The sequence below is a fragment of the Mesoplodon mirus genome, assembly GCF_964341445.2.
Source record: "Mesoplodon mirus genome assembly, chromosome: 12".
NCBI lineage: Eukaryota > Metazoa > Chordata > Mammalia > Artiodactyla > Ziphiidae > Mesoplodon > Mesoplodon mirus.
The window spans coordinates 65,715,313-66,003,670 of record NC_138988.1 but is presented as its reverse complement, the minus strand read 5'-3'; the positions used below and the strand labels follow the sequence as shown (position 1 = coordinate 66,003,670).

Sequence of the window (288,358 nt, the reverse complement as noted above, 5' to 3'; positions counted from 1 at the left end):
TTTCCCCCTGACCCCTGGAAGCCTGCTCTGCCCACTTTTGGAAGGTCAGGAGTGCCAGGAAATCAATGCCCCCAGAAGCAGCCTTTAATCAATGACTAAATAAAGTGGGTGAATAAATACCCTGCTTTTTCAACTCTCAGGGAGGTGATTCCGAGGGGCTTACGCGCGCACATGCGCACACGCGCGCGTGCGTGTGTGTGTGTGTTACTACCTTTTCCCTGAAAGGATTAAGCTTCAATCATGCACTGGTAAATGGTTAAATGGCATTGTTGGTTTATGTTTAATACCCTTTGTTGGTTGCCTTCTCTTCCTTACTTCACTGTGTCCCCTGAACTTCTTAAGTAAACTACGTGTACTTGAACCCTTGTCTTATGGTCTCTTTCTGGAGGAACTCAAACTATGACAGAGGAAGAGCTTGAGATTAAAAGAGACTTAAGAGGCAGGGAAATTTGAACACTGACTGAATATTTGATACTGTTTAGGAATTATTGGGTTTTTTTTTTTTAGGTGGCATAATGCTCTTATGCTTGTATTTAAAATCAAGAGTAAATAATAAATGTATACAGATAAAATGTTATGATATCTGGCATTTGATTTCAAATAATATGGGGTGAGTTGTGGTTGGGGATATGGTACAAGACTGACAATGAGCTGATAATTATTAAAACTGGGTGACGGGTATGTGAGGGCTCCTTACACTATTCTGTATACTTTTGTATATGTTAGAAATTTTCCCTAATTGAGTGCCAAAGAAAGATCCCTGGGGGTTGTTTATAACTGTACTTAGTGCTTGATACTGCCTTGTATGGCGTAAGCCAAGAAGCACTCAAAACATTATTGTTGAAATTAACATGTTGTGTCTTACGTTGGACCTACCAAGGCAAATGTTGTTGATGTTAATACTTTTAACTGATATACCAGAAATCTTACTTAGATTAGGAAAAAAAGTCATTTTATCAATTAGCACAATGTTAGCTTTTAAAAGTTTCTTACTAGCTCTACCACTAATTAAAGTATTTCTTTAGCTTGTGATTATTCATCATCTGTGGCTTGAAGTTATTTTTGAATTGTGAATGTTTTTATTATAATGCTTATATACTTTTTTCTTTTTTTGCTGAAATCCTGGCATTTCTGGGGTATTTTGATGATTCAGTGGGACAGGATATGGGACAGAATGCTTAAAGTTGGACTCAGAAAATCTAAGATTGTGAGTGCTGAATCTTAAGGGCTATCTGTTTCTGAAATTTGCAAGGTGACTGCTTTTGTAGGGACCAAAACCTGATAAAACTAACACTTCATTGGGAAAATCTTTTAAATAAAAGAATAGTGTGTTAAGTGGAGGGGTAGGGTATATCTGAAGTCTTTGAAGCCTGTAAACAGAAACTTGCAAGCAATTTCTACAGAAATTTTCTATCTTAAAAAAATTATAGATGTGGATATATATACAAGTCCCTAAAAAATCCTATCACTTCCCAGGAATTCACACAGGCTGAGATTTGCTTTTTTGTAGGATTTTCTACAAGGACAGTCCTTGTTTTCAAGCTATCAGGTAGAAAAATAGTAATTCAATTTGATATAATATTAAATATAAATATCATAATAAGGTATGACTAATTTTAAGAAGACTCACTAGAAGATTTTGAAGTGCAAAGGAATCTTTTTGGAATGTGCTTCAAATAGGTAAAGTTTAAACTTGAAAAAGTAAAAAGTTAAATATTTTATATTTATAAAAAGTCAAACTGTTTTTTTCCACACCTGGTTAAGAGAAGTTGGTACCAAAGTAACTAAATAGCTTCATATGGTAGACAAGTTTTTGTTGGATTTATTCCTAGTTCTACTTCATGTACTGATGTTTGTTTTCCACCTATAGGTAACTTATGTTATCAAGCTCTATTTTATAAAACCTTCTTAGTGGCTTATTATTCTTTATAGAAAATGGTGCGGGAGTAACTAATTAGCCTGCTAGTTAAATTTTAAAACTATAACCAACTAGATAAAGATTGAACATAAAGTTGTGCACACGGATTGTTATCCTCACATTAACAATCATATAATTTATTTTCTTTTTTTCTTTTTTTTTTTTTTTTGCGGTACGCGGGCCTCTCACTGTTGTGGCCCCTCCCGTTGCGGAGCACAGGCTCCGGACGCGCAGGCTCAGCGGCCATGGCTCACGGGCCCAGCCGCTCCGCGGCATGTGGGATCTTCCCGGACCGGGGCACAAACCCGTGTCCCCTGCATCGGCAGGCGGACTCAACCACTGCGCCACCAGGGAAGCCCTCTTTTTTTCATTTTTTACAGTGTTATTTATTTATTTATTATTTATTTATTTAGGCTGCACCGTGCAGCATGTGGGATCTTAGTTTCCCGACCAGGGATCCAACCCATTCCCCCTGCACTGGGAGTGTGGAGTCTTAACCACTGGACCACCAGGGAAGTCCCAGAATTTATTTTCTAAGATATTTCAGAGAACCAAATTCTCATCCACATCATCAGCTAAATTCAGTCAAATTCACTACTTGGACTTGGCTGTTTAGTCTGTATGATTAAATCTTAATAAGTTTGCTATTTCTTGGAATCCATCTCTGAATGATGGATTTAAAGTTTTTGTTAACAAAGAGTCAAAGAGATTTCTTATAGGCTCTAAATAAGTAATTTAATTTCTTTAAGTCATTAAGAGACATTTTGGTTCCCCCAAAAGACTCTGAATTGGCTAAACATGATAATAATAATAATATTATATTAATATTATTAATAATAAGAAGAATGACTATAAACTTCCTTTCAGCTCAGTACATAAAAAATCAGCTAAGATAGTAGTTAATTCTAACTTCATTCAATTGTAATTCCCATTAATTCACACCTTTCTTTCACAATAAAATTTTATCTGCAGAATTTCAGTTTTGATCCTGATGCAGAATTATACTGACTTCTACTGCTCACCTTCCTTCAGCCTTTCTGCTCCATGGCTTCCTCAACCTTCTCTGAAGTTTTCATCTGAGTCCGTGGTAAGTGTACGAAAGCACATTCTACCCCTGCAGTGGGATGTGAGGGCACAAAAGTGCCCCTGAGCAAACGTCCTCCATCCTCTGCCCACTTCTTGCTGCCTTATCAACTTGTTCTTAAATTTCATGCACTCTTGGACCCACTAATAGAAACTCTAAGAAGGTGAGTACGTTTCAGGGAGAGGCCAGGCCCTTCGCAGTGTAGTATGTAGAGCCTGGCGTGTACCTGCTCCCAGCCTGGAGCTCTGCAAGCCTGTCAGCAACCCAGGAGAGCAGAAATATCTATTTTATACATTAGGAAATTGAGGCCCAGGGAAGGCACTGGGCTCCTTAGCTGTGGGCTGTCAGCCTGTCTAAGCCAAACCCTTTTATCCACACCACTACTTCCTGTATGAACTAGTAAGACTCACGGTGACTTGGCAGAAAGCGGAGACTTGAGGGACTGGGCCACCAACGACTGTGGGCTGACCTGGCCTTAAGCACAAGGGAAATAAAGCAGTTATGGGAACCTGGGGGTGAAAGTCAAGGAATTAGCACAATAAAGCGGGGTGGGGGGGCACTAAAGGAAGCTGGGAAAATAATTTTCCCAGCTTCACATTTCCCCCTTACAGCCAGGCCAAGTTGGAGCTTGTTTTATAGTAGACTCAGGCAGCCAGACGGGTCTGTAGAGCAAAGATAATTTTATTGAAAATGTAAGTATGACTCTGAGGGAACAGAGTCTTTTTCCAAATCCAGGGTCTTTTATGTGCTCTGTAAAGGAGTGTGCATGCTTGGGTGGGAATTATTTGCCACAGGTTTTCATGTTTTGTTTTATTTTTCCTCTTCATGTTGTCCAATGTCTCTTTTACCTTTGCCCTACCCAAAGATATCAGTTAAAGAGGCCAAGAAGATGCCCTCTTTTATCTGAGTTAAACATTTCAGATGGGAATATGGCTCTGTTAGGTGGGACAGTGATACCAGACACAGAGGCAAGCTCTCTCTCACCCTCCACTCCCACAGGGTATTGTGCTCGGATGGTCAAACGAGAGAAGGCAGGTGATGGGCCTGCAAAGCTTTCTACTGGTTTTTCTCCATTTATCCTTTTTCTGAGTTCCAGTTCAGCATGCTCTAGTCAAGGATCATTTGTTTCAAGGACTGAAAAACTGAATCTAGCTCAAGTAAAGGGAGGATTTACTGGAAGGGTTTGAGGAAATGTCCTGAACTTCATTTGCAGGAAGTGTGCCTGGACCTCCTGGGAAACTCTCCCTCTCTTGTGCTGTCTCCTGATTGAGGTTACAGCTGCTCTCTGCTAGGTCCTAGGACTCTTGCAGTAATGCTCCCCTAGTGGCTACAGTGCTATAATAGCTACACAACCACTGGAGTTTATTTTTGAAAAAAGGTGTTTGTTTAGCCAAGGTGTTGCAAGTTGTTTCAAGGGATGCAGTAAAACGCTTGCAGTAAAAGTCTTGTTCATTCACATTCATTTGAAAAAATGTAATGAATCTATGCTGTGTAACTTGTTTCCTGCAAGATGGAAGCTGTCAGATCAAGACTAGATCATCAAACAGGTAGTGATGGGATGTCAGAATTCCAAAGAGGTTGGGAGTTGTTGTTGGAGGTGGTCAAAGAATCTGTTCCCCCACAAGGCATGTGGCTTCCAGCCAGCATAGCTCATAGTTCCTTCTCCTATAATTCCCTCATCTATTTCCTGATGCCTTCTTATAATGTCTCAGTGTAACGGGGGTGGGGATGTAGAGCTTACAGTACTTCTGCTCACCCTTTTAACATCCATATAGTCACTTCTGTGATACATGGCAGGTTGTAAGGGTTGGATGTGCTGATTTGATTCTTATCCTTTGAAAGTGTTAAAGTCACCTCTTCATCTTGTCTCAAATATTGGACCAGAGGTCAGAGTCCAGAACATCTGACTCAGATGGTAAACTAGTGGGTTTTAAATAGGTACAGGAAGGGCACTGGATCTAAATAGATCTAGAGTGAGATACTAAAAGTAAGGAAATGAGGGGCAAATTTGGATGCATTTAAAAGGAATAAAACATAAATGGAGTATCATTCAGGGGGGTTGAGAATGAAAAAACTTGCTCCGTTCTCTGGTAATGACAGGTTGGTCACCTCTCCTGGTGTGACTCTGGCCCTGCTATACTATCCACACTCCTGCTGTAACTTCCAGAAGGTGGGACTCCATGAGTCATGCACACCTCCAGAGTGCTTGCTCAGGGTGACACTGTAGGCACTAGGATGGTCAGTGCTTTTGGCACTGAAAGGCCAAGAGCTGCCTTCGGTCAGATTAGACCAAGAACATTCAGGGGCACAGAGATATGGAAGCTGTTTTCTTCTTTCCTAGAAGAGGATGATGCAATAGATGACAACAAGCGTTTGGGTGAATCCCTGCATCTAGGCTTGGACGATGTTCATGCCACCTGGCAGGTAGGTGGGAAAAATTTCATTAGTCCCAAATGTTCTTCCATTGCCCCACAACCAGATAGAGCCTTTTAGTTTTAAGACACAAGGGGGACCAACATTCCCAGTCCATTTGTGAATGACCCAGAGAATGAGGTAGGAGAAAGAAAGATGCCACATTTAAACCACCCTGGAGGAGTCCCTAAAGCCCCATTAGTATCTCAACTGCTTGGTCTAATTGAGGGGTGTGTGGTACAGTGTTCTTTTTCACCTGAAATGAATTGATTGGTTAGTGAATTGGCTGATTGATGGACATTGGGGATCTAAACATGAAAATTATATGATCATACCACTTAAGGAGCTCAGAATTTAGTGGAGAATATGGAGAAATATTTATGATATTGTGTGATGAGGGCAACAATAAAGCAAGTCCAAGATAGAAGGAATCTTCCAGGCTTTGTATTAGACAAGACTCCTCTGGGAGGCCCTCTTACCTGCAGGCTAGTATGGGCTCAACTCCAGCTCCAGCTCTTCTAAATGAGGCCTGATTCTAAAGATCACAGATTATCTCATATCTGGAGCCAGGCCCGCTGTCTAAAATTTCCCTGTGGTTACCAAGTTACTGGTCTGGTCCCTACAGGCCCATTAATTATTATCCACCCCACGTGGCAACTTCTGGAGCAGACACTGGACAGGTAGTGTTGGGAACAGTACAGCATGTGTTTGTCCCAAATAATCTTTGAAACAGGTCCGTTCCCAGATTGACCGCTGCTGGGGAACCAGCACCTTTGCTTCCTGATTTCTATTACACCCCTTCCTACAGCCCTGTCTCCCAGGGCTGGCTGGACAAAGAGTTCAAAGGACAAGACACCAGCACGGGAGAGACCTGAAGCTCAAGAAATGAGCAGTAAATACTCAGCGCATCATAACCATGGATCATCTAGCAGCACATGAAAATAGATGACCCTGGAGGGCTGCAGTTATGTTGGGTAAATATGCTATCTCTGACAATGAGTAGTTCTTTCTGTGCTAGTATTTGGGGAAAAACAATCCTTGTTATATGGAAAAGTATAAAAGACATTCTGTTGAGAAGATGAAAAACATGCTTCTGTTTTAGACAAAGCTTGTGACAGTTCAAGGATTGCTTATCTATTGGCCCAACTGAGCTTCAGTGGCTTAAAAATAAAATAAGAAAAATAAATACAGGTACTCGTGCCTTCTCATTCTACTTAAAGGCACATTTCCCAAGCTTTCCTTCTCCACCTGGAAATAGGAATTGAGAAATATTCAAAAGAGATCCTAGATAAGACTACAGTTTCAATAACCTGAAGACAAATCCTGTCCTTAGAAGTAAACGCTTGGTTCTAAGAAGCTCTCTGAATACTGGGTAGCACTTAAGAAACTACAGTCGCTGGCTCAGATAACATAATAACATAAAAACTACCATGTATTAGGTGCTTATTATAGTGAGGCAAGCTTCTAAATGCCATATATATATATATATATATATATATATATATATATATATATATATATATATTCTCCTAGGACATAAAAGAGTAGCAGCCCCTTCAGGTTCTGGTATATTCTAAGTTGGTTAACCCAGAAACTGTCATGGAAAGACAGATTCAGCAAAAAGGCAACAGCCAATATAGTACGTCGAAGTCCCGGTGGCTTAGTGGTAGAGATTGGACACTGTGCCCTTAGGGGAAAAATAATGAGGTCAGAGCGGACTGGGCTAGATCAGGTCTGGCATTTTCGCCGCAGAGCCTGGATTCAAAGATGATCTGATGCGAAGCCAGGCAGACAGTTCAGCCAAAGCATTCATCCATAGGGCCCGGCCAGAAAGACAGTTTGGGTTGAGAATACGGGCACACCCGATCAAAGCCATAGGCCGGGGAGAGGGGTGTGGGAGCTGGGAGAGGAGTCTCAGCCCCTGGGACAAAATGGCAGGTGCTTTTTATAGAGCACTGGGTCTGAGGTGCTCTGGGGGGGACCCCGTGAACGGCTCAGGGGTCTCCAGCACTGTTTGGGGATACCCTCCCGTGGTTTGGTGACCCAAACAAAGGAGGGGACAAAGTACAAGAATGACAGTAGCAGGGAGAAGTGCCAGATTTCATCCAAGCACCAGAAAGTGGTTATCAACAAGCATAAGAAGGGAATTTGATCCCCTTGTCAACTGAAAAAAGTGCACAACCTAAAAGTTGAGAATTATGTTTTATTTGGTGGACTTGCTGTGGACTTGAGCCCGGGAGGCAGCCTCTCAGATAGCTGTGAGGAACTGCTTCGAAGAGTAAGGGAGGAGGCGGGACATAGAGTTTTTGCAACAAAAATCAGGGAGTTGGGACATCAAAATGTTACTGTTAATTAAAGAAAACCAGACATCTCAAGTTAAGGATTTTAGCACTTTTCCATGTATGGGAGGGTACAAGAGTCTGAGCTTGCTGAAATCATTCCTTTGATATGCACCTTAGCTATCTGGCGCCAGTATCCTCCTTTTTTCCATCCTGAAGCCCCTCAGGGTGCACCGTTGGGCGTGGCTGCAGTGGCTGAGGGCTTGATGGCTGCAACATCCTTGGTTTACTGATATGGCAGGCGGCATTCTTCATCCACACCCTGCTTCAAGCCCTAGAAGGCTATCCTAGACTGTGATTCAGTCTTCTTTTCTGTCAGTTCGGGGATTCTGATTCTTAATAGTATCTGCTTTTGGCATCCCTATTCTTATGATTGCTAGGGGTTTTTGGCTGTTTAAACCCTGCCTGGCTTTTACCAATACGCACAAATGCCAAGTGTTTACCACTAAGCTCATAGGCTTGTTAAAGAAATGGCAGTGCCAAGAGGTTGCAAGTTACTACTGGTAATCCATGCGTAGGGTGTTTGGTGCCTCGTGATATCCTTTATTTCCTAATTCCCTAAATCTAAAGGATTGGCAAGCTTCTTCTGTTAAGGGCCAGATGGTAAATGTTTCAGGCTTTGCTGGCAACACCCAGTTCTGCCATGTAGGGTGAAGCAGCGATGGATAATAAAACAAATAGGGGTGGCTGTGTTTCAATAAAACTTTATTCACAAAACAGGCAGCCATCAGATTGGCACGTGGGCCCCCAGTGCTGACCCATGATATAAATAAACAGACAAAACAAACAGGTAAATAACTTTCATACTCTCCACAAGCAATTTTTTGTTACTGTTTTTTCCTAAAGGATGGGGAAAGGAGGAACCATTTTGCCTGCATGGAACTATGTCACTGTCGTTTCCCTTCGATCTTACATTTGTAACTTTGGAAGCTAATAGCCTTAAACCAAACTTCATGCCTGCTTTTAAGATACAGAAAGGGCTGGAATATGTTATTCCAGGCTTTCTTTAAAGAGAGGGGCCCCGTTTGCTACTTTCCCTCCCAGCTGGTGAAGTTCTTTGCACACAGCCAGCCTCTGGCAACAGTGGAGGAACTTCTCTGAGGTGGCCTCTATTTTCTTTCTCCCATGTCATGGCCAGCAATGACTAACTCAACAGTCTTTGTAATTTTACCTTCTGGGATGACTTATCTACATACAGAGTTAATAATAGATTTAGAGACAAGGCAAATACCATTTCTTCTAAAAGTGAAAAAAATATCAAAACAGAACTCAAGTGAAAACTAGAAGAGAGTTATCCCTACCCAAATCAAGTCTGTTTGCCCTCCTCATATAAGGAATGAAGATACTCAGGCCAGTGGGCAGAACTTGATTGACTCTAAATTCTCTTTAGCAATTAGCAAATTCATCACCTGTTATTGTCTGCATTGCATCCTCCCAAAAGAGATGTTGAAATCCTAACCCCTGGTACTTGGGAATGTGACCTTATTTGGGAAAAAGGTCTTTGGAGATGTAATCAAGGTAAGTTGAGGTCACTAAGGTGGCTCCAATCCAACACCCTAAGGGGAAGTTTGGACACAGGGACACACAGAGGAGAATGCCATGTGAAGCACAGGGACACATAGGGAGAAGACGGCCATGTGACAACAGAAAGCAGAGTTTGGAGTCATGTAGCTACAAGCCAAGAAATGCCAAGGATGGCTGGTAACTTCCAGAAGCTGGGAGGGAAGCACGGATCAGGTGCTCCCTTGCAGCCCTCCAGAAGGAACCAACCTGCTGGCACCTTGATTTTGGCCTTCTTGCTTCCAGAACTGTGAAAGAATAAATTTCTATTGTTATAAGCCACCCAATTTGTGGTCATTTGTTAAGCCCTAGGAAACAAGTCCAACACCCATGGGCTGATGTAAACTAATAACTCAGATAAATTCTGTGCAGGCTTACCCTCTGCTTATGTTTGCAAAACACCCTCTCTCTTCCTATTTAGATACCTCAGGAAAGGAATAAACTACTAATCCTATCATCAAATGCAACGGGCTACATTCTGGTTTTATTTTTGATTTATCTTTCAGCTAAGCTGGGACTTTTAAAGCCAAATGGAAGTGAGCATTTTAATACTCTCCTCTTTTTGTTATGTGAATTCAGGGCCGAAGCCGAAGGCAGTTTGGCAAACAGTCAGCCACTGGTAGTATGACTGCAAAACCTGATATGTCAGCTATTGTCCTCCTGTATTTGCAGCATCTTTGGGTGCCATGAACTCATGCAATATAACAAAGAAGTGTATTGTCTAAACTCTTCTGAATATATGGCTCGTGTTCACATAACTCCTTTTGTCTTGTTCTGTGCCTGTCAGAGGGGAATTCTCTGGTGTCTTTGTTTTCCTTTAGAGCTTTCCCCTCTAATTTGATCTGTGTTTGATGACATGGATAGAAAGAGCACCGTGCACCTGGCATAGCAGGATCGCAACAAGCACTGCTGAGTCGTTCTGCAGTGCTCCCCGCTTCCCGGGGGGGCCCGCTAGAGTCAAAGGAAGGAAACTTCCCGGGAAGAAGAATCCTAATAGCTAACACTTACCGAGTGATTCCTCCATGCCAAACATTCCTCTAGCAGGATGTGGTGGATAAACAGCAAGTTCTCTGTAAAGCACAGAGAACGGTATTCAATATCCTATGATAAACCATGATGGAAAAGAATATGTAAAAAAAGAATATATATATGTATAACTGAATCACTTTGCTGTACAGCAGTAATTAACACAACATTGTAAATCAACTATACTTCAATATTAATTAATTTAAAGAGTAGGATATATATACCATCATTATTAAATGACTTGAAACATTTATTTATTTATTGGCTGCGTCGGGTCTTAGCTGTGTCACGCAGGATCTTTCATTGCAGCGCGTGGGCTCTTGGCTTCATTGCGGTGCGTGATGGGGCTTCTCTCTAGTTGTGGCGTGCGGGCTTAGTTGCCCCACTGCATGTGGGACCTTAGTTTCCCAACCAGGGATCGAACCGGCATCCCCTGCATTGCAAGATGGATTCTTAACCACTGGACCACCAGGGAAGTCCCTTAAATGACTTTTAAAACATAATAAATATTGATAAAATAAAAATTTAAAAATCAGAATGTGGGACTCTTCTTTGAGTTGTGGGACCTGCCTGTGTAGTCCACTTGCCATATGCAACCTGCAAGTGTTGGGACAAACAACTACCCCCTTAGATTTTCCCAGCCCCCTTCCTGGGCTGTAGTACTCCATCTGACGACCCTTAGGTGAGTGCTTGCTCAGTCACAGAGCCGCTCTGGTCCCCTTGTCCCCTCTGTCTGTCTCCTTCTTTCTCCTCTTCCTCCTCTGAGTCTCCCTCATCCTCTGTCCCTCTGCCTCCCTCTTCTTCATCTTACTTGTCCCTTACGTCCTCCCCCACTGGCTCTCCCTTCCCCATTCCCTCCCCCTTCATCAGGAGGAGGCCATGGCCTCCTTCCAGGAGTAGAGTTGAGGGCTTGTTGTCTCTCTTGGAGAATAGATCTCATTAGGCTGCCTCCTGCGGTCCTCCCAGCCCTGAGCCTCCTACCACTACTCTCTCTCTCTCTCTCTTTTTTCAATCCTCAAATTTTGATCTGTAATTTTAACTGTACAGGTCAGAATACTGTCTGAGGAACACTGTGACATCAGAGCCTTAACACTTTAATACAGTTTTCATATAAACTCTTAATCACCAAACAGTGGCTAAAATATATTTGCTTAATTACTTATCTACCGGCACTGTGCCATGTGGTTTAATACACATTATTAGCTTTGATTTCCACATTAACCCCATTATCTCAGTCCTCAGATAAGGACTGAGAATTTAGGAAATTAAATGATAGGCCAAGTTCGCAGATATCATAAATGACAGAGCTGGAACCTACACTTATGTACCAGGCAAGGGGTGCCAGGGAACGAATTCCCATCCTCAGGGAACTGGCTACCTGGTGCAGGATGGAAAACCTGCAAAGGAAAAGAAGAGAATTTGACTGCTAGTATTTATTGGGTATTGCATGCACCATCAAGTGTGTGCCACGTGTTATCTTAGTAATCCCTTTAATAACCCTGAAATGACCGTGCCATTATTAGCGTGGCCACCATAGCTTCCCCCTTACAGATAAGGGACCAGAGGCAGAAAGGTGGCTCGAAAGTAGCAGGACGGAGATTCAGACTCAGGCAGGCTTCCTGGGGGCCTGGGTTCTTACCCACTTGTCTAAGCTGAGGAACATATTTCTGGCATCTGGGATTGGGGAGGAGCGGCATTTGAGCTGAGTTTAGGGAAGACAGGAATTTCCACAGGTGGAGTTGGGGAAAGGTATTCTGTGCCCGGCATGGCTGGAGCAGAACAGAGCAGGGAGGTCCCCACAGCTGTGCAGACAACTGGGAGGAAGGTGGGAGCCCGGGCAGTCAGGCAGGCAGTGCTTTCTCCTTTATATTTTAGAGGCATGATTTATTATTTCCAGTCGAATATTGAAGAGAATGAACTTTACTGTTGAGCAGTTGTAATTGGAATAAATATATCCTTATCTCTTCTGAATGGCTATTAAAATAATCTGTTAGGAAGCATCACCGCCATTCCTCCTTGGCGCTCTGGGCACCATATGTGTATAGGGATGGTCTGAAGGCAAGAGCTGGAGTTCAAGTCCAGATTCCGCCCTGTGACTTCATCTTCCACATTCTTCTGCAAGTCTGGGGCAGTAACACGTGCCCCAGCTTATCCTGGAAAGACATTTGGCCTGGAGGCCAAAGAGAGATCAGATGTGCAAAGCTTCAGAAGAACGGTGCTGTGGAACTCTAAGGAATCAAATATCTTTATTATTCTCATGAATCTGTTCTTTTAATACACGGCAGTCATTCACATCAGCCACAGGCAACTCAGTATAGAAATGTTTTGACCTGGAGTAATGTGTAGAGTGCCCCGGTGTTTTCACATACATGATCTAATTTCATCTTTACAGTCATCTTATGAGGTAAGCAGGATGGTTATGATTAATTGCCTTTTTTACAGAAACTGAGGCCCAAGCCATTTGTTTAGTAGATGCTGGATTTAGGTATAAAACGCCAGTTTTCCAACTCTCAGTTTGGATTGCTTTCCAAAGACGATATAAGAGGTCATGAGGGGAAAACCCTCGCTAAATTTCTTGGCAAAATTCAAGAGAGGCAAGAGTACAGACTTTATAATGCTCTTTGAACGTAGTGCATGATCCACAGAAACACTGAATTCCTAAATCTTTTAAAAAATTCATCTGGAGGTTTGCCTCCTTTGCTTTGACCCCTGCAGGTAGAATTTGCATCTCCTGTGGTGATGCCATGAGGCTTTGCACACACCCTGGGGTTACACATGTTGCATCATCCAACAATCACTTGTTTACACGTCTGTCTCCCAGCCTCTCCCTCACCACTCCCCAGCTCCCAGGGACAACCAGCCAAGGTCTAGTCATCTTGGATCTCCATCACCACTCCCCAGCCCCCAGGGACAACCAGCCAAGGTCTAGTCATCTTGGATCTCCATCACCACTCCCCAGCCCCCAGGGACAACCAGCCAAGGTCTAGTCATCTTGGATCTCCAGCACCGAGCAGGTTGCTAGATGTAACAACAACTCAAGAAGTAACTTTGTGTTTTTCACAAAAGGAAAACTTGTTGACTGCATAACATTTAGAGACATTTAAACAGTAAAGAATATCCTAAACAAAATAAAGGTTAAAAAATGGAAAAATAAGAAACAAATGCAAATGTCAAATCCTCTCATCTATGAATTAGTGATTATAAAAATATTATCGGACTAAGGTTAGCTGAGGGTGGTGCTGTCATTCGGGTCTGTGTGTGTGTTGTTTTAAAAAACAATCAAAAAATTTGAGGTAAGTATCAGCCTACTTCTACAGATTTCTAATAACAGCTCATAGGATATAGAAATGATCTTTATTCTTTTGAATGTTTCCGTCTGGTCATGTCGAAGTTCAATGATGGCTTAAGTGATAATAGACCTTTTACTTTATTTTAATTAATTAATTCATTAATTATTTCTCTGCAACAAGAGAAGCCACCGCGATGAGAAGCCTGCGCGCCGCAACAAAGAGTAGTCCCCCCTCGCCGCATCTAGAGAAAGCCCATGCGCGTGCAGCAACAAAGACCCAGTGCAGCCAAAAATAAATAAATAAATTAATTAAATTAATAAATTCATTAGAGCTTTCATTTTAAACAAAATACAATATTTATATGACATTCTCTACAGGGTCAAGTGAAATGGAAATGATGTATGCATAAGAATTACATAACAACCACCTATATTTGAAAAACACTACCTTAAGAATTGTAATTTTATCAGCAGATGTAGCCTCAATTAGAAAATATTAGTTAAACTAAAAACAGATGACTCAAAATGACTTCTAAAGAGAGAGAATGCAGGAAAATTTCCCGTAACCATGAGTATGCAGGGGTCAGATGCCTAGAAAGCTGAATCAAGCCTGCATGTGACCTGCATTCCAGACTCCTTAACCTTCCTCCTCCCCCAGGGACCTGATGGCTCAGGGGATGCACTGATCCTCTTGGACATATGCCCAGGGCTGCTTGTTGAATAGAAGGGCATTAGGTCTCAACTTAGCCCTCAAAACAACACACATTTATTCTAGTTCTGTAAGTTAGAGGTGTGGTTTTGCTCTCTGGTTTCTCTGCATCAGAGTGCTGATGGGCTGGGCTCTTATAGAGAGACTCATTCCAGGCTCGTTCAGGTTGTTGGCAAAACTCAGTTCCTTGCAGCTGTAGGACTGAGGTCCTTGTTTTGTTGCCAGCTGTCAGCCGGGGGCTGGCTGTAACTTCTAGAGGCCTCTTTTCAATCTTTGCACTCGGACGCCTACACCTCAACAGTGCAGTGCATCCTTCTCCCACTTGGAAGTTCCCTGACTTCTTCTTCTGGCTGAGTCTCTCTGGCTCCAGCTGGAGAAATTTCTCTGGCTTTAAGGTCTGAAGTGACTAGGTTGGGTTCATCTGGTGAGTCCAGGATAGTCCTCACCTCAAGCTCCATAACCTTAATGACCTCTGTGAAGTCCCTTTTGTCACGTGACATGACATATACACAGGATCCAGAAAGTAGGGTGTGGCCATTAATCAGCCCACTGTAGGGTCGCTTGAGAAAATTGGAAATTTAATCAGCTTCAGCCGATTTTTGTCTGGTACGGACATTTCCTTTTCTTAGTCCATTGAGCTTTTTCTCAGTTGACGAAGTTGCCAACCATCTCTCTTGAGCTTTTTTCCCGTGGGAGATAGTCCATCTAGCTCTCCAAGAAGGAAGTTGTTCATTGTAATTCTTTCTTCAGATCTTCAGCCATCTTCCAGTTGGAGTTGTGTCTCCAATTCATGCTTCTGATGCTTTCCTATGTTTTAGGAAGTTTTTTCCCTAAGAGGTAAATTACTTCCTTGATTGGTTTTCTGCAAAGTTTCACTGCATGGTCTGGACACAGTTCAGGCGGTATTTGAAGTTTCAGTTGAAGTTCTTGACTTGCACCTTTAGGTTCTGAATTTTTAAATGTTAAGATATTTGCTCAGTTTGGAAACTTTTCATTTGAACTGTAAGCTCTTCATCCATTTGATTTTACTCAAATAATTTAAAATAATTCCCAGTCTTCTCTTTTAAACCCTTTTAAGGAAACATTTAAGTTAGCAGCATCAATGAGTTTCTTCAAAGTGACTTCTGACTGACAGTTTAGGCAGCCACATACGGTTCACTATTTTCATCTCATTCGAAGTTGCCATCATCCATAATCTTCTCTAAACAGAGCAGACAAATGTATCACCTTCAGTTTAGTTTCAATTAGAGATTTAAACTGGTTGCTTTGTCATTCACAACCTGTTTCATTCTCATGGTTTGAGTTTTCAAGTTTTTTTTTTTTTTTCTGTTCTTTAATTCCCACACTTTCTTCCATCTCATAACTTCTTGGATAAGCAGTTCTTTGGTTTAAAAAAATTTTTTTTTTAATTTTTTGGCTGTGTTGGGTACTGTTGTTGCGCACGGGCTTTTCTCTAGTTGCGGCGAGCAGGGACTTCTCTTGTTGTGGAGCATGGGCTGTAGGCATGCAGGCTTCAGTAGCTGTGGCTTGCAGGCTCTAGAGCACAGGCTCAGTAGTTGTGGCACATGGGCTTAGCTGCTCCGCAGCATGTGGGATCTTCCCGGACCAGGGATTGAACCCGTGTCCCCTGCATTGGCAGGTGGATTCTTAACCATTGTGCCACTGGGGAAGTCCCTCACATAAGCAGTTTTAGGCTTTCCTGAAGATGAGTGTTTTCATCCAAACCACCAATCATTTCTCTCCAAGATTGTTCTACATTCTTCTGAGATGCCTTTAAGGTATTTTTCGGTGTGTGTTATTAGGCATTGGAGGATTTTGATGCCTCTTCAAGTGACTGTGCTTCTGTCCTTGAAGGCGAGCAACATCACTCCATGAAATGAAAGGTTAGGAGTCTCGCTTTTCTATCATTTGTCAGGAAGGTCTACTTATCCTCAAGGGAAGAGATGGACATGTTCAGATTTTTGTCGAGTGCTTGTAACTTCAGAGGACCAACCTCCACTAGAGGTGACTCAGGCCTTCTTGGTCTTGTAAGCAGTCTGATCTTCTCTCTGACTTTACCATAGTCTTAATCCCGGGCACAAAACCTTTTGGCTCACTCTTTTTCCCTCCTTAAAGAAAGTGGGCTTTTTAGTATAAAGAGAAGATACCAGAATTACTGGGAAACTCACAGAGAATTGGGCATCGTCCCCAGCATTCTGACAACACAGGCAGAGCACCACACAGCTGTTCCAGGGCTGCTGGAAAGACATTTTTGTGGCAGTCAGCAGGCCCCCTCTGGCTCCAGAGAACACGGCAGCTCTGTCTCTGGTTGCCAGTGACCTGTGAGCCACAATTGATGGCATGGAATCCTGCAGAGTTCTGACCCAAACAAGTTCCTGATATCCAGGGCAGACCATCAGTGGGGCTGGGAGATGGGGAGGCCAAGTTCTGTAAAACAGGGCTCTCTAACTCTGCTCTGTGTGAGCAAAGAAAATGCACAAAGAGAAAGTGAAATGATTTGTGTGGTGCATTGGGGAAAAACGCAAATGGCTAACTGCAGCCAGAGAAGCACTGGCCTCTGTAGACCCTGCCTGGCAAACCTACAGCAAAATCCCTACTGCTAAATTCCAATGGCAAACCTGGGAGGCATCAAAGCAGGGCTGGGTCATAACCCATTCTCTGCACAGGAGTGTGGCAGGGCCTATGGTGGCATTTGCTGCAGCAGGGGACTCGTGTGCTCTATCCCTGGGTGAAGCTCACTCTTCTCCTGATTTAAAGTTTTCTCCTGCAGCTCAGAACCCTGGTCTACCTCTGGACATCACAGGGACCTCTCACCCCTGGACTCCCTATCTTGTCTGTGTTTGGTCAGTGCAGGCAGGGACAGGGGACTGAAGGGCTTCACCAAAGGCACTAACTTATAGAGCTGGATTTCAACTGGAAGAATTCAGGAGAAATGGAAGTGTTTAATATTTCATGGATTTTCGGTGGAGCCAGTTTGTCGCCGTTCCATCCAAGCATCCCTGGATGGTGAGGCTCTCCTCCAGTGGCCCTGCCACCTTTAGCATGTGTCTCCCATGCTTGCCTGGGTTGGTGTGCAGTCCACTGCATCACCTTCAGAAGTGTGCCTCCATGGAGAGCCTCTGAAGAGTGGGCAGGTCCTTCTTCCAGCTGAATTTGCCGACTTTTTTTTTTTTTTTTTAATACATGCCACATTCCTAGTATCTCTGGAAGATATCCTAGTATCTCAAGCCCAAAGCTTTATTGTCCATCACCCAGGACTGTGCCATGAGTCCTTACTTGTCCTCAGTATCTTTATCCATAAGGGAAATGAGAGAACCATCAATGGAGGCCTGTCTGGGCGCTCTGAAGGGCTCCAGGGTTCCGGCTGCAGGTGCCCTGCTCCCAGGAGTCCCTCTATCTATGGCTCATTCTTGAACCAGAAAAAGTCATCTGGGTGTCCGTGGGTGGGCTCCAACGTTCTCACTTTTCTCCATGTGGCCAGGAACACAGCTGCCCTCAAGACGTATTTAAAGAAATGAATATTACCTAGTAACTCATTCAGGTGTCATGTAAGTCAAGGGGATGGAATCAGAACAGCTCAGTCTCAGAACGCAGTCATGTAACAACATGATGAGACCTATCTCTGTCTCTGTAATCTCCATCTCTATCTCTTAGTTCTCTCCGGTTGGGGATGCTGTAATAAAATACCATAGACCAGGTGGCTTAAACATATACAAATAGTTTTATTTCTCACAGTTCTGGAGGCTGGGAAGTCTGATATCAGGGTGCCAGTGTGAAGGTGTGTGAAGGTCCTCTTCCTCGTCTACTGATGGCGTCTTCTCATTTGTGTCCTCCATGGTGGAGAGGGAGGGCTAACTCTTCCTCTTCTTACAAGGACAGTAATCCCATCATAGGGCTCCACCCTTATGACCTAATGATCTCCCAAAAGCCCCCAGTTTTAAATGCCATCACATTAGGGCTTCAACATATGAATTTTGAGGGGACACATTCAGTCTATAACAATATACCTATGTTTATATAAATAACTATATATAGGACTAGTTTCAGCATTCAGCTGGTATTTATTTAGTGATAAATAGATATAGATCTATCTATAAAATTCAATAGAATATATATTTATATTCATATATGTACATATTATTTGATAGAATATATATAAGTCTATAAACATAAATAGTCTATAATTATATATAATTATATATTATTTTACTATATTATATTACATATAGTAAGCACTAAATAAACACTTACCAGCTAACTGCTGAAACTGGTCCTAACCTGCTTTTAAAGATTTGGCAATTATAGAGAGAAAGTATGCAATTAAAAAAAATTAATGGAGAAATAACTATAGAAATATTATCAATCTTCTGAGAAATTTAAAAATAAATAGGTAGGGACTTTCCTGGTGGCACAGTGGTTAAGAATCCTCCTGCCAATGCAGAGAACATGGGTTCAAGCCCTGGTCCAGGAAGATCCCACATGCCGCAGAGCAACAAAGCCTGTGCGCCACAACTGCTGAAGCCCGCGAGCCTAGAGCCCACACTCCTCAACAAGAGAAGCCACCACAATGAGAAGCCCACACACTACAACGAAGAGTAGCCCCCGCTCACCACAAATAGAGAAAGCCTGCTCACAGCAACAAAGACCCAACACAGCCAAAAAAAAAAAAGGTAAATATAGAGTAAGCCTTGGTTGGATAATTCCTTTAGCCTGTGATGTTTCTCAGCAAAGGAATTCTTGGCTTCCAGCTAGTTTGGAGGAGTCCTCGTTGTCATGGTGTGTACTTTTTTCTTTTTTTTTGCGGTAAGCGGGCCTCTCACTGTTGTGGCCTCTCCCGTTGCGGAGCACAGGCTCCGGACGCGCAGGCTCAGCGGCCATGGCTCATGGGCCAAGCCGCTCCGCGGCATGTGGGATCTTCTCGGACCAGGGCACGAACCCGTATCCCCTGCATTGGCAGGTGGACTCTCAACCACTGCACCACCAGGGAAGCCCCGGTTGTGTACTTTATTGTGCTCCCCTCTTCTTGGGGCAAGGGAAAGTGCTTTGAATATAGTAGACGTGCAATAACTAGTGATTAAATAAATGATATTGGAATAGGAATCTAGCAAGTGGTAAGTCATGATGGTTTTGCTATTTCATTCATTCACTCATTTATTTACTCAACACAAAGTACTTATCCCCTGCTGTACACCAGGCATCGTTCTAGGCACTGGACATTCACGGCAGTGAATACGACAGACAAGTTCCTCGCTCTGAAGGAACATATTCTAAAAAGAGTGGCAGAGCATCAACAAACCAGTGAAAAAATATCTAGAAGTGGTAGCTGCGGTGTGGTGGTATGAGTCCAGGGAAAGCTGGAGTCCAGGCGGTGTGGGGAGAGGCCACCTGGCAGGAGCTGCAGGCTCAGAATTATAGCCACGGCCAGGAAAGGACAGGAGAGAAATACCCCAGCCACTCCTTTCTGGCCTCTGACCTCTCTGAGGTCTCCTATTGGATAAATACAACCTCTTGGCTGAAGAGTCTGAGTCTGGATGATGCAATCCCTGGGGGTCAGCCTCCCGGAGCACAGAGCAGGGCAGAGAAAGAGCATGATCAGGGGCCAAATGTAGTCAATTAGAAAGATTTTACCACATCTGAGCACCTTGAGGGCAGGCTCTAAGTTGGGTTTACTTTTCTCTTCCCCCTAGGACCAAGGAACAAAAAACTTGGCAAGAAGCACATGCTTATTAATTTCATTGTGCTTCAAAAACAGAAATATAGATCAATGGAACAGGATAGAAAGCCCAGAGATAAATCCACGCACCTATGGTCAACTAATCTATGATACAAAGGAGGCAAGGATATACAATGGAGAAAAGAGAGTCACTTCAATAAGTGGTGCTGGGAAAACTGGGCAGCTACATGTAAAAGAATGAAATTGAACATTTCCTAACACCATACACAAAAATAAACTCAAAATGGATTAGAGACCTAAATGTAAGACTGGACACTATAAAACTCTTAGAGGAAAACGTAGGCAGGACACTCTATGACATAAATCACAGCAAGATCCTTTTTGACCCACCTCCTAGAGTAAGGGAAATAAAAACAAAAATAAACAAATGGGACCTAATGAAACTTAAAAACTTTTGCACAACAAAGCAAACTATAAACAAGACGAAAAGACAACCCTCAGAATGGGAGAAAATATTTGCAAATGAAGCAACTGACAAAAGATTAATCTCCAAAATATACAAGTAGCTCATGCAGTTCAATATCAAAAAACAAACAACCCAATCCAAAAATGGGTAGAAGACCTAAATAGCCATTTCTCTAAAGAAGACATACAGATGGCCAAGAAGCACATGAAAAGCTGCTCGACATCACTAATCATTAGAGAAATGCAAATCAAAACTACAATGAGGTGTCACCTCACACCAGTTAGAATGGGCATCATCAGAAAATCCATAAACAACAAATGCTGGAGAGGGTGTGGAGAAAAGGGAACCCTCCTGCACTGTTGGTGGGAATGTAAATTGATACAGCCACTATGGAGAACAGTATGGAGGTTCCTTAAAGAACTAAAAATAGAATTACCATAGGACCCAGCAATCCCACTACTGGGCATATACCCAGAGGAAACCATAATTTAAAAAGACGCATGCACCCTAATGTTCATTGCAGCACTATTTACAATAGCCAGGTCATGGAAGCAACCTAAACGCTCATCGACAGATGAATGGATAAAGAAGATGTGGTACATATATGCAACGGAATATTACTCAACCATAAAAAGGAACAAAATTGGGTCATTTGTAGAGACGTGGATGGATCTAGAGACTGTCATACAGAGTGAAGTAAATCAGAAAGAGAAAAACAAATGTCGTATATTAATGCTTATATGTGGAACCTAGAAAAATGGTACAGATGAGCCAGATTGCAGGGCAGAAATAGAGACACAGATATAGAGAACAAACGTATGGACACCAAGTGGGGAAAGTGGCAGGGGGGATGGTGGTGTGATGAACTGGGAGATTGGGATTGACATATATACACTAATATGTAAAAAATGGATAACTAATAAGAACCTGCTGTACAAAAAAAAATAAAATTCAAAAAAAAATTTAATTGTGCTTTGTATGGTTGGCTCTGCTTGATCTAAATGTGTGTTTCAGGCATCGGTCACCCCATGGGGGTTCTGGTTCCTCACTATCCCTGGGGGAACATAGCATCATGTTCACGATGTATTACAGCAATGTGCCTGGTGCACAGTTATGCCAGTGAACATTTGCTAAACAAGGATTCTTTTTGCATGCAGAATTTTCTTTGTTACCCATATGCAGAATTGTGATAGAATAAAACATTTCTCAACTTCAAGCCTGCAATAAATGGAAAAGTTTCATAAAGGTTAGGGAAGAAGACCTGGAGGACAGACTATAATCCTTTCAATTTCCTTCTCCCTCTGTCCCTGAGGAATCCTCTCTTGCTGTGGTGATTAAGAATCGATGCATGGAGAGGAGAGAGATAAATTAGGAGTTTAGGATTAGCAGATATGCACTACTATATATAAAATAGATAAACAACAAAGACCTACTGTATAGCACAGGGAACTATATTCAATATCTTATAATAACCTATGTTGGAAAAGAATCTGAAAAAGAATATATATATTTTTATATACGCATATATATATGTATAACTGAATTACTTTGCTACACCTGAAACTAACACAAAAAGGAAAAAAAAAAAAGAATCGATGCGCGTATTCCCTCTTAGACTCTCCATAATATGCCCTCTTTTCCCCAAACCATCATGCATTGGGAACTTCCTTGTATGGCTAGAATAAGAGGAATTTAGTCACAGATATGGACTTTACAGTCCATATTGTCTTAGAAAAGGTAAAATCAAGAAGAGTGTAGAGCCTTTCTAGAAGTAGAGGGACAGGGAGACCCAGGGGGGCAGAGGTATGTGTGGGGGGCTTGCGATATTAGATGGGTTTCCTTGAGTTCATTAGACCCAGATTTATGCAGATACCCAAGGCTTACAGAACCCATTTAATGTATGCTGTAGACCTGTAAGGGCCCTGAATTGAGAAAAGGCTGCAAGAGTTGTCTGGGCTTGTCCTTCAGAAGGGGAAAGGCAAGATATAACAGGGGAGCTGAGTGCAAGACTTATGATCCAGGCAAGGGGCTGACGGTGGGGGAGAGCCCTGCGTAGTGTGAGCGGATCCCTAGGGGTGTGGTGGAGGAAGGTGGTTCGCCAGACAAGCTCCTTGCTCCGTGAACAGCCAGGGAGGGAGATGAGAGCTACGGCTTCCAGAATGTAATCCTTCATTGTGCAGAGACAATCCTCGATGAAAATTTTTCTTTTTCCTCCTGGTGTCACATGAAGACATTCTTCCCCAGCTCCCTTGCATCTAGGTAGGGCCGTATGCCTACTTCCGGCCAAAGTGATATAGATGCAATTGACATAAATCACCTCCATACCTGGCCCACCTGCTCAGTTTCCCCCTCTCATTGAGGGGGAAATGTATCCCCAACATGGAACGAGAATTTCTGAATGTGGAGCCTGTGGTGATAACCTAAACATGAGCACAAAGCAAAGACAGCCAGATAAAGGGCGTCCAAGTCCTCCAATCGTGTCACTGGATACTTCCCTCCTTCGGGTACATGTTGAAATGCTTGGGATGGGGGTGCAGTGGGAGAAATGTTTGTTACTATAATCAAGGTCTTGTTTCTTCCATTTTGGTATATCACCCCTTCTGGGCTAAATAATGGTAATTTACAAGGGTCTTCTTTTTGAAGATTGCAATCACTTCTATAGCCATGATTGAACATCAAGGCAAAGTCCGAATGGGAGGTCAATATGAGTCAGCCTGACTTTATAAGGCGTTTCTCTGAAAGGGATAAGGAAAGAAAACACATAGGATCTTTAGGCTAACCCGAGGCTAATGTGCCTGTCCAGAGGTTCAGGAAAAGTGCCTTCTCTTCGGCTCCACTCCCTAAAGAGCAGGTTTGGTCTGAAACTGGGTGGAAGGTTGGTGCTGGCATAAGGAGTAATGCATCTGATACCCAGGTTCATAGACCAGCCTGCGAATGTGCTAGAAAGGAAAGCAAAGGGGCTGAGCAGGGTGTTTCCAGAGTCATGGGTTGGATCTCTCTCCCTCAAGGCCTGTTCCCTTTTCTGAAATGGACCTTCACTGCACTTCCATACCACCTTGATGGAGGAAAGCCGAGAGGAGTGTTCAAATGTCTTTTCGCCTCTAGTGTTTCTACCAAGCTTGCCAAATACAGCATGTGCAAAATGGTTATTCCTTTGACACACAAAGGAATTATTTCAGTGGGATGAAATAACTTCATGTGTGTTATGAGTTGGATAGATGGTATGTGAATGCGGGGGGCAGGGGGTGGTGCTAACCTGTAGGGAAGCTTGGAATTCTGTGAGAGTTCAAAGAAAACACAAAGAAACTCTGTGGCCCCTGGCTGGGATGCTCAAAATTGGGAACATGGCTTCTGTTTCAGTTTGGAGGCCAATCCACTCTCTTTACATGGTCACACAGCTTGGAGAGCCTTAAGAAAAAGTATTTCTGCCATTTAGAATTTTCTAGAAATGACCAAGATGGTTTCAACTGAGTTTTATTACTTTACTGCTAACTCAGATCAAAGGTTGAGCATCTCATGTTGGTTCCATGTCATTTGCTCATCTGGACAGTGAGGTGGAAGAGAAAGGCTGTGAGGGTTGGTCTGCATAACAACACAATTTCATTTCCTAAAAAGTAGTTTCCTTGAAAACGATGATGAACCTGAGTCTGCGCCAGGCTGGCTGTGGTCAGGGTGGAACTGAGATGAGAAACCACACTTAATCCATGACTTCTACATGGTCAGGACTGAGAGACTGACCTAGGCTTCTGTCTGAATTACAGAGCAAGTCACTAGTGATGCTTTATCCCTTTTTATTTTTCACTAGTCTTCAAGTTATTGGAACAGCTTTTCAGTTATTTGTCGTTTCCTTTTTTTTGTTGTGTTTTGTTTAGCTGAGTCATCAGGAAAACTAAACAGAGAAAAAAAGAGAAAGAAACCAACACCCCAACCATCAGAGAGAGAACACTTCAAAACTACCCATATCTGATCACTGACAAAGCGCTTATTGAATGCAGCTTTATTGATAGAGAGGAGTTACAAACACGACATACCTTTTAGTTTGTTGTTCCTTATAGAGTACAAGAATGTCTTAAGCAAACAAAGAAATTTGGGGCCAAAATTTGCTAAATAATACCAAGATTTTTAGGAGTATTCAAGACAAGTATTTTATTTCAAGTTCCCTGAGAGGGACATTTAAATGGTCTTGACCGTCTGAATGTGCTGGAGGGTAAATTATTAATATTTTAGAATCTTTAATTCTCATAATTACCATGGAGAAGTGTTTAGGAAACTAGTCTATAGTTTTTAAAATATGAAAAGAAATACTGAAAAATAATTCCTTTGAATGCTGCCTTGTGCTAGAGAATATATCCATCAGTGGCTGGGGTGGGAATCTAGCTCATTCAGAGAAGAGTCATTCAGAGTGGATGACATAAATTCACTTCTTTGTAACTCAGGGAAAACATTAATTAAATGAAGTGATTTTAGTTTCTTTTATCTAGTAACTTGGTTGAATTCGGAAGCTATCTGGCTAGGATAACCAGCAAAACGTGGACCTCTTAACACTTATGTATTTCCAAGCAAACCTCTATCTACATGCATGTTTGTAAAATACACTTACTGTAATTGCTGCTCTGCCTTAAGTCACAGACCCAGTCAGTACATTCTCTCATCCTTCTTACCTCAATTATACCTCCTCACTCGTAACAGTCCACTACCATCTAATCCTTGTTTAGAATTATATTCATCTGTACCATCCCTGACCTCCTATTCATAACCATTCTTACAACATAGGAAGTAAAAATAAAACTCATCCAATGCCACTGAAAGCAACTAGAGCAGGAGGGTTAACAACTTGGCACCAAGAAGCTAACTAAAAACGGACAGACTACAGGCTGGCTCCCTGGAAAGTTTTATGTCAGGTCTCTGGCCCATTCTGAAAAAGAGAGCTTGAGTTTTATTATTTCAGCTGCTGGGTAACCTGCTATTTCTCTGATACATTGAACCAATGCTTTTATTTCATCACAGGACTCTGCTTTACAAAAATAACAAGTCCTCTGCTTTCGGAAAAATAAAAGGAGGTATCAGCTTGGCTCCTAAGACTTGGGAGTGTGACTGAATGTAAGCTTAAATGTAATGAAAATGAAGTAATTTTCCAGTTGGAAAACATGGGGAAGTCGTCAAGTTTTCTAGAGGTACCTGCTTCAGTAGTTGGGTTAAAGAGTGTTTTTCGCTGACACGTGGAAGATGACAGGCATTATTTTGATGCTGCATATTTTCATGTCTTTCAGTGGTCCATGCAGGATGTTCCAGGAGGTAAAATCTTCACCCACACTTAGGTTCCATGCTCCCTTCCAATTTGTTATGTCAGAAATTCTGGAATTCCAAATTCCTATTGGTCTTTGTTTATTGACCTAATGGTTGAAGCAGGAGATACAGCAGCAATGCACCCAGGAACCTGGGTAGCCCCAATATTTGTATCCTCTGAGTCTTCAGATAACCAATGTAGAAACTACGTTACAAGGTCATTTCAAATGCTTTATCCATTCTAACACATCTCCAGGGTCACCTCTAGAAAGCCACTGCCGAGTTTTTGTGCACTGTAGTTTACCAAGCTCTGATAGATGAAAAATCCTCTAGTTTCAGCATCTTTCCTCATTCATCCATGATAAAATATTACAGTTGATTGATTCTTATTTCATTCCAGCCTTAAGCCCCCCACTTATACTTCTAGGATCTCAATGGGAGATACATCTCTTGGTGAGCATCAAGAGATTATGTCTATTTGCCCACTTATGACCTGTAATCCATAATACATCACCTTTTGTCTCTCAAAATTAACGGTATGCTATAGGCTTTTCGATTGTTTGAAAATATATGTTTATACCAAACTAAAAGATGTTACAGTCACCCTCATATAGGCTTTGGAAGTTGTGTCCTAAACAACTTATTACAAATGAAAAGCTAACTTTACCCATGGTGCTGCAAGGACAAAAGTCTATCTATAGGTTGTACATTGTGACTTAAGAGCTCAGTGATATAACCAGCTCCATACACTGGTTTTTCACACAGGTTTATTTTTCAGCCTGGGCCAGTAAAGAATCAAGGATTAGGAAACAGCCCAGTGTTTTTACATTAATAACGTCTTGTTCTCAACCCGCAATGTTCTAGCTTTTACCTGAGTGTTACCATTAAATACCCAGAGACTGAACTTTCCATAAGGGGCAATTGATATAAAATTGTTCCACAAAGTGTACTACTATATGAACCACTTTTCACAGTTCGAATAAAATATTTTTAATATAAATATTGTAACTCTAGCCGTAACCTAACTACACACAGTGGGAGAGGACAGGGTTCACGAAACCCCGGTTATACTGTCATAGATGTCATGTTTCACCATTTAAATAGTTTGTCTTATTTTTCAAAATCCATTTGCACATAACCCATAATTGATAGGCCCTTCCTCTCCAAAACAAGTGAACTATCAAAGAAGAAAAGGATAAATTAGAAGAAAGGAAAATATGTATCATTTACTGCCATCATTCCCTTGTTTCCAAACTTGGCGAACATATAAGAAAAATGATATGGAGTCGATATAGTTTAACTTGCAAAGCTAATTTGGAGCAGATGAAATTTTAAAAATATATAATAAATGGGCATATATTATCTTAACATTTCTATAGAAAATGAACGTGTTAGATTTTTAATTAAGAAATCAGGATTGAAATCAATTGGTAAACAATAGAATTTACCAACAGGGGGACCCATTCATCCCGCTATTGCCAAATCTAGGAATTCCAAATGTTTCCTTCATTCTCACTCATCTAAAAGACTGGAAGAAATCAAATTATTGTTATTGGTTGCATAACCTGCAGGCTGAATATGCTATATGTTAAGGATCCTTACAGACAGAGTTTTATTTGGTGTTCTTCTGGGGGCTTACATGAAGGTCAAGGTTGCCTTTAACCATCTTGATGTAGTGTTTAGGGTGAGAGTACTACTTGCAATTCTTTTAATGGGGGACCAAAGTAAAACATGAATACTTCTAGGAGAAACAACAAAATGGTTTAAATTTGCCTATAAGTTAGATGACTGATGTCAGTTCCTTCTCTGAGAGTAGGATTTTAGGATAGAAAATACTTTTGGGGGCCTGAGGCAGGGAGGAGGGAATCACCGCTAAACCAAAGGCATCGACCTGTCAGCCCCTGGGTGGAATCCCTGTTACTTTCCCGTCAGTATTTGTCTTAAGCTTTATGATTTTCTCCTGGGATGTCTTTCGAAATCCTTTACTCAGGCATGTATAGGAAAAGCAACTGCATAGAAACACAGAATTAAATTTTAAGTCCTTATGGATGTAGACTGATTTCCATTTAAAAATGAAGCCTATAAAGGAATATTTTAAACTTCCTAAAGAAAAAAAAGAGAAAGGAAAATAAACTTTTGTACGAGAAATCTCTTACTCACACAGGCTTCGTGTGTATTAAAGTGCAGAAGCACAATCTCAAATGTGGGTGTAACCGCTCTGTTTAGAAAGGATGCCGCGATGGAAGTGCCCACCGCGAGTTCTGTCTGCCACCCAGTGGCCGCTGAAATAAATGGCTTCTTTCCTTTGTTGGCTCCGGCTCTGTATTTTGCTTTAAAAAAAAAAAAAAAAAAAAAAAAAAATCGACAGAGAGGTAGATGATGCCACACCAGCAACTGAAAACCACCAAGGCAGATGCCTCGATGGATCTGAAAAGACTCCCCTGTAGTAAATGTTAGATAGTTTCCTTTCCGCTAGCTCACTGCTGAACCGCGACGCCTATCTTCTCTCCCCGAGAGCCCGCGGCTCCCCGGGTTCAGATGCTGACGGGCACGGAGGACACCGAGCTGGCGCGGGACTCTCGGGTCACGTGATTGGGCATGGCCAGGGTGCAGCACGACACGCCCACGGTGGCCTCGGGCAGTTCGTCGTCCTCCGTCCACTCGTTGAGCTCGGGGCTGAAGCACTGGATGCACTTCTTGTACTTCCTCTCGCCCTCATTCCAGCCGCCCAGCAGGTAGGCGCGGCCGTGCAGCGTCGAGGCGCCCGCCGTGCTCACGCCCACGGGCAGCGGCGCCGCGTAGCTCCACTGGCCGGCGGCCGGGCTGAAGCTCTCCACGGTTAGCACGTCCACGCGCTCGCCGCGCGGCCCCAGCTGGCTGCCGCCCATCACGTACACGCGCTCGCCCAGCGCCACCGTGCAATGCCAGCCCCGCGGCGTGCTGAGCGCTGGCAGCTCCTGCCACGCATCGCGGGCCGGGTCGTAGGCGCACACGGAGCGCGAGTAGGCGCCGCCGATGTAGCCGCCGGTCACCAGCACGCGGCCGTCGGCCACCGCGCTGGCGTGGCAGCAGCGCGCCACCTCCAGGGGCGCCTTGGGCTGCCACTGGTTGGCGGACGGCACGTAGCACTCGAGCGAGGCCAGGCTCCCCTCGGCGTTGCGGCCGCCCATGGCGTACAGGAGCCCGTTGAACACGCTCAGGCTGAAGTGCGTCCGCTTCTGGTTCATGCTGGCCAGGTGGATCCAGGTGTTGAAGCGGGGATCGTATCTGGAAGTGGTAGAGCAAGCGTGACAGCCTTGTGGGCGGCAGCCGGGGAACCCAGGTGACGCCGCCAACCAGGACGTGGGAGGCTCGACACTATCCTTGCGAGGAGGCTGGGGACCCATCGCAGCTCCTCGCCTGGAGGCTGCTAATCCTCTCTCAACCAGTAAAAAAGTGTGACCCTTGGGAAAGGCAGGGCAGGCATAGGTGACTCCCCCTCCTCCCGTTTATAAAAGCAGCTACTGGGAGACCACCCCGCTGAGACCGACCTCCAGTCCCCTTTCCTTCATATTCAAATCCATCATCCCGTAGGATTTAGGGGATGCGCACGTGGAGGAAGGGTGGAAGCTGGGTATTTGTGGAATCGGAGAAGGGAATATGGCCACATTAAAGTCAATTCCACATATCTTCAGACACCAGCCACCCCTAGCTCATTCTCATGACTTAATCAAGAAAGTTGACTGAGTTCCTACATTCTCACAAACCCCTTCTTGTTCACACACCTCTCCTGGCCATTGCCGCTGTAAAGCTAAGTCACTAAGTCTTCTGTCATCTGTTTATAATGAGAACAATAGAACTCATGTCCCAGTGCATCAACAAAGCCTTAAATTTTGATGCTTCTCTATTTTCTAGCACTTATTAGTAGGTCTGACTTTTTAGTGTAGGGGTATATTTTTTTCAGTGTTCAGCATTACAGTTATTATACCATAAACACTGAAGTCAATACCTCAAAAACAGTGACTTGAGTACAAGTAGTTATCAGCAGGAGGAAAATAAGCACCCATAGTAAACTAACACTTTCCATAGTTCCAAGTATTGTAAACACAGAACTGACTGTGTTTGATGTTCATTCATGTTTGTCTCATTTCACCTCCAAATCAAAACTTAACCATAGCTATAAATTAAGGGCTAAAAATCAATTGTTTGGATTCGTTTAAATGACACACATGTACATATAATGAAACAATAAAGAATATTTTTTATGATTTACTAGATGAATTTTCAGATCTTGCTCATTAGTTATGTTTGCCTTTGAACCACTACCATGATAGAAGCATGACTTTCTGAACATTTCATGTATATGGAGGTTTAATTTTTTATTATAAATATACAAAAATAACATGCATTTGAATTCCACTTTCTGCAGGATTTATCATGATTTTACTCTTGTTTACATGTATCAAAAGTATTGATGGTATTCAGTCTTTAAAGAAATATTTAAAATTAATTAGCTGCCACATTTTTAATGATCTCATTCTAGTTGCCAGTTATAAATCTGAAGTCATCAGTAACAGTCCACTTAAAAAGAAATTTTGTATCATTTTAATCTTTCTTACCACTTAATGTTAAAAACTAAATTTGCACCCAGTTTCTTTCAAGAAGGCAGGGTATTGTGAAGAGCACCCTGACCAGAAATGAGAAAATGTGAATTCTACTTACTAGTGGTGTCACTTCTCTGGGTGTCAAATTTCTCACATGTAAAATCAGAATCATCATATTTTCCAGCCTCGCTTCATTGGCTTATTTGGAAAATTATAATGCATAATATATGTGAGTGCACTTTATATAATGTGAAGTGTTACCTATATGTAATGTGGCATTATTATTATTATTGATTTACTGAGCCAATGAATTAAGCTAATAGGCATGATTAATTTCATTCTATGTCAGGGCAATTTCCTCATAATATTGATTCCTAATAAAAGAGCCAGTACCTGCAGAAATTGCTGACTGCATGCTTGGCTTGATTTCTTGCATCATTCTGGTCTTCACCACCGGCCACATAAAGAAATCCATCCATCACAGCCACACACTGATTAAAACTCTTGGCTGGCATCTCTGTAAGCTTGCTCCATCCATTTTCAGGGTCTCTATACAAGATGTCTCTGCTAAGGGACTTCTCAGTAAGGCCTGGACGGCCCCCCACGGTGACAAGCACACGACAGCCCCCTCGGATTCTTGTGCGTCTAGACTGCAGTGTGTTCTGATGATAGGGAAGTAAGTGGTAGTTCATAGCATCTACAAGAAGCTTGTGACAATCAGCATCTTGCATCATTCTTGGTACTGACTGAACATAACTGACCAGGTCTTGCGCAGAGATGGTACCAAAGCGAATATTGCTCAAAAGATCGGCAGCATATTTCACTCTCTTTTGGTCAAATTCTAACCATTTCATTGCAATCTGGAATGCTACTATTTCAGAAGGCAACTGCAAGTCATCATCTATAAGAAGTTCATTAATTTGCTCAAATGTAAGTTTCATAAACTGATCTGATTCTGCAAATTCAAGGAAGTTATCCCGGATAAATTTTTGGGCTGCTGCCTTTGCATTTCTCAGGGAGTATGTTTCGGCAATGTTAACAATGTACATGCAATTCTCAACACTCATTTCTTGTATCAGAAAGTCACTGCACATCTTGACAAGGGTATGGATCTGAAGATAAACAGCAGCAGAAATAATGCTTCCTATGGTATACAAGGAGAGAGTGAGCTTTCCAGTGTAGGCGTATGCAATGACCGTGGCCAGGCCCAGCGGTGCGATATCATTGAGATCCACCCTTTGGGTAGAGGGGTCTTTTTTTAGGATGTTGTAAAAGTACTCACTGCAAGAAGCCATCACTGACTTGTGAACGTCAAAGGATTTTGTTTTGGTGCCAATGACTAAGTCGCAAAGGAAGCTCTCCTGCCTCATTTTACTTAAACCTTCCAAGAGGTTGGGGCCGTAAGAAGCATCTGTTAGTTCAGAAGAGATGCAGCTAAGGCCATTGCCTCCCTCCAGGAGCCCATTCAAAGCGTTGAGTTTGTTGAGGGGGCTGTCTTCTACAATGATGGTCATCTCATTGATGTTGCCTTTGTTCTTTCTGACAGTCTTCTTTTTGGGGGCCATGGTGGCAAACACGCTGTCACAGGCAAGAACTTGCTAAAAAAAAAAAAAGACATGGTTTTATTTTAATTGTGCATTAAACTTTGAAATGCTACGTTGAGAAACTTTCCTTTTTTTAATAAGATAGTAGTTTTTTAATGGCATAACAGATTGATTGTCTCAAAATTAGATTTAAAGACTTACATTAAACTAGATGCACATCTTATTCACAGTTTACTTCAGCATCTATCATTGTAGACAGTTCTAGAAAAATTTATATTATCAAATGAGACCTCTCAATAGCTATATGGCCAAGTAATTTTATGTAGCAGAAATGACCCATATTCTCTGATCTACCTGTACAGTTATTATGGAATAGGAGTTAAACATCATTTTAAGGGCTTAGTTTACGTTCAGGAAAAAGTGAATGACAACTACCCTGAGGTTTTTCTCTCTCAATAAAATATTATAACACTAAAATTCAGGAATCCATGTTAAATGTAGAATATATATTAGAATAAATGTGGCTAACAATCAATGGATAAGGAATTGTAATGATAGTCAAGTACTTTCTACTCTACATAGTCACTAAAATAATTTCCAGTTGAATTTCTAAATGACTCACAAACACACACAAACTTACACAAGAACTAGAACAAAGTAGTTTTAAAAAAAATCTTAGAGTAGGAAAGACCCTCTTAAGCATAACATAAAATCCAGAAGCATAAAGGGGAAGACTGAAATATCTGATTATTAAAAAAATGAAATCTTATACCTATAAAACAGCACCAACTATTTAAAAGACAAGCAACAGACTGTGAAGACAAATATTTGTAACATTTTTGACAGATAAAAGGTTAAAGTGAAGTTAACACAGTGTTTATTTTTATTTATTTTTTGGCCTTGCTGGGAGGCTTGCCGTATCCTAGTTCCCCGACCAGGGATCGAACCTGGGACCCAGCAGTGAAAGCGCCAAGTCCTAACCACTGGACCACCAGGGAATTCCCTAACACGACATTTAAAGGACTCCTAAAGTTAATAAGTCAAAGGTAATCCAAGTAGAAAGTGGACAAAGACTATGTCTAGATAACTAGGTTGTTCACAGAAAATAAAATACAAACAGTTAATATTTTTTAAAAGCTAAACTAACAATAATCAGAGAACTGTCAACTGAAATCCAGAGAGCCTTTTTATTTTTTGTCATCAAATTTTGCTTATCAAGTGGTTAAAATATTTTAAAATATTCAGAATATCAGATGTTGGTGTGGTACTCTCCATACATTGTTGATGGGAGTATAACTGATACAGTCTTTTGAATAATAATTTAGCAGCCCATTAAGAATAAAAACTATTTTTATGCTTTGACACTAAAGTTCTAAATCTACTAATGTGCCTCTTAGAAATATATTTATATAGATGCTGACATATTAAGGACAGTAACCATTTCCTATTATCAATGTTATAAATATTTGAACCAGTTTTTAAATCTATAGGAAGTGTAGATTTAGCTGTATTACGTAGCTCTGAACAGCTCTAATATTAAATGTAGCCTTGAAATATATTAAGTTTACCAAATAAATACATAGCCCTTAAAGTATCACAGATTAAATTATTTTAGCCCTTCTCAAAATATTGGGCATAGTCATCAGAAGATGCTACGCTTAGACTTTTAAATGGATTTTATCTATGGCCATTCACTTTCTTGTGAAATTACTGGTGTTACTTTTTTCATTTTTATTTTTTATTAAAGTATAGTTGATTTTAAATGTCATCTTAGTTTCAGGTGTACAGCACAGTGATTCAGAATATATATATTCTTTTTTCTGATTCTTTTCCCTTATAGGTTATTACAAAACACTGAGTATAGTTCCCTGTGCTACACAATAGGTCCTTGTTGGTTATCTATTTTATATATAGTAGTGTGTATATTTTAATCCCAACCTCCTAATTTATCCCTCCCTCCCTTTTCACCCTTTGGTAACCATAAGTTTGTTTCCTATGTCTGTGGATCTATTTCTGTTTTGTAAATAAGTTCATTTGTATCTTTTTTTGTTTTTGTTTTTTAGTTTCCACATAGAAGTGATATCATATGATACTGGTCTTTCTCTGTCTGGCTTACTTCACTTAGTATGATAATCTCTAGGTTCATCCTTTTTTTTTTTTTTTTCATTTTAAAAATAACAAAATCAGTATGTGTAGTTCAACAACTCACAGTTTGCTTTATATCATTCCAGATAATTGTATATGCTTATGCAAACTTATATTTGCATAGTTTGAGCAGTGCTGTGCCGGTAAATCAACTCTCCGGTGGGGGGGAACCCCTTATTTGTAAGGTGCTAATTTCTTTAGTACAGATACACTCGTTGTGGTTGGTTTTAAGCTACCAACAACCAGATTGCTAAATTCCTGAAAATGTAAATTGGTTCTCATGAGCTCCAGCATACCACTGTAAGAGAACTTGTATCAAAACAAGTTTATGCTATATTATTCAGCAGTTTGCTTTTTTCACTTGGATGTACTCATGTACATCTTTCCATATCAGCACATACATAAATTTATATCATTGTCCCTAACAGCTGCATAGATTCCCATAGTAAGGATATATAAAACTTGTTCAGTTATTCTCTTGTTGATGCACATTTAGATGTTTAGGTGTTTCATAGTTTTTGAGGGGTGGTGTGTGTGTGTGTGTGTGTGTGTGTGTGTGTGTGTGTGTGTCTGTTTTGTCTCACTGTTGAGTTCATCCTGAGGGGTAAAACTTAGCTTTGATCCCCCTCGAAAGTCTTCAGTTTAATTACTGTAATAGATGTTAAAAACAATTCCATAACCTTTCTACTGTGTTTGTTCCTGTTCTTTTCCATGTGGAAGGAGAGTAGCAAGTAGGTAGGAAACAGAAGGTCTTTTGCCTTGCCAGCGCTTTTTTTCTTCCTCATTAAGCTCTGTCATATTCACATTTATTTTTGTTTACAAGACTGTAGCACATTTGTCCTTCCTCATTCTTTCTTGCAGGCAAAGCCACATGCATCCTTACCTCGTGAAACAGATTTTCAACCCACCATCATTTTAGTCTTCAAATGCATTTGACTTAGGTGGTAAGTGTCCCCTTGTTGGATTTTTCTGGGGAAAATTTTTTAAATTTTGCTCAGCAAGTAGCTATCAGACACCTATTGCTGTGCGGGCGGCACTGTACTGGGAATGGTGGAGCAATACAATATGTAATTTGTGTTAAATAGATAAACAATTACAAGTACAAAATGACAACAAGAAAGTAGACAATCACAGCAGAGTAACTTAAAAAAAGAAAACAAAACAAAAACCCAGTAGATTCTACCAGTAGGAGCACAAATGTGTTTTTGGAAGTAGCCCTGTCTATTTTCCTGGAGGAAGCCCTATGGGCAATTTTTTACTCATTTGGACGTCAGGCTTATAACCACTCATTGTTTTGGAGGAAATCCTGGAAATTAAACAATACGCTTGTAAATAATCCATGAATCAAAGAAGAAATTAGACAGTATTTCAAACTGAATGAGAATGAAAATGAAAATACAATGTAAATACCAGATCCACCACTTATCTGAGCTGTGAGTTTCCATAGATTACTAACCTCTTAGAGTCTCCACTCCACTGACTTACCTCTAAAGTAAATATAATAATGGTGCCTGCCTGTCAGGTGGTCCATGAAAGCTTAGTGAGAAATGTCTGTACAGCACTTAATAGGGTGTTTTGCAAAATGTGAATGTTCAAAAAATTTGAATTCTTTTCATTAAAATCAATAACCTTCTTAGTGTGTTTTAGGGAATGAAGGAAGTAACCTGTTTAAGCTTTGGGGTGAAGCCAATCAGAGAAAGTGGTCACAGGATGGAGATGCAGTCATGGGGATCAAGAGTAGATTTCTGGAACAGTTAAACATTTCTAAGGGATTTTTGAAAATGCCAGGGAGAGAATTGGAACTCATGCAATGACATAGGCTGAAGAACAGATTATTTACTTTGCTATGAATGAGAAAGTTAACCCTGGAAATTTAGGAAACTTGGGACATAGGTTATGTCAGGAAAATAACAGATTATATGGAACAGATTGAATCTATGAGCCTGGACTTCAGATTTCAAATGAAAGGAACTGTTTTGTTGGAGCGGAGTTAGGATGGGAAGATTTGTAAGTAACAGGAATCTTGCCGGTTCCTGGAATGAAAGGTCTTTAAGAGGAGTAGGTATAGGAGGGGGAAGGCCTTTAAAGCAGAGGAAATGCCTGTTGTGGAAGCAAGGAGGGGTGACTCAGCATGGGATGTGCAGAGGAAGAAGGCTGCTGGAGTGAGGGAGACAGGTAGGCAGGTAACATGAGGATACAGAAAGAATGCTGGATGCCAGGAAGGGTTTGAACTTGTTGAGCTGCTATGCAATTGAGAAGGATTAAGGAACCTCCAGGAAGGAGAGGGCGCACTGAGGCCCTAGTGAAATCAGTCAAATTTCCTCCACGGCTTCCTTCTGTTACTTTCTGTTGCTGCCTTCTCTTTCCTCCATGGTCTGGCCTTCTTGCTGCCCCTGGTGTTGCCATGGAAACCCTCAGGACCCTTTATCTGAATTCTCTTGCCCTTGTCCCATTTCTCCAGGGCCCTACTGGGTGACACATTAGCTAGTCTGACAGATGATCCAAGCTAATCCATCAGTGGGCAAATCTACTCTTTCTCCCAGATATGCATGTTTTTTGGAGTATTTTGGGTTTTTTTTAATCAGTGTACTCCAATGACTCACATACAAATTTCTAACAGAGCTACCACTGTGGAACATATACGCATATTCTTTAAACTAATATTATATTATTATTTAAATAATATTTTAACATTAATCAAATTAAATTAATTTAATCTTAATATTATTAATTAATATTTTAAATATATATATATTTTCTTAATAAGAGAGGGTTTTTAGAATCCTCGAAATCACTGTGTAAAGGTAACTGGCTTCTTTAGCTCTGAGATGCAGGAGACCATTTAAGAGAGTTTTGAAATCAGAGCCTGAAGACCACTTCCTGGTGGCCATATTTCCCTAGATATGCTCATAAATTCAGTCTTTCTCTACTAGAGCTGCCATTACATCCTGTTCCTGGGTCTGCACCTCGAAGGTGAGGCTCTCCATTCACCTGCCCAGGTGTTCTCAGTCTGGGCCATATTCCTCCAATAACATGCTGCAGACCCCTCAGAGGAGTCTGGGGACCAGGCTCACTCCTTGGAAGCTGGGCCAGGCCCTGATGTTGTCCTCTAGGCTGCAGAGGTGTTCACTTCCCCCTACATCCCAAGAAATGCTCTTCCTCTGGCCCTGCTCTTCCATCTCCCAGGGAGGTGGGGCTCCGACCATGGCTTTTCTCAATTTAAGGCAAGTATGGTAGGACAGCTACAGGGTGTGCTCCGGGCCCTACTGCAGGGAAGACCAGCTCCCTCTTCATGGGTGATCAAAACCCAGAGGCTATGTTCTCACAGGGCAGACTGGGAAGCCTTTGATGACTCTCTAGGACCCTCACACTGAAGCCTTTCTGACATGTCACACACACACCCCATGCCAGTTGACCAACCAACCAGCATTTTTCTACAATCACACTTGAATGAAAAGCAAAGGCAGCCTTAAAGGAAAGAAGTTATAAGAGGGCAGCCTAAGGAGTCATGAATGGAAGGAAAGGGGAACAGTTTAACTCACTTCCATTCACTCATCTGGGCACGGTGCTGGACTGCCAGGCTGATGGTGTGGGCTTGTAGAGGATGATTAGAAAAAAATGGAATATTCACAGAAACGTACTGCTCAGCCCCAAGGTCATATGTGAACAAGTAGTCAAAGCAATTTGCACAGAAGTCTCCTTGTCTTTTCAATTATAACATATATAATTTTTACAGTTATACAAATGTTCACTATGCACCCCTGGGTCATACTGTAAATGATCACAAATGGTGGTCACAGTGATACCAAAACATGGCTACGAGGAAGAGGCGGTGGTTACAACGAGTTGCCTGTACATGTTCTTATACAATCCAGAGTGTAACATAGGTGTTGAGTAATCCGTTTCGAAAGCATTCCATTCTTATTGATTCAATAAGCTGGATGGGGCTTTCACTTACTCTTGTTGTTTTCAAATCTTTTTGTCTTTTTCTTTTCTTTTTTAATGAGTGAGGGCCTTGTGGCCAGAGGCTCAGGGACCACCCTCCCCCTTCCCCGGGCTTGGTAGCCGGGCAGTCACTGTGACTTCCAAACCCCAGGGAGGGCTTTGACTGGGGTCACGGTCAGTCTGCATGGGGTTTGCATGGTGAGGGGACCAGCCTTTCTGAGCTGCCTGCAACTGGGACAGTTTCAAGACTGTTTCTACGTTTTTCCTGAAGCACGAAGGGCATGATTCTCCCTCCCCAGCCAGGTGGCTCTAGTGAGTTGCCCCCTTGGGATCAAAAAAGAGCTTTACAGGTGCCCCGGGACCGTTAGTGGCCCTGCCGTAGCAGGACACGCTGGACAGAGCAGGTCGGATGAGTGGCTATTTGGAGGCACTGCAGTGCCCCCCGTCCCTTCCCCTTCGGGGTAAAAGAGGAGACTGCACAGAGCACAAAAGGTTGTGGAAGGCTGCCCAGGCTATCGGAGCTATCCCTTCATTCTGTGGAGGGAGATCAGAGAATTCTTCTCTGGTCGTGGACCCCACGCCTCCTTCCCTCTCCGCTCCATCCACTAGCACCCAGAGAGCAGCCTCCCAGGTCCCCTGGAAGAGCTGCCTTTTAGAAAGCGGGCAGAAGGGCAACAGAGGCACAATTCCACGCCCTCCTCCCACTGCCCACTGCTGGTCTTGGCTCTTGTGTCATTTCTTTTTTTTTTCAGTACCCGGGCCTCTCACTGTTGTGGCCTCTCCCGTTGCAGAGCACAGGCTCCGGACGCACAGGCTCAGTGGCCATGGCTCACGGGCCCAGTCACTCCGCGGCATGTGGGATCCTCCCGGACCGGGGCACGAACCCGTGTCCCCTGCATTGGCAAGCGGACTCTCAACCACTGCGCCACCAGGGAAGCCCTCTTGGGTCATTGCTATGATGATAGTGTCGTGTATTCAACACGTGATAACAGCTGGGCAGTTAAGTGAGCCGTCAACTTTGCCGTGATCTTTTGTATTTGCCAATTTAAGCATGTGAATAATTAATTCCTAAATATAAATCACCAAGCATGAATCTAGACTATGTATTCAGTGTAAACTATTACTTTCATTTCTACCTAAAATAATAATTGTAGAGCTAACATGTATAAATTGAGGAAGAACTGTGTGATGAGCCTAGGTAAATACTTGACATGATTTTATTTTTTAAAATTTAAGCATCATGGAAATTCTAAAAGGCAGGTGATATTATGTTCATTATACAAATGAAGAAATTAAGGTTCAGAGAGAGTTTTAAAAACATATCTAAGGTCACATGATGAGTATGTAATGTGTGGTAGGGCAAAGATTCAAACCCAGATTGAACCCTGACCCCCTATGTAGCCCTTATATCCAGGGCAGGTTGAAATCTGTTGCAGGTTAAAAAGTTAACTCCTTCCAACATGGGAAGATTGAGCTTGAGTGAGGTGGAACTCAAATTTATAAAATCAAAGTTTGGATATGGAGAACATGAAATGGTTCTTTATAACTCCAAACACGGAAATAAAAGAGCTGCTCTTTTAATTGTAAGACAGATTCGTTTGGGGACAATCAGAGCCTGTGGGTTTCTTTATCCTACTAGGGGTTGTAAGTCTATGAAATTCTAGTAGTTTGCATAAGCCAAAAACAGAAGTAGGTTCAAGGAGATCTTGTATGAATTTGTTGATCAGAGAATCAGACACCTCCTTTTCAGTGTTAGGTTGAATACAGAATTATCAATTTTTGTTTAAAGACAAATATTATCAATTTCTGATGGCTCAACTTAGCTAGAGTCCTGCTATCTATAACATATACACACTCTATACATAAAGCTAACTTCTATTTTCCAAACCTGGATACAGGATGTAAGGACCCTGTGCTAAGAGTTTTGGTTTTGATTTTGCTGAAAATTTTAGTAAAATAGCTCTTTCTTTTACTTGTCTTTTGTGTGTATACGTTAAGGTTGCAGGAAGTGGGGTTAGAAATCTAGTTTGTAAGACTAATGTCCCTTTGGTTGTCACAGAACTGAGAATTGGGTTTTGATGTTAATTTTGCTCTAACCGTTTGAAAGACCTATGGCAAAACATTCAACTTTTTAGGATTTCAGTTTGATCATCTGTCAGATGAGATGTGTACCTTTCAGCTGTAAAATTTTACAGAGAGTTAAAAATAAACAGCCGGCTTTTGCTGTCAGAATTGTCAAAGTCCGGTCTGTATCACTTCTCCCCCCTTCCCCTCGCCCCCCCCCCCAATATGGCCTTTTAGAACTCTAGCATCAGCTCATGATCAGATATGGATAAACCGACAGAGACAGGAGATTCTCCATCTGCAAGTCATGCATTTGGGTCTGAGTTGCCAAATTTAGTAAATAAAAATATAGGGTCTCCAGATAAATTTGAATTTTAGAAAAACCACCAATCTATTTTAGTATTTAAATATATCCCAGGTGATATTTGGGACATACTTATAATAAAAACTGGTTTGTGGTTTATCTGAAGTTCAGTGTACTTGGGTGTCCTGTATTTTATCAGGCAACCCTTTTCTGGGTTGGGTTTCAGGTGAGCCCAGGAATTCCATGAACATTTCTGGAATATTATGAAAACATGTTGTGCATGTGTGTTTATGTGTATTTTTCTATAAAGTGGGCCCAGAGCTTTCAGAGGTTCACAAAAATGTCCATAACCCCAAATAGATCCAGAACCATTGGACTGAAATGAGGCTGCCAAGACATGGTAACATAAATTCTACCCTCTTCTACAAGGGGACAAGTCCACGTGACAGGATCACACCTGTCCCTCCTGGCCTGAAACAGATTTCAGATGAAAACTCCCAGAACCAATTACAGAAAAGAACTGTCACTGTATAAGTAAGAGCATTCTCTTTCCTGCTGCCCTCCACCCCGGCCTCCTGGGAGAGACTGTACCCAGGGCAAGCTGGGAAGCCATGTGTGCCAAAGTGTCACTGTCACTCTCATGCCAGAATGAGCTGGGGTCCCAGAAGGTCTTCTTGCCAAGGGGGCGTCAGCTGCGTCCGCTCCCGGTCCCCGCCACATTCCAGCCCCCCTGTGTGTCGGCTGGCAGCCTGACCCCGGAATAGAAACACCCAGCCTCTGCCTCTTGCCATTTTCAGTGAAGTCCAACTTTAGGGGGCTTTTCTACTTTACTGTTTCATTTCCAAAATGATTTCTAGCATAAAACATATGTCAGCATTGCCATAGGTACACATTTGGAACAAAAACTTGTTTCACAGTTAAATTAAAAGCTGTTCTTTTTTTTGCAGGAGGGATTTTGTCAATAGGTTCTATTTCTGGGGATTCAAAGAGTTGTCTGATTTGTTTGCTACCCATTTCAACAAAACTGATTACATTTTATCTAAACTTATCAGATACTAAATGTTCCTGACAGTTCCTGATAAAAAATGGAGGTGAAACTCTAAACTTTATGAACAAAACCCAAGAATTTTATTTTCCCCCTCCCCTCTCTATAAAATAGAGGAAGAAAAACCTACATTAGGCTTTAGAGACTTAAAATTATTGTTAGAAATTACAAGTCACTTTACTTTCATAAGGCATCCTTAGCATGCATTTCTATTGCTATGACATTCTTCTCATCTATCGCATCCCTTGGATTTCAAGAAGATGTCTTCTGGCTCCAACAGGAGGATCTGACCCAGCTGTAGACCACTGTCAATGAAATCACTCTACCACCGCGAACGCAGACGCCCCCCCTCCCAGCCCCCCACCATTCACACCCCAGGATTAGAAGACCAGAATTGGAGATTGAGGCGCCAGGTCCTTACCGTCCTGTGTGAGGAGCGTCCCCGACTTGTGATGGTGAAGTTTCAGCAGCAGATTCCTTTTGAGAAGCAATCTGTGGAGAGAGAGACAGGGAGAAGGAAAACCCGTTGGGGAACCACCAGCAGCCACCTGACGTGTCCCAGCAGCAGCAGTTTTTAGAGTGACCTCTTGCTGTCCCTCTGGCTGCAGCGCCGCTGAGCCTGCGCTCTGAGCCCTCCTCCCCCTGCTTTGGCTTCAATTTCAGGCCACCCGGGGGCAGAGGGCGGAGCCCTGGTTGGTGGAGAGGGCTTGGGTTTCTTAACCTGCTCAGTATTTAAAAACAAGAGAGTCAAGAGCTCAATCAACCTGGGGGTGAGGAAAGAAAATTAACTAGGTGGGTGTTTAATTGTTGGAAGCAGATTAGAGTGTGTGTACTCGGTAAGAGAAAGGGAAGGTTGTGGATAAAAATGAGCTACTAGAAAGGTTAATAGCCTGGTCACCTCAGGTCCTTTAAGAAGATTGGGTTTTTAAATAGACTGTTCTTTAGAAAAGGAACTTGGGGTAGCTCACATATGGCACCAGCATCACTGGAGTCATCGTACAGTTTAACAGAGTAAGGTTCATGACCAGTCCCTATTATCTGGTGATCCACAGGCCTGAGATGAACACACACTCCAGCACACATACAGCTTGGGGAAATACTTTGGCAACACTTCCTGTGGAAAAAAAAGTGTAGAGGGTTATAACTGACCACAAGCTTTAAATAGGCACCAAGTGTGTGAAATGGCTGCTAAAAAAGTTACCCTGATATTAGGCTGCAATAAAAGAAAAACAGATCATGGAAAATAAATGTTCTAATTATTCTTCATTAGTCAGATCACGCATTCAGCATTGCTTGGCCGCTGTGGCATACTAAGAAGTTGTTCTGTATCCTGAAGGAAGTGGCTGGAAGGAAGCTGGGCATATTGGGACCATCTGCAGAAAAGGAGAACTAAGAGAGGACTTAGGAGAAGTGAGTCTCCTGGGTGCAAGTGTTTGGGGGGCTGTTGGGTAGCAAGGGGATTCAATTAAAATTTTTGTAGCTTAAGGTGTCAAAAATTAGGCCCATGGGTAGAAACTCCAGGGAAAAATATTAAAAATAAGGAAGGAGAACTCAGATAACAAATGGGTTCTAGTGATGAAAAGGAACCAGTTCCCTATGATTAGAAGGGTGGACGTAAAGAAAGCTATAGCACTGAGGTGACACGGAGGAGATTCTTGCTCACACTGGATCATCTCTGGTGTCTTTCCAACTCTAAAACTCTATGATTCTATATGTATTTGCCTCTAGCTCTCCTGATCCCTCTCAACTCATTGGATAGCATCTTAGTTACCACTTCTATTTGAATTCCAGCCAGCTTTAAAAAATTTTATATTGGAGACTAGTTGATTAACAATGTTGTGTTAGTTTCAGGTGTACAGCAACCAGCCAGCTTTTTTGTAGGAAAAACTCTTTTGATTTTTAAAAATTTACTTCCACCCATAGATCTCCAGCCCAGAATGTGTTAGAAGTAAATCAAACAAAGCTCTTTATTCTATGGTTGACATAAAGCTAATGGAGGACAACTCACTCCAAAATGATCTTTCTTATTTCTACCTCCTTGAGTCCAACAAGGACCAGAGCACTCAACTCTACTCTTACTGTGATAAAAAGTCAGCCTTGGGGCTTCCCTGGTGGCGCAGTGGTTGAGAATCTGCCTGCTAATGCAGGGGACATGGGTTCGAGCCCTGGTCTGGGAGGATCCCATACGCTGTGGAGCAACAAGTCCCGTGAGCCACAACTACTGAGCCTGCGCGTCTGGAGCCTGTGCTCTGCAACAAGAGAGGTCGCGATAGTGAGAGGCCCACGCACCGCGATGAAGAGTGGCCCCCGCTTGCCACAACTGGAGAAAGCCCTCGCACAGAAACGAAGACCCAACACAGCAAAAATAAATAAATTAGTAAACTCCTACCCCCAACATCTAAAAAAAAAAAAGAAGTCAACCTTATATCAGTATTTATGGTAATGATGATATGATGATGGAAAGGGCCGTCAAGAGGTAGGTGTGGTGGCCAACACTATTGTCTTCAAGTGTTCAAGACTGTTAATTTCAGTTCAGCTTGTTCATGGGAACAACACTGAGATAATTCTTTCAATAGAATATTATTTGAGATAGAGGTATGAACCCAAGTGGAAGAATAAATGGCAGAAATGGAAAATCTAAGAGACACTTCAATTGAAAAACATTCACAGAGTAGCTGCACATGCCAAGATTCAACTATTGCTGCGGTTGGTATGCTGGAAATAGGGGGCATGGAACATGGGTAGAAAAGGAGCCTGGACAGGAGGCTGTAGTGTATATTAAGATATTTGATCATTTTTTTTATTGAAGTAGAGTTGATTTACAGTGCTGTGCCAATCTCTGCTGTACAGCAAAGTGACTCAGTTTTACACACATATAGACATTCTCTTTAATATTCTTTTCCATTAAGGTTTATCCCAGGAGATTGGATATAGTTCCCTGTGCTATACAGTAGGACCTTGTTGTTTATCCATTCTATGTGTAATAGTTTTCAACCCCAAATTCCCAGTCTATCCTTCTCCCTCCCCCCTTCCCCCTTGGCAACCACAAGTCTGATCTCTATGTCTGTGTCTGAAGAAATGTGATCTTTATTCTTAAAGCAATGGGGACCTATGTGTTGAAGTTTATTTTAACAAAAAGATGGCCATGATGAGATTGGTATTTTGGAAAGAATGCTCTGGCTTTTGGGGAGTATAACCTTTGTAGAATATAGAGGTTTAGAAAGAGATAGAAAATATTAGGTGAGTTATCAGCAAAGACTAGGGTAGAGTAGGTGGTATTGGTGACAGAGAACATGGACTAGGATTGCCCAGCAGGATAGAAGGCCCAGTTGAGGTCAATGGCCGTGACTGTTGGTCTGAGACCTGTCAGCCTGCTTGTGTGTTTTTCTCAAGCCATGTTCAACTGCAGAGAAACCAGAGAGCTGGATTTAACTGGAGAAGGGATTTTGCAATGTGGGTAATTTATTTGTTTCCATTGCTAATGCCCACCTCTCCTTCACCAACCTTCCCTGACCCTCTGCCACAGACCAACTCAAATGTAAGCTCCATGAGGGCAGGGATCTTTATCTGTTCTGTTCACTGATGAGCCCCAAGTGCCTAAAACAGTGCCTGACACATAGTGGATGATGAGTCATTGTTTATTAACTGACTAGGTGAATAAATGAATGAATAAATAAAGTTTGAATGAGTAAGATGAAGTTAGAGAACAAGAGAATTGAGAGCGTATGCCAAGAAGTATTATAATGACAGACCACAAAACTGAGCTGAATAAGGATGGATATGAAGTCCCGAGGGCAGGGAATTCTTGTTAATTGCTGTAACCCCAGAACCAAGACAATGCCTAGCACATAATAGGTACTCAATAAACATTTGTTGCATAAAAATATAATACTGACTACACAATAAATTACAAAGATGAAAAGTATTGTGATATTTTGCTTTTTACTCATCCTAGTTGTCTCCTACAACAATTCACAGGGATTCTCTAGCTGAAACGTGTCTTTTAAAAAAGCTTTTATAGCTGAAAGAATCACTGGACAATAACCCATGGTCCCCAAAGTACATGTAACTGCTGTATATTATAGCTCTGATCACTTATCCAGTTCTCAATTCCTACTCTCAGTAGGAAGTCATTTAGAATGCTGCTTCTCAAACTTTAATGGATACAGGAATTATCTGGGAACCTTGTTAGATAGAAATTCTGACCAGGTACACCTAAAGTGGGGCCCAAGATTCTGCCTTTCTAACTAGCTCACAGGTAATGCTGATGTTGCTGGTCCAAGGACCACACTTTGAGCAGCAAGGATTTGGAATGCTTGGTTACTCAATATCGGAAAGGAAAGGGTTTGTTAAAGGGCAATAGAAGCCATTCCATAAAAGCTCCCTCATTGTTCTAATACCACATGTTCAGATCTACTGGAAGAAGTCCCCAACCTTTCCTTCTTTGCCTCATTAAAAGTGGACCAGCCTTCCTTCTAAACCCAGCTTTGGATCACAGACACAACCACCTGTTCGAGAACCTTGCTTTCTCAGCTCTGCCCCCTCTGTACCCAGTCCTCCATATCTGCCAGCTAATTTCTACCACCATTGAATGGTACACAAACTCTCCTATTTAAAAAACAACAACAACAAACAAAACTATCAATTTAGTCTATCTTCCCCAGCTGTTAATGTCATATTTCTCTCCACATCTTCATAGCAAACTTCTCAGATATGTTGTATATCTTCACCTGCTGCCTCTATCTTGTTGCTTCCCATTTTCCCCCTCAACTAAATCCAACCAGGCTTCCCTGTTTGTGCTTCTACCAAAGTGCTTTGCCAAGGTCATAAATAATCCTGAGTCACTGGTTTTTTGGACATTTGTCGGTGCTTGACCTTTCAGAATTATTCCACACTGTTGACCAATCGCTCCTACTAAAAATGCCCTTTTCCCATTGGTTTTGCTTTCTCTCCAATTGCTCTGGCTGTTTCTTCTCATTCTCCTTTCCTTACAGAAGTTCTTCTGCCCAACTCTTGAAGATTCAGAGCTGTCCTAGACTCCCTTCCATCCTCAAAACCGTGTCTGGAAGATGAGCTCATGCATTTCACAGGCTCCTTAAACTCATTATTTCTAAGACTGAAGTCATCCTTTCCCTCCAAATATGTTCCTCTTACAGTATTCTCTTTGGTAGTGAATAAGCCAACCCATCATCCAGTTCCTTAAATGGTAAATCTGGGGTCATTCTTTACCTCTTCCTCACCACCCTGCACCCTCATCTCCATATCTGATTGATCACCATGTCCTCGTATTATATATCTGTAATTTCTCTCCCATTGCTGTCATTCTGGTCCAAGCCATCATCACCTCTCACCTGGGCCATCATGAAATCCCCTAAAAGGGCTTCCTGTGTCCACTCTAGCTTCCTCCCCATCCATCCTCTACACGGCATAGTCAAAATGGTCTTTCCAAATCTGATCATGTAACTCCCCTGCAGGAAATTCAACAGCTTTCCGTTTCCTCAGGATAAAGTGCCAAATCCTTCCCTGGCTTGCAGTGCCTTTCAGACACGCGGTCCCTGTCTATTTCTGTGATCTCTTCATGCAAAACCAGCCCTTGCCCTCTCCAAGGGCCTCAGATATTGCACACTCACCCTCTGCCTTGGCTTTTCATACTTGCTGTTCCAACTGCCTGAGTGGTGTCTTCCCTCATTTTTGCCTAATGAGTCCTAACTCATCCTTTGCATCGTGGCTTAAATATCACTTCCTCGAGAAATCCTCACTTGAACATTCAGCTCAGCTTCTGTGCTCCCACAGTGCCTTCAATTTCCCTCCCAGAGCACGTGGCTGGTAAGGGGTGGAGCCATGATGTAGACCCACCCGTTGTCAGGCTCCAGAGTCTGTGCTGCTCACCCTTGACTTTGATGGAGGCAGTGGCTGTGTCTGATTTGTTCACAGCTGTAGTCCCAGTCCTAACACAGTGTTAGGCACATAAATTAGTTGGTTAATCAATTGATTACTTAATTCAGAGAATCACTAAGTGAATAGCTTTTTTTTTGTTCATGCTGGGGAATTTTATAAGTGTATTTTTAGGCAGAATAGTGTCTGTTTAGTCTCAAAGGCATCTTCTCATTTTGTGGATTGTCTAGGGATGGGCTGTATACTAATTGACTGAAAATTAGAGATGCATTTCAGTGTATAGAGCAGCAAAATATAAACAGTGTGTGAGTCATATATGTAACTTTAAATTTTCTGGGAGTTGCACTAAAAAAAGTAAAAAGGAACAGGTGAAATTAATTTTAACAATACATTTTATTGAACTCAGTATATGCATAATATTGGTAATCAATATAAAGTTAAACTTACATTCTAAGTAAGTGCTAAGGTTTCAAAATCTGGTCTGTCTTTTACACTTTCAGCACATTTCAAGGGCTGAAATTTGGATTTGCCCCACCTCAAGTGCCTAGTAGCTAGTAATAGACACCGCAGGTGTATGGACTGTGCAGGTGTGCAGACAGTGCAGGTGTAAAGAAAATTTGAAAAGAAGCTTCAGCCAGTGAGAGTCTGCAGAGTGTCTGTTATTCTCATCACTACTTCTGTTATGATCTCCGGATACACTGGAAACTGTTCAAAATAAAAACTGAACTTTAGGGACAGAAGTTGTCTTAAAGTTGCTCTTTAAATGGAAACTGGAAAATAAATCCTGACTCGTCATCTTGAACAGTAGCCTGGAAAAGGTGTTTGAGCTTGTGCCTTTGTGTTTCGGACATTTGGGTTCCCTGAAATATGCAGTTTCATTTCAGGCTGGAGACAGGAAAGGTTAAGAGAACAAAGCTGCCAGTTTTTGTGCTCTTAGAAGGCGAGACTGGAGAAGATAGCCTTTGCTGAGCAAAGGCTATAGCAAGTCTTCGGTTGTGCAAAGTCATCAAGGAGCCAGAAAGGCCAGGAGACCAACAGACAGTGGAAGGGTGAAGCAGAACATTTTACTTCTGGCTGCAGGACCTCTGAACCCCTTTCCAATGGTTGTGTGCTTTTCCACTGTATGAGGTTAGGTACGAAGCAGAGTCTGTCTCCCACCTTAGAAGGCAAAAAGCAAGATGCCTGATTTGCCAGCCTTCTTTGCAACAATGGCACAGATGGGCACAAGATAAAGACTTGTCTGATCAGATGCCTGTGCCCCCAGCTGGAAATTGGGAACCCTTCTGGCAATGGGAGTGGCATTGGTTTGAAGGAACGGCCTCGGGATCAAGAGCTGGAGGCTTTGGGACATCCAGCTGTGGCTTCCACGGTTCTGTGGGGGCAGCTGTGGTGACTGAATCTCTTCTTGGCTGTGGCTCTGGCTGCAAAGCCCCCATTTGCTCCTTTCCTTTCCCTGGCCTGTTTCTCTGGTCTTCCAACAGTGATTCCCTGAGCCGCACGGGATCTTTTTTTTTTTTTTATAATGTTTTCTTTTAAAAAATTTTCTTTCTTTTGTTTTTTTAATTGGAGTATAGTTGATTTACAATGTTGTGTTAGTTTCAGGTGTACACCAGAGTGATTCAGTTATATATATATATATATATATATATGTACACATACACATACATACATACATATATATATTCTTTTTCAGATTCTTTTCCATTATAGATTATTACATGATATTGAGTATAGTTCCCTGTGCTATACAGTAGGTCCTTGTTGATTATCTATTTTATATATAGGAGTATGTCTCTGTTAATTCCAAACTCCTAATTTATCCTGCCCCTCCCCACGCCCCCTTCAATAGACTCCCTTCCTCTTTAGTTATGTGGTTTACTAGCTCAGGAGCTCATGAAATGAGGAGAAGCGAGAAGCTGGGAGCAGGCCGTCTGGAAGATGGGGAGTCAGGGAGACGAGAACTGAGCTGCACAACATGAACTGGAGTCTGAGGGGGAAAAGGAGCCCTGGAGGACTTTCTGATGGCCAGTGGCTGAAGTACCTGGAACAGCAAAAGTGCCTCATGATCTGTTTTCAGTGGTTTGCATTCTGTGGGGTGAGGACTCTCCATGGCACAGAAGTTTCGGTAAAGCCTGCTCTCCATAAACATTGGGTGGGTGTTTTGAGCGGAAATCAATGAAGGGTCACCCAGGTGGGCAGAGAAGACAGGAGAGCTATGGAGATAGGCTGTGATGGAATGTCCAACAGAAGGGTCAGTTGGGGTCAGAGGTGACAGACACAAGCCTAAGGCCCTGGGCCAGTCCCTGAAATGCAGGTGAGGGCATGGAACTTCTCAATGGCAGTGACTTTGAGAGGTCAAACCAATTTTATTTAAGTATCAGGGGACTTCCCTGGTGGCACAGTGGTTGGGAGTTTGCCTGCTGGTGCGGGGGACACGGGTTTGATCCCTGGTCTGGGAAGATCCCACATGCCGCGGAGCAGCTAAGCCCGTGCACCACAACTACTGAGCCTGCGCTCTAGAGCCTGCGAGCTACAACTACTGAGCCCACACGCTGCAACTACTTAAGTCTGCGTGCTCTAGTGTCCGAGTGCCGCAACTACTGAGCCCACGTGCTGCAACTGCTGAAGCCCGTGTGCCTAGAGCCCGTGCTCTGCAACAAGAGAAGCCACCTCAACGAGAAGCCCGCACACCGCAATGAAGAGTAGCCCCCGCTCGCCGCAACTAGAGAAAGTCCTTGTGCAGCAACGAAGACCCAACGCAGCCAAAATAAATAAATAAATAAATAAATATCAAAAAGGCTTGGAGACCTCAGCTGATGTCTGGGCCGCACCAGAGTTAATCCACTTGTCCTCACTGAGAAGGACGTGCTTGTTCGTGGACGGGTCACAGAGAACAGCAATGCTGTCTCCATCTCTTTTTTAAAAATTATTTATTTATTTATTTATTTATATAGCAGGTTCTCATTAGTTATCTATTTTATACATAGTAGTGTATATATGTCAATCCCAATCTCCCAGTTCATCCCACCCCCACCCCCCCACATTGTCTCCATCTTTATTGTGGGAGGTGGAACCTGCCTGCGAGAGGAGCTGTTAGTGACTCTGCGAACAAATGGGACGCACAGAATGAGCAGAGGCCACATGCCAAGAATTTCCAGATAATAGACTCGAAGCATTGCCTTTTCAAGGGGAACCAAAGGGAGATGTTTTATTATTCAGACACGTGTAGGTTTGAAGCAGGAAGCCCTGGCTAAGATAAGTTCAGGCCAGCAGCACAGATGTGTTCAGAGTTCCCATCAAACTCTGACTTCTGGAAAATAAACATGAGGTCCATCAATGAAGTAGAAACTTTCATGGAGACTGCAGCTAACCCAGTGAATTCCCACTGCTCGTCCCAATAACTTCTAGAAATGCCAGCTGTGCTGCGGCTGTGCTCAATATAGTTAAGAGCTTCTTGACATAAGTGGACACTTGCAAGCCACATGCTCTGTTGTGACATTTTAAAGGTGGCAGCACTGTTTTGGATTAGACACACTTGGAAAGGAGAAAACATGTACATTGCAAGCACTTCTGAAAGTATGAGGCAGTTTGCAAAACACAGAGCACGGGTTCTCCGACTGTAAGCGTATAGTCACTGAGGGCTGCCTTTTGGTGTCAGATAATAAAAACAGTATACACGTGAAAGCCTCGGGGACCAGCTCTCATTTGCGGTGGCACCATTGAAGAGTCAACCTTCTAAAATGTAGATGCCTGTTAATCAGAGAACTTGCTTTCCTGGCAGCGTTTGGCTTAATAAAAGTGAGATACTGAGTCCTGTGGCCACACAGCATTAAAATAATATAAGTTTCTTTACCAACAAGTTTTTTTTTTTTGCGGCATGTGGGCCTCTCACTGTTGTGGCCTCTCCCGTTGCGGAGCACAGGCTCCGGACGCGCAGGCTCAGCGGCCATGGCTCACGGGCCCAGCCGCTCCGCGACATGTGGGATCTTCCCGGACCGGGGCACGAACCCGTGTCCCCTGCATCGGCAGGCGGACTCTCATCCACTGCGCCACCAGGGAAGCCCTACCAACAAGTTTTGATAGTGTATCTTCTCCATCAGTGACCTTCTTTTCATCGACCCCTTCCCTGACGTGCCTGCCTGCCTCTTTCCCACCCATCTCCCAGACTGTTCTATGTGCCTTCTTCCACGTTCCTGCAATGCCACAGGTATAGCTGCGTCTCGTGACACCTGCCACATTATACTAACGTGGTTTTCCCCTCCCTAGCCTATGTGACCCTGGAGGACAAGGTCCTTGTAGTGTCCTTTTTTTTTTTGAATCTCTGTACCCAGCATGGTGCCTGATACCTGATCAATGCTCAAGAAAGTTTGTCATTCTAGGGATTTGCTTGTACTAATAACCCACTAGCTCTAGAATAAAACAAGACTGAAACAAGATTAGACAAGACCCCAAAGATTAGCTTCTCATTTTTCTCATTAGCTACATTGTCAAAAAAACAAAAACAAAAACTCTTTCTGTGACCCTTGGAAGTAATTTAAGATGGAGCTAGGAGGTTGAGAAGAAGAGAAAAGAGAGCAAAGAGAGAGGATTTCTCTGAAGGAAGTTCTTGGGAGAGCTATGGCATTTTCCCTTTTTGGGGGGAGGGGGAGAAGTGTGTGTCCTCCCTTCTCAATCCAAGTGAGAAAGGCTTTGAGGGAGTCACTTCAGGTGCTTGATCTGTGTCCTCTGGAATTCAGTGGACTAGTGTCTGAACTCTGAGGATGGCTGTTTAGGTTGCACACTGTACAAGCCTACAGGTCCCATTCACAGAGATGACAGTATTTATAACCTGTAAAACTGTGCTTGAACTCCCTGGGTGTCTGACTCTCCATGAGGCTATTGTGGCTGGAGCTGCAGTTAAGTAATAGCATTGGGAGCAAGCTGTACTTTTTCCAACCATGGGACAAGGAGGTAAATGCTTTTCTGATTGATTGTGTGAGCTCTTGGGAGGGACCTGGCCTGGAGCCTTCTTTTCTAAGAAAGACTGCCCAAAGATAAGGCTTTCTAGAGGGTTCTTCAACATAGAAGCCTGTGGGTTGAGCGCTGGTGAAAGTGGGCAGGCCGAGAAGTTACGCTGTCATCATGGAGTTCCCAGTGGGGATTCTTATGAGGGAAGCACCTTGTAACAGAGTCAGCCCTGAATGCCAGGTCCAATGAGCAGCAACTCCAGACCAGAGGTACCTTCCATAGAAGACTGTGCCCTTTGTCCTAACCCTCTTGCTCTGGGCCCAACATGGAGGGGTGGGAAAGGCAGCTAGTGAGGGAAGGGAGTGGAAGAGGAAAGATGCCCGCCTGCCCTGATGGCCCCTGTGCCCCTGACCCCCAGGACTCCCACTCCAGGCTTCTTGGCCTAAATCAGGCCTCAGCTCAGGGAAGGGAAAAATTTTGGAATTTGATTATTATACTAAACTGAACATTATTAATTACTAAAACAAGACTTTCCTAAAGACCAAAGGTGACCTCAGGACATTACCACCCACCCAGGGGTGACTGTTTGAGACTTCACACAGGGACAGGGAAAGAACCAGCCCATGCAGCCAGTGCAAAGCAGCAGAGGCTGGGGAGCAGACCCCAAAGTTTCTCTTTGTACCCTACTGAGCACCAAGCCTTCCTAACCAGACCACATGCGAAACCCTTCAAGAGATGCCTATCAATTCTTGAAGCATCTTGTTTACACTTGAAACTTAAAAATGTACACTCACCCCCAATTTTTCAATGTACAGCCAAGGCCTTTTGTGTGAGCACAGGTGAATAGATCTTTCTTTAACTCACCCACAAAACATTGACAGTGAGTTCCAATTTTGGTTTCCTTATACTGGATTGAAAATTTTGAGAAACTTGCAAGGAGACCTAAATATAGTTATAAATGTATATGATGTCTTTTCTCTTGTCTTATACAGTTGTCTCATCCACACCCATTTTTAGAAGCTTGCATTTAACTGTTTTTTAGAAAGCATTCAATTTAGCGTTTCATAGAAACAACAGCCTTCTTTTTGTACTAATATTTCAATTGGTTCACATAATATTTAATTAAATTATTTAATTAAATTATTAAATTCCATTACAGGTAGTTCTGGCATGAACAGGCTTGGGGACACACCCAGCTGCCTCTTGGTAAACACATGGTTGAACCTGTGGGAGCAGAAGCCAGGGTGTGCTGGAGGACAGCCACTGCCGAGAGCCTCTGTGCATCCCAAGTGTGGCCTGCACATCTCAGGGACTGGAAAGCGTGGATGCTCTGCTGAGTTGGCAGGTGGAGGTCACTTGAGCAAGGCCCCACTTTCAGGTACAAAGTTGGAAGTAGCCAGCTTAAGAAACCCACGTTTCCTGAGTCTCTACCATGTGCCTGGCAGGACCCCGGGCATGTGACAGTTCTTCAGGTTTCACAGATATGATTTTCCCCCATTTTACAATAGAAGAAGGTGGAGTTTGCAGAGATTAAGTCATTTACTCTAGGCCAATAAGTGGAATAGTCAGTGCCTCTCAAACTCTAATGTGCCCAGGGATCACCCAGGGTGTACGACGTGAAATGAGTTTTTTTTTTTAATGTATATATTTTTAATTGAAGTATAGTTGATTTACAATGTTGTGTTAATTTCTGTTGTCAGCAAAGTGATTCAATTATATATATATTCTTTTTTTAATATTCTTTTCCATTGTGGTTTATCATAGGATACTGAGTATAGTTCTCTTGAAATGCGTATTTTGCTGGCAAAGGCCTGCAGTGGGGCCTGAGATTCTGCATGACTAACAAGCTCTCAGAGGCTGGTGATGCTTCTGGTCTGCAGACCATGCTTTGAGATGCCTCAGTTCTACCCCTGAGATTCTGACTTACTTGCTCAAGATGGAGCCCAGGCAGTCGCTATGTTCTAAAAACTTTCCAGGGCTCTTTTGTGAACAGAGTAGAAGTGATGAGTAGCCTGGGCCCCTAGGGAGGGCAAGAACATTGAGAAGTGGACTGCTCTAGAGATGCTTAGTTTTGAATACTTCAGTTAAGCAAGTGTTCTAAAAAGATAAGAGTAATCTAACTTGAAACTATGAAAGTTTATAAAATAAAAGAATCCTCCGTTCTTCACATAGTATAAAGAATATTTTTTTAAAAAAATCAAGCTATCCCTGCACACACGTATGCCACAATTTTCTAACTCAGCATGTCATGAGCCTTTTTCATCATCAGTACCTGTAGATCTACTTTGTCCTTATCGACATGGTGTTGTATTCTACAGCACAGTTGAGCCACAATCCATCTCACCAACCCCTCATAGGGGGACATTCAGTTGACTCTAATTTTTCTGTTTTACAGATAATACTGTGTGCACACATCCATGGGCACGTGTACATGATGTTCTGTAGGACAGACTTGTAGACATGGAATTGCTGGGTTATTTAAATAGCTCTTCTCAAATTGCCCTCCAAATTACATCTCTAAAAGGCTCACCAAATTACATATGCATCATCTCATATAAAAGTGTCCCTTCTCCCTACCACCTTGCAATTAATGGGTATTATCAATATTTTCAAGATTAACTGATCTGATATGTGAAAAGTGGCTCCCATGGATGTCTTAATTTGCACATCATGATGAAGGCATGAAGATGAAAGTCTGTTAGACTTAAAGATCTCTTCTTGGGATTGCCTGTCTATGGCCTTTATCCCTTTAGCTGTTTGGTTGCTTACCTTTTTACAGTAATCTTTTGTCTACTATATGTTACAAGTATTTTCCTTCTAGACTATAGTTCATTTTTCAGTCTGTTTGACAATGGTTCACAGACGTGTTCCCTTTCTATATAGTGAGGTCCATCAATTGTCTTTCACGACTTCTGAGTTTTACTTCTTGTTTAAGAAAGACTTCCTCATCACAAGATTATAAAATATATCCCTGGTTTTTCCATCTACTACTTGCATAGATTTGTCATTTATTAATCCATCTGGTCATTAGTCCATGCGCAAAATACATATTTTACTTATGACTTAAAGCTGAGCTCTTATTGGGTTTACCAAAAAGTTTGTTTGGGATTACCCACAATACTTTGTTTCTTTTATTTTCAAATTCCATCCTCAGCATCGAACAGGCCTCCTGAATTTGAAATACGTCCTTTATCATATAATCAACCCCATAGATATAATCTAGTTCCTCTTTTCATCTCTTTCTTCATTTGTGTGACTGTCCAAGCTGCCATAATCTCTGCAGTTTCATAGAACTTCTAGAAAGTTTATTTTTCATTTTTCTTCTTCTTTTTTTAAACAAATTTCTTCTCTACTTTTTTCCAGATGGATTTAGAATTCCCATGGCAGGTTCTAAAGCAGTCTTATTGGAATTTTTACTGAAATTGCATTTTAATCCATTAATGTGAGTGGAATTGATATTTTTATAGTATTTAGTGCTCCATGCAGAAACAAAGCCTGTCTCTCCATTTATTCATGTATGTTATTCATATATATTTTAATACTTTCTTCACAAACATAGATCTTGCACATTTATTGTTGTTTCTTCCTGATACAGATAGAGAGATATGTCATCATTCTAATTGATTATTAACAGCTTATGACAGCTACTGATTTAAATATATTTATCTCCTAAATATAAATCTTACTAGGCTCATAAGCCCTAATAATTTAATTGATTGTCCTTGGAGTTATTAAGCCTTCTTTTTACAAAACTAATTTATTTAGTTTCTCTTTAAAGCTATAAAACTAACAAGTATGAAATTAAGAAAATTAGAAATGTAGAAAAAAATTACCCCAACAAACAAGGACAACTATTACTATTATATTATTTTACTTGTATCAATTTTCATTCCTTTGTTAAAATCTTTTTAAATTTTTATTTATTTATTTTTTATTGGTTGAAAGTTTGCCTTACAAGGTCTTTTTTTTTTTTTTTTTACATCTTTATTGGAGTATAATTGCTTTACAAGGGTGTGTTAGTTTCTGCTTTACAACAAAGTGAATCAGCTATACATATACATATATCCCCATATCTCCTCCCTCTTGTGTCTCCCTCTCACCCTCCCGATCCCACCCCTCTAGGTGGACACAAAGCATGGAGCTGATCTCCCTGTGCTATACGCTGCTTTCCACTAGCTATCTATTTTACGTTTGGTAGTGTATATATGTCCATGCCACTCTCTCACTTTGTCCCAGCTTACCCTTCCCCCTACCCCCAGCCCTGTGTCCTCAAGTCCATTCTCTATGTCTGCATCTTTTTTCCTGTGCTGCCCCTAGGTTCTCCAGAACCTTTTTTTTTTTTTTTTAGATTCCATATATATGTGTTAGCATATGGTATTTGTTTTTCTCTTTCTGACTTACTTCACTCGGTATGACAGATTCTAGGTCCATCCGCCTAACTACAAATAACTCAATTTTGTTCCTTTTTATGGCTGAGTAATATTCCATTGTATATATGTGTTACATCTTCTTTATCCATTCATCTGTGGATGGACATTTAGGTTATTAGACATGTCCTGGCTATTGTAAAGAGTGCTGCAATGAACATTGTGGTACGTGTCTCTTTTTGAATTATGGTTTGCTCAGGGTATATGCCCAGTAGTGGGATTGCTACATCATATGGTAGTTTTATTTTCAGTTTTTCTTAAGGAACCTCCATACTGTTCTCCATAGTGGCTGTATCAATTTACATTCCCACCAACAGTGCAGGAGGGTTCCCTTTTCTCCACACCCTCTCCAGCATTTATTGTTTGTAGATTTTTTGATGATGGCCATTTTGACTGGTGTGAGGTAATACCCCATAGTTTTGATTTGCATTTCTCTAATGATTAGTGATGTTAAGCATCCTTTCATGTGTTTATTGGCAATCTGTATATCTTCTTTGGAGAAATGCCTGTTTAGCTCTTCTGCCCATTTTTTGGATTGGGTTGTTTCTTTTTGTGATATTGAGCTGCATGAGCTGCTTGTAAATTTTGGAGATTAATCCTTTGTCAGTTGCTTCATTTGCAAATATTTTCTCTCATTCTGGGTGATGTCTTTCGACTGATTATGGTTTCCTTTGCTGTGTGAAAGCTTTTAAGTTTCATTAGGTCCCATTTGTTTATTTTTGTTTTTATTTCCCTTTCTCTGGGAGGTGGGTCAAAGAGGATCTTGCTGTGATTTATGTCATAGAGTGTTCTGCCTATGTTTTCCTCTAAGGGTTTTATACTGTCTGGCCTTACATTCAGGTCTTTAATCCATTTTGAGTTTATTTTTGTGTACGGTGTTAGGGAGTGTTCTAATTTCATTCTTTTACATGTAGCTGTCCAGTTTTCCCAGCACCACTTATTGAAGAGGCTGTCTTTTCTCCATTGTATATTCTTGCCTCCTTTATCAAAAATAAGGTGACCATATGTGCGTGGGTTTACCTCTGGGCTTTGTATCCTATTCCATTGATCTATATTTCTGTTTTTGTGCCAGTAGCTTTGGAGTGTAGTTTGAAGTCAGGGAGCCTGATTCCTCCAGCTCTGCTTTTCTTTCTCAAGCTTGCTTTGGCTATTTGGGGTCTTTTGTGTTTCCATACAAATTGTGAAATATTTTGTTCTAAAATCTTTTTTTTTTTTTTTTTTTTTTTTTTTGCTGTACGCGGGCCTCTCACTGTTGTGGCCTCTCCCGTTGCGGAGCACAGGCTCCGGACGCACAGGCTCAGCGGCCATGGCTCACGGGCCCAGCCGCTCTGCGGCATATGGGATCCTCCCAGACCGGGGCACGAACCCGTATCCCCTGCATCGGCAGGCGGACTCTCAACCACTGCGCCACCAGGGAGGCCCGTAAAATCTTTTTTTAAATTGAAGTATTGTAGACTTACAGTATTATATTAGTTTCAGGTGTACAACATAGAGATTCAATATTTTACATATGATCACCACTACGAGTCTAGTTACCCTCTGTCAACATACAACGTTATGACAAGAGGAACTGTATTCAATATCTTGTTATAACCAGTAATGGAAAAGAATCTGAAAAAGAATAGAGATGTACATATATATATATATATATATATATATATATATATATATATATAACTGATTCACTTTGCTGTACCCCTGAAACATTGTAAATCAACTATATTTCAATAAAAACACTTTACAAATTTTAAAAAGGTATGACAAGATATACTTGCACAGCTTCTTCTACATAATTATAATCACACAGCATAATTGACTGGGTGTATTTTTTAAATGAATAAATGCCTTCTATTTGCCAAAATTGTTTTGCTGGAGATATATTTGTCTTACAAGGAGCCATGTGCTTCTCACTAAGGGGCAGAAATGCTAACGTAACCTGTGCACTGAGATTACTGAGTTCAGGTCAGTCCTTCTTCTCCTGCCAGCCTGGCCTGCTGGCGTCTGCCCCGCCTGGCTACGGTTCAGTGTAACCAGGCCTTCTAGCCCTCACTCCACACATAGCTGCTAACCTCACCACACGCTCAGCTGTCCCTTTGCAGGGCTCTGCGGAGTTACTCTCAGGGCACAGGTGACGTGGAGGTGGCTAGGGCTTTATGATTCCATTTAAAAGGCTGACTAGACCGTGACATGATAGAGATTTCCAAAGAACACTTTCAAAAACCATTTCTCATGTGGCTCTTCCATGGGTGGATTGGGGGGCAGAGTTGCTGGTTCTCCATCAACCCCATGGGGAGGTGGCTGGTTCCTGCTGCTGGATGTGATGGTGCCCTTCCCCCCCTTCTCTGGGCTTTAGCAAACTTCCCTGCAACAGGAAAGAAAGCATTTACCTGATACCCTATTACTCTGCTAGTCTAGCTATTGTCTTGGGAGTATTGGAGGGTGACATCTGGGGTGTCAGGAGCTTCTGTGAGCCACTCAAGCCATGACAAGTTGATGACTTTCCAGTATAGCTGCAATCACTCATGTGACCGACGTGAGGAGAGAACTTGGGACGTGGGCTTGGGATTCCATCCTTGCTTGTGTGGAAATGAGCAGAAATGTCAGCAAATGGCCGCTGAAGATGTTCAAAGTCTAGACGAGGCTTTTGCCATTTGGAAGCGAGCCAAGGTGGATGAATGACTTTGCACCTGTCCAGCTGAAGAATCTTAAAATGATAATCCCAAGGGAGCAGAACTAGTCCTACACTTGACTAAGTCCAGTTTCCTGGGTGGAATAAAACAACCACATTTTTTGAGGTTTTGTGGAGTTGGTGAAGATTGCATATTTTTTTCCTTCAAGCCAGTTAACAGGCTTCACTTTTCTTTTGCCTCAGTTACGAAGGGGCCCACTTTAGCATAATTCCATAGATTGGAGCTTTACTAAGTGGTGATCTCAGCAGCAGCTTTGAGTATCTAAAAACCCTGCGTGGAGCAGACCCAGGTCTGTACCCACAAGAGCAGCAAGGGGGGCGCTCAGTTCAAAGGAGCAGATTAGACTGAACAGGGCCCCTACTAACAGACACCATGACAGACCCCACACGAGGCCTTTCCTCTCCAGCAAATGATATCTGTGATGGAGAGAGAGCTGAGACACGCAGCAGGACAGAGTATGACAAGCACAGATCATCTCCGAGCCTCAACCTGGCTATCTCCTCTGAATTTCTAGAACATTATGGATTGAGAACCCAAAGTATTTGCCCACAGCTGGCATGAAGCTGAGGCATCTTCACTTGCTGCAAACAGCCTGCCAATGCTGAAAAAGGAACTCATCTCATCCACAGCTTAGACTGCTGATTAAGTCGGCTCTGACTGGAGCGGTTTAAAACAACAGCACTGAAATTAACCAAATAGCCACAATTACTTTAAAAGAAACATGTCATTTTTAAAAATAATTTATTTTTCCAAACAAAATCATATATTTTTCTTTTAAAGAGTCTAATATATTTGCTAGCCAGTTAATTTTTTTTTATTGGAGTATAATTGCTTTACAGTGGTGTTAGTTTCTGCTTTATAACAAAGTGAATCAGTTATACGTATACATATGTTCCCATATCTCTTCCTTCTTGCGACTCCCTCCCTCCCACCCTCCTTATCCCACCCCTCCAGGCGGTCACAAAGTACCGAGCTGATCTCCCATGTCATAGGCAATCAATAAATATATGCTGAATGGAAGCACAGAGCTGTCTGAACTGCTGTTTACAGGTGAACAGGCAGACGTAAGGAGAGCATTGGAAGGACTGTTGGATTTCATGCATGTGACTGGAGGGACTGCTGACACCAGAGTGTCACCACACCACCAAGAGTGGTCCTGGGTTCCTACTCCCCACCTCCATCTTCACAATCTCTCAGCAAGTCCTGCCAGGTCCACCTCCAACATACAACCAGATTCGCCTGCTTTCTCCATCACCAGGAGTCCTCCCTGGCTTCCTCTCCACCCCACTTATAGCCATACCAGCAACCCAGGCCACTTCTCTGTTTACCACCCTCCAGTTCATCAGAGCCCACAGGGCCCTTCACAATCTGACCTCTGCCTCCCTCCCTTCCCTCTGCTTGTACCTTCTACCCCCAGCACAGTACATGTCAGACACACTGTCTGCTTTAGATTCTCTAACATGCCTCGTAGCCTTCGCACTGCCATTCCCTCTGCCTTGACTGTTCCTCGCGTGGTTCCTCACTCAGCTCACAGCTTGAACATCGTCTCCTTAGAGATGCCCTCCCTCTCTGCCTAAGTCACTGCTCAGTCACTCTACTGAGCGAACTCGCTTTATTCCCTTTATAGCTTTGTTATAACCCAACATTCTTCGTTTGCTTACCGTCTCCCTCTAATTGAGGCAGTGACTTTGTCTCTTATTCACTGCCATGTGCCCAGTGCCTACTCATTCTCAACTAATAATGGTTGAGTCAATGAAACAGATGCTACTTTTCCTTGCCATTTTTTTCTATTTGGATTGTGACCTCTCTGCGCCGTTCCCCAGCCCCCCCCCAATCACAGAAGTGTAACGTGGGACAGTTGACAGGAAACTGAGACCATGCACTCCCCGTCCCTCATGTTGGGATGGGGGGCTGGAGGCTGCAATTTCCAAGGCAATTTGCCCAACAGCACACAGCTCACCAGGGGCAGAGACCAGAATAAAGCCAGGTATCATGACTATCTGGCTCCCTCCCTACAAAACCTGTGGACGGAGCCAGGCTCCAAAACAACTGAATTTTGTGGCTGAGTGAACAGTAAAAAGGAATATGTGATGAAAGGTGGAAGGAGAGCCTGGGAAGAAAATATTATAAGACCTCTTAATGGGGATAGGGAAAAAGATCCCGGAATAACAAGTAAAGGAAAATACGTGTGTGGGGAAGAGCAGTCATTATTATGGGCAGTGGAAGTCATGAGTACAGGGTTTATGCCAGGGCCTCTATGGCAGGCAAAGGATGTGGAAAGGGTGTGGAGGCTGCCTTGTAAGACAGCGTGATGAGCACCAAGCCAGGTAGGGAGGGGCAGGCCCCACCTGCAGACATTCACAGGCACTTCTTAAATGCTCTTCTGGGCAAATGTAAACTTTTTATGGGGCTGGATTCAGCCCAGGGGCAGTCAGTTTGAATCCCCTGACACAAACCCTCAGAATCTGGTTGGGTCTTGGGTGGTTCCAAAGATACAGTGAACTTGAATTGTGGTCAGTGCCGAGCAGAAGATCTCTGACGGGAGAAATGGCAGAAAAAGCCATAGGGTTGCTTCTAAATCTGTGTCATCTTCTCTTTCTCCCAAAGCCATGCTCAAGGTTTGACTGTGCAGGCGGAAAAGTGACTCAGGACGTGGCGAGAAAAGGGAGCTGGCTTGTTGGCTTGTGCTGTGCACTCTGCACGCACACCTGTGCGCATACCTGTGTGCATACCTGTGCACACACACGCCCTTCTTCTTCTTTACATGGACTCCAGGCTGTGACGGATTTTGTCTAGGACTTAAAGATGGTCAAGTACTCTGGTCCCTGGATGGGATCCCAGAATTTGCTATTGAGTTAGGAAGGAAATCCAGGATTGGGTTGGAAAGCAAGGCTGATGGGAAAAGTTAGGGCATTAATATCAAGGATGGATATAGTGAGAGGAATCAGAGGGTAGCAAGTAATTAAAAGGAGAACTCTTTAAATGAAAGGATCTTTTAAAGGTAGGAAGACTACTGAAGGTTGCATCCATCAGTCTACTTTAGTGACTTATTCTTTAACTTATTCGTTATACCTAATAAGCTGTGTGTGTGGGGGGTGGGACTTGGATAAAAATAAATAAAAACCGACCAACAAAAAACCCTTTCAAGGGACCCACTGAAGTAGTACCTGATTTCTTTGCGGGTTAACCTGACCCCAGAGAAACTTTCTGAAAAATAGCAATACAAGATCATAAGACTTGGCTTATTTTGGTGGAAAAATGTTCTGAGGACAATAGAACTTCATCTAACGCATTGCCCTGGCTGACGATGATGCCTGCTGCACATTACATTCCAGTTCAATTCACAGAAGATGAATGTCTTCAATAAACTGGGCAGGAGGAAAGTGAGAGTAACGATAGCTTTAGGGCAGGAGGACTGCTGCCATGAACTCATCCTCTCCTGCCCCAGCCCCTTAAGTAAGGCACACACTAGCTTGGTGGTCTTTCTTCCTGACTTGTGTGGCTTGTTTGACCACACAGATGAGAGCACAGTCTCCGGAACCTGGTGAGCAGGTGTCCACGTGGAGGGGCAGCCTGTGGGGGTCAGGAGGTCTGTCTATGCAGGGGCAGTAAGGTCTGGGGATCAGGGCTCAAGTGGAGGGAAGAGGGCATACGATGTAGAAGAGCGTGGCTCAGGGTATCGCATCCAAGCAGAGTGAGGGAGGTGTCCACACAGGGCAGATTGTCAGAGCACAGGTGGAGGGAGGGGAGCCCCCACCCTCCCGTGGGACTGACATGGGAGTGGAAACAGGGTGGGAGGGAGGGAGCAAACATCGGGGAAAGGGGTGGCAGCGGCAGTAAGAACGTGGTTAGAAGGAGGGGATCGATTCGATAAGTAAACGTATCAAGAATGGTGGGTGCCAGGTCTCTCACTGTCAGCAAAGGGAGCTATAAATATGAAAAGGGGGGAAAGCAGAAGGAACCCTGTGGTGTGTGATTAGAATTGGCACTGATGCTGTGCATTCGTGGGTGTGTGTGCGTGCGTGTGTGGAGATAACCGGCTAGAGTTCTGTTTGCTGAGACCCTGGGAGTAGGGATGCTCCATTACCTTCGCGATGGGACTCTGAATTCTAAATACCATTTTCTACCAAAAGGAACCGGGGGTCATTGAAGAATTCGGCTGATTCCAGGGCAAGGGCAAGGAAAATACACCTAGAAATGACCGTGCTTTTGTATTCTCCCTTTTTTGGAGGTCTTCTACCACTAGGATGATCTTGTTCTACAACAGCCTATGTGTTATTTGTTCTCCTCTGCACCTCCAGCCTAGCACACTATAGGTTCTCAGTATAAATATTTGCTGAATGAATGAATGACACTTTCACTTTCATCTTTTGGACACCTATTTTGAAAACACAGAAAGCTTCAAAAAACTTCCACCTTAAATTTTAACTCAGCACTTCAATGCTAAATAGTTTATTTATTTACTTATTTTATTGAAATGTAGTTGATTTACAATGTTGTGTTAGTATCTGGTGTACAGCAAAGTGATTCTTCTTCAGATTCTTTTCCCTTATAGGTTATGACAAGATGGTGAATACAGTTCCCTGTGCTCTACAGAAGGACCTTGTTGTTTACCTATTTTCTATATAGTAGTTTGTATCTTCTAATCCCAAACTCCTAATTTATCCCCCTCTTCTCACCATTGGTAACCATAAGTTTGTTTTCTATGTCTGTGAGTCTGTTTCTGTTTTCTAAATAAGTTCATTTGTATCATTTTGTAGATTCCACATATAAGTGATATCATATGATATGTGTCTTTGACTGACTTCAACTAATATGATAATCTCTAGGTCCATTCATGTTGCTGCAAATGATATTATTTAATTCTTTTTTATGGCTGAGTAATATTCCACTATATATATATATATTCTTTATCCATTCATCTGTTGATGAACATTTAGGTTGTTTCCATGTCTTGGCTATTGTAAACAGTTATGCTAAATATTTTAACGGGAATGTTACTTTCTTTCAGCCAATTCATTACTTAAGAGTATGACCCAGGCACCAAATGGGAACACACACTCATTGAATATTTTGAGGGAAGAGGGGAATTATAGAAGTAAAGATTTTTTCCCTTTCTTTATAAAAGCATTAGAAAATTCTCCAAATTTTAAATTTTAGTGGAAAGTTAAAGAATAGTTTAATTTTTCTTTTACTCTCTGGGCCAACAGATTTCCATGGAATTTTTCACATGCTAAAGTCTTGCATATTGTATGGGAAACTTTTTTTCTTTTAAAGGCAACTGCCCCCTGACAAGGCAAATCTACAGGGAGAACAGGTAAGTGGAGAACTCTACATGGTGAAGGAGTCACAGGTGGAAACACACCTGCTCTTTTCTACATTCCCTCTCTGGGCTAATGACACCCCCATATCTGTCACCTAAGACATAAAACTACTGGTTGTGAAAGGTCCCCTCTCCTTTATGCCTCCCAGAAAACACCCACATACGCACAATGAAACCCATCATCTTATTCTTACCTCTTAAATATCTCTTGTCTCTGCCTGGGGCCAGCTTCACAGCTTTGCAACCCGACAGAGCCGGGCTGTCAGAGGAGCGTGTACTTGGGGCTTAGCGCTCTGCAGCTGTTGTCTCGCAAGTCTTAACCAGCTTGTCTGAATCTGTGTTTTGTGATGAAGTCTAAGGGGAGGATGGAGCAGGCTCCAGGGGCCTCGGAGCCTGGGTTCTCCGCGGTCCCGCCTCCTCGCCAGGAGCTCTCCCCCTGCTCCCCGGGGCCCCCAGCATTTCCCACGCTGTCCGGGAGCGTCGGGATCAGACACGTGGGCCCTGTGCCGTCCGGGGCGGGGGTGCGGGTGGAGGTTGGCGAGGCGGCTGCGGTCCCCATCCCGGGCTGGGGACCGTGTGCGGCGGGCGGGGGGCTAAAGGGGGCCGCTCTCTGTGCAGCAATCTCCCCGCCCCCGCCCCCGCTCCCCTCCCCAAGCGGAGGAGAGCCTCCGGGCACGGGTTTAAGATCCTTGGGAGATCCTGTCCCGCAGGGCTTGGGGCTGCAGGCGGTGGGAAGGGAAACGCCTGGTTTGATTCCCCCAGATCCCACCTGGACGGGAGCAGCACCTTGGGAACCCGGGGGCTCTCAGACAGCAGCAAAAGCACCCCGTGTCTCAGCCCCGCAGCGCCCGAGGGCAATTCGTGCCTCGGGAGTCTCTTTCCTCCTTCCAGCCTTCCTGGAGGAACCCTCCGAAATGAGCCACGAAATTCAAAGTGTGTAATTCCGCAGTTAAAAACTCTGATATTTGTATTTAACACTGGCCTCGCACAATATAAAGATGAGGGGTAAAATTCAGCGTAGTAATGTAGAATTTAATTTTTCTTTACTGGGAAAAGCATTAAATAGCAAATAAAAAATACCCTAAGGTGAGAGAGGTTTGGGGTGGAGGTGGGGGACTATGGAAGAAAGGAAAACACTTGTACCTTTCACGGCACTTCTTGGCACTGTCCCTTGAACAAGGGGCCCTGCCTTTCGGTTTGACACAGAGCCCTGCAAATTCTGCAGGCCCCCCCAACCCCCCCTCACCACCCCCCCCCCCGCCACCGCGTCTCAACCCCTTCATCTCCAACCCGCGGCTACTTCCTTGGCTCCGGCCCTAATCTATCTCCTGGACCGTTTCAGCAGCCTCTTCCCTGTCTCCCTGAGCCCTGCCTGAAGCCGTTCCACCCCAATGCTTTCTCCAGTTTGCAAAAACAAGTTTTAAAAATGCAGATTCTAGTGGTGTCTTCTCTGCCTGTGCAAACTGCATAATAAAACTCCAGTCACCTCTCCCGCCCTGTCATTTTCCAGTGTTCCCTTCCATTTCACTCTGAAAACTTCCCTCAGTGCCTGTGAGTTCCCAGGGCTCCCTGGCTGGGTCTCAGCATGGCCTCCTCCTCGGTCCCTGATGTTCACCCCACCCTCATTCTCTCTTAGGAGCTCACCCTCTGTGTCTCAGCTCAGGTGACCTTACCAATAATGCCTTCTCAGTTTGCTCCAAAGTTAGACACTTGCCCCTTCTCTCTTCTGAACTGAACTTTGTATATTTCTATAGTAGCATATTTATTACATCGAATTATAATTTTTTTTTGCATTTACTTCTCTTTTTGAGTCAATAGCGACTTGAAGGCAAGTTCTATTTATTTCTTAATATTCATTCATTTATTTGTTCAAATATTCTTATTGGGTGTCTAGGATGTCCTAGGCGCTCTTAGGCTAAGAATCCAATGGGTAACATTAAAAAATACCTGCGTTCGTGGAGTTACGATTTAGTCGTGGAGATAGACCCTTAATAAGTGAATCATATAGTAGATTACATTTCAACAGAGGGGGTGCTTTGAAGGGAGCTTCATGGGGGTCTGATCTAGTTAGGGAAACAGAGATGGCATTCCTGAGAAAGAGATGGTTAAGCAGAGAGCTGAAGGCCGAGTAGGAGTCCCCCAGGCAGAGCTCAGGGAGAGAGGTTTCAGGAAGAGGGAAGAGCGTGTGCAGAGATTGTAGGGTGGCCTCTGAAGCTGGAGGTCAGGGCGTGAGGACCTAGAGGGTGAAACAAGACCAAGAGGATAGGTGGGGTTGGGTTTTGTGCAACACAAACCCAAGAAGTAAGGAAAAATAGATTCAGCAGAATCTGAGCATACTTTCTGATGGTAAAATTCAAAAACCTCTGGATAATATCAGCCAGGGTGAGAGTGTGGGAAATCAGGGCTCTTGTAGGAAGCTGGGGACACCTTTCTGGATGATAGCTTGGTCAAGTGTATGATAAGCCCCTTAATATCATTTGACACAAGAGTTCTACTTCTAGGAACTTACCGTAAAGAAATAATCAGATGAGGGCACTAGGAGAGTATTTTTTTTTTTTTTTTTTTTTTGCCGTACGTGGGCCTCTCACTGCTGTGGCCTCTCCCGTTGCAGAGCACAGGCTCCGGATGCGCAGGCTCAGCGGCCATGGCTCACGGGCCCAGCCGCTCCGTGGCATGTGGGATCTTCCCAGACCGGGGCACGAACCCGTGTCCCCTGCATCGGCAGGCGGACTCTCAACCACTGCGCCACCAGGGAAGCCCAAGAGTATTATTTAGACTTTGCATAAAAGAGGATTTCACACATGGGTGACTGTTACTTTTTTTGGTATTCCTGAAGGAATTCCTCTTAATTGTTCTTTTTGAATATGCAAATCAACTTATTTATCTGAATGGATATTTTTTTCTGCCTATGTCCAAAACAAAGTAAAAATAAACATAAAACATTATTAGTTTAGTCAATACCTTAGTTGATTCCAAATATGATAAGGCCATTTGTTAAGAATGTAGAGTTTTTTTTTTCTTTTAAAAAAAGAATTCAAACCATGTGTCTTGGTGTATCTTGCTATTTAAGGTGTTGTTTGGGAGTCACAAATCCCTGCCTGTCCATGGCAACTGTTGTAAGTAATGTGATTTTGCAACATGGCAGCTTGGACGCTGGCCTGCTTACGCCTGCAAGTGATATGGGTCGGTTTTCCTGCCTCCACTATAAAATATGGTGGCCCTGGCAGGTGGATTTTATGCCTTCAGATCTACAAATGTGATTTTACAGTGATTTAAATGCGGTTCCACGCATTTTGGAATGTCCTCAAGAGCTAGGGCTACCAACGATCACCCTAGATTTCCTAGAACCACCTTAATATTCAGCATCGTGGGTCTCACCAGGGCACTAGTAAACCATAAATGAACCGGAACTCAACTCTAGGATCCAAGAACAAGGATTCTGCTGCTTCCAACAGTTACCTAACCAGGAACCAAGAGATATGTTAACTTCTCTGAAGCACTTTCTTTATCTACAACTGGAACTAACAGTAGTATCATCCCATCAGGTAATGCATGGGGATTAAGTGAGCTAATACAGGTAAAGAACTAAGAGCCACGACTGGCTCACCATAATCCCCAAACAATGTCAACCATCCTGATCCACGATAGAGAGATGCTGTGAGAGATGAAATTTTCCAAGTTAAAAGTAGTTTTGAATCCACTGGGAGAAAAATGCTGTTACTGAAGAAAAGGGAGACACGTCTGAGTGTAGCCTTAAAATTCCTGCTTCAAGAAACCCAATCTCTTTGTTGCCAGCCAAAAAGTGACAGAAGCAGAACTGCTAGTTTCCAGGTGTGAGAGGAAGGGGGCAGACAGATGTGGGAGATCTGGGGGGAGGAGAAGTGACCAGAACCTACAATACTGTCCTGGAGGGGAGGCTGGGGGTAAGTTGGTGGAGGCACATTTAAAGGAAGCAAACTGACTGGACATAGAGAATGAATGGTTACCTTGGAAGAAATCATCTCTAGGTAGCCACGGCCTACATGACTTTGGGGTAAGCACAAACCTCCAAAATCCTAGAGTCTTCTTTTCTATTAGAGGGTCTATGTCTTTTCCTTATGGTTACTTGACATCTTTCAAAGGGACACTTTGTGGAGGTTCAGTGCACAGACCCTGAAGTCAGAAATGTCTGGATTTGTATCCTGCCTTTGCCACTCTCTTAGCTGTGTGACCTTAGGCATGTTAATCAATCTCTCTGGGCCATGGATGATATTAACTACATCCCCTTCAATGAGCTGCTGTGAAAATTGTGATAATCTATTTAAACATAAAGTGTTTTGATACTGACTAACACTTACCATAATGCTATTATTATATGTACTGTTATTTCTTTTTTCATCTTCCAGTCCCTGGAGCCCTATTATTTTTAATAGATGCTCAGCACCTTTCTGGGTTCTCCCTCTCTCTCTCTCTCTCTTTTTTCCTTACGAAACCTGGGCTCCAGCCTGTCATTTTACAGTAACATTCTCCACTACGCTGGATTCTCTGCCACTGGGACCTAAGGTAGGATGCTGAATGGAGAGGGGGCAGGAGAGCTCAGCTTCATTTCTGCAGGATGTCAAGGCTGCTACTATTTGAGAATAGCAGCTTTGGAGTCAGATGGATCCGGGTTCCAGTTCTGAGTGTGATCTCTGGCCGTCTACACTGCCTTAGGCAAAGGAGTTCCTCTATGCCTCAGTTTGCTCACCTGTCAAACGGGGCTACAGCACCGGTTGCGACTGGAGCTTATCCAGTGCTTCGCCAGGTGGCGCCCTTCCCTCTCCAGCCCTGCACTATGCTCCGGAGGCAATAGGCAGCCCCGCTCCACGTGGGAAGCACCCAGAGGTCGGTTCGCACAGCCCCCTCCCAGGAAGGCACATGTTGGTTCAGACTTCTGCAAACGCAGCGCTAAGGTTGCTGCTGGGCACAAAAAGCCTTGCCCGTGGAGTGAGTCTACAATTGTCGCCTGTAATTTTACATAGTTCCTGACGTGGCAGGAATCTAAGTCTGATCTCTTCTTACTCCGCCTCATGCTGATGAATCCAGATCCCTCGCTCACCATCTCCGCGGGGCATGCACACAATTCCCTGCCTTTATGCCTCTGCCAATCCCTGCCGGGTCCTGACTGTGCAGGACTAAACCCTGCCCTTGCTCGCGGCCTGGCTCAAATGCCTTCAAAGGCACCCCCCTCTCCTCCCAAACACAGGAACTGGTCTCTTGCAAGAACCCCCATCCCTGTGTGTGTATCTTTCTTTTGGCACTTCATCACTTCCTGCCTGGATTATAATTGCACCTTTTATTTCCCATGCTGTTTTGGAAGTTCCGTGGGAAAATGTCCGTATTTGACTCATCCGGTGCCCTCACAATTACCTGCCCACGGAGGCAGCTCAACAAACAGTTCACGAATGAGGCGTGTTGTGTTCGTGGGTGGGTGATGTCCACGCGGCGGCTGAAAGGGTGATACAAACTAGTGTGATGGATTTGCTTGTAACCAGCGCTTTGGGGGATGTTCAGCTATCTGAGTAAGCACTGTGTTTCTGTAAAGCACTGATGGGCTGGGGGGAGAAATGAAGAGCAAATTCATCTCTAATCTCTCTTTTGGATCATTGTTCATGACAAAACTCTGTCTAAAAAGGCTCGCTCGGGGTAACCCTGCATGGATGGTGATATTCCAGAACAGATGGTGGGCCCCTGGGAGGGGAAGGTAAGAAGGGAGAGGGCAAGGCAAAGTTCTCACTCTCTGCTTGCCAACCGGAAAAAGAAGACACATCCTCTACGCTGCAGTCTTTGATTCCTCTCTCACATTAGGACACAGGATGAATTATCTTTATGACTCAGTGATAAATTTAGCCAAGATGCATGAACTTGCACTGGGTGTCCTGGCACTGCCCCATGCTTTGCAGGATCCCAAGTCCTGGAGGCAGGGTCTCAGTGTATATTGTTCAAATTTCTGCGGGAAGCAAGATCAAAACTATACCATCCACAGCAAGGAGGCACATGGATTTGTTCATGATTTGACAACTTTCTGCCCCAAAGCCATTCATGAGTTGAAAGTATTTTAATATAATTTGAGATCACATTAATGGGCCAGATTCTCCATGCCTGCGTTACTCTCTGGGAAGAAATAAGGTTGCTTTAAGGCAAGCAGGGGTAAAAATAGCTTGCCATGAACTTTGAGTTTCCCTCTTAGGAAGCAAGCTGCAGTGGCTCCTTGCCTTTTGGACTCCAGACGTGCCCTTAACTTCTGTCCCTCATCTCAGAAGCTCAAACTGACACTGCTGGTTGTGGCCATTGGAGGGAAGTGTGCAGACTGGCCTTGGGTCCTGGGGGTGGGCTGGGCTGCTGGCAGGAGCGGGGAGCAGGTTGAGTGACCCAACACCCAGCAGGTGGAGCCCGGGGACTCCTTTCCCCTGAGCTTCTATTTAACTGGTACTATTTCAGATTCGTTTACAACGTCCATTTACAAAGTTCATTTCCATTAATTGGAAATGAAGAAATGAAATTTCACATTTTTAATGTCACTTAATCTATTGGTCACTGCTTGATTCTTGCTTCTCTTGTCTGTTTTCCCAGCAGCCCGCTTCTTAGGGTGGTTGGGAAGATGAGCTCAAATTGGTTAAAAGCCTTGGCAGAGTGAAAGCACAGAGCAGCATGCAAAAACATTAGGTGTTATGTATAAGGTTCATCACTTACTATTCTGTGTCTCAGCCTATTAACTCCTTGAGAGCAGAAACTATAATTGAATCTTTCCTGATTACAACCTAGCACGTGGCATAAATACATTCCTCACTTGTACTAAGTCATTAATACTATCTGACGATGGATCCTAAAACTGCTACAAATGAGTCCTCATCCCACGTGTTTATTGCGGATATCCCTCAATCCAGCTCTACGTGGATCGGGAGAGGGGACCCTCCACCTCTGGGCCGGTGGGGCTCCCTTACTCAGAGCAGTATTCAGAGCAGCTTGGGGACAGCCTTGGTGCTACAGCACTTGTGTAAGGTTTTTTTTTTTTTTTTGGTCACAGATGGACGGACATCAACTCTCGCAGCTGCTCCAATGGCTCTGTCTAAAGGAAAGCCACTCTCAAAATAGAATCAAAGGGAACAAATGGTCTGCCTAATAGACTATTTTGAGGTACAGGAGGGCGGAGGATCCAAAATTGAAAGAATGTCCTCAAGTAGGAAGAGAAGCATGTAGAGTTTGTAGAAGTTTGGGGGCGTGATTTTTACAAAAAGTTTCAGTTGGCCAAGTTCATGGCTCTGTGCTGCCTCTAAGAGACTAAACGTATAAAATTGTCAATATTGGATGCAACCCAATATTTAAAGTGTTACACGATGCTTCCTACATACAGCAAAGTCCTCTGTATCTTCAGGACACAAGTTCAAGTTTTCAGAGTAAAACTCAGGCCTTAACAATTGTGTCAGAGGCCTGTAGGTGTCACTTCAGAGAACATTTACCTTCTCCACTCCTGGGACACCTGGTATCACCTTGAAATAAACCAAGTTCCAGCCTGATGCATACAGCCACCCGGGACTCCATCCATGAGCTCACAGCCTGAAGTCTGGCCCAGGCATTCCCCTCATCCCCGTGGGCTTCCAATTCTCATTTCCCTCTCAGTAAATTGGGGGTGATCTAAATGAGGAGTCAGCAAATCAAGCAGCGGCACCAAATCCATTTGCGTGGACTGATGTCTTACATGGGAACCCCGAGTACTGTGTCCAGAACCATTGTTAAGTTCTTAGTGCAAGTTCTGACACAGCATTTTAAATAATTATAGAAGTAATTATACTATTTATACAGTTATGCTTTTTGCCTTTTCACCTATTTTAAAAGTCTTTTCACCCATAATACATTCATTACATCTTTTAAATGACTTTGTCACATGTTTAAAATGTAAATAGCATACAGATGTGTAGGGTAAAAAGTTAAAGCTCCCTCCCTTATCCTATACCCAAGAGGTACTAGTCCTCTGTATATTTTTCTAGAGTTTTTTTTTCTATGAGTGTGTGTGTCTATATAAGCATGTTTATGTATAGAATAATTTTTGTTTACATTTATGGGATCAGTATAAACATAAGGTTTGGCAACTTGCTTTTTTCACTTAACAATGTACTTTGTGTTGTCAGATTTAGTAAATAAAAATACAGGATGCCTGGTTAAATCTGAATTTAAGATAAACAACAAAAATTTTTAGTGTAGGACTTCCCTGGTGGCACAGTGGTTAAGAATCTACCTGCCAATGCAGGAGACATGGGTTCGAACCCTGGTCAGGGAAGATCCCACATGCCACAGAGCAACTAACCCTGTGCGCCACAACTACTGAGGCTGAGATCTAGAGCCTGTGAGCCACAACTACTGAGCCTGTGTGCCACAACTACTGAAGCCAGTGAGCCTAGAGCCCGTGCTCCGAAACAGGAGAAGCCACTGCAATGAGAAGCTCGTGCACTGCAACGAAGAGTAACCCCCGCTCGCCGCAACTAGAGAAAGCCTGCATGCAGCAACAAAGACCCAACACAGCCAAAAAAAAAAAAAAAAATTTTTTTTTAGTGTAAATATGTGTCAAATATTGCATGAGATATACTTATGCTAAAAAAGATTCATTGTTTATATGACATTCAAATCTAATGGGGCATCCTGTATTGTGTACTACAAACTTGTTTCTGTATCCACACATTTAGATCCACCTCTTTGTTTAGAGCTGCCATACTTTTCCACATGCCTAAATGTGGCCAGGCAATATCTCCTGGTAGTAGAGTTAAGGGTAATATTTATCTTCTTATTTTTCCTCCTTTGTCATTATCAGAATTTTATCACTGTAAGCGCCTTATAAGGAGGGTAGGTTCTGCCAAAGGAAGGCCTCTGTGTCTATAGAGGACCTTGATTGGTGGGGCCATGCAAGCCTGGGAGGGAGAATGTGGAACTTTCTTTACTCTGCTTTATATGAAGGAGAAATGCAGAAGGAGGTAGGTGAGGAGAAGACCAGTCCAGCCTCTCATAGGGTCCTCAAAATCATCCATCATCCTCTAGTGCCTGGGACTGTTGGGGTCAGCAGAACATTCCAGGTGGGGGATCCTGAGCCCAGACCAGAGCTTGTATAGAGTCCCAGGTTCCCTGAGGGCCCTGGTCCCTCTTTCTCCCTTTTGGGGCACCCTCTGATCCTCCACCCCCACTTCCCACACGTGAGGTTAACCAGATGTCCTGAGGATCTCGGAGACTTTGTGCCTGTGGGGTTTTCTGGGAGCCCTGGGGCTGGGCCCCAGTTCCAGAGGCTTGGCAGGCAGGTCACCCCCACTGCCCAGCACCGTATTTCCTTCATGAACTGCATAAGGTTGGACAGCCGGTATGGAGCTGACATGATAATTTTGAGTGACTCAAATGGTTTGTACAGACAAGGGGGCAAAAAATATTTGTCCTTTCCCACCCAGCACCCTAGGGGCAGTCCCGGAGAAAGCAAGGGAGAGGAAGGAGAAAGGAATGGGGAAGCCTGACAAAAAGAGGGTGCCTAGTTGCCAAAGGGGCTGAGAGAGGCCAAGAAACTCAGCTGAGAAGGATTTTGGAGAATGTCCAGTAATAATAATAATATATAATAAATGATAGCTAATTCCCACACAGGATCCTTATCATAGCCAGGTGTCTAAGAACTTTGCAGATACTAACTTGTTCCATCCTCACAACAACCCTAGGAGGTAGGGGCTATGACCACCCCAATTTACAAGAGAGAGTGCAGGGAGAAAGGGAGAGAGGAAGGAAGGAAGGAAGGAAGGAAAGAGAGAGGGAGGAAAGAATGAAATTGGAGCCCAGAGAAATTAGGTAACTTATCCAAGATCACACAGCAGCTAGGAGGTGGTAGAGCAAGGGTTTGGTTCCTAGAGTTGACTCCAGAGGCTATGGTCTGAAACACTTGGCCACATGTGTCTAACATGGATTTTTAAGTTGTTGACTGCATGGTGTGAGTTATGATCATTTCTGTTACCCCCAACTTTCCCCCCATACTCATGAATGACTGACTTTAAAAATCTTACTGTGTAAAGGAGCAATTAAAATAGCTGCTTCTTGTTTAGATCCATAAAGTGAAGAAGCAGAGATGCCTGGACAGCAGTGCACATGTGACCATAAGACTTTCTGGAGTCCAAAGGAATCACTGGGAAGGAGTGTACATCTGTCAGGACACCAAGAGGGAAAGACCACACCTTCAGGGGGTTTAACTGAGAAGAGTTTAATGAAAAAAAGAGGGGGACAGTGTTAGAGGAGCCAGCAAGCACAGGGGACACATGGGACTAGCAACCAAAAGGAGCCTTCACACTCCTGAAACTGAGCAGGACCCTGTGGGGCCTTCCCTGGACAGACCTCCACATCCCCACCCCTTGTTTGTAAAAAACCTTTAGCCACCTAGGCCTTCCCTAAGTTCCAAAGAGCCAATTTAATCAGAGACGTGAGAAAATGCAGAAACAAAGGAAAAGAGTCAAGCAAGACAACATAATAATAGTTTAGCCATAAAACAAAGTCAAGGACCTTTAGTTCCTCCTCAAGGGTTACAAATGATATCCTGAGTCATATCTTTAACTTGTTTTGCAGATATTAAAACCCCCACCAGGTGGAGGAAGTTGACTGCTGGCCACCAGCCTGTAGACCCCAGACCAGTTAGAACCAGTAGGTTGATGACTGAGATTCCCAAAACAGAACCTGTTACCTCACCATCAACCAGTCAGAGAATTCTGCAAGAGCTGATCACACACCCCACGACCCTCACCCTCACACTGTCTTTAAAAACCTTTCCCTGAAACCAATGGGGAATTTGGCTCTTTTGAGCACCAGCTGCCTTTCTCCTTGCTTGGCACCTTGCATTAAACTCTCTACTTTCCTTCACCATAACCCAGTGTCTGTAGATTGGGCTTTGTTGCACGTCGGGTGAGCAGACCCAAGTTTGGTTTGGTACCCGTGCAGTCCTTAGGGGGCAGAGGGAGGCAACTGCATTATCCGAGGCCACAGAGAGCTTGGAACCTTGGAAGACAGACTGTTCACCTGGAGCTAAGACTACAGAATGTAAGCAACAGAGGACAGAAGCAGAGGGAATCCGTGTCTCTTCCTTTTGCTCTTTCTACTCACTGATTTCCTATATGTGTTTCAATTGGCCAAACCCTACCAAGAAGCCAGGAGGCCAGGGACCGTGCAGGTGCCACCTGCAAAGTTCAGCCCCCTGGGACACAGAGCAGGAAGGGAGGGATGGAGCGGGGGAAGCAGACAGAAATAACTAACACTGGAATCAGGACTTCCGCAGGCTCTGGAATTGGAGGTTTTGGACAATTTCCCCATGTCCTCTCAAGTGGGGGACCCCAGCTGATACCTGGGTCATATTTGTCTTCTGATATTTCCACAATGAACATGTGTGTGTGTGTGTGTGCGTGTGTGTGTAGAAAGATAGTAGTTTGGATTTGGGTTTGGGTACAGGCTCTGTCTAGGTTGAGTTTCAGAGGTTCCTAGATTCCCCTGAAAGGCCAGGTATATCCCAGGGAGAATGAGTTCTCTGAAGGGATGTACCTGGCCTCCCCAGGAACCTGTGTACAGCCGAGGCCTCTCTGTGACTGAGGACACCTCCTGTCCTGCCCAAGTCAGAATGCCAAATCCAGGGCTTGGCCTAGACCATCTGGCTTCCTGAGGCCAGTGGCCAGGCACGGCTCACCTGTCTGGTGTCTCACCACCTCTGGACCAGACACTGTCAGAGGGACTCCCCCCACTCAGATGCTGGTGGTGCTGATGGTGAGGGGGTCACAGACTATCCCTGTGCTCCCCAGACACTGTCCAGCTCATGCGAAGGACATTATTTTGTGATTCATGGTTTTTAAAAAATTTTATAATATTGTTTGTAGTCTCAACATGCCACATAAGTGACACGTAATTCTTATTTGCTTATTTTAGGTGAAATCTTCATTGGAAACAGCGGTTGCTTTTACATTTTACTAATCTTAAGATAAAGAGATCTTTTGGGGGGGATTTTATCTCAGAATAAATTTCTCCTGCATAGGCTTTCATTTATTATCCTGAGAGTCCAACGAGATCTAATTGTTTGAACTGCAATATCTTTTGAAATCAGAATTGCATCTTCTTGGAATAGGGTCAGTATTATACTGATCACGATAAAATGTGACTGCCATTGTGTGGTTTTCCCTCTACCCTGGAAACCTGAAAGGTGGAACAGGGAAAGAGTTAGCAGTTTTTAGGAAGCAAACTGTTGTTAAAGCCACAGCAATTCATCCACAAGCACTTATTTTATCAGAAAATGTCAGATATGTGTTGGCCAGCCAGTCATTGGAGGCAGCAAAGGTGATTATCTCCTTGAGGATGGAGAAATGAGGGTGACGTGTTGATGTGGATTTTGTGGGGTGGGCTTCCTCTTTTTTTTCTTTTGCATTATATGTTATTACAAGTTATTGAATATAGTTCCCTGTGCTCTACAGTAGGTCCTTGTTGTTTATCTATTTTATTTACAACAGTGTATATCTGCTAATCCCAAACTCCTAATTTATCCCTCCCATCTCCTTTCCCCTTTGGTAACCACAAGTTTGTTTTCTATGTCTGTGAGTGTTTTTGTTTTTGTAAATAAGTTCACTTGTATAATATTTTAGATTCCCTGTATAAGTGATAACATATTATATTTGTCTTTCTCTGCCTGGCTTACTTCACTTAGTATGATCGTCTCTAGGTCCATCCATGTTGCTGCAAATGACAACATTTCATTTATTCTGTGGCTGACTAGTATTCCATGGTATATATGTACCTCATCTTCTTTATCCATTCATCTGTTGATGGACACTTAGGTTGCTTTCATGTCTTGGCTATTGTAAACAGTGCTGCTATGAACACTGGGATGCATGTATCTTTTTTCTTTGAGATTTAATTTCATTTTTATTTTTATAATTTTTCTTTACATCTTTATTGGAGTATAATTGCTTTACAATATTGTGTTAGGTTCTGCTGTATAACAAAGTGAATCAGCTATATGTATACATATATCCCCATATCCCCTCCCTATTGATCTTCCCTCCCACCCTCCCTATCCCACCCCGCTAGGTGGTCACAAAGCACCGAGCTGATCTCCCTGTGCTATGCAGCTGCTTCCCACTAGCTATCTATTTTTACATTTGGTAGTGTATATATGTCCGTGCCACTCTCTCACTTCGTCCCAGCTTACGCTTCCCACCCCTGCTGTGTCCTCAAGTCCATTCTCTACATCTGCGTCTTTTTTTTTTTTAATATTTCTCTTTAGGTTTTTAAAAAAATTAATTTATTTTTATTTTTGGCTGCGTTTGGTCTTTTTTGCTGCGTGCAGGCATCCTCTAGTTGTGGCGAGTGGGGGCTACTCTACGTTGCAGTGCATGGGCTTCTCATTGCAGTAGCTTCTCTTGTTGTGGAGCACAGGCTCTAGGCTTGCAGGCTTCAGTAGTTGTGGCTCGTGAGATGTAGAGTACAGGCTCAGTAGTTGTGGTGCACAGGATTAGTTGCTCCGCGGCACCTGGGATCTTCCCAGAACAGGGCTCGAGCCCATGTCCCCTGCATTGGCAGGCGGATAGTTAACCACCGCACCACCAGGGAAGTCCCCTACATCTGCATCTTTATTCCTGTCCTGCCACTAGTTTCATCAGAACCATTTTGTTTTAGATTCCATATATATGTGTTAGCATATGGTATTTGTTTTTCTCTTTCTGACTTACTTCACTCTGTATGACAGACTCTAGGTCCATCCATCTCACTATAAATAACTCAGCTTCATTTCATTCTATGGCTGAGTAATATTCCATTGTATATGTGACCCATGTCTTCTTTATCCATGCATCTGTCGTTGGACATTTAGGTTGCTTCCATGTCCTGGCTATTGTAAATACTGCTGCAATGAACATTGTGGTGCATGTCTCTTTTTGAATTATGGTTTTCTCAGGGTATATGCCCAGTAGTGGGATTGCTGGGTCATATGGTAGTTCTATTTTTAGTTTTTTAAGGAACCAACATACTGTTCTCCATAGAGGCTATATCAATTCACATTCCCACCAACAGTGCAAGAGAGTTCCCTTTCTCCACCCTCTCCAGCATTTATTGTTTTTACATTTTTTGTTGATGGCCATTCTGACCTGTGTGAGGTGATACCTCATTGTGGTTTTGATTTGCATTTCTCTAATGATTAGTGATGTTGAGCATCCTTTCTTGTGTTTGTTGGCAATCTGTATATCTTCTTTGGAGAAATGTCTATTTAGGTCTTCTGCCCATTTTTGGATTGGGTTGTTTTTTTTCTGATCTTGAGCTGCATGAGCTGCTTGTATATTTTGGAGATTAATCTTTTGTCAGTTGCTTCATTTGCAAATATTTTCTCCCATTCTGAGGGTTGTCTTTTTGTCTTGTTTATGGTATCCTTTGTTGTGCAAAAGCTTTTAAGTTTCATTAGGTCCCATTTGTTTATTTTTGTTTTTATTTCCCTTACTCTAGGAGGTGGGTCCCAAAGGATCTTGCTGCGATTTACGTCATAGAGGGTTCTGCCTATGTTTTCCTCTCAGACTTTTATAGAGTCTGACCTTACATTTAGATTTTTAATCCATTTGGAGTTTATTTTTGTGTATGAGACTGTCTTTTTGTGTAAGAGACTGTCTTTTCTCCATTGTATATTCTTGCCTCCTTTGTCAAAGATAGTGACCATATGTGCGTGGGTTTATCTCTGGGCTTCCTATCCTCTTCCATTGATCTATATTTCTGTTTTTGTGCCAGTACCTTACTGTCTTGGTTACAGTAGCTTTCTAGTGTAGTTTGAAGTTCGGGAGCCTGATTCCTCCAGCTCCATTTTACTTTCTCAAGATTGCTTTGGCTATTCAGGGTCTTTTGTGCCTCCTTACAAAATTGTAAAATCTTTTGCTCTAATTCTGTGAAAAATGCCATTGGTAATTTGATAGGGATTGCATTGAATCTGTAGATCGCTTTGGGTTGTATGGTCATTTTCACAATATTGATTCTTCCCATCCAAGAACATGGTATATCTCTCCATCTGTTTGTGTCATCTTTGATTTCTTTCATCAGAGTTTTTTTTTTTTTTTTTTTCAGTACGCGGGCCTCTCACTGTTGTGGCCTCTCCCGTTGTGGAGCACAGGCTCCAGACGCGCAGGCTCAGCGGCCATGGCTCACGGACCCAGCCACTCCGCGGCATGTGGGATCTTCCCAGACCGGGGCACGAACCCGTGTCCCCTGCATCGGCAGGCGGACTCTCAACCACTGCGCCACCAGGGAAGCCCCATCAGAGTTTTATAGTATTCTGAGTACAGGTCTTTTGCATCCTTAGGTAAGTTTATTACTAGGTATTTTATTCTTTTTGTTGAGATGGTAAATGGGATTGTTTCCTTAATTTCTCTTTCTGATTTTTCATTGTTAGTGTATAGGAATGCAAGAGGTTTCTGTGCATTAATTTTGTATCCTGCTACTTTACCAAATTCATTGATTAGCTCTAGTAGTTTTCTGGTAGCATCTTTAGGATCCTTTATGTATGGTATCATGTCATCTGCAAACAGTGACAGTTTTACTTCTTCTTTGCTGATTTGGATTCCTTTTATGTCTTTTTCTTCTCTGACTGCTGTGGCTAAAACGTCCGAAACTATGTTGAATAATAGTGGTGAGAGTGGGCACCTTTATGTTGTTCCTGATCTTAGAGGAAATGGTTTCAGCTTTTCACCATTGAGAATGATGTTGACTGTGGTTTTGTCATATATGGCCTTTATTACGTTGAGGTAGGTTCCCTCTATGCCCACTTTCTGGAGAGTTTTTCTCATAAATTGGTGTTGAATTTTGTCAAAAGCTTTCTCTGCATCTATTGAGATGATCATATGGGTTTTTTTCTTCAATTTGTTAATATGTTTTATCACATTGATTGATTTGCATATATTGAAGAATCCTTGCATTCCTGGAATAAACCCCACTTGATCATGGTGTATGATCCTTTTAATGTGTTGTTGGATTCTGTTTGCTAGTATTTAGTTGAGGATTTTTGCATCTATATTCATCAGTGATATCGGTCTCTAATTTTCTTTTTTTGTAGTATCTTTTTCTGGTTTTGGTATCAGGGTGATGGTGACCTCGTAGAATGAGTTTGGGAGTGTTCCTTCCTCTCCAATTTTTTGGAAGAGTTTGAGAGGGATGGGTATTAGCTCTTCTCTAAATGTTTGATAGAATTCACCTCTGAAGCCATCTCTTCCTGGACTTTTGTTTGTTGGAAGATTTTAAATCACAGTTTCAATTTCAGTGCTTGTGATTGGTCAGTTCATATTTTCTATTTCTTCCTGGTTCAGTCTTGGAACGTTGTAGTTTTCTAAGAATTTGTCCATTTCCTCCTGGTTGTCCAATTTATTGGCATATAGTTGCTTGTAGTAATCTCTCATGATCCTTTGGATTTCTGCAGTGTCAGTTGTTACTTCTCCTTTTTCATGTATAATTCTCTTGATTTGAGTCTTCTTTTTTTTCCTGATGAGTCTGGCTAATGGTTTAACAATTTTGTTTATCTTCTCAAAGAACCAACTTTTAGCTTTATTGATCTTTGCTCTTGTTTCCTTCATTTATTTTTGATTTAATTCTGACCAGTCTTTATGACTTCTTTCCCTCTGCTCACTTTGGTTTTATTTTTTTAAATAAATAATTTATTTTTTTATTTATTTTTGGCCGCGTTGGGTCTTCGTTGCTGAATGCAGGCATTTTCTAGTTGCAGGGAGTGGGGGCTAATCTTCATTGTGGTGTGTGGGCTTCTCATTGCAGTGGCTTCTCTTGTTGCAGAGCATGGGCTCTAGGCATGCGGCCTTCAGTAGTTGTGGTGCACGGGCTTAGTTGCTCCATGGCATGTGGGATCTTCCTGGACCAGGGCTCGAACCCGTGTGCCCTGCATTGGCAGGTAGATTCTTAACCACTGTGCCACCAGGGAAGTCCCAACTTTAGTGCTTTTTTGTTCTTCTTTCTCTAATTGCTTTAGGTGTAAGGTTAAGTTGTTTATTTGCGATTTTTCTTGTTTCTTGAGGTAAGATTGTATTGGTATAAACTTCCCTCTTATAACTGATTTTGCTGCATCCCATAGGTTTTGGGTCATCAAGTTTTCATTGTCATTTGTTTCTAAGTATTCTTTGATTTCCTCTTTGATTTCTTCAGTGATCTCTTGGTTATTAAGTAGTGTACTGTTTAGCCTGCATGTGTTTGTATTTTTTACAATTTTTTTCCCTGTAATTGATATCTAGTCTCATAGTGTTGTGGTCAGAAAAGATACTTGATATGATTTCAATTTTCTTAAATTTACCAAGGCTTGATTTGTGACCCAAGATATGATCTATCCTGGAGAATGTTCCATGAGCACTTGAGAAGAAAGTGTATTTTGTTATTTTTTTGGATGGAATGTCCTGTAAATATCAATTAAGTCCATCTGATCTAATGTGTCATTTAAAGCTTGTTTTTCCTTGTTTATTTTCATTTTGGATGATCTGTCCATTGGTGAAAGTGGGGTGTTAAAGTCCCCTACTCTTATTGTGTTATTGTTGATTTCCCCTTTTATGGCTGTTAGTTTTTTCCTTATGTATTGAGGTGCTCCTATGTGAGGTGCATAAATATTTACAATTGTTATATCTTCTTCTTGGATTGATCTCTTGATCATTATGTAGTGTCCTTCTTTGTCTCTTGTAATAGTCAGACTTTATTTTAAAGTCTATTTTGTCTGATATGGGTATTGCTACTCCAGCTTTCTTTTGATTTCCATTTGCATGGAATATCTTTTTCCATACTCTCATTTTCTGTCTGTATGTGTCCCTAGGTCTGAAGTGGGTCTCTTGTAGACAGTATATATATGGATCTTGGTTTTGTATCCATTCAGCCAGTCTGTGTCTTTTGGTTGGAGTAGTTAATCCATTTACATTTAAGGTAATTATCGATACATATGTTTCCATTACCATTTTCTTAATTGTTTTGCATTTGTCTTTGTAGTTCTTTTCCTTCTCTTGTGTTTCCTGCCTAGAGAAATTCCTTAAGCATTTGTTGTAAAGCTGGTTTGGTGGTGCTGAATTCTCTTAATTTTGCTTGTGTGTAAAGATTTTAATTTCTCCATTGAATCTGAATGAGATCCTTGCTGGGTAGAGTAATCTTGGTTGTAGGTTTTTCCCTTTCATCACTTTAAATATGTCCTGCCACCGCTTTCTGGCTTGTAGAGTTTCTGCTGAAAGATCAGCTGTTAACCTTACGGTGATTCCCTTGCATGTTATTTGTTGTTTTCCCTTGCTGCTTTTAATATTTTTCTTTGTATTTAATTTTTAATAGTTTGATTACTATGTGTCTTGGCATGTTTCTCCTTGGATTTATCCTGTATGGGACTCTCTGCGCTTCCTGGATTTGGGTGATTATTTCCTTTTTCATGTTAGGGAAGTTTTCAACTATAATCTCTTCAAATATTTCCTCAGACCCTTTCTTTTACTCTTCTGCTTCTAGGCCGCCTATAACTTGAATGTTGGTGCATTTAATGTCCCAGAGGTCTTCGAGACTGCCCTTAATTCTTTGCATTCTTTTTTCTTTATTCTGCTCTGCAGCAGTTATTTCCACTATTCTATCTTCCAGGTCACTTATCCATTTTTCTGCCTCACTTATTCTGCTATTGCTTCCATCTTGAGTATTTTTAATTTCATTTATTGTGTTGTTCATTATTGTTTGTTTGCTCTTTAATTCGCCTAGGTCTTTGTTAAACATTTCTTGTATTTTCTCCATTCTCTTTCCGAGATTTTGGATCATCCTTACTATCCTTACTTTGAATTCTTTTTCAGGTAGACTGCCTATTTCCTCTTCATTTGTTTGGTCTAGTGGGTTTTTACCTTGCTCCTTCATCTGGTGCATATTTCTCTGTCTTCCCATTTTGTTTAGCTTACTGTGTTTGGGGTCTCCTTTTTGTAGGCTGCAGGTTCATAGTTCCTCTTACTTGTGGTGTCTGACCCCAGTGGGTGAGGTTGGTTCAGTGGTTTGTGTAGGCTTCCTGGTGGGCAGCACTGGTGCCTGTGTTCTGGTGGGTGGGGCTGGATCTTCTCCCTCTGGTGGGCAGGGCCACGTCCAGTGGTGTGTTTTGGCATGTCTGTGAACTTAGTATGAGTTTAGGCAGCCTGTCTGCTAATGGGTGGGGTTGTGTTCCTGTCTTGCTAGTTGTTTGACATGGGGCATCCAGCACTGGCGCTTGCTGGCCGTTGGGTGGAGCTGCGTATTAGTGTTGAGATGGAGATCTCTGGGACAGCTCTTGCTGATTAATATTACATGGGGCCTGGAGGTCTCTGGTGGTCCAAAGCCCTGGACTTGGCTCTCCCACCTCGGAGGCTCAGGCCCGATACCCTGCTGGAGCACCAAGGCTCTGTCAACCACATGGCACATAAGAAAAGGAAGAAAAAAACAACAACAAACAACGAACAGACAGAGCCCCAAGAGAAATGGTAAAAGCAAAACTAAACAGACAAAATTACACAAAAAGAAACAAACACACACACACTCACAAAAAGAGAGAGAGAAAAAAAAGAGGGGGACAACCAAACCAATAAACAAACCCACAAATGAAAACAAAAACTAAAAACTAAAATAAGATAAACATAAAACCAAAAACAAATCAGACACAGAAAGCAAACCCCAAGTCCACAGTTGCCCCCAAAGTCCACCACCTCAATTGTGGGAATACTCCTTGTCTATTCAGGTATTCCACAGATGCAGGGTTTACCGCGCCAGTTGCAGGGATTTAATCCACTGCTTCTGAGGCTGCTAGGAGAGATTTCCTTTTCTCTTCTTTGTTCACACAACTCCTGGGGTTCAGCTTTGATTTTGGCCCTGCCTCTGCATGTAGGCTGCTCTCAGGCATCTATTCCCCACCCAGGCAGGAGGATGTTAAAGCAGTGGCTGATTAGGGCCCTCTTGCTCACTCAGGCCAGGGAGAGGGAGAGGTACAGTAGTCATAATTACGATGCTGGGAGCATCTGCAGCAGCAGAGGCTGGCGTGAAGTTGCAATAGCCTGAGGCGCACCGTGTGTTCTCCTGGGGAAGTTGTCCCTGGATAACAGGACCCTGGCAGTGGCGGGCTGCACAGGCTCCCAGGAAGGTGTGGGTAGTGACCTGCGCTTGCACACAAGATCCTTGGTGGCAGCCGTGACAGCGGTAGCCGTCCATGCCTGCCTCTGGGATCTGAGGTGATAGCCACGGCTTTCACCCATCTCTGGAGCTCACTTTACAGCGCTCTGCCATCTGTGGGCACACAGAGCAGGAATTTCCTCTCTTTGCACTCTCCAAAACAATGGTCTCTTCCCTCTCCAGCAGGTCCAAACTTTTTCCTGGACTCCCTCCCGGCTAGCTGTGGTGCACTAGCCCCCTTCAGGCTGTGTTCACGCAGCCAACACCAGTCCTCTCCCTGGGATCTGACCTCTGAAGCCCAAGCCTTAGCTCCCAGACCCCACCTGCCCCAACGGGTGAGCAGACAAGCCTCTCGGGCTGGCGAGTGCTAGTTGGCACCAATCCTCTGTGTGGGAATCTCTCCGCTTTGCCCTCCACACCCCTGTTGCTGTGCTCTCCTCCATGGCTCCGAAGCTTCCCCTCTCTGCCACCCGCAGTCTCTGCCCCCAAAGGGGCTTCCTAGTGTGTGGAAACCTTTCCTCCTTCACGGCTCCCTCCCACTGGTGCAGGTCCCGTCCCTATTCTTTTGTCTCTGTTATTTCTTTTTTCTTTTGCCCTACCCAGGTTTGTGGGGATTTTCTTGCCTCTTGGGAAGTCTGAGGTCTTCTGCCAGTGTTCAGTAGGTGTTCTGTAGGAGTTGTTCCACATGTAGATGTAGTTTTGATGTATTTGTGGAGAGGAAGCTGATCTCCACATCTTACTCCTCTGCCATCTTGAAGGTTGCCTCACATGTATCTTTCCGAATTTGAGTTTTCTCCAGATAAAGGCCCAGGAGTGGGATTACTGGATCATGTAGTAACTCTATTTTTAGTTTTTTAAGGAATCTCCATAGTGGCTGCACCAGTTTACATGTGGGATAGGCTTCATCTTGATTCCAGCAGTGGTGTCAGAGTTTGGGGGCTCTACTGAAGCCTTCTAGCACTTTCTGCTATTACATCAACTGATCTATGTAAGTGATATCTCATTTGATTCTGATCTTAGCTTCTGCTTGATACAGTGAGAATCCAGGATAAGGTGTCTAGTGTGATACTCCATGATTTTGTGGGTAATGTGACACTGTAAAATATATGTAATATATGTGTAATATATGAGATTATCTTTGAAACCCTTCAAGGGTCATTTCATTCTTACCTTTTTCGGGGAAGGAGCATTGGCCCTTTATGCTAGGGATTTCTTGCCCCTCCTTTATTTTTTTTTTGTGGTACGCGGGCCTCTCACTGTTGTGGCCTCTCCCATTGCGGAGCACAGGCTCTGGACGTGCAGGCTCAGTGGCCATGGCTCACGGGCCTAGCCGCTCCGCGGCATGTGGGATCTTCCCGGACTGGGGGACAAACCCGTGTCCCCCGCATCAGCAGGCGGACTCTCAACCACTGTGCCACCAGGGAAGCCCTTTTGCCCTTTTTTATCTCCTTGTTTTTCAGTACTCTGTATCATCTTGGCTTTGGCTCTGTGGTTATTTTAAGGCCACTGTTGTGACCGAACTTCTCAGTGAACTAACCCAGTGTCTCCCAGGGCACAGAGGGGTGAAGAGAGGGCTGGACAAGCTGGCAGAGAGAGGATGAGAGGGCCAGGGGTTTGGAAATGCCACCCTACTAAACCATTCACAAGGGGTATAAATTCCAGCAAACATACCTTTCCAGGTGTTGCTGAACTTCCAAGCTATTAAGACAATCCCTAAAGGCAAAAATCTTAAAAATAAAAACAAACCAGAAACTAGCATGGGAAGAGAGGGCTGTCCTGGGAGCCCAGGCAAAGCTGATCTGTTGTGCCTGCTTCCTACACACGAGTCATTGCTGACCATGGCTGTAAATTGAGAAATGTCAGTAAATTGGAAATGTGGAAGTCTCTTTGGCTCAGACAAGATTTCCACCCCCAGGTTGTGAATGCTTTGTCAGCTTCCCCTGACACTGTGGTGGAGAAATTCCATAATGAGGGGAAATGCATTCACCCCGAATTCTTACCCAGTTTGGTCATTTGTTCTGTCTTAGAAGTGCTAACTGCACGAGTCTCCTCCATCTTCGTGCAAAACAAAGCACAAAGGACCAGAGCATCCCTTCCGGCCCCACCGTATTTCACACACCGCCTCGGCTGTGGCTGCATCTGCACCAGCAGCCTGCGAATATTCGGGGTCCTTGTTCTACACCCCTTCCTCATCCTCCTCAGTCAGGCTACTTTCACCTTTTCTACTAAAGCTCTCTATTGACCATTGTATTTCTTATTTGTTTGGCATGTAATATGTGGCTCCAACCGTTTATATTTTTATGAGAATCAGTATTTTGTTTGTTCCCAGAGTCGCATTGATTGAGTTGCCTGCCTCTCTCTTTTTTTCCTCCATGAGCCATGTTGCTTTTAATGTAAGATATCACAGAATGTGAGGCGTTTACTTTTAGGATTATATACATTTATCAAGTGTTGGTGCAAACCCTGGGCCAACACAACTGCTGCAGCCGATATAACCCCGCCCTCTAGTGGCACAAAGGTGTAGGCGCAGCGGAGCTCTGCCTTCCAGCTGCACCGGGCTGCCAGGGATGAGACCTTCAGCCCTCTTTGTTTCTCAACCTTTCCCTTCCAGTCCTGAGAGTTCTTGCTCGAATTCTTGTTTCTTGCCAGACGAAGATGAACTTTAATGGGCAGCAGCCGTCTTGGACCCTAGTTTGAGTTAAAGTGCTTATAAAATGTAGGGCATCCAGCTGCAAAGAACATGCCACTTTGCAGTAACCATGATGGGATCCAGCCCCTTGATGGAGCCCCAATTCAGCACAGTGGTGGCTGATTGTAAGCTGTCAGGGAGCTGTGGCAGGGCCAGGGTCCCCCTCTTCACCACTGCCTGTATCTTTCTCACACTCTCTCCTGATGGGGAGTGCATTAGTCAGCCAGAGAAGAAATAAGATATTTTATGTATAAATATAAATATAGATTAATTATACTATATATATTAGAGATAGAGAGAGATTTATTATACGGAGTTGGCTCATGCAGTTATGGAAGCTGAGAAGTCCCTGGATCTGCCTTCTGGAACCCCAGGAAAGCTGGTGGCGTAATTCCAGTCAGCATCTGAAAGTCTGAGAACCAGGAGGGCCGATGGTGTAAGTACCAATCCAAGGGTAGGGGAAGACCCGGATCTCAGCTCAAGCAGTCAGGCACAGAGGTAGAATTCAACCTTCCTCTGCCTTCTACTCTGTTCAGGTTTTCAACGGGCCCCAGTGGGCCCCATCCACATTGGGGAGGACAGTCTGCTTTAGTCAGCCCACCAACTCAAATGCTTCTCTCTCCCAGAAACACCCTCACAGACACCTGGAAATAACGTTTAACCCGATTATCTGGGCATCTCACAGCCCAGTCAAGCTGCTAAGTAAAATGAATCATCACAGGGAAAAATTATTTCAATGACAACGTAACAGGAAAAAATTAAGGAATGTGTTAGCATAATAATGAGAGGAGATGAATGGTGGCAAAAGGAAGGCTTGTCAGTCTTGAAGATGCTCTGAGATGAAGAATTCTAAGTTGCTCACGGTCAGCACACATACAAGCTCAGTAGAAGCTGCCACCCAAAGTCCCAGATACAGCCAAGAGGGAGCTTCAGAGATGGGGGCATCTCAGTCTACTGTTCAGAGATGAGGCTGGGACCCCCAGGAAAGGGCAGGGAGGTCCTCGGAGCATCCTGAAGAAAGCGCAAAAGAAGGACCAAAGGGAGGAGTTGTCAGATGCCCATCTGAGGGGGACTCTAGAAATTAAAAGGTGACTCATAAGAACAATAAAAATAAATATTTTGGCACCCTTCCTACCCTTTATGTATTCATTTTAATTTTAATACTACTTTCTTTGTGAAAACAGATTTTACCTACATACCATTTCAGGTGTTGAAGGTTCAAGTAAAAGTTAGATAGAGGTTTTAATCCATTCCTGGTGCTCTAGAGAAGAAAAGGAGGCGGTGGGTATCCTGAATTGGAATTTTGTGTTTTCCCTACGAAATGTCATCTGCGTATAACTCAAGAGGTCTCCACCCTGATTTCACGTTAGAATAATCTAGAGAATCTTCAGAAATTAAATTGGACCGGGGGAGGGGCAGCAGGTAGGACATTTGTGTTTTTCAGAAGTTCCCCGAGTGATCTGAAGGTGTCAGTGGCCAGGATTGAGAACCTGAGCACTTAGCACTCCTGCACTTCGGGGGGATTAGGTGGACATTTTGGAGACGTGGGGACATACTGGACATATTCTCACATGACTCCTCTGAGGAAACATCCCCACTACCAGCCAGCAGCCCTGTCACCCCTTGGGGACGGCACACACTCTAAAGATGATATTCCAATGCCTTATCTCAGGCTAGTGTGGTTATGCTGTTGTTTTCTTCCTAGATTGTTTTTAATCCCAAACCTGAAAACTACAAAGTTTCTGGTTAAAAGAACAGGTTTTTTTTTTTTTTTTTTTTTGGTGGGTTTTTTGCGGGCTACTAGCTATTGGCTTTTTCTCTTATTTTGCATTTGGATTTTGGTTTTCTGTCATGTATTTTGTTATACTGAAAGCACTTTGTCAAAAAGCCATCTCTGTTCCTGCCTGGTTTTTCTCCTTCACCCGGTGATTTCTGATCTGGTCTCTGAGCCTCAGCACACTGAGGCCTTGGGGACACACTGCCTGCTGGCTCACACCCCATCTGACTTACACCCCCTTCCCCCGAGCTCCTTCACGTTGCCTTTAGGATGGTGCAGTCTGCTGATGAACTCACTTGTCGGTCTTGCCATAATACACCTGCGGCGGGAAGTGTCCAAGAGGCGCTGGGGTCCGAGGTCAGCACAGCCTCGGCTCACGCAAAGGACTGAAATATTTTAATGAATAAAATTTATCAAAGGCAAGAATCTTTTCTTCCAAAGAAATATTGAATTTCAAAGCAATTCAAGTAGTGCTTGCCTGGCCACCCCGCCGCCCCTTGCCTTGTGGGAGGAGACTCCCACAGTGGGATGCGAGTTAAGGGATGGAGAGAGTCCTGAGTGGAAGTTTAGGTCCGCCCCGCCCTTAGCCCTTGGTTCCCACTTCTGCTCTGGGGACAGCGCTTAACACGGAAGGGTCTGCGGCGCCCTCTAGTGGTGGCCGCGCCGCAGGACCCCTCCAAAGAATACCTTCAGGAATTATTACTCTGTAGTGGTAGTGATAATAATAATAATAATAATAGTAGTAGTAGAATAATAATAATAAGCTCTCCACGGTTGTATTGGAATGCCAGCCTGTGTAACAACCTGCATATGACATATATGGCTGTTCTCTCAGCGTTCTTTTGCTGTTTTCCAGAAGAGATGAGGGATCCTATGGTCAGGGTCTGTAGACATACTCAGCAGGAGATTTTGTGTTTAAGAACAGTCCTCACCACTCTACATGTTAGGGGTCCCAGCAGCAACCATAGGCCGCTTCTTTCTTCCCAATTCCAGATATTTTCCCGTTGGTATAGGGGCACCTGTGCAGATCTGACTAGGCAAGGCTCCTTTAGGCTAAATATTCAAATAAAATTCTATAGTAGTAAGTCAACATAACTGACCCACTATGAACCCTGAGGTATTTCATCAGGCTTCACTGAGTTAAAGAAAATTATTTTTCTTTTTTTTAAATTGAAGTATAGTTCATTTGCAATACTGTGTTCGTTTCAGGGGTACAGCAAAGCAATTCGCTTATACACACATATGTATATATCTATATTCTTTTCTTCCAATTCCATTACAGTTTATTACAAGATATTGAATATAGTTTCCTGTGCTATACAGTAGGGACCTTGTTGTTTATCTAAGAAAGTTACAAAAGTAAGTCTCTGAGTTTTGTTGTTGTTCATCGTGGTGGTGGTGTTTTTGTTTGTTGAATTTTTTCATTTAATCATGACAACAGAAATTGGTTGTGGGGCTTTGGGGAAGAAATCTAGATTATCCCCGAGGCCAGCAGCTTTATGGACCCGAACACACAAAATCTGTTGATAAAGGAAAAAGACATTCTGATTCCCATCTGACCTTTTTTAGGTAGGGGCTGTGTGGATAGTGAGGGACAGTGCAGGAAATAACACGGTATCTGCAGAGAGTGCCTGCTGCCTGTGACCAGCGCTGTGTCCTACGGACTGTAACAAACACTCTCTCCAAACTGCAGGCACATTTTTGAGTTCCCACAGTGCGGTTCACGAAGTAATTTGTAGTCCCGGTTTCTTTTACAAAATGATGATGTTTCAGAACATCTAGTAATTAGGCCAGAGGAAAACAGTGTTTATTCTATGAGCTGAGGGGAGGCTGCGAGTCTGAATTCTCATTAACCCAGTGGTTGATTCGCTAACGCCAAGTGTCTGCTATCAATAAAGACGTGACAGCAGTCTGACAGGTAACGTTTGCAAGGGGCTTCTTTATAGCAGTAGCTTACGGGCAAATACTCGTGGCTCCACACCCTGATCCAGTCTAAGGACATGTGTAATGACGAACTGGATTCTTCTCACGTCAAACCTATGTGGGAGAAAACAGACTCGCCCCGCAGAAAATGTGTACAGTAAGGCACCTGGAAAAATGCAAGTGTTCACAGATGAAAGTATTAGTCCATGCTTTTTTTTTTTTTTTTTTTTTTTTTTGCGGTACACGGGCCTCTCACTGTTGTGGCCTCTTCCGTTGCGGAGCACAGGCTCCGGACGCGCAGGCTCAGCAGCCATGGCTCACAGGCCCAGCCACTCCTCAGCATGTGGGATCTTCCCGGACCCGGGCACGCACCCGTGTCCCCTGCATCAGCAGGCGGACTCTCAACCACTGCGCCACCAGGGAAGCCCCAGTCCATGCATTTTGAACAAGTAGAGACAGCAAGGCTTAAGAGACAAAGCTCTGATTTCAGGGCTAGGTTACAACCGACTTCAGCACCCCAGGGAACTAGAGTCAGAATTGGTGTCTTGGGAAGTCTTTGTTCACATTCTGCTTTCTTTTTGCAGAATTAAGGCTTTGACTGAAATGCTAATTGTAGAAAAAGTCTCCTTGGGAACCAGTAGGGCTCCACTGGGTCCCAGACCCAGGGAGATTAAAATGTTATGACAGTTATGAAGTCCCTTTCTGGTAAAGCTCCACAATCCTGTGAAAAATGTCAAGGATTCATTAATGCAAAAGCAGGACTACACCTTGTACCTCAGAGTTGAAGGATGGAGTAGAACATTAACTTTAGTCACTCCAGTGTGACAGAAATGCTCCATATTCCTGCTGCCCCAAGTCCCCAGAACGTTCTTCATAACACACACACACACACACACACATGCGTGCACACACACACACACACACACACCCCCTAACCTCCTTTAGTCTTTCTAGCAGAGTGTGTTTCCTTGCTGATGGTCCTCTATGTGGGAGGCAGGTTAAGGAGAGAAACTCTTGTTTAAGTGGAGGCGTGGGCTCTATTTAAGAACTTGAATCTTGTACCCAAGGCCTAGGTACCTGGATGTAGCATGACTCCCACCTCGATGGTAACTCAGTTTAGCCGTGAACCCAAACGTGAACCCAAACAAAAGCTCTCATGTTCAGCTCCTCCCTCCCCCCATGTCCGGAGCTGCCCCACTCCCTCCTTGCCCTGCCTGCCCTCCTCCTCTTGAAGGGAGCTGACTTTGGGGTCAGTTTCCTTCTCTATCTGCTTCCCTTGGTGCTTGACTGATAGGAAAGGGCAGGAGAAAATACCACGTGGACAGCAGAGCCGTGAGTCTGAGTGATTCCTTCTAACTCAGTTGTCTGCTGTCCCTCAGAGAATCTCAAAAGATCCCCCACTTCGTGCCCAGCCTTGAATCTTCTGTGTGGCGTTTCCCAGTTTAAAATGTGGGTGTTGAGGCTGAAGATCTGCACAGAGGTGGCCCCAGGCAGAACTGTGGAACAAGTACTTGGCGTCTTCCATCACCTTCTAGTTTCTCACCCCCTCTTCTCCCCTTCCCTCAATTCCTTTCCTGCCTGGCTCATTCAGTGCAGAACCTTCCAGGAGCAAGTTTGCAGCGCTCCCACCTGCCCCCTCCTCAGCTGATCACTGGCAGGCCGGGAGGCGCACTGCATTTAACAAGGGGTCTTCATCCCTAGCGGTGACAAGCTGGTGGGCAGGGACCCTATCCGTCCCCTGGGACCGTGCCCCTGTGGAGGCTGTCCTGGGATGAATATGGTCAAGTTCTTCATGGACGACTCGGTTGCTCTGACAGCCTATTCTAGGACTCTTCTCTACTGCCAGCATCACCTGCAGCGTTACCAACAGAAGACTGACAATAGTTACTCACGTGAATTTCTCTGATCAAAGTTGATTTTTGATCTCAGAGGGATTTCTTCTTGCTTTAATCCAACAGCTACTGTTTTCACGGGACACAGCGTTTTCCAGATGCGACAATTTTTTCGAAACAAGCCTGAGCCTGCAGAGATCTGGGTCCTCATCTTCGTCTGCCACTTGGCACTGTGTGGCCTTGAGCAAGTTGCATCCATTCATTCTACAAACATGAGTGCCTGTGGGTACCAGGCCCTGGGATGCAATAGTGAACAGGACCTGGCCCCATGGCACAGGCCATGACAATTTGCACTAAAGGAAAAGGACATGACACCAAAGAACAGAGAAGAAAGAACTCCTGGGTCTGTTGGGGGGGGGCCCTTTCACAAAAAAGGTAGAATATCAGCTCTAGTGCTGTGAAATACCTTGTTAGCTGCACTCATCCACAAGATTTTTGAGAGCACCTGTTGATTTGACAACTATATATTTCATTTCTCTTGATGGTGATGGTTATAGTTTGATCACACATATGTGGCTTTTAAAGTCCGAGGTTGACAAATGCCTCTACCTCCTAATAGACTTTAGAACATTCTCAGCCAACAGTCTCCTCTGTCTTGTCATAACTCCATCCTTTTTTTATAACCACGAGTCAATATAGTTATTATGCTGCTTTATACCATCAAGGCCTATCTAAAAGAATTATCTAAATAGTTAGTGATTTCTTTGCTTACTATACATTTTTGTGTTTCAGTCCTTCCTTCTGAGTTCAATTTTTTTCTTCCTGGAATAAGAAGGTCTGTTAGAGATACACTCTCTATTATTAGTAGTATTTTAATGATAGTTCAGTCCGGCACAGAGTTTTAGGTTGGTGACTCTATTATCTCAGTCCTTTGAAGATAGGAGTATACTGTCTTCTGATGTACAGTGTTGCTGTTGAGAATTCTTTTTTTTTTTTTTGTTCATTTATTTTTATTTTTTATTTTTTTTTAGACTTGGATGAAAATATATTTAAAGCATATGCACAATTTAAGAACATCAGAAATCACATCTTTTGCAATAAAACATTATGATTAAACTAAAGTCAATGTCATAGTTTCTAAAAATTCTTTTGAGGAATAAATGAACAAATTTTTTTTTTTTAGGTCTGTGTCTTTATTCCTGTCTTACCCATATGTTCTTCATGACATTTTTTTTTAATTCCATACATATGTGTCAGCATACAGTATTTGTCTTTCTCTTTCTGACTTACTTCACTCTGTATGACAGGCTCTAGATCCATCCACCTCATTACAAATAGCTCAATTTCGTTTCTTTTTATGGCTGAGTAATATTCCATTGTATATATGTGCCACATCATCTTTACCCATTCATCCGATGATGGACACTTCGGTTGTTTCCATCTCCGGGCTATTGTAAATAGGGCTGCTATGAACATGTGTACATGTCTCTTTTTGAATTATGGTTTTCTCAGGGTATATGCCTAGTAGTGGGATTGCTGGGTCATATGGTAGTTCTATTTGTAGTTTTTTAAGGAACCTCCATACCGTTCTCCATAGTGGCTGTACCAATTCACATTCCCACCAGCAGTGCAAGAGTGTTCCTTTTTCTCCACACCCTCTCCAGCATTTACTGTTTCTAGATTTTTTGATGATGGCCATTCTGACTGGTGTGAGATGATATCTCATTGTAGTTTTGATTTGCATTTCTCTAATGAGTAAAGATGTTGAGCATCCTTTCATGTGTTTGTTGGCAGTCTGTATATCTTCTGTGGAGAAATGTCTATTGAGGTCTTCTGCCCATTTTTGGATTGGGTTGTTTGTTTTTTTGTTATTGAGCTGCATGAGCTGCTTATAAATTTTGGAGATTAATCCTTTGTCAGTTGCTTCATTTGCAAATATTTTCTCCCATTCTGAGGGTTGTCTTTTGGTCTTGTTTATGGTTTCCTTTGCTGTGCAAAAGCTTTGAAGTTTCATTAGGTCCCATGTGTTTATTTTTGTCTTTATTTCCATTTCTCTAGGAGGTGGGTCAAAAGGGATCTTGCTGTGATTTATATCATAGAGTGTTCTGCCTATGTTTTCCTCTAAGAGTTTGATAGTGTCTGGCCTTACATTTAGGTCTTTAATCCATTTTGAGCTTATTTTTGTGTATGGTGTTAGGGAGTGATCTAATCTCATACTTTTACATGTCCCTATCCAGTTTTCCCAGCACCACTTATTGAAGAGACTGTCCTTTCTTCACTGTACATTCCTGCCTCCTTTATCAAAGATAAGGTGACCATATGTCCGTGGGTTTATCTCTGGGCTTTCTATCCTGTTCCATTGATCTATCTTTCTGTTTTTGTGCCAGTACCATACTGTCTTGATTACTGTAGCTTTGTAGTATAGTCTGAAGTCAGGGAGCCTGATTCCTCCAGCTCCATTTTTCGTTCTCAAGATTGCTTTGGCTATTCGGGGTCTTTTGTGTTTCCATACAAATTGTGAAATTTTTTGTTCTACTTCTGTGAAAAATGCCAGTGGTAGTTTGATAGGGATTGCATTGAATCTGTAGATTGCTTTGGGTAGTAGAGTCATTTTCACAATGTTGATTCTTCCAATCCAAGAACATGGTACATCTCTCCATCTATTTGTATCATCTTTAATTTCTTTCATCAGTGTCTTATAATTTTCTGCATACAGGTCTTTTGTCTCCTTAGGTAGGTTTATTCCTAGATATTTTATTCTTTTTGTTGCAATGGTAAATGGGAGTGTTTCCTTGATTTCACTTTCAGATTTTTCATCATTAGTATATAGGAATGCCAGAGATTTCTGTGCATTAATTTTGTATCCTGCAATTTTACCAAATTCATTGATTAGCTCTAGTAGTTTTCTGGTAGCATCTTTAGGATTCTCTATGTATAGTATCATGTCATCTGCAAACAGTGACAGCTTTACTTCTTCTTTTCCGATTTGGATTCCTTTTATTTCCTTTTCTTCTCTGATTGCTGTGGCTAAAACTTCCAAAACTAGGTTGAATAAGAGTGGTGAGAGTGGGCAACCTTGTCTTGTTCCTGATCTTAGTGGAAATGGTTTCAGTTTTTCACCATTGAGGACGATGTTGGCTGTGGGTTTGTCATATATGGCCTTTATTATGTTGAGGAAAGTTCCCTCTATGCCTACTTTCTGCAGGGTTTTTATCATAAATGGGTGTTGAATTTTGTCGAAAGCTTTCTCTGCATCTATTGAGATGATCATATGGTTTTTATCCTTCAATTTGTTAATATGGCTTATCACATTGATTGATTTGCGTATATTGAAGAATCCTTGCATTCCTGGAATAAACCCCACTTGATCATGGTGTATGATCCTTTTAATGTGCTGTTGGATTCTGTTTGCTAGTATTTTGTTGAGGATTTTTGCATCTATGTTCATCAGTGATATTGGCCTGTAGTTTTCTTTCTTTGTGACATCCTTGTCTGGTTTTGGTATCAAGGTGATGGTGGCCTCGTAGAATGAGTTTGGGAGTGTTCCTCCCTCTGCTATATTTTGGAAGAGTTTCAGAAGGATAGGTGTTAGCTCTTCTCTAAATGCTTGATAGAATTCGCCTCTGAAGCCATCTGGTCCTGGGCTTTTGTTTGTTGGAAGATTTTTTATCACAGTTTCAATTTCAGTGCTTGTGATTGGTCTGTTCATATTTTCTATTTCTTCCTGATTCAGTCTTGGCAGGTTGTGCATTTCTAAGAATTTGTCCATTTCTTCCAGGTTGTCCATTTTATTGGCATAGAGTTGCTTGTAGTAATCTCTCATGATCTTTTGTATTTCTGCAGTGTCAGTTGTTACTTCTCCTTTTTCATTTCTAATTCTATTGATTTGAGTCTTCTCCCTTTTTTTCTTGATGAGTCTGGCTAATGGTTTATCAATTTTGTTTATCTTCTCAAAGAACCAGCTTTTAGTTTTATTGATCTTTGCTATCGTTTCCTTCATTTCTTCTTCATTTATTTCTGATCTGATTTTTATGATTTCTTTCCTTCTGCTAACTTTGGGATGTTTTTGTTCTTCTTTCTCTAATTGCTTTAGGTGCAAGATTAGGTTGTTTATTCGAGATGTTTCCTGTTTCTTAAGGTGGGAATGTATTGCTATAAACTTCCCTCTTAGAACTGCTTTTGCTGCATCCCATAGGTTTTGGGTCGTCGTGTCTCCATTGTCATTTGTTTCTAGGTATTTTTTAATTTCCTCTTTGATTTCTTCAGTGATCACTTCGTTATTAAGTAGTGTATTGTTTAGCCTCCATGTGTTTGTATTTTTTACAGCTCTTTTCCTGTAATTGATATCTAGTCTCATAGCACTGTGGTTGGAAAAGATACTTGATACAATTTCAATTTTCTTAAATTTACCAAGGCTTGATTTGTGACCCAAGATACGATCTATCCTGGAGAATGTTCCATGAGCACTTGAGAAAAATGTGTATTCTGTTGTTTTTGGATGGAATGTCCTATAAATATTAATTAAGTCCATCTTGTTTAATGTATCATTTAAAGCTTGTGTTACCTTATTTATTTTCATTTTGGATGATCTGTCCATTGGTGAAAGTGGGGTGTTAAAGTCCCCTACTATGATTGTGTTACTGACGATTTCTCCTTTTATGGCTGTTAGTATTTGCCTTATGTATTGAGGTGCTCCTATGTTGGGTGCATAAATATTTACAATTGTTATATCTTCTTCTTGGATCGATCCCTTGATCATTATGTAGTGTCCTTCTTTGTCTCTTCTAGTAGTCTTTATTTTAAAGTCTATTTTGTCTGATATGAGAATTGCTACTCCAGCTTTCTTTTGGTTTCCATTTGCATGGAATATCTTTTTCCATCCCCTTACTTTCAGTCTGTATGTGTCTCTAGGTCTGAAGTGGGTCTCTTGTAGACAGCATATATATGGGTCTTGTTTTTGTATCCATTCAGCCAATCTGTGTCTTTTGGTGGGAGCATTTAGTCCATTTACATTTAAGGTAATTATCGATATGTATGTTCCTATTCCCATTTTCTTAACTGTTTTGGGTTCGTTATTGTAGGTCTTTTCCTTCTGTTGTGTTTCTTGCCTAGAGAAGTTCCTTTAGCATTTGTTGTAAAGCTGGTTTGGTGGTGCTGAACTCTCTCAGCTTTTGCTTGTCTGTAAAGGTTTTAATTTCTCCATCAAATCTGAATGAGATCCTTGCTGGGTAGAGTAATCTTGGTTGCAGGTTTTTCTCCTTCATCACTTTAATTATGTCCTGGCACTCCCTTCTGGCTTGTAGAGTTTCTGCTGAGAGACCAGCTGTTATCCTGATGGGGATTCCCTTGTGTGTTATTTGTTGTTTTTGCCTTGCTGCTTTTAATATGATTTCTTTGTGTTTAATTTTTGACAGTTTGATTAATATGTGTCTTGGTGTATTTCTCCTTGGATTTATTCTGTATGGGACTCTCTGTGCCTCCTGGACTTGATTAACTATTTCCTTTCCCATATTAGGGAAGTTTTCAACTATAATCTCTTCAAATATTTTCTCAGTCCCTTTCTTTTTCTCTTCTTCTTCTGGAACCCCTATAATTCGAATGTTGGTGCGTTTAATGTTGTCCCAGAGGTCTCTGAGACTGTCCTCTGTTCTTTTCATTCTTTTTTCTTTATTTTGCTCTGCAGCAGTTATTTCCACTATTTTATCTTCCACCTCACTTATCCGTTCTTCTGCCTCCGTTATTCTGCTATTGATCCCATCTAGAGTATTTTTTATTTCATTTATTGTGTTTTTAATCGATGCTTGATTCATCTTTAGTTCTTCTAGGTCCTTGTTAACTGTTTCTTGCATTTTGTCTATTCTATTTCCAAGATTTTGGATCTGGGAAATAGAATCTTGGATCATCTTTACCATCATTATTCTGAATTCTTTTTCAGGTAGACTGCCTATTACCTCTTCATTTGTTAGGTCTGGTGGGTTTTTATCTTGCTCCTTCTCCTGCTGTGTGTTTTTCTGTCTTCTCATTTTGCTTATCTTAATGTGTTTGGGGTCTCCTTTTTGCAGGCTGCAGGTTCGTAGTTCCCGTTGTTTTTGGTGTCTGTCCCCAGTGGCCAAGGTTGGTTTAGTGGGTTGTGTAGGCTTCCTGGTGGAGGGTACTAGTGCCTGTGTTCTGGTGGATGAGGCTGGATCTTGTCTTTCTGGTGGGCAGGTCCACGTCTGGTGGTGTGTTTTGGGGTGTCTGCGGACTTTTTATGATTTTAGGCAGCCTCTCTGCTAATGGGTGGCGTTGTGTTCCTGTCTTGCTAGTTGTTTGGCATAGGGTGTCCAGCACTGTAGCTTGCTGGTCGTTGAGTGAAGCTGGATGCTGGTGTTGAGATGGAGATCTCTGGAAGATTTTCGCCGTTTGATATTATGTGGAGCTGGGAGGTCTCTTGTGGTCCAGTGTCCTGAAGTTGGCTCTCCCACCTCAGAGGCACAGCACTGACTCCTGGCTCCTCAATTTGGGATGATTTGTTGTCTATTCATGTATTCCACAGATGCAGGGTACATCAAGTTGATTGTGGAGCTTTAATCCGCTGCTTCTGAGGCTGCTGGGAGAGGTTTCCCTTTCTCTTCTTTGTTCTCACAGCTCCTGGGTCTCAGCTTTGGATTTGGCCCCGCCTCTGCGTGTAGGTCGCCGGAGGGCGTCTGTTCTTCGCTCAGACAGGACAGGGTTAAAGGAGCAGCCTCTTCGGGGACTCTGGCTCACTCAGGCCGGGCGGGAGGGAGGGGCACGGAGTGCGGGGCGAGCCTGAAGCGGCAGAGGCCGGCGTGACGTTGCACCAGCCCGAGGCGCGCCGTGCGTTCTCCCAGGGAAGCCGCCCCTGGATCCCGGGACCCCGGCAGTGGCGGGCTGCACAGGCTCCCGGAAGGGCGGTGTGGACAGTGACCTGCGCTCGCACACAGGCTTCTTGGCGGCGGCAGCAGCAGCCCCAGCGTCCCACGCCCGTCACTGGGCTCCGCGCTTTCAGCCGCGACTCGCGCCCGTCTGTGGAGCTCCTTTAAGCAGCGCTCTTAATCCCCTCTCCTCGCGCACCTTTTGGGAGGTCTGGGGTCTTCTGCCAGCGTTTAGTAGGTGTTCTGTAGGAGTTGTTCCACGTGTAGCTGTATTTCTGGTGTATCCGTGGGGAGGAAGGTGATCTCCGCGTCTTACTCTTCAGCCATCTTACCCGGAAGTCCTGTTGAGAATTCTTATATCAATCTTTTCATTGTACATTTTGCGTAATCTGACTTTTCCCTCTAACTTTTGCCTGGTAAGATCTTTGTCTTTGCTATTCTGCTGCTCACTACACTGTGTTTATGATTTACTTTTATTTATCTGGATCAAGATTTCTGTTTTTTATTGAAGTATAGTTGATTTACAATGTTGTGTTAGTTTCAGGTGTACAGCAAAGTGATTCAGTGACACACACACACACACACACACACACACACACGTAGTAGGAAAATCGTACAGCTGAAGGGGACCCTGGAGATGAATGTTTTTCTTTGTCCATTCATCCATCCATCCATCCATCCATCAGCTATTTGATTCATGTTTACTAAAATGACCCAGAAACTGCTGGGGATACAGTTACTCCTCTTATAAAGCTTATCTTCTGATAGGCAGTAGCACACAGTGAACAGTAAACAAGTGATTAAGTAACATAGTTGCAGATGGTGATAAAGTCTGCAGAGAAATAGACAGCGAGCTGGGGAGGCATCAGCTTCTATGAAGAAGCAACAATGAGTTGACCCTAAACCATGGGAAGAAATCAGTTACAAGAAGAGCCAGGGCAGGAAGACAGTCTGCAGTTCAACTGGCAGTGGGAACCCAAGTGAGAAACAAGAGCAGACACATGGTTTCAGAACCCAGAGTCCAGCTGTGCCAGAGTTGGCCCTACCCAGTGCTCTGATCCTACCTCTGCTCTTCTCCAATCCCCAGCCTCTCACACGCGGCTAATCCTCAAGCCAGCTGTCCTGCTTGGCCCTGTCTTTAGACAAGCTGTCATCTCCCACATCAAATAATTCAAAGCACCCACATGAGCCACATGGATACCTGGAATGCCTGCTTCTCAGTTATTTTGTGCCTCTTGTTCCAAATCCTCAGAGCCTCTGCAATTAATGACTCTATGAATTCTTGCACCTGTTATTTTTACATGATTCCATGTGTGTTCACTTGAATAACCACTAATTATGTTCTGGTATAATAAATATAAAATTTGCTGTTATGGTCTTGATACGTTAATAGAAAAATCTCTAGCTTTAATTGTAAAATTCCCATCCACTTTTTTTTACGTATAGATCTATATGGCGGCTTCAAGTTAACAAGAATGTATATACACATCCAGGTGTATATGTATTTATATGATAGTCTCAAAAGAAAAAGAACTCTTTGGAATTTTATTGTCTTCTTTTTCTTATAATATTACTGATTAATAACTGCAGATTCTTTATACTTTTAAAATATTGTTTACTTGATTTCACCTTATTTTCATAATAATCATATAAGCTAAGTAGTTTAGGTCCCTTCTTTTACAATGATTTGAAAAGTGAGTCCATAAAGGGAACAGATTTGTCCATGATGGCCTAACACAAAATATTTCTGAGAATAGAGGAAGGGTAAAATATTTGTACTAAGTGAAGGGCATCCACATTTACAACTTAATTTGCATTAATTCAATATTTTAAATAGCTATGTAGTCGCCTATCATTAGTAGGAAGGCTGCGGTGCATGAATTTTCTTTTAAAATAAACATTCATTGACCAAGATTCGTTATTGAATCTAATATCTAAATTAAAATGTCAATTTTTATACTTAGATATGATTTTATGTTCTTTACCTTGTTTTCTGAAGGCCTTTCGATAGGAAGTCAGGGTCTTTTATGAATTCTAGAATAAGATATATTTCTGAGACATTAATCACATTAAATGGAGTTATGTTCATTAATCCTTTGTTGAGCAACTGGAAAGAGATGTTGAAAACATTCAGCTTAGACACACAAACATCCCATAGGAGGACCATCCCAGCACAGCCGTGTTTTCCGCAGGTGCAGTCTTAATTTAATCTTAGTGTCAGCACCGCAAATGGAATATTAGGATTTGTACTATTAGCACTTGTCACGTGACTTTTCTCAGTGACAGTGTTGTCTCAGTGTCCCCATCCTGACCATCCTGTCAGACTCTCTTCATTATGCACTTCAGGACAAGTTAGAACACAAACCAGGAACTGAAAAGCTTTCTGATGAAGCTATGCTGTGTTTCTGGTTTTGCTTTACTTCCTCTAGTTAAGTGTCTTCAGTTGATGGAGAGGTACTCCATCCCATGATGCCTATAAAACGTGCCAGTCAGGACAATAAATTGTATGGGATCACACGCACCTGATTTCTAACCATGTCTTGAATAGCTAAGCTTTGGGAGGAAAAATAAGACTTATCTAGGATCTTCACTTATGGATACTAGATAAGACTGTACAGTACTGTACTGTAGAGTACTCTAGAGACTGTCCTTCACTAAAGAATATAAATAGAATGAGCAGACAAAAAAAGAGTAAAAATGTGAGGATTTAAGCAACATGATTAACAAGTTTGACATAATTGACATATACATATTGGAAAATGCACCCAACAACTGCAGACTACACATTTTTTTCCAAGTACATATAGAACATTATAAAAAATTTGACCATATACTTGGCCATCAAGGAAGTCTTAACAAACATCAGAAAAAAATAGTGCAGAGAATTTTCTCAGACCACAATGTAATTAAGCTGCTAATAAATATACCAATATGAAAATACACCAATATGAAAATCCCATAATTTTAACAATTAATGCTACATTACTAAATAACCCAGTGGATCAAATAAAAAATCACAGTAGGTATTTGAATATATTTTTAATTGAATGTATTGAAAATATGAGACATCAAAACTTGTAGGCTGGGGCTTCCCTGGTAGTGCAGTGGTTAGGAATCTGCCTGCCAATGCAGGGGACATGGGTTTGAGCCCTGGTCTGGAAAGATCCCACATGCCACAGAGCAACTGGGCCTGTGCGCCACAGCTACTGAGCCTCTGCTCTGGAGCCTGTGAGCCACAACTAATGAAGCCCACGCACCTAGAGCCCGTGCTCCATGGCAAGAGAGGCCACCACAATGAGAAGCCCGTGCACCGCAACGAAGAGTAGCCCCCACTCGCCGCAACTAGAGAAACCCCATGCGCAACAAAAAAGACCCAACGCAGCCGAAGATAATAAATAAATTAATTAAACAAATTAAAAACAAACAAACAAAAAACATGTAGGCTGCATCCAAAGTTATGCTTCAAGGGAAATTTATAGGTTTAATTGCATCTACTAGAAAAGTAGAAAAACTGAAAATGAATGATCTAAGTCTCCATTTCAAGAAGTTAGAAACAACAGAAAACTCAAAGAAAGTAGAGAAGGTAAATAATAAAGAACAAAGTAGAAAACAAAACAAACACACAATGAAGTTTGTCTGATCTAAAAGTTCTATCATTAAAAAAAAAAACTATTAAGTTGACAAACACCTGGCCAGTCTAATCAAGAAGAGAGAGAGAGAGAGAGAGAGAGAGAGAGAGAGATGGAGGGAGAGAACGTGCAAATAAACAATTTCAGGAATGAAGTCATTGAAAAGATCATAAGATGTCTATGTGAATAATTTTATGCCAATAATTTTGAAAATTTAGATATGGACAAATTCCTAGAAAACCCAGTGTACCTAAACGGGCACAGTAAGAAATAGGATTTAAATCTACATCTGTATAAGTATAACTGAATCACTTAGCTGTACACCTGAAACTAACACAACACTGTAAATCAACTATACTTCAATTTAAAAAAAAGAAAAATAATAAATCTACATCTGTTAAAGGAACTGAACCTATAATGAAAATCTTTCCCAACTTAGATGATTTACTAGTGAGTTCTACCAAATATTTAAAGAAATAATAAAATCAATCTTACATAAACTTTTCCAGAAAATAGCAAAAGAAGTACTTTTTATGAGACCCACGTAAGCTTGATACCTAAACCAGACAATGACATACAAGGAGAGAAGTTACAGGTCACTCTCTCTTATAACATACATGCAAAAATGCTAAAAAATAATAACAAATCAAGTCCAGTGATAGATTTGAAAAGATAAGCTGGGTTTATTTCAGATATGTGAGATTGGTTTTGAATTTAAAAATCAATGTTTAAATTCACCGCAGTAACAGATAAAAGAAAAAAAATTATATGACTATCTCAGTAGATGCAGAAAAAGTTTTTTATAAAGTTTTTGATAAAACTCAACATTCATTTATAATAAAAACTCTTGCCTTCCCCAAAATATCTAAAAAAAACCCCACAAGTAATATCATATTTAATAGGTAAATATTGAAAACTTTTCCCGTAAAATCAGGAACAAGACAAGAATGGTTTCTTCAGTTCAACATTATGTTAGAGGTTCTAGCCAGTGCAACAGGAAAAAAGGATTAGATTAGGATTTAGAGTTGGAAATTCTAATTAGATTAGAAAGAGAAATAAATCTTTAGGATTAGAAAGAGAAATAAATCTGTCATTATTCATATATAATATAATTTCATAGGTAGAAAATCAAAGATGTCTACAGATAAACTATTAGAATTAATAGGAGAATTGAACAAGCTCACTGGATAGATGGATAGATGGTCAATAAACAAAATCATGTAGTTCATTTCTACATATAATTAAATTTCTATAACCTGACAATAAGCAATTAGAAAATAAAATGTTATACATAATACTATTTATCAACAGAACACAAAAAGCGTATGTCTAAGAACCAAACTAAAAAAATGTTCAAGACCATGACACAGAAAACTACAAAACGTCGTGGGGAGAAACTGAAAAACATCTAATAAAGGAGAGATAGAGCATGTTCATGAAGTAGATTCACATTATAAAGATGTTGTTTTGTTACCACTCCAGAAGTAGTGGCTGAAATCAGCAACAATTCTATCATTGCTGATGACTCCATAGATTGATGGACTCAGCTGGACAGCTCTGCTGGTCTCACTGGGGGTCCCTCCTGCAGCTGCAATTGGATGGCAGCTGGGACTATGACGTCCAAAACGGCTTCATTCACTGTCTGACGCCTTGAGGGACAGCTGGGAGTCCAGGCTTCACTCTTTCTTTTCATGTAATCCAGGGCTTTTGCCTCCGCACATGGCCTTTCCATATGATCTCTCCAGCGGAGCATCTGATATTCTTATACAGCAGCTCAGGGATCCCCAAAGTACAGAGTGGAAGCTGCCTGGCCTTGTTGAGGCTTGTGCACAGAACTGCCGTGATGTTACCTCTGCCCTACTCTAATAGTGAAAACAAATCACCAGGTTTAATGTGGGAGGGGACTGGCCACCTAGGGGCCTGAATCCCAGGAGGTGAAGCTCCCAGCTATCACAGTGTACTTTCTGGTCTTCAAGTAGTCACATCCCTCACAAGCAAAATATACTTACACCTACCTCTCTCTGGACTCCCAAAGCCTCACCCCATGATGGTGTCTTGTCATCTAAATCATGTTCAAATTCAGATGGGGCTTTTCAGAAATTTTTCCTCAGGCACAACTCCTTGGGTGTGGTTCCTGGGTTGCAGATACAGATTGTGTAGAATGTGAATCAGAAAGAAGTTATTCTATCTCCTTCCTCCCCCCACCACCACATACACACACTCAACATACATCTGTAACCTAGAGGTAGACACTTGCATTCAAAAGGGGGGAGTGACTAGAAGGTACAGAGCAGTCAGTGATCCACAGCAATCCCAGAATCCACTGGGCACGTGCTGCGAGCTCGGCTTCTTGGAATAGTTCTCCACAGTTCTCCAGGCCAGCCTCTGGGAAGCCTCTGAGACATACTGCCTTTTTCATTAAAATGATCTGTGTTTGCAGCTGAGAAACACTTACCCTGCTTTCTCCCCATAGAAGTTTGAGGACCCGGAGGCTCTTTTCATTTTGGCATGTCTCTGATTGAGCTAACACAGTTCTTAAAAAATCCTGTGGGTTTCTGATATATCAGATGATACGTTGACTAACTAGTATAAAGTACCAGTTAGTGGGGAGAAGGACTGGTAACATCCTATTTCTTGGCCAGGTGGTTCCCTCATTCTCCACTGTGTCTCCATCTCAGACCCTCTGAGTCCCATCTGTGTCCTCTGTCTTATTAGTGATCTCAGGTGGCCTCAGCCTGCAGCGGCTTGAAGCAGGATTTCGTTCTCAGCCAGAGACTGAAGTCAGGCTGTGGCAGTGGCCAGTGACAAGGCCCTGGTTCCATACGGCTTTGCAGAAAATGAATTTCCACAAAGAAATGGAAAGTAGTGAAACAAGTGAAGTGTTTATTAGGAGGAAAAAGAGTACGTGTGGATAGATACACGGGTGGGCTCAGAGACAGAGTAGCACCCTCGTGGTCGTTTGAATCACTTATATGGGGCATTTCTTCTGGGTTTCCTTTGGCCCATCATTTGCCTGGTTCTGAGTCTGTATTTGGTTTATCTAAGGGTCCTCCCATGTGTTCACGTGCGTCTCTTAGCCAAGATGGATTCTAGCAAAGAGGCCTATGGGTTGGTTGACATCACTTACTATGGGGTGGTGCCTGCTCCCTTTTTGACCTTCAAGGAGTCTCTCTGCACGTGTGTAATCAGGAAGGTCTCCTTGACTTCGAGAATGAGGAATATGTCGTCTTCTGTCTCTTATTTGAGCAGGGCTCAGCTTTTCTTACCTCCAGCTATTTTGGAGTATCTGTCCACAGGGGATGAACTACAGCTGCTCTGCCCAGGGCCCATCTATCTCCTGCCTCATTAGCGCCAGAAAAACACAGGATGATCAGAACTGGATGTTAGGTACAGAATTCTTGGTGAAAACTGCTCCTTTGAAGTGTATTAGTGGTGACAACTGAATGATTGTCCCAAACCCAAAATACTGGGGAAGATGCATATACAGGAAAGTCCCTGCCTGAGCAGTCATTTGCTACAAGTAGCATTTCCTGTTTTTCATCAAGTCAGAACCAGCTATTCTTAGGCTTTTCCTCATCCATACCAGTTCTACCTGTTATAATACTTTACCTCCTAGAGCTTGATTGTTAAGGAAATATTACCCCCTCCAATGGCAAACTGAAAAAATCTACCTTGTTCAGGTCACACAAATGGGAACCTAACAAACATACAGATTTCAAGCTCATTAATCAGAAAAGTGTTAATTAAGATGCAATATTATTTTGCAGATATCAATCATATTGGCAAAGATTTTAAAGTCTGATAATGCAACTGTGGGAAAAAGAAACTCATACACTGCATGTGAGATTGGAAAATGGTTTGACCATCCTGGAGTGTAAACACCCTAGAGTTAAAGATGCACCTACTCATTGCCCAGAAATGCCTCTTCTGGGTAGAAACTATGCAGAGATTCTCAAACAGTATCATGAAAACCCAGTGCTTTCCTTTTGAATTTCCAACCTATTGAGGATGAATATATTTATAAAATAAAAGAAAAAGCAATTCATAAAACAAATGAAATTTAACATCAGACCTACAAAATACAAGCCTGACTAATTTTTTAAAATTAATTTATTTTATTTATTTATTTTTGGCCGCGTTAGGTCTTCGTTGTTGCGCGCGGGCTTTCTCTAGTTGCTGCGAGCGGGTGCTACTCTTCATTGCAGTTCGCGGGCTTCTCTAGTTGTGGTGTGTGGGCTCTAGAGCACGTGGGCTCAGTGCTTGTGGTGCGCGGGCTTAGTTGCGGTATGGGGGATGTTACTTCCTCAACCAGGGATTGAATCCAGGCCCCCTGCATTGGGAGTGCAAAGTCTTAACCACTGAACCACCAGGGAAGTCCCTAACATGGATAAATCTTGAAACCAAAACATTGAGTGAAAAAAGAAAATGTCAATAGAATCTTTCTTGTATGATGTCATTTATAGGCAGACCTCATTTTAATGCACTTTATTGTGCTTTGCAGATATTGCATTTTTTACAGATTGAAGGTTTGTGGCAACCCTGTGTCAAGCAAGTCTATTGGAGTCGTTTTTGCAACAGTATTTGCTAACTTTGTGTCTCTGTCACATTTCAGTAATTCTCAAATGTTTCAAACTTTTTTGTTATTATTATATGTGTTATGGTGATCTGTGACCAGTGATCTGTGATGGTACTATTGTAATTTGGGGGGGGCTCCATGAACCAGGCCCCTACAAAATGGCAAACAATTGATAAATGTGTGTGTTCTGACTGCTCCACCAACAGGCCATTCCCCTATGTCTCTCCTCTCCCTGGGCCTCCCTATTCCCTGAGACACAACAATATTAAAATTAGGCCAATTAATAACTCTACAATGGCCTCCAAGTGTTTGAGTGAAAGGAAGAGCTGCATGTCTCTCACTTTAAATCAAAAGTTAGAAATGATTAAGCTTAGTGAGGAAGGCATGTTGGAAACCAAGATAGGCAGAAAGCTAGGCATCTTGTGCCAAACTGTTAGCCAAGTCACGAATGCAAATGAAAAGTTCTTGAAGGGAATCAAAAGTGCTAGTCCAGTGAATAATAAGAAATGATAAGAAAGTGAAACAGCCTTATTGTCAATATGGAGAAAGTTTTAATCTATGGGTAGAAGGTCAAACCAGGCACAACATTCTTTTAAGCCCAATCAGAGCAAGGCCCTAACTCTCTTCAATTCTGTGAAGGCTGAGGGAGGTGAGGAAACTGCAGAAGAAAAGTTTGAAGCTAGCAGAGGTTGGTTCATGAACTTTAAGGAAAGAAGCTTCTCCATAACATAAAAGTGCAAGTGAAGCAGCAAGTGCTGATGTAGAAGCTGCAGCAAATTGTCCAGAAGATCTAGTGAAGATAATTCATGAAGGTGGCTACACTAAGCAGATTTTCAATATGGACAAAACAGCCTTATACTGGAAGAAAATGCCATCTAGGACTTTCATTTCATAGCTAGAGAGGAGAAGTCAATGTTTGCCTTCAAAGGACAGGCTGACTCTCGTGCTAGGGGCTAATGCAGCTAATGACTTGAAGTTGAAGCCAATGCTCACTTACCATTCCAAAAATCCTAGGGCCCTTGAGAATTATGCTAAATCTAATCTGCCTGTGCTCTATAAATGGAACAACAAAGCCCAGATGATAGTACATCTCTTTACAACATGGTTTACTGAATATTTTAAGCCCACTATTGAGAACTACTGCTCCGAAAAAAAGCCAAGGAGATTCATGTTAGTTTCATGCCTGCTAACACAACATTCATTCTGCAGCCCATGGATCAAGGAGTAATTTCAACTTTCCAGTCTTATGATTTAAGAAACACACTTCAGGGATTCCCTGGTGGCGCAGTGGTTGAGAGTCCGCCTGCCGATGCAGGGGACACGGGTTTGTGCCCCGGTCCAGGAGGATCCCACATGCTGCGGAGCAGCTGGGCCCGTGAGCCATGGCCACTGAGCCTGCGCGTCTGGAGCCTGTTCTCTGCAATGGGAGAGGCCACAACAGTGAGAGGCCCGTGTACCGCAAAAAGAAAAAAAAAAAAAAAGAAAGAAAAAAAAAGAAACACACTTCATAAGGCTATAGCTGCCATAGATAGTGATTCCTCTGATCGATCTGGGCAAAATCAATTGAAAACCTCTGGAAAGGATTCAGCATTCTGGACGCCATGAAGGACACTTCTGATTCATGGGAGGAGGTCAAAATATCAATGTTACCAGGAGTTTGGAAGAAGTTGATTCCTCATGGATGACTTTGAGGGATTCAAGACTTCAGTGGAGGAAGGAACTGCAAATGTGGTGGGGAAAGTAGGAGAACTAGAATTCACAGTGGAACTTGAAGATGTGACTGAATTACTGCAATCTCAGGATAAAATTTGAACAGATGAAGAGTTCTTTCTTATGAATCAGCAAATAAGGTGGTTTTTTGACATGGAATCTACTCCTGGTGAAGATGCTGTGAAGATTATTGAAATGACAACAAAGAATTTAGAATATTATACAAATATTCAATATTCTAAATATTTATAAATATCACCCAAAGTTCATAGTTTACTCTTGGTGTTGTACATACTATGGGTTTGGACAAATATATTCATCATGTACTTTTCGTTTCAAAGTTCTGTCTTAAAACTGGAATACTCCATAAACTTAGTAGGGATGATAGAAAAAGCTGCCCCCTTTTGAACACAAAATCTATGTCCCAGTCCCAGCTCTTCCTGTAACCATAGGAAGAAGAAAAATCACTGGCTTTGAAGTCAGGCAGATCTTGGTGTGAGTTCCAGCCTTGTTCTGTTGGACCCATGGTTACTCATCTTTAAGTACAAATCACATATAGCTTCCCTGAAAAATGATGTTTACAATGAGTGTCTAATAAATGTTATTTTCTTTCACCCTCCTTAAACTAAGGCACAGAGCATAAAGACACTCCATGCCTGCCTAGAGGTGATGAGACAGACAAGTAACAAAAGATAGCAATTGAGTCAGATAAGGGCCAACTAGATACATTGGTAGTACTCTGAGGTAGCTGAAACAGCAGCAAGTAACTATTATGCTATACTGTGTTGCCATTTAACTATCTGGGTTTCAATTTATTCACTTATAAAACGGCTCTCTGCTTACTATTGATTGAAAAGTGAGAGCATAAAAAATGAAGGTCTTGATATGTCATAAAGCATAATACCAGTAGGAGGCAATGTTCATGCCCCACCGCCCCCATTCCCTCACCCTTTCGCCAGGCAGAATAATGGCCTGTTAAAGATGTCCATGTCCCCATGTTACCTAGCAAGGTGGAATAAAAGATGCTAACCAGCTGTTCTTAAAATAGGGATCTCATCCTGGATTCTCTGATCAGTTCAATATCATCACAAGGGAAAAGAGTCAGAGAAAGTTTTGAAGATGCTTCACTGCTAGCTTTGAAGATGGAGGAGCCACAAACCACAGGAACACTGGTGGCCTCCAGAAGCCAGCAAAGGCGAGAACATATTCTCTCCTGGAGGCTCCAAAAGGAACGCGGCCCTGACAGCAGCTCAACGTTAGCCCATTAGACCATTTCAGACTTCTCACCTCCAGAGCTGTAAGATCATAAATGTGTGCTGTTTTAAGCCATTAAGTTTGTGGTAATTGGGTTACAGTGGTGTTGGGGCCCAGGGCAGGCTGCCCCCAAATACGCCAAAGTGGTATATTGATTATTTTGAACGAAAGTTACTTAAGAAACAGCCAATGTAAGAAGGACGCTCTGACCCTCCTTCTTGTCTCCCTGAAACAGGAAATAAATTTCCCATGTGAAAGGTGCCCTCCCTGCTTCTGACATCCTTATCACCAGAGATTGGGAATTCAGGGCCAAAAAGGCTCTAGAAACAAACCTTGTTACTTCTTTACTGATTCACCATCCAAGCCCAATTCCATTTTGACTCTTCACTAATTAAGCGCCCAAGTCTAAATTTCTTTGTCCTCTCCATTCCTCTTCAACTTATTGTTTCTTTGTCTAAAGAGTATAAAAGCTGCCTGCCTAGGGCTTCCCTGGTGGCGCAGTTGTTGAGAGTCCGCCTGCCGATGCAGGAGACATGGCTTCGTGCCCCGGTCCGGGAGGATCCCACATGCCGCGGAGCGGCTGGGCCTGTGAGCCATGGCTGCTGAGCCTGCGCGTCCGGAGCCTGTGCTCCGCAACGGGAGAGGCCACAGCGGTGAGAGGCCCGCGTACCGCAAAAAAAAAAAAAAAAAAAAAAAAAAAAGCTGCCTGCTTTGGTTACTAATTAGGTCTGTTTCTATGAGACCTTCATAGGTATGAATTAAAATTTTTTTTCTCCTGTTAATCTGTCCTGTGTCTTTTTACCGATTAGACCAGCCAAGAGAATTCAAGAAGGGTGGGGGGAAATTGTCCCCCTCCCCGACAGTGGAAATATGAAATGAATACAATCCTTTGAAGACAGCAGCATGAAGAATGGATTAGTGTGGAAGGTAGCACAGAATGTGTGTCCTACTTTTCTTCTTTTAAATGTCACTGTCCATCAAACCAAAGACACAGGGTTCAAATGGCCCCAGGTCGGTCTGGGCCTAGTTTCAGCAGGAGGAGGACTTTCCTTAAATTTCCTCTAGCTCAGGGCAGCTCTGGCAGCCACAGGGCTGTGCTCATCACTGTGTACTAGTGGCCCTGGAATATTCCATGACAGGCGCTGAGCATGGGCCCCCCAGAGCATCCCTGACCCCTATCCCTCATAACATTTCTTGGAGGCCAAATACTGTGCACGAATGTTCCTTGATTCCCCTTGATCCTTATGTCAGCTGTAATCATCCCTCAGAATGTAGAGCCAAGGTCCTCTCCTTTGGTAAATTGAATTTCGGGCCCCACTTCTTCACTTCCCTGTAGGGCATCCATACCGACGTCATGGAAAAGTGGAGTATGCTGCCCGGTCCCTTGACTTTGGGTGTGGCCATGTTACTTGCTTCAGCCAGTGGAATTTTAGTGACCGCAGTGAGAGTTGAGACTTGAACACTTTTGGAACAGTTGAACTCTCCTGCTCTTTAGAGATGCACTCTGAGAACAGACTCTGACCTAAGGAGGAGGAGAGCCATGTGGAGTGGAGGAGTGGACCCCAACACAGTCAGCAGCCTAGAGCTGGAACCCAAAGCCTGGAGTCAAGCTCGGCCCAATGGTTTGGCCATTGTCTTGTAGACCATGAGCCTAAGGATTATTGTTTTCAGTCACCACATCTTTGAGCCATGTGCTGCCCAGAATTACCATGGCCATAGCTGGCTGATACTCCTCCTACAGGAAAGCTTTTCTAACTCCTCTCCCCTGATAGAACTGACCATGCCTCCTTTGTGCTCACCATCCTGTCTTACCGTTCTCATATCCGTCTCCCCAACTGGACTTAAGTTCCTTGAGGGCAGGTGCCAGGTATTGACTTTGTATGTATGACCCCAATCATGATGCTCAAAATATAATAGGCTACTGATACTTTTTTTTTTTTTATGAAAAGAAACAATTAAATGAATGGATACAAGGAACACGCCTTTCCAAGTCTGTGACCTTGAAGTAGGGACAGTGAGGGGAGGAGGAAATCATAGGTTTCTGGGCTGCTGAAAATTGCATCCAATTCATCAGGGGCCAAGCTTTGTTGGTCAACCGAAGAAATCATATTTTTTAATGAAATTTTCCAATAGCATAAATGCTATTGTGATTCATGAGGCAAACAAATTTATTTCAAAGTCACAGCAAAGGTGCAACTGCTAGTGATCATTTATATGTTTCCTCAAAAGATGTATTCAAAAAGAACAACTCAACTCATAGGAGGAATGAAAAGTTTTGACATGAAAAAGCAGCCTTCCTATTCCAAAATATTGAGAAATATTGTTCTAGATGATTCCTTTGAAAGACGCCATCAAGAATCCAGCTCTTGCTTGTTGACTTACGGCCCATGGAGCAGGGACTTAGCATGTCTGTCTGGCTTATTCTCACCTGAATCTCCAGGTCACTGCACGTTTACATCATCAGGGCAGAAATACTGTCAGCTTTCAAGACACCTCAGAGAAAATTATAAGCTTTCATTCTTTCTCCACTCTTCACAAAAGCTGTCACATCACCGCATTTTGCAGCTCAGTCTTGGGTTTGTAATTATAGTTGTTGCCATAAGAATGCTTCCAAAATAGAGGCTTACTTAATAGGAAGAAACTCACACACACAAAGGAAAAGACTGCCAGTACAGGAGTAAAGACTGAACGCTGATCATTTACAACACGAAAACTATACACCAAACGTGGCTGGGAGTTGACTTCAGCCGTGTGTCTTCCTGTCCTAAATGTTTACAGCAGCAAAGAGGTTTCTGTGCAACTGTTGAAGCCCTTTCTTTCTGTTTAAATGTATTTATTTTCTTTCATTCTAATGCATTTAAAGGATGACATCTCAAATCTGTGGCTGGAACACAAGATTGAAATATTGAGGGAATTCCCTGGAGGTCCAGTGGTTAGGACTCGGTGCTTCCACTGCAGGGGGCACGGGTTCGAGCCCTGGTCGGAGAACTAAGATCCCGCATGGCGCAGCCAAAAAAAAATTATTGAAGGGTTCAAGGGCATTTTATGGGGACTGAGAGTGGAGGTTGGGGAGGGGGAAGCAATAGACCAATGGTGACTTCCCTTAGAATCTTTATCTACTCACTGGTGACTTTCAAGGTCTTAACTAAGCCATGATACAGCCATAGCTCTCTGGGGCTGATGGAACTAATAGGAGACACGGGAAAGGATATTAGATAAATATTTGCTGATGAACATGTGAATGAGTAAGTGAATAAATGAATGAGTGCCTCAGACTAACCCTTCACTCTCGTGCTCCCCTGGTCATGGTCCCTGTAATCCTGCAGCAACAAACTGCATGCGATTTCCCAAACATCATGCTTCCTCTTGCTGTAACTTCTGGCTTCCTTATCTGCCCCATGCAGTTCATCATCACCTTGCCAGTCCCTACTCAACCTTCAAGTCACAACTCAGGCTCCAGGCTGGGGCAGTACTTCATACCTATATCATGACGCAACAGTTGTTCCCCAACTTAAGTGCAACTTATTTTAATCCCCAACTTATTTTAATCTTTTGCACTAAGCAACTGGCTTGGTGCCAGACACGTCACAGGTATTGAGTAAGTGATCACACAATAACCTTTATGCTATTTGACTCTTCCAGTGCCTTCCAAGTCAGACTATAAATTACTTCAATGCAGGATGATCTCCTCTACAATTCTTTCCTTATGTGTCTTCTATTTCTTGTGCATGGCAGTCCCTCACTCTGCCCCCAAATTGATCAAGCAAGGAGAGGGGGAAGACACAATTCTGGGTGTTGCGTGCTTCCAATGGGTTAAACCATTGGAAGGATTTTAGTTGGGACTGACGTCATCACATCACCTGTGGGAAAGAAACATTATAGTTTAGAGAGAACAGCATTTAGAAGTAGACAAGAAGGTCATGGGGACAGTCCAGAAAAAAATGATTGCAGATTATTACAGATTTTTTTTTTTTTTTTTTTTTTTTTTTTTGCGGTACGCGGGCCTCTCACTGCTGTGGCCTCTCCCAGTGCGGAGCACAGGCTCCGGATGTGCAGGCTCAGTGGCCATAGCTCACGGGCCCAGCCGCTCTGCAGCATGTGGGATCTTCCCGGACCGGGGCAGGAACCCGTGTCCCCTGCATCGGCAGGCGGACTCTCAACCACTGTGCCACCAGGGAAGCCCTACAGATTTTAACTAGGTTCAGAGCAGTGGGAATAGAGACTTGGGATCTATATTATATATTTCAGAGATGGCACTCACAGGATTTGGTGGATAACTAATAATGGTGCAAAGGATGGTGGAAATCTAGGATGACTCCAAGGTCATTAGCTCAGGCAGATTGTGTGTCCTGCAACACAGTGGGGGAATATGGGAGGAAGAGGTCCAGCAGCAGAGGGAGAAGGGCCCTGAGTTCAGTGTTGCTTTTATTGAAAATGAGGAACCTGTGGATCAACCAGAAGATAGGTACCCATCAGCAGATGGTGGTTTTGGAGCTCAGCAGAGTGATCTGGACTGAAGATGCAGATTTTAGAGTCATTAGCAAGTGGAAGTTGAAGATAAGGTGATGACTGACTTTGCCCGAATATTGTATAGAGCAGAGGTTCTGGGGGTCTGGGGTGGGAAGAGGTTACATGAGAATTTCCCCATCTGAAAATGTTTAGGTTTAGTCGACCTAAAGAACACGTTAGATATGTGTTCCATATGGGCAGTAGCAGCTTTATTGAGACTTATTGAGAGCATAGAAGCCTCACCCAGGGGTGGCTCCCTGTGTGTGTCTGATATCATCTCTTGTGAGCCTCTGTGGAATCCACTTCTAGAACCCAGGATACACCCATTCACAGATTTGACTTTCCTGCTAGATTCTGCCCTATTGGAGAGCTGGAACTTTGTCTTGTTCAAAGTATATCCCTAGTACTTAGCATAGGATCTGGCATGCAGGTTTTCAAGTGTTTTATGAGTCAGATGATCTCACTTACTGTTGACTTCATGAGGTGTGGCTTGTCCCTGACATTTTAGTTGTGAGAAAAGGAGGCCCCACAAGATGAAGTAACCTGGTCATGTCACACAGCTAATAAGTGACTCAGCAAATCTTCTGCCCTGATGTCAGTGCAGGGCTCTCCCCTGTAGCACACGGCCTCTTCTCATTCCTGACCTACCACCACCATCAAAAGGTGGGATGGGAGGGCTTCCCTGGTGGCACAGCGGTTGAGAGTCCACCTGCTGATGCAGGGGACACGGGTTCGTGCCCCAGTCCGGGAGGATCCCACATGCCACGGGGTGGCTGGGCCCGTGAGCCATGGCCGCTGAGCCTGCGCGTCCAGAGCCTGTGCTCTGCAATGGGAGAGGCCACAACAGTGAGAGGCCCGCATACCGCAAAAAAAACAAAAACAAAAACAAAAACAAACAAACAAACAAAAAGGTGGGATGGGAGATTTGCAGCAACATGGATGGACCTGGAGATGATCATACTAAGTGAAGTCAGTCAGAAAGAGAAAGACAAATACCATATGATATCAATTATATGTGGAATCTAAAATATGACACAAATGAACTTATCTATGAAACAGAAACAGACTCACAAACACAGAGAACATACTTGTGGTTGCCAAGGGGGAGGGCAGGGGAGGGAAGGATTGGGAGTTTGGGGTGAACAGATGCAAACTATTACATATAGGATGGAATAACAACAAGGTCTTACTGTATAGCACAGGGAACTATATTCAATTCAACTGTGATAAACCATAATGGAAAAGAATATGAAAAAGAATGTATATAAGTGTAACTGAATCACTTTGCTGTACAGCAGAAATTAATACAACATTGTAAATCAACTATACTTCAATTAAAAAAACTATTGAACAAAAAAAAGAAGAAAATAAAGTTGATAAACAGTTGTTAAAAAAAGACTCTCATTAAACAAAAAATTGATAGGTGGATGATGGATTTAATATAGAAAATATACACAAAGGAAAAAGAGAAAAGTGCTGAGAAAGGAGGAGGGGGCTAGGATGGAAATTTTGTGATTGAAAAATGTAGAGGGGGCAGTAGGCTCCTCTGAGGTGGAAACATCTAATACCTGTCGGAGAACTTGGATTCTCCACTGGCCAGAGCTCCCCGAGGAAGCCTGCAGCTTCCAGAGCCTGTGGGTCCAAGTGGAGACAGGAAGACCCTGAGAAGCCAGGGAGGCTTGAGGGAGTTTGCCTGAGCCTGTGTGTTCTCATGGAGGGGATGCAAATTAGAGACTTGTCTGTGTGAAATAAGACAGTTAGGAAGAGGCACAAATCAGTAGGGTAAAGGGCCAGCAGTCACTCAAACTTCATCGGAATTAGTATGATCAGTTCACTGTGTAACAAATAATAGTGCCTCCTCAGGTAAGGGGGTTGAGTTGGGGCAGGCTTAACGCCCTGGAGGAAGTGAAGGACAGAGGTGACCTGAGGCAGGAGACGGGTACAGAGGTCAGAAGGGTGCCAACTGGGCCATTACAGAAAATTTGCTAACGGCCTACTGTGCCCCAGGAAAGGGGAAAGAATTCTCTTTCTCTTACCACAGACCTGGAAGCCTTACGGACGTTCCTGGGTCCTTCCTTTCCCTCCTCTGCCCTTCAGGGTTCCTTGTTCATCCTCTACCTATAACAGCTGTTTTTGTAGTTATCTGAATTGACCCCTTGATTTAGGCCCATGAAGGGAAATAACACTTAACGTTAATCAGACATACTGGCTACTTTTTTTTTTTTTTTTTTTTTTTTTTTTTGCGGTACACGGGCCTCTCACTGTTGCGGCCTCTCCCATTGCAGAGCACAGGCTCCGGACACACAGGCCCAGCAGCCATGGCTCACGGGCCCAGCCGCTCTGCGGCATGTGGGATCTTCCCTGACCGGGGCATGAACCCGAGTCCCCTGCATCGGCAGGCGGACTCTCAACCACTGCGCCACCAGGGAAGCCCATACTGGCTACTTTTAAAATTATTTCATCTCATTCTTATAACAATCTTTAGGGCAAGAACTACCACCATCTCCAGGAAACCAAGGCTTAGAAAGATAAACCTTTTGTTCAGATTCACAAAGCACCAAGGAGCAGAGAAGAAATTCAGATCCAGGTCTCTGTAAATCCAAAATCTGTCCTCCAGACACTGCCTGTGTCCCACGAGGCCCAGGATTATGTCTAGCATCTTGTTTTCCACTCAGAGTACCCAGCATGGTAACCTGCATGTGGTAAGTGCTCAACTCATATTTACTGAATTGATTTTGAGTTGGTCAATCTTTCTTTGGGGTGTCGATTTTTATTGAATTGACCTCAGGGTCACTGAGAACGTATGCTATAAGGGATGTACTCGATGCAAATCTTGTCTCTCCTCAGATTCTCTCAGCTGCCTCCCCTCCCCTACCCCACTCCACTCCCTCCACTCCGAATTTGGATTAAAGGTCACATTCAGGACATTGGAGCTGGCTGAATGGCCAGATGACACAAGACTGAAATGTGGGGGAATTAGGTCCCAGTGGGATGAAACTCAACCAATGGTAGGTGGAGAGAAGAGGGAGCCAGGCGGATAAATCTTGTCCTTTCTTTTCTTGAACCCTGTGGAGAAAGTCCCTGATACTGGAGAACAGAACCACGCTCAGCACAGAGCTGTGCTTTCTGAGCTGGTTGGGAAGTGGTGACCAGCACGGTAACTCATTGCCTCACCCAACCTTGCATTTTTCCTTACCTCACTTCCTTTTTTCCTCACCTGCACTGCCCTGGGCTTTCACCTCCCAAGGAAAATGACAGCACCAAGAGAAGGAATAAAGGGAGACATTATATGTCGTAATAGGAATAATCCAAGAAACTCTAACAAACACGTACTTATATGTACCTAGCAACAGAGACATGAAATATAAAGAAAACAAATTGATGCCACAGGGAGAGATGGGCAAACTCTAAATCATAGTGGGAGGTTTTAATGCACCTCAGAGGCTGATAGAAAGATTTCAATACTTCTCCCTTTGAAGCTGAGAGATCAGGAAAAAAAGAAACAGTAAGTCTGTGCCAGATTTAAATGGGAAAAAAATGCAACATATCTTTGAAAACTCAAAGGAGACTGGAATTCTATTCAACAGCTATAACATAGTTTCTATGGACATATAGGTTTTGAGAGTTCAAAAAAGTTTTTAGGACATTACAACTTTATAAGTATGGGGAGCCCGGTCCACACCCCTACTCCACCCCTGGAGGGAATGTTCTGTGTGTCAGTAGAAGGTAGGCCTTGGAAGGTTTGTGGTTTTTGCCCCCAGCCTCCTCTTTTAACTCTATCCACGTGGTGAGTCCCTACTTTCCAGCCAGAGTTAACTCTGAGCACTTCCAGAGAACTGTGAGAAAGTTGTTTTGAGGTTAATACCTTTCCTGAGTTATGCATTTGAGATTCTTGGTGGTCTTTTACACAAGTGAATAAGCAAGGGAGTAAGTGTAAAATTTTACCCTGTCAGAGTTTTTCTCTTCTTCTCTGTATTCAGTTGCTATTAATTTGAATTCCTTTCTCCCTGAGCAGCTTGCTGTTTGGAGTTTGCCAAGGACACATTTTATTAATTTAGAGAACACTTTTAATTTTTTTCTCATTATAAAAGCAATACTTGTTCACTGTACAAGACTCGGTAAATACTGAAAAGGAGAAAGAAGGAAATAAAATGTATTTATTATCCTACCACTCAGAGGCAGCCACTTTCACTTTTTTTTTGGCTGAGCCTCGAGGCAGGCAGGATCTTAGTTCCCTGACCAGGGAGCAAACCCACGCCCCCTGCAGTGGAAGCACTGAGTCCTAACCACTGGACCGCCAGGGAAGTACCCACTGTCCCATTTTATTTGACCCCTGTGACAACTTTTTGAAGCTCACTAACTGGCCTTTCTGAAGACCTCAGGCCTGGCCTCCTCCTCCACCTCCATCCTTCTGCACTGCGTCTTGCCTCTCCCCTCCCCCATTTCCTTTACATCTGCCGCTTAGCACTAAATAACAAACCGCTCCCCCAAATTAAAACTGTAAATGTCACTATGAATATTGTATTAACTCAGAAAATTTAGGTGGGACAGATCCAGAGGTGAAGATGTGAATTGGCCCAACAAATCTGATATGAAAGGTAACTACCAGCACAAGTCATCTGAGGAATGAATTGGGTGAGAACCAGGAAAGAGTTAGTTCCAGGGTTACCCAAAAAGCTCACTTTCTCCAGCTTTACAGAGTTGGAAGTCCGGACTTTTCTAGAGCAAAGGTTATGTTGCTTACTGTGTCCTAATAATAATGGTACACAGCACACAGCACTTACTATGCACCAAACCCTGTTAGAAGTGCTTTATATATACTGGGAATTCCCTGGTGGTCCAGTGGTTAGGACTCAGTGCTTTCAGTGCTGGGGCCAGGGTTCGAACCCTGGTTGGGGAACTAAGATCCTGCAAGCCATGTGGCACAACCAAAAAAAAAAAAAAAAGGTACTTTATATATATTAAATTCATGATGCCATCACTCCCATTTTGCAGGTGAGGACACTGAGGCACAGAAAGATTAAGTAACTTGCTCAGTGTTGTGAAGCCAACAAGAAACACAGCTGGGATTTGAACCCTGGCTGTCTGTTTCTAGAACCTGTAGTTTCAAACCCCTGTGCCATGCTGCCTCTAAAGCACTTTCATATGCTTTAAGCTATGATTTCCACAGTGTTGGATGTGAGACAATTTTAGGTGGTTCTGGGGGAAATTTTTAAAAATACCATGTCTTGGACTTCCCTGGTGGGAAGCCAGGTTGAGAGTGGTTGAGAGTCTGCCTGCCGATGCAGGGGACACGGGTTCGTGCCCCGGTCTGGGAGGATCCCACATGCCGCGGAGCGGCTGGGCCCGTGAGCCATGGCCACTGAGCCTGCGCGTCCGGACCCTGTGCTCTGCAACGGGAGAGGCCGCAACAGTGAGAGGCCCGCGTACCGCAAAAAAAAAACAAAAACAAAAACAAAAAACCCATGTCTTTCATGTCTGTTAGAAAAAAAATTCTTGCACAAGTGTAATGTCACAACTGTTTTCACATAGGATGAATAAAGTTTAAAAGTCAGCTGCAAGAAAGATATTAATAACAGGACAAATAGTATGAAAAGTTTGCAGAGATAATAAAAGTGACATGTTAGTGAAATCTGGGAAACACTTAATTTAAAAATCAAAACCAAGTCCCCACCTCCAACACAATGAGGCACCTGGGGGAGATTTACCACCAGCAGAGAGTGGTTCGAAGGTTCAAAGGTGGTGGGCTCAGACCTACTGTATAGCACAGCGAACTATACTCAGTATTCTGTAATAACCTATATGGGAAAAGAATCTGAAAAAGATGATATATATACATGTGTGTATCTGTGTGTGTATGTATATATATATGACTTAATTGCTTTGCCGTACACCTGAAATTAACATAACATTGTAAATCAACTATACTTCAATAAAAAATAAATTAATTAAAAACGGTAACACTCTTTACTCTCCCATAAATTATAATCCTATTAGTTTTTAAGATATTTTCTGCCTTGAAAAGTTGTCAGTGTGAGTTTCTGAGGTTCTACCCAAGGGGCAGGCAGGGAGCTGACAGTTATTGCATAACTAATCTTTACTATATTTTTATTGACTTGCCGAGAAATATGTTAGAAATAATATTGATACAAGATTGTGTGCAGTTTTTATGACCAGTGCTTCGGCCGTGGGCTGGTTACATGAGAGGCATACAGACCCCCTGTCACTGAGCTGTACCAGAATCTCCCCCCAGAGGGGTCAAGGTCAGGATGGACAGTGTGTCTTGGCAGCTCTGGTAGCCATTTGCAGTGGATAAAATACACATGTATTTTAAACAAAACGTGTTTTGTGTGCCCCTCCTTGAAACTTATGCTTCAACGACTTGATTGATGCTGTAATCTTACAAAACTCTTGGCTGTACAGAAGTTGAAAGAATTTTTTCAATTTTTTACTAGGTCCTCTTTTTGACAATGCAGGAGGCATTTTTTCCTCTAGTCTCAGTTACAGAAATAGATCTTTTTATTTTAGCAGATTGTGAAAATACTCCTTGTTTTCATACAATAAAACTCAGAGCCCAATGAGTAACCCTCTGTCTTAGCCATCAGCGGCTCTCATGTCTCACATACACAGGACCTAGAGAATGCAGTTTTTGATGGCTGTCTCATGATTTTCCCACTTATTTTTCATTTGGCTTATATTTTTCACTCTTTTATTCAAAATTGTGTTTTCTTCCATGGCACATATATCCGTATAATCCATTTTATGTCTTACATGGAATAAACCAGAAGATAAATAAGGAAAATTATTATTCCCCAAGCATTAAATAGATTATGACTCAAATTGCTAAAGGCAGGGAAACCGTAGAAAGTGTTTTTTTACTGCCAATCACCATTAATTTGGCTTTGTGAGTCAAACCTAACGTATGCATCTTTTCAATCCTACTCTCAGACATACATATTCATGGTACATTTCACAGCCTGCTTCTCCCCTGGTGCTTTATGTCTCAATAACAGAACTAATTGCCTGGGTGTGGAGCCCATGCAAGCAAGCCTTTTTTTTTTTTTTTTTCCTATAAAGACTGCCCAATCTATTTTAGATAGGGTCTGGCTATTTGTGTTAATAGGCACGATTCTCTTGTTCTGTTACAGTTCATGGTCATTCTGATCATAGATCTATTTAAAGCTTTAAAAAAAAGCTGAAGACATTCACAGCATGAAGAACGAAGTAGGAAAACCAAAGTGCTAGTCAAAACACTTTCCTGAGACTCGTGTGTAAAGGCCTAAATAAACATTTTTGCCTTGTCCTTGTCAAACTATTTTTGGTTTAGCCTTTAAATTAACCTGTCATCAGTACCTTTTTAGAATCCAGCTCTACCCTCTGTTGATTCTGAAGATGCGGGGAAGTTGCATACACACCTCAAGATCTCAGTGATCACTTTAGACTCAAGTTTTATCTGCCAGGGACACAGGGAGCTCACGTGTGGGCTTCCAGGGGTCTACAAACTTGTATGCAGAATTTAAAAAAATTTATTTAAGTGTAGTTGATTTACAATGTTGTGTTAATTTCTGCTGTACAGCAAAGTGACTCAGTTATACATATATATATATACATTCTTTTTCATATTCTTTTTCATTATGGTTTATTACAGGATGTTGAATATAGTTCCCTGTGCTATACAGTAGGACCTTGTTGTTTATCTATCCTTCTGTAATAGTTTGCATCTGCTAATCCCAAATTCCCAATCCATCCCCCCGCCCACTCACCTCCCCCTTGGCAACCACAAGTCTGTTCTCTATGTCTGTGAGTCTGTTTCTGTTTCATAGATAAGTTCATTTGCATCATATTTTAGATTCCATATATAAATGATATCATATGGTATTTGTCTTTCTCTGTCTTACTTCACTTAGTATGATAATCTCTAGGTCCATCCATGTTGTTGTAAGTGGCATTATTTCATTCTTTTTTACAGCTGAGTAATATTCCATTGTGTGTGTGTGTGTGTGTGTGTGTGTGTGTGTGTATCACATGTTCTTTAACCATTCATCTGTTGATCAGCCATCAGTTCTTAAATGCTCTTGTCTGCAAGGACCAGGAGGCCATGAGGGAAACAAGGATAGTTCTTGTCTCATCCAGGCCTTCCAGGAGTCACAGTCTGATCAAACCTTCATGTGCAAGGGAATCAGCTAGGGATCCTATTCAAATGCAGATTCTGATCTCATAGTTGTCGGGTGGGGCCATTTTCTTCTGCATAGAAAGAGTAATTATTAGTCATATCAGATACTTTACACATGTGCCTTACTTGAAGCAAGCAAACTCAATGATGGCAAATCTGGATTTATTAAACAGGTAACCAGGAGCCGATCATTTGCTATTTTAAGGAATGCACCGTTTAGTACATTGGGTCCCCCGCTTTGCTCACACTGCAATCACCTGGGAATCTTTAAAAAGCTCCTCCTGCCCGGACCTCACCCCCAGACACAATGATTTAATTGGTCAGGGGGCCATAGGAATTGACAAGCTCCCCAGGAAATTCTAGAGCACAGCAAAGCTTAGGAACCACTGATCTAACAGCCACCATCATTGTCTCTGCATCTCGTAACTTCTGAAAGTGATTAGCAAAGTCAAGATAGAAACCTCTATCTGCCTGAGCCCCGAGCCTCCTCCTACCAAAAGAGAACTTCTGAGCTTTCAACTCAAACACTTTATACTCATTTTTTGTGAGTTTCTCTGAAATGTTTTCTAGGACTTAATTTTTACATTTTCCTATTATGATAAAGGCCAATCTTGATACGGAAGCAAAGCCAGAAGAAATTAGTTGTGCAGGGTGACATAAAATCTATATTGCTAAGTATAATCCTAAGTGGTGCAAAGAACAAAGAACAGTTCAAAGCAGTACTAACAACTGCTTCATAAACAGGTAATGGAAGTTTCCTGTAAAAATATGTAAGATCCTAAAAGTGGGTTCTGGACCCAATTTCCAACATGTGGCTGAGGTGTTTTTCTCCACAGCGACAAGCAGTTCTCTAGACACCCACAGGTTAGGGGCCCTCCCCCCTCACTTCTGATGCCAAATGCCCAGGCTTCTGCCTGGCCCACTAGAGGTCAAAGGTTCCAATGATCCCAGCCATGGGTTCTATTAATTTGCTCACAGAACTCAGAGAAACATTTTACTTACTAGACCACCAGTTTATCATAAAAGAATGTTACTTGGGAACAGCCAGATGACAGCAATACATAGGGTAGGGTATGTGGGAAAGGGTGCGGGGCTTCCATGCTCTCTGAGAAGGACCCCCGCCCCCATCTCCATGTATTCACCAGTCCTTTTGGGTTTTTATGGAGGCTGTGTTACACAGGCACGATGGATCGAATCAATTGCTGATTGATTCAACCTCTAGCCCCTCTCCTCTCCCTGGAGGTCAGGGATGAGACTGAAAGTTCCAACCCTCTAATCACGTGATTTGTCTTCCTGGCAACCATATAGTGTTTCTGGATAAAAGGACTAGAAATAGAACATAACAGTGAACTAGCTGGACTAGAGAGGCGGACTCCTGTTTGGATCCCAGTTTTTCCATTTATAACCTCATGACCTGGGACCAGGATTCACGGGACATGGAAGGTGGGTACCATCAGGCCTCAACCTCAGGATGAAGGCTATCAGGGCCCACCACAGCTGCGGCCTCTGGGTCACCTCGGGCAGAGCTTCCCAAAGTCTAGTGTGGGAATCACCGGGGTGTCGGGGGTGGGGGTCAGAATGCAGATTCTGATTTAGCAAGTCTGGGATTTGGCCTGAGATTCTGCATTTCCAACAAACTCCTGGTGATGCCACTGCTGGTGTACAGACCACACCTAGAGAGCATCTAAATTTCCTTAGTACGAGAGCTACTCAATTCCCGGTTTTGGTGCTCGACCGACATCCTGGTTCTTTTTCTGTTTCTGTGTCTCTCCACGTGTCTGTAGCTTCTGTTCCTCTTCCAACTGCTTGTTTCTTAATTACAACTAATTACAAATTTCCTCAAGAGAAAAGATCGAATTGGTTCATCTCAAGGTGGTGGAAGTATAGGCACCTTTTAAAATATTCTTTCATCTTTCTAAATATTCTTTCATCTTTCATACCTTCTAAATGTTCTTTCATGAGCTAGCATAACTTGCATAATCGGAAAAAAATTATTTTCTCCTGTTTGGAAAGAACCACATTATCCCTTTGCTGTCTTATATGCAATGCTGGCCAAACTTAAGCCCTTCAGAAACCCACAGAACTGGAGAGGAAAATACAGATTTGAAAGGCAGGAACTAGAACCCAAGGCACTAAATGACACATCCTAAGGACACAGCCAGCATCTTTGGAAGGAACTGCAGGATTCCAGATGGTCCCGCAAATGGCATCCAAACTTGACGAGCCCTGTTCTCCTGGCCTGAGGAGATTTTTGATGTTCTTGTGTGTCAGGGGGTCCGACACCACGCTGCAGCTCTGAGGGCTTATTTTGGAAGAGAGCAGGAGAGTTTTGTCACTCTGCGGTGGCTTCTGTCTTTAGACAAGCTTGTAAAAGTTCCACTGCCTGCCGTGCACAGTCCCTTGTCATGTGAACACAGTTAAAATGCAAGAGAAGCTTATCTGAGCATGTCCACAGCAGCTAGAATCGGCCTGTGGGTAACTAAAAGGCCTAAGAAGATTATTCTGCAGATTTGTGCTAATTACTGGCTCAGGACTTCACTGGCACAAGATGGCATGTTCTACCAGCCTTTTCTATTTTGCAGTCAGTAACTTTGTCAGAGAAACAAGTGCCTAACATAATATAATAGGGTATAAATCGACTTATAGTTCTCCCCTTCTGTGGAAAGCTCCAGGATTTGACTGAAAACTGCTTCATAAAATGGTCCAAAGACTCGCAGGCCTCTCAGCACTTCAGAGCTGAAGGGTGGTTCCACTTTTGTTAGGCTTCTGACTCTGTTTCTACAAAAGAAGGGGCTTTCCTGGGCCTGGGGCCTTGCCCTCCCCACTGGTCACTAGCCTTTAACAGCAGCTGCATGAGAGCATTGTTTTCTGGACTCAGGGGGCTTGGAAATCAGCTGATCCTGCCTCCTGTGGACCCCCATCTCTCACCCTCCAGTAGATGTCACGTAAAACTACACTTGCCTGAAGATTGACCCTAAAGTTCCCCGCTCATATTTTAGTGGGAAGGACCACCCTCCATGCTGCCCTTTGAAAGGTTCTACCGGGGCTTCCCTGGTGGCGCAGTGGTTGGGAGTCCGCCTGCCGATGCAGGGGACATGGGTTCGTACCCCGGTCCGGGAGGATCCCACATGCCGCGGAGCGGCTGGGCCCATGAGCCATGGCCGCTGAGCCTGCGCGTCCGGAGCCTGTGCTCCGCAACGGGAGAGGCCACAGCAGTGAGAGGACCGCGTATAGAAAAAAATAAAAAAAAAAGAAAGGTTCTACCCGTCCAACCCCAGTTTTCCTGCTGGGGTTGCTCAGAGCACACAACGCTGCCAGTAGCATCTTATGAGCTGCTGAAGGTCTCAGACAGGCAATGGCGTGGACCACACCGCGTTTCCGAATTCAGCGCAGGAGCCACATGCACATCGCAGACATTATACCATTGTGTAATTTGAGCCCATTGACATGTATAGATATTTCTAACTAAGCCATAGCAATTGTTTTCCATGTTGGTTTGTTTTGCTGGCATTCCCACTTCATCCCCGCCCCAAACCTTCAAACACCAGCTGCCCCTCCTTGATGTCATAAAGACTTTCTGTGGTGTTGAGGCTGTTTGCTTCCTTTTTCTGTGCCTTGCCACAGTGGTTCAGAGAAAGCAAATTAAAACAAGGGGGAAAGTCAGCGTGCTTCTAGAAGGAAGGACAGAGAAAACAAGGCCCACCCTAGTGGCAGAGCTGAAGAGTGTCTTCAGGAGAATAGAAAGGTCTAATGGGTAATTTTTAATGTTCCCTGACCGTGGGCAATGCAAATCCCCTCTGCTGATTGTCGCATAAAATCTTCAGTAAAGGATATGGTTCTGACTCACGATTTTGTGTGAATGAAATATGTAACAGCATGTGAAGATTTGCTGCATTCCAGGTTCTGGTGGATGTGAAGAAAACACAGCACTCCAGGGCAGAAGGGCTGGAAGGTGGGGGCCCCTGGGTGTGTTTGCCCAGGTCGTGCAGTGCCTGCAGAAGCCCTCCTCACGCTGGAGGTGAATGTCGCCCCCAAAAGTGTCACGTTCTCAACCTGCACAGCCATCTGTGGGGCCCTAAATCAAAGGTCAGCTGTTAAGTGGATTTGCATTTTTATATCAACACAGTTACAGAGCATCTCCTGTGTATATGGCTAGAATTTTATTCTTGCCCTGGAGTTTCCCTTATGATGTAGGGAAGGTGAAATGAAATGCAGAGATAAAAACATAACATAGCATATGCTAAGTGTCACAGGAGTGGTGCAGAAAAGTCTTCTGAGAAACTCTAGTCCCATTAGATGCTCTGTGAAGTGTCCCAGAGTGCATTAAGCTGGGGAAACACTCACAGGGGGCCCCTTCCTTGGAGATTCTCTGTGCATATTAGCCTATGAAGGCTGGGGGGGTGTCTGCTGCAATGTAATCTGCAGACCTTTTGTTGATGCCAAGTTCCCCATTTATTTGAACATGGAACACATTTTTGTATAAAACCAATGAAACATTCCAAGAGAATGGGGAGATGCTGTTGTAGAGGATACACACTGAGGATTTAAGGATGGAAGAAATCACCCTGGGCTGGAATCACTGTTCTAGGGAAGCATTTCAGGGAAGCAAAGGAAAAGCAGCTCAGCCTCCCGAGATCGGCAATAGTCAGATGAGCAGAGCCAGGGAGGGAAGAGAATGCTGGAGAACCATGACAGCACGGAACACACACACACACACACACACACACACACACACAAGCACAATACATGCACACACACATACACACATGTACACACATACACACGAACACACATACACAGGCACACACATACAGACACACAGGCACACACACATACACATATACATACATGCACACACATACACATACAGACACAGGCACACACATACACATATACACAGACACACATGCACATACACACATACACGTACACACATACACAGACACAGACACATATACACACATACACACACATACATACACACAGAGACACACAGGCACACACAGACACACGTACACTACTGTACTGCAAGGGGTTTCAGTGTCCTGGCTGCCAGTGAAGAGTTGTGTTGAGGTTGCCTGGAAGATCCCATCAGCCTATATCATTGTATCATCTTAGGTCCTGGAATAATCATCTTAGAGGGAACCTAGTCTTAATGGTGGTAGAATTGCTATTAAACTTAGGTTTCCAAAATATCTTACTCTGAAAAACAAATCAACAGGTTAATCATGTGACAAAATGGCACAAGTTCTTATTTTTTACCCATTTCTTCTGGTATTTTTAAAGTTACCCACAGTGAATAAACTGGCATTGTTTAGTCTATTATACAGAAAAGAAGTATTCCCCTCCCTATTATCCCTTTAATTGGTTACACTCATTAGGAATCACTTTGGATAACTCTGTAGAAAAATAAGTAAGATTAAGAACTTTATTTCCATTATACCTTTAGGCAAGGCAGAGATTTTGTGAGGCTTTTACAGGTAAGAATAAAACAATGAAATGTATGTTACCAGAGGGTGCGGAGAAAAGGGAACCCTCCTACACTGTTGGTGGGAATGTAAGTTGGTGCAGCCACTATGGAGAAGAGTATGGAGGTTCCTAAAAAAACTAAAAATAGAGTTGCCATATGATCCAACAATCCCACTCCTGGACATATATCCAGACAAAACTATAATTTGAAAAGATATATGCACCCCTATGTTCATAGCAGCACTATTTACAATAGCCAAGACAGGGAAACAACCTAAATGTCCATCGACAGATGAATGGATAAAGAAGGTGTGGTACATATATACAACAGAATATTACTCAGCCATAAAAGTGAGTGAAATAATGCCATTTTCAGTAACATGGATGGACCTAGAGATTATCGTATTAAGTAAGGTAAGACTGCCAGAGAAAGACAAATACCATATGGTACCACTTAAACCTAAAATACGACACGAATGAACATATCCATGAAACAGAAACAGACTCACAGACATAGAGAACAGAGTTGTGGTTGACAAGGGGGAAGGGGAGGGATAGAGTGGGAGTTTGGGATTAGCAGATGCAAACTATTATATATAGAATGGATAAACAACAAGGTCTTACTATATAGCACTGGAAACTATATTCAATATCCTGTAATAAGCCATAATGGAAAAGAATATAAAAATGTCAAAAAAAGAAATGTATGTTACCAAACTGAACACAGTTATATCAATACTTTATCATTTAGGACAATGATTCTCAACTGGAGACAACTTTGCCCCCCAGGAGACATTTGGTAATAACTGGAGACATTTTTGGATGTAACAGCTTGGGAGAGGTGTGCTACTGGCATCTAGCAGGTAGAGGCAGGGATGTTGGTAAACATTCTATAATGCACAGGACACCCTATACGACAAAGAGTTATCCAACCTAAAATGTTAATAGTGCCAAGGTGAAAAAACTCTGATTTCCAGATACAGACAGGGTGGCTCAAACCTGTCTTCTAATTTCTAAAGTGAAATGTTTCATAGGTGTATGAACTGAGTTCTTGTTAAAAGAGGGCAAAAAATAAAAGTCACCGCATGAAGCTTCTCTAAATTTCATAGGGATAGAGTTGGTGGCATTCAGCTGATGGTAATGTAATCACCACTTCTGACTTCATTCTGGAGCACAGAGCTTAATTATACATGACAGCACCCATGGTGAGAAAAGAAAATTGTCATGATGGTACAAGAAGACCACCTTGAAAAGTCCTGGAAAAGTTTTAACAACAAGTGGAAATCGAAGCAATTGACTGTCACCCTGTTCCTAAAACGGCTGAACCCTCCTGGAGGCAACTGCCATCAGTGGGCTGTGTCAAAAGGACCTTGTCAAGGAAAGGCTGTAATTGCCAGCAGGTTCCTTGGGCAAGAGGGCGAGAGAAAGAGCTGAAAATTTCCATCATTCGGGGAATTGCTGAAACACAGAGCACAAAGGGGAGGTGGACGTGACAGCTTTTAAGCAAACAGCTGCTCTAGCTGAGCTGGGAATAGAGCGACCCCACAGATGTTTGTTTGTTTTTAATTATTTATTTAATTAATTTATTTTTGGCTGTGATTGGTCTTCGTTGCTGTGCGCGGGCTTTCTCTAGTTGCAGCGAGCGTGGGCTACACTTTGTTGAGGTGCACAGGTTTCTCATTGCAGTGGCTTTTCTTGTTGCGGAGCACAGGCTCTAGGCGCACAGGCTTCAGTAGTTGTGGCATGTGCGTTCAGTAGTTGTGGCTTGTGGGCTCTAGAGCACAGGCTCAGTAGTTGTGGTGCACAGGCTTAGTTGCTCCGTGGCATATGGGATCTTCCTGGACCAGGGCTTGAACCCATGTCCCTTGCATTGGCAGGCGGATTCTTAACCACTGAGCCACCAGGGAAGCCCCCTGTAGATGTTTAATGAGTCCATAAGAAGACACTTTGCTCCATCCCACTAGATGTAGACGATTTTCACTAAGCATCACTGACTAGGTGTGCAAATGTTTCTCAGTAAAATGTCTTGCCATTTCTCCTGGTTGCCTATAAATACATTGGAAAATGTACCCCTTTGTAGAATTCTAGTCTGCTAGAAATAGAAGGAGGTAAAGAAACGAATGGTGGGTACTGTTTACTCCTGCACAGGACAGAAGAGAGAAGATTCTGAAAACTGGTGAGTGCACAAAACATCCGGAATCGTTCACAAAACATCAGTGAATGGCAGGTACCTTCCCTTTCTTCCTCTACACTGAAAACACCCCCAATTCAGAGTTGCCTCAGTGCTCTTCCAGTAGATGATAAAGGATGGTAGGAAAGAAACCGGGAATGGGAGAAACGTGTCTGGTGGGACAGAGTTCTGGGGAGAAGCACACAGCTGGGGAACACCCCAGAATGGTTTCCAGAGGCTGATTTCCAAGGTCTGAAGGTGAGTGGCCAGGGATGGGGGTACATGTGTCCCAGCTGCCAGCCCGAGTGCAGCTCGGGCTAAATTAGAAAAGAGGACCCTTCCTCAAGAAGCTTTTCTGCTGTCTTCCAGAAAATTGTCATAATAATTACACAGTCTACAATGACTACTATGTCAGCCCCCCACCACTCGAGTTATGCAAAGCACAATCTACAAAATCATAAAGAAGCAGCTTTGGTGAAAATAACAATGGTCCTTAAAGTCTGAAATTTTGAAATTCAGTGGTCCTAGTTCATCCCCAGTTAACAAGAAAAAGCTCTTTCTTCCCAGAACAAAGCCAGCAAACAGATTTAGGAGAAAGGGTAGAACTAGAAAATGCATCATTTTTGCAGCTCCCACTTAAATAATTGATGTAGCCAAAGATCATCAATGAATGCTAACGCTACTAGGTGAAAGGTCATTGGAGAATAATATTTCCATGGTGCCTAAGTATCACCCTACAAATTACTTGTTTTTGTTTTTTTTTAAAGAACCAAACATGTCTTTTTCTTTTTTCATTTAACTCCCCCAATATATTTTTACTTTTTTATACACTGTATTCATTTACCATTGTGCTAATGTATTTCTAAAACACACACACACAATACATCTAAAAGAGTGAGTTAGAATAAACAGAAAAAGGTACAAGGCAGGATCAAGATGGCAGAGTAGGAAGACCCTGAGCTCACCTCCTCCCATGGACACACCGAAACTACGACTCCATAGAGAGCAGCTCTCTCTGAAGACCAGGAGGACAGCTCTTCCGCAGCTAAGGATATAAAGACAAAAATCATATGGAGATGGGTAGGAGGGGCAGAGACGTAGTCTAGTTGGACCCACACCCCCGGTGAGGGGACCCACAGCAGGAGGGGAAATCACAAAGGCGAGGTCCTCCCTTAGGAGAAAGGTGTTCAAGCCCCACATTGGGCCCCCTGGCCCTGGAGACCTACACATGGAAGACGAGCCTGCATAACGCGTGGCTTTGAAAACTAGGGGTGCTTACATATGGGAGGGCTGGGGAGCTGTGGGAAACTGAGACTCCACTCTTTTTTTAAATCTTTTTTTAATTGAAGTATAGTTGTTTTATAATGTTGTGTTAATCTCTGCTATATAGCAAAGTGACTCAGTTATACATATATATACATTCTTTTTAATATTCTTTTCCATTATGGTTTATCTCAAGATATTGAATATAGTTCCCTGTGCTCTACAGTAGGACCTTGTTTTTTAGCCATCCTATAGATAATAGCTTGCATCTGCTCATCTCAAACTCCCACTCCATCCCTCCCCAGGCCCCTCCCCCTTGGCAACCACAAGTGTGTTCTCTGTGTCTGTGGAGACTCCACCCTTTTTTAAATTTTATTATTATTATTTTTTGCGGTACGCGGTCCTCTCACTGTTGTGGCCTCTCCCATCGCGGAGCACAGGCTCCGGACGCGAAGGCTCAGCGGCCGTGGCTCACGGGCCCAGCTGCTCCGCAGCACGTGGGATCCTCCCAGACCGGGGCACGAACCCGCGTACCCCGCGTTGGCCGGCGGACTCTCAACCACTGCGCCACCAGGGAAGCCCGAGACTCCACTCTTGAAGGTTTCACAGCCACACTCACTGGCCCCAAGTCCCAGTGCAGAGGCAGCGGGTTGAAAAGTGCCTGTCCATGTGTGAAAAAGATTCGCTGACTACTTTTAAGGTGAATGCCAAGGGGTCAAGGATCTGGTGGAACTTTTGCTAGGGACCGAATCACTGGTGGGTTCCCTCTCTACCTAGCTGGTGGGGTGCCACTTCTGGCTTTGGCCAGCCTCCTTGCCAGCACTGCGCGCCCAAGCATTCCGCTGTGGACGCGCCCAGGCTGCACCCCTCCAAAGAGGCTCCCCCCTCCCACCACACTCAGAAGGCAGCCTTGGAAGCCACCAATGCCCTGATCACCCTGGTTTAGGCAGCATGACCCCTTCTTTGGTCTTTCCAGCCCCCTTTCCTGCTTTAAAATCTCTCTCGCGGTTATGACTTTCCAAATGTACTCATGCTTTGTGTATGTAGATTTACTCTGTGTATTATGTGTTGATTGCCTCTCTTGCCTTATTAGAACGGAAGCTCTGCGATGCTACCCTCGTGGAAGCGTGATGGTGCGCCATAAGTTTGCGTAGCGTTTGCTGAATGAAAGAGCTCATTGTGCATTCGTGGAAGGACCGTGGGCCTGATGATGTTAGGACAATAGGAAGATGGACAAAATGCAGCCTTTGCTCCTTGCAGACAGAGTCCACATGCCTCCCTGCCTCTGCTCCCAGCACTGTTCTCACAATCATTATCTCACAAACACACACCTTTTGTTTTTATTTCCCTTTCCCTTTTCTCATATTCTAGTGTAGTTTTTTTTTCTGCCTCAACTCTCTCACCCAATTATTGCAGGGAAATAGTTTTCCCTCCCTTAAAAAAACAATCACTCTGACTAATGAGCATAAAAGGCAGTACTAGTAATTACATATTTATTAACAGAAAGGCAAATTTGAAGAGAAAACCATAATAATAGTATTATTAGTTGTGAACATCTATTAAGTGTCTGCCATATGCTTGACTCTCTGCCAAGCAGTTTCTATGCGTGGCCTCGTTGAGTCAGTACCGATAAGGAAACTATGGCAGCAAGAAGTAACCTGTCCTGGTCATAGAACCAATAATTGGTCTGAACCCATGTCACTCTGATACCAGAGCCAGAGCCGTCCCGGGGGGTAACAGAGGCTGTGCTGTTGTGTCTGATGTAACCCACATGGGGCTTTCCTCCATCCCCTGCCCCACACCGCCACCATTCATGTTCCTGCAGAGATCTGCTCACACCCGACTTCAGCTCTTATCCCGTGAAATGTGAGGCATGTGTCTGAAAGGTGCAATCGGGTGTGATTTTCCACTCATTACCAGTGTCATTCATTGCAATTAGCGTAATAGAAGCAGGACCTTCATGTATATGTATCATATCTGCTCACAAACCAGAGTTCAAAACCAGTGTCTGCTACTTACTAGCGCTACAGAGTTGGGCAAATTATTATTATTGTTATTATTATTATTATTATTATTATTATTGACTGCGCCGTGGGGCTTGTGGAATCTTAGTTCCCTGACTAGGGACTGACCCATGTCCTCAGCAGTGAAAGCGCGGAGTCTTAATCACCAGACCGCCAGGGAATTCCCTAGAGTCGGGCAAATTAGTTAACCCTTCTGAACCTTAGGTTATGCATGTGTGATGTGGGGAGAACGTTTCCAGTGTTCCAGAGTAATGAGAATAACCTCAGGTGTGTCTGTAAGGTGCCTGGCACACAGGACAACACAGCTGCTCCATGAGCTGTGTCACCGTCCACATCTCTCCTGTCCCAACCCCTGCCTGCCTTGATTCTAACTCTTCCGCTGCACCTTATATAGCATTTCAGCTATGTTATGTGTTACCTGTCATGGTTTGAATTAGTCCTCTATGGCTGTGCAACAAACTACTCCAAACTTAGCAGCCTAAAGCAATAAACATCTATTATCTCCAGGTTTCTGTGGGTCAGGGATCTGGGCACAGCTTCCTGGGTTGATTCTGGCTCAGCCTCCCGTTGAGATTGCAGTCAAGATGTCAGCTGACCTGCAGTCAACTCGGCTCAACTTGGGGAGAATCTCCTTCTGAGCTCACTCACGTGGCTGCTGACGTGTTTCAGGAGATCTGCTTCCAAGCTTCTTCAAGTGGGTGTCTCTGCAGGGCTGTCTTGCGCCATGGCACTGGCTTCCCCCAGAGCAAGCCACCTAAGACAGAAGGGGCAGGACACCTAAGATGGAAGCCATGGTCTTTTTATAATTGAATCTCAGAGGTGACATCCCATGACTTTTGCTGCCTTTTTATTCCTTAGAAGCGAGTCAATAAATGCAGCCAACACTCAAGAGGAGGGAATAATATAAGAACCTCTATTGTATACAGAGATGTGGAGATCATTGGGGCCATGTGAGAGTCTGCCTACAATGTGGTTTAGTCTTACAGAGCTAGCCTGGGGATTGTGATGTGTCCAGTTGTATGTCATCACTTTCATAGGAAAGTTAGTCCTGTCTTTCTGTAAGAGACTCACACCCTTTGGGAACAAAAACACTGCTAAGCAGCGCAACCGGCTGTATCAGAAGAGCTTCAACATACCCCACGAAATAATAACAATCATGACTTCTTTTGCATAGTGTTACAATACAACGTGTTACAACTTATAACACCATCTCTACTTTCAATTCCCACTCTAAGCCTAATTATACATTTCCTCTGATCTGGTTTGTTTCTTAAGAACCATTTCCCCTTTGGCTGTCTCCCTGGTACATTTTCCACGTCCTCCTCTTTGGTCTACACACATACACACACACACTGCAGCTTCCTTCCTCAGGGAGCCCTAAAGATCAGGAAGGTAGTCATGGTGACATGTAAATACCACTCCCAGCCCACACTGGGAAGGCAACTTGTTTATTATTCCCAGCTAAGCCACAGTGTGCTCCAGCCACCTCCCCAGGGTGAAGTGTTCTGCCTTTGGATGATCTCTCGGCTCTTCTTCCCTCTTTCTCCTGCTGGCTGCCCCTTAGCCATGGCACTGCCTAGCTGCATTAGCCTCCCAAGAGGGAACCATGTAGATCAAATTTGACAGTTGCATCCTTTCAGGTTTCAAAGACAGATTATGTAAATACTAAACTATGTATGCTGTAACTAGACAAACATATCATAAATACTAAAAAATTAGTATTATAAATATTAACATTTTATTGTATTTTATTGTACAAGTAGAAAAACCTATCTTTTATGTAAATACGACTTGCTTGGAGATTAAGAAGGTCAATCCAACAATTTGACACTTTGTGTTCTTCTATTTCTAATAATTACTGAGAGTCTATATTATTAGGGACAGTATTTAATTATTGGGCTGTCTGTGACAGCCAATCACTCTATTAAACTTAACAATTTCTGTCTTTGAAGTATTCTTTCTCAGTAAAGTAGAGAGAAATGAGGAGCCAGATGAACAGACAAAGAAAAGAATGTAAGGGACTATGAACAGGTGAATATTCTGAGGCAAAGAGATTTGATGATGACAGTTACATTGGGAAGAGGAAAACTGATAATGGAAAAATGGAGATGCACTGGCTGCGAACCCTGAAAGAGAAATGTTTACAAAAATGAAAACGTGAAGGATCATTTCCTTATGATGGATTTTGTGCCATTTACTCTTGCTAAAAGGTATAGAGCAGAACATTGTGCAGAAGAGGAATTATAGTCCTTTTAAAAGGAGCTGTCAGAGACCTTATATATAATACTTTGTCATCCCATCTGCTCTGGTTAGAGATGAGAAACAGGCACAGGAGAGATGAATCTTCTGATGTCCAGTGTTATTTTGTTGAAAAGCCAGGACTGAGACTCACTGAATTCCTAATTCAGTGGCTTTTATTAATAATTTTACTTTATGGTCTAGAAGGGAATTAGTTTAAGTTTTTCTTATAAATGTGAAGTTTGTTCTTTTCTATATCACTTAAGAGATTTAAAAATATGAAACAAGCCTCCTGTATAGCACAGGGAACTATATTCAATATCTTGTGATAAACCATAATGGAAAAGAATATGAAAAAGAATGTCTATATATGTATAACTGAATCACTTTGCTGTACAGCAGAAATTAACACAACATTGTAAGTCAACTATACTTCAGCAAAATAAATTTAAAAAAATATGAAACAAGCCTATCAAGTGAACTTTCCTTATACATGTACGTAGATTTTAGCAAGTTGTGCTTTTAATGTGAATTTTCCTCAATTCTTCTTACACAGCAGGTCTAAGAGAGATTCAAACTGTCTGGTGAATGTTCATGTTCTGATTGGCTCTGGACTTTCACAGAGTAATGTCTTCACTGTTAAGTACAGGTCTTGAATAATAATCATATTCAAGACTAATACAGTTATACTTAGCTTTGTGCATTAGATGTCTACCTACAAAATTGTATGAAACAATTTTTTTGGTAAGTAAAATTCAATTTCAATGCATTAAAATAATGATCCATTTAAATCCTGCAGTAAATTTTTTTGGCAAAGCAACAAAATTGAGAGAAAGCATCTCCCCATTGAAATTTGTTATAAGATTAGGTATCTTCATGCTTGATTTTCTTATAGCAGATATACTTGTAGTGTTGCCTTCCTACAAATTGATTCAGCTTATCCAAATGATAGATTTATAATAATATTACTTACTGATATTTTCACACTAACATTTTAATTTTTTACCTCTTTTAAGGTGCCAGTAGAATAAAAAGAAATGCATTTGTTTACAAATTACTCAACATATTAAGAAAATAAAATTTTTTACAGCAAGATAATGCTCTTTAGAAAGATTTCTTCCTTGTGTTTTGTGGGGGGAAATGGAAAAAAAAAGATTTGTTAGTTGATCCACTAATGGAAAATACTAAGAATAAATTAGAATTGAGGAGGCCTCCAGATGGTTTCTGAAGTAAAGAAATATCATTGGATAAAATATAAATACTGTACTTTAAAATAAATAAGTAAGTAAATAAATAAGACACATTTCTTTATTGTTTGATTAGTAATATAATTGGAAGGTGAAAAATAAGCTACCTTGTATTCTTTTTTTTTTTTTTTTTTTTTTTTTTTGCAGTACGCAGGCCTCTCACTGCTGTGGCCTCTCCCGTTGCAGAGCACAGGCTCCAGATGTGCAGGCTCAGCGGCCATGGCTCACAGGTCCAGCCGCTCTGCGGCATGTGGGATCCTCCCGGACCGGGGCATGAACCCGTGCCCCCTGCCTCAGCAGGCGGACTCTCAACCACTGTGCCACCAGGGAAGCCCTGCTACCTGGTATTCTTAAACAGTTAAAATGTTTTTTTTTTTTTTGGTAAATGTCAGCCTGGAAGTTCACAGCTATCTTTCTTTTCTTTGAGAAAGCTTCATTAGAGTCCCAGTCTAAGACAGCAACATAGGAGTCTCCTAAACTCACCTCCTTTTCTGGATACACTAAATCTATGGTTACACACAGAGCAATTTCCTCTAAAAGAAATCCAGAAACTAGTTGAGTGATGTCTGTACATTGGGCAAATGAGAAAATACCCATATTGAAATGGGCCTTGGCACACCCTCAATTACTGGGAGCCACTAAGAACAAAGAAGGCAGCTTGGACAATCACAAAGGTTTCAGAGACAACAAATAGCTCAGGCCAGGCTGAGCAATAAGGTTAATCTCTCACACAAGACCACTCTGTCCAGACTGGGAGAGATGGCTGTTTTACCCAATGTGCAGAATTCAGCACAGAGAGTCAAAGAAAATGAAGAAAAAAGAAGAGTATGTTCCAAACAAAGATATGATAAAACTCCAGAAACAGACCTTAATGAAATGTAAGTGATTTACCTGATAAAGAATTCAAAATAGGGCTTCCCTGGTGGCGCAGTGGTTGAGAGTCCGCCTGCCGATGCAGGGGACACGGGTTCGTGCCCCGATCCCGGAAGATCCCACATGCCGCGGAGCGGCTGGGCCCGCGAGCCATGGCTGCGGAGCCTGTGTGTCCGGAGCCTGTGCTCCGCAACGGGAGAGGCCACAGCAGTGAGAGGCCCGCGTACAGCAAAAAAAAAAAAAAAAAAAAGTTTTTTAAAAAAAAAAGAATTCAAAATAGTGGTCAGAAATATGCTTACTGAAGTCAAGAAAGCAATGCATGAACAAAGTGAAAATTTCAACAAAGAGAGAATATAGCAAAGTACCAAAAAGAAAAAAATAGAGCTGAAGAAAACAATAATCGAACTGAAACATTCAATAGAGGAGTTCAATAGCAGACTAGATGAAGAAGAAGAAAAAAATTAGAGAATTCAAAGGAAGGGCAGAGAAACTCATCCAATCAGAATTGCAAAAAGAAAAAAAGAATGAAGACAGCTTGAGGGACTTATGGGAAAACATCAAGTGGACAAATATTCATATTATAGGGGTCCAGGCAGAGAAGAGAGAGAGAGAGAGAAATGGTCAGAAAACTTATTTGAAGAAACAACAGCTGAAAACTTCCCTAACCTGGGGAAGGAAATAGACATTCACATTAACAAACTAAGGTATAAAAATCATATGATTATCTCAATAGATGCAGAAAAAGAATGTGACAAAATTCAACATTCATTTATAATAAAAGCTCTCAAAGAACTGGGTATATAGGGCACATAGCTCAACATAATAAAGTCGATATATTATAAACCCACAGCTAACACAGTATTCAATGGTGAAAAACTGATTTTCCCTAAGATCCAGAACAAGAGCAGATGCCCACTGTTGTCACTTTTATTCAATAGAGTATTAGAAGATCTAGCCAGAGCAAGTAGGAAAGAAAAAAAATAAACGGCATCCAAATCAGAAAGAAAGATGTAAAACTATCTCTATTTGCAGATGACATGATATTATATAGATAGAAAACTCTAAAAACTCCACCAAAAACTGTTAGAACTAATAACAAATTTGGTACATTTTCAGGATACAAAATCAATAGACTAAAATCAGTTGTGCCTCTATTCATTGATAATGAACTATCAGAAAGAGAAATTAAGAAAGCAATCCCACTTACAATTGCATCAGAAAGAATGAAATACCTAGGAACAAAGTAGTGAAAAATCTGTACACTGAAAAAACATTGATTAAAGAAACTGAATGAGACACAAATAAATGGAATGATATTTCATGTTCATGGATTTGAAAAATTATATTGTTAAAATGTCTATACTACCCAAAGCAATCTACAGAGTCACTGCAATCAGTATCAAAATTCCAATGGAATTTTTCACAGAAATAGAGCAAACAATCTTAAAATGTGTATGCAACTGCAAAAACCCCTGAAAAGTCAAAGCAATCTTGAGAAAGAAGAATGAGGCTGAAGGCATCAAGTGTCCTAATTTCAAACTATATTACAAAGCTATAGTTATCAAAACAGTATGGTATTGGTATAAAAACAGACACATAGATCAAAGGAACAGAATACAGAGCCCAGAAATAAATCCATGGATATTTGGTCAATTGATTTACTACAATGGAGACTAGAATATAAAATGGGGAAACAATAGACTCTTCAGTAAATGGTGCTGGGAAAACTGGAGAGCCACATGGAAAAGAATGAAACTGGACCCCTTTCTTATACCATACACAAAAATCAAACAGAGAAAGATAAATGCTACATAGTATCACTTACATGTGGAATCTGAAAAAAAGAGTCAAACTCATAGAAACAGAGAGTAGAAAGGTGGTTGCCAGTGGGCAGAGGGAAAAGAGTGAATTTGGTAAAAGGGCACAAACTTTCAGTTATAAGATGAATAATGTCTTATGAGCTAATGTAAAACATGGTGTCTATAGTTGATAACACTGTATTGCATAATTAAAATTTGCTAAGAAATTAGAACATAAATGCTCTTACCAAAAAAAAAAAAAAAAAAAAGAAAAGAAAGAAAGAGCTAAGTGTGTAAGGTAATGGATGTGTTAATTAACTACATGAAGGAATCCTTTCACAATGTATACAAATCACCATGATATACACTTTAAATATCTTATAATTTTGTATGTCCATTATACCTTAATAAAACTAAAATTAAAAATAATCCTTTTCAGTAACCTCACAACATTTTATTCTGACAGGGCTTAAAAGGTGTTATTTCTCCAATCAAGTTTATATCAGTGTTATGGATGGTGCAAAATTCACTGGAGAAACATGACTTTTTCTAGGTTTATTCTAGTGAACTGATCAACACACTTTTATTAGCAGTGGTGTTTGAATTGTCTGAATGACCCTGGTTGTTAGAAGGAACACAGTTCTGCTCATTGATATCTTTTTCTCTTATTTCTTATGCAGTAGGTCTTGGCCTTCAGTGAAGACTTAGTGTCCATAATACTTTAGTTTATATTGTAGGCACCATAACTATAAAATAAGAGTGATATGAGAAAAGGATAATCTTTATGCTCTTCTTAAATCCTTTGTGGATCAAGGTGGAAAACAAATGAAGCAGTAAATGAAGCCTCTGTGTTTATCCAAATGACTAAAAAATACATTTTGATCAAGTGAGATGGTGTATGTTATGGCTCTTTAAACTAAAAAGCATTATACAAATGGAAATCATCGCCCCAACCCGAGGAAGTGTGCTCATGAGCCTCCTTTAGGCTTCACCCCACGTGTTTCTGTTTACTGGAGAAGGAAGGTGTGAAACAGAGGCAGAGAAAAAGATGGATTCAGTGGCGGGTGCTATAGTTTGTACTGGGCTCCTTTGGTATAGTCTCTTTCATGTTGAAAACTTTACAGTCTAACTTCTCCCAATCCAATAATTTACATATTGTTTACCCAAATGGAGTACTCACAGGATAGGCTTTCTTTTGGCTGGTAACTGAGAAAAGAGTACTGACAGTGACTAATGCCTAATGTGTAGTTTTCTGGGGTACAGAAAGCTCTTTTGACTACATTAATCCACAGTTTTCTTGACAGCTTTTTGAGGGTGGCATTTTTCATCTCTTTTGCAGAAATAAAGAAAATGAATACTGGAGTTAATATGAATCACCCAAGATCTCATCCCTGGTTAGCAGCAGATGCAAAAATTCAATGTAAAATTATGAGTTTTTTCCACCAGCCTACATGACAGACAGTGTTTGCTCACCTCCATCAAGGCAAAATGTTGTTCAATATTTGTCTCATCATGAGCACATTCATCAGATTGAGAAAAACAGAAGAGCAGATAAACTCAAACTGCTCATCTGTAACTTCTCTGAATGGAGGAGCAGTTTAAGTCTTCATAATGTGAAATTTTAGACTGTTTACATACTATTACAACCTGTAAAGCTGAATAAATAAATGATTCTGATTAATAAAAAGCAGGGAATACTGTTTTATCTTTAGTAATGACTGAGTGGGAAGGTTATCAGACCAACCTTCCCACAGATAACAATTATAATGTTGGACAAAATATTAAGAAAAAACTATCTGAAGATCCTGGAGAGTGACCAAAAGCAAGTGGAAACTGAAGGGGAGTCTACACTGGAAAGAGGATATAACACTAGGTGAGGTTCTGTTTTCATGGTTTTAACAAGCATAGCCACTATTCTCTACTGCACAGAACGGGTAATATTTCTTGTATAAATGAAAACAACTAATGTTTAGAGCAGTCTGACAGGGCTGGGGTGACCACAGCAGTTGGGAAGTGAGAGGGGGAAACCTCAGAAAGGATTGAGTGACAGTGGATGCTCCAAATTCTGCATAAACTCTGCCCATATCTCTGGCTGACCTTTAATTATGCATGTGTAGTTCAGTTTTCAAGCATCTCAGTTAAGCATAAAATAATACAAAATTTCAGCTGCCATCCAGCAGAGAAGATAAAATGCTATAGACTAAATATGTTTCCCTCTAAGTTTATATTTTGAAATGTAATCCCCAATGTGATGGTATCTGGAGGCAGAGACTTTGGATGGTGATTAGATCATGAGGGTGGCACCCTTATGTACAGGATTAGTGCCCTTATAGTAGAGACCCCAGAGAGCTCCCCTGTTCCCTTGTTCTTTGTGAGGACACAGTGAAAAGACGATCATTTGTGAACCAGGATGCAGGTCCTCACCTGACATCATATCTACTGGTGCCTTGATCTTGGACTTCCCAGCCTCCAGATCTCAGTAAATTTATCAGTGACTGGCACATAGCGGCCACTCAATAAATAACTAACACAACATGACTTGGCCCTGGATGTAATTTACGACTGCCTGTTGGGTACATTTACCTGTATACTATGTGTTAACTTTTTAAATTAATTTTATTGATGTATAAATTTTAGACAATAAAAGGTTCCTATTTTAAGTACACAGTTTGATGAGTTTAATAAATGTACACACCCACGTAACAACCACAATCAAGATGTAGAATATTTCCATCATCCCAAAAAGTTCCCTCATGCCTTTTGCCATCAATCTTTCTGTCCACATCTCTTCCTCAATCCCTGGCTGCAGGTACCCAGTGATCTAGGTTGTACCACTTGTACTAGTTTGCATTTTCTAGAACTTACATGTATATAAAAGGCATCATACAGTATATACTTTTTTGTGTCTGGCTTTTTTTGCTAAGCATGCTGTTTTTAAAATTCATCCACATTGTTACAAGTATTATTAACATTAGAAAAGTAGTAGAAAAGGAACAAACTTCTTTTTATCGTTCTTATTCCATTGTTTCAGTGTAGTATTCATTTATCTGTTGACGACTATTTGGATGGTTTCCAGTTTTTGGCTATCTTTAACAAAATTGCTATCAACATTTGTAAACAAGCTTTTGTATGGAAATACCCAGGGGTAGGTAGAATGGCTGGATCATTAAAGTAGGCATATGCTTATAAAAAACCTTAAAAATTGTTTTCCAAAAGTGGTTTTATCATTTTACACCCCCACCAGCAAAGCCGGAGTTCCAGTTGCTCCATATCAGTAACATTTGAGACTGTCGATCCTTTTCTTTTTAGTCATTCTAGTGGATGGGGGTGGTGTCTCCCTTTAAAATTCACATGCTCAAACCTCTGAATCCCCATTTTACCCCATCTTACCAGCTATCACTTTGGACTTTCACTTTAAAAGAAATTAATGACAACCATCATAGTCAAAAAATTAATAATAGTACAACAACACCATTAATGGAGAATTTTTTTTTTTTTTTTTTTTTTTTTTTTGCGGTACGCAGGCCGCTCACTGTTGGGGCCTCTCCCGTTGCGGAGCACAGGCTCCGGGTGTGCAAGCTCAGTGGCCATGGCTCACGGGCCCAGCCACTCCGTGGCATAGTGGGATCTTCCCGAACCAGGGCACGAATTCGTGTCCCCCACATCAGCAAGTGGACTCTCAACCACTGCGCCACCAGGGAAGCCCCCCATTAATGGAGAATTTATCATTCTTAACCTTAGAATACAAGCTTCATGAGGGCAAGACCTATCTGCAGCACCATGTGTGAAGCATGGTAAGTACATTTACTAGTTATCTGTTGCTGTGTAACAAATTACACCAAATCTTAGCAGCTTAAAATAACAAACATTTGTTTCACACAGTTTCTGAGAGTTCGGAATCCAGGAGCAGCTTAGTTGAGTGGTCCTGGTTCCTGGTCTATCACAAGGTTGCACTTAGGGGATTAGCTGGTTCTACAGTCATTTGAAGGCATGACTGAGACTGGAGGGTTGGCTTCCAATATTACTCGCTCACATAGCTATGGGCAAGACTGTCGTGTGGGTCTCTCTACTGGATTGCTCAGCACGGCAGCTGGTTTCTCCAAAGTGAGTGACCCCCAAAACAAAGATAGATGTTGATTACACAGACAAACCAGTACATAGTGAATATTTATTGATTGAACAGATGTGTGCCTGACACTGTGCTAAGCGTTTTACTAACACCATCTTATTTAATCCTGATAACAACCCATGGACCATTGTCCTCATTTGTGCTGATAAAACTGAGGCTTATAAAAGTGAAGCAACCTGTTCAACAAAGCTATTAGGTGGCAGAGCCAGAGTTGGAAGTCAGACCTCTCTAGCCCCAGTGGATGTGAAAAATGGTTCATACTGAAAATGAATTGCATTATTCCAAAAAAATTAGATTTCTATGGTCGTTTAAATTTTGTTGGAGTCCAAATCATATACATATGGGGAAAGAAACTAGAAATTATATCAATAGGGAAACCCTCAAACTCTTCAGGAGGATAAAGAATTGCTTCCCTAATTCTCCACTTGGCAAAGTGTTTTCATTTTTTCTGTCTTACCAGACTAATGTTTCAGATTCTTGGCAGATCTTTGGAAATGAGGAAAGTCAAGAATTCTGCCACTGACTTTCCAAAGAGCCAAGACTAGCCGGTCATTCAGTGTACATATGGAACTATGGTAGTTGCAGGGGTCTACAGAGCTAGTGAGACAGTACCTGATGTCCAAAAGGTCACAGTCTTTTGGGGATTAAGGTGCTACAAAAATAATCTAACACAGGGAAGTATAAGTGCCATGGAGAGGCACACAGGGAATGCTTCTTGAGGTTTGAACTTTTAAAAAGATCAGCCACATTTTAAAGACACATTTGGTGTTTATTATAATAATCTAGTGTGATAATCTCTGGAAGTCAATAGAAGATTAAGATGGGGGGCCAGGCCTTCTTTATTTTTATTATTATTTTTAAGCAGTTGGAAAACTTAACAAGGCCAGTGACTTGCTTACCATTCCAGACCCAGGCTCTCAGGCAGGAACCACAGTCTCCCACTAAAGGTGGCACAAATTGGGTTTCTGGAATGCAAGAATGAAGGAAGAGTGACTAAGGTTCAAAGTCCGGGTAACCTTCCTTGAGAATGTAGGAATCAAGCCGGCACAAGCAAAAGACAAGGTGGAGTGGGTAGGGCAGTGGAGTTTAGGGATTGATTTGAACTAGAGTTCAGGTGATAATGCCAGGGTAGAAACAGACAAGGCAATGGTACTTGGACCCATCCTCACCGACTGGGAAGTGAAAAGCTGTCCTAGTAGAGTTGAAATGACGAAGTGTTCCCCTCCCCACTCACCCCAGGAAAACTGTCTGGTGCACGGTTGGAACTGAGACCACATATGCCTTGCAAAAACTAGTTTCGGACCCAGATTTGCTTTGGCCATGTAGCACACTCAGCTTTCAGTCTTCTGCAGAAATGCGGATTCCGTGGCTCCAGATTTTAGCAGTTTGGGGGCAGTAGTGGGGGTGGAAGAGCCTGGGTGGTGTCTACTCAGAGGTCACAGGCCCAGTTCACTTGAAGCAGAAGGTGTGAGGACTAGGGGGGTGGCCAGGTGGGGAGTCAAGAGTAGACCCCCAGAAAACAATCCATAAATGTGATTGGTTTTCACATGGTCAGCAACCCTTTGCGAAGGAGCCAGTTTGGTTATTTGGAGATAGGAAGAGGGTCAGTTCAGGGTTTTGGTCCTAGTCCCTTGATACGAATCAGGGGCAAGGGAATGGTCATTATCACCCAGTAGTGAGCCTCCTGGGTCCTCCCCAGCTACTCCCTGGGCTGCAATCTACTGTTCGCAAGAGACTGGGTGTTGGTGCAGAAACGCAGAAGCCGGATGGAGGATGCTCAGCCGGAAGCCCCCACGCGACCTGCCCCACCTCTCCCGCTCCTCCCTCCTCACCTGTCCAGGCTAGTCGCCAGGGACCAACATCTGGCCAGGCTGGAATGGGCTCAGAAACTAATCTTTGCCAGCTCGTTTTTGTATGTGGGCTTCTGATGGGGTGCATCCACATCTGTAAGAATCTCGCAGACTCTCTGACGCCTATGTTGGTGGTTTGCGGAGAAGGATCTCCTATTACTGTGTACAGAGACGATGATTACTGAGAATGCTACACAGCCTGCAGGCGGTGCCCGAGGACCAGGGGCAAGGCAGGGGCCGGGGTGCCGTGCGGGGCCGGGGGCGGCCCGCTCACTTCGGGGGGTGTTGGAGCAGCGCGCACGCAAGTGGCCAAGAAAGCCGCAGCCAGGGCGTTGGAGACACCTCAAAACCACACGGAACCTTGGGGCTCCGGCCGCCCACGGCGCGCAAGGTACGCTTCGGGGCGGTCCCGCCTGACCCCGGAAGGGAAAGTGGTTTTGGGGAAGGGGAGCGAGGAGAGCGAGTTAAGTAAAAGTAAAAAGCAAAGTTATTCTGCTCCCCCCGGGCTGCCTCGCCCCTGCCTCCTCTTTGCCCCGGGCTCCTTCAGAGGGGCTCCCTCCGATGCCGCGACATTCCCTGGGTCCCAGCCTGAGTAGGGGGACCGCGAGCGTCTGACCGCTGCTACTCCGACCCTCCGGATCCAGGTCGCCGCGAAAACCCGGAGCGGAGCATCCCTCGGGCAGGAGCCGCCCTGGGCGCGAGCCCACTGGCGCGCATGCTCAGTCGCGCGGCGGCGGCGAGTAGGAAGCTCAGCGCGGCAGTGGCGGCGGCGGCGCGGCCGGAGGGTGGGAGGGGCGCAGCGGCGGGCGGGCAGGCGGGGGCGCGGGGCCGGGGGGGGGTGCTCTCGCCCGAGGTTCCTGGGCGCTTTTGGGAGCGTGGAGCCCGGCTCGAGGTGCGAGCGAGCACGGGGGCCAACGAGCGCGGAGTGGGCGACGGGCGGAGCTCAGCCGCCGGGGGGGCGGAGCGGGCGGGGAGCCTAGGTCTCCGCGGCTCGGGACCCGGCGGCGGGCGGCGATGTTCCATTGCATCCCCCTGTGGCGGTGCAACCGTCATGTGGAGACCATCGACAAGCGCCACTGTTCTCTGGTCTACGTCCCCGAGGAGATCTACCGCTACGCCCGCAGCCTGGAGGAGCTGCTGCTGGACGCCAACCAGCTCCGCGAGCTGCCGGAGGTGAGTGTCCAGCCTCACCTGCGCGCAGCCCTGGGGGAGCGCGGCCGGGCCCCGCCAGCCTCGCACCCTCCTCTTCCCCCCACCCCGTCCCCTCCTCTCCCCTCCCCTCCCCTCTCGCCCCCTCTTCCACCTCGGGACCCGGCAGGCAGGTCCCGCGGAAACAACGTCTACGTTCATTCACCTGCTTCTTCCTCCCACACTCCTCCCCCTCCCCCTCCCCCTCCCGAAAAGTTCCTTTTCCTTCTATACAAAGCGACTTGCTCTTTTCTGAGTAGTCGCTGTAGCTTGTGCAGTTGGGACAACGTTCTGTGCCGATAAGTAGTTTATAGACATATCTAGGTACTAGCGCCCGGCACTTGTGACCGGGCAGGTGAGGAGCCAGGTGGCCGGGGCCGTTCCCGGCTGGAAGGACCGAGCGCGGCATCCGGCTCCAGGGGCGGTCTCCTTGTCTCGCATTCCCCGATCGCTGGCCGGGGCGCCTTTTCCCTTCGGCCTGGACTGGGCCGGGAGGAGGTGGGCAGCGCGCGAGAGAGCCGCGCTATCTCGGCATCTTCCGAAGAATGTGCTCCGGGCCTTATCGCGGGTGGGCCGTGCCGGGAAGAGCCGTAGCTGCCCGGGCTCCGGGACCGGCTGTGGGGGGCGGGGCAGGAGGGGGGCTGCGCCTGCGGAGCTGTGGGCAAGTGCCCTGGTGCCCTGCCTGCGTGGACCTGTTGCGTGGAAGGAGCCGCGGTGAACGTCAGCAGAGGCTCTGCCGGGTGGGCCAGCCTTGCAGCCGCCGCTCCCAGAGCGGCCAGGTTCAGCCGGCTGACTTCTGCCCTTGCAGTGATGAGTTACCTCTTCAGAGTTGTTTATGTAAATTAATCACCCTGCCGCGGCCAGGCTTGTCAAGCGACACATGCTGATTGCGCTTTAATGGAGGGTCGGGGACTGCGAACTTTTACCCTTCGAGCTTGCCCGGGGAACTTAGCTTGAGTAAGCCTGAAGGAGGAAGGTAGCCCAAATCCAGGGCTGTGCAGGAAGTCGGGGCAGTTAATCCGAAGGTGTGCAGGAAGTAGGGAGACTGCTGGCAGGCGAGAGAGGACCTTCCTGAAGGCCCGAGCGTTGGAACTCAGATGTCTTGCAGGACCCTTTGTTAACACAAAGCCAAGACATGGTCACAGAAACACTCACCAGTCAAATGTTCTGGCATGTTAGAATGACCCGATTTGTCCTCCAGCCCGATAAGAGTGTTTTAAACAGCAGAACTATGTTTTTCTCAACATTTCAAGTGTTGTTATTCTTCTTGGATTAACTTTCCTTGGTCTGCGTAGAATTGATTGGATGGTTTGCTGTGTGCAATGGGGGGGGGGGCGGTGATTATCCTCACTAGGATCTTTGCAAAGCCCCCCAGGCTTTATTTAGCTTAGAAGCAGAAAAGCCATCCAGTTCCCTCCGGCATTTATTATTTTGTGGGCATTTTCAAACACATGGTTTTGTCTGGCCTTTAGCTTCCTTAAATTTGACTTAAAAGTCATGAGTTCACTTACTGCCTTAAGTTATAATAAGTTTTAGGCATTGCTACTGCCAGGAATATAGAATACTGTATGTAATTTAATACTTTTCAAGGGCTTCAGAATAAAGTTATTAAAGCTTGAGCGAAAAGCTGTTAGACTAGAAATGTTTCCGTGCTCTTTGTGGTGTTTTTGTTTGTTTGTTTTCTTTTGTAGAGCTGGAAGATTTCCTGTGACTGGATTGGCTTTTCACTCCCTTCTGCAAAGTTTGTGGGTTTGTCTGTAATGTTGGGAGATTCAGCTTGGTATGGGAAATTATGGGGTTTGGATGTGTCAGGTATTTCTACTGATTCTAAATGGAAACTTCTCAGAAGCTCAAAATACAGTCTGATAGCCCTCAGTAAATATGGTAATAAACAAGCTTTTCAAAGGCTAGAAGTGGGCTGGCATATGGGTAATTGCTCTTACAGCTCTTAAAGTAGTTTCATAGTTTTCAAGTTATGTAAAATCTGTTTCTCCCTGACTTTTTGTGTGCCTGGGTGTGTACAAGCCAGACTCCAGCAACCGCCTTCAAAACACGGATGTTTCATTCACAGTCTTTGCTTGGGCATCCGTTGTCTCCCGTCTGAGGTCTGCATAACTCATTACCGCTGCTCACTGCAGTCCTGGCCCCCTCCCCCAGCCCCTGTCTTCTTACCGGCCACGTCACCAGTGGGCCTCTTCTGCGGACAAACCTCCAAGGTCCTCGTCGTGGTGGCCATACCTGCATTATGTTCTCGTCTCCGCGATTCATTTGCAGCCAAAGGGGAGGCCTGCATCCCCCAACCCCAATAGCAAAAGTACACATGCTCCCCAGCCTTCAGCACTGAGAAAAGCATCTCCTCTCCCTGAAAGTCTGCAGCCTCTGATTTGCTCCAATCCCCTTGTTTTCCAAATTGAGACTCAGGATTGAAGTGACTTTCAGGGCTGTGCAGCTGGTGTGATACAGTCGCTATGGCCAGCCGCCCCCCCCCCCCCCCCCCCGCCACAAGCTCTCCCCTTTCATGCATCTGCCAACTGAGCAGGAATCTGGACTATTGGGCTTCTCACCTCCATCAGAACCTCAGTTATTTAGCCCCTCCTGGTTTACTCCTGTCATGTAAGCTTGGCCTCAGTAGAGCCTTTATTGACCCTCCAGGATTTGCTAGTTGTGGGGGATACAGAGATTAAACAAGGTTTAATCAGCAGCTTTGTGGGGAGACAGTGACTTTAGTACAGGTGTGGTGGTTGTGGTTGGAGCGGGCACTGCAGTTATCAGTTGCCGCCGTGGGTACTGACCTAATCTGCCGACCTTTTGCTGAACTCGCATCACTGTCCTCAGCAGTGTCCCCACCCTGTGAGCCTCTCATGGCTGCAGGGGACTTAGAGCCCTCACCTTTGGCCTCACTACCCCTTCCCATCCTCCAACTGGTCCCCTTCCCCAGCCCCATCCCTTTGGGATGTGTGTTAACAGAGACACCTCGAGGTGCCCCCTTGGGAGCACGAGCTCCGCATCCAGTGGGTCCTGCTGGGTAAACCCCTGTTTATCTGTTGACTGAAGGCTGCTGAGTCTGATGCAGATCTTTCTCCTCTGCTGCTTTCTTGTCCCTTGAAGCTCATCACTGCTCCAGCATCTGTCCTTCTCTAATGGAGTCAGAGCATATCCAGGTCTTCAGAAGTGAAGGTCATCCACGTGGTGCGGTTGTTTTATCTTCCTCTCCTGCCTTCCTCTCTGTGTTCCTGATGACATCAGTTTTCCCCTCAATCTGTGCACGATGCTCAGATATCTTCAAACATGTGTTTACTGTGGTCTCTCTAGACCATTGCAGGGCCTGGTCTACTAGGCAGCAGACACTTGGAGTGAATGCTCTCAAGCCTCTCTAGGTTAAAAAGTTGAGTTTCATCCTGTCACCTCCTCTTAGAGTTCAGTCAGTCCTTCCGTGATTGCCAGATGACATTATCTCAGATACCTGCCCCTGCCCTTTCTTGTTTCTCGTATCCTGCTTTATTTTTTTCCCTAGCCCTTAGAACATTCATCACCCCCTGGTTCCAGACTGTGTCCTTGCTTGCTCGTTCTTTGTCTCCTCAGCCAGAACTTAAGCTCCATGCCAGCAGGGGGGTTTTTGTTTGTGGCTGAACCTAGGACAGTATCTGGGACACAGTGGGCATGCCTGTTGCCTGGATGAGTCCTCACGTGCTGTCACGGGGAGACAGCCCTGTTTCTTTGCCATTGTGATTGCCTGTGCCACGCCTGACTTGTACTGTGCACTGGTCTATTGGAATTAGTAAAGACACAGATGTTCAGAATTCAGTGGTCCTCTCCTGCCTATCTTTGTTCTCCGTCTCTTCTATGCTGGACACTTTTTTATTTTGGCCGTGTGTGAGGCTTGTGGGATCTCAGTTCCGCAGCCAGGGTTTGAACCTGGGCCCCCGGCCGTGAAAGCACCAAATCCTAACCTCTGGACCACCAGGGAATTCCCCTGTGCTGGACACTTTTGACCGCCTTGTCTTTTCGAAATAATCTTCGTGCCTTGTAAACGTAATTCCTGTGTAACGAGACTTCAGCCTCTTCGCCTGTGATCTGTTGAGAGGATATCCATCCCCACTTGGAATAAGTCCCTTTTGTCTTAAACCCACCGTGTTTTAGTTTAGGTCTGGCTCCCTGCACTGGCTTCTCTCCCCAGCAGTTCCATTTCTGGAGGCCGGGCCAGCCATTCTTCCTGGCTCACAGGTTCAGGGACTTGCCTTCTTGTCTCCATCCATCCTGTCACTAGGTCCTGTCATTTCTTCCTTGAGAATGCCACCTTCCCTCTGCGTCTCTGTCTCCCCCAGCTGGTTTCCCCTGGATCCCTGCTGTGCGTGTCTGGACGTCCTCTACAGAGGCTCTCAGGGCTGGTCTGGAAGGAGCAGGGGGCAAGGCTGCTGGAATCAATTCAGGTGCTGCTCCATCACTTTCATTCTTTCTTCAAGCCTCGGTTTCCTCACGTGTCACAGTAGCACCTACTTTATAGGGTGGTTCTTGGGATTGAAGAGAGTATGCGCGCAGAACACTTACAGTTAGGTCTGTGATGTCTAAGATCTTTCTGGATACTATGGCAAGATGCTTTTATTAGGAAACCATGTTTTTTTTCCCCATATAACAAATTTATAATATTTATACAGTTACTCAATTCTTTCACCAAAATATAATATTTTCTTGATTTTTGAGGAAACAACGTATATTAAACTAGAGTTTAAAGACATCTTCCTGGGAATTTGCAAGTGATTTTTTAAAACCAAAAGTAAATTTTTAATATTCTTTTAAATAATAATTAAAAAAATCATAGATTCTGTAACATCCAGATGACCTTCCAAATGAGGCATGTCATAAAGATTTCCTCCCAGCGTTAGATTGCGAACCCCTTTGATTGTCTGTAGCGAACGGGAAAGGACAGATGTGGACTTATCGCAGAAATTGTGTTTTGGGGTCAGATGAGGGCTGGAAGTACATGAACAAAGGGTTCACGATGGTCCGTTAGAGAAGAGTGGTGGCTGGCTGGCTGAGGGGATGCCAGCCCCACGGTGGTAGAGCCCCACAGAGTTGCCAGGAACTTGCTCCAGGTATTCTTGTACTTAACGCACTGTGTGAGCAGTTGAGCACATGGAACAAAATTGCATCATTGTCATACGTCATGTTCAATGAAAGCTGAGCTCTCTTTTATTGGTTTTTATCCAATTTTTACATTGTCTCACCTTACAGTTTTATAAGGGCTAAAGCATATGAAGCTTTAGATTTGGACAGACTTAAGTGGCATTATAATGAAAATAATTTAAGGCAAAGCCCAGGGGGAAGGGCGTCCAAGAGAGCACTTGCCCCTGAGAGCCGTGACCTGCACATTTCTCAAGTTAGGGAAACTATCTGAAGTTCTGCTTTCTCAGAGAGCCTGCTGCTGTTACACAGTTTAGCTCTTGGTTGTTTTCCTGTTCTGTTCCGTGTTAGTCCAGTGCCCCTCCCTCATCTCCTGTTCCCTCTCCCCCCCCACCCCCGCTTTACAGGTGAGGAAACTGAGGCCTGGGGAAGATGTCATTTGCCCCAGGTTGGTGGATGTTGGAGTGCCTTTGATTAACTTTGAGTATCTGCTACTTATTAATAATATTCTACTAGATGCCACTTTCTGAGATTTTACTGAGCTCCAAACATTGCATTAAGTTCTCTCTAGAAATTATTTCCCTTAAATGGAACCACCGCTCACTTTAGCCCTTATATTTCCAGTTTTGCCAGTGTGGGCACCGAGACTTACTTAGGGAGTTGTTTCGGAGGCTCGTGTAAGGAACTTGGCCAAGGTCAGCTGTGGAGCCAGGGCGTGCCTCCAGCTCCGTGTCACTTGCCCCTGGGGACAGGGCCTGGCCCTGTGACAGCTCTGATGCATCTCCGTCTTTGGGGAGCTGAGGGAAGACTTCAGAGGGGGTGACATTCACGTTAGAAGGAAGAAAAAACCTGTCGTGGTCGCCAAAGCCCATCCTTCCCAGGTGGCTCGAGCGAGGCTGCCCAAGTGGTCGCGGGACTGGAGAGGGGCCAGGAGGGGTCTGGACGGTGTGTCAGGAGAGGCGCCGCACAGGTGGACCTCTCTTCTGGGAAGGTGGTCCTGGGAGGAGCAGAGGATGCTGTCAAGAGCCGCTGTGGTGGTCTGGGTGGGAGGAAACCATCTGGCACCGGCGGGGTGGGCAAGGTGGGATGGATCAAGGACGTTCAGGCAGGGGGTTTCCTGCCCTCTGGTCCAGCACCGTTTCTCCTCTTCCCCCTGCCGTGCTGTGCTGACCGCCTGAGGCCCTTCATCAGGGCTCTGGGGACACTAAGCACAAAGCATTTACCTCCTTGTTGTAGACACATTTTCCTCGATTGTGGGGCGTGTCAGCATTGAACTTGTAAATTGCTCGCTAAGCTGTGTGTAGGCATTGGCTTAGGGGAGAGATGGACAGCCAGAGGTGCTGGGGGTGGGAAGAGTTTGTTTCTTTTTTTTTTGGTTTCAGTTGAATTGGGTCATCAAGTTGATAAAATTGCAGCCGTAGTAACCCTGGAGATCCTGTGGGTTCTTTTTTCCCAAGTAACATGAATATGTGCTATTCGTGTACCAGACCACGGACCTCAGTTTCCTCTGTTCTCTGCTGATGCTTTAAAACACTGATGCTTGGAGCCTTTTGATTTCCAGAGTCACTTGAAGTTAACTCGTTGCTGAAATGTTGCAAAAAAAATTGCTCAATTCTTTGAGAAAAAGTAAAACTATTCACTTAATAAACCTTTCCTAGAGTTGAGAAAGTTGTGTCATGCTGGTAACAGCAAAATGAACCCATTTCCCCAGCCCCCCTCCCCTCTTCCCAGGGGCTTCCAGAGAGAAGGGGCCACTTCGGCCCCTCCTCACAGCTTCTGGAGCGTTATCCTCTCTACCAAAAATTGCAGCTTCTGTAACTCTGATACTTGGGTACTTGGGATTTCCTTAAAAAGGACCCTTTACCCAGGCTTGAAATTTGGGGGGTAAAGCATAGCTGATATTTACACAAGAGGGTCAGAAATAGCAGTGTAAACATTTCTCAGCAGTGATGACAAAAATCCCAACCATGGTCTCGCCGAGCCATGAACGGAAGCGTTGGGCTCTTCTGGGTGTGGATCCAGTAAGGCTGCAGGCTTCTCTCTTTGCTCACAGAAGTCTAGAGGAAGTTTGCCTATTTTAGGATTTTCCCCAGAACACGGGGCTAGATGTTTGTCCTCCACTTCATGGGATAGTTATGAGGGGCGATGAGATCATGGGCCAGATCTTAGTCAATGCACAGGAGAAACTGCTGGATGTCCATTTACTTTCTCTTGGGTATTATTTAGTGGACAGGGATGGTAATTTACTATTGCATGTGGTATTTTAGAAGATCTAATCGAGTGTGTGTGTGTGTGTGTGTGTGTGTATGTATGTGTATGTGCCTGTAGTGTAAAATACTTTGAATTTCTAGAAGTAAGATGGAATACTAATTTTTTTTTTTTTTTTTTACTTATCACTGTTTGGAAGAATTTCCTTATCCAGGCTGTAACTTCTAGATTCCAGAGAATTTGACTCAGTTGGGAGACATTTGGCATTTCTGTTTCCGAGAACCACAAGGCATGGATTTATCATGTGGTGGGTGGAAGGTGTTACACCTAATCGCAGTGTGTTCCAAACTGATTCCTGGATAGCGTGGCCTCCCATCCTGACCGCTCTGGTCACCTTTCTTTCCACAATCCACACCCACTTCTGGGGGAAAGATAATCGAGGGACTATCAGCTGACTTGTGGTGGACGTGGGGAGCTTGAGTCAGATGAGCAGCTGTGAAGCCCGGAAGGGAGCTGCCAAACCTCTGAGGAGGTGACCTGGGCTCTGACTGCCTGACCTGATGTGGAAGATGCTGTGACCTGGGCTCTGACTGCCTGACCTGATGTGGAAGATGCTGTGACCTGGGCTCTGACTGCCTGACCTGATGTGGAAGATGCTGTGACCTGGGCTCTGAATGTCTGACCTGATGTGGAAGTTGCTGTGACCTGGGCTCTGACTGCCTGACCTGATGTGGAAGTTGCTGTGACCTGGGCTCTGACTGCCTGACCTGATGTGGAAGATGCTGTGACCTGGGCTCTGACTGCCTGACCTGATGTGGAAGATGCTGTGACCTCGGCTCTGAATGTCTGACCTGATGTGGAAGATGCTGTGACCTGGGCTCTGAATGTCTGACCTGACGTGGAAGTTGCTGTGACCTGGGCTCTGACTGCCTGACCTGATGTGGAAGATGCTGTGACCTGGGCTCTGAATGTCTGACCTGATGTGGAAGTTGCTGTGACCTGGGCTCTGACTGCCTGACCTGATGAGGAAGATTCTGAGGCCTCTGAGGCTCATGCTGTTAGTACAACCTGCCTGAATTTGACTATGATGTGGCCTTGTTTTGTCTTGTTATTATGTGTTGGATGCATAGAAGAATTCAAAGAATAAAAAATGTGACATTTGGGCTTCCCTGGTGGCGCAGTGGTTGAGAATCTGCCTGCTAATGCAGGGGACACGGGTTCGAGCCCTGGTCTGGGAAGATCCCACATGCCGCGGAGCAACTGGGCCTGTGAGCCACAACTACTGAGCCTGCGCGTCTGGAGCCTGTGCTCCTCAACAAGAGAGGCCGCGATAGTGAGAGGCCCGCGTGCCGTGATGAAGAGTGGCCCCCACTTGCCACAACTAGAGAAAGCCCTCGCACAGAAACGAAGACCCAACACAGCCAAAAAAAATAAAAAAATAAAATAAATAAGAAGACCCCAAGATCACTATTAAAAAAAAAAAAAGTGACATTTTCCTTGATTCCTTCCAAGTGATACCAGACATGAACAATCTTAGAACATATCCTTATAGACTTTTCCTCTTCACATACCACCATATATTTATCATTGTTAAAAGGAAAAGAGGACTCCTATATAAATTACTTCTCTATAAGTTACTATGTAAATTGCTTCACGCCTTGCTGTTTTGTACTTAACTCCGTACCCTGGATGTCTTCTGTGTCAGTATGTACAGATGTTTGTTAACATCGGTGCTGGTGCTGTAGGTTTCCTTATATAGGCTATGCCATGATTTATTTATTTCACCATTCTCCTTTTGCTGGACATCTAAATTGTTCCCAACTCTTGCAGCGATGAACTACACTAGATTGAATGTTCTTGTTCATATTACTTTGTACACACATGCAAACGTTTCTTTGCATGGGTTCAAGGCGCATAATCATGGGATGAAAGGGTACATACTTTACAAAGTTCAGTAGATGTTGCTAGCTTGTCAAAGATGATTATTTTTTAAATCTGAGTTGGGTGGAGGCATGGTGATAGGAGACATCTACCCACCTTACAGCTAAAGAAGTGCAAGACGAGTGAGGTAAAGTGATGGATCAGAGCAAAATGAACATATGGGCGGTCCTCTCCCACTCCTGGCTCCAGGTCCTGTGCTCTTTCGGGGGGCTGGAGAAATAGGTGGGGAGACGGGTTCTGTCATCTCTGCCCCCCTCTCTCCTCGACTGGGGCTGTTTCCCAGAGACCTGGGAAGACCCTTGAGTGGGCTTCCGTCAATACGATATTCGTTCCGGGTCTTTGGAAGACTGACATCTAATGCTTGCATTCAGGTGGCTTATGCTGTTTAGTCGGGCAGAGAGGTTGGCGTCACGGAATTCCTAATGTGGGTTGATTTGGTTTCTGGAGCAGGAGGGCAGGGCAGCGTGCAGGCTGTGGGGGGGCCGGTCAGCTCCTCCCTCCGTCCCTTCTACTGATGTGTTGCTTCTGGCCTGGATCTCTTGCGTGGTTAGGAGATCGACCCCTTAGCTGTGACACCTGGGACAAGTAACTCAGCCTCACTGGGCCTCAGTTTGCTCATCTGTAAAAAGGTACTAATAGACCCCACCTCATGTGTGTGAAGAGTAAATGGGTTACTCTGTGTGCTGGGAACAGTGTCTGTTACATAGACGGCACCCAATCAAATCTGCTGGCTGCTGTCATCATTCTTGGCTGTTTTGTGAGAGAGGCTTCAAACCCCTTCGTCCTGTCTTCTTCAAATCCTGTCTCAATTCTTGGCGGGAGACATCTTTCTAAAACACAGATGTGATGGGCGACTTCCTGCTGCAGTGGCTCCTCGCCTGCGGGGTACAGCCTGGCTCTTCTACCTTATCTCCCATCTCTTCCCTGCTTGAACCTTGCGTTTCAGCAGCACTTAGCTGCCCTTGGTTACCGGTCTTTTCATGCCTCAGAGTCTTCATTTTTGTGCTCTGTCTCCTGGGAGTTCCTCTTTGTTGGCTTCTTTGTCTGCCTCCCTGCTGGTCATCCCGTGGGACACAGCTCAGGCGATCAGGTTCCTCTGAGAACACTTCCCTTCCCTCTTCTCTGGTTTCTGGGGACACCTGTGTCCTTACTGTTACCTCTTTGAAATGATCTCTGTCCCCCATCGAAGCCACAACACACCTTTTCTTCTTTGCTTTCCTGCTGCGTCACAGAGCAGACATTGAAGACATATTCGAGCAGCATTCTTGGGGACGTTTTCAGCCCTTTTGGCAAGTGGATTTAGAAATGGGTTGGGGGCAGACTGTAAGTTGAGCTCACCGATTACTCCACGAAGAGCCGGGCTCTCTGCCATCCTTGCTTGTATGGATGGCGTCACGGTGGTGCTGGCACTGGTCTTGCAGTTGGATAGCCCTGGGCTTGTGTCCGTGCTCTGACTGACACTAGCCCTGACCTTGGACAATTCACATAATCTCTCGAGCCTCAGTTTCCTTATTTGTCTTGAAGAGGTGGTGTTAGGGATGTTCAAGGTCTCTTTGAGTTCTGACCTCCCTGGATGCTAATTTTATGACATTTTATGACTCGATGCCACAGTGCTAACCTGAGGGGAGTGGTCCCCACTTGTGCACGTGACCCGTGAGGTTGCTCCGTGAGGTTTAGTAGAACCAGAAGTCCAGGCTTAATCATTATAATCAAGGATTCGATAATAAGGAGAAGCTGTTCCAAACGCTTACCCTCCTGCGGTCAGTTGTTGATTCCCAGAACCAATTAAGGGAAAAAGATCAGCAGATTTTCTTTGGTTAAAACACACACACACAGACACACAGACACACACAGACACACACAAACCCCAACAACCTTTGAACACTGAATTTTTTTCCCTTGTGTCAGTTGCATTCTCCCAGCTTTTAGAAGTGAGGTAAAATAGGCAACTTGGCTGGGGCTTTTTGTCTCCTTTTTAAATGAACTCAAGCAGAGTTCAGAGGCGGTTGTTTGAAAGTTCACTCTGGGTTGATTTGAGCACCCGAGAGACTGTATTTTGGGAAACCTAATTTGGGGACTGATGATTAAGGAATATCTATGGGTTAAAATCAGACTGAGGTGGCTTTTCGAGGAGTATATTAGGATCAAAAGCTACAGCCTTCTACTCTTCTGCTGAAATTTGCTTTCCTGACTAGATGTTGGTGTCAGGCTTCCCAGGCAGTGTGATTCAGGAGTGGGGGTTTGGGGGGTCGATCTCTGCTGGGTCCTGGCAGACCCTCACTCCCCCTTCCCCTATGCACCCTGCATCTTTATTGAGTGCCGGCTGTGCTACAGGCATCCTTCTCTCTGGCAAGGTGGGTATCTTGCCTTGTCCTAACGGAGCTTCCATTCCAGGTAAGGGAGACCGCTGGTAAATGGATAAGCAAATCAGAATTTCAGATAGTGATCAGAGCTATAAAGCAAACCAAATGGGGAAATGTGGTTGAGAGCCATGGAGAGGCTTCTGTTTACTCCGAGAATACCTCTCCCAGGAGGTGACCCTTGCCCTGATGCGGTGAGGCATCTGTGTGAACAGTGCAGAGCTCCTTGCAAAGGCTCGGGATGAGTTTGGGGTGTTTGTGGGCAGAACGAAGGTCAGTGCGGCTGGTATGACAGGGTGGCGGGTGGAAAATCAAGGTGAACATGTTGGTGGGGTTAATGTATGTCGGAGCTCAGAGACCCCAGTGAGGAGTTTGGATTTTTTTTCACCAGTTGAAAGTGTGGCAGATCGTAAGCCTATAGATATCTGATTTGTGTTTTAGAAAGTTCACTCTGCTGGCAGGTGAGAGTTTAGTCTCGAGGGAGGAAGGGTTCACAGAGCAGAGAGACCTGGAGAACTGATGGGGACTTGGACCGGGGTGGTAGCAGTGAGTGAGGAGATTTATCTTGGGGGTAAAGTCAACAGAACCTGCTGATGTATTGGATGTACGTTTTTGGGTTTATCAACCGGGGCGCTGGCAGAGCCTTTATGGGGTTTGGGAGGACCAGGAAAGGGAGTATAGTGGCATAGGACCTGGTAAGTCCTTGAGTTGGGGTGTGGTGAAGTGTTTATGAGACCCAGAACTTAGGGGTGGAAGCCTGGGTATCGATAATTATAATAAAGACAGCAGACATTTTTTGAGCAATGTGCCCCGAGCTGTGCTTTGCCTAAACACTTCCCATGATGAACTCATTCAATCCTCACAACAAACATAAATAGCTTTATTATCCTCTTGAGGACACTAGGACGCGGAGAGATGACTTAACTTGCTAAAGTCACACAGCTAGTACGAGCAGGGCTGGGGGTCACACTGGGGCTGTCTGGTTCAAGAGCCAGTGTTCCTAACCACTGGACCGTCTTTCCTCAAGGTCACATGCATAGAGACCACGTCTTTGGCACCGAAAGCCACCTGATGGGCCAGGAGTTGCGTCCACTCTGAGAAAGGGGACAGAGACACCTGTGCCGCCTGGGTTATTTTTGCATTGTTAAGAAAAAGAGCACTGAGCTGAAATATTTTAAAAATTAGGTCACCAAATATTAATGTGCTTATTCACGCATAATCTTTCAAAGAAGATTAGTGGCACCCATTGTTGGGGGCTGGATTTTTTTTTACCTTCAGGAGAGAAAATGAGTGCTGGTTTTATCCTAGGAGTGTCTCCATTATAATTCTGCTGCCAATGATTCAGCTATTATACTATTGATCTCTGTTGTCAAAGCATGATATCAAGTGATTAGCTCATGAGGCAGTTACGAGTCTTGACTGTAAAGGTCAGACTCATAAAGAGGTTCGAATGTACTTTCTGGAAGTATACACATTCCAATACTGCTACACATGGACGCTAATAAGATTAGGTTAATAGAAGCTATGCGTCTTATAGGAGATGCACCTTACCTAGTAGCATGTGACAGTAATTCACCTACCTTGATTTGCGATAACTTGGTTCTAAAATGGCAAGAGGCGGTAGAGGAAAGTGTCACGTTCTCTCTGAGAATGGTGGTGATTCACTGAAGTTACACAGAGGCCAAGAGAAAGCAAGCCCTACCCCCACTCTTCAACCTCACGCATGCCCACCCCTCTTTAGAACTTACTGTTCGAAAAGAAAAACTGTCTCAAGATGTCTTTGTCAGGCAAATAGAGAAGGGGGTAATTGCTTGTGAGGTGTAGTTCCTGTAGTCTTTAAAAATTTCTATATTCTAAAATGTTTGATTTCGACATTCGGGTTTAGGTCCAAAGTAAGTCAGGTAACTTCTTTGGTTTCAGCTCACTGGTCATTTCCCCTCATAGAGGGTTTCAGCCTTGAAGAAACAGGAGCGCCTTTGGAATATTCTTGTCTGTGAGTAACAAACATCTCAACCTAAGATGCCTTAAGTGACAGAGGCACTTAGGGCCCTCACGTGTCAGGAGGCCCGAAGGAAAGTTAGGGCTGGTTTAGCAGGTCGGCAGTGCCGGGCACTGAGGGGACTCCTGAGTGACTCGCAGTTCCTCATATGGTGGCACCCGGGGATGGGCATATGCAGAGTCACGGGTGGATCCTGGACTCTTTTTCTGGCTTCTAGTGGGAGGCAGGGAGGCAGGGAAGGTGAGGAGTAGGAATACGGGGTGGGGATGGGTGAGGCTGCAGTGCTCCTGGAAGGAGGAGGGGCAGAGACAGCGCCCGCCTGCTGGCCCTTGCAGATGCCCTCCTTTTGTGACGTCTCTCTCGTTTAAACCTGTGTCTTCTGCCAGAAACACAGGGACCGTCTGCTCAGGAAAAGTCTCCGGCAGGATTGATTTCTGTTCCAAGGTATTCTTAAGAAAAAGAAAAGCTTGGACATGTCGATGTTTTCCCTAGGTTTCCTTCTCACCATGTGTGAGAGAAAATTTGTGAGAGAAGAAAAAATAAGTCAAGAAGATATTATAAAGATTAAATTACCAGATATACTTATTTCCTAAGTTGTTAAATTCTAACATGCTAAGTACTTTTTAGTACTTTCTGACTGTGGTCTTTAATGGTTAAATTTCTGTGACTCAGTGGTCTCGTGTCTTCCAGACCTCCGTGCCTGTCGGTTGCTGTGCGCTCCGCTCAGAAGCCTCTTCTCCAGGGCAGATGCTGCCTCCTCTGAGAAGCCCTCCCAGCTCTGCAGCCATACCCATGACCCCATGTCCCTGCAACCACCCCCCTACCTTCCCCCACCCACCGCAGTCCCTCTTGACTCACCTCTCTCCTGCTGTTCCTCAGGGTTAGACTTAGCTGTGCATCTGTTTGTTTCTCTCGGTTTGTCATCAGGGACTTGTTTTATGCATCTCTGTCTCAGACAGTGGGGAACTCACTGCTTTATTCACAGGAAATGTTCAAAAAATGTCTGTTGCATTGAAAAAAAAAGTTTTTATGGGGTAGCTGAGATACATAAACCTTCGGACATTTCCCTTTGGTGCCACAGTGTGGTGAGTTACTCCGAGGGGCTGGTGGTGCCGCAGTCCAGCCTCAGTCAAGTTCAGCCTGCGCCCGGTGTCCCTGGAGGGACCCGCTGGCAGCCAGCAGGGCGTGTGGTGGGGCTTTGCTGTGCACTCGGGTGGGAGGCTGGGGCTGAGGCAGTGCATCCTGCCGGCGCAGGGTCCAGGGAGAACACAGCATTGACCCTGCTCAGGCCTGTGTCTTTGCAGAGGCGTGGATGAGGAGTGAGATGGCCAGGCGGTGCGGAAGGTCTGCCCACGGGCTGGACTGCCTGCCCTCGCCTTGGAAGAGCGGAGGGAAACCTCAGCTACTGTTTTGAAAACACCCAGTGGAGCTCTTTGCTGACCGCCTACCGTGTTTCAGACGCACAGCTAGGCATGTACACAGGATTTGCCTGGTCCTCAGGTCAGCCTTATGTGGGAGGGTTTTTAAAGGCCCCATTTTACAGACGAGAACACAGAAGCTGAGCCCTTGCCTGAGGTCACCCACGTGGGAAACAACCTGGTGGGAAGTCCAGGTCCGGGGGCTCCAGAGGCCCTGCTTTTTCATGCCATGTTCTCATGTGGCAGAGCCAGGCTGGGGGTCCTGAGATCAACACGCAGCTCACGTGCATTGAAAGGCCAGTGAACTTATTAGGTACTGGGTGTGCAAAAGTGAGCAGTGGCATCCGACACCCGGGCATGTCGTGCCGAGCCCTTGGAGCTGGTGGCACAGGCTTTCTAGGGGTGGAGGGAGGCATGTACAACCCAGCCACATTTTTTTTTTTTTTTTTTTGCGGTACACGGGCCTCTCACTGTTGTGGCCTCTCCCGTTGCAGAGCACAGGCTTCGGACACACAGGCCCAGCGGCCATGGTTCACGGGCCCAGCCGCTCCGCGACATGTGGGATTTTCCCAGACCCGGGCACGAACCCATGTCCCCTGCCTCAACAGGCGGACTCTCAACCACTGCGCCACCAGGGAAGCCCCCCTTTTTTCCTTTGTTTTTTGATTTTTTTTTTTTTTTTTTTGCCAGCCACATTTTTAAGGAGAGGGACAGCTGGAGCCCCGTTGTGAGTGGCTGTGAAAGCCAGGTTCAGGAGGCTGGTCCTTATTTTGTCATGGAGGCGTGTCGTCAGTGGAGTAAGCCCTGGGGCTCTGATCAGACTTGTGTGGAGACAGCTCAGCCTGTTGATAGCTTGTGCGCAGATTTTCAGGGGAGCGGGACAGGGGCAGGGTTTGGTGACTGACTGGCTTTAAGAGTCTGGGCTCAAGGATAACGACTGAGGTTTCAGCTTGAGGAACTGGGTACCACCCTCAGAATTTGAGGACCGAGGGGAAAGGTGCGTGTGGTTAATAAAAGATCAGGGCTGGGGGCTTCAGTATTCTCAGTGGAGGATGGGGTGGGGCACCTGCAAGGTGAGGGAGGAGGGGGCGGGGGGCGGGCTCAGGGCATTCCTGGGTGGGTGTGAATTCCCGGGGGTGCCTTTGGCCTTCGTGGGTTGTTCTGTTTTCCTCCAGAAGGCTTAGCTCTACTGGCCTGGGATAGAGGAGGGTGGGGTGTAGGTGCCCAGTCCACCTGCGGGGAAGGCCGGCAGGATGAGAGGGTGTGAGGCCCCTGAGGTTTCTGATGCGTAAGGTTTGGGATGCTGTTTCGGTGGAGAGAGGGGGAGGTTCCCGCAAGGGGGAGAGGGTCCAGGAGAAGCAGACGTGGAGGGAGTGGGAGAGGTCGTGGCAGGTCTGGAATATCGGAGTCGAGGTGGTGACGGCAAGCAGCTCGGAGTGGGGTCAGCGTTCCAGGGTGTGACCAGGTGAGGATGGTGACGCCCAGGGTGTGGCGGTCACTAGCCTCAAGGAAGCCAGGGGCTGCGAGGCTCACCTGTCTCAGGATCAGCTGTGCAGTGGCAGGTGGGGGGCGTGGGATGGGGAGGTCCAGCCTGAGACAGGCCCGTGGGCAGGAGGCACCCACGCCCCATCTGGAGGGGATGCCCCCACCTGACCAACCCAAGGTTGGAGCTGGTGGCACAGGCTTTCTAGGGCTTTTTGTGAGGGCCTCCTGCTACTGCCTAACTCAGTGCTTTGTTTTTCTTTTGCTGGAAAACAAGATTTTCTATGTGAAGTCTCCTGATTTCTAATTGTTGACATCTTATTATACAACTTAAAAACCACACCATGTATCAAGTGCACAGGTTGGGTTTGGCTGGGCTCCTGTCGTCCCCTCTGCTCTACAGACCCTAGGACTTTGCAGGGGTTGGGGGGTGACTGGGAACTGGAGCCCACTGTCTTGGTAGCTCCGGCGCCTTCCTGGGCATCGCCTTCTGTTTGGAGGATGGAGGTTTTAAAGATAAAGACCTAACTAGCTAATTAGTTTTCCAGTGGGAGCTAATAGGGGGGTGATAGTAATCTGAAGCTTTTGGCTCAAGTGAACCGCAGATCCTGATAAAAATGTGTGAGCAGTCCCGCTCCTTTCCTCTGGACAGAGCGTCCCTCTTTGGCAATCCTGTTTCTTTTTCCTTTTTTTCTAGTTTGCTTCCTGACTTGTCCTTCCTCTTTTGCTTCCTTCCAGCATTTTCTTTCCTTACCCTTTTGCCCATCTCTTCTTTTCATATTTACTTTCTCCCCAGTTCATTTTCTCACTCAAGTTCGGCTCAAGTTAGTTGGCTAAAGCAATGTGTAGATCAGTTTTTTTGGGTGTTGATTCAGTAAGCTTTTATGTTCTATTTTCTTAGTTTTCAAATTTGGTGAATGAGCTGTAACGTAGGCACGTGTGCATCCAGAGGCATGGTTTGCCCTTCAGATTAATCACCCTGCCGGTTTGACTCAAATTTCAAAACCACTGTTTATCCTCAGGCCACCCACACCTACCTTTGACCATCCCTGGAGTTTGCAGGTCTTTGTTCCTTTGAAGGGACATTTGATGTTTGGGACAGGCTGGGACTAAGTCTAGAGAATAAGGTTATGGATCTGTCTGGGAAATACTGTAGTTCCCTGAAGCACTGACCCAGGTCTTCTGTCTTGCTGGGTGGAGGGAGGGGCCCCAAGGTGGCTCCAGTGGGGAAGTGCCCAGATGTTGGAGCAACGGCACCTGCCTGGGGTCTGTGCCACTTCTCTGTTCCGTTTTCAGCCTGGCTGTAAAGGCTTTGAGTCCAGACACACTGTATTTGTGAAGTGATGAACCGTTAAATTTTCCCTCTTCCAAAGACATTTTACTTAGACCTGGAGTTAGGTAACGAAGGTATGATTTCTCTTGGCCTTTGAAATACTGCAGTGGACTCTGAGACCCGTGTTACTGTCTTCATGGGCCTTTTGGGCTCTAGGCTCTACGTTGGGAGGCCCTGGGGTCTGGGCTCCCTCAGTGGTGACTGTAAAGAATGATGTGCATGTGGCCACACGCCGGCGCCGTTGGTTGGTGACCAGCACGCGCACGAAGCAGGCTTGTGGCCGTGCTGCCTCCCCTGGCTGCTGGCCCGCAGGCACCACAGGGGTTCGACTTGGTTCTTTATCAGAAGCACCTGCGGAGTTCTTTGGAAACCTATGGATTCCGGAGCTGCATTTCCAGAGACTCTGATGCATTATGTGCCCGGGGAGGGGGCGCCCCAGGTAAGTGGTGCTGGGGGTCCCACAGCCACACCCTGAGAACCACGGGTGCGGTGGGCTTTGGGTCGAATGGGTCAGGTTCCTGCCCTACCTCCTCTGTACTGGTTCCGTGGTCTCGCCGAGTCACTTCACCATCTTTGAGCCTCGTTCTCTCATCCTTTTTGTTTGTTTGTTTTTGTTTTGTTTAACTTTTTTTTAACATCTTTATTGGAGTATAATTGCTTTACAATGGTGTGTTAGTTTCTGCTTTATAACAAAGTGAATCAGTGATACATATACATATATCCCCATATCCCCTCCCTCTTGCATCTCCCTCCCACCCTCCCTATCCCACCCCTCTAGGTGGTCACAGAGCACCGAGCTGATCTCCCTGTGCTATGTGACTGCTTCCCACTAGCTATCTATTTTACATTTGGTAGTGTATATATGTCCACGCCACTGTCTCTCGTCCTTTAAGTGAGGCTGGTGATGCCATCCGGGGAGGGCGTTGTGAGGAGTGCAGTCCGTATACACAGGGCACCTGCTCTGCTTGGCACATGCTATGGTGCTCATCACCTAGGGTTGGAAGTCAAGGGTCTCCATCATACTGTGAACTTCTGGTGTATTTGTCAGAGGGAGTGGTTTGCTGCTTTCTCCTCTGGCCTAGAGTCCCTTCCTCTGTGGGGCCCATGGATGATGGGCCCCCTGTCCTGTTGTCCCTGGTGTTTGTGGCTCAGCCTATAGGTCCAGGTGTGCCATGGGGCCCTTAGTGGCCACAACTTGAGATGTGCCCTTCTCTCATTTTCTATTCTACTCTCCCACTGGGCCCTTCCTCTCGCGTGCTTGCGTGTGTGCACACACGTGTACACACACACATGCACGCACAGCTGAGCTGGTCCCAAGGAGCTGTATCTGAGGGCTGGCTCAGGCCCAGTCCTCTCCCCCCAGGTCCCTGAAACATGGGGACAGTTGTCTGTGGGCCTGGCCTGCCAAGGGGACTCTGCAGCCTGTCAGAGCTGGCTTCTTCCTGCTGGGCCTGCAGGGAACTCAGGCTCCAGTTTTCAGGGACAGACCTGGGTTCTCTTCTCCCTCCCCTGCGTCCACAGGCTAGTGAAGCAGGCTCAACACACAGACAGCTGTCTCCGTAAAACTTCGTCTCAGTCAACGTGACCTTGATCTTCCTGGAAGACAGGCAGGCCAGCTTTTACAAAATGTTTTGTTTTTATTGGTTTTTAATGCTAGCCCCAAAAAAGAATGCCTTGGTTTTGCCCCAGGGTTCTGTCAAAACAAAACCCTTCCCATATCCAGGATAGAAGCAGGTTTGCCGAGGACCCGAGCATGTTGCTGTTGAGTTTCCATCTCCCCTTTGTGACTTTTGAATAACTCCGCATTCTTTTCTCGCTAGTCATTTAAAATCTTAACTGAAAGTTTAGCGTTCATAACGTGAGCAATTTTGGCAAATGCATGAAGGTGTGTCTGATGTAATTCCAGTCTCAGAAGCAGGTTTTAAGTAAAAGAGGCTTTAATCTTCAATGCCTTTGTCACTGGGCTATTCATTAGATATTTTGAGGATATAAATTACGGTGAGCACAGTACCAAAGGGCACATTTTTGTTTCTCGTTTGGTATATTTCCTTATTCTTGGCTTGCTAATTATATTCGGTATAATTTAGGCTTGGACTACAAAATAGATGTTGGGTCTGTGTTCTCTGATTGTTATATACTAATACTTCTGCATTCATTACCTGATGGAATATCCAAATGTATTTTAGGAGTTGAACCCCTTCATCTCTCTCCCAACAGCCTCTTGAATCTTAAGCAAAAGAAACACGTGGGGAGAGAGAATTCATGGAGTTGGAAATTCTAAGTGCCTGACGCCTATAGAAATCAGTCAAAAGCCTTTTTCTGTGTTCATTTTGAGTTACCAAAATCAAAATAGAGCTAAATTTGTAGTCAATGCTTTTGAATATAGCTTATTTCCATAGAATATTTAAATAGTATGTTAAAGTTCCTTATTCAAGATTTTAGTAATTTTCTAGTGTTCTTTGTAAACTAAGTATTTCTTTGAAAGTCAGCTCATGGGGACTAAAGGGAAGGGTGATGGGTATGTACTGGCTCTTCTTTCCTGTTCTTTCTGATTCACGCATCGTGTGAATGCTTTCCTAGGTGCCAAACAATCTGAAACAGTGTGAGGGCTCCCTAAAAACCCAGCTGTCTTCCTCTTTACAAACATTTCATCACATTAGTTTCATGGTAAGACAGAGAAGATAGCCAGAATTTTAATTAGTGCTTCAACTTTTAAGCTAAAAAAATTCAGTTGGGTTGATATTTTTGATGCTGGCAATTGATTTTGGGGGGTAGTATTTTTTTCCCCGCCTCTGATTACAGAAGTGATACTGATGCCCATTTTGGGAACCTTGACAAATGCAGAAATGTTTAACGAGGCAGAAGAAAGTCCCCCATAATTGCACCTAAGATTCGAGTCCCTGACTTCAGTGAGAGGTGGTGATTGTCTAGAGTTCCACTGCAGGGCATCCAGCTAGCTCCCCAAGGAGCCCAGGGGGGCATCCTTCACCCTCCAGCATCCTGGCTACCACCTGGCATTGTGGATGTCTTTCTCTCTACTGGACTCGGAGCTCCTTGAGGGAAGGGCTGCCTTAGTTTTTGTATCCCTAGAATCTAGAGTAATGGAGGCACTCAAAAATGGTAAAGTTGAAATGAAATTCCGTGCATTTTAAGCTCACACCATTGAATTACACACGGCCAGTGCTGTACCGTCAGTACTTATTTTTTTTGGAATGTCTAGAGATATTTTAGAGAGCATTTTATATTTTGAATATGTAGTATATGGACGTGGTAAAACATTAAGACAGCACCAAAAATGTGTATAACGAAAAGCAAAAAGCAGTGCCCCTTCCTGAGTCCCAGGCCTGCACCTCCCTTCAGAGGAGAAAGCCACTCTTTTATTACCTTGTATCTTTCTAGAGGTAGTCTGTGCATATACAAACACCAATGCCAATTATCTTCTAAGCAGCCTGCCTTTGGGATGCAGGGCAGGGCTGGACATGTGAGTGATAGGGCCCTTCTGGAAGCTGTTCCTGCACTATCGATGAAAATTGGAAGCCCAGCCCAACAATTCCAGCTCTGACATTCTGTTTTAAAAATAGAAATACCAACGTGTCAAGATGGAGATTGAAGAATTTTTATTAATGCATTTTTGTGGTGGCCAAAAAAAGGGAAAAGGAAAAGGAAATAAAGTGAATGCTTGTCAGGGAAATGATTGAATGAATTGTGATGCACACACAGCATGGCTACGTTGCCGTCCTTGCAAAGATGAGGTAACGCTTTATTAAGTAGTTGTTATGGGGGAACTTTCTTGATATATTTTTATCTAAGAAAAGAAAGATGCAGAGAAGATCGTACAATATCTCCTTTTTACAGAATAATGAGAAACTCTGCATGTGGCTGTGTGTTTGTATGTTTACGTGTGATGTTATGAGCGTAGAGAAAGATGGGGGAGGGGCAACTCAAGTCCAAAAACGCTTTCTAAATTAAATTTCTTCGTTTCCTTAAAATATGCCCTGAAGCTTTCCTGGAATAGGAGGCATCCTGGTCATTGAAGTGATTTGTCAAATCTCCTTCCTTTCACTTCTAGGAAATGGCGTGGGTACGTAAATCCTCACTTAATCTCATTTCACGAGTGCTTTTATCGTTTGGGTTCCGAGTCACCAGGGAGCCCAGGGAGCAGAACCCAGGGACACCCATGGAGTGCTAACTGCCCTGGCACCGCAGGTGGCGGGTCCTGCCCTGCGCTGGAGATGCTCAGAGCCTGCATGAAAGCTCTGTGGGACCAGAAAAAAGAATTACTGAGGCTGTGGAAGAGCCAGAGATAATTGAGGGTCCGATGGTCACTGGAGGGTCTTGTAAGAAAGGTGAGTTAAGTGGCATAGTGACCCGATGAAGGCAACAGATGGAAAGCTGTCGGGGAGAAAAAGGGGGTTTGGGAGTCTCCGCTGGGTTTGCATCTCAACACATCCCTTTGTGGCCTTTCACATTTATCTTGTTAGCCTTGCCTGGATTTATGCTTGGGGCAGGTAGAGCTGGGAAGAGTGGGAGGTGTAGGTGTCGTTCAGGGGAGCCTTGGAAAGTGCTTGAAGACATCGTGTCCCTCCCCCGCCCTCACAGAAGTGCCTACATGCTTCCTGAGTGACTGTGTATTAAGTCCTGGGAAAAAGTCTGAATTGCTATTAGCGGGACCCTAAATTATTGAGTCTTTTGTTGAGGAGGTACCTTATCTGATCAGACATCTGTAAAGGAGTCTAGAACCTCCGCTCTGGACCAAAGTAGTGTAAATGTCAGATGGAAGGGATGCGGGCAGCGGGGGCTCTGCCTGTGTGTGAAGGGATGTATACCAGCATCCCCTCTGCCGTGATTCTCCCCTATCCCCTTCTATAGAATCTGGTCTTCGGTTTAAACTTTCTAGTTCCTTTATTTTGCCTCGTTATGCTCCTAGAGGAGATGTTACATTTCACCAGAGACCTTTTTAAATCACGGTGCCCCAAGTGAGATTTACCAGCCAGTGCAGAGAAGGGCTGCTTTCTTCGTTCTGGGCATAACATGCTCATAAATGTAGTCTGAGAGAATATCAGTGCATTCCTAACTATTGAATTCGTATTGTGTTTATTTTTTTAAATGTTTTAAAAAATATTTATTTTTAAATTTTATTTATTCTGGCTGTGTTGGGTCTTAGTTGCTGCACGTGGGATCTTCATTGCGGCATGCGGGATCTTTTTAGTTGCGGCATGCGTGCGATATCTCGTTCCCTGACCAGGGGTAGAACCCGAGCCCCCTGCACTGGGAGCGCGGAGTCTTACTCACTGGACCACGAGGGAAGTCCCTAGTATTGTGTTTATGGCTCAGTTAATATGTATAGTTTGGGTTATAAAATGCTTGGTTAACACCATCCCCAAGTCTTGCTCATGCATGTTGCTTCTTTCAGGCTGAGTCTCCATAATTCTGTACAGGATTTTAGTTTTTATGGATCCTAATGCAAGGCTTCACATTTCTTGGGCCTGAATTTAATCTCATTAGATTAGCACATTAGCTCTACTGTAGCTGCCTTTCGAGAGATCTTTTTTCCACCGGATTTTCTAACAACTTACCAGCTAGTTTCAGGGACCCTGAAAATGAAAGAAAAATGTGTCATCAAATGGAAAGAAGGTGGAGCTGGGGGCTGAACTTAGATTTCAGCTGTTTGCTGGTTGTCTGACCTTCGGCAGATTACTCAGGCCTGTGAACTTTCATCCTGTACGCTACCCTTGGTATGAAATGGAAACCTCTGTCTCTCCCAGTCTTGTTATAAATAAGGGTGTGGTAGTCCACGCACGGCAAGCATCTAGAATGGAGCTTTGCACGTCGTAGGCTCCCTGTGGAGGAACATCAGTGTCTTATACTCATTCGTTACAGCACTGCGCAGTGTGAAGCCTGACTGGTGCCCCGTGGTCACTCCTGCAGTTAGATGACATGCCCACCGGCCAGCAATCTCTGAGTTGACCTAGATTGTTCCACCAGTTTCCAATCCCCCACCCGGCCCCCCGTTTTCTCTTCAGCTCATCTCTCCATTGGTCCAGGGCACCCTAAGAGGTGTTCCCACATACCTTGGTGAATTCCAGATGCCCTATTTAGAGACATAGGAGATGATTCAGGATGCAATATTACAGGAAGAAGGCAAGATGTTGGAGTGTAAAAATCACAATTTGATGAAACAAAAAATCTCAAAGTGGAGTAGATATGACCAGGGGAGAGAAGCATGAGGCAACACACTCAGCATCAGCACTGATGTTACGGGCACGTCGGCTGTGCTTCCCTATCCAGCGTGGCGGCCACACAGAGCAGCTCCTTAAGGGCTTGTTGGCTTCTTTGCTCTTTCTTCAGGTGCCAGAGCTTGTTTTCTCTCTGCTGTTCAGGGAGCACTTGAGCATCTGTCACCAGCACCAAGCTTTCTTTGAACAACTGAAAGCAAAATGATTTTTTTCCTTTCCTCTGTGCCTGTTGTAATCTGCAGAGTTGAGCCCTCACTGCAGAAAGTCATCTGTGTCACCGTCCCCTGGGTCCCCGTGTGTCTGCCGCGGGCCCTGGGTAACCAGCCTCACTGGCATCTGCTTTTCCTCTGCGGACGGAGCCGGGCATGACTGTTCTGGGGCCCGCTGCAGGCACTTTTCCTTCATGGGCCCCTTCCTTCATAAAAATATTACCAGCTATATTTTATGAGTGTGATATATAATCTTATATTCATTTTTTTTTCTTTTGATCTTAAATGAAAAATTTTTTGAGCCCCTGAGAGTATCCTGGGCCCTCGGCACCGGGCCTCCTAGGTTGAAAGGCTCAGGAGTGCCCCCTCCACGCCGAGGGCCACGCAAATCCTGGTGGCTGTGCCTGTCCATTTCGTATCCTCATTTACTCTGAGAATGCTGGATGGTCCCGATGACCATCTAAGAAGTCACCACTTGCTTTTCCCATCTTCATTTTCTTTCTCTGCTCTTTTCCAGGTTGTCGGGCCCTGGCTGCCTTTCTCAGATTTTGTGCAGACCTCTGTGCTATTAAAGACGGCTGTAAAGGGGACATTTTTTTCAGTAACTGTTCTGGCCCATTGAGAGGCTGACTTTGGAAAGACTCTAAGGTTAATGCTTTGCCTTCTAATGCTAGGCTTTTAAAACATTAAAAAAAATTTCTTTTCAACGTTGTGAGACCATTCTGTTCTTTTCCTTTTTGAATGGAGCGTGTCAAACATATTTAGGTTTCTGTCAGTAATTATTTTGAACTAAAACTCGTGAAAGAAAATATAATCACTGCACTTGTCATGGATTGAGAGACCGTTTGCTCTTGGTTCTTAATCCAGCTGTATATTTCTAGGTCCTGTTAGGAACAGTGCATCCACCGTTCAAATGTCAGATGGCCGGTGAGGGGTACGGCTCCTTGACAAGAAGAACACAGCAATTGAGGGAGGAAAATTGCAGAGGAGTTGGGGAAGACGCAGCAGCAGCAAAGACTCAAACACCAGTGAGAGAGCAGGGAATGTGGTTTAAACTTGCTTGTTGAGTGTTCAAACAAATGGGCGACACTAAAATAAAGGCCTGCAAAAAGCTAGAGCCAGTACCCTTGAACGAAGTCCACCCTCGGACTGGAAGAGGTCAGGGAGAAATAGGACGAGGCTTGTTCTGTGTCTTGCTGTGGCCTAATCAGGAAGGTGACTTTGGCATTTTGAGAGCCAGAAACACTGTTGGCATCTCCATTGTGCTCTCAGGTAAGCGACCTGGAGCAGTGAAAGCGTGTCTTCCTAAAGGCGCTGGGGAGGGCGAGCGGCTGGCCAGCACTCGGGTGGTTGCTGGGCAGCATCCAGGTCCTGCCGGGCTCGTGGACGGAGGAGCGGTTTGTTCAGTTTTCTGTGGTTCACTCAGGATTAGTAGACAAATGGCCACCTGGCCAAGTACCAAAATCTCATTGACTAGAACTAAATGCCCTTTCGCTTCTTGTTTGCATCCTCAGTCCTAGTGGAATGTGCTTCTTTATAATGGGTGGGAAGAATGGCTACACAAAGAATTCATTCTCTCTTCTTCTTGTTCTTGTCCTTGCAGACGTGTAATCCACGTGTGTATTCTTGGGAGACGTGAGTGTGTTCCTGGCAGTGGGGAAGGTTGAGCCCAGTTTAGGTGGGAGCCTCTGGGTGCTAGAAAGGGCTTGAGCAGGTGCGGTTGTGTGAGGTACTCTCTGGCTTCTCCAGCTCAGCCATCACCAGTTTAAGGATGGTGATTGGATGCCAGGATGCATCTCCCAAGGTCAGATTCCGAATTCTCCATTCCTGTGATCCTTGGGGTTATCACGCCAGCCTTAAGGCTGTGGCCCGCCTGCTCCTGGTCTGAGGCATCACAGTGCCTCACCTGGACGTGCTATTCTGTACTAGGGAAGGACCGTAGTATTCCATTACAAGTTAATCACTAAAGGGATGTTGCCTATAAGCTTAAATTCTACATAATGGCCCATGTCTGGGAACCCTGCCTCCCAGGTAATGAGCGTCCAGCTAAAATACCTTTGTTTAGCTCACAGGAAACGTCCTGACCAGGCCCACCTGTGAATGAATGACTACAGGAAGGGAGGAATTAACACCTCCCCTCTGGAGACTGACCAGAACCAGTAAATGCTTGACTTGACCCCCTCCCTTTTTAGTATAAAAGAAGCCTGAATTCTGACTCAGGCAAGATGGTTCTTTGGGACAAGAGTCCACCACCTTCTCGGTCTGCTGGCTTTCCGAATAAAGTCACCATTCCTTGCCCCAACACCTCATCTCTCGATTTATTGGCCTGTTGTGCGGCAAGCAGTGTGAGCTTGGACTCAGTAACAATTCCCACTCATAATGCTATTTTCATCTATGAGGTCAGATCTTTGGATTTCAAAACAGAACAGAAACCTTCTATTAGCATGGAAAGTATTGATAAGAATCAATTAAAATTCCGTATTTTAAAAGTTCTTTGTAACTCCTGAGGGAGGACATGATCCTATCGTGAAAAACTTAATATATTGACGCCCGCGTCCTTGTGAAGAAGAGAAGTTGGTGATTCTGTCTTGCCAAACTCTTTCTTTTCTCCTTCCTTCCGATACCTGTGAAAAGTCGTGCTATGTTTTTGCCACCTGACTTGGTCAGTGCTTCCTTATTTTTCTTCTCATTCACCAGGGTCTGTGACATCACCTTCTGACTTGAATTTTGGATGCTGAATTCTGACCCCAGACAACGAGAGATTGCTTTGCTGCTTCTTGCAGATACTGTACTTGGTGCTAGCTAATTACAGGCCAAAGCTCATGTCACAAGCTGTTATCTAAGAACCTGGGTAGATTTTGAGTGAAAGGAAGAGCATGCCGAGGGAAATTGAACTTGCAGAATCTCGGGGTCAGACAGGCACTTTCTAGATCCACTTCCCATCTAATCCATCAGTTCCTGTCAGGAAATCACACTAAGCAGTCATCTGCCCTGTGCTTGAGCAGGGAATTCACCGTATCCCCAGAGGACCCCATCACATTTTAGTTGAATATATAGAGGGACTTTTTTCTTTCTTTGGTTGGGCCATACTGAGCAAGTCTAGTTCTTTTACCACGTGATAGATCTTCAGATACTCATAAGCTATTTGACAATCCCTGCAAATCTAACTCCCTTTCGGTTCTTCGTGGGGTGTGATCAGGGCTCATCACCAGCCTTGCTCTTCTGGTTGCTCTGTACTGAGCTTGTTCCAGTATCTCGTGCAGTTCTCGTTTTTGCCTGGCAAGCATGCATGGGAAAGGGTGTGACATTGTCCTTAGACCTTTGGTCTGTATGGTTCTTAGATATATTGATATTTCATAATGGCAATCAGTTCCAAATCTCGTATATGTGGTGGGAGAGGAATGCACTTTGTTCTTTTTAAATTGAAGTATTGTTGATTTACAATGTTGTGTTAGTTTCTGGTGTACAGCGAAGTGGTTCAGTTATACATACATATGCATAAATGCATATTCTTTTTCATTAAGGTTCATTATAGGATATTGATTGGGTAAAAAGGCTTCCGAGAGGTTGTGACATTTGGGGTGAGTGAGCTGTTGCTAGCTGGGGAGAGGTGCTGGAGACAGTCAGTGCCTGGTGCGGAGATGATAGTCCCTGGGGCTGTGAGTGTGGGGACTGAGGTCAGAAAGGCCACTGGGCAGTTGAGGGCAGAGGTTAGACCAGACACCAGACTTGCAGCCAGGGAGGCTGGGTGTGAGCTGTGGCTCGGATGCCTTACGTACCATATTGTCCTTCTCAAGTTCAGCTCGAATGACTGATTGCTCCCTGGGCGGTTCTGTTGGTGGCATGGGATACGAGGCAGCACTTCGCAAGCTGCCAAAACCTATAGAAAATGTTGATGCTGTTAGTAGAAGATGCCCAGGGTAGGAGAGCCCCAGTTGTGCCCCTCCGGGGCCTGTGCCTCGTTCTGTAAGCAGTGGCCGGTTGCTGGAGGCTTCAGGAAGACACATCCAGGCTGCTGGGGGTCGAGCAGACTTGTGGGGTGACCCGGAGACTCGGCCACATGTGCAGTGTTGCCCCCGTGTGTGCAGAGATGTGCTCTGAGCTTCCACCCCTGACCTGCAAGTACATGTTTGGAAGCTGACCCGTTTGAGAGGTGGAGGCTCTTGGTTCAAGGCCAAGGGAGAGAGACGTGGGCAGTTGCATCACCCGCTCTCCTTCCTTTCTCATAATTAGACTCCCAGGCTGTGGGCCCTGGAAGAGAGCCCAGAGCCCTAATTGAGTCCCTTTGGCATCTGGAGTGTGCAGGCCTCTGCTGCTGGTCATCACAGGGCCAGGCCTGGAGGAGCCGGGCCCCAGGGCAGCACCCGCGGGCCTGAGCCAGGCAGCACTTGCGGGGCCGCTTCCCAGAACTGGTCTCCACCTGCGTGGGCTCAGCCCTCCTCCCGGGCGGGCCTCCTGGCCTCCCCTCCCACTTGTGTGCCTCTCAGGACCAGGCTCAGCCCACCCTGAAGTCTTGCCTGACTTTGCCCTTGCCAGGTCACTGAGCTTCCCTGAAATCCTTCCAGCCCTTTCATGTATGTTTTAGTTCACTCTTGCTTTATTTTGTTTTCAATGATTTGATGAGTAGGAAATACTGCTTTCGAATTTACTTGCTGTGTTTGGATAGTAGCTCGAGTACTGGGTAGACTGGGGTGACTGGACTTGTTAACTAACATGTAAGGACCTCTCCAGGTCCTGTAAGCATTTGGTCTCAGCAGTCTGTTGATTTATGTGTAATAATGTCTTTTTGTTTGTGGTCTTTCTCTGCTTTTGAAAATAACAGAAGTCTTGAAATGTATGGGCATGGTTCTCGTTTAGCACTTAGCTTCATCCTAACAGTATAATCCAAGGGCAGCAAGATGTTCTAACTGGATCTACATTTCTTACACTTGAAAAGTTTTAGTAGCTTGGATATATAAGAGGGAGTGCTTTATGGTGAGATAATAGTAATAATTATAGCTAACATTTATTAACCATTTCTTATATGCCAGGCACTGCTCTACATACTTGACCTCGATTCACTCATATAATTGTCGCTGCACTTCTGTGAGGGATGGGTACTATTGTGACCCCCTTTTACAGATGGAGAAACTGAGGCATAGAGCAGTTAAGCAGCTTGCATGAGGTCACACAGCCAGCCAGTAACTTGGGGAGCCAGGTCTACAGACTTTGGACTCCACAATGCTTCTTGGCCTTGCTGTTTATAGTGGACAGGTAGGGACTTTGGACCTGAGTTTGAATCCTGGCACTGACACACCTGTGTAAATGGCGCCCAGGTGTGTACCCTCCCTGTGCTGCACTTTCAATATTTGTGAAATCCTGGTAGCTGTCAGGCTCAGGGTGGTTTTTAAGATTAAGTGAGGTGATGTTTACAGAGCCCCTAGCCTAGTACCTGGCACCTTAGAGGCATCTTTTGTTTAGTTTAGAGCTACTGTGGTGAAAAGTGAAGTGCTGAAACTTTTTGAAATTAGACTTTCAAAGTCTACTCTGGTCATGTAGCATTTTAATTTTAAATTGCTTGGACCTATGCATACTTGATGCTCTTCCCAAATCTTTGATGCTTAGTCAGCCACAGTGCCAGGCTGTGGAAGATGCTTTCCAGAGAGAAAGTGGTGCTGGGTCGGGGTCAGCCCCTGTTGGTGCTGATGGGGTGGGTGGGAGGTGCTGATGGGATTCCATGACAGGGATGAAGGGATGACCTGATGTCCTTTTATTAGACACATCTGGCTAAAAAGCTGGACTCAGGGCTGGGAGTTGGAGGCTGGGGGGCTGGGGGGCTGGGGAAGTGGTAGCATGGAAGCTACTGGGACCCTGGAGCTACTTCAGAAAATTGCCTCAAGGACTTACGGGGGATGGTCCATGCCATTGTGTCTGGACCCCTGGGAGGTCTTGCTTGTTTCCTGGGGTCCAGGAGCTGAAGGAATGTGCTGTCTCTCCTACTTTGCTTTGGGTTTCATCCAGGAGTTCCCTTTTTCTCGAATGTTCTTTTTGGTCACATGCCGAAAAGAGGTTTCCGACTCAGAACTCTTGAGGTAATGAACTGAGTAAGCACTTCTCCCAAGGAGGCGGCTGGTCAGCGGCTTGAGAACACTGCGGGGACCTCTCTGTAGGGCTTGGTGACGTTGGAAGAGCTGAGTCCTTAGCTGCTGAGCTGAACAAGTGGAGTGGCTGATGGGGCAGCCTCGGGTCCCCACCCAGCACCGCTGTACGTTCCAATGTTGAACGAACACCAGGAATGTCTGTGTGGCCTCTGACCAAGGTTGTTGGCAAACAGTAGCAATAAAATCTAAAGAATGTCAAAAAGAGCAGCTTAAAGAAGTGGCTGGGGGAGAGCTTTGCCTGTCCTCTCCACACACAAAGCATTTACTCAGATGGAGACCATGGGGGTGCAGCATGTTCTGGGAGACACTGAGGGTTTCTCTTGTTCCTTACGCGGTAGGCAGTTCAGACAGTTTTCAGAATTAGGCCTTGTGTTTCTTCATCTGGATTAATATTAGAATTTAATATCTCGTTCAGCTTGTGGAGCTAAAATGCAGGGATCGGCAGGTGCTCTGTTGTGTTTTTGCATAACTGTGTGGGAGTTGCCAGGGAATCTACTCTCGGGTCTTTCCATCTTGCTTTGCACTTAGCTGTTTGGGGCAGCTGGTAGGAAACAGTATGCATTGAGTGTGTGTGAGAAGCTTGAACACGAGAGATGATCTCTTTTGAAGATGCAAGGCCACTCTCATAGGAGCTAGAAACACTTTGGAACCCAAGCCTATCTAGGTGGAGAGACACCCTTATCCTAAAGTTCCTGAATTATGCAATTTTAATCTTAAATTGTGATTATGGATGCCAAAGGACATGTAGCTCATGCATATTTAGAATATATTAGAAAATGTTTGGGGGGCAAGGTAAGCCCTTCTGCACTATTAAATTTGACAGTGATCACTATATTTCTAAATGCCTGAAATCTGGCTGGGGCCTAACAGTGACTTCTTCATCTATGCAAAGACCGAATTGCAATGTTTAAATTGTCTGGAGTCTTGTGGGGCCTCAGCAGATGTGCGTCCCATGTTGGGTTATTTCTTCTCTTGAGTTTACTCTGTTACTCGATGATGTGCCCCCTCCTCTTGTGGAAAAGTCCTTTGGCAATTCCTCGAAACAAACTCTCCAGAATAAATATGGTGCTGTGATGACTAGCGCTACAGGGCTCAGCCCCTGCAGCAGTTTGTTGGACACAGATTCTGGGTGGAAATACATCAGATTTACTGGTGACTCAGGTCCCTCCCCCACCCTTCAAAAATCTCTCGATAGTGGTTTATAACAGTTTGGTCACCTTAAGTGTTATTGAGGATAAGAGATAAAGTCCTTTTCTTTCCCTTTACTTATAATGAGCGTGCACCCAAAGTGCCATTATATGTCACCTTAGAATATTAGGAGCCATTGTTTTTGTCTTGGTTTGATTTAATTTATTTCAAATCACATTGATGGGCATTTTAAAATTCCTCCCTGGGACTTCCCTGGTGGTGCAGTGGTTGAGAATCTGCCTGCCAATGCTGGGGACATGGGTTCGAGCCCTGGTCCGGGAAGATCCCACATGCCGCGGAGCAACTAAGCCCGTGCGCTGCAACTGCTGAGCCGTGGTAGGCACATTTTCTATGTAGTGCTTGCTACTGCTCTAGAGCCTGGGAGCCACAACTGCTGAGCCCGCACACCACAACTACTGAAGCCTGTGCGCCTAGAGCCCATGCTCTGGAACAGGAGAAGCCACCGCAATGAGAAGCCCGTGCACCGCAACAAAGAGTAGCCCCTGCTCGCCGCAACTAGAGAAAGACCGCGTGCAGCAACGAAGACCCAAAGCAGCCAAAAATAGATTAAAACAAAAAAGGATAAAAAATAAAATTCCTCCCTTACAATCAAACGTCCTGTGCATTGTTTTCAGTGCATCTCCTCCTTTGGGTATCCCAACCCCTTCTCTATTAAGGGCCTTGAATCTTGCCCCGGCACCTTATATCCTCTGTCAGCATCGGATCAAACACGGGCTGTCATGCCAACCAGAGAGTAAAGCCAGTGCTCCCTTTCTCAGTTAAAGGTAAGTGTGGCACAAAGGGCACTGGGCAAGCAGTGTATGATAGCCCAGGATGTGCTGTGTTGACCTTCACACTTCTTCAGGCTTCAGATCCACGGCAGACCCTGACATCGTTTTATATTGACATTCATATGAACAATTCTAAGATATTCTGCGTATGTTGTAACAAAAAGTCACACAATGACCGTTTTCACAATGTGGTATCTCCAAACAAAATGTTCCCTTGTGGAAGGGCTTGGAGTCTTTGTGAAGTTTCTCTAATGGACACGTCCTCCATCTTAGGACTCAGACTGATTTGGGGCATCGTGGAGTTGGTCGTGTGATTTGACTGGGGACGTTGCAGAATATTCAGGGGGAAATGAGACAGTACAATCTGATTTGTTCAGATTGTATAGAAAAAGACTCACAAATTAGGCCTGTCGTTACTCTAAAATTGTAAAGCCAAAGAGGTACTGATGAGCTTTCTGGTTACCAAAAGAGAGTCTTTACCAGTTTCTTGAGTGCTTGTGATCTGGTAACTCAGATTACTTTTTTAAATGCTGTGTCAGTGACTGAGTTCCTCCATTTCTTGCTCTCTCTCCAGAAAGATCAATCCTTGGCTAGGGGTGCTATCGATTTATTACTATAGAAGATGGAAAACATTAATGAATAGGCAGTTGGCTGTATTCTCTTCATCCAAGATATGCGTGTTGCCCATATCTTTTTTCTTAGCTGAGCCTGGAAGAACTCAGAGCATTGATCTAAATGTTGGTGAATTTCCTGAGAAAATTCAGAAACAACCTTCTTTTTTTTTTTTTTTTTTTTTGCGGTACGCGGGCCTCTCACTGCTGTGGCCCCTCCCGCCGCGGAGCACAGGCTCTGGACGCGCAGGCCCAGCGGCCACGGCCCACGGGCCCAGCCGCTCCGCGGCATGTGGGATCCTTCCGGACCGGGGCACGAACCCGCGTCCCCTGCATCGGCAGGCGGACTCTCAACCACTGCGCCACCAGGGAAGCCCCAGAAACGATCTTCTTAACAGTTTCTCTGAATAATCCATTCTTAAGTGATGTCTCATAGGAATCTTTGATCTTATTGGTGTGGTGTGATTGACCATAAAATAGCCTAATGGACCTTTTTTTTTCTTTTAAACCTGAAGGAGCATAATAGATGTAGTTTCTGACAAGACGTTTATTATCCTTTCTTAGTATTTTGAGCCTCACTTGTGATGATTTGCACTTTCTCCCTTGTATTTTAACTACTTGATCTACCTGTTTGTGTCAGCCCCTGGGTGTCCCTTGAGATTAAGGACTACACCTGTTTGATCATCTTTTCCTCCACTTCAAAACCCTGCACGTGGTAGGCACATTTTCTGTGTAGTGCTTGCTACTGCTTGTTAGCTTGGATAAATTGTATTGAATCTAAGCCAAAACATCCCCCAAACACAGTTTTATTCCATTTGAGTCATGAGTCATGCCTTCGTGAGTACAATGTGTGAAAAATTCAACCTTATTCAAAATCCTGTGTCAAAATATAATAGAAAAACCACTTTAATTACCTGAATTGAATATCTGTTTGACTTCTTGCTGGAAGAGCTGTTTTTTTGTATGTAAGCTGGTTTTAGCTCCTTCCTTTCAAGTTTTGCTTGAAGTTGGTTCAAGTTTGAAGGACAAACAACTCTTTTTTCAGATAAATAGTCTTTGGTTTTCTGTGGTACAAAATATCAATACCCCAAAGTTGAGTGATCCTTAATCATTGAATTTAAGTTCTTTTTTTCTCAGCAGATTTACCTTTTTAAAGTTGTTTTTTAAAAAAGTTTTTTAATTTTAAAATTTTATTTATTTTTGGCTGCATTGAGTCTTCGTTGCTGCATGTTGGCTTTCTCTAGTTGCAGAGAGCGGGGGCTACTCTTCGTTGCTGTGTGTGGGCTCTAGGGCGCGCAGGCTTCGGTAGCTGTGGCACATGGGCTCAGTAGTAGTGGCTCGTGGCCTCTAGAGCGTGGGCTTAGTAGTTGTGGTGCACAGGCTTAGTTGCTCCACGGCATGTGGGATCTTCCTGGACCAGGGATCGAACCCGTGTCCCCTGCATTGGCAGGTGGATTCTCAACCACTGAGCCACCAGGGAAGCCCTTAAAGTAGTTTTTTCCCTAAAACTATATTATATTTTTTAACATAATAGGGATTGTATAGTTTATGCACTTTTACATTGTTTCTCCATAGCCCTAGAACACTTGGATTTATTGTATTATTAAACATTCTCCAGAAACATTTTTAATGGCCAAACAATAGTTCATTGTTTGACTTTACCAGCCTGTGTTTAATCCTTCCCCTTTGTTAGTGTTTCAGGTTGATATCTTGTTCTCACCATGGCACGTTTGACCCTTCCCATGCTGGACCACTCCTGCTCAGTCCAAGTCTGTCCATTCTCTCTCTGTGCCATCAGCCTGCCCTCCAATGACCCTGGCTTTCCCCTCATTCAGGTTCTCAGTAAAGGAACGCTGTCCTAATCCATTGTACTTTCAATGAAGGTTTCTCTTCTCCAAGCCATTGCAATACTAGTCCCAGCCTCATCCAGGCTTCTGATCATAGCACCATAAATGATGCATTCCTGGTTTTATGATTTTTCTAAGTGATTCACACCTGAGCTGTTTTAATTCCCAGGGGTGCACCCTTGAGGTATTCATATCCTTGTTAGTGTTCATTCATGATGCCAGCTTGATAATGTAATGAAAACACCATGAAAGTGTGAACATATATTAGCAAATGAGAGAGGGTAAAATGATTAGTGGAGACCAGAGACAGAAAAATTGGGAAGAGAAATATTCCAAGCAAAGTAAACATCCTTATTATAAATGCTCAAGTATACATGTCAGCACTCAGTGGGAAACTCATTTGCTTCTCTGAACTTTGATTTGCCTGTGACTTTCTAGGGCCACGCAAGGAAAAGAATCCACACTCTTTGTTGCCAAAAGAAAGGGTACCTGTGCTGCTCAATCAGGGACCGATTAAACATTGTATTTTAGAACAGGAGACTTTTTTCCCTGTGGTCTGTCTCATTTATTTGTCTTATGGGCAAATCAGTGGGCAAGGAAATATATTTCTCCCTGCTTTGCATTATAGAGGAAGCGGTTAGTTTTACTGAATGGATTGAACCTGTTATCTCATTTCATGTTTATTATCTGTACCCTGGCCCACGCAGTAGTGTGTGGATATAAGCTTCCCATTTTGTGAATCAGCATTTCAAATTCTTTAGTATTTGTGACTCTCTTTTGAATCCCATTCTATATCTATCTGAAAATCGTTCAGAAAATTCGAATTGCCAGTTGAATAGACAGTGTAGTCAGTCTTTTTTGAATTCCACCCGGGCTGCCCTGCTGCTGGGTGATGTTTCCTCCTTTGCCTCCAAAAGTAGACCAAGCCTTTCTTCTTGATGTGCCCCTTTTGCTCTGTCGTATTATAAACTTGTATCACATTCTGTCTCCTGGTTTCCTGTCTCTTTCAGCCTTTCCCCTGGCCTTAGGCTTTATCTGGAGTTACCTCTCCAGGCCCAAGATCCTCTAGAAGTTACTCACTTTCTTATCTGTCTAGATTTCTTCTCTTTCACGTCTGCTCTCTCTGCCTGGATTGAATTGGCCACAGCGCCCCTGCCATGAGGGCTTGTTGGCATGTTCTTTTCTTTCCTACAGCGCTGGCAACATTTTAGTGTAACACCTATCCTAGCCCCAATTTCCCCTTCCCATGACTTTGTTTCACTTAGCTCTTTAGAATATAGTTTCACAAATGTTTTTTGTTTGCCAGTTACTTGAAAATTTATTATGCTGTGATCCTCCAATGCTGTTATGCCTGAAAGAATGTTATTAACTAGCAGCAGTATCAGGGAGCCATGAAATGTTGCTGAAACCTCAGTTTCCTCATCTGTGAACTGAACATAAAAAACTTTACCTCACTGGTGCATATAGGGATTTGATTAAATAAAATTGTCTAGGAAAATTCTAATATGAAAAGATATATGCACAATGTTCATTGCAGCACTGTTCACAATAGCCAAGACATGGAAGTAACCTATTATAAATGTCCACTGACAGATGAATGGATAAAGAAGATGTGGTACGTGTATACAATGGAATATTACTCAGCCATAAAAAAGCATGAAATAGTGCCATTTGCAGCAAAGTGGGTGGACCTAGAGATTATCATACTAAGTGAAGTCAGTCAGACAGAGAAAGACAAATACCATATGATATCACTTATATGTGGAATCTAAAAAAATGAGACAATTGTACTTATTTATAAAACAGAAATAGACCCACAGACGTAGAAAACAAACCTATGGTTACCAAAGGGGAAAGTGGTGTGGAGGGGAGGGATAAATTAGGAGTTTGGGATTAATAGATACACAGTACTATATATAAAAGAGATAACCAACAACGACCTAGCACAGGGAGCTATATTCAATATCTTGTAATAACCTATAATGGAAAAGAATCTGAGAAAGAACATATATATATGTGTGTATATATATGTAAATATAACTGAATCACTTTGCTGTACACCTGAAACTAACACAACGTTGTAAATCAACTATACTTCAATTTAAAATAAAATGTCTCTGTGTTCCTAGCTTAGTCTTTCATTACCAAAAGGGATTCCTTCTTTATTGTCTACCAATTCTGTGCATGATTTGACACCTTTATTGAGATGTAATTCACAGGCTATACAATTCCCCCATTTAAAGTGAATTCAGTGGTTTTAGTATATTCACAGGGTTGTGCGGCCATTACCACAATTAATTTTAGAATGTTTTCATCACCCCAGAAGGAACCCCATACCCATTAGCAGTCATTTCCCGTTTCCTAGGCAACCACTAATCTACTTTCTGTAATTTTATGCGTTTTTAACTGCATGCTTATTGTATTGCGTGTTAATAGGATTTTCATGTTTCTTATGGTACATTGAAGGTATTTTGAAATGCAGTCCTAGTATTTTTAGAACTAAAAACAACCCTTCGATCATTTAATGCTTATTTTTTACACAGGGACACAGAGGACCAGGGAAGTCAAGTGATTCACCTGGGGACATTACCATTTCATCCCTCTTTACTAAAACATACTAGAAAAAGTATCTTATTGATGCTTATTTCATCAATAGTTCTTATTTTTGAGTGTTTGCTGAAACCCTTTCAAATTCAAATTCTGGACATGGGATATGATTATTTGAATTCTCTGCTTTAGCCAATGGATCTTTTAACTATTCTGTGAATATTTCTTGGGCTTTTCCTTTTATCCCTAACTTTCTCATGTATCAAAAGTCATGTCTTAACCAAAGTTTATTCAGTATATTATTATATTTTCTGTTTAAATTTCCTTTGGAAAAATCATTACTCTGTGATCAACCATAGAATTTTCTGGGATAATCTGTGCAGTTTTTATATGTGTTCTTCTGTAGCACCCCTGAGGCCCCTACCTCATTTTGCGGTAGACCATTTAATCTACCAGATTTCTCCCCTCCCATGCCTCTTTTCAGTGTGATTTTTGCTGCTCTTTACATCTGCTGGTGGAGACTATTTCTCCACTCCCCTGACTATGGACTGAAATGACATGGTGCAAATTTCAAGGTCTTGGCCCCAAGAGTCCTCCCAGACTCTTTGTCCCTTTTGAATGCTACTCAGAGAGCTTCATGTAAGAAGCCACTCAATCGTAAGGGAGAGGAAAGAGACCTGTGGAGAACAGAGGCGCTCCAGCTGGGTGTTGGCACTAATTGCCAGACCATAAGCGTGAGGCCAGGGTGGTCTTCCAGCCCTTCTGACCCTCCAGCTGCTTGTAATTGCATGAGTGAGCTCAGGTGAAAACAGCAGAGGAACTGCCCAGCAAGCCCACGGAAATGTGAGAAATTTCAAAAAATCATGTTGCTTTTGAGTCACTAAGTTCGGGATGGTCTGTTATGCAGCTGTGGCTGACTGATACATGTAGGTGTTAGCACTGTGGTGACATTGAGACGACTAGAGTATGTGATCCAGGTAAAGTCCTTAGCTCACTGCTGAGCACAGAGAATCCCTCAGTAAAGGTTGACAGCTATATCATAATGGCTACAGAATGATCATTCTAACGTTGTTTTGGTTACTATTGGTCGTTTTATTTCTCCTCCTCTTCCAGACATAATGCCATTGCTTTTCCTTATCATTAACTCTGATGAGTTAAAGAATTTGATGTCATGGTGCTAATTGTCTGGTATTTTTTCTTCCTGATTAGTAAGTAGTTTAAAACTTTAAAAAGACTTTTCTTATTGTGAAATAAAAATATTTCACGTATAGTGAAAAGTGCATAAAGCATAAATGTACAGCTTACAGTATATAACAAATTATAAAATGAATACTCGTTACTGCCACTCAGCTTAGAAGGTTTAACATTGGCAGGCCTCCTAATGCCCATTGCATGACCTTCCTGATCATAATGTTTCCCTCACACCTAGAGGTACCCATTAACTTGATTTAATAGTAACCACATCTTTGCCTTTTTTAAAAAATATTTTTTTACCGCCTCTGTATGTATCTCTAACAAAGCAGTTTAGTTTTGGTGATTTTTCAACATTATATAAATGGAATAATACAGTATGCCTTCTTTTGTGTCTGGCTTCATTTGCTGAATATTATTTCTAGATTTCTCCATACTATGACTAAGTGTAAGCTTCCATTTTCATTGCTGTGAAAAATTTTATTACAAGAATATACCTCTGTCAGATCTACTATTGATGGGTATTTGGGTTATTTACAGTTTTGGGCAATTACGAACAATTCTGCCAACCACGTTCTTGTATATATTCTGGAATAGAATATGTGAGAGTTTAAAAAAAAATTATAAGGTATATACCTAGGAGTAGAATTTCTGGGTAATAAAGTCACAGTTACTTTTTGTAAGTCTCGTAGAAAGGAACATTGCCAGATGATACAAATGATAAATATTGTAACAAGTGTTATTCTCACCTGGAGATTAGAACCATTGCTTTACAACATCTTTACCAAGGAGGTTGACCACAAAAGCAGTTCAGGTCTTTGGGGACAGGAGTAGGGATGTGATGAGAGTTATGTAGGATGGAAAGGGGTCAAATTTAGTTGAAAGGTTAGAAGACCCCCAGAAGGAAGTCTGTGAGTAAATGTGATGTCATGACAGCTCAAACAGTTTTTTCAGGAGTTTAATAACATTCTTTATATTGTCATCCCCCAGGTGAATCTGTAACAGTGGTTCATGTTTTCTCCACCTTATGGGGACATTTGGGCAGTGGGGGACAATTGATCATTGGCCATATAGTGATAGCTATGGACACAGCTCTCTTAGGACTGAGTATTCCTAAGAAGAAGGGAGAGGAACTCATACTATCAAGAGAAGGAAAAAGAATCTTGCCAGAAATGGAGAATGGGAAAAAGAAACATTCTGTTCAACCAGATTAAAGACTCTGTATCTACTAAAAACAATGGTGGCTATAAGAAGACTGTGGTGTAGCAAAGCAAGCCAAGGCAATTTGGGTTTCTTTCCATGTCATTGTACAAAATGTGCTCTAAGTGGGCCAGTGTGCTGTAATCAACATGGTGTGGTTGAAGAATGGTGTCTGTGTACCCCGTCACATGATCACCCTGCTGAGGCATCCTGCCAAGAGGGCTACAGGAATTGTTCCTCATGTGCCCTGGCTCATCTCAGAGAGAAGGCAGAAGGGTTTATAAGCTTGTGGAGTTTTCTTCCATGATGATCTGCGGAAGTTGAAAACTTGAAGGTTTAATCAGTCTTAGTGGCATTGTGTCTATCTTATAGAATGTAGTTAATTTAAAGCATTTGGACACCAAACTAAGATCCCATCAGGATAATGAGGGAAGGATTGAGGAATCACTGTTTTCGTTGTGGGATGCTGTCAGATAGGGTTGTTTTTCCATCTGGTATGTGCATCCCCAGTTGAATAAAGTAGTATTTGTGACAGGTTCTTTTTGCGGATGCTTTTAATATGCAGAACAAAACTTAAATGTGCTTGCTTTAAATTAGGATTTAAAATTAGGATTAGGATTAAATTAGGATTTCTATTGGACGTTGGGATTTGCAGGTTGTCATTTCCACAGACATAAAACTAGCTTATTATTCACTGTAGATCTAAGTCCTTGGTTGACTTGGTTCCTTGTATTATTTCTGAGCGGTCCTTGAATGTATGAATTTGGTGATGGTTTTTGTGCTGTTGCTGTTATGCCTTTCCTGGAAAACAAAGTGAGCTTTTCATGCCTGAGTAAACACATCGATGCATTATTAAACTGTCAGACTCTTTGAACAACTGGCATAAGCTCAGTTATTCAAATGTGACTCTTTTGAATGGCTTTTGTGTCAGCTAATGCCTTAGTAAAACCCACATAAAGAAATTTCAATACCTTTCCTTAAGAAATTAAATTTCAGCCCTATGATTAAAGAACTCCAGAGGATTAGTCCTTTTGTTGAGCACGCTCATTGTCATATATAGCTAATTGGTAGCATTCATTTGCTGAGATTCATAGTTCGTTTTATTTTAAAACATCTTTCTTTTTTGTTAAAAAAATAAAGTTGTTCATGCATTTCCCTTGTTGCCTAGCATAACTTTTTTTCCCCCTGTTCCCTTCTCAACATTCACACGTGCTTTTTTCCATAGAGTACCTGCCATTTTGTCTTCTTTTTAAATTATATTTGCATTGCCAATCTTTTTCAAGTTCTCTGGTCTTTACAGTAATTGTTTTTGTTGTTTGCTTGGTATTGAGTTATTAATAACATGCTAATCATTTCCCTTATTTGACGTGCTTTTCATTTGTAGTGATAAGAATGCAAAGACATATTGTGCACCGTAGCTGGTTTTTCTTATTTTCAATTATGTTAAGAGAATAGATGCCCAAAAGTATTGTTATGATGTCAGTGGACTTGAAAAACTTTTTACGTTTTGTGTATTGCCCAACTGGTTGTCAAAGACGATGCCTTCTTTTTGACTGTATAAGTTACAATCCCTTTTACCAAAGGAAAAGAAATGATGTAGCTTATTAAATGTTAGCATCCTTCGCAACTATCATTTGGAGCACCCTGTTATCTTAGTAGAGACTTTTTCCTTTGTAAATTCAATTTCTATTTTTAGCAAGGTAATATATGCAAATAATTTTTAAAAAATCCAATAAGCCTCTTGCCCTCCCCCTCTCCCACTCCAATTTCTGGCTTTTGCGAACCCCCAGCTCTGGGATATTTCTATTGACATTAGCTTCCACATTGCTAAATGGCTTGATTTTACTGTTTGATTCCCCCTCCCCCGCAACACACACTTTTTAGTTATTTATTGATTTCCTTCTATGGAAGATGAGTCTTTAGCACTTACAGTTTCTTTCCCATCCTCTCAGTATTGACGTAATATAAATTTTGTTTTTGACAGTACATAAATATTAAAATATTATGACTGTATAAGTATTGTTCATAACCAAATTTTATATTTATATTATGACTATATCTTCTTTTACTCTGTATTTTTTCTGGAATTAATAACTCTCTCCTTTTTTACTTGCTTTGTTTTCTCTATTTCAGTTTCTAATTTGTCACCAAATAAATCTTCCTGATACTCCCAAACATGTCAGATAACCCCTCACATGTGTTTTTATTTTTAATTTTTTTTATGGGAGCCCCATATTTTCTTCAGTATAGACAGGTTGCTCTTGGGACCTGCTGCTCGGTTGCCATCTTGGAATTCCTTCACTGTTTTGTCCTTTGTCTCTGTTTGTTGATTCTCTGATTTCTGGATCTCAGATCTTCCTCCTTTTAGATTTATTGGGTTGACCAAAAAGTTCATTTGGTTTTAAGTGAAAATAAGAGACACATTTTTCATTTTCACCAATAATTTTATTGAACAACATAGTCACTAACCAAATGAACTTTTTGGCCAACCCAATACTTCCACATTTCGATGGATTCTGTTTTTTTGTTTTTTTAATGAATTTGTTTATTTAATTAATTTATTTTTGGCTGCATTGGGTCTTCATTGCTGTGCGTGGGCTTTCTCTAGTTGCGGCGAGTGGGGGCTACTCTTCGTTGTGGTGTGCGGGCTTCTCATTGTGGTGGCTTCTCTTGCTGCAGAGCATGGGCTCTAGGTGCGCAGGCTTCAGTAGTTGTGGTGCGTGGGCTCAGTAGTTGCTCACGGGCTCTAGAGCACAGGCTCAGTAGTTGTGGTGCACGGGCTTAGTTGCCCGGCGGCATGTGGGATCTTCCCGGACCAGGGCTCGAACCCGTGTCCCCTGCGTTGTCAGGCAGATTCTTAACCACTGTGCCACCAGGGAAGTCCCTCGATGGATTCTTGAGAAAGGTCCAAGGAACATAAATTTTTTGAGACCATGCGTGTCTGAGAATGTCTTTATTCTGTCACATACCTGATTGATAGTTTGGCTGGGTATGTGATTTTAGGTTGGGAATAATGTTTTCTTGGAATTTTGAAGGCATTGCTCCATTGCCTTCTTACTTTCAAGGTTGCTGTTGAGTCCAGCACCATTCTGATTCCCAATCCTTTGTTATGACCTCCCTTCCCCCTCCAACCCCTTGGTCTCTGGAAGCTTTTAGAATCGTCTTATTTCTGGAGTTAATGAACTTTTATAATATTCCTTGGTATCCCTATGTGTTTTGTGTCATTCATTTTATTGTCCACGTGTTGGGCCCTTTCAAACTGGAAACTCATGCTCTGCAGTCCCTGTGTTTTCTTTCTCTTTGGAATACCTATTCATTGGATATAGTACCTTGAGGACTGATCATCTAATTTTCCTATTTTTTTCTGTCCCGTTTCTCCACCTCATTGTCTTTCTTTTCTACTTTCTGAGGGATTTCTGTTAACTTTATTTTTCATCTCTTTTATTGGATTCTTATATTGATGCTGCACTAGTTTTTAATTTCTGAGAGTTTATTCTTTGAAGCTTGCCTCTTATGGCATCATGCTGTTCACTTCCTCTTATTTCTCTGTGGGTATTAATTATATTTTTTTTGGTTGGTGAAGTTTTTCCTGCTCCGTACATCACATTTGTTTCTTCTGAGATGTGTGTGGGTGCCCACTCTCTTGCATGTAAAGGGCTTTCCTCAAGTGTCTGGAGAACCTTGGCTCTGTTTTAATGAGATCCAGGCACTTGAAGTAAAAAAGGAAAGAATTGAAGCTCTGAGTGCATGGGTGGGGCTTGTAACCTGGGGCTTCCCTATTGTATAATCCGTGTCTGTAAGTCTGTCTGTTTTCCCCCCTGGGAGCCTGGCTGCAGGGAGAAGGGGATGGATCTCAGTGAGCAGGCTCTGACCCCCTCCCCCTGTTTCCAGTTGGGTGCCTCACCCCTGCCCTTAGCTGTGCTTACAGTCAGCTCTTCTGGGGGAAATTTCCAGTCCCTGCCTCATTGTGCAGGGGAGAGGAGGGGTTATGGGGGCCTAACTGTCTTTATATCCATTTTCAAGCAGTTCTCCTTCCTTCAGAGGTACCTGGACCTAATCTCCTATTGGCTACTCACTCCATAGGCTTAAATTTCAGCTTTGTATCGATTCTTTCATTAGCTGTCATTTAATTTATCTGTTTTCTAGCTTCAAGGATTTTGTTGCATGTCTAGTTTGCTTCTCGTTCCCTCTCATCTTGAATTGTCTTCATGACTTTATTTCATATTTTTTATATCTATATCCATCTCCCTATAAATTCCTTTAATGCTATTTTAGTACTGTTTTTAAAGGGTGTGGCACAAAAGGCACCTCTGTGTGCCATGGTTAATGGAAGGATCCAGTGCAGGCTCTTTTTTAGATTGGCCAAAAATAATTTTTTTCTCCTCCACACATTTCTCCTCCAAATGTTATATATTTTCTGATGCACAGTAATTTCTTTTAAAAATGTTTAAGAAATGTTTTACTCTAATTTTCAAATATCTTTATTTAACATTGCAGATTTCATATCAGGTTCCATAAGTAGAAAATGTGGCCACCTACTGGATAATATAAAGGAGTCATTACTATTTTCATTGAGTTACTTATTCATTGTTAAAAAAATTTAATTTTGAAATAATTGTAGATGGTACACAGAGATGGCCTGTGTACCCAGTTTACCCTGTTGGTGACATCACCACATGACTTTGGTACAATATCAAAATCAGGAAATTGACATTGGTGCAATCGTCACTAATTTTTTAGAAGACATATTGTTTTAAATTTCATATTGGGCAAAAAGTTTACACTGCAAATAGATGTGAGACCTACATGAAACTATTTTGTCTTTCAGCAATTTTTCCAGCTAGTCAAGTTACGAAAGCTTGGACTTAGCGATAACGAAATTCAGCGGCTCCCTCCAGAAATAGCAAACTTCATGCAGCTGGTGGAACTTGACGTGTCCCGAAATGGTAAGAAAAAATGATTCCACTTGAATTGTTCATTTGTCTCTTCTGATGCTGATGCTTACAATTTTTAGTAAATATGGCTGGATAAAAACTCTTGGAGGAAAGCTATGTATATGTTTTGGGATGAAATTAATGCTGTTATACTTTAGTCACCTCGTATGTATTTACCCAAAGTGTCATGACAGTTTTTAGGCGATAACTTTCTCAAAGTGGGTTCAGTCTGATTCACAGCGGTGGAGCTGCGGACTGGCAAATCCGCAGCTTGCCCCCTTGTTTGATTGGAGGTGACATTGAGGGCTGCTAGTATGGTCATTTTTCCAGATCTCGGGGGACTGCTGTGGCAGGGAAAGCGCCCTAGGGAAGGGTTGGTTTCTCCTGGCTATGGCCTGGTTGCCTGGGCTGCTCCCCTGAGAATCTGTCTCCCTGCTGCAGTGAACAGACCTGCTTGCCGTCCAGATATTTCTGTCAGTTTCATTCAGTTCTGATTAGGCCCCGGGTAGGTCTGCCCACTTGAATTATTTGTGTGGCATATTTGTGATTTTATTTTGATTTTCAGATTTCACTGTAATGTTGCTTCCTTTTAAGTGAACGCCCTAGCAGGGTGTTTATATCCTGTTTAACCTTTCACTTTTAAATGGGTACCCTGGTTTTACCTTGGGTTTTATAGCCCTTAGAGCATTCCCTGGGCAGCCTGGTCCCATGGCTTGTTGGAGCATGTTTGATTAATTACTTCAAGTTAAAGTGGCAGCTCCCAGGGGGTCCTGTCTTTAGTGATGGAATTCAGTCCTTGCAAGAACTCCGGTTTAATGTCCTGAGGATAAGCCCATATGTAATCTATTGTTTATAAAAATGATAATCCTTTTCTGTCTCTCCTATTACCCACCCGCTTTGTGTTTTGTTTTGCTTTCCTACAAAAATCTGTAGGTTCCTTCTCAGTGACCCTCAGGTCTGGCTCTTTTAATCTGATGTCCTCTGCAGAAACCCCAAGGCCCGGATAACAGTATTTTCCTGTGGATCATTGTTATAAGGCAGCAGTAATAATCAGTACTTGATTGAAAACATGGTGAAGAAAGAATGATTTTACCCTCCACTTTTTTTTTTTTTTTTTGCGGTACATGGGCCTCCCACTGCCGTGGCCTCTCCTGTTGCGGAGCACAGGCTCCGGATGCGCAAGCCCAGTAACCATGTCTCATGGGCCCAGCCACTCTGTGGCATGCGGGATCTTCCTGGACCGGGGCATGAACCCGTGTCTCCTGCATTGGCAGGAAGACTCCCAACCACTGCACCACCAGGGAAGCCCCTACCCTCCACTTTTTAAATTGCTACCACCTCTCAGATCCCATCCATTGGAAACTGTCTTTAGGCCAAGCCATATGCTCTTGATATAGCATCTACCTTTGTCATGAGAATTATTTCTTCCCTTGCAGGTGCTAGAAAGAGTGAAAGAATTAGTTTGGGAGGCTTGTTTACAATGGCTTATTTGGCTGCAGGGGGGTCAGCTCTGCTTAAGTAAAAGGGATTTGATGGTAAGGATGGGGTGTGGGGTGGAGCTGACTTGCTAAAAGCATTGCCCCGGAGTCCACATCTGACACCATTTTAGTGGTTTCTTGGCATCTCTCTTCGGTTTATGGGTGCTCTGTTCTTTGGAACTGGCCTCTGCAGACCCGGTTTGTTGTGGTTTCTCACCATGCACTTCTGGGCCTCTGCCCTTGCTGTGGTATCTGGCTGCCATTTCTAAATGAGGCCTGGTTGACCCAACTCATCTTTTTTAAGCCAACCGTAAGCCATAGCTCCTGGTCACTGGGCACCCTAGGTATTGGCTGCCCTGGTACAGGGGTGGCAAGCAGTACAGAGCGCGGCCCTGCCCTCGTTGCAGAAGTTGTCGATGGGCAGCGTCCCCTCACACTGCAGTGTGGCAGGGGGCGGGCCTCCGAGGCCAGCCTTGCCTCTAAGGCTGTCCTGCGTCGTCTCCCTTACCTAAGGCGTATGTGATTGAAACTGCTTTCTCTTGTCTTAGTGATGATCTCTGTTGTAAAGACTGGCTGGCTATGAACTCTGCAAGGAAGCAGTGCCTTTGAAAAATGGTCGCTGAAATCACACAATCCCAAGAAATCAAATAGTCATTTTGAAATTGGCACTAGGAAGGAAGAGAAGCAGGGGTCCAGACATACTTGAGAAAGAGGAGAAGTATTGGCTTTAATTATCTGGGAGCAGAGAACGCATAAAGCTTGAAGGTTGCAGTCCTATTATTGACTCTGATGGGAAAAGATGCTCTGTGGGAATTCAGCATTGTCAGCGGCCAGTTTGACCAGATTCCACATCAGCTGTGTCTTTTCAGATATTCAGAGGAAGAAAGAAGGGCTACGTGCCTCTTTCCACGTGTCCATTTATGCCTTCCAGCATGTTGATAAGAGGAGGTGAGCTTTCACTGTAGTCGTGTCAGGTCACACAGTATTCTATCGCCCCGGGATGCCTACCCTCCTTTTCTCCCCCCCTCATTTTCAACCTCTCCTTCTGCAGGTGTTGGACTTCTGTGACGGATCCTGCAGATCTGCTCCCTTTTAATCAGGCTCTTGTAGAAATGCTGGGGGAGTTAACCTCCCCCTTCGCCTATTGGCAAAGGCTTGCTCTGGCTCGTGTGTGTGGTGGGAATGGGGTGGTGGTGGTGGAGGGGCCTTTCTTTGTGGTTGTGAAAAAACTGCACAGATGACAGAGCAGAACAAGGTCATGGTTTTACTATAACCAACAGGAACGTGGGTCTGGAGCTGTTTCCAGGTCAGGCAAATCTCCCCATGTCTCCTCTCTCATTCTTTTGGCCCATAAAATCCCATTAATGTGAGTTTCCTAGGCAGCTGAGTAGGTGAATCAAAGTTACAGAGGCTGCAGCCTGAGAGGCAGTGGGAGGACCCGCACTTTGCGTGGATGCAGGTGTTTGTAGGGGTTTGGGGCTCATGTCTGGATCCCCGTGTGTCTTCTGCAGCCCCAGCAGAGAAGGCCCTCTCAGTGATCAGAGGCTGTTCCTACCCAGTCCCTGGGTTGTAGCAGGGCCACGGCCAGCACTGGCCACTGTCGTGGTAGGACCTTTGTTGGCTTCCTCAGTTCCTGATTTTCCAAAGAGTGTCGCTTGCCCATGGAGGAGGGAGGCAAATGAGATGTTGGTGTCAGACCACTCAAGCCCTTTTGGATCAGTGCTTGTCAAACTTGACCACGCCATGAATTACCATTGGATTTTGTTAAAATGTAGATTCTGATGCAGTAGGTCTGGGGTGGGTCTGGAGATGCTGCATTGCTAAGAAGCTCCCCAGGGATGCCAAACACGCTGAGGAGGAGATCTTAGCTGTCCCCACCCCCCAGCCCTCTCCTAACAGCCCCTCAGCAGCTTCCTGTGGTTTTGAGCCCAGATTCGCTGTTTCTCTTGGTCCCGCACCTGCCCATGTGGAAGGTGGGAAACCTCCAGGATATTCCTGGCTAAAGGGTAAGAGGCTAGAGCTGACTGAAGTTCAAGTCGGCTTTGATTCCAGGAGCAAAATTAAACGTTTCCTAATGTTCCCTGCTTAAGGGAGGGAGATAGTACTACAGACTTCAAGTTAAGGTCTGATGCAGTTTTCTGTGGTGAAGCGCATCCGCTTTCATGCCCGGACTTTTTGTCTGTTTTCTCTGCTCACTGATTCTTAGCTCTTGGAGACAAATGCTTTCTGGATATGTGAGAAGAGGTACTACCCCAGAGTACTATCTCGCTGTCCACAAATCTAGGGCAGACTTTCTTAGTGCATCATGAGTCCTGCCCAGAGGGTTAGTAATTTGAATTTTATAGTCTATGCTGTAATTCGACTTACATCACAGTACTGTTTCATTGTCTGTTTAGTTCAGTTTTTTTCCCCGAAAGTGTAAGGCATATGCCACCGGCACTGCTAGAGAAGATTTTAAGTGGTACTGCAAAACAGCAGTTTTTAATATTGAATCAGAGTGAGGAAGTTATCCTCTTTCCTTTTTATTTAAAAAAGTTTTACTCCCTTTAGGTTGCTTTCTGTAAAACTTAATAGCACTATATTGTATTGATTGTTATATTTATCTTTTATATCTGGTGATGATAATGGCTTTCTATTCATGTTAGTGATTTAAAGATAAATCTTACTCAACAAAGTTGATTTAAAAGAGTGAGGTAGGGCCTCCCTGGTGGCGCAGTGGTAGAGAGTCCGCCTGCCGATGCAGGGGACATGGGTTCGTGCCCCGGTCTGGGAAGATCCCACATGCCGCGGAGCGGCTGGGCCCGTGAGCCATGGCCGCTGAGCCTGCGCATCCGGAGCCTGTGCTCCGCAACGGGAGAGGCCACAACAGTGAGAGGCCCGCGTACGGAAAAAAAAAAAAAAAAAAAAAAAAAAAAGAGTGAGGTAAATAATAAAGAACACAGGTGCTCTACTGGGATGACAAAAATTGCGAAGGTAGAACAGGGATGGATGAAGTTAAGGAAATGCTATTAGTATTAGCACAGCCAAAGAAGTCATGAGTTTATTTCTCTTATGGGGCAAATAATACTGCATGCGGAACAAACATGGCCAGAGACTGCACATTCTGGAGAATTACTTTGCAAACTTGAGTGAACAAGAAACTAAGAGATAGTTTTAGTACAAAACCCTCACTGGCACTGGGACAGAGCTTCAGAGTTAGCAGATGGACAGCTTATCCAATTCCATCAGCAGGATCATCGTCCCACAAAGTCGAGAGGCTAGACTTGGATTAAATGTTTGGGTTAGTCGCCCTCTGTACAGCTGCAAAATGGGGATCAGTGTCTGTGCTCTGTGGCAGTGGGTTTGTTTAATGAAATCTAAGATCATATGTATGACTGATTCACTTTGTTATAAAGCAGAAACTAATAAAAAATAAAAAAAAATAAGATCAATTTTGAAGCCTGCTGAAATGCCCTTGTGTAACAGCAAGTCTTGGTGCTTCTGAGTGTGCCCTGAAAAAAGCTCTTTCTGGCAAGCAAGGCATCCAGTGTGCCTAGAAGTCCTCCTTCTTGGTTGTGAACAGTTAGTGTTTTTTGGGGGTAATAACTACATACACCCACAACAGAAGTGTGGCAGAGGCCAGTTCTCGCCCACGCAGACTGAAGACTTTCCACAGTCAGGCCATTGTTCCCTTCTCTGTCTCTGCCTAATCCGGGCCCAGGCTTAATGCTCTGCCTAGCACACCGCTCCAGTGCTAGACCTAATCTGTGTTATCAGTCGTGAGTTTCTTTGTCACAGTCACTGTGAAAATGGTACAGGAGACACCCCTCAAAGAGAAGCCCCATGGTGCCACTCTGCCTTGTGGGTGGAGAGCTGACAATTTCTACCCCAGACCTGGCTTGGTTGCCTTTACAAGTACTGCCACGTTCCTATCACAGGCCCTTTCTCTGTCTTACCTTTTTACCTGTTCTTTTGTTAGGGAGAGGGGTTAATAATAGAAAACATACAATTGCCTTCCACTCACATTTTAATTCCAGATAATAATAATTATTTTCAAAGTGGAGGTGGAAAGAAATTTGGCGTCTGTGATGTTTTCTAATCACCTTTCCATTTTCAACACTGAAAGAGTTGGAATAAACTATGCAAACAGATCCTTCCTTTTTTTTTGTACCATAAAGAAACATCCATGATATTTTATCAGATAAACCTGAAAATCTATCACAAATTAATGATGCAAATTGTTAAATCCGAAGGGAAATTTTGACAACAATGTCTCTGCTCAAAATGATTTTGGAACTCTTTCAGAATTTGTCATTTTGCGTATCCTCAGACCAGTTGTTTCACGTTTTCGAGTGGATCAGTTTTCGAAAACAGCCATGCATTACTTAAGGCCAACTTAGGTAAATAAACCAGGACACTGATAATTTTTTTTTTTTTTTTGCTGTATGCGGGCCTCTCACTGTTGTGGCCTCTCCCGTTGCGGAGCACAGGCTCCGGACGCGCAGGCTCAGCGGCCATGGCTCATGGGCCCAGCCACTCGGCGGCATGCGGGATCTTCCCGGATCGGGGCACAAACCCGTGTCCCCTGCATCGGCAGGCGGACTCTCAACCACTGCGCCACCAGGGAAGCCCCACTGATAATTTTATAGTACTCAAAATCTGCCTCAGATGGCAATTTCAAAAAAGTATAAAAGAGTAAACTATTGTTACTTTTTATTAATTCATATGGTTCTCTTCCACTTACCAGAAAAATTGTGGCTGTGCTGAATAAGTTGTAGGTTTATATAACTTCCTCTTTCTTGTTTTCTCTTTAATTAGCAGGTTTGTAATAGAGATGGTGCCCTGAGTTTGAGGTCAACACCTCTGAATATATTTTTTAGGTCAGTACGAACTTCAGTCAGTCCTGGGTTCTCTAAATGTTTAGAGATTTTCGGTAGCTCCTCATCCCTCCTCCACCCCTCCCCCATTCAGTCATTCACTCAGTCCTGCACTGCTCTGTGGCTGGGTGATGGATTTTCCAAAACAGTGTTGGATTTACACAGAATGGGCTAAGATGAAGGCACATAATTGTAGTGGTTTCTCCTGAAGTAAAACAAAACCCTGGGCATATACCAGAGAAAACTCTAATTGAAAAGATACATGCACCCCTATGTTCATAGCAGCACTATTCACAATAGCCAAGACATAGAAGAAGCATAAGTGTCCATCGACGGATGAATGGATAAAGATGTGGTATGTGTACACACACACACACACACGGGGAATATTACTCAGCCATAAAAAGAATTGAAATAATGCCATTAGCAGCAACGTGGATGGACCTAGAGATTACCATACTAAGTGAAGTAAGCCAGACAAAGACAAATACCGTATGATATCACTTATATGTGGAATCTAAAATATGACACAAATGAACTTATTTATGAAATAGAAACAGACTCACAGACATAGAGAACAGAGTTGTGGTTACCAAGGGGGATAGAGGTGGAGGAGGGATGCATTGGGAGCTTGGGATGAGCAGTTGCAAACTATTATATATAGGATGGATAAAGAACACGTTCCTACTGTATGGCACAGGGAACTATAGTCAGTATCCTCTGATAAACCATAATGTAAAATAATATGAAAAAGAATGTATAGATATGCATAACAGAATCACGTAGCTGTACAGCAGAAATTAACACATTGTAAATCAACTATGCTTCAATAATAAAAAAAAACCCCAACATGTGGAATGACAGTCTCTGCTCACTTTCTAATTAGACAATTTTCCTTGGTATCAGGTTGACAGTTTCCAGCTGTAAAAGTGGTTGAGGGTGAGTGGCCATGGCGCTTCATTTTTGATTTTGAGGTCACCTGTTTTGTCACGTGACTTGGGCTGGAGCCAAGAGATGCTAAGCCTTCAGGCAGCTGAGGGCTGGATGGCATCTCTCCGTAAGAATGGTGACAGCAATTTGCTGCCATGACCAGAAACAATGCTCTGAGCTTATTAAGCTAGAAAAGACACATCTTAGAAAAGGATGAAGAAGCTGAGGAGGAAAGGGGGACTGAGGAGCAGGACTGAGAACTGGAACTAGAGGATTATATGTAGAAATGATGTGGTTTTTATTTTATTTTATTTTATTATTTATTTATTTATTTTTAAATTAATTAATTAATTAATTATTTAACTGGCTGCGTTGGGTCTTCTTTGCTGTGTGCGGGCTTTCTTTAGTTGTGGCGAGCACGGGCTACTTTTCCTTGCAGTGTGCAGACTTTTCTTTGAGGTGGCTTCTCTTGTTGCAGAGCATGGGCTCTAGGCACGGGGGCTTCAGTAGTTGTGGCACGCGGGCTCAGTAGTTGTGGCTTGCGGGCTGTAGAGCGCACGCTCAGTAGTTGTGGCGCACGGACTTAGTTGCTCCACAGCATGTGGGATCTTCCTGGACCAGGGCTCGAACCCTGGCATTGGCAGGCAGATTCTTAACCACTGCACCACCAGGGAAGCCCAGAAATGATTTGGTTTTTAAATTGACTTTCTAAGTATTGAATATATCCTCAGTCTAACACACCTGCTCCAACCTAATAATAAATTTTGATTCTTACATCTTTTCAGTTTGAAAAAGCCTTGGATCCAGGCCATTTTTTTTTTTTTTACTGTTGTGGTTATCAACTATAGCTCATAATTATTATTTTTTTAAATTCAAGCAACATTTATTGAGTACTTACTGTGTTTGTGTAAGGCTCTTTGCTGAATTCTTCTATCCCTTAAGGAGGTAATTCTACAGGCACAACAGACATATGTAAGTAATTTAACATTAATGGCTTATACAGTTATACAAATAAAGTGCTCAGGGCACACAGAGAGGTGTCAGTTACAGTATATCTGATTTGAAAGAGACTTGAGAGAATAATGGGGATTTTTGGTTTGAAGTTGAAATCATGCAGTCTTTAACAATTCTCATACTTGAGTTGCAAATTTGGAGGGAGTTAAGGAGTGGATTCCTCAGCTGAGTTGTTGTTTGTTGGAAAAATTTTTCAAATGTTTGTTATACATTTATGGAGTCAATGATATCATTAAAAATGCAAATATCTCAGTGCTTGTCTGTTGGATACTCACTGAAAATTTTAAGATTCATCCAAAATCAGAGAAGAGGGAATTCCCTTGTGGTCCAGTGGTTAGGACTCGGCACTTTCACTGCTGTGGCCCTGGGTTCAATCCCTAGTTGGGGAACTAAGATCCCACAAGCTGCACTGCACGGCTAAAGAATTCTCAAGGGCTCAACAGAATGAGAAATTTTATTGCTGATCAATTTACAGTCCCTTCCCGTGTGTGTGTGTGTGTTTGGTGGGGGTGTGTGGAATGGGGAGGTGGGTTGTGAGAGGCTCTGTTCTATATATTCAGGGATATATATATCTTCCCCCTTGGATGTACATGTTGCTTCAACTAGCGGCCACCAGGGTCCTTGTGGGAGGGGAAAACAGGGTTTGTGCCTGGGTGATTTTTATGGGCTGTGTTGAGAAGTGGCCTACATCATCCCCATCCATGTTCTGTTGGCCAGTTTCATGTCCCCAACTTAACTGAAAGGAGGTGGGAAGTGCAGTTAGCTATTTACACAAGAAAAAGAGAAATCTTGGTTGGTAAGGCGTGAGCAGCAGCTGCCCCAACTGGCATTTAATTGAATCCTGGAATTGTACGGTTTTATGTCACTGATCACATACAGGCCTAGTAAACACACACACACACACAGACACATACACGATTCTGTTGCTCTGTTACAACCTTCCAGTGAGTGACCCATTTGTAGGAAATTCAGATGTGTGCCCCCAAAGAGGGAAGGGTAGCCTCCTTTCCACATCTGCACAGAAATGTGTAAACCCAGACACGGATCGACATGATGGGTGGCCACCCATTTGCTAACAGTTAACATAAAACCTGTGCAAGTATGCATGATTTTGTTTTAATTTGAATTTTTAGAAACTGGTTTAAAGTATATTTTGAAAACGAGAGTTTTATGTATGAGGGATGTTTGAGGCACTTGCTCTGGGGAACATGGGGTCCTGAAAGATTTTCAGGACAGGGGTCACCATCTTGGATAGGTTATTTCAGTTCTCTGTGCCTCAGTTTCTTCATCTGGGGAATGGTATTGTGACTCTTAAAAGAGGCTGTGTGTGTAAAGGGCTTAAAAACGTGCCTTGCATGTAATGAACACTCAGTGTTGGCTGCTGGAATTAACCCTATTATTGTCCTTTGTTTTGGGTCATGAGGATCTGCACTAGGACTGTGAGAATAAGTATTCAGGGCAGGGGTGAGGACACGAGCATGTCTGAAGGCTAGAGTGACACAGGTGAGGGAGGTTTCTACCTGAAGTGATGTCTAGATACTGTGTGCCTTATGCTAGGCATTGTGCTGTTTCATCACACCTGTATTTTATCTAATCCACACACCAATCTTGGGAGCTGGGTAGAAGCATCTCAGGATGACTGATGAGGATGAGGAAGCTGGGGCTTGAAGAAGTTGTGGTATGCCTCCAAGTTGTATTTCTAGTTAGTGATGGAGCTGAAGTAAGAAACCCAGAGGGGTGGCACTTTTCATTATTTGGGGAACATTGAGCATGATAAAGGTAGGGCTGATAGTTCTAGTCTATTTTGAGAGAAAGAATATAGGCAATATTTATGACTAAGTACTCTTTGCATTTGGAGATGAAAATAGGAAAAAGTCAGCCTAAGAGATTTAAACTCATGACATTCTACCTAGTGAATGAATTCAACCACCAGTAGAAGTGATACACCTTATGAGGTGATTTGTCCATCTTTTATGGCCAAAAAGGAAATATCATCTAACGAAAGAAAGTAGGGCTTTCTTGGGACGCTCTGATGTGACCCTTCTAAGGTCATCGTTGTGCTGTCTTGGCAAAAGACCGGTGTGTTGCCAGAAGCGTAGAACAAGGAAAGCCAAAAATGAAGACTGTATGGGGCTTTACCTTTGAAAGAAAAGTAAAGAGATTAGACAACGTGAACGTCCCAGGTCCCTTGGAAGTAGGTGTGGCCCTCTCCTATGGAGAGGACTTTGTCTCTAACTTCCAGTGGCTAAGATCATCCCATGTTCTTTTCTCAGAGTGTGAATATTCTGCAAGCACTGTGATGGGGCATTTAATTCTTGGTAAGGACGCTGAAGACAGGTGATACTCTGACACGTTGACATCAGTACCTGGCTCCATCGGCATACAGATTGATCACTGGTCCCACATGAATTTACTTAGCGTGGCACACATTTTTGTAGCCCTATCTTCTCTGAGTACACTGTCGCTGACCTGGCAACTGGGTGACTCACCTGCTTAACCCACTGACATTCATCTCACCCTTGGAGTACACCTGAGGCTCTGCCTGGGCTAGCCAGCAGGTTTCCCTCTGGGAAATTCTTCTTTGCAATATAGAGTAGCCCCAGTTTAGCTGGTGTCCTTTTTTTTCCTTTTTTCTCTCTGTACTTAAAGTGAATTCCATTTGACCTGTCCTTGAGAAGACTGGGGAAGGGTAGAGCAAGGAATTATCAGGATCATTGCTTTTCCAGCTTATGTTTTTTTAAAGCACATGTTGCTTGTTGAGAATTAATAATAAGGAAACGTAAAGAAACACTGTTGAAAAACCAAGAGAACTGTGTGAATCTTTATCCTCAGAATACTTACTGAGGGCTTACTGTGTACGAGCTGTGAGGCCAAGCAAGCGCGTCGTGTGTTATCACCTTTAATTCTCAAACCACCTCCAAGAAGGAAATTTGCATCCCCCTTTTTAACAGGTGAGAAAACCGAGTCTCAGGTTTAAAAACCTTGTCTTTGGTGGCAGGGTGAGTGAGCAGTGGATCCAGGTTTGTTAGATTCCAAATCACAATCTGTCTCCCCAGTAGAAAAATATTATATCTTACTACCCAGAAATAGTCATCATTAATGTTTTTTATGTATTCTCTTTATCTTTTTCCTTTTCATAACCTGCTTCACAAAAATTGGGGTTATGCACCACATAGATATTTCTGTCTTGCTTTTGTTCACTTCATATGGGTTTGTGAACATTTCCCAAACCTTTATTGTTAAATATTTAACTGTTTTAACAAGGCAGATTCATCAGTAACTCTTGCCTTTTCATCTTTCTGGGGAAAACACGAACTGATCTGTAACTTTAATACCAACAGGAAGCTATAGGTTTCAAAGGTAGGATTGGTGTAGATAACCAACAAGGTGGAGAAATTTCCAGAGGATGTGATAAGTCAAAGGCAGCCAGACAGAGTGAGGTAAGAGGTGAGTAAGCAGTTTAGAAGTCTCTACCTGACTTAGGATTCTCGTGCTGAAATCAGTCAGGGAGACACAGCCACCCCCAGGGCCATGCGGCTGCAGAGAGAGGTACACGGGAAAGAACGTGGCAGAAGCAGACCGAGCACGAGTGCTCCGCTGCTTTTAAGGTTCTGTGAAGCAATCAGCTCCATGTTTACCTAACATATGTTTTGTTTGTGAAGGTGCTCAGTGGAAGTGCCATTGCATGTTAAGGGTTGATGCCCTGGAGTGTTTACCTTTGCTCTTCACCCTTTGTTTGATGGCGTTGCAGGATGTGAAAGCATAGGCTTCCTCCATCCAGTGGGGTGGATGAGTGGTGGGCCAAGAGGAACAAGGGGGCCTGAGCAAGGTAGACAAACATGGGAGGGCCAGGTGCCAATGACTCTATACGTGTCCCCAGCAAAAGGCGACCTGGAGCTGGGGAGTGGGGTGGGGGAGCCCCAAGTAACACCACAGGGGCCTCAACTAAGTCGGGGCGGCAGCAGGCACCCCGGGAACTGAATGGGTCATGGGTGTTCCTCCCTCCCTCACCTAACTCGGGCCTTCATAACTTTTTTTAAATTTAATTTTTCTTTTTTTCGTGGTATGCGGGCCTCTCACTGTTGTGGCCTCTCCCGTTGCGGAGCACAGGCTCTGGACGCGCAGGCTCAGCGGCCATGGCTCACGGGCCCAGCTGCTCCGTGGCATGTGGGATCCTCCCGGACCGGGGCACGAACCTGCATCCCCTGCATCGGCAGGTGGACTCTCAACCACTGCGCCACCAGGGAAGCCCCTAAATTTAATTTTTATCTTGTATTGGACTACAGTTGATTTACAATGTTGTATTAGTTTTAGGTGTATGGCTAAGTGATTCAGTTACACGTATACATCCATCCATTCTTTTTCAGTCTTTACCCATATAAGTTATTACAGAATACTGAGTAGAGTTCCTTGTGCTCTACATTAGGTCCTTGTTGGTTGTCTATTTTTATATATAGTAGTGTGCATATGTTAATCCTAAGCTCCTAATGTATCCCTCCCCCCGCCACGTTTCCCCTTTGGTAACCATACATTTGTTTTCTATGTCTGTGAGTCTGATTCTGTTTCGTAAGTTCATTTGTATCTTTTTTTTTTTTTAGATTCCACATGTAAGTGATATCATATGATATTAGTCTTTCTCCACCTGACATACTTCACTTAGTATGATAATCTCTAGGTCCGTCCATGTTGCTGCTAATGGCATTCTTTCATTCTTTTTAATGCCTAATATTCCATTATATGTATGTACCACATCTTTTTTAGCCATAAGTCAGACCTTCTTATCAAGGTCCCTGCCTTGGGCTTTTGTCATGGACCAGTCAGCCTTTATATGTGACCCACTGGACCATGGCAAGGAGGTCTCCCTGTAGCTCGTTGGCATTTCCTAAGCAGATGCTCTGGTCTTCTGGAGACCTTCCCTGCAGCCAGCTGAAGTTATTCTTATTTCTAAAATGCCTCTTGACTGTGCTGGCAACTGTTCTGACCTTCCTCAGGGATCCAGATGGGAAGAGAGAAGCTCAAGTAAGCGTTCTAAATAACGGCAGAGTATTTCCTTGGGAAAGGCCCAACAAAGCACTGGTGAAGTCTTGGCTGGAATGCACACTTCACTGAGATAAGGGACAAGGGAACAGGAACAGAGTTTTAGAATGAGTTGTATTCATTTCCTGAATTTTTAAACTAGCACCAGGTATTCGAGTTCTGTGCTAGGAGCCAGTGGTAGCTGGCTAGTGGTAGATTGGTGATGGCTCTCAAGGGATTTAGGGGACAGGAATGAAAGGACCAGGTCCATCTGTGATGACAGGACGGTGTCAGAGGTGTGCCTGAAGGAGCCCAGGGTGGGGTGGGGTCTCCGTCATTCCTGGGGAGGGGAAGAGTATTAAGAAGGCTTCCTGGGCTTCCCTGGTGGCGCAGTGGTTGAGAGTCCGCCTGCCGATGCAGGGGACACGAGTTCGTGCCCCAGTCCGGGAAGATCCCACATGCAGCGGAGTGGCTGGGCCCGTGAGCCATGGCCGCTGAGCCTGCGTGTCCGGAGCCTGTGCTCCGCAACGGGAGAGGCCACAACAGTGAGAGGCCCACGTACCAAAAAAAAAAGAAGCCTTCCTGGGAAAGATGATATTTACTCAAGCTCTGAGGAACAAGTTGCAGGTAGAGACAAAGAAATGACAAGAAGGACAAGAAGGATGTTCCTGGGCAGATGATATAGCATGTGTGTGTGTGTCTGAAGGTCTGAAATTTGGAAAATGCAAGATATTACTGTAGCGCGTGGCAAGAGATGAGGCCGGAGAGAGGTGGATGGCGGTGGGATCACGGGGGTCTGTGGGCTCAGCTAGGGAGTGTTTTCTTGAAACCCGGGGGGTGGGGGTAGGGTTGGCGCTGTGAAAGGGTGTCCAGCCGGGGAGTGACTCCCAGGTCACCCGGCACCAGCAGGGAGCATGGGGCTGAATGGGGGCAGCCTGGAGGCAGGAGGCTAGGCATCCATGTGGGTAATGGAGAGACTGGATGGGGGGGCAGGAAAAAGGGAGACACTGGACCAGGCGTGTGGGTGACAGATGGGGAGGGGATGTGTTGGATGTGGAGGGAAGGGCGAGTGAGAGGTCTGCGACTGGGATAAACTCCCACTTCCCACCGTGGGGAGACGAGAGACGCAAGACAGGACAGGACTGAGGGCAAAGATGAGGGGGAGATGCCTTTGGAAGATCCCAGTGGAGGTGTTCGGTGGGCAGCTGAGTATCAGGGTCTGAGGCTCAGGGGAGGTGAAGGTTTGGGAGGCATCCTTGTGCAGGGGATGTTTGGGGCTGTGGGAATGAAGGCAGGGGCGTGCAGGATGTCACCGTTTAAGGCAGAGCAGAGGAAGATCCAAGAAGGAGCCGCAGTTGGGCTGCTCAGCAGTGCTGGCTGGTGTCGTAGACAAGCCGAGAGAGAGCGTGGCCGACTGCCACCGCGTCAGACTCCCCGGAGGACTGACCTCACGGGTGGAGCTAACGCTTGCAGATCAATGGATGGAGTTGTCGCCACAGATGAGACGGTCCAGGCACGGCTGTGGGAAGGCAGGACCTTGGGGAGCACCGTCGTGAAAGGACCGATGAAAAGGAACCTGAGACAGAGGCTGGGAAGGAGCAGGTGGAGAAACGGGAGCATCCCAAGACCTTGCCTGGGAGCCAGATGGGGAAGCACATCTGGGAAGGCTGCCTGGAAAAAGGGGCTGGATGGGCAGTAAACGTGGGTTGATTTGGCATCTGGGAGGTCATCTGTGACCGGAGAAACGACGCCAGAGAGGTTTATGGCATTCATTGCTTGTTGTTTTGTGCGTTTCTCCGGACTCTCTTTGCGAGATCAGAGAAGTGCTTGAAAAACACCTGCAGCCCCCATTTCCGGGAGGAAACAACAGCCATCACGGTTTCCTGCTGGATCTGCCAGTTCTAAGGCACGGAAGCAACCCTGATGTGATGTGTGTCTTGGACGGCTGACCATGATATAATTAATGGGGGAGTTTCATAAGTTGGGTCATAATGTGTGTGGGTTTGATGGGTGTCTGGCATGGGAATGAGCCGTCTCAGGCACACCCAGAAGGCAAAAGGTGGGGGGAACCAGTCACCAATATTCTTTTTTCTGGAGTCTGGTCGTCAGCGATGGTTGGGACGAGAGTGGACTCCGGCATTTTAAGCCTGGTTATTCCATGTTAAGTGTTGAGGACCCTTCTAAGATCCTTTAATGATTGCATTTACCTATTGTATTTCCAAGTTTATTTCACCTTGGGATTTTTTTTTTTTTTTATAATTAGGAAAGCAGCATATGGTTCATTATAAAAAGTCAATGGAGGCAAAGTTTAAGTCATCAACCTGCCCTTCCCACTCGCAGACTCTCTCCGCCCTGGTGAGGTTGCCCGTGTTGGGTGTCACACTACACTGGGCTTATTTTTATGACACCTCTCTTCCCCACTGCATTTTAAGATCATTGTGGGCAAAGGCCGTGCCTCTGTTACTCACCTTTGCCTCCTTAGCTTCTGCCACATAGCCTGACATAAGTCACCAGGGTTCACCAAGTATTAGCTGCGTAAATAGTCTGATATATGGACACGTGAATGAATAGGGTGCTCTCTTAGCCTTTGCCCTTGGGGCCATTGCTTCCGTTTTAACTTCAGAGAGAAACTGGATATAAGAGGAGAGCCCCTGTTTTTGTCACTTTTTGATTTGTAGGGGCACTTATTCTCTGAATGGTGCTTTGTAACAAGGTGCAGGGTCTGCAGCCCCTCTATCCAGCCTTAGGTGCAGATTTCTTGAATTATGTGAATTAATCAGTTCAGAAACTGGTAGATGGCTGGCAGAGAATCAATGAAATGTGAGGTTTAGCACTTCCATGGCATTATAAGGTGTGATCTTTATAACAGATTTTTAAGTTCTTGAAAAGAAGCACATAGGAACTTCGAGAAACTTTTATTGTGCTTTCTCTGCACATCAGGAACTGGGATGTTATCACAGATAGAGCAGAAGGAAGAATCCTGTCCAGAAACAACAAGCTACAGTCTATCCCCAGAGGCCTACAGACCATGTGGGCAAAACCATGCTTGTAGGTTTAAAAGGGAGGATGGAGAAAAAGATGACAAAGTCCAACAAATCAATGTCCTGCTGACCATCAGACCACAGAGAAAGGGGATTTCAGGTATGATGGGAGCAAGAATTCTTTCTACCTGGAAATTTAGACTTTGGATTTTGGTCTTCCTTCCTTCACTTGGAGCAGTGTTTCTCCAGGTGGGCTCTGGGACCGCCTACGTCAGAATCTTTGTTAAAATTGCATATCTCCCACCTTCCCCAAGGACTACACGTTCAGAATTCCCAGAGCAGGATCCCCGGAGTCTGCATTTTAATCTCCAGGGAAAGTCATGTAAATTAAATTGGAGCCAGGAGCCACTCATTTAGGAACCTAACCATAACCATAATTTGAAAAGATACATGCACCCCAATGTTCATAGCAGCACTATTTACAATAGTTACGACATGGAAGCGACTTAAATGTCCATTGACAGATGAATGGATAAAGAAGATGTGATTGATATATCTGTCTATCTCACAGATACACAGATGTATATATATAACCCCCCCACACACATACACATATATACAATGGAATACTACTCAGCCATAAAAAGAATGAAATAATGCTATTTGCAGCAACATGGATGGACCTAGAGATTATCATACTAAGTGAAGTAAGTTAGACAGAGAAAGACAAATATATGATATCACTTATATGTGGAATCTGAAAAACAAAAGATACAAATGACCTTATATAGAAAACAGAAATAGACCCACGGACATAGAAAACAAACTTATGGTTACCAAAGGGAAATGGGGGGAGGGATAAATTAGGAGTTTGGGATTAACAGGTACACACTACCATATATGAAATAGATAACAAACAAGGACCTACTGTATAGTACAGGGAACTCTACTTAATATTCTGTAATAACCTATAAGAGAAAAGAATCTGAAAAAGAATCTGTCTGTATATATCTATATATCTGAATCACTTTGCTATACACCTGAAATTGTTACTAATATCATACCTTTTCATCTGTGAGTTGACAACTTATGTATTTAAGCCCTTAAGCTCTTTTTCTACAGTATTTTTTGGAATAGCATAAATATGTTTTTGAGCCCTTTTTAGAAGACTTTTGCACTCCGTTTTCTAGTTTAACCTCTTTTCTTTTTAGGGTTAGTGTTGAAAAAGTGTACTTGTATTATAGGTAGAGGGAGTTCTTAAAAATTGATTTTATCTAAAAATGGGAAGGAGGCTGTTAAATAGATTCAGACAGACCCCCTTTGCATCTTTACCCCACCTCTTTCCCCTACTCTTCTTCCAAACAACAAGACGGCTTTACTTTACCTCCCATCACTGTTCTGGCTCCCTTTGAAGCAGTCTGATCAAGCAAGCGCTCAGTGCACATAGCCTTATGTGTTGTAGGCTGGGCTTCCATCTAAGAGCAGAAATAGCTTTACTCTGGAGGTGGATGGTGGACAGGAGCTGTGAGTAATTGTTGGGTAAGTTGGGCACCACACCAACACAGCCAGGGCCTCATCATCAGTGGGCCCTGACCTGGCTGCATCTTAGATTCACCTGAGGTAGGTTTTTTTTTTTTTTAATACCATATAGTTGACTTACAATGTTGTGTTAGTTTCTGGTGTACAGCAAAGTGGTTCAGTTATATAAATATATATTCAGTTATAAAAATATATATGTAAATAAATATATAATAATATGTATATTCTTTTTCAGATTCTTTTCCATTATAGGTTATTACAAGGTATTGAATACAGTTCCCTGTGCTATACAGTAGGACCTCGTTGTTTATTTATTTTGTATATAGTAGTGTGTATCTATTAATCCCAGGCTCCTAATTGATCCCTCTCCCCTGCCCCCTTTCCCCTTTGCTAACCGTAAGTTTGATTTCTATGTCTGTGAGTCTGCTTCAGTTTTGTAAATAAGTTCATCTGTATCATTTTTTTTAGATTCTACATAGAAGTGATATCATATGATACTTGTCTTTCTTCCTGGATCCCACCCAGGCTGACTTACTGGAATCTCGGGCGATGATGGCACCAGGTGATTCTGATGTGCATTCAGGGCTGAGAACCAATTAGGTTAAATGTCTCAGTGTTTCTCGGGGGCTTGAAGACCCTTTTACTCTGCATCTCCAGGAGAGCTGGATTAAAATGCAGATTCCTTCTCCAGACCCTCGACCCTGTGAATCCGTTGGCTTGGAGTGGGCCCAGCCCTTTCATCGAGTAAGCGTTCCGAGTGATTCTTCTGTCCTGTGAAATTTGGTAATCCCCAGCCTCTGGGATCCTCAGTGTTTTTTTTTGGCCCCGGGTTAGGGATGTGCCCTGGGAGGGGCTGGTGGGAACTCTTGACCCTCAGCGTTCTGGCGAGTTCACCTGGGCCAGGAGGCTTCTCCCTGCACTTGTGGAGAGCACATTGTCACCCCCAGCCCTGCGCCCTGTCCTCTGTTCTCTGTGTTCCACAGAGCATGGCTTTAGGAGTCTGAATGACTCACCCCAGCCTGTGGCCTGTCAGTTGGCAAACACTGTGTGTGGTGTGGTGGTGTGAGAGGATGTTTATCTCAGCTGACGGTCACAGATGCTAACTGGAAAGGTGAAGTATACTTATAAAGGTGTCACGAGCAGCACGGGGCCAGACCCACAGAATCCATGTGCAGGGGGACCCTGACCCCAGGTGCTTATCTGCAGTTCAGGGGAGGGAAAGGGTGTGTGGTCTCAGAAGATGGAGGAGCTTGGGGGAGAGCAGAAGCCTTCATTTCTGGATCATAGCATCCTGGATCCATTGGAAGACCTCATTTCCCTAGAGAATTTTGGTGCATAAATACCAGGAGTTGTGATTTTGTCCATATTAAATGGGAGTAATTAAAATGAGTGGTAATTTTGAGTGACTGTTAAAATAGCTGATGAATACAAATATTGTTTTTTGGTTTTGAAATTTAGTTGCTGTTATCTTGAGGTTTAAGTAGACATTATTTCAAAATCCTATATATTTTATTTTGGGAGGAGGGCAAATAGAAAGAATGCGAAACTGTCCACATTCCCCCCAACCCCCCTTCTCATTCTGTATGAAACCTAACATTTACTTTTCTGTAATTCTTTCTTTCCGGTGATTTTTTTTTTTTTTTTTTTTTTTCCAAAACAGGAGATCTTGTATCTCGGGACATATTTGAGTTTATTGAGCCAACTCTGCTGGGGAGGAAAAGCTGAGGAGTAAAGGTTATTTTTGTAATTGTGGCTGGAATTAGGTGAAAACCCTCTGGGCTGGGAAAATTTTTCCCAGCACAAGTTACCAAGACTCAAAATAAAACTTTGACAAAGGGCCTGTGTCCCACCTTCCCCTTGCACCACGCAGAGGCTGTGCCAGCCTTTCTGCCCTGCACTGTCTGTTCCCATTTTTCCTTCCAGATGCTGGAAAGGCTGCCGCAGGAATCACATCTTTTGTCTACAAAGGCCGGCTGCCTCCTGGGCGAGTCCCTGGGTGTTGGAATAATGTGATAAATGAGATGGTGCCTTTGAAAACAAAAAATGTCCACTTCACATTATTATTTTTTTCCCTGCACACCCTGAGGAACAGCTGGGGCAGCAAATGCAGACTGGGATCACGCGTTCATTCTGAGCCTTTCTTGATAATCCCAGATTTTTTTTTTTTTTTTTTTCCGGTACGCGGGCCTCTCACTGTTGTGGCCTCTCCCATTGCAGAGCACAGGCTCCGGACACGCAGGCTCAGCGGCCATGGCTCACGGGCCCAGCCGCTCCGCAGCATGTGGGATCTTCCTGGACTGGGGCACGAACCTGTGTCCCCTGCATCGGCAGGCGGACTCTCAACCACTGCTCCACCAGGGAAGCCCAATCCCAGATATTTTTAAGCAGGATGGTATCAGGCAGCCAGCAGTCAGCCAGCCCATTTGGCACACAGGGCCCTGTTTTACCTGAGCAGTAAATAGTCCTCAATGAAGCAGCATGATGTACAGAGCGAGCCTGAAGTCACAGCATTCAGTATTTCACCACGGCCCGGCAGCATCTTTTTTCACGCGCTCATTCTGTTCACGGCTGGTTGTTTAGTCCTTGTCGTGTTTGAATCCTGTCTTTGGCCAGGCCTGCATTCATGGTGTTTATACGGGACGGGATCCCCGTCTCCAAGCCAGGGTGACCCTCCAGTCTTCCCTGCCCACTGCATGCAGCATCGCCTCGTGGATGCGGGGTTCATTGTTTGCTGAGGATGTTTCATGTTGGGGGTTTTGTCACTTGCCTCTGCTGTGGGAAGGGACATCTCCCAGCCTGTGGGCTTCTCCCTCGTCTGCACCTGTGCCTCCAGGCGCCCCTTCCGTCTTTCCCTGTGGATGTGGACCGGGACGGGGTTCTGAAGCCTCCACCCTCAGCCTCCCCTTGGCCCTGCGTCCCCTCCGTGCTGCCTTCTGAGCAAAGACGGGCATGAGCATCCACGCTCCTTCATCTTACTTCTGTCTGCCTCTCCGCCCACCCCGCAGATGTCCCAAACGAAAAGATCAGACCCAAGCACGCTACGGTGAACTTTCCCCTTGACCTTGGTTTTCTCCTCAAGCCATAAACCCCTCCTTCCTCTTTCCCCTGAATTGCCAGGCTTTCTGACGGCACACTCCAAAGTCTCAAGGCTCGCAGACTTTCAGATTTAATGGAACAGCAGGATTTATTTTAGAGGGATTGTGACACAGGATTGCTAAGTCTTTATTTTGATAAGAAGAACTCATTGTCATTGAGTAAAAAGCCAGGAGATTTCGAGGCCCCAGTCCGGCTATAATCTCTGATTAAACAGAGCCCAGAGGACAGTGACCCTTGTAAATACACACATCTGGCTTCATGGTCGGAAAGTCGTGTCACCGTCTCCCCGTTTCCTCATGTTGCTGGCCAGGAGCCCCGTGTCTGAGACTGGAGTTGGGCAGCTGCTGTATGCCCTCCGTTCCTCTCTGTCCACAGGAACCGGCAGGCGACCTGGCTTCTCCACCTTTGTGGTTTGATTCCCCTCAAACCACTCTCTCTGTTGGCGCCTCTGGACAGTGGCAGCAGAACCCTGGGGCCCAGCCCATGTCCCCTACCTGCTGGCCGTACCGTAGACCCACCCCCTCGGGGACCCCTTTGCTCCCTCGACCTCTTGGCTCTGCCCCCAGCTGCGTGTTGGGGGCCCTTATAACAGAGTTCACCCACCCCGCCTCTGGGTGAGATGACTGCCCAGGCCTCTCTCGGAACCGTGGGCCTGTGTTCCCACCTCGTCTGTCTCCCCAGGTGCATTTCCTCCAGCATCTCTTTCTCCAGCACGTTTGGAGCCGATGGAATCTGACTGTCCTCTTCCTCGCCGTGAAGCAGATGGACCCGAATTTCAAAGCTCTGCCCCTCCACATGTGAGCACAGTGACCTTGGGCTGTTTAGTTAATGTTTCCAGGCCTGCTTCTGCATCTGCTTGCGGGACCACCACCATCCATCCCACTGTTTGTTTTTGGGATTAGATGATGCATGAAGACCCTCAGAAAGGCATCTCTTCTTATCTGGGGCCACACAGTCAAGTGGTGTAACAGGGCTCGGAGGTGTTCCTCTTTCAGACCTGTACCTGTCACTTCCTGGCCTTGAGTCTGTCCCCTGCTGTTCTCTCAGTGCCTGAGACCTGCTACCTGTGTCCAAGGTGGCGGTGACAACAACTGCCAGGTGACCGATTGCAAAGGGGGCTTCTCTGAGCTCCAGGCAGTGGGGAGCAATTTCAAATCTTCCTCTAAAGTAGAAGTACTGTGCTAAAAAGTATAGATGTATATGTGGTTGAAGGGAGGTGTGTGTGCGCACATCTCCATGGCGACCAGCACTGGCTGGTGGGCCCTGGTGTACATTTATTCCCAGGACAAGTCTCGAGGTGGCTTGTGGAATGTCACCGCAGAGACCAGGGGAGGTTAGAGGCTGGTACCCGGGTGCCTCTGGGACGGCCAGGTGGCTGTTGGGTCACCTCTGCCTCTGGATCTCTAAGGGCAGTTCAGGGGTGGCTGTCGTTGCCATGGCGCCGTTTGCTTGTGCTGTCTTATTTTTTGTTTGTTTCTGATGTGGTTTAGTATCAGTGATGTGTTGAGGTACTGCCCTCAACGCCTGACCGTGCGTGCAGCTGCACATTTCTCTGAGATGCGATACTGATAACAAAATGCTCAGGTAAAGACTCAGTTCCCTCTGTGCTGACAGAGGTCTTGAGGACAGTTTCCCCTCTGGTCTGAGTGTGTCGGGGTGAGAGGACGGGGGGACCATGTGCCCCAGACCCCACACGTTGATAGAAAAAGTGACAAAGCCAGCCTGTGCCCCTTGGGGGGAAACACCTCCCCCCACCTAGTCCTTTACATTTGTGTACTTTACCACGTTACCCTGTACATCATCTCATCGTACCTCTCAGTAGCCTGGGGTGGTGGACGAGGCAGAGAAGGCCAGCAGCCCTTTGCGAGGAGCAGGGGCGCCCGGCAGTGTAGGCATCCCCGTGCTCAGGGCCTGGAGTCTGTCTCCGGATCCCAGGCCCAGCGCAGTTGGTAATTCAATAGTGTTGCACGCCTGCTGCGGGCCTGCAAACTTTCGTTCTGCTTCGCATTTCATGGCCTCTTGGTGGAGAGAGCCTCGTACTGTAACTGCGGACCTCAGATGGGCCTTGAACCCAGGAGAAGAGATGCTGTTTATATAGAACCAGAAGAAATGCCAGTGAGTAATTCAGTTATTCAGAAAGAACTTATCCTGCTGTGCACTGGGGCTGCGATCATAGACTGGACAGGCCGTTTGTGCACCGTTCTATGTGACAGGAAATGCCCTGGAAGGTTCTAAACTCCTTAGAAGGAGTTAGAAGGAAGGTCACACAGTCCAGCCTGTGTCTATCCCAAGGGGAGCCCTGAGATGGTGATAGCTTTTCAGGAAAGGGCGTGGTCCACCTTGAGGCTTCTGGGCATCGGGTTCTTTATAGAGGATTGCAGGCTAAGGCTCTGTATTACTTCTGTGGGTGAGGGGGCTGGGGAAGGTGGAACCCCAGCCTGATGTGTTAAAAATGGATGCTGAGAAAATAGCAGGAGTGCCAGGAAGGGCAAGCACTGTCCTTCTAAATCACTTTCTAAATGACAGTATCTGCGGTGAAAAGTGTATTCTCTCTCAGAAGCCCTTGGGCTCATGGTGCCAGGATGGTTGTCTGCTTGGTGGTGGTGAAGATTTTTGGCACTGCAGAGTTTAGGACTGATTATCAGTCGCCTGTACACACGTGGTAGTAATGGTTATATTGGTAAACAACAGATTCAGTATTTTTATTTTTTAAGTACAACCACATCTCACTAATTCAAAGCAATTCTGATTCAGAAATGATGGTAGTTTAGAGTGGGTCTGAATTGAAGGTTATTTTAAGAAAATTGTAGGGAAGAGATTACTTAATTTTATAATAATTTTCAGACATTTTGTAAATTTCAAATTTTATGCTTTTATTCTTGGACAAAGACAGTTCAAATACATGAAAAATATGAGTAAAGATTTTTTTTTTGTTTCACCTTATATAGAAGCTTGAACTAAGCTGAATGTTGGCAGTTATAAGTTTGGGGGTACCTTCTTTAATGAGAGGAAAAACCTCATGAGTTATTTCTAATATTTGTATGTAAATAGATGTTCATTCAGGCTTTTATTCCTTCTCAGATAGAAGCAAAAGCCCTCTCAGGCTTCTCATCTCTGTTAATAACGCCACTCTTCTTCAAATTATTCGGCCTTCATTTGCAGCAACATGGATGGACCTAGAGATTATCATACTAGAGTGCAGTAAGTCAGACAGAGAAAGACAAATACCATATGATATCACTTATACGTGGAATCTAAAATATGACACAAATGAACCTACCTATGAAACAGAAACAGAATCATGGACATAGAGAACAGACTGGTGGTTGCCAAGGGGGAGGGGGTTGGGGGAGGGATGGAGTGGGAGCCTGGGGTTGGCAGATGTAAGCTATTATACATAGGATGGATAAACAACCAGGTCCTACTGTATAGCACAGGGAACTATATTCAATATCCTGTGATAAACCATAATGGAAAAGAATATAAAAAAAGAATATATATATGTATAGCTGAATCACTTTGCTATATACAGCAGTAATTAATACAACATTGTAAGTCAGTTATATTTCCATAAAAAAATTATTTGGCTTCGAATGGAAAATAGTGGTCCTCTCTACTGATCCCCCACCCAGTATAAAAAAGAGGTCCAGGGCTTCCCTGGTGGCGCAGTGGTTGAGAGTCCGCCTGCCGATGCAGGGGACACGGGTTCGTGCCCCGGTCCGGGAAGATCCCACATGCCGCGGAGCGGCTGGGCCCGTGAGCCATGGCCGCTGAGCCTGCGGGTCCGGAGCCTGTGCTCCACAACGGGAGAGGCCACAACAGTGAGAGGCCCGCGTAACGCAAAAAAAAAAAAAAAAAAAAAAAAAAAAAAAAAAAAGAGGTCCAGTAGAGTGTACCGTGTGCTTTTATTTGTGTGACTCTCCTTTATTCTTGTGCAAACCTAAGCTGGAGCTGTGATTATCCCTCTTTTAGAGAAGAGGGAACTCCTTGTCTGGCAAATTAATTGTAAACAGCTCAGCCTGGCATTGGTAGTCTTCTGTCAAGAGAGCTCTCCGGCCTTCTCTCCAGATACCCCCAAACTGATATCCTGAAGTTCAGGCAAACTGTGCCCAGGGCCTACCCTCTCCCCACTTTGCATCCAGTGTCACATTCCTGCCTATGCTGCTCCTCTACTTTTATTTATTTGGTTCAAAGCATTAAGTGTCCTTTGTTTCATTTTCTCCCTTCTCTGAACTTCTGCAGCACTTAAGGTATGATATACTGGCATTATTTGAAAATATCTGTTGATGACCCATTTTACAGATAAGGAAATTAGGCACAGGTAGGTTAAATAGTTTATCCGAGGGTGCAGACCTCATAAATGCGGAAAAGGTTGGTGGTCAGCCTTGGCTTCATTGAGAAGTGGTTTTTGTCTATAGTTTTTCATATGTTTAGTCTTAAACCTCACATTTGTCCAGAGCAAAACACTTGGAAGACAGTTAAAGGGGATTTCAGCTGGGAATAACCTGCAGGCTTTATACTATCTCTTGTAAGAGATCTGGGACCAAGCAGTTTTCTTACTAGTAAAACAGAGATAATACTCACCCTGCAGGGGATATTTCATGACTCAGATTAGAGAGCAACTGTCTTTGCAGAGATTTAGCAATGTGAGTTTCTCATTTATTCATTCAGTACCCGTGGGCTGTTTGTTTAAGCTTAGTACAGTCACCCCTCGGCCTCCGTGGAGGACAAAATACCAAAATCCGAGGATGATAAAATCCCTTATGTAAAATGGCATAATATTTGCATATAACTTTGCATATCTTCCCATATACTTTAAATCATCTCTGGATTACTTATAATACCTATTACAATGTAAATAGTTGTAAATACAATTTAAATACTATGTAAATAGTTGCCCAATGAGGCAAATTGAAGTTTTGCTTTTTTTGGACCTTTCTGGAATATTTTTTTAATATTTTGATCCACAGTTGGTTGAATTCCCAGATGTGGAACGTGTAGGCCGACTGTACTATGTCAGCTTTGGGGAAACAGCAACAGACAAGGCCCACATGGTCTTTCTTTGCAGTGAGCCTAGAGTTCAATAAGGGAGATTGACCATCACCAAACAATTATTTAATTAATACTGTAACAGAGGGGGGCTTCGCTGGTGGTGCAGTGGTTGAGAATCCGCCTGCCGATGCAGGGGACGCGGGTTCGTGCCTTGGTCCGGGAAGATCCCACATGCCGCGGAGCGGCTGGGCCTGTGAGCCATGGCCGCTGAGCCTGCGCATCCGGAGCCTGTGCTCCGCAACGGGAGAGGCCACAACAGTGAGAGGCTCGCGTACCGCAAAAAAAAAAACACCAAAAAAAAAACTGTAACAGATTTCAGGAACCTGAGAGCAGGGGGATCTGACCGAATCTTGAGGCCCAAAGGAGGTGTCCCTGAGGGTGTGATATTTTAGCTAAGTATTTAAGAAGGAACAGACGTTCCCTTCCTTAGTTTTCTGCTCTGATATTTTTAGTAATTTAAAGCAAACCAGTAAGCAGGACTCTTCTAGCCACACTATTGCCTTCCTTGTCTAAAGCTCTTATTTTTATAGGCAAATACGTTCTTTTCAGTTAAGTTAGCAACATGCGTATGGTAGAAAGAAATGGTCTTTGGAGTTGAGACCTATGTTCTGTTTGCTGATCTTGTGTACAAGCAAGTTTGCCTAGGGATGGAATGTCTTCCTACAAGGCATCTCTGTCTGGACTGGGTCCAGCTGTGTTCTCTGGCAGTTGCTGTTGTTACCCTCAGATACCCTGACTCCAGACCAGCCCCGACCAGAATTCATGTGTTCCTTGGTAGGCCCATCTTCCTGAGCTTCAGGGATGTTTCTGATGCTCTGAGAAATATTAAAGACTTCTACCAAATTGATGTGCCTTTCCTCTTTCTCTGTTTCCTTGATCTTTTCCTCAGACCAAGCAGAAAGCTGCTGTACAGTGTGTGTGTGGGTGTCAGCTTGATCTTCCCTAGCACTTGTGAGGTGACGGGTGCAGCCCTTGCACCTCTTTTTTCAGCCTTATAAAAACTGCTCACTAGAACCTGAAGTGGTGGCCGAGGAGGGACAGTCAGGAGTGCAGGGCTGACCAGCACCTTTTACCTGGGCAGGCCTCACACCCTGGATAGCCGTGCTGGTCCTATAATGATGGATGGATGTACCTTTGTTCATTCCTTCTTTTTTCTTTTTTGGTCTTTTCCTTTTTTTTAAATTGAAGTCTAGTTGATGTACAATATTGTATAAATTATAGGTGTACAATATAGTTATTCACAGCTTTTAAAGCTTATGCTCCACTTAGAGTTATTATAAAATATTGGCTATACTCCCTGGGTTGTACAATATATCCTTGTAGCTTATTTTATACCTAATAGTTTGTACCTCCTGCTCCCCTCCTTCTATCCTGCCCCCCACCCAACTGGTGACCACTAGCTTGTTCTCTGTAGCTGTGAGTCTGCCTCTTTTTTGTTATATTCACTAGTTTGTCCATTCTTAATGTGGATAAGCCATATATATATACACATATATATATATATATATCATGTGTGTCTGTCTGTATGTATGTGTACATATGCATGCACACAAGTATGTATGTACACACATGTATGTGTACATATGTGTGTATATGTTTGTATATGTGTGTGTATATATGTGTGTGTGTACATATATATATATATATATATATATATATATACTGCTATCGTATTTATGAAACTAGGATCATTAATAGTATGTATTCTTCACTACCTTATACGACCATGCAAGGCAGAGAATTGTGTGAGGCTAATGTTACCACAAATTTAAATATTTGCAGCTTTTAAATTTGTACTTAGAGCTTTTATGTAGCTTCTGATTACTTTGTGGTGTTGGAGCAGGGCATCCATTTTTCACTTTATTTCTCCCATCTCCTTTTCACCCCCAATTTAGAAATATTAGGTATGTTTTGGCTCTGCTTGCCTTTGTTGAGCTGGTGGAAGAAACGGCATGGGATCAAGAGAGCCTTTTCTATTTTAGCCCTTCTTAACATTAGTATGTCCAAAATAAATGTATTCTTGAAATTAAATGCTATGAACTAACCTTTTCCAGCCCTGAAAGCTGTAACCTCAGGGTTTAAACCAAGAGAAAGAGGAATTTAAAATAGCATTTTTGGTCATTTCAAGAATCGCAATGTTTAGTGGCAGGTAAACATGGGGAAAAATATTCAGCCTCATTAGTAATCAAAGGAATATAAAAGAGAATGTTGCCAGACTACTTTATCAATAACATGTGCAGTTTTTCAAATGTAAGAGAAAGAAAGGAAGAAGGGAAAGATGTTGAATTGGGTGGTGGAAGTATAAAGTTGTACCTTGCCCCCTCGAAGGCAATTTAGCAGTATTTGTCAAGTGCTGCAAAGGTGTTAGTGCCTTTGACACAGTGATTACACTCTGGGAGCTTAGCCTAAGGAAATAACCAGAAATGGACATAAATATAATTATAACGTTAGGAACTTGGAAACAACCTAAATGTCCAACAACTGGGGATTGGTTACATGAAGTGTGAAAATGTGTGCAGTGGGCTTTTCTGCCACTAAGAATGGGAAACTATTTGGAAAAATAATGACAGGGGAAAAAGTTTGTAAAATAACATAAAGTGAAGCATGAACCTAGTATTTTGAAATATGATCTATTTATACACACACTCTGTATGTGTATCTGACAATTAAAAACATACATCAGAATAAAATATTGTCTCTGGGTGATGGGAATGTTGGTGGTTTTTTATTCTTCACTGGAGTTTTCTGTATTTTCCAAATATGCTTATAATCAGAAGAAATTCCATAATTTTAAAATGCATACTTCAGAATACTTTGTACTGATATAACCATATGAAAACATAGGGGAAATAAAGCCTAAAGGAAATTACAACCGAATGCCCTCAGTGAGTTTTGATGAGGTGATGGGACTTGGTGGGGTGGTTGTTCTTTATGTTTTTCTTGAATGTGCTTCTGTTTAGAATATATCTTATATTAGGAAAGCAAATGTAAAATAAATGTAGAAAAGTACTTTAGGAATCCATGCCATGTTTGAGCGGAGTTAGTACTTTGTGATATTCCCTTGCGACTGTGGTCCATCTTGAGGATGATGAAAACTGTTAACAGTGGTGGTCAGTGATAGACATTTTCTTTCCTTCTGCAGATATTCCTGAAATTCCAGAGAGCATCTCATTCTGTAAAGCACTACAGGTCGCTGACTTCAGCGGGAACCCACTGACTAGGTAAACTTTCTGCTTGCTTTCCTGTCCATAGTACTAAGGGTACCTTTTTTGAACACGGGGACATTGGGAGCCCCTCCTGTGGCTCCTGGCTCAGTCGTGAGCCCACTGACCAGTGGATTCCAGGCGCCTGTGTTGCCAGGGTAACCGAGTTGATGCCCAAACAGCAATGCAGGGACAGCCCTCAAGAGTCCATTCTAGATGTCTCTCTGGGCCAGGTGGGCCTATTTATAAAATTTCTCAAGACTCTGTAAGCAACCTCGAAGAAAGGACTCTTCCTTTCCTTTCCATTCCCTTTTTTTGTGTGTTTTTTTTAAAGTGTCTAGAAAAATTGAGATTGAGTTAAAATTTGGGATTCATCTCATCTGTCTCAAAATTGCTTGGATCTTCTTGGGTATGGAGTGGTGGGGAATGCCCTATTTCGTTTTGTTTTTCCCTTATCTGCTTATTTTTAAGAAGTATAAATATGTCTTAAAAACAATTCTGGTTTTTGTCTTTTGAATTTTAGTTATTATGTTATTAGTAATGTTTATTTTTATGAAAAATAGTACTCTAGTAAGCTCTAGCCTGATAGCTTTCTAACTCACCACCGTTGTCACATCTCGTCCTCTTTCTTAACCATCATCCATACGGTTGTCCCTCTTTCTCAAACCTTTCTGTAGCTCCCCGTCCCTATAAGATCAAGTGGGAGCTCCTGGTGTGCTGTGCAGCCTCCCCCCCGCCCTCTGTCTGACCTTGGCCGGGCTTTCCACCTGCATGGCCCTCAATTGCCTTGTCTGATGTTGTGTCCTCTGTAATAAAGGGCTCCAGGTCTCTGATTTCACTCCCCCTCGTTTTGGCTGTGCCAACCCTTTCGCTCTCCTTTAAGATGCAGCCTGAGCATCACATTTCTTCAGGGGGTCTTTCCTGACGACTCCCCGCGGCCCCTCCTCTGGGCCCTGTAACCCTCTCTGAGTACTTTTCTCATAACACTCGAAACCTACACGTAAACGATCACTTTGACCAAGGCCCCCCAATGAGATGTACTCCTCTGTCATTTACGGTTCTATCTGCAGCCCTACTGTACTTTCTGGAATGGAGTGAGCCCTCAGTGTTTGTTGAACTGAACTGAGCTATTTGTGCTCAAGGCAGCTCATAGGGTTGGGCAGCTGGGAAATATTATGCTGCTCTGGAGGTTTTTTGTTAACTCTTCAGTTGCTTAATCCCCTTGTCTACTTCTTTAGTGTTTTTCCCCTAATGTCTACTGATATGTGACTTTATCATCATTTCAAAACTCTCTTGACCAGAACACACTGCATCGTATGAGGCCTTACTCAGTTTTCACCCTGGACTCGTTTTTGGCAGTTTCTTAAAGGAAAGCAGTTTTAATTTGGCAGGTGTGCTCTTTTAAGAATTAAGACCAAAAAAAAAAAAAAAAAGAATTAAGATGATGTCTGTGACTTGAAGGGACCTTAAAAATTATTCAGCGTGGCCTAGTGATTTTATGGCTGAAGAAACTGAGGCTCCAAGAGGTGAAATGACCTTTCTAGATCATGCAGCCTCTGAGCGGCAGCTCAGACTAGCTTTCCTCTCTCCCGACCTTAAGTCTGGCCTTCCTCATCGGGTCACATCACTAGTTTGGCTCTTAATGTTAAGAGCCAGTGAAAAAAGCAAATCAGCCATTTAAAGATACAATTTCCTTATATTTACGATCATTTTAGCTAGTTTTAAAATTATATATAGTTTCTGGTAAAAACTCAGAACCGTTAAGTTGCATCTTTTGAAATATAAATTTAAAAAATCTTAGCTCTATTACACTACGAAAGAGGTTGCAACTTCGTAGAAACCATTCCTGAGAATGTATTTCATCGATTATGAAAATCCTAGTTAATACTCTCGTCTTTTGGGGCCTGGATTTGGTTTTGAAGTTTGGAATTACCTGTATTAGATGTCAAACAGCATAGGAATTTTTTTTTTATTAGTTTCTGCTTTATAACAAAGTGAATCAGTTGTACATATACATCTGTTCCCATATCCCTTCCCTCTTGCGTCTCCCTCCCTCCCGCCCTCCCTATCCCACCCCTCCAGGCAGTCACAAAGCACCAAGCTGATCTCCCTGTGCTATGCGGCTGCTTCCCACTATCTATCTACCTTACGTTTGGTAGTGTATATATGTCCATGCCTCTCTCTCGCTTTGTCACAGCTTACCCTTCCCCCTCCCCATATCCTCAAGTCCATTCTCAAGTAGGTCTGTGTCTTTATTCCTATTTTACCCCTAGGTTCTTCATGACATTTTTTTCCCCTAAATTCCATATATATGTGTTAGCATACGGTATTTGTCTTTCTCTTTCTGACTTACTTCACTCTGTATGACAGACTCTAGGTCTATCCACCTCATTACAAATAGCTCAATTTCGTTTCTTTTTATGGCTGAGTAATATTCCATTGTATATATGTGCCACATCTTCTTTATCCATTCATCGGATGATGGACATTTAGGTTGTTCCCATCTCCAGGCTATTGTAAATAGAGCTCTAGAAAGAGGAAAGAAATGAAAGATTCTAATCTAGGGACTATCACTAAGGCAAGAAGTCCTCACCACCCCCTGCAAAAAAATGAGTTATGTGTTCTTTTCTCCATCTTAGCAGATTTATGTATAAGGACCTTCAGCATTTTAGATGCAATGAGATTTTTTTTGCTTTCAGTTTGTGTTTTTTCCTCTCCAAATACTAGTAACCATAGAAATATTGAAAGTAAACTTTCTTTGCAGGTATTTAAATAATACTTTTATTTTGAATCCTCGCTCTCCAGTAGTCTAAGGGAAGTATGCAGAATTTCTCTTTGTGTAGAACGTTGTGAAACATAAATCATCTTACATGATTGACATATCAAATCAAGTGAAAAGAAAAATATTAAGAAAGTAGCAATTAGCTGTCAGCTGATCAATTGTAAGTAATCTGTAGCTTTGCTCTGGGTATTATAAGCTACAGGAAAAAAAAATCAAGCCACTGTCTTGTGTTTTATTACAATATTGTAGACTAAAATTTCTATTTTCTGTTAATCAATAAAGTATTTTCGCTCTTAGGCACTTTCAGCTGCAGGAACTATTTATCATTTTCTTTCATAGCCATACACTCGGTAGGCTCACAACATTGTTTCTCCTTTATTCTTACAGCTTGAATATCTTTCCTCTCTAATTATTTCTGGATCACCCTGTCAACAAGTATTTATCATACCCCTGTACTGCTGTACTGCTATTTTTTCCTTATAAATAGAAAGACAAGACAAATGTGCCATATGTAAAGTAATTTTAGGAGGTTTTTTCCATCAGCATACAGAAGAAATCTTTATATTTATGTTAGTATACACCATATATGCACTTCTCTTTTTCAACTGTAACAATAATTTTTTTGTTTTAGATTGCCAGAAAGCTTTCCCGAATTGCAGAATTTGACATGTCTTTCTGTAAATGACATCTCACTGCAGTCTCTGCCTGAAAATATTGGCAAGTAAGTTTTTATGTGAAGTTTGCATATACAGGGTGAAAGGGCGTTTATATCATCAACTCCACTTCCTTCGCTTTTACAGGTCTTGTTTTTCTACTCAGAAAGCCGTTTAGCCAGTCTTCAATATCTCCCTCAAGAAAGCCTCTGCGTTTTTGCATCCAGTTGCCCCTATATTTTAATGGTTAAAAAGGATGCTGCTACTTGTTACTAGTGAAAAACCTAATTTTTTTTTTTTTTTTTTTTTTTTGCGGTACGCGGGCCTCCCACTGCTGTGGCCTCTCCCATTGTGGAGCACAGGCTCCGGACACGCAGGCTCAGCAGCCATGGCTCACGGGCCCAGCTGCTCTGCGGCACGTGGGATCCTCGCGGACCAGGGCATAAACGCGTGTCCCCTGAATCGGCAGGCAGACTCTCAACCACCGCGCCACCAGGGAAGCCCAAAAAACCTAATTTGTTTTGAAGTTTTCTCTAAACCGATGGATTCCAGAGTAGTTAACTGAAGCGAAGTAGCATGTGTCATATAGGTGGTTATTAAGTACTGTTAGAAACGACTACTAGTAATTTCATTGGAAACATAGGGCATGTGCCCTAAACAACAGCTCTGTCTGACAATATTTGTGTGCCATGGACCTGGGAACAGGGAGTTAGGGTGGTGTGTCTGGAGAGCAGGCGTGGTGTGTGTGTTGGGGGGGGTGGGCTGGGGAGAGGGGTGGGATGGGACGGGCACGTGTCCACGATGCTGGCTCGGAGGTCGGGGAGGACGGCCATGGCAAGAAATAAAACCCTGTGGAGAAACTGTATGCTGGTGAATCAGTGTTCTTTTGCACATTCCCACAGATGAACTGATTGATGGAATTATCTTAGTAGGTCTTCTCGTCTTCTCCATCCCTTCAGGACAGACACTGGCTTAAAGCAGTCTGGTGGCTCACGCTTGACCACTTAAAAGCCCACTGTGGCCAGCCGACACTGGTGAACCAGTGTGTCCTGCTGTCATAAAGGATTTCTCTCGGCCTTACCTGTCCTGCCTAAGTTCTAAGATAAAACAGAAGCTCGCCTTTTGGGGAACTGCAGTGTATCTGGGTTTGTTCTGCAGAGGTTCTCTTGCCAGACATCTGAAGCCCCCTGCGTCCCTTCCTTGCAGGAGGAGGACGGCTGGCTGCCCTGTTTCCGTCTGCAGGTCTGTGTTCCTCTGAGGTTCACACTGATGCTTGGACACTGGGCCAGCACACGTGCTGATTAAGAACTGTGCCGCTTAGCTCTCGAGAGGGGACAGAGACAAGAGGGTCCCTGAGTTCATGGTACCCATCGTGGAGGAAATTAACAGTGTTTTGCCATGGATTTCACGCACTGCACTCTTGCTGTGTCAAGTTTCATATATTTCTAATTAATATAATAGCCACTGAAATACTGCTGCTGCCTTCCTCGTGCCCCTCGGGGTCTCTGGAATCTAATTCCCTTGAGACCCTCCTCCACTCTCCCCGGCCTCCCACTGGCCTGATGGCTGCCCCTTCCATCCCCTCATTCATGTCTTTTTAAACAGGTTTCATGCTTTGAGAGGAAATATGTTCTTATTAAACCAGAGTTCCCTCTCACTCCCTACTGCATTGTTTTTATGGAAAATGTTACTTAACAATCCTTTCAGGATAATTTACAATAGGCTTTATGCCACTTTTCTGTTAATATCTATGCTTATTTTTGTCAGCTTTCAGTGTTTCTTGTGTATCTGCTTTTTTGATCAGTAATAAGGGCAGTTTTTTGTTTTGTTTCAAGTTTAGATTTAATCAGCTTGTGTTATTATTATAGCCTCATATATACCGCTTGTTTCCAAAATAAAATGCCACTTTGAACTTGAACCCTGTGGTGAGTAATCACCCAGAAAGTAAGAATATTGGGCAGAGGAGTGAATCAACTGATTTTTATTAGGTCAGTTGGTGAAAGTTAATGGGAAATGGGAAGTTTCCTATTCCTGGTTTTGTTACCGTAGCAAGAGACTCCATGGTTTCTTTCTGTTGGACTTAGGGTTTATGTGTCCATTCTCACTTAGTAGAAAGAAACGGAGAGCAGACTCCTCCCTGGGGAAGACTGGACCCCTCTGGTGCCCTGGACGGTGCTGAAAAGGCACTTGAAACGGCTGAGTTGGTGACTGTCCAGGAGATCTCTTGTTTGCATAAGCATACTGTACTTTAAACAAATCGTTATTTGACACCGACTTTCCTCTTGGGAGGGACTCTTCAGTTTCCCGAAGATTCCCACATCCCACATGGTTGCTCTGGAGCATTTAACCAAATATTTAGTAACCAGAATACTTCTCAGAGACAGTATGGTATTGTAAACAAGGCACAAAGATGGGGTATTAAAAAAAGTAGGAAAATGACATCGAATGGCCACTTGCATGACAGATACTCACTGTTGTCTCTGTGGATTCTGAAGTGGAGGTTTGGGCATAAATTAACCCTGCCTGTTTGGTCAGATGGGGCAGCTACCTCAGCGTTGGCCTTTTTTTTTTTTTTTTTTTTTGTGGTAGGCGGGCCTCTCACTGTTGTGGCCTCTCCCGTTGCGGAGCACAGGCTCTGGACCCGCAGGCTCAGCGGCCATGGCTCACGGGCCCAGCCGCTCCTCGGCATGTGGGATCTTCCCGGACCGGGGCACGAACCCGTGTTCCCTGCATCGGCAGGCGGACTCTCAACCACTGCGCCACCACGGAAGCCCAGTGTTGGCCTTTTGAGCCTCAGTTGACGACGGGATCTCGGTGTCTCCTTTCGGCACCTGGCACGGCACGTGGCCTTAACTGGGAGAGCTGTGGGTTTCTCCAGGATCGGGTGGGCGTGTCCCGCCTGGAGGAGAGAGTCCAGCCTTTCGGACAGGCAGCCTTGCAGGGCCTCGGAGCTGAGGGCACCCTGTCCCATCCCGTGTGATTCGCTGACGGCAGTTTGAAGAGCGTTCGGGCGTTGATGGCAGAGTTGGAGCTGGAGTCAGGCGCTCCTGGCCCCAGGCCTGCTTTTCCCCCACTCCACCCCCATCACCGTAGGACAGACGCCTCCCGCGGCCCTGAGGGACTCGGCGACTTTCTTCTCATTCCCCTAGCAACACCTAACAGTCCATTTTTTAAGTAGTCAGGTCCAAACAACTCGATAAGCATTTTTGTCCTAACAACCTAGCAGCTGTTCGAAAAAGTAACAGTATACGTTGAAAGACTGAATATTTGTATTTCATTCTTAAACATCCCCATATCTGTGCTGTGGGAGGTGGGATACCCGATGGGCACCTGCCCAGCTTCTCAAAATACCACGGCATTTCCTTTTCCACGTCCTCAGCGTTCATCACCGCTTTGCAAAGAGGCACTGTCCTCAACAGGCATACAGAGGTCCTGTGAGTTTGCCTCAGTGCACAGTAGCTTGCTGCCGTCAGAATTGCTGAGTGCACTGTTTGGGTGCTTGGGAGTCTGCAGCATCAGCTGTTGGTGATGAGCAGCAGCCAGGATCGCCCAGGTGGTTCATGTCCTGCAGGGCGTGACTACATGCCAGGTAACCGTCAGTGCAGTTACCTTGATAAAGCAAGTCTCTCAAGTAGTAGAATCTTTATAATACTTGTGGCGAGATGAGAAATGATCAGGAAAATCTTTTGAACCACAGAGAGTTATACGGGTTACTTCGTGCAAAAGCACACATTTTTCTTTCACTAGAATAAAAGTGTCTCAAATTTGCTGACTCTTTTCTGTGATGGCCCGTGAGTACTACATTACTTGGTCCTTCAAAGGAAAGGTGATACCTAACAAAGAGCGGGAAACGAACTCACCTTCAATGGGTGTTTTAAAACCCCTTTGTTAAAAATAGAAAAATACACCTTCTGATTAGTCTTTGTGAGCAAGTGTTTGATGTTGGGAAGATGGGAATTTATCAGCTGAATTTCAGCAAAGACCTTTCCATAATCAGAAGAAATTTTAAAAAATTGGTCATAGGGTGATTTAATAAGTGCAGCTGATGACACAGTTCTTGGATCAGTGTAACTTTGTGAGGTGTCTTTTTCACCTGTTACAGCCATTAAACAAGTATCAAATCATTTAGAATCAGTTTTGTCCCCAAATGTAAAACAAAAGATTTACTACATAATACAGTATTTTCAGTCTCATTGCTTTCACTAAGGAGAGCCAGAAAGATTTTTGTATCTTTAGTAAAATATTTAAAAATATTTTTTCTTTTGTTTTATCTTCTACTTAAAACTTTTTGTTTTTATATATTTTATAATGTGTACAATATAATGGCACATAGTGCATCTATATATATTTTTAAAATAAATAGAAGGATTATGAAGGTTTACTCTTAAACGTGTGGGGACCACCACTCTAGAGCAGACTGTTTGGGAGTCCCTTAAGCCAGAGACCAGTGGTTCTCAAACTCTGCCTTGTTGGGCCCCCAGGTGTTCCCGGTAAGTCTCTGCCGGGAGTTGTGGAGAGTGTGGACCAGTGCCCTGGTTCATGGTCTCTGCTGGTCCCTGTTTGCACCAGCACATCTCTGCTATTACCTTTAAAGTTTTTTTTTTTTTTTTTTTTTTTTTTGTATCGGTGTTACATATAATATTTTCATTTAAAAAGTCTGCTTTATATGTGTTTCACTCAAAGTTTGGAGACCCCTGTTTCAGATGCTTGGTGGTGCTTGTTTATTGTAGCAGCATGCATTGGGGAGTCTTCACTGGGTTGTAGATCCCACTGAGCTCTGCTCAAACCAAGCAGAGAGCTTCAAAGCCTTTTATGAAAGTGAACTTCAGAATTCTTTACCTGCCTCCTCTCTTTCCAAACTGGCTGAGGTTTTTCCCCACCTAATGGTTGAAATTCTGCCTCTTTCATGAAACCTTCTCCAGTGATTGGAAGAGGTGAAATAGATCCCAGACTCAGATTCCCTGACCGCCCCTCCCCTCCCCCCACATCGCGCACACAATCAGCCCTTGAGTGCTTTGTCTGCACACAGAAGGCTAGTTCAGTGTTTGATTGTGTGTGTGTGTGTGTGTGTGTGTGTGTCTGTTAGCGTGTGCACCCAGGCCACCTTGTCTCCTGTAGCCATGGGGCTCTGGGTCTGAGACCCTCTTTGTGTCTATACTGACCCTGCCGTGGCTCTGACACGCTGAACAATTTCGTGGGACGGGGTGCACAGTGTTACCTCCTGCATGCTGCTGGTTTCCAAACTGACATCGTAGATGATCCAGTTAGGTTCCAGAAGCTTTGTGCTGGGACCTCGTTAACCTGTCCCTCCACGGTCACTTTTTGGGCTAAATGCTATATAGTTTCTATAAAAGGTTGACATAAAGAAACAACTATGAAAAGAACCTGCTTCCATTGCCCTGAAATCTTCTACTGAAGAATAATTATTATCCATTAATATTGCTTAATTTCCCCCATATAAGGAGGCACTAGGGAGAGATTTTTAAAATATTTGTTTTTTAGGGGGAAAAATGCCTCACCGGGAGAACTGTAAGCATCTTCCTTTTAATAACAGTTCTGACATTTATCACATTTCCCTTTCTGCTTTTGTTGCCAGAAAGCTCAGAGCTGGTTCCCACGATCAGCGAGAGCAGCTGTGTTAGTTTCCATGGAATGAAGGGACCCGGAGACCTGGGGGCAGAGGTGCTGCGTGGCATGCACAGTGGGTGGGGGTGGGGGGTGGGGCGATGCTCTGATGGGCACACCTGTCCTGTTACAGCACCCTACTCACAGGTTAGCATGAACCATCCCTAGTTTCATTAGCTTTGTCTGTCAAAAGGGGGTAAGTAATCTGCCCGTGTGTGTGTGTCACTAGTGGGTGGCAGAGAGGGGGTTTGAACTTGGTTTCTCCCTGGAAAAAGCTGCATTTCCTTTGCTGCAGGTGCCCCACTGAGCACACTAGTTTCCTCCTCCCTTCCCCGGCCCTCATTTTCTCATTCATGAAACTTTTTGCATATTTGCACTTTTTAAAGACCTCTTTAAATCCCTCTTAGAAAAAGTTGGGGTAAAGTTAAGTAAAGGACTTTATCATCGAAGGTGACACTTAGCACAGAAGGGCAGCGGTGGAGGAGGAGGGAGACCTTCATAGGACCTTCGAGAGTAGAGCTCCAAGTCCGGGATGGGCTTTAAGAAAACTGTCCAAATAGAACGGATTTTTCAGATAGGCCCTTGAAAACAGTGCCAAGTGACAATGACTTTTTACTATCCTATCGCTAAACACACCTGGAAGATTCTACCGGTCAAGCCTGAAAGGATAATTTTGCTTTAACGAGTTTTCAAACGTTGGTACGAAGTGTGAATGAATTTTTCTCTCAAAAGAGCTTGTTCATAGTGAAAATATTTTTCTTGAGACCAGTTGTATCAATTTCTACTCAAGTAAATCACAAACTGCATTTTTTTGCTTATCAAAAGTGAGGTAGCCTGAAGACAGACATGATCTTGTATATAGAGAATCCTAAGGAATCCACAGGAAACTATTAGAGCTAATAAATGAATTCAGCAAGGTTATAGGATACAAGATGAATGTACAAAAATCAGTTGTATTTCTATATAATAGCATTGAACAATCCAGAATGACATTAAGAAAACAATTCCACTTATAAAGCACCAAAATGAATAGAATACTTAGGAATAAATTTAACAGAAGAAATGTAAGACATGTGCACGGCAAACTACAAAACATTGTTCAAAGAAGTTAAAAGTGACCTAAATAAATGGGAAGACATCCTGTGTTTATGGATTAGGAGACTTAATATTGTTAAGATAACAGTACCCAAATTGATCTACAGATCAACTCAATCCCCATCAAAATCTTAGCTGGTTTTTCTGTAGGAATTGATGAGTTGATCCTAAAATTCATATGGAAATATGAGAGACTCAGGATAGCCAAAGCAGTCTTAAAGAAGAAGAGCACAGTTGGAGGAGTCATGCTTCCAGATTTCAAAACTTAACTGCAAAGCTACAGCAATCAAGACTATGTGATACTGGCATAAGAATAGACATACAGATCAATGGAATAGAATTGGAAATTCAGAAATAAACCCTTGCATTTATGGTTAACCAATTTTGACAAGAGTGCCAAAACAATTCAATGAGGACAAATAGTCTTTTCAACATATGCTGTTGGGACAACTAAATATCCATCCACATGCAAAAGAATGAAGTCACACCCCTACCTCACACCACGTACAAAAATTAACTCTAAATAGATCAGAGACCTAAATGTAAGAGTTAAATCTTTGATAGGAAAACATAGGGGTAAATCTTTGTGACGTTGGATTAGTCAGTGGTTTCTTAGATATGACATAAGAAGTCTGAGCAACAAAAGAAAACATGGGCAAATTGGATTTCATCAAAATCAAAGGCTTTCGTGCATCAAAGGATACTATCAACAAAGTGAAAAGACAACTTACAAGTGGGAGAAAATATTTGTAAATCATATATCTAGAATACATAAAGAACTCTTACCACTCAACACTAAAAAGACAAATAACCCAATTAAAAAGAGGCAAAGAATTTGCATAATTTGTCCAAAGAAGATATACAGATGGCCAATAAGCACATGTAAAGATGCTCAACATCATTAGTCAACAGATAGATGCAAATCAAAACCACAGTGATATACCACTTCACACCCATTAGATGACTGTCATCAAAAAGATGAATGAATGTTGGTGGAAAAATTGAAACCCTTATACATTATTGGTGGGAATTTAAAATGATGCAGCCTAGGGAATGTAAATTGGTGGAGCCACTATGGAAAACAGTATGGAGGCTCCTTAAAAAACAAAAAAAGGGGGGTTCCCTGGTGGTGCAGTGGTTGAGAGTCCGCCTGCTGATGCAGGGGACACGGGTTCGTGCCCTGGTTCAGGAAGATCCCACATGCTGCGGAGTGGCTTGGCCCATGAGCCATGGCTGCTGAGTCTGCTCATCTGGAGCCTGTGCTCCGCAACGGGAGAGGCCACAACAGTGAGAAGGCCCGCATACCGCAAAAAAAAAAAAAAAAAAAAAAAAAGGGTTACTGTATGATCCAGCAGTCCCACTCCTGGGTATGAATCTGGAGAAAACTCTTAATTCGAAAAGATACATGCACCCCAGTGTTCATAGCAGCACTATTTAATACAATAGCCAAGACATGGAAGTAACCTAAATGTCCATTGACAGACAAATGGATAAAGAAGATGGGATATATATATACAATGGGATACTACTCAGCCGTAAAAAAGAATGAAATAATGCCATTTATAGCAACATGGATGGACCTAGAGATTATCATACTAAGTGAAGTAAGTTAGACAGAGAAAGACAAATATATGATATCACTTATATATGGAATCTAAAAAGTAATATGAATGAACTTATTTACAAAACAGAAACACTCTTGCAGGCATAGAAAACAAACGTATGGTTACCAAAGGGGAAAGGTGGCGAGGGATAAGTTAGGGGATTGGGATTAACAGACACACACTACTATATATAAAATAGATTAACAACAAGGACCTACTATATAGCCCAGGGAACTATATTCAATATCTTGTAATAACCTATAATAGAAAAGAATCTGAAAAAAGTGTATATATATATATATATAACTGAATCATTTTACTGTACACCTGAAACTAACACAATATTGTAAATCAACTATACTTCAATAAAAAAGATGCAGCCCCTCATTTGAGGGAGCAGGTCCTTTCTCAAAAAGTTCAACGTAGTTACTATATGACCCAGCAGTTCCACTCCTTGTTATGTTTACCCAAGAGAATTGAAAACATATGTCTAGGGACGTCCCTGGTGGTGTAGTGGTTAAGAATCCGCCTGCCAACGCAGGGGACACGGGTTTGAGCCCTGGTCCAGGAAGATCCCACATGCCGCAGAGCAACTAAGCCCGTGCGCCACAACTACTGAGCCTGCGTGCCACAACTACTGGAGCCCATGTGCCACAACTACTGAAACCTGCACGCCTAGAGCCCGTGCTCCACAACAAGAGAAGCTGCTGCATTGAGAAGCCCGTGCACCGCAACAAAGAGTAACCCCCACTCGACGCAACTAGAGAAAGCCCGAGTGCAGCAACAAAGACCCAGTGCAGCGAAAAATAAATAAATAAATACATTTATATTAAAAAGAAAGAAAACATATGTCTATAAAAAATGTGTGCATGGATGTTCATAGCAGCATCATTCATAATAGCCAAAAGTCAGAAATAACTCAAATTTTCATCAGTGATGAACTGATAAACAAAATGTGCTTATGTCTATGTAATGGAATATTATTCAGCCATAAAAAGTAGTGAGGTACTGACACATTCTACAATGTGGATAAACCTAGAAAACATGTTAAGTAAGGAAGTCAGACAGAAAAGGCCACATATTGTACGATTCCATTTATATGAAATGTCCAGTATAGGTAAATCCGTAGAGACAGAAATTAAATTAGTGGTTGCCAGGGGCAGGGGTGGGGTGGGCCAGGTGAGGGGAACAGGGTGCGGATAAGGAATGGCTTCTGATGGGTCTGAAGTTTCTTTTTGGATGATGGAAATTTTCTGGAATTAGGTAGTGGTGATGTTTGTACAGCCTTATAAATATACTGAAAACCACTGAATAGTACACATTGTAAAGGTGGATATTATAGTATGTGAAATATATCTCAATGAAAAAAATAAAAAGAATGGACGTTAGGCAAACGAGCCTGGTGCTTCCGAGGGATGATGCTATACCTGGGAAATGGACCTAGGTTTATTCTTACAGGCACTCCTCCCTAAGGTAGCCTTACAGGCAATGTGCTGAAGTCGTTTTGTCTCAGTTACTGGCACCTGTTGATCAGCAGGTCTGCACAGCCAGAGCCTCCAAAAGGTCCAGGTGTTGTGGAGGGATGGGGGCGGGGTAGGGAGGATATAGAAGCCCCATCGGGAACTTGTGGAGGATTTTGAGAATCTGGGGAGGCTCTGCCTCCATCGGGAGCTGCTGTGTCTTGACTTTGTGTATCTGGCTCCATGAGATTCCATATCCTTTGCCATTAAAGAAACTGGTGCCATCAGAAAAAAAAAAAAAAAGTTAAGTTAGCCTCAATATGTCTAGACATCTCTACTCTGTTTAATTAAATTTTCTCCTTGAAAAAGAGCATTCTTTAAGAAGAAGAAATATAAGCAATGGACTGGCATGGTGCCCAAAAACCAGTGGTCAGTCACTAAATGGTTATTATCAATAAAGATTTGATTGTCACCATATGCTAATAGAAGTGGAAGAAGCAGATAAGTCCTGGGTTCTCTGGCAGATTGAAGTCAAGTGTGTGGTTGTGATTTTGTGTCTGCTGCCCTTGGGAATGGTGACCTGTTAGTACGTGCTGCCTGAGAGGAATCAATCTTTTTGAAAACTGTTACTGTATTTAATGGTCTTTTTTTTTTTTTTGAGGCCCAGAAATTTCTGTAAAATATTTGTTGTTCCAAAAGCAAAATGAACAATTTTAGAAAAATTTCTAGAACAAAGCCACCATAAGGAAGTTTGTAACTAGAGATTTCTTAAATACTAATCTGGTATTAAAAAAGCAGAAACACTATGAATGTGTGTTTCTCCCCCATTCCAGTCAAATGTTATTGCTGTAAATGTTTACAGATTTTATATTTTAATGGTTTAATATTGTACTGCCATTTGTTCGCTTGGGGCACCTTAATTTATTTTATTCTTTACTTTCTTAATGATGTTGGCCACCAAAATGGAAAAAAAAATCCAAGTGGTTTAGAAAGGAATTTTTGAAATATAGTGGAGAACAGATGTAAATTTTTTTAAAGTAACCCCTCATCCAGTCCCTGAAATAGAATCCTAAAAATATAGTTGGCCTACATTCTGGCTTACAGAAGAGTATAACTCTTGTTATAACTCCTGCTCTCAGGGACCGTGTAGAACATTAAGATCAGTGTTCTGGAAAGAAAGACTTCTGTGCACACTCTTTCTGCAGGAGCTTGTTAGGTGTTTGTCTTTCTTTTCTTTTTCTAAGCCCCATTTGGTGGTAAAAACTGCGGGAGTGAAGGGAGGATAGAAAATAGTGGTTTTTGTAGGAGGAGGATGAGGTCCTCCCGATGGTATCACATAGAAATTTAATTTGCCAGAAATTAAAATTGAAGGGTAAAAGATCTGTTACTAGGGGAGTGGTTAAAAAAATTAAGGTCTATATAGATAGAGAGATACTATGCAATTAAAAAAATACTGGGGTGTACAGATAAGAAAGGAGACAAATATCTGCTCTGTATAGGATGCTACCTTTCGTGTGAAAAAAGGAGGATAAGCGTATATATTCATACCTGTTTGTCTCTGCATAAAAGGCAACTCTGGGTGAACACATAAATATCTAACAAAAAGGGTTATTTCTAGTGAGAGGGTCTAGGTGGTAGGAAACCAGATAGATGAAAGACAGAAGTAGGAGGAGACTTATTACTGAATACTTTGTTTTACATACATGTAGGTTCATGGATTACCTATTCACAAAGTTGACTTCACAAACTGAAGGGTGAGAGATGGCAGAAGATGGTGATTAAAAATGCAGATTCCCTGGTGGATCGTGGCTCTGCCCCTTCCCAGTTGTGGAAGACCTTGTTCAGGTCCCCTCTCTGTGCCTCCATTTTCTCATCCATAAAAGTTAATTCTTGGAAAGCGCTTGCACCAGTATCTGTTGTATAGTAATCTGCTGATATCATTATTAGAGGTCGGAGGATTAAAGACCAGTCATTCTCAATTTGCATCTCAGTGTCTAATCTTTGGTCACATTTGTAAAAGTATTAGAAGTACTGGATGCTTTCTTTCATCTCTATAGTATCACGTGTTGACTGAAGCAGCTGATAAATGCATGCGGAGTTTCTCTTGGCCTGTGGTTAAGAGCCTGGCCTCTGAAGTAGACAGAATTGCATTCAGGTCCCCCCAATGCATCACTTCTCAGCAGCGTGTCCTTTACTTGGTACTGCTGAAAGGTATACAGAGATGCTGGAGTGGAATTGACCAGGTTGCCTTGATGGGGAAGGCTCCATCCTGAAATCTTTTTTTTTTTTTAACATCTTTATTGGAGTATAATTGCTTTACAATGGTGTGTTACTTTCTGCTTTATAAGGAAGTGAATCAGTTATACATATACATATATCCCCATATTTCGACCCTCTTGCGTCTCCCTCCCTCCCACCCCTCCAGGTGGTCACAAAGCACTGAGCTGATCTCCCTGTGCTATGCGGCTGCTTCCCACTAGCTATTTTACGTTTGGTAGTGTATATATGTCCATGCCACTCTCTCACTTTGTCCCAGCTTACCCTTCCCCCTCCCCATATACTCAAGTCTATTCTCTAGTAGGTCTGTGTCTTTATTCCTGCCTTGCCCCCAGGTTCTTCATGACCATTTCTTTTTTCAAACATTCCGTATATATGTGTTAGCATACGGTATTTGTTTTTTTCTCTTTCTGACTTACTTCACTCTGTATGACAGACTCTAGGTCCATCCACCTCACTACAAATAACTCAATTTCGTTTCCTTTATGGCTGAGTAATATTCCATTGTATAGATGTGCCACATATTCTTTATCCATTCATCTGTTGATGGACACTTAGGTTGCTTCCATGTCCCAGCTATTGTAAATAGAGCTGCAATGAACACTGTGGTACATGACTCTTTTTGAATTATGGTTTTCTCAGGGTATATACCCAGTAGTGGGATTGCTAGGTCATATGGTAGTTCTATTTGTAGTTTTTTAAGGAACCTCCATACTGTTCTCCATAGTGGCTGTATCAATTTACATTCCCACCAGCAGTGCAAGAGGGTTCCCTTTTCTCCACACCCTCTCCAGCATTTATTGTTAGTAGATTTTTTGACGATTGCCATTCTGACCGGTGTGAGATATCTCATTGTAGTTTTGATTTGCATTTCTCTAATGATTAATGATGTTGAGCATTCTTTCATGTGTTTGTTGGCAATCTGTATATCTTCTTTGAAGAAATGTCTATTTAGGTCTTCAGCCCATTTTTTGGATTGGGTTGTTTGTTTTTTTGATATTGAGCTGCGTGAGCTGCTTGTAAATTTTAGAGATTAATCCTTTGTCAGTTGCTTCATTTGCAAATATTTTCTCTCATTCTGAGGGTTGTCTTTTCGTCTTGTTTATGGTTTCCTTTGCTGTGCAAAAGCTTTTAAGTTTCATTAGGTCCCATTTGTTTATTTTTGTTTTTATTTTGATTTCTCTAGGAGGTGGGTCCAAAAGGATCTTGCTGTGATGTATGTCATAGAATGTTCTGCTTATGTTTTCCTCTAAGAGTTTGATAGTGTCTGGCCTTACATTTAGGTCTTTAATCCATTTTGAGTTTATTTTTGTGTATGTTGTTAAGGAGTGTTCTAATTTCATTCTTTTACAGGTAGCTGTCCAGTTTTCACAGCACCACTTATTGAAGAGGCTGTCTTTTCTCCACTGTATATTCTTGCCTCCTTTATCAAAGATAAGATGACCATATGTGCGTGGGTTTATCTCTGGGCTTTCTATCCTGTTCCATTGATCTATATTTCTTTTTTTTTTTTTTTTGTGCCAGTACCATACTGTCTTGATTACTGTAGCTTTGTACTATAGTCTGAAGTCAGGGAGTCTGATTCCTCCAGCTCCGTTTTTCCTTCTCCAGATTGCTTTGGCTATTCGGGGTCTTTTGTGTTTCCATACAAATTGTGAGATTTTTTTGTTCTAGTTCTGTGAAAAATGCCAGTGGTAGTTTGATAGGGATTGCATTGAATCTGTAGATTGCTTTGGGTAGTAGAGTCATTTTCACAATGTTGATTCTTCCAATCCAAGAACATGGTATATCTCTCCATCTGTTTGTATCATTTTTAATTTCTTTCATCACTGTCTTATAATTTCCTACATACAGGACTTTTTCTCCTTAGGTAGGTTTATTCCTAGATATTTTATTCTTTTTGTTACAATAGTAAATGGGAGTGTTTTCTTAATTTCACTTTCAGATTTTTCATCATTAGTGTATAGGAATGCAAGAGATTTCTGTGCATTAATTTTGTATCCTGCTACTTTACCAAATTCATTGATTAGCTCTAGTAGTTTCCTGGTATCAACTTTAGGATTCTCTATGTATAGTATCATGTCATCTGCAAACAGGGACAGCTTTACTTCTTTTCTGATTTGAATTCCTTTTATTTCTTTTTCTTCTCTGATTGCTGTGGCTAAAACTTCCAGAACTATGTTGAATAATAGTGGTGAAAGTGGGCATCCTTATGTTGTTCCTGATCTTAGTGGAAATGGTTTCAGCTTTTCACCATTGAGGACGATGTTGGCTGTGGGTTTGTCATATATGGCCTTTATTATGTTGAGGAAAGTTCCCTCTATGCCTACTTTCTGGAGGGTGTTTTATCATAAATGGGTGTTAAATTTTGTTGAAAGCTTTCTCTCCATCTATTGAGATGATCATATGGTTTTTCTCCTTCAATTTGTTAATATGGTGTATCACATTGATGGATTTGCATATATTGAAGAATCCTTGCATTCCTGGGATAAACCCTACTTGATCATGGTGTATGATCCTTTTAATGTGCTGTTGGATTCTGTTTACCAGTATTTTGTTGAGGATTTTTGCATCTATATTCATATAGTCATCAGTGATATTGGCCTGTGGTTTTCTTTCTTTGTGACAATTTGTCTGGTTTTGGTATCAGGGTGATGGTGGCCTTATAGAATGAGTTTGGGAGTGTTCCTCCCTCTGCTATATTTTGGAAGAGTTTGAGAAGGATGTGTGTTAGCTCTTCTCTAACTGTTTGATAGAATTTGCCTGTGAAGCCATCTGGTCCTGGGCTTCTGTTTGTTGGAAGATTTTTAATCACAGTTTCAATTTCAGTGCTTGTGATTTCTCTGTTCATATTTTCTATTTCTTTCTGGTTCAGTCTTGGAAGGTTGTGCATTTCTAAGAATTTGTCCATTTCTTCCAGGTTGTCCATTTTATTGGCATAGAGTTGCTTGTAGTAATCTCTCATAATGCTTTGTATTTCTGCAGTGTCAGTTGTTACTTCTCCTTTTTCATTTCTAATTCTATTGATTTGAGCCTTTTCCCTTTTTTTCTTGATGAGTCCGGCTAATGGTTTATCAATTTTGTTTATCTTCTCAAAGAACCAGCTTTTAGTTTTATTGATCTTTGCTGTAGTTTCCTTCATTTCTTTTTCATTTATTTGTGATCTGATCTTTATGATTTCTTTCCTTCTGCTAACGTTGGGGTTTTTTTGTTCTACTTTCTGTAACTGCTTAAGGTGTAAAGTTAGGTTGTTTATTTGAGATGTTTCTTGTTTCTTAAGGTAGGATTGTATTGCTATAGACTTCCCTCTTAGAACTGCTTTTGCTGCATCCCATAGGTTTTGGGTCGTTGTGTTTTCATTGTCATTTGTTTATAAGTATTTTTTGATTTCCACTTTGATTTCTTCAGTGATCTCTTGGTTATTAAGTAGTGTATTGTTTAGCCTCCATATGTTTGTATTTTTTACAGATCTTTTCTTGTAATTGATATCTAGTCTCATAGCGTTGTGGTTGGAAAAGATACTTGATACGATTTCAATTTTCTTAAATTTACCAAGGCTTGATGTGTGACCTAAGAAATGATCTATCCTGGAGAATGTTCCATGAGCCCTTGAGAAGAAAGTGTATTCTGTTGTTTTTGGATGGAATGTCCTATAAATGTCAATTAAGTCCATCTTGTTTAATGTATCATTTAAAGCTTGTGTTTCCTCATTTATTTTCATTTTGGATGATATGTCCATTGGTGAAAGTGGGGTGTTAAAGTCCCCTACTATGATTGTGTTACTGTCAATTTCCCGTTTTATGGCTGTTAGTATTTGCCTTATGTATTGAGGTGCTCCTATGTTGGGTGCATAAATATTTACAATTGTTATATCTTCTTCTTGGATTGATCCCTTGATCATTATGTAGTGTCCTTCTTTGTCTGTTGTAATAGTCTTTATTTTAAAGTCTATTTTGTCTGATATGAGAATTACTACTCCAGCTTTCTTTTGATTTCCATTTGCATGGAATATCTTTTTCCATCCCCTCACTTTCAGTCTGTATGTGTGCCTCGGTCTGAAGTGGGCCTCTTGTAGACAGCATATATACCAGTCTTTTTTAAAATCCATTCAGCCAGTCTATGTCTTTTGGTTGGAGCATTTAATCCATTTACATTTAAGGTAATTAATGATATGTATGCTCCTATTACCATTTTCTTAATTGTTTTGGGTTTGTTACTGTAGGTCTTTTCCTTCTCTTGTGTTTCCTGCCTAGAGAAGTTCCTTTAGCATTTGTTGTAAATCTGGTTTGGTGCTGCTGAATTGTCTTAGCTCTTGCTTGTCTGTAAAGGTTTTAATTTCTCCATCAAATCTGAATGAGATCCTGCTGGGTAGAGTAATCTTGGTTGTAGGTTTTTCCCCTTCATCACTTTAAGTATGTCCTGCTACTCCCTTCTGGCTTGGAGAGTGTCTGCTGAAAGATCAGCTGTTAACCTTATGGGGATTCCCTTGTATGTTATTTGTTGTTTTTCCCTTGCTGCTTTTAATATTTGGTCTTTGTATTTAATTTTTGATAGTTTGATTAATATGTGTCTTGGCATGTTTCTCCTTGGATTTATCCTGTATGGGACTCTCTGTGCTTCCTGGACTTGATTAACTATTTCCTTTCCCATATTAGGGAAGTTTTCAACTATAATCTCTTCAAGTATTTTCTCAGTTCCTTTCTTTTTCTCTTCTTCTTCTGGGACCCCTATAATTCGAATATTGGTATGTTTAATGTTGTATCAGAGGCCTCTGAGACTGTCCTCAATTCTTTTCATTTTTTTTTTCTTTATTCTGCTCTGCAGTAGTCATTTCCACTATTTTATCTTCCAGGTCACTTATCCGTTCTTCTGCCTCAGTTATTCTGCTATTGATCCCTTCTAGAGAATTTTTATTTTGATTTATTGTGTTGTTCATCACTGTTTGTTTGCTCTTTAGTTCTTCTAGGTCCTTGTTAAAGTTTCTTGTATTTTCTCCATTCTATTTCCAGGATTTTGGATCCTCTCTACTATCATTATTCTGAATTCTTTTTCAGGTAGACTGCCTATTTCCTCTTCATTTGTTTGGTCTGTTGGGTTTTTACCTTGCTCCTTCATCTGCTGTGTGTTTCTCTGTCTTCTCATTTTGCTTAACCTACTGTGTTTGAGGTGTCCTTTTCGCCGGCTGCAGGTTCGTAGTTCCCATTGTTTTTGGTGTCTGTCCCCAGTGGCTAAGGTTGGTTCATTGGGTTGTGTAGGCTTCCTGGTGGAGGGGACTAGTGCCTGTGTTCTGGTGGATGAGGCTGGATCTTGTCTTTCTGTTGGGCAGGTCCACGTCTGGTGATGTGTTTTGTGGTGTCTGTGGCCTTATTATGATTTTAGGCAGCCTCTCTGCTACTGGGTGGGGTTGTGTTCCTGTCTTGCTAATTGTTTTGCGTAGGATGTCTAGCACTGTAGCTTGCTGGTTGTTGATTGGAGCTGGGTCTTGGCGTTGAGATGGAGAACTCTGGGAGATTTTCGCTGTTTGATATTACGTGGAGCTGGGAGGTCTCTTGTGGACCAGTGTCCTGAACTTGGCTCTCCCACCACAGAGGCTCAGCCCTGATGCCTGGCTGGAGCACCAAGAGCCTCTCTTCCACATGGACGTTACAGGTATATTGCCTGTCTCAAAAAATATCTTCTGGAAGAAGATCTTCATGAGAAAGTCTTCTAGTCATGCACTTAAATCACTTTTTAAAATTCCATAAGACAACTTCGTAGTAGAATAGGCCAGTATCCATTTTTTAAGTGCTACGGATTACAATGGGTGTTCCATCTTTATATTCCTTACACTATCGGAGGCCTGAGCAGTGGAAGCTGTAGACCCGTGTTCATGGCAGGCTGAGGGCTCCAGTCTCCCAAGGGAACTGCTGAAAAGACACAGATGGCACCTGCCACCTTCAGTCCAGTCCTGACCTCAGGTTAGGTAGCGGTAAACTCAGGAGCTGTAGCAGGACCTTCTTGGCAGCAGCCAGCTCTTCCTTCACGACCTCCTCACCGTCTTCCCATCCTGAAGTCTTGATCGAAGCTGCTGTATTTGGAAAAGCCAGGGGAGGAGATCATTTGTCCATTCATTTTGGTCTTAATGTCTCTGGTCTAAACCTTCATTCAAGCAGACCATGTTTTATGTCAGTTCTTCCTAGAGTGGCCTGGAGAACCACGTTCTGGAGGGGCTGGTAGGATTCTGTGTTTGGTCTGGGACTGTCCAGGGCAAGTTACTGATGAGAACCAAACCCGTAGTTTCATTCGAGAATCAGTTAATGATCGAACTGAGAACAACCAGTCCAGGTTACACTCCAAGGTTTGGGCTTACGTGGGAGGTGGGCGTCTAGTCAAACCACTGTCTTTGCTTTTTATTCATTGTTGTTCCTCGAGTCACCAATTATGGACGATGTATCCTTAAAAGTTGGCCAGTGCCAGCCGCTCCCCATCTGTAGGCCTGTCCTTGGAGGAGGTTTTGGGCAGAGGAGATGACTCCTGTGGTTGATAGCATCTTATAGCAATCTTTTCAGAGACCCTGACTCGGGGCACACATATTTGTGAGGCCCCTGATTGAGTTTGGGCACAGGGCTATCTCAAGGAAGCAAGGTACCAAACTGGCTCTGTTAACTTGAAGGGAATATATATCCTGCCCTATTTACTGCAATAGATATGATTGTATTCATTTTAGGGGAATTGAGGCACTGTGATGAAGCACTTCAGCCAAGCAAATCCAAGTAGTTGTGAGGGATGGCCCTCGTTCCTCTCAGACTCTTTTTAGATGACCTTTCATCAGTGGGTCCCTAGAGTCTGATTATAATATCCCAGTTTCTTCAGTTTAAATAGTTTAAGATAATGGGGAAGCATCACCCCAGAAATTATTTTAAATTAATTTTTGAGTTTTGAAAGGTTACAAAAATAGGATATTTTTTTGTTGTCACTGTAACTAACACCCATGCATCCACATTTCCCTGCTATCCCCAAATGATAGAAACTAAGAGGTTTTATAGTCAGAACCTTCTTACGTAACAGGGTGTTATATTTGGGTATTAGCACGATAGGTGATGTTGTTATTATAAGCTCTATATATTCACAAGCCTGTTGGTGTTTTTGCAGCATTTTCGCTCAAGAATTATTTGCTTTCAGTAACTGTGGCCTGTGCCTTTTCCCCTTAAGACAAAATTTAGAGATAATTTCAAAATGTGTTATATTTTTAAAGTGACATAAATCTACAAAAACCCCAATGTCCTTGGTGTGGTTGAGGAGGTAAGATTCCTGTATTTGCCCCAAATTGACAGGTGTTTTTATTTTATTTTATTTTATTTTTAATATTTATTTATTTATTTATTCAGCTGCACCGGGTCCTAGTTGTGGCACGTGGGATCAGCATGCAGGATCTTCATTGTGGTGTGCGGGATCTTTAGTTGCGGCATGTGAACTCTTAGTTGTGGCATGTGGGATCTAGTTTCCTGACCAGGGATCGAACCCGGGCTCCCTGCATTGGGAGTGTGGAGTCTTAGCCACCGGACCACCAGGGAAGTCGCTGACAGGTGTTTTTAAAATGTAAAGTATAATGAGAGAGTTCCAGAGAATGGTGTTCCTCAGGGAGAGGGCAGAGTTTTGGCTTTCACCAGATTTGAATTGTGGCTTTTCCGCTGTCTGATGGACCTCACTTTCCTAATGGTGTCATCCCAGTGGTATTGACAATGTGCTGGTTGTTCCTGGTCCAGAGATGACACAGGTAAGGCGCCTCACCCAGCGTCTCCTGCCCCAGGTGGCATCCCAGGTGGCGGGTGGGTCCCAGCTCTGTTCTGTTTCAGGCAGGAGGCCTCAGACCAGGGCTGCAGACCTTGGTGCAACACTCAGTAGCAGGGCCTGGGTGACACTGCTTCTTTGCAAGATGCTTTTGATGATGCCCAGGGAGTAAAGATTTTGAAGCAAAGAAGGACTTTTCCCCTCCTTTCATTAGTGGTTGTCTTTAGTGGGTCAAAAGAGGCATGAAAGTAATGAACATTAAATAGATAAAATGACAATTCTATCTGGTTTTTAAAATAGAAATGTGAAAACAGCCAAATGATGATCACCTTCCCCATAAACCTGGCTAGCGGTTCCAGGAACATTTAAAATTGAAAACAAAGCCCTTTGTTTTTAAGTTTTTACTTTTACTGTGCGTAACGTCACGTCTCCCCCTCATCTACAGGTTGCTTTTGGGGGCAGATACTGCACCCTCTTCCTCCCGTGTTCTATTTCTTCTACGTAAAGGCTTGGCCCAGAGGCAGTAGAACTGGGTAGCTGCGACTCCCACCTGGTACATTTTGGGGAGAGACTAATTGATATTAAATTCACAATTACTTACTAGCAGGGATATTGACTTGTTTTTTAAAAAAGTATGTTATAAAGAGTTGTATTTGTTTGCTCTTGCTTTAATTGTGAAAACCGTTACTCAGTTTCTAAAATTAGTTTTAGTTCTCTAAAATTAGAGGAGGAAATACCATATCTGTGCATTTCCTAGTATAGTTCAAATACACTTTCAAGCCCATGGGCTTTACGTGTGTATATGTATTGTTCCTGAAAATCAAATTTACATTTTCTGATATTATGAAACCGGCTTTGTCAGTGACCGCGATTCTGGCTTTGATGTTGGAAGGAGTACAGAGGATTAAGGCAGATGAGAGTGTTGAGATGATGTATGACTCCCCGTGTTCTGTGCACTCACATGTAAATGCCCTCCAAATCTGGTCGTTACTCTGGTGACATTAGCAAAAGCTGGAGTTCGCTATTGGTTAGAGCTTAGCACAGTGCCTGCTGGAGAAATAGACCAACTGATGATCTACTGAATCAGTACGTCATGCCAGTGCTGACATACTTGGACGTGTGTGGTGTCTGCTGATTCAGAATTGCCACTGCCACCCAGATCGTCGGCATCTGGGGAGAGCATCTGTCTCCTTGCACCGTTTTCCTAATAGACATGGATTACAGCCGAGAGGCAGGAGAATCTGATGAAAAGAGTGCCATTCGGGGTTTATTAAGAGTAAAAGCAACATTACCACAGCTGCTGCTTATTGACCACAGTCTCGCATCGTGGGCACCGCGTGGAGTGTGTTATTACTTGAGTCCTCCTGCATCTCAGTGCTCCCTTGCCCTGTAAACTTGTGGTCTTAAGTAGAGCACGTGGACTTTCTGGACCGATATGCCCACTGCTTTCAAACGGGCATGGTTTCTCACTGATGTTTGTAAGAAGAGCTCCGTGAGATTAAAGGCTTTCCTGTTTTTATGGCAACAGCACATTTTCGACATTCTAAAGCCTAGAAGCACATATTCGGCTGCTATCTTGGTCCTGGGAGTGGTTGTCTTTCAAGGGCTAGAGAGTTATTTTCACATATCAACTGTACAAAGTATATGCATGAGAGTGCCTTACTGTGATGATACTGCTCTTTTTATTTTAATATTAAAACTTGGGAGGTGGAGATGATGCTGTTTTCAGTGGGGGTGGAGGTGGTCATAGATGTTTTCCCCTGGGAAGTGACGTACAAGGTCTTATTAAGAGTTGCTCCTTGTGGAGTGTGTACTTTGGGGGAGTGGAGTAGGAAGAATCTCAGGAACTTTCCTTATACTTTTTCCTTCTGTTCATTTCTAGTCTTTATAACCTGGCTTCACTGGAACTGAGAGAGAATCTTCTTACGTATCTCCCTGAGTGAGTCTCTGGGGAAAAGGAGAGGGGGTTATGTACTGAATGAACTTCTTGAAGCATTAAAAAAAAAAAAGTACTACAGTATCTTGTCAAAAAGAAATTCTGTGTCTTTTGGAAAATTTGAGAGATGCCAGCCTTCTCTCAATAGTCCTTCCTGTGCAATAATTATGACCATAAAATCCAGATGAATCTTATTTTGGGAAACTAGTCCAAGTGAGGAATGCCATATTGCTCAGCATTTCTAAGTCCTAAGAGCTCCCTCCCTTTGTTTTTTGTTTTTGTTTTTTTGTTTTTTTTTAATAGCTCTCTAACCCAGCTACGGAGACTAGAAGAACTTGATCTAGGAAACAATGAAATATATAATTTGGTAAGTCTGTACTGAAGAGAGATTTGAGTTTCACCTTGTCCTTAGTCACGATCACAAAGTATTTTTGGGGAGATCTGTAGGGATGCTTGTAAGCCAGTGTTTCCACGGATGCAGCTTGGCAGCATTAGAGAATGTGCTTCAGTTCACACAGGTTAAGAATTATGATTCAGGGGTGGAGGGTCACGGCTAGAGATGATGGGCATCAGTGGAAACAGCTGTCATTCTTGGGGAGCGTTGGGGATGCTTTTAGGAAGAGGGGGCTGATATTGGGGAAGTACCAACAAACGACCTCTGCAGTACCCCATTACTAACTGTTGAATTAGGGTTCTTTCTTAATGGAAGGCTGGAAATTGGAGCTTTGTTACCATAACATTGCTTTTTGTTTTAGCCAGAATCGATTGGCGCTCTCTTACATCTAAAGGATCTCTGGTTGGATGGAAATCAACTGTCAGAATTACCTCAGGTGAGTGGTAATTTCACACTGTCTCCCCCAAAATGTAAAACCACCACCACCACCTTCATGTGTTTCCTGCCTCTACATGAGATTTTCTGTAGGAGGGGTGTTGAAAATCAAAACGTTGGTTGAAAAAAAAGATTTGGAAAAATATATTGAGCATTCATCGTGCTGCATTGCTGTAGAAAAGCTGAAAGCCTCAACCCACCGTTTCTAAAGATAGTAAACATATCCTTTAGTGCGTCAAGTCTGCCTTTGTGGTGGTTGTTGTTGTTGTTGCGGTACGTGGGCCTCTCACTGCTGTGGCCTCTCCCGTTGCGGAGCACAGGCTCCGGACGCGCAGGCTCAGCGGCCATGGCTCACGGGCCCAGCCGCTCCGCGGCATGTGGGATCTTCCCGGACCGCGGCACGAACCCGTGTCCCTTGCATCGGCAGGCGGACTCAACCACTGCGCCACGAGGGAAGCCCTGAAGTCTGCATTTTATTTCATCCTTGCTTTATGCTTGGCTTGCCTGCTTGAAGCCCAGAAAATCTGGAAGTTACCAAGATGCCAGATTGTGATGGTAGAAGTTTCTGCCACTGTTTGTGATGTGCCAAGTGCTTTGGGATAAGTTGACCCCAGTTTGCCCTGTAATAGTTGATGTAAAAGCAATGCAAAAAGCTTTTATTTCATATTTTTTCCAAGTGTTGCTATGGTTTAGCTGGAATGTCACACGCTGTTCATGTTTTTCCTGCTGTTACCAAGTGTGGGAACCATGTTCGGAATGAAATGGAGTCTCGTGTGGGCTTCTGAGTACGTCATGGTCACCTTGTGGGTCCCAGCAAGCAGGACCCGCTTTCTGGTCAGTTGAAAGAGAAACTTGAACTAACAACAACACACGGGCATTTTTCCCCTTACTTTGTTTTTCTCCATCTATTACTGAATTTTACTCTTTGCTGTCTCTTACAGCCAGGGTTTAAAGTCAGAATATATTTCATGATGGTCTAGGTGTGTGTATTTTACAGTAACTCAGAAGCTGTCTGCTGGGCTGTGTGAACCTGTCATGGTGGGACCGTGCACTTCGGGTGGGAAATGTGTATCGGTGTAGGGAAGCCTAACACTAGAAAAAAGCACTTAAGTAACATTCTAATTGTTGTAGTTATAGCGCTGGAATTACCATTGACATCACCCACGACTAATGCAACTAAGGAACTAACTTGAGTGTATTTCTGAGGTCTTGGCTGCATTTGGGAAAAGGATAGGACAGAACAGTAACTGATGTGGGCAAGGGTTTGATTAACACTTAGATTTCTCTAGGAAATTATGAGAAATCTTGATTGAGAGGATTCTAGTTACTTAAGAGTCAAAGGATGGGGGGAAGACGCCAGGGAGTTATTAAGAAAGTAATAAAATATCAGCTATATAGGATGGATAAACAAGGTCCTACTGTATAGCACAGGGAATGGTATCAATACCCTGTGATAAACCAGAATGGAAAAGAATATGAAAAAGAATATATATGTATATATATATATATATATATATATATATATATATATATGTATAACTGCATCACTTTGCTGTACAGCAGAAATTAACACAACATTGTAAATCAACTATACTTCAATAAACTTGAAAATATCAGCTATTAGACATGCAGGGGGAGAGTATATGTGTGGACAGATGTACATAAACAATTATGTGCAAAATGCCATGTCCCAAACACAAAGAAATTAACACGCCACTGGTCATGTTATTAATGGTTATTTCAGCATCTCATTTGCCCGCTTGTATAACCTTCTATTAAGCCAGGACTAAACACATCAGACAGTCCCAGATAATCAGAATTATTTTCCTGTCTTCACAGATGACAGAAAGAAAAGGAGACAAAGCCATTGTTAAAAGGAATGCATGAAAAAGTGGAAGAACCTCAGGGGCCTGGCATGAAATTAGTAGAAATGTAGTCTGATTTCCGACAGGCAGGAAATGCAGGGGTGGGGCTCACAGGATGTATATTAGGTGGGAGATAAACTTGGAAGAATCGATCAGGCCCAATTCAATGCCGGTTGAGGAGTTTGTGCTTATGTAGCCATCAGGGAGCCACTGGAGTTAGAGGAGGGGTCTGATTCCGTGACTGGAGCGATGTTTACTGGAGGGAAAGATGGAGGCATGGTTTGTAAACAGACGTGGGCAGAGGCTGCCCAGACCAGTCCGGGTGGGAGGGTACTGCGAGTGGGAACGTAACAGACTGGCAATGGCATGGAACAGTGGAGGCGGTTATCAGAGAGAAACTGTGCCCTTGGAGAGCAGAAGGGTACGATCTCTCTTGAATGGAATGTGAGACTCATAGCGGCACCTCCCTCACTCCTGGGTTGGCTCTTCTGCTTCAAAGCAGTCTGCCTTTCTTGTCTCGGGTGTTAACGGTGTCGGAGGGTCTGTGTGCTCCACACAGACTGGCTGGGGAGCAGACGCACCGATGTTGTAACAAGCGCTGTCTGTCATGGGAGATAGAAAGTGGATGGTTTCCTTCCAGGACATCTCAGGCTTGCTCTCAAGTGCGCGCTGCCTTCTGAGTGATTGATTCCAAACTTGGAGAGCTGGATTCTAGCCTCCTTTTTTTTTTTTTCCTCCCCTAATTTGTGGGACCTTAATTTGTGGGACTCATCTTCTCTTGGTGCCAACCTCCTGATCTTATTAAGGGAGTGATTCCTCACCTGCGTGACGTCAGAGGGCTTGGCGTCCCTCCCAGCTCCGTGTGTGTGATTCACACCGCTTTCAGTTTTCATTGGAAGGGAGTCTGGAAACTTACCCCTGCCTTCACACTCACACCGACGCTAAGGAAACATCCTTAGGACCACTCTGGGATCCGATTTTGAAAAATCGCTGTAACAAATTCCTCCGTACCATGGCAGGTTCAGGCATGACTTTCTTTTCCTGTGTTGTTGATGTAGGAAATAGGAAATCTGAAGAACCTACTCTGCTTAGATGTCTCTGAAAACAGGTTGGAAAGACTTCCCGAAGAAATCAGTGGCCTGACTTCGTTAACGGATTTAGTCATTTCCCAGAACTTGTTAGAAACACTCCCGGATGGCATTGGTGAGTATTGAAAATAACTAACTACCAAGGTGCTGGCTCTTCTCAGGTGCTGGGGACGTGATTCCTTCAGTCATTTGTTTTTAAAGAAGGAAAGCAAGGAATATTGAATACAATTAAAGTTTCTCCATATGCAAGCGTTTCTGTCGCCCTGGTCTGGTAGCAGTTATACGTGTTGTTACTTTTAAGTGTTGGCCCCTGTCTACTTCCTCCGCATCTTGTTTCCATGATTTCGGTAGGGATGAGCCCAAATCACAGAATGTGTTTCGGACATATGAACAACCACTAAGACATTTCTAATTGAGCATCGTAAATAGTTTATGGGAAACGACTTTTGACCTTATGGTGTGACCCAAGTAAGGGCTGTTACAGGGAGAGTGGCTGTTGTATGGAACCTTTTCTGGTCTATCGAGAATCATCTTTTCCTTGAACCATTCTTTGCCATTTCCTTTAAAAAACAATCCAGACGTTTCCTTTACCATAAAGGAACACAGCCCAGGGTGAGAAAATAAATGCAAACAGAGAAGATATAAACAGACATACGCTGTCAGCTCCACCGTAGCCAAGCTGCCTAGAAATTGTAAGAAACTATATTTAACTGTGTGGTTGTCATAGGATAGCTGTCTCTGACCTTCACTTGTATTCAGAACATCAAAGGGAGTTTGGAGCAGGTTTTCAGTAGTTGGAGAAGCTGTGTGACAGAGGACCCCTTCCTTTCTGGTATTTGGTCCAGATGATAATAGTGACCTGGCGGAAATACAGGCTCTGCCTTTTGGTTGAGGCTGGTTGGGAAATTGATGGGGACTTTGACTCCAGGTAGAAACATTTGCTGAGAATCATATATGGCATCGGAAAGCAGTTGTAGGGACTGGGGATGTTTTGTCATTGGGAAAAGGGAGAAATAGGAGTCATGAGATGGTTGATGTCAAGCCTTTGAAAGGCTGTCAGGTAGAAGGAGATTTATTCCATCTTCTAGTTCAAGTGGGTGAAAGGAAAGGGTTGCGAATCTCAATTTGATTTAAGAAAGAGCTTAAAATACATCTGTTATGAATCAGTTTGGGCTGCTTAGTGAAGAAATGAGCCTCCCATCACTAGAAGTATTCGAGGAAAGGCTGTCGGACCACTTGTCAGAGATGTTGTTGAGGAGATTCTTGGAGTGAGCTCTGTCAGCTGTAGGGTTCCATGCCCCACAGAGGATATGGGTCTCCTGGCCTGAGGACTGGGGGGGACTCTCTGGGGACAGTGTTAGTTGGTACTGATTGTGCTAAACAAGGAGCCTAGCAATCGGTGAGTTCCTCTGCCTTGCCCTGGGACCGCACGCAAAGCGAGTTCATCCCTTCAGCATCTGCATGTCTCCAGCTTTATGTCTTTTTTTTTTTTTTTTTTTTTTTTTTTTGCTGTACGCGGGCCTCTCACTGCTGTGGCCTCTCCCGTTGCGGAGCACAGGCTCCGGACACACAGGCTCCGCGGCCATGGCTCGCGGGCCCAGCCGCTCCGCGGCATGTGGGATCTTCCGGGATCGGGGCACGAACCCGTGTCCCCTGCATCGGCAGGCGGACTCTCAACCACTGCGCCACCAGGGAAGCCCTATGTCTCTTTTATGATAGAGGCTGTTCTCCGATTTTCCTGGGGACAGTGTCATCACGCCGGCCACTCTCTGTGGGTAACAAGGACCTCTGCTCCGTAGGCTCAGCCCCTGACGAAGTAGTAGTTGAAAGTGAGAATCTGGTGATGCAGGATCTCCTCCACCCCGCGGGGGCTGAGGAGGCTGCAGTAAACCCCAGTTCCTTCCCCGTGGCCTGAGGGCATTGCCCCTGAGTCCGTTTTCCCCGCCCAGAGTGAAATAGATCAGCCTTAATGTGGCTTTTCAAAGATTACCATCTTTTTTTCAAAAATTTATTTATTTTTGGCTACGTTGGCTGCGTTGCTGTGTGCGGGCTTTCTCTAGTTGCGGCGAGCGGGGATTTCTCTTTGTTGCGGTGCACGGGCTTCTTATTGCGGTGACTTCTCTTGCTGTGGAGCACAGGTTCTAGGCGTGTGGGCTTCAGTAGTTGTGGTGCGTGGGCTCAGTAGTTGTGGCTCGCGGGCTGTAGAGCACAGGCTCAGTAGTTGTGGCACACGGGCTTAGTTGCTCCGCGGCATGTGGGATCTTCCTGGACCAGGGCTCACACCCGTGTCCCCTGCATTGGCAGGCGGATTCTTAATCACTGCGCCACCAGGGAAGCCCAAAGATTACCATCTGACTCTGCATTGACAGAAATACTTCATTGTAGGGGTCTTCACTGAGTCATCCACAGGTGATAGAATAAACTGCACTGCACTGTCTTTTGTTTTTAGTGAGGATGATTGTTAGAGTAACATTAAAGTCTCTCCTCTGTACATGAGACATTTCTTGTTCTTAAAGATCTATCAAGAGCCAGCTGTTTGTTTTTTTCTGAAATCTTTGGGCTTTGACTTATTTTTAGGTAGTGACTTTCCAAAGGATTTGCCGCTAATTGCTGACTGTTTCTGACATTCTGAACAAATGATTTTAACTCTCAACTGTTCGTGGTCGAAATGAGAATGATACAGTTTCATAATCTGAAAAGCTGGGTGAGGAAATCAAATGAGCAAGGACAGCTGATAGGAAATACCAAGCGGTGACCAGGAAAACAGTGATAGCTAATGAGTTTGAATAACGCTTTTACAGGAAAACTAAAGAAACTGTCGATCTTGAAGGTGGATCAGAACAGACTCGCCCAGTTGCCCGAGGCGGTTGGGGACTGTGAAAGCCTCACGGAATTGGTTCTTACGGAAAACCGGCTCCTGGTGAGTGTGGTTCCAGGGTCGGAGGGAGACTTATGATGTGGGTTCTGTATCACAAAGGCTCCTTAGGTTCGATTCTACTTATTTGTAATTTGGGTAGACCAGATGGAAATTGCCTTACGTTGTAACTAACAAAGGGACCTGAGAAGCAAGTATGTGACATAAAGGTGATCCGTTTTGACATGTCCAGGTCCCCCATCAGAGAGTGTGTCCCCATTGTGATGCTTAGGGTACAGGGACTGAGCTGGACACTAGGGGGCCCAGGGAGGCAGGGGCGGGGTGGGGGGCCGGCCCAGTCGGTGGAAGTGCTGATGCCTCCATCGGGGAGTCCGAGGACGGGCCAGAGGGGGAGGGAATGGTGGTTGGCCTGGGAAGCCTTGGGAGCACTGGGGGTGGGGGGACGCTCTTTTGGAGGAGCCAGAGCACGGCTTTGACCTTGATCTCGCCCCATCTGAGAAGCTGGGTGAGGCAGTGCAGGTTCCCCAGACTTGGACCAGAGAGAGGCCTCCACATCCTCCCGGGGCAGCACCTGCTGGGGCGGGTTCCCGGGGCGACGGCAAACTTCAGCTGCTTCTCGCCTCCTGCTGCTTCCTCTCTGTCCATTGTCCTTCACCTCCCACCCATCTGTTCCCCTTTCTCCTCTTGTCGTTGTCTTGTAGCCGCTGTTTTCTTCAGTTTATTTTCCTGCCATTCTCTTTTCTCTATATTTTGTCACTTTAGTTTTTACTCTACTTTCCTTTTTCCTTTTTTCTTCCGTTTTCTCCTCTCTTTATAAACAGAGTAAGTAATGCTCTTTAGGTGAAAAGATCAGAAGAAGACAGCAAGAGGGAGTGAAGGATGTAGAGTTGGTAGTGTGGGGTGTGCCGGGAGCACCTCCCCTCAGACAGGATAGCGACCTCCTTGGGCAGGTTGGGTGGGAGGGACTAGGCTCTCCTTCCTTGTTTCTGGGTTTAGAATTACAGATGGTAGGGACTTCCCTGGCGGTCCAGTGGTTAAGACTTCGCCTCCCAATGCAGGGGGTGTGTGTTCCATCCCTGGTCGGGGAGCTGGGATCCCACATGCCTCACGGCCAAAAGACCGAAACATAGAACAGAAACAATATTGTAACAAATTCAATAAAGACTTTAAAAATGGTCCATGTCAAAAAAAAAAAAAAGAAAAATGGAATTACAGATGGTAGTCATAGCAGTCAGAAAAATAATATTCATCCCTGATTCCATCAGGGTTGAAGATCCCCCCGCCATGGGCTCCCACACCAGCCCGGGTGGCCCCCCCTACTTCCCCCAGCTTCATGGCCCCCCCGCTCGGGTTCTCACTGCCTGCTGAGCTCTCTGGCCTCCACAGGCATCTAAGCCACCATCTCTTGGGGTTCTCAGAGGTGCAGGCGGGGAAGGGATGAATCTCGAGGTTGCAGATTTCACTTCGTTGACTTGAAGAGCCTTCATTACCTCTTTTACTTGGTGTTTCTCTGTTCCCAGGCCTGTGCCTTTGACGTCATTTCATTGAAACATACTCTCATTTCTACAAAAATACAAAATATTAGATGCCACATCCCCCAAGTGAGTGTTACAGACACCTGATATTCAGGAAGAACCGTCACTTCTCTTACTGGATGAGATTAGATTCTCTCAGTTCTTGAAAAGATGTTTTACTCTGAGCCGTGTGAAAAGTATGCATTAAGTTAATAACAAAAATGTTACTTTAACAGACTTTACCTAAGAGCATTGGAAAACTTAAGAAGTTGAGCAACTTGAATGCAGACAGAAATAAATTAGTGTCTTTACCAAAAGAGGTACGTGCTTTTAAGAAAATAATATAATAATAATTATAAAGAAATAATAACACATAAGGGGTCAAAGATGTCAACTACTTTAAAAGACTTATGTGATGCTTTTTAAAGGTGTAAACTCTGGTCTGTGGATTCAGGGATGGGTGGAGGAATTGTATCAAAGAATGACCATCAGTACCATTAAGGAGAGTATGTGGGTCCAGATGGCTGTGAGCGGAGTTGGGAAAGGTGAATTTGTAGGGGGACAGAGAGAATGACATTTTGGGGTTGACCTAGGAGAACAGTGACACCATGGACAGGAAGGGGTGATCTGGGAGTTGGGCAGAGGAAGGGGATGACTTTGGGTTTGACTGGGTTTAATGAGGAGTTAAACTGTCCCATAACCGTTGGAGTCATAAAAATGGATCTTGATGGAGTGTCTTCCTGGGCAGAGGCTTGCCTCTGGGAGAGAGGGAGTGAGACCTCCAAGTAGAGGAGGACGCCCGGGAAGGTCGGGCCAGGCTCTTAGGATTTTTTGGTCAGTGCTCCAAGCAGGAGAAAAGAGACAGTCACCATCGTTTGCAGGCATAGCTGTGCAGCTTAGTGGCATTTCAGTTCTGGCAAAGGAGGTGCCAGTACTGAGAATGGGGAGGAAACCTGAGACAGATCACACAGGGAGGCGTCTGGGCCATTGTTTAAAAGGAAGGCTCGCTTTCTATTTGGAACCAGGAGAACCTGATTGGAAATGGGTCATACTGAGCTTGATTTTTTATTAGCAATAGAGCCTAAAATAAAGTTTAAGATGCCGTTTCTCCACTCTCCCCCCGGCTCCGGCCCATCAAGTGAGCTGTTGGTGAGCCCCTCCCCCTGGCCAAGGCCTCATATGAAAAGGTGCTGTGTCCTCTGATGTGATGACCACTGGCCAGGCGCGGTTTCCTCCTTATTTCTCTGTTTGACCCTTTCTAACATCTGTTTTGGAATAGTTTCAAAGCTGCCCTCCAACCAGCCAGAGCTCAAGGGGTTCTTCTACTCCCAGGGCAGCTTCTCTGGGTGTCCGACTTGGCTTGGTCTCTTCTTTCCCTTCCCCATCTGGCTGTTCTACTCTCGGCAGCCCAGGCTTGTCCCTGGGTGAGAACAGCCAGCCTTCCTGAGTGGAAGCATAAGGATGTTTGTTATAAATGTGAGTACGTTCTGTTTCCAGCAGAAAGACCTAAATCTCCATCTCAGCTAAACTGGGACACAAGAGAGTCTGCTCATCAAAATGTTTTGGTTCCAGTCCCAAAGCAATAAACCGAAACACAGAGCTGGTGTTCTGAGCATTTAATTGTACTCTTGTTGGAGAACACGTGTGGATGGGTGTAGATCGGACACATAAACATATGCAGAGAGAAGTAGAAAAGATTCATGACTTCCTTTCTCAATGCCCTGCACTACACTAGGTGCTGTTGTGTACGTTCATTGAATCGTCACAGCAGCTTTTTGAGGCCGTGAGGATTTCCTCACTTTACAGATGAGGAAACCGAGGCTGGTGAGAAGCTTTCCCCACCGGGGCTCACAGAGCTGGGAGTCGGGAGAATGGGTTCCAGACGTGTCCCCAGATGGCCAAGCCCATAAAAGCAGATTGAACCTATCTTTTCATCGCTGTGACCTTGACGTAAGGCAAGACCTTGATTGGGTAAAGGAAGGTCAAATCATCTTTAGTTTGGACACTTTAGAAAATTAATACATTTGAGGAATAGTTTCAGTAAAGGCCAAAGAGAGGGCTTCTGAGTATGATGTTAATCCCCAGCAAGGTCACCACCCACCTGCCATGTCCTCATCCCTCGCTTTGGATCTGCTCTTGCAAAGGAACACATTTTAGACAAGAATGCGAGGAGTTTCTACTTGTAAACTGTCCCCATCGTATTAGCATCAGCCCTGTTTTCACTCTGAGAGAATGAAATTATTGATATGATCGCTTTCCTGGCATTTGGAGTTTCATCAAGGAATGAAGTTTGTGCCTTTTCCTTCAGCTGCCCGAGAAAGCAGAGCTGTTTAGGACCCCAGGGACTGGCTCTTTTCTAGCCCATTTCACTCTGACTCACATACTCTGAGCTCCCAGGCTAGGACATGTCCCAATTCTGCTGTGGGTCCCAGCTTGGTGACCCTGCAGAAATGGGCAGTGCTGGCCTCTGACCCTCGGGCTGAGCTGCCAAATCATCGATGGGCCCCTCACCTTGAACGGGGTCTTGTTTGTTGGTCTGGTGTGAGTGTGAATGTGTGTGCAGGGGGAAGGCCACGTGTGTGCATACACTCTGCCTCCAAGCTTGCTACCATCCCATCAAATCCTGCACTCTCCTGATTGGATTCTTTTCTTTCCAAACGTGATTACTTCCTCTTGAACAATTAAGTCTCACGCATGACACATCTAAACTGAAATGCTGACCAATTCCATTTATATGCCCCAAATCCATAGTTGTATTAATGGCCATTGGTCTGGTGTGCTGTGTAGTTCTTCCTCTTTTTTGTCTTTTTTTCCCCCCATTTGATAGTATCACATATTGTCAGTTTTACAGCACAGTTCCTTCGTCTATAGCAGCATTTATTTGCATTTTTTTCCCAAATGGTTGAGGGGAAAATGTTTGCACTGTGCGGGTCACGATAATAGATTCTGTTTGTGTTGTGTGGTGTTATGTGTAGTAAACATTTGCAAATCAATGAATGTCTCTTGTTTTCTTAATTGTTAGCTGCTTGGAAATTTAGAAAAGTCAGGTAAACTTGCAATCTTGTAAGTATTGTTCAGACCACAGTTGCATCTCTGACTTCCATTCTGCTTCTCAAATGCATGAAGATTCAGATCGGCTGACAGCTTTGTGTGCTCTTCATTGTAAAACATTGGACATTTTCCTCGAAACTCAGTTTTTATTTTTGTTTCTTTAAATGACTGCATGGCCTGGAACCTGGTTTTGTGATGTGTTTGTCAGATTTGTTCCGATTACTCTCTCTGAAAAGAATGCTTTTCTGTGAATTACATCTTAAGTTATTCAGAAATTCTGAAAGGCATACCTTGGGGGCTCATCTGCCTTCATCAAATTCTACTTTGTTGGCACGACTTTGTCTCTGAGGGACAGGCTAGATTAACTTTATTTGCTACATGTGGCATGCTTCTGATTTTTCAAACCACTTACTTGCGTCTTTTATTTCTCATCCCGTTGCTCAAGTACATATGTTTCTGTGATAAGGAAGTTCCTAAAAAACCTTGTTTTTGGTGGAGGGAAGAATTAAGGGGAAGAGACTCTGATTCGTGGATAGACAAGACATCGGTGTATGTGTGATCATGGGTATGAAGATAGACACCTTATCGTATTTCCAGCCACATCTTATCGTTAAATAACCTAGACCACAGAGAGTTTCTGTCTGGAAGAAATAGAGTATATATCCAAGTTTAGGGCTTAGTCTCTTGTCTCCATTAAGTCAAAATGGAAGTGACTCTACCTACATCATACCTGTCCAGTCAGATGAGACAAGGGAGGATTTGCAGATCATTCGTCAAAGCTTTCCTTTATCAGGCAATCTGTAAACACGAATCACCCACAGATATTATTGTGCTATTCAGAAATGTCCATGGTGATAGAGTATTCATTTTGTGGATAGCTTTCTGCCTTCTTATTAGTACATTTTAAAATTCTTCTAGAGTAAGTTCCCATGATGTTCTAAAGTGAATTACTGGTAAATAAAAAAGATATGACAAAACCTAAAAATGCTAGAATTAAAAAAAAAAAAGAAAAAAGCTGACCGTTCGGTTTCAGGATAGAGAAGGCATTCCTAAACTTGAAAGAGGAAATAACTCATAAAAGAAACAGTTGATGGACTTGTCTACGTGAAAATGAGATTTCTGACCTTCAAGAAAATAAAGACAGGCTGGGGGAAGGGTGACGTTTATGGCATCACATGTGAAGGCTGTCTTTCCTTACTCTGTTAGAAATTCTTTCACATCATTGAGAAAAGACATGTACCCACTCTAGAAAAGTGGACAGAAAGAAAAGCATAGAACCCCCCACAAAAACCAGGAAGTGACTCACAGGAGAAAAAAATAGAAATGACTTTTAATGTGAAATCATTATTCAAAAAATGTTAATTGAAGCATTTTCACCTATCAAATTTTCAAGATTTAAAAAATATAATAATATACCAAATATTGATGAGAGTACAGGAAAGTGCCTGTTATCATGGAAATATAAATTATTATGGCTTCTCTGGAAGGGAATTTGGTAGTAGTATTAAAATTTTGAAAAATATGCATACCCTTTTTTTTTTTTTTTTTTTTTTGCTGTATGCGGGCCTCTCACCATTGAGGCCTCTCCCGTTGCGGAGCACAGGCTCCAGACGCGCGGGCTCAGCGGCCATGGCTCACGGGCCCAGCCGCTCCACAGCATGTGGGATCTTCCCGGACTGGGGCACGAACCCGCGTCCCCTGCATCGGCAGGCGAACTCTCAACCACTGCGCCACCAGGGAAGCCCTGCATACCCTTTGATTCTGTAATTCCACTTACTGGAATTTATCCTAGGAGAACAATTATGAATGTACACTGAGAATCATGCACGAGATTATTTCTCCCAGTGTATGCAGGAGCATCTAACGTGTCCCAGGCACCATGCCAAACATGTCCGGAGGCAGCTGACATGTGCCAGGCCCTGTGTCAAGTGCCTTCAGGCTAATTCTTGTCTGATTTTCACAACAATTCAATGAGGTATAGGTAAATCATCATCAGCATCCAACAGATATTGATTTCTGAACTAAGACTCAGAGAGGTTAAGTAACTTGCCCAGGATCACACAGCAAAGAAATGGTAGAACTAATTAGCAGTGTCTACAGTGGTGATCTGCTAAGTAATCTGTGATACATTACATAGAAGGAAATAACTATGTGGTCAGTAAAAATTCTGTTAGAAGCAAAATGACATGGGAAGACATTCTTGATTCTGTATGCAAACAAAGGTGCTAAAGATCATAGGGCTGGTCCTAATTCTGTTGGAGTGCATATTTATAATCATAAATGCATGGCATTTGAACCTAAAAATGTTAAGACCGATTATCCCTTCGTGGCAGGATTTGGTTTGAGTTATTTTCTCATTGTGCTTTCGTGCGTGTGTGTATGTGGTTTTTATTTTCCAGTCAACTCAGTTACTTTCTTATAATTAGAAGAATGCTGTCGCTGTTAGTGGATATTTTGATGTCAGTGGCCCAACAATTCAGGGAGTCCCAAAACCACATGGTTTCCAAAATATTTCTGGAGCAGGGAACATTTGAATAATATGCCACAGATGATCATGGGAAAGGCAAAAAATAGTCTTTGGTTTCTAAAATTATACCTCATGTTATTTCTGTTCAAATAGGATTTTGACCAGATTTTGCTTATTGTACATTTTCCCTCTTGCCAGTGAAATGTGGGTTCAGTTCTGCTACAAATAATATTGAAAGGAAGATGCCGAAGGAAAATGAAAGTTCCTTTCCACTTGGGGCAGGTATTCACAAGGCAGGCTATAGGCAAAGGTGACCAATACAGGCCTTCTCTTTGAGTCATGCAATCTGTCTGATAATCTCCTTTAAGCTGTCACCTGCAGGCAGTTAATATTCAGGGAAGGTTGACCTTACTGAAGGTTTGCTCAGTGATCTGCAGGTCCCATATCCTTGAGATGGATCAGATTAGTGCCAAAGAGTTAAGGACAGTACTGTCTTGAATTAAGAGAACACAGAACAGCTCATCAAGGATTCTTAGCTACGTTCTGTAATTCTCAGAGAATCCAAGTCCAAGCCCTCGTATTCTTTTCTCTGGTGCTGCTATCCTTGTATGCTATTTTGTGGTTAAAGGGAGTTTGAAAATATCAGCTTCCTACGTAACTGGTAATAAGTTATTTAAACAGTGACTCTGCTTCCCAGAATTTCTAAGTGATGGAGACATTTTATCCTGTTGACCCGTAGGGAGCCTGTAAACTCTGCCTCCTGAACCCAAAAGAGAAAGCAGAAATACGTGCGAATGATGCAGAATGCTATACTGAACTCAGGCCAGTTCTTCACTCCTGTGAACACAAAATGTCACTGTGATGCACCATCAGGGGGACAGTGTTTTAGGAGGTTCTGGGGCGTCCAGGGCAGAGGTGGGCAGCTTCAGCACAATTCCAGCAACACGGCAGGGGCTCAGGTGTGGATAGCCTGTCACTGGGACCTGGGACTTTAACTTCTTGGAAAAACAACAGCTACGTTTATTTGGCAGCAGCAATAGGCCAGGTCCTAGGATAGGGGCTGTGATAGGTGGTTTCGTTCAATCTAATGCTTATTGTTACTTTTGCTAAAGTAACATATCCAAATCCACAGGACCTAGGACGGAGCCTAAGTTCCACCCCTGGTCTGTGAGATCCCAGAGCGCCCCCTCTCCGTCACCCCGCATCCCCCCTCTGACGTCTGTGAAGAACTCTGTCTTTTGAATCATGGTTTTGACTGCTCGATCATCTTTTCCAAAAGCCAGAGCTTTGCGCCATGCCCTCCCAGCTGGCTTGGTGTGAGCGTGTCCTTTGCTTTTTGCCCCGTGAGGCAGCCCTCACACATTCAGCCCAGACGGGCTCTCTGTCCTGAAAACATGGCCAGTGGCGCTCAGAGGCCACTCACCTGCCTTGTCCACCCAGAGCGCCTGAGGCTCTTGGATACACTGCCTTCCTCCCCTTGACCTCTCAAAGGGTAGAGCGGGGAAGGAAAGAGAGAAAAATACATCACAGGCTGTAAACACGTAGGCAGTGCACACCCTCCACCGGGAGTTCCCGTTCTTTCCCCCAAGGTACGTAAGCGGTGTGAACTTGTCCGGAACTTATTGCACGGATGACTTTCAGAGACCTCTCTGACGCACTTTCATTAATTAATTTTTAGGAGTAGATGGTATAGGCGCACGGTACAAATTGAAAATGTTCACATGGCGTATGCAACAGTAGGCCCCCCAAACAAAGACCCCACCGGTGGCGGGGGCAGCGGGCGGCTTCCTGACAAAGCGAAGCCCCAAATCACGATGCAGTCTCGGCTCTGTGTGTAAATAACCGATACTTTGCCTCCCAGGAGTCCAGATAAGCCCTGTCTCCTCAGAGCCAGGCCGGCATGAGGCATGACCGGCCTCAGCCACGTGCTGACGCAGAAGGCGCCCCTCCTGGCTCTCAGACCCGGTGCGGATCCCCGTCCACATGGAGCGGGGCCGGGGCCCACGGGGACCTCCGCATGGGTCGATCTTTGTTGGGGTCACCTAAATTCATCAGAGCGAATCTAATCGTGTCGGTCCTCACACGATCCAGGGTGTCCAGGGTTTTGATTCCTTTCCTTCTGGGAGGTGCCTGGGCAACTGGGTTAAACTGATCCCCTTCCTCAAGGGAGGGAAGAATGCCAGGCCCCACAGAAGATGTGCCTCTTTTATGACATGTTAGTTACAAAATGTGAGAGGCTGTCCTAGTAACTCTTACCAGGGAAAAGAGTTTTGTGGTCTCCATTGTTACACATAGAAGCAGATGACAACTTTAAGTAACAGGCTTTCAGTAGTAAGTAAACAAATACAAGTGTGTAGACATACCTTCATGAGGAATGTTGGTAGGTAGCTGGGCTTCACCTTTGGGCAGAGAGGATGCCAAGCACCCTGATGACATGTAAGCGTGCAAATTAAACAGCCCCATCAAACGATCTGTCAGAGGGTTTGTATGGACCATAATTAGGAAGGAAACGGATTGACTTGGACCAGGGGTTCTGGGAAGGCTTTTCAGGGTAGAGGATGTTTAGCTAATTGGGGTGATGGTAAGATTTTAAAAAGACAGAAAGAAGAAGGGTGTATCTATAAGAAACAGTGCGACGAAAAATACAAGATGTCTTTTAGGGGACAGTGAGCAAACCAGCTTTTCTGGGATGGGAAATGTGAATACTGAGAAACGAGGGGAACAGTACGTCTCTGGGTGTTTCCAGGTGACCAGAGAGGAATGTTAGGCTGTGTTTTCTTGTGTGTTTAGTTTTCTTTTACATTCATTATGGTTACATGCTGTGGTTAAATATATTATTTCAAAATCCTTATATTAACTCCTAAGGGAAGACATAAAAAGACTGTGCACAAAGGTAATTTGTAGCAGTTTCATAAATGTGCATTCTGCTTTTTAAGATACAGACGTACATTGAAAAGGGCAGAAGGTATATTCAGATATGGATGAAGAGCCGGGTGTCTTGCTCCTCCTCTGGCGGAGGCTCTGGGGTATTTTTCCATGTATCAGAATCAATAGGTCCCTTCATCAGCCCTTTTCCCCAGCCTCCCTGAGTCAGAACAGTGCATGTGTGGAGAGTGTAGCGTGGACGCAGGCCTGCGGGATGTTGTGTCTGGGACCCAGCTGGTTTTGCAACCCCTTCGTTCAGCTTTCCTGACTGTAGAAACCACAGACAGCTTATTCAAGAGAGTCCTTGAATTCTTTTGCGAAGACTAGACTCTTACTAAGCTCAGTTACCTTTGAATCGGTTACTTAAAATAAAAAGGGAATCAAATTTGGTGTGGACGCAGATGTCGACGTGTGCTTTCAGCAGTAGGTCATAGCCGACCGAATTCACTTCTTGCTAAAAGATGGTTCATTTTGCATTTGTCAAAGGGCAATGAATTTATCAAATTAAGTTGCGAATGACCAAAGGCTATTAAAAGATGTATGGTAGAAATCAATGTATCATCTCTCAGATGTTCTTCTTTTTCTTTTATTTTTAAAGAAACTGGAACACTGAAGTTAACATAATGGGCAGGTCTTCAAAGGGGTGTGTGTGTGTGTGTGTGTGTGTGTGTATATGTATCACCTTTGGCCTGACTTTTGATACCTAGAATTCTTTTTTTTAAATTTAATTTTTTATTAAAGTATAGTTGATTTACAATGTTGTGTTAGTTTCTGGTGTGCAGCAAAGTGATTCATATATATATATACACACACATATATATATATATATCCTTTTTCATATTCTTTTCATATTCTTTTCCAACCTAGAATTCTTAAACTCCCATATTACCAAATACTATATGTCTGGACCTGTGTTGTCTGGTTAACATATTTAAAAGATGCAGTTGCATTAGGTAGCAGTAGAAAATGACTTTCTGTTCAGAATGCAGTTTTTGAATTGTATTGTTTATTTTCTTGACTTAATTTAGAACATACGTGTTTAATGTTTTGCAGAGATTTTTAAGCTTACTGGACGACTCAGTGTTTTATATGATTTAAATCAATCATAGCTGTTCATCAGTGAGACTTAAAGTCGTGTGATGTTATTTTGTGCATCCTTTTCATGCCATTCGGTGAACAAGACCCTCCAGTCCCACCCCCATCTCCCAGAAAAACCTGGAAAACAGTCATGTTTTCTTTCCCATCATAGATCGGCGGGTGCAGCAGCCTCACCGTGTTCTGCGTGCGCGACAACAGGCTGACTCGGATCCCTGCGGAGGTGTCACGGGCTGCTGAGCTGCACGTCCTGGACGTGGCAGGGAACAGGTAAGCCCGAGACAAGCAAACGGTCATCCACCCCAGCCTTGGCTGTCTTGCCTTTGCTCCACCTTGTAAAATATATATTTATTGGTCACATTAGCCAGGCCTGGAAGCTCCCAGTCTGGGAGCTGGAGTGATGGAGCCCGATGGAGTGGACAAGGTCAAGGGCGGCCAGAGCTTGTAGTCCTTTAAGGTTACGGTGGGCACGGCCGGACACATGCCTCCCAGATGGCGGTACCGCGATGGAAGGGGGAGGGAGACCTAGGTCTTGGCTTTTATAACTGGCTTCCATATGTCATGGTGGACCTTGGTTTCCTCATCTGAAAAAAGAGCTCCCATGAGTCTGAGCTAGATTTTAGCCAGGGGTCTTGATATGTCCTGCCCATGACTCTGAACCCCCTGACATTGTGAACAAAATTGTATTCAGGGGCTTCCCTGGTGGTGCAGTGGTTGAGAGTCCGCCTGCCGATGCAGGGGACATGGGTTCGTGCCCCGGTCCAGGAGGATCCCACATGCCGCGGAGCAGCTGGGCCCGTGAGCCATGGCCGCTGAGCCTGTGCATCCGGAGCCTGTGCTCCACAACGGGAGAGGCCACAACAGTGAGAGGCCCGTACCGCAAAAAAAAAAACAAAAAAAAACAAAAAAAAACTGTATTCAGGCAATGTCAGAATTGCCAGGTGTTTCATAGTCTAAAAATCCTGACGGGCCACCAGTCAGTGTCCCCAGGGTCACAGCAGCGCCATCTCTCGAGTTCTGGGTCAGAGGTGTGCGGGCTGCTTGCCAGACTCTGGAATGTGGACTAGAGTCATTTCAGCCATTCGGAACCAATTTCATCACTGCGGATGTCACCGCACTCTCCTTCCCCTGAGCCCGCCTACCAGGCTCTTTCCACCTCTGACACCTTCTCTGTTTCCCCACTTTTATCCTTTGGCACTCATGTTCCTCTTTTCTCCAGGAAGCCTCCTCTCTGGGTCTGCATTTCTGAATTACCCTGATGATAATTGCTTGTTTACCTGCATGCAACCCTCCTGAAATTAAAGTTACCTAAAGTTAGATGTGATGGTTTGTGTGTCATTGTGATTTGTCCCTTCAGTACATGCCTGGTGAATATTGGTCAACTGAATGGAAATGTTAAAAATGTTCATTTTGCAGAATGGCTGGCAGGCCACTGCAGAGGGCCTGATATCACGGGCTATGTTGCCAAAAGGAATTTAAAAAATGCTTTTGGGTGTTATATAGTTAGATGGGAGAGAACGTGCTGGACCAGGGGAAGATGATCAGTGCTTCAAAATGGTAAAGGCTAGCGATCCAAAGAGTGTCTGGGGGATTGTGTCCTACGTGATTCGCTGCTCACAGGTCAGGCACGAGCCACCATTTTTCACTCCTGCTAATGGATCGTGGACAGCAGTGCTAAACAAACAGCAGGACTCCGGGGAACCTGGTGATGAGTTATGGCCTCAGGAAACCCTCACCGTTTTAAAGTTGATGCTTTCAGGACATCTTGATAGATTCTTAAGGCCATTCACTGGTGACTGGAAACTCAGAATTAATTTGAGCGGGATGTTGAATTTCTGCTTGGATTAAGCCCAACAGGAGACATGCAGCTTGAGAAGGCCCTTCCCTCCTAACCTCTCCCTACAGCAGTAGAAGCTCAGTGATTCCAGACCCACCCCAGTTCTTGCCACTTTGGGGAGCACGGATTTGCATCACTAATTCTCGAGCAGAAAGATGGCTCTGACCTCTAAAAACTGTTTTTCACACGAGTGAAGACCCCATTCTCAAGTTCTCAGGAGGAGGGGGAAAGTTCGATATTTATTATGCCTGGGCCAGGGTGGAAAAAAACCAATGAAAATGTCGAGTGCCATAGCTGTCATCTGAGTCAGTTAGGTGTGTCATTTAGTCCATTGTATATATAGATGCATAACCAGATTTTAAGCTTATTAAAATATTTAATAACTACTTATTTAAAGTATCAGTAGAGAAACTGATACCCTCCAGGTGAAAAGAGGCTACCATGTTAGCTTTTCAGCTTGCAGAAATGTCACACCATGGGAAGTCTTACCAAATACAACAGAAGTTTCTGCCTCTCCCCCCAAGCATATAAAAATAGCAAACACGGGCTTCCCTGGTGGAGCAGTGGTTGGGAATCCGCCTGCCGGTGTGGGGGATGTGGGTTCGTGCCCCGGTCTTGGAGGATCCCACATGCCGCGGAGCAGCTGGACCCGTGAGCCATGGCTGCTGGGCCTGCACGTCCGGAGCCTGTGCTCCGCGGCGGGAGAGACCACAGCGGTGAGGGGCCCGTGTACCGCCAACAACAACAAAAAATAAATAAATAAAAATAAAAAAAATTAAAGTTAAAAAAAAATAGCAAACGGCACAGGGAGGCTGCATGTCGGTTCCCAGAAACTTTTTTTTGACACGTTTGATAGGAAAATTATAGCAAGGATAACGCTAAAATGCCACTTGGAGACTAAAGCACCAAGCCTTCTGGTACAGTAATAGAGGAGGTGCCTTGTATCAGCAACCACCTATGGGCCCAGAATACAGATGTCCTTAACTCTTAGGTTCTTTCCCATATGACTATCCACCAAGTACACAAAATCGGGTATTGGAGCATCTTCCTCGCAATATTACTCGTACCAAATACTGCAAACCATGGCTGTCAATGGAGAAATAGTTTGTAACTTTGAATTTCATGATCCAAAAAATAAATTAAAAAGCCTAAAAGGTATCACCTTATACCTATTAGGATGGCTTTTTATCAAAAAGACAAGGGGTAACACGTGTTGGTGATGACACAGCAAAAAGGGAACCCTTGTGCAGTGTTGGCAGGAATGTAAGTTGGTGCCTCCACAGTGGAAAACAGTATGGAGTGTTCTCAAGAAATTATAAATAGAAACACCATATGATCCAGCAGTTCAACTTCTGGGTTGAACTTTCCCAAAGGAAAAGAAAACAGGATATCCAAGAGGTATCTGCACTCTCATGTTCATTGCAGCTTTATTCACGGTAGCTAAGATATGGAAATAGCCTAAGCATCCAACAGGTGAATGAATAAAGAAGATGTGTGTGTGTGTGTGAGAGAGAGAGAGAGAGAGAGAGAGAGAGAGTGAGTGTGTACACACATATATACGTGTATATGAAATGGAATATTATTCAGCCATGAGAAAGTCGGAAATCCTGTCATTTATGACAACAAGGATGGAGCTCGAGGGCATTTTGCTAAGTGAAATAAGTTAGACAGACAGATACTGTGCGATCTCATTTTGATGTGACATCTAAACAAGCTGCACTCATGGAAACAGAGAGTGGACTGGTGGTTGCCAGGGGCCAGCGGGTGGGGGAAATTAGGAGATGCCAGTCAAAGGGTACAAATTTCCGGTTAGCAGATGAATAAGTTCTGGGGATCTAATATACAGCATGATGACTGTAGTTAACAACACTGTATTATATCCTCTAAAAGTGCTAGGAGAGTAGATCTTAAATGTTTCCAACATACAGACACATACATACACACACACATACACACACACTATGGTGATTATGTAAGGAGATGGAGATACTAAGCCTACTGAGGTAATCATTTCCCGAAACAGTCATCCCCTCTGTATCCCTGGGGGGATTGGTTCCAGCACCCCCGAGGGTACCAACATGGCAGACGCCCCAGCCCCTTATATAAGATGCCGCAGCATAGTTGGCCCTCCACATCCGCGGGTCCTGCATCCTAAGACACTGAGCACCAACTTTATATATCAAATCAACACATTGTCCACCTCAGATTTACACAGTGGTATATGTCAATTATATCTCAATAAAGCTGGAAAAAATATTAAAAGACAAAACACAACACAACAGTATAGCCAGACTGTGGAATACTGAGCAGCTAGAGAAGTATCTATTTCTCTGCGTTGTGACCCACGATGCCCAGGGCAAAGAGCAAGTGTGGACAGTGCCTGGTGCTCTCATTCCTGTTTTTGTTTTTAAAAAGTCTTACCTATAGAGAACACCAAAATATTAAGTGGCTCCCCTAGAGGAGGGCTGGAAGCTTGAGGTTACAGGAGGCTTTCACTTTAGATATTTTGGTATTGTTTACACTTTAGATATTTTGGTATTGTTTACATTTTTTTCACTGATTATGTTCTCTCTGTGTATCTCTTTAAACATTTTTGAAAACGTTGCTTAAAACGAACAATTCTACTAGGAGGTAACAAACAGATGAAATACTCAGTTGTAAGAAGTATTCAGCCATAGGTTTAGTTAGTATTACATTAATTAGTAGGCCATGTTTAGTTGCTAAGTAAATTTGATAAAGCAACTGCTATCATAGCCAGAGGTGGGGAAGGTCACTTCAGCGGGCTGGTCACCAATGTATCTGGAAACGAAAAGCTCACTGTTTGGTTGTTCATTTGCTTTATTCCTTGTACTGTTGATGTAAATAGTAACCACGGGCTTTTTTTTCTGAGGCGATGTGGTCCTAAATGTAGCACAGAGATGTGTACTAATGGGGCTGCGGCTTCTTTTGTTGATCCTGTAGTGAACAGAAAGTACCAGAATAAACCAAAAATGTATTACTAACTCCCCTGGAAAGCAGATTTTTTAAAAAATCTGTTTTCTGGCTTGTATCTGGGATGGTTCACCCAAGAGAAACAGAGGAGTGTGTGTCTTTCTCCCCCAGGCCGCAGTGAGTCAGCGACGGGGTCGGCCCAGCCCGCAGAGTCTCTGTTTGCAGACTGGGCAGGGAGCAGGGCTTTTTTCCTCTTTGACACTGGGAACACCTCTGTCCATAAGACACGTGTGAACGAGCTCATGTGTGGTGTGTGCTTGGCCGGCAGCGGCCGAATCCAAGCTGGCACGTTGATTCTTTGCAGGAAAACCAGTGTTCTAGACCATGCAGCCGTCTTACCTGGCTTGGTGGCATGTGATTTTAAGACCCGTTGTTGCGGAGTCTAGTAATTTATTTTAGCTTTTATGACATGATTTGCATCCTTAGCAGCTGTTATTTATTATTGATGCCCTGTTTAGCCTTTTGTTTATACCTTTGCTTTAGCATTTATCTGGGAAGCCAGTTATTAGTCTGAGAAGGCACGATGACTGTGTTTTTAGTATCTGTGTGTCATGCCAGCTTTCAAATCTTGATTTATTTTTTCTTTACTCTCTCGAAGGTAGAGATGCTGACTATAGATTTCTTGCCCAAGACGTTGAAACTTGAAACATTCTGGAGGGTATTAGCTTAGTTCCTTTTTAAAAAAGAAATAGGGACAAACTTTCAAAAGAAATTACCCTTTGGTTCAATAAAATGAAAAAGGGTTTGATGTCTTTTAAGCACCCCCCCCCCCAGTGTATTAGGATATCCTTTTTAAAAAGTCCTGTCACATTGTCTGGCAGATACCTGCCTTGTGTCTTTAACTTCCTTGCATTTGAGTATGTGTGTGACAGCCTTTGGGCAGAGGGGGAGATCATTTGTACGCTTATACATATAAGCACAGAGATTTCACTTTCTAGCGCCCTCAAAGAACCAATACCTCAGAATCAGGGGAAGTGGGACTGTGAGTTGCTGTGCCCTCAGACCCCTCCAGGCATCCTCCTGGTATGTGCATGTCACTGCACTGGGTGGATTCTGGGATTTAAAAACACATTTCCCACCCAGTTTGGCTGTCATTGGTGAAATAGTGGCGTGTACAACACACGGAGTCTTTTCAAGGGTCCTTTCACATAGGCAATCCTCATGGCATCGACTTGAGAACCTCACTCCCACGTGGGCACAGTTCCCTGTATTTAACCAATACTACACCCACTGCGTGTGTATGGGATGGGTCAGCCTTGACTGGACTAACTTTTAGGAAAAGAAAATATTTTCTCACCTCCATAACTAGGACATGGGAAGGCTTTTGTGAAATGTATTCATTGTTCTTATAGAAAGTTTGTTAATACGCTGTCTGCATTCTTTGATCATTTCTAACTTCATCTGTTAAATTAACTTAGTTGGTCTGTGCTTACGTTTTACTTGGATTAGTTTTATAATATTGGAGTATAACTGCTTTTTCTAGTTTATTTCCCATAAGTCTGTCAATTCAAAATATGTCGGATAAGTCTGCATTAATCTGTTGGTGAGACATTTAGGCATCTCTCCCATATATGTTAAGTGGAGATAGAGGTACCATTTCACAGAAGAAAGAACCCCAGGAATACACGCTGTCACATAATTTCATATAGAATTAATGGGCCTGAGATTTCTTTTAAGAAAATGTGCCTCCTATTGTAGGTAACAGACTGTGATTAGCTTATTTTTAGCTAACGTATGAAGTCATTTCTAAGATGGAGCTATCCTTTAATCTACGGAGCCATCCTTAGAGTAAAAATACTTGATCAAATATAACCTTAAGTTCTTTAAACCTTAAATTCCTGGTATCTGCAGAGGTTCGGGTGTTTTCAGAGTGAATTAAACTTTTGTAAAGCCTTGGTTTTTACCAGAGCAGCATTTCACCCTTGGCAGTGTTCCATTTGGGGCTGGATAGTTGTTGCGCGGCTGTCCTATGCGTTGTAGGGTATTTAGCAACATCCGGGCCTTGACCCACTAGATGTCAATAGCACCCCCAAAAATGTCTATAGACACTGCCAGGTATCCCCAGGGGCAAAATTGCCCCTAGTTGAGATCCTCTGTTCCAAGCAATCTTCGCCAAGTACCAAGTGCATATGATTTCTGGTGACGGTCGTCACTAAATAGATATAACTGGTTAAATACTTGTACAAACATAGATAGAAAACTAATCTTTAGGTGTCACATTACAATTTTAAAAGTGCTTTATCTCCTTCGAAACTGAAGCAATCTGAGGTGGAAATTAATTATCACGTAGGTGTCTGAGAAGTGGGAGCTTTCAGAAACTTAAAAGTCTAAAATGGAATACCTAAAATAATCTCCCCAGAGAGAGCAAGTGGAGTCCATAAAGAAACACTTTTAATCTTTATTTTAACTGCAATTTAAACTTTGCAGCACCCAAGGCCTCACCTTCCTCACGTCCCGATTTGCCAGGTGCTACTGCGGGCAGGTAACACCATGGTCTTATTCCAGCCCTGCCGGTGAGGCTGTCCCCATTGATTTAGGAATAACTCAGCTTCTGGGTTCTTCCACAATGACACTGGCTTCCCCACTCCCCTGCCCCACCCCGGCCTTTAAATGGAAACTTCCCAAGAGTAAACAGCGTGTGCTGTAATTTCCTTATTTTTTTGCCCGGTGGCCTGGAGGTGCTAATGAGAGAGGTGATGACAGAAAAGGGAAGCACAGTCACCCACTGAAGCGTCCACTGGCAAAGGGTAAATCGAGTATCTTATTATAAACATAATACCTTTTCACATATTGAAACCAATCCCAGGAAGCAGTTTTTATTTTTTTTTTCCTGTTTTGTTTTGGACAAGACTTGATTTAATCACAGATTGTAAGCTCCCCATGTCTCCTTTTGTTTTCATCAAGGCTGTCACACCTGCCTTTATCCCTGACCGCTTTGAAGTTGAAGGCTCTGTGGTTATCAGACAACCAATCCCAGCCCCTGCTCACATTCCAGACGGACACTGACCACACCACCGGGGAGAAGATTCTCACGTGTGTCTTACTTCCTCAGCTGCCTTCTGAACCTGCCTGCCAAGGTAAATTGAAGGACCAGGTTCACTTGGCCCCGAGAATTAGCAGCAGCTAATGCCTGTCCTTAAGGCCTCTCACTCCCACACGGGACTGCGTTGTGTCTTATCTGCCTGCAGACCCAGCCCAGGTGTGAGGTCATTGTGGGTCTTTTCTGGGAAGCTTCCCCTGTATCTCTGCAGAAAAAACGTGCTGCTCATACCCGTGTATCACATGTGATATTCTTAAAACTGCCTTCTGGTTTTGAGTTCTAGCTAAGGCTGAAAATGCAAATACATACTCCTAAAAGAGGTAAGAGTCCCTTAAAATCCAAACAGACAGTTTGGAGGATTAGTGTTGAACATCTCCAGCAAACTGTTTTTAAGGCAGGGAGTTGTTTTGAGTGACTGTACCTTTGTTTTGTAAATTATGTGTGGTTTAAAAAAGCATTCAGGGCTTCCCTGGTGGCGCACTGGTTGAGAATCTGCCTGCTAATGCAGGAGACACGGGTTTGAGCCCTGGTCTGGGAGGATCCCACATGCCGTGGAGCCACTAGGCCTGTGAGCCACAACTACTGAGCCTGCGCGTCTGGAGCCTGTGCTCCGCAACAAGAGAGACCAAGACAGTGAGAGGCCCGCGCACCACGATGAAGAGTGGCCCCTGCTTGCCACAACTAGAGAAAGCCCTCGCAGAGAAACGAAGACCCAACACAGCAAAAATAAATAAATAAATAAATAAACTCCTACCCCCAACATCTTCTAAAAAAAAAAAAAAATGATTACTTAAAAAAAAAACCATTCACACTCATATCACATGACTGTCATAAATCCTTTTCTGGGAGCTGGTTTCGATAGAAAAAAGGGAGAAGAGTCTGGGCGAACGGAGCCACCTTGCCTATCCCAGCCTCGTTAGAGGAGCATTTAAGACCCCAAGAGAACAATGCAGTAGATTGCGTTGCCAAGCAAAGTACTAGATCCAACATGTGCGGCCATATCACGGTCAAGAGGAAGTTTCTGAAGTGAGTGTGTAAAAAAGAATCATGAAAAAGAACTCTATGAATCATGATGACATTCTGGAATGAAATAGTAAATATTGATTTAGCAGATATCTTATGATCTCAAATAGAATTACGCATCCTTGAAAAGAAAGGGCAACCTTGCCAGTCACAGGAACCCTGCTGATGTGGTCTTTGTCCAACAGAGAACCTGCCTCGCTGTGGTGCCCTGGAGAGCTTGGTGAACGATGTGTCCGATGAGGCCTGGAATGAGCGTGCAGTGAACAGAGTCAGCGCAATCCGATTTCTGGAAGATGAAAAGGATGAGGACGATAATGAAACGGTATGGGATTTGAGCTCCTTGGCTTCCACAGACGTTCAAAATTTAAAAGCCTTCCGAGATTGAAAGTGACACCTGATAAAGACCTCTCTTATTTTCAGATAGTCTTTTCTCTGTTCTGCCTTCAGCATTTAAGAATTTTTTTTAGAAGGCAAAACTGGGAGTTTCTAAGGTTCTGATTCACCATGTGTGTATAACGCAAATGAGACTTTGTTTGAATAGTTTGTGGGTGCTTCTTTTTCTTTATTTGTGATAGTTACCCCTCCTGCCCCCACTGCTTTCTTAAAATTGGTTGGGAATTTTTTCTTCTCTGTTGTTCCCAGTGAACTGAGTCTCTCCCTGCCCTCCACCCCCATTTGTAGCCGTACCATGGGGATTCATCCATGTTTCACCACATGGCTTAGCTTGCCTGCTGTCCTCCTGGACTTCTTGCTCACCGTCACGTAACCGGGAGCCTTCACCTTCATGCAGAGAGCTTGTGATCTTGGTAGGATTCCCTTATGGGTTTTCATTCAGAAATCAGGAATAGGTTTGAAAGGACCACTCGGCCCTACTTGCCTCCATCCTCCATATGTGTCTCAGCCATCCAGTTGAGTCAGGGACAACTCTTGGAGTCTTCCTGCAATTTGGCTTTGGCTTCTTAAACTCCTTGCACTAATTGAGATTTTCATAAGCAGAACTCAGAGGGAGTACTTGCAGCCCCCAAGACAAAGGGCAGTTTTTAAATTACTGCCTGGAGTCTTTGTTATTCCAGCTGTCCGCAAGTGGGCTTTTATTCACTTACAGCGGTAGAGGGCAAAGTAGGAATTAGGCATGACAAAATGACTCCAACGTAAATGACTTTATCTCATGACTTCTTAGAGCATGATTATTTCACCAGTTACTCGTTGCCTTAGTACTGCTCCTTTGTTAACCTATCGTAGCTCCTCCTGAAACTCCCGGACTGGCCATTTATAAGATGTAAATGCTGTTTTAGGAGCAGAAGAGCACATAACATGTTAAATAATAAAATTTTAAAAACATTGCCCATACCCTGTCACTTCACTTCCCACCCTGTGGTCTTTATTAGAAAAATATGAACGTTCTTCAGTAGGTCATAAATAAAACACAGCAGCAAAATTAGAAAAGAAGTCCTTTCTCACTTCCCTTTTCCTTCACCTCCCATGCCTCATGGGTTGAAGAAAGCCAGAACTGCTTCAGATAATAGTAGAACATTCTAGGGATTTTCATTTTACAATTTTTTTGACTCCTTTCTCCTTCCTCCCCTCCCCCCACAATTCTATCTCACAAATCTTTTATTTTTTCTTACTGCACGTGGAACTTTGTTCTTATCGTAACACTCATCTCGTATTTTACAAAGTATTCTTTTATTCTGAAAGGAGCCCTTCCATCTTGACTAGGTAAGTTATACTCCACACTTTCACCTTCCCTTAACCACGGGGGAGCAGTTGATAAATGCACGTACCTCCAAAGCAAGCTTTTCAAGCCCACTCTGCCTCTTAACCTCTAGGAAGGGGAGACCTGTGTTGGAAAGCTACCCGGGAAGCTTCGCATTTGAAGGAGTGATGGAGTAAAACCCAAACACTCACCGCGCTCCTTGCTTTTCAGAGAACGCTCCTGAGACGAGCCACGCCCCACCCAGGGGAGCTCAAGAACATGAAAAAGACGGTGGAAAATTTACGGAACGACAGGAACGCTGCTAAAGGACTGGATTCCAACAAAAACGAGGTCAACCACACCATTGACCGCGTGACCACGTCGGTGTAGATGGCGCGTCCACGTCATACCTCCCGAGTCATCCTGCTGCGGAGCCAGCCTGTCCCTGCGTGGAGCCCCCAGAGGCCCTGGCCTCCACCGGACCCCGCACCGGTCCCCACCCACGTGTCGGGATGCTGCGCCCCCAGGAAGTGCCTTACTCTGATCCGGCAGCCAGTCACTGTACCCACCCGTGGTCTCCGGCCTGATTTTTTTTTTTTTTTCTAAATTTCAGTTGTTTGTAATAAGTAGAATACACTACTGACAACATCTGACCTTTGTTTTTGTCTTGTGTTGGGGTCAGGGAGAGCAGGAAGGGGAATTTTGATCCTCCTCCCTCCCATAAAGTGCTGGGACATTGTGAATCCAAGTTCTCTTGGACCTACTGATGAGAGAGAGTTTTATGTATGGGGGAAAAATTGATACTTTTTTAAACCCTTTTTGGCAGCTCAGATGGTGTACATTTAAACATTTTGTATAGATATTTCATAACAAAATAATATGTATTTCTTTTTGTGATTTTATCTTGGAAACGGTACGTGCAGGAAAAAAACAACAACCACCAGTCCTAAAGTATTTGTTTTTATTTGTACCATCCACTTGTGCCTTACTGTAGCCTGTGTCCTGTCAAACCAGTTGTCACAATGGCATCTTTGAGCAGAGAGGAGGCTGGAAAGGTGGTACTTTGAAAGCAATGTTGGATTTTAATCAGTAATCTACCAGGTGGATTTGTTTTTAACCAAAAAGAAGAGTTACCACCAATTCGTAAATTACACCAGTTGATTTTTTTTTAAGATGAACCAAAGGATTAGACTGCTAATATTTCATTTCTTTTACAGTCTGACTTTTTCATGAATGAGTCTCTTAGGATGAGTGTTGTGTCTGCTTGTACCTACTCAGAAGGTATGTGCCATTTGTAAAATAAAACAGAGCAGAAAAGCACAAAAAGAAAAAAAGGCTCAGAAATTCAGTGGGGAAATGCATTATGTACTATTAAAGAAAGTATGGTTTTTACTGAAGAAAGCTTTCAAAGTTTTATATCGAGATATAAAACCACAATAAAGCAGAATAACCTACAACCCCATTAGAAACGTTGCTGTCTTTATAAGTGCAATTTAATTTGTAAATAGAGTTTGGATCAAAGTATAACAAAATATTGCTTCAAGTTTTCATTTTAAGTCTGCTAATTTAAGGGGTCTGGGGGTATGTTTTGGTGCGTTTCTGTTGGTTTCTTTTTTCAAATTTTGTACGATGTGATAAAAGAGGAATGAAGCGAAGACACAGCCTGTCCCTGTGTGGTGTTTAGGAAAATCATGCTGTTGGTGGCGTCTTTTTATTCTTTCCATGAAATAAAGTCACCCTGGACATGAGCCATTACAGCTTTTGAAAGTTGATTTCTCCTCGTATGTTCAAATGATAGAAGGCAGCCGAGTTCTTTAGGAATGCCCTCCCTTTCCTCAAATACCTGAGCCGCCGGTGGTTTTATGCTAACCTCCTGTGGGTCTGAGTACCCCTTCCTCCCACCTGAGGCGGAGCCCAGCATCGCCTTCAAGTCTGGCTCCTCACCTTGGGTTGGGGCTGTCTGGCCAGTGAGACTCCTTAGAAACCTGCTTTCAACCAACCAACTGCGATACCTTCTTTTACTACCAGGAGTTTCACTTTGCTTTTTCGGTTGTTTGTACGTGCGTGTACATTTCTAAGACTGCTGACTTGAAAGCACGTGGCACATAAGTGGTTTTCGGCTTCTCAGTTTTATCTCTCGTTTCCTCATCTGTGGGCACCCCTTTCCTTTTCTCCATTTTAAGATTCCGGCATACTCGGTTTTGTTTTGCAAAGATGATGCCACAGACTCCTGGGCTGATAAGAGCAGCAGATCGGCTTTATTTAAGGAGAGTTTTCTTGACCCTGAAGAACGGATACAACTTCCCTGGTATTTTGTTCGTTTGTCTTCATATAAAACCCACCCTTTACTACTCAGTTCACCATGGCTTCGGTGGAATAGAGGTGGACAGAATAGTGTGTGTGTTTGAATTTTTCTAGAAAATTCTATGTACCTAATTACTTGTTTCCTTTGGCCTGTCTCTTCTACTTAACATTCACTTGGGGTTTTTTGCTTTGTTTTGCTTTTTGTTTTCAGTCTTGGGATTAGTTTCCTCCCCCTTCCTTGAGCAGGAAAAGTCACCTTCACCTTAGTCGTTTATTCTGGGTGACACTACGATGCTCTTACCCTCCGGATGCTGGGACAGGTGTAGGCATCATGCTGGAAACAGCACCCACCAGTCAGACCCAACCCAAGAACATGCTGGCCTTTTCCAAGGAAAAGGAAACAAATAATTAGGTACATAGAAATTCCTCGAAAAATCTAAACACACACACTGTTCTGTCCACCTCTGTTCCACCGAAGCCATGGTGAACTGAGTAGTAAAGGGTGAGCTTTATACGAAAGCAAACAAAAACCACCATGGAAGTTGTCTCTGTTCTTCAGGGTCAAGATTGCTCCTTAAATAAAGCCAATCTGCTTCTCTGTCAGCCCATGAGCCTAAGCATCATGGTTTTTTTTTTTTTCATTTAAAAAAATTCTTCCTTTATTGGTAAAAAAAGAGTGATTCTACAAAGCAATTTCAAGGGCCATCAAAGTGTTAAAGCCATCAGGTGTGTCAGGCAACAGGCATAAGCATCATATTTATAAAATAAAACCGAGTATGCCAGAATCTTAAAATGGAGAAAAGGAAAGGGGTGCCCTCAGATGAGGGAGCAAAGTATCTTGTCGTTATAAGGAAAATTTAAACGTGAAAGGGTTGCCTTGTGAGGCCAGTGCCAGAAGTTCCTGACCTTTTCCTGAAGAATCCTTCTCCACAGCCCGGTCAGCCTCCACCCCCTGTCTGGCCCTTCCTTTAGGAAAGGGAGGAGTAGCTGTAAGGCCTGACTGTTTGTCTTGGGGGGAGTGACAGGTAAAAGCAGGGAAGACGAGTATGACCTGTTCATCCACTTGTTTGTAGCCCCTAGTTCCTCTTCTTTAGCAAGGAAATTACACCTAAGTGGATAAAACCTTCAAAATGTAGAGGGGATAAAATCATGAAATCATTGATGATGAAAAGAGGGGCAGGTGAGAAAACTATTGATAGAACAGTTTGCCTGGATCTTCTGTTTTTTTCTGAAAAGTTTGGAGCAATGGTCCTGACCAACCCAATCTTTCTACCTAAAAACTTCCTGGGGTAAAGAAGCACAGGTAAGTCGTTTGCACCAGCCTTTGACAGCCATCCTGCCATCTCTTGTGAAATGGACCACACCCAAGAAGGCACACATAATGGATGGGGTGGAGGCTGGGAAAATTCTTTCTTTGTTGGAAAGTTACTCGGAGCAGCCAGTTCTAATCATATAAGATGACTGACACCCCTGCTACGGGCATGCTGGCTGGCGGGCGGCAAGGCTGCACAAACACACACAGTCTGACCAGGGACGGCCTTGGAGCTGCTTGTTAATGGGAGGCTAGCAGGGACCTTGCAGCTGGGTGAGAGTTAAAAATCTCACATCAGGGCTTCCCTGGTGGCGCAGTGGTTGAGAGTCCGCCTGCCGATGCAGGGGACACGGGTTCGTGCCCCGATCCCGGAGGGTCCCACGTGCCGCGGAGCGGCTGGGCCCGCGAGCAATGGCCGCGGAGCCTGTGCGTCCGGAGCCTGTGCTCTGCAACGGGAGAGGCCACAGCAGTGAGAGGCCCGCGTACAGCAAAAAAAAAAAAAAAAAAAAAAAAAAAAAAATCTCACATCAGACTTTAGTGTTGACTTCACCCAACTTTCCAAAGAGCCAATTAAAAAAACTTTAAAATATGTGTAATCAGAAACATACAAAAGTAGAATTATGTAGTGGACTCCCATATACCTGCCCCCAGAGTCAGCAATTACCAACACGAGACCAATGCTAAGCCATTTTACAAGATGTTGAGTAGAGTTCCCTGTGCTATATGGTAGGTCCTTGTTGTTTATCTATTTTATATACAGTAGTATCAATCCCAACCTCCCAATTTATCCCTCCCCTCCCTTCCCCTTTGGTAACCATAAGTTTGTTTTCTATGAGTGTATTTCTGCCTTGTAAATAAGTTCTTTTTTTTTTTTTTTAGATTCCACATACAAGCGATATCATATGATATTTGTCTTTCTCTGTCTGACTTACTTCACTTAGTATGATAATGTCCAGGTCCATCCATGTTGCTGCAAATGTTAAGCCGTTATTTTTTGTTTGTTTGTTTGTTTTGGTACGCGGGCCTCTCACTGTTGTGGCCTCTCCTGTTGTGGAGCACAGGCTCCAGATGCACAGGTTCAGCGGCCATGGCTCACGGGCCCAGCCGCTCCATGGCATGTGAGATCTTCCCGGACTGGGGCACGAACCCCTGTCCCCTGCGTCGGCAGGCGGACTCTCAACCACTGCGCCACCAGGGAAGCCCTGTTAAGCCGTTTTAAAGGAACCAAATTATGTTTTAAAATACATCCATAAAGAGAAGACTGTACAATGAAATAATTAAAAAACTCAGGGGGAGCAGAGAGCAAGTGTACCTTTTAAAGTAGCACTTTGGAGTAAAATTTTGAGAGTCAGCACAGCACAGCCATTGCAATCACATGGACGTGGGTTTGAATCCCAGCCCTGCCATGTGACTTTGGATAAGCGACTTAACCTCCCCGGTCCTTCATCTCTAAAATGGGGCAGTGATACCTCTTACAGGCTCAGAGTGAGGATGAAATGGGTTGCATAGGACACAAGCTGTCAGGGCGTGTGTGGCTGCAACTATTACAGGTCTTTGCTGTTGTTGTTATTATAATGGTGTCATTAGCGGCTCTGTACTTCCTACTGTGGACTCAGCAGTGTGTGATCACCAGTGTCTTGTTCCCCGGAAATGAGGACACATGCTAGTTCTCTGGTGAAGAAAACTTCATCTGAAAACTCTCTCTTCTACGATATTCTCTAGAGACCCATGAGTTATGTAATGGGCGAGGGAAGTTTTGTCTGGTCAGCTCACTTAATGATAAGGTTAGCAGTGGTCCCCTGGTAACCCCTTCATTGTAACTGGACTTTACGAAGCTAGCTGTCCTCAAGGGAAAGCTAGTTTCTACCAAGAAACCATTAAACGCCTAATTGAGAAAAGGGTCTCTGGGTTTCCAGGCCACATCCCCTCTCTGCCAAGTCCTCAGTGTTCTAGGCTTTGGTCTGTTGTGCCCATTTAGTATCTTAACTCTGTGTCACCTTTGATTTTCATAACTCCCTCCTTTTTCCCCTCTTGCTGTGTTCTGTCTCTTCTCTCTCCAAGGGAGACCTCTGAGGCTTTTCTGTACCAGGACGGGCAAGTAGACTTAAGACATGGAGCATCAGTGGGAAAAAAACCTACCGGATAAAAGAAATCAGTGCAGCCTGAGCTGGTGCACGTGTGGTCCACTCCCACCTTGCTGGACTGTTTTCTTTTTGAGAAGCTGACAGCTGGAGGAAAGGGGAGACCGACCAGAAGAACCTGATCTGGTTACCTTCATTCAGTAGGCTGTGGGGAAGGTTCGAGACGAGCTTTTGTGTCTCACAATTGGCAGATGGACAGTGTAAACTGTACGAGTGGGCAGTCCCTCCCTGTGACAGACCCCTGAGCTCTGACTGGGTGAGAATCTAATTGGGTTGATCCTCCAAGGGCCTTGCAAGGCATCAAGAGTTCAATTTCTAAGCAAATGATGAGCTGCCCCGTGGTACGGTGAAATGGCAGTTATGATGGCTGCTGTTTACTGAGCACTTACTATGTGCCACACCCCAGGCTGACTGAACAGTCTCAGCTTTCCAGAACAGCCCATGAGGTAGGGCGTGGCATTTCCATTTTGCAAAGGAGAGAATTAGGATTCAGCCAGTTTTGATGTATTTGTGGGAGGAGGGGAGCTCCATGTCCTTCTATTCCATCATCTTGATCTCTCCCCGCAAGATTCAGATACTTTTCACGACTTTTCCAAGATCCAACAGTAAATGACAAAGTTGGAATTTGATTCACATCTCCTTTGACTAGACTCTGATCTCCATTACTCCCTTATTTGCCTTTGCCCCCATCCCTCCCTCAGCTAAAACACTGTGAAGCTGCAACTATATTCAGAGTTGTATTTATTGTAGACGTGATGGCTCTGTTTTAATTTTTTGGGATCACTTAGGCCTAGGTTATGGACAAAGACTGGCATAGAACTCGGTGAAATTGAGCACCATCTCTGCAGACCTGGATCTTCCTCTGTGCCCAGTTTGGGTAGCAAATGCTATGCCCCCCACTCCCCTCCACCCCTCCCCCTGCCCACCCCACATCATGTCCTATGGCAAGGGCTATGAAAACGTTCATGGGATCTCTGTTCTACCATCTCAGACTGTGTGCAATCCTCGAGAAACTAGGGAGAAAAAGGATTTGGTTAGTGGGTGACCAGAAAAAAATTGATATATATATTTTTACTATTGACTGAAGTGACAGTTGGGGAACTGGCTCTTGAGAGAGCTGTAACATGTTTCAAAAATTGGCAGTTAGCCCTGGCGTGAGCTAGTTAATCAGGAACGATCTTCATCCTCACTGTCTTTCACAGCCTCCCCTTGGAGAAAAGACAGATAAGGAATACTTGGAGATCAAGAGTGCTGCAGCTTGATTGCGATGCAGTTTGAGGGGAAATAGGAAAGGTGACTAGTGATTTATTACTTCTGATCCTCCCTTTAAAAAGTGTTGTGAAAGATTTGACAAATAGTGATTACTCCCCTTTAGGAATTTTCGTTTAATCATAGACACAGCCAAGCAGAAGAATAGAAAACTTGTGTGACTGAGCAGCATTTCATTTTGTTGGAAACTGGCTCGATCACCCTGGTTGTAGGAAGAGACAGCCTTGGGCAGTCTTCACGTGGCAGGAAACCGGGAGCATCGGGGCCTGATGGACACCTGATACCATGTAAAGAGAATCCACAGAAGCTTCTCTAGAGGGGCTTTCTAGAGCTAAGGTCTGGCTGTTTGCAGACAGGTTTGCTCCTCTCTGGACCCCAGCATCCTGTGTTAACACACCTGGCTGTGGCCTCCCATCCTTCCCAGCTGTAGGTGTGAGGGCTTGTTTGTTTAAACCTTGATGAGCACTGCTTGGAAAAACAAAACAACACACTCACTTGTCTGGGCATAGAATATTCTTCCTGAATTGTTGTCCTGCCCATTGGCCCAGAGGCATTCTGGGTGGGGCGAGTTTCGGGGTTGGTTTGGGGAGTTTCGGGAATGGGCTCTGGGCTGGGCCTGTCAGGTGGGGGTCGCTCTTGGCTGTCGTCATTCTGGAATGCCTGAGGGTCAGGGAGCATCCCCCTTAGATGACTGCGGGGTCGTTAGGTTCTGGCCCTGCCACTTTCTCCCATGAGGGCGGACACAGCTGGATAGGCATTTACCGTAAGCCTAGCCCTAACCCTGCAGGATGGGAGGGAACCCTCATCTGTGTTGTATTCTCACCTGGACACCTGAATAACCACTGGTTGGATGGGGTCCCTGCTTGATGCTGACTGCCTCCCATCAGCGGCTGCCTGTCTCCGCGTCTTCATCCCTCCCCAGCCGTCACCCCGTGTTGATGTTGCCATCGGATGAAGGTGGTGTGCCCAGGGCCTGGATGGAAGCAGACCTTTGGAAACCCAGCGTTTGTCACCTGTGGTGATTGACTCTAAGCTAGCTACCCAACCTCCTCTACCGCATCTTGGTGTACGATTCCCTGTAGCACATAGGTTGTTAGAAGAAACATGTCAACAAAATACGCTGAAGCTCTGGCCTGGTTCTTTCCCTCTAATCACAGCTGCTGGTGATAGGATCGCATCACTCTTTAAGGAGCTGGCATGGGGCGGCCAGAAAAATCAGTGCCTGCTGCCCCGTCTCCCCTCTCGGTGCTCGGGGGGGCAGGGGCGAGCCCATTCCTGCTCACCATCCTGTGACCTGGGACCACTACAACATTCTGTCTTTCTTGGAGGCAGCGTGCACCAGAGCCGCTTGGTGGCCGTGTTAAACTGGATTGCTGGGTCCCAACCCCAGAGTCTGATTCGGGAGGGCTAGGTTGGGGCCCGAAAATCTGCATTTCTGACAAGTTCCCAAACTCCCAAGTTCCCAGTGTAATGGCTGGCCCAGCGCCCACACTAAGAGAATCACTGCTCTGTGTATGGGGAGGAGCAGAAGCCTTAGAGTTGAACAGAGCTGGGTTTAAAAGCTACAGCACTGGGGCTTCCCTGGTGGCGCAGCGGTTGAGAGCCCACCTGCCGATGTGGGGGACACGGGTTCGTGCCCCGGTCCGCGAAGATCCCATATGCCGTGAAGCGGCTGGGCCCGTGAGCCATGGCCGCTGAGCCTGAGCGTCTGGAGCCTGTGCTCCGCAACGGGAGAGGCCACAGCAGTGAGAGGCCCGTGTGAAAAAAAAAAAAAAAAAAAGCTACAGCACTTACTTAATTTTGAGACCTTGAGGCGTTTTTCTTAATTTCCCCAAGTCTTAGTTGACTCGGTTTTAAGATGGGAATAATACCTAGTGGAAGATATTTTTAGAGAGTTAGGGGACAAAGCTGGCACAGAGTAGGCTTTTAGGAATTGCCAGCTCCTTGGCAGACGTGAAGTGTGTGCACAGTGGTCCCACAGGTGGGCAGAAGGGCATCTGGTCTCTTTAGCCAAGGGCTGGGCTTGAGGCTTCTGTGAACATAACCAAGCTAATGGGAGTCGAGGAGGTGCCACCAGAATTAGACACTCTGCTTCCCTGTGGGGCAGCACCCCAGAGGAAGCCTGGGAATGCTCATGGCCAGATGGGATCAACACTTCCTGACTTGCCCGATGGCAGGAACTGTGTCCTATTCATTTGTGTGTCTGTGCCTGACACTGCAGCCCCAAATCTCCAAACCCATAACCTCTCTTACACCTGGGCTGTTGGAGGAAATCTCCCAACCGCGATATCTCTAAACTGTTCAGGGTCCTAAACCTCACCTGTGTTCTTCATGCGCTCATTTTAGTGTCTTAAGAAACTAAAGTCATGTTGCTTTAGTCAACTGTCCCAAGGTTTCAATTTTCTCCCCAAATCCATTAATCTCCTCCTTGTTATTGCAAAGATGATCTTCAAAATGAGTATCTGGTATGGAAAAAAAAATCAATACATAAATGTTAAATTGTATGCCTCATTATTATCTAAAACAAAATTATATATATCATTAAAACTATTGGTGGAAAAATCCAAACGAACATTTTGGCCAAGACAATACTTTCATAGAGATCTGACTGGTGACTCTAATCATTTATCATATAATTTCCAAATAAGTTGTGCATTTTTAAGACTTGTTTAATGTAGTGGTCACTGAGTGATGTGTTTCTCTGAGACATGATTTGCTTTGGGAACAATAACAAACTTTTTTTGGACAATATTCCTATCAAAATATTTAAGTGTGGGGGGTCCTTAAACTATGGCTCACTGCCTGTTTTTGTAAATAAAATTTTGTTGTCACACAGCTGTGTGTATTTGTTTATGTACAGAGATTGGCCCTCAAGGCCTTTTAAAATATTATTTGGCCCTTTACAGATAAAGTTTACAGGGGTTTCTGCTTCTAGTCATAGGTCCCATATGGTACTTTTGCCACCAGAGGGCGCTAAGTGTCCTGTTCGCTTATCACAGCCAGAGGCCCATCTGGACACACTGGCTTCCTGCAGGGGCTGAACTCAGAGAGCCTGCACCTTGGTCCCCGCCTCTGACAGTACAGCCTTCCTGCCACTTGCTCTGCCAACGTGGCATGCTCCGGGACATGAGTCCCAGGGTCACCCCTTCTCAGAATGCTCAGGGGCTAGGACAAACCCTTGGTGCCCTTCCTGGGCCCCATGACCATCCTAGGCCTGGCTGAACAATATCGTTTTCTGTGACTTGTTGTCTCCATAATTGAAATTATTTAGCATCCTGCAGGAAGAGTTACAATATTTAAAAGATTGGAAAGGCAGCATATTTAGATACCTGAATGCCCGCTTTATTTTATGGGGGAAAAGGCAGGCTTTCCCATTCCCCACTAGGGGCGCCCACTGGGCATCCATGCTGGTCTCTCCTTTCCCCAGACCCCACTCCCTGGTCACAACCTGCTCTCCTTAGCCTCTCTCCTCACTTTGCTCCATCAGTGACCCACTTTGCCCCTTAACTTCAGCTGCTTCTATAAACTTATTTAAATCGTATCCTAAGTAAGCAATAAACCTTGATCTTAAGTCTGCTCCATAACTACCTGTTTCCTCTTTTCTCTGCCAAGTTTCTTGAAAAAGAGGTCTAGTCTTGCTCTCTCTCCTTCTAACCCCCCCACCCTTCTCCATCCAGTTCTGTGGGCACTTCCTCCAACATGCTGTGGAAAGTGCTCTGACTGGCTCACCAGACCTCCGTGTTGCCATATTCAATGGACATTTTCCCCAGATTTATTGAGATATAACTGACATATTGTGTAAGTTTAAGATGTAGCATGTGTTGATGTGATACATTTATATTTGCAAAATAATGACCACTGTAGCATTAGCTCCTACACTGGTGGACATTTTGATTCAGCTCTTGTGTTTCTAGACCCGTCTGCTCTGCTGGATTTGGCTCTGTGGACAGCCCCCACCTCCTCGGAACTCCCATCCATGCTTTTTCCAATTATTTTTTATAGCAAATCAACTTATGAAGGAAACTTCTACATAGTAACCCAGTGTGAGTTACTCAGCTGAAACTAACCTTTCCCAACACAGTCCTTACCCTTGACTATATGCAAGAACTCTAATTCCAGCTTCCTTCTTCTTCAGTCACAACCAAGTCACAAGCTGGTCACAACCAAGTAATTGATTTCATAACCCAGTAATGGGTCCAATTCTGTAGTTTGAAGCCCGTGCCTTTGCCTCCCCTGACTCTCTTTTCTCTGCTTCTCCTCACACATCTCTCACCAGCCTCCTTGGTCCCTTGGAGGGGTCCCTTGGTCCCTCCTTGGTGTTTTCTGATAGTCCCAGCATTCTGCCTTCAGCTTTATGTTCCTTACGTATGCGTTTTCCCTAGGTGGTCCCATCTTTCCTCTTCATGCTGCAGACTGCAAAATCCGTCTCCACTCCAGACCTGCACACTCTACTCCTGCAGGAAATGATGTCAGCCCCAGATTCGATTCCCAGAGCCCTGCCCTGGGTCAGGTCAGGGGAGACTGGTCATTGGGTTGAAACAACCTGGGGCTGATCTAGGACAAAGCCACCAGCAAAACCAAAATAAAAAGCCATCTGGGTTTTTCTGCGTGGACCTTAGACAGAACCAGTGTTCTCCACTGTAGAGTTCCCCAGTTTCTCTTCCCTATGTTTCTCATTCCCTGCTCTTTTGTTAGAAGTAAGCCGCTAAGCCCAGCCCACACTCTAGGGGACTCGTCTGGCTTTATCATCAGTAGAAGAAGAGATAATAGCTCTCCCTTACTGAGTGACTGCCATTATGTTTCAGGCACTATCCAGGCTGCAGAACACACACTAGCTCAATTCAGTTTTAATTCCCACAACACTCGGAGCTTGGTGGTCTTATCCACATTTGAACGACTAAGACATTGAGGCATAAATAGATAACTGACTTGCTCACGGTGGCAGCTCTTGTGCTTGAACCAGGCCTGTTCGACTCCTCCAATGGTCACTTGAAAAGGCAGTCCTAGCCCCAGTGTTTGCAAAACTCTTCAGCTCAAAAGCCAAATTGGGGTTGGTGCTGACAGAAAGTCAGAGAGAGACACAGAAATACAAGCTACTCCAGCGTGGCCTCTTGATTGGTCCCCCAGGTCAGGCTCCTGGCCAATCAACTGCAGCGGGGGCAGGGGCGGGGGTGGGGGGAGTCCAGTTGAATAAAAATGGAGGAGGGTGATGAAGACCCAGGAAGCTTCTTACGCTTGATTGGCATCTGTGGTTCAACTGGGAAGGGGAAGGTGAGGTGTAGTGGGTGTTTGTGATGTGGGTGTGGTGAGGAAGGGGCGGTGATGAGAGGAGATTGGGCTTGGAAATAGAACACATGGGGGAGGTAAAGAGATTGGTTCCAGAAGAAGAGGAAAGGCATTTGCCTACTTGACAGGCCTGTTGTGAAAACTTCTGAAGCGGAAATGTAGTTTCATGGTATCTTGTGAACTTTTGGAAGAGAGATACGATGTTATCATGGAATAAGAATCTCAGGTGGGTGTTCCCCGCATATTAAAGATGCAGGGGGCTTCCCTGGTGGTGCAGTGGTTGAGCATCTGCCTGCCGATGCAGGGGAGGTGGCTTCATGCCCCGGTCTGGGAGGATCCCACATGCCGCGGAGCGGCTGGGCCCGTGAGCCATGGCCACTGAGCCTCCGCTTCCGGAGCCTGTGCTCCGCGACGGGAGAGGCCGTAACAGTGAGAGGCCCGTGTACCGCAAAAAAAAAAAAAAAAAAAAAAAAAAGATGCCAGGAAAAAGCCTAACCAAAATGGGCATTTTCAGTGGCGACCCCCATTTTCCCCACCACTGGACGCTCTGTTGGGCCAGGCTTCCCCGTTATGTTTATGCATCGTATCGAGT

At 43.8% G+C, this 288,358-nt stretch overlaps 2 protein-coding genes across 3 annotated transcripts; one reads left to right on the top strand and one right to left on the bottom strand.

Moving 5' to 3' along the window:
* Window positions 1-28,297: 28,297 nt before the first annotated feature.
* Window positions 28,298-41,875, bottom strand: KLHL31 (kelch like family member 31; the record flags this gene model as incomplete). Its single annotated transcript, XM_082638915.1, has 3 exons — window positions 41,815-41,875; window positions 30,740-31,944; window positions 28,298-29,030 (listed from the first exon to the last, which is right to left on the bottom strand). The coding sequence occupies exons 2-3, from the start codon at window positions 31,909-31,911 to the stop codon at window positions 28,298-28,300; spliced, it is 1,905 nt and encodes a 634-aa protein (XP_082495041.1). The 5' UTR covers window positions 31,912-31,944; window positions 41,815-41,875.
* Window positions 41,876-147,682: 105,807 nt separating this feature from the next.
* On the top strand, window positions 147,683-277,202 carry LRRC1 (leucine rich repeat containing 1). 2 transcript variants are annotated; one of them, XM_082638176.1, is made up of 15 exons: window positions 147,695-148,020; window positions 192,686-192,803; window positions 221,896-221,974; window positions 225,370-225,459; window positions 226,598-226,633; window positions 247,105-247,161; window positions 247,462-247,525; window positions 247,914-247,988; window positions 250,911-251,055; window positions 253,742-253,860; window positions 255,566-255,649; window positions 265,022-265,137; window positions 272,600-272,772; window positions 273,944-274,080; window positions 275,686-277,202. In XM_082638176.1, exons 1-15 carry the CDS (start codon window positions 147,862-147,864, stop codon window positions 275,842-275,844), a joined length of 1,611 nt encoding a protein of 536 aa, XP_082494302.1. In that variant the 5' UTR covers window positions 147,695-147,861; the 3' UTR covers window positions 275,845-277,202. The 2 variants fall into 2 exon arrangements, with proteins under 2 accessions (XP_082494301.1, XP_082494302.1); XM_082638175.1 differs by lacking the exon at window positions 226,598-226,633 and having other exon boundaries at window positions 147,683-148,020.
* Window positions 277,203-288,358: the final 11,156 nt, after the last annotated feature.

What these genes read in the sequence shown, in the direction of transcription:
- LRRC1 (XM_082638176.1), top strand. Translation starts at nt 147,862, where the DNA reads ATGTTCCATTGCATCCCCCTGTGGCGGTGCAACCGTCATGTGGAGACC. An exon ending in AGCGGGAACCCACTGACTAG is followed by an intron (nt 221,975 to 225,369) that starts GTAAACTTTCTG and finishes TTTTTGTTTTAG; the next exon opens with ATTGCCAGAAAGCTTTCCCG. An exon ending in TTCTGAACCTGCCTGCCAAG is followed by an intron (nt 272,773 to 273,943) that starts GTAAATTGAAGG and finishes TTTGTCCAACAG; the next exon opens with AGAACCTGCCTCGCTGTGGT.